A 288,358-nucleotide genomic window follows, 5' to 3' on the forward strand; every position below is an offset into this window, starting at 1 on the left:
GCAGCTCATAGATCAATATACCTTCACCAGAATCTTGCTGAAAACTATTTGATCACAGAGATCATTTGAACATCTCTTTACTTCAACTTCTAGATCTCACTGAGAGAAACAGCATTATTTATTAAAGGCCTATATTATATTGATTATCTATAACACCTGTTTGTTGAGGTTTTAATTAAAAAAAAACCAAACAAAACCTTCACATTGCAATCTGCCTACAGTTCAAAATTTAGGCCTGCAAGTGTATGCTCGAAACATGTGGGCATGAGAACACAATGTCTGGGTACATTTATAGGTAAAGAACTAAAGGTTGACAGATGAACAGAAATAAACAGTTGAGAACTTCTTCTGCACATGTTTTTAAATAGATAAGACAACAGTTCATAGGCTGTAAATGTCTTTAGGCTACAAAATGCACATGCACTGGATTTATTTCCTTTATGATCAGCATTGTTTTTAATTGGAAATTTACAGTATGAAGTTAGAGTGACTAAAAAGATATCATAGCAATTTTTGTGAAGGACTCAGTCTTTCCTGATCAAAAACCTTTTCTACTGAAACTTCATTAACTGGTCTCAGCCTCTGACCTAATTTCATCTTAACTCTCTGTCTGATGTGTCTTAAATTTTGGAAAAGGCTGAAGTCAATATAGCTGCTTTCTCCATTTCTACTCTGAAAGAAAGTAAATAGCATGTAACATGTTTACACTGTGTGATGCCAACAAAATGCTGCACTTGTTAGCTCCTCTCAGAAGAGCACAGCCAGCCTCATTTAGTGCCAAGGCTGTCAGCAGCAGCACGGTGTGTCTGGCTGTGCCTGTGCCTCCCACAGCCCATGGCAAGGCTCACCCTTGTCTCCACCCCCTCACATGCTGGAGCTCTCACCTGGACAGTGGTTCTCCTGCAGAAAATGAAATACATGTTTCCCAAACCTCCTGTTGCAAAGTCAACCAGGGCAAGATTGAACACTCAGTCCAGCCTTGGGAATGCAAGTCCTTTTGTTTTCAGTCCCAGTGCCAAGCTAAGGTAGGAGGTGACATGCCTGACTGTATCCCCCATTCTAAAACAGATGACACCTCCCACTTTGAGGATGTGAGGCTGGAATTTTGAGGGCAATTGAATCTGTTGCACACCATCATTGTAGGCATTGCATGGCTGAGGTGTTTGTGCCTCTTGTGATTCAGTGGGAGTTTCTTAAGCCACTGCTGAGAGTGGAGATTGTTCACTGTGTCTCTGCACAGCAAACAGTGGGCTGTCCAAGGTAACAGCATTGTTCAACATCCTAAAGATTTCTCTACACTACTTTGTTTCAACTCTCCTTGAGCTGCAGCAGCTGCATTTGCCTCATTACAATATACTTTTTCACTTCCTGTGGTGAATCCTAAAATCTGCAGGGTCAGGGTACACACCATAAACACATACACATCCATCTGCCCTGCATAAATAATTCCCAATTCAGATGCAACTCCTAATTTGAGGAGTTCAGCTCTATTTCTACTTCCACAGAGCATTTTCTGGTGGAAGAAAAGCAATCACCCCAGACCCACTGCATTTATTTTTATTACAGCTTATACAGAGCCACAGATCTGTCAGGTATCCCTTTTCTGAGGAGAGAATAGAGATGGCACAAGCCCATAGCTTTTACAGCAACAAATCCTAAGCCCACAAAATATGGACTAGAAAGAAGTCTTGCTTTCTAGCAAGAGTTCCAGAGACAGGCATGCAAGCTGAATGATCAGTTTTTACTTTTCGGGTTATCTCCACAACAAAAAGAAAAGTAGAAATCTTCATTACGCACATGCATGCAATGCAAGCAGAGGTCAGCTCTGGCACTTGATGTGTTTTCAGAACTGCAGAAGCAGTCCCTCAGGACCTCTTCTACTTGGCAAGCAATATCTTTTTCCTGTATGAAATAAAACCAGATACAAACATGGGACTTGTGGTTATTGCAAAGGAGAAACCATGTACCACATAGTTCATTATTTGGGGTTGATCAATATCCACTCACCTGGGGTTCTGACTAACGTTCAAATGGGTTTTCCCCATCTTGACTGGGAAAATGAAACATCATAAATCACTCCTGAAATGGTCTTCTCACAAGATTTCCGACCCATTCCTGCAAACTCCAGAAATTTGGATGGTTCAAATAAAGCTGGGCATTCAATTTTGTACCTTCCAATCATGAAATCTTGCCCCTCCATGCTGTCACCCAGCACTGACCATTGTATGGTCACATTTATTTAACTACACTACAGTGGTAGTATTTGCAGGTTGAGCAGTAAAAATTAGGCTTTAAGTGGGAAACAATAGGAAATTTCCCTCCAACAATATGCACATAAAACCTGATTATTTTGTACAAATTCTCTTGAAGGTTTTATAAGTGCTTTTCCACTTTCTATTTTAGAAAATATTTCTTCTACTCATAAAAAAGAAATTATGTTAAATAATTTTTCAGTAAACTCTGGATTCAAAGACATTAGAATGGAATTAGGCAGTATGAAAGAAATTAGCACTGTGCTCATTTCAGAAATGTAAAATGATAAAGAGTAAAAAATGGCAATATTTTTAATGTGGAGCATTTGGATAATTAGCAAAAAGGAAACACTATACTGATGCATTTGAAAGAAGGCACTAAACTTCTGTGCAACTTCTAGGTTTTCAGATGCTTTCTTTAGATGCAGAACAGCCTCTAAATACAGATTTAAAATGTTCATCCCAAATTAACTAAGAAGGAAAATATGAGCAATATATATTCCTCCTGAGATTGCCCTAACCTACTCAGCAATTTGTAGCACAGAAAGAACCTCATGCTGGTCTCTGAGCAGCCTTTGGCATATTCCTTACAGAGACCCTCTGTACCAGCTACACCCACACTGCCCAAGGCAGAAAAGTTTCAAGGGACAGGAACTTCCAGCTTTGCTATTTTCCTGGAAAACACAAACTGCTATTTGTACTTTTACCAAAGATGAACAAAAGAAGTTGCATCTCACATTGAACTAAAACCAACCCATGGTTTCTTCCTGAATTTCTTCAGCTGAATCTGATTTGTGTCCTGATAGTACCATGAAGTCTTTTTGATTTTAGATGCCCAGGATGCCTTTGATCCCATAACCTGTGGTTGTGTGCTGTGAAGGATCACTCAACAGCAATAGCCATAATGCCTCACTCTTCAAGGAAAGGACAAACATACCCAACCCCCCTCCCCCCAAATTCTCCTTGCAGAAGATGCAGCTGGACATTCCGGGTGCATATGATTTGTCAGGAAGACTGAGGTATCTAGAGAAATAAGCCAAAGCTTGGACATTTCACAAATATTTCAGAAAAAAAAAAGTCTCTTTTGACATTATTTTGACAGATTTCATTATGTTTTGCAAATGGGAGATTTAAGGATGCAGGAAACTTAAAATTTGCCTTTTGTTCTTCCAGCTCTTACAAAACCAAAGCAAACAAATATAGGAAGGGATCTGTGACCTAGGAAGGGTTAGGATGTAAACATCCACAGGTTCTGTACTGTGAAGTGTAATCTAGCTTGTTCATGGCCTGGAAAATAAACACAGTAGTGCTCAGCAGCTGGATGCTGGATTAGAGCTGCACAGCTGAAAGCCTACAGTTAAAAAAGTGTTATCTATAACACAGTGGTAAACAGAAGGATTTGCTACAAATTTCTGAGTAGCTGAAAGGTCAAGGAGGAAATACAGGAACAATGGGAGATAATAAAAATGTTAACTTGGTTATTTACTTTGTTAAGTCAGCTAGGAAAGTTTGAACTAGACATTTTGGTTATTTCTCACTATAGGGCACATCCAAGTGTGTTAGGGAGTTCTCAGCTTTAAAAGCAAAATATGTATGAAAAAATGTTTTCTTAGATTTTCTAGAGAGAATTCCTCCTGAGGAACCCTCTAGAGCTGGTGACCATGTCCAGTGCATTTGTCTCTGCTTAGAGTTGGGTTCACCTCAAAACCATGGACATCCAAGCTGTTATTTAGTTATTGATACAACTCCCATGGGCAATGGAGATTGCTAGACGTCTTCCCAGAATAATTAATTTCACTGGTTTTAGCCATCTATCTCTTTCCAAAAAACTCACAAGATGATTTTGAGAGCCATCAATTTAATCAGGTGCTCAAGATCTGTTTCAGGGCACGGAACTGTTAAATATTCTCTAGACCCGGCCTGGATGCCCTGCACACTCCCTTTGAGCAGGGTAGAGGGAAATAGCAGAAGGCTTGGTGCAGAGTGACCATTAAGTCAAAGAAAACTAATATGACAGACTAATGAGTGTTTGTAGAGGTTTTTCTGTAAGCTTAAATAGCATTTCTTATACAAAGCAATCTCGTTGCAATCTACACAAACTGATCACATTGTGTTGTCCCCATAAGAGAGCTGAAAACACTGACCACCTCTCTCTAACAGCAAAAAAAGAAAAAAACAAAACCAGAAAAAACATAGGATTTTTTTTAAATTATTGTCTGCTTTGCTGATTTGTTTGGCTATTTCAAATTAAAAGATCATGAAAGTACCCTTCAAGAAAACTGTACAAGAACTAACACATCAACATCATGAAAACATGTAAAAGTGAATGCACATTGTATATCTGCAGACTTTTAAAGACTCTCTGTATTTGTAAAGCTCACTCAGAGGTATTTCAGTAGGTGAAATGTAGAGGCATCCAGTACAATATATTCAGCTTAATTCACTTATGGAAAAATCCTTTGGAATGTAATGAGTGAAGCCCAAAAAGTAAGAAAAGCAATAGAAATATTATCCAACATCCCTCCTATACAATTATACAAATTGACTTTTGAATTCTGTAGGAAGACTATCACTCTATTAAAATCTATCATATTTTTTTCCATAATGACCATGTGCCAAAGTCCTTATAGCTATTCCTGCCTTCTCCTCCAGAAAAAAAACAACCCTCTCCAGCAAAACCTGTGACCCTCTATATATCCACTTTCTAATAATTGATTGATACTAGAAAAGAGAGAACTTTCCTTTTCTTTGGACTTAGGGGTATTTGGAAAGAGACCCCCTGCAATCCATCCAACAGGGCTCAGTGATGTGAGAAAGGAGACCACTAACACACAAGTGCTCTGTAACATTGGAAGGGAGACCCCCTTTTGCACTGAATTAACGCCTGGAAAATCTGCTCCCCTTATGCTTTTTCCATGTGATTTGCTGGAGCTCATTCTTGCTCCATTGCTGTGAAGGCCAGGACATATCCCCTGGCAGTTTTTAAAACTTTTATAAACTGGAAAGTATTTTGCTGGCTTGAACTTAGCTCGCCTAGAATCTGTGAAAGATGCTGCTGTTATTCTTGGGGTTTTAGTTGAGTTTGGTCATGTTAAACGGGCTGATTTGGTTTCTCTTAAAGCTTTGTTGTTTACCTCAGGATGTCAATTAATTAATTTCCCAATTGCTTTCTTTTACTTCATGCCTTTGCTTCATTCCTGCGTGTGCAGAAACTTTCTGTGGGGAAAAGGGGAAAAATTTATTGTTCCAGCTTGGTTTCCAATTTGTTATTTTAGTCGAGGTGAGAAGGCAAATCTATAGTGTTTCAAATGCCTGCAAGGTGAGAGGGAGATGGGTGTTCTGGTGCCAAGAGAGCAAGACTTTTTGCTGAGGAGGGTCCAGTGTGTCTTAACTACAGATGCATTTTCAGCATCCTTGAAATCTGAGGAAGCCAGTTGGGGATCCTCAATGTTTCAGGTGAAAATAAACCCCTGTCAGTTTGTGATTAGAATTTGCATGTATTAAATATTAGTCCAGTGGCACATCACAGTGTTTCTTCCTAAGATGAAAAGCTGTGCCTCCCTGAAGTTTCATTGGCTGAAACATTGACTTGAAATCCTGGAAATGATTGTGTGTATGTATGTGTCTGTACAGAGAGCTCAGGTGAAGATGAGACATTCTAAACAATCATTCCATTTTGCATAAAAATCATGTAAAGATCTAAAAACGGGAAGTTGAGATCATTTACCATTCAGTGCAGTCAGAAGTTTGCTAGCAATTCATTCACTTACTTACTTGGCTCCTTGCCTACAAAATTCACTGTGGAATGACTTAAACAAAGAATTTCATGGAAATGGGAGACCAAGTCAAGACTATATCCCCATGCTGCTGAGGAAATATATCTTGAGTAAAATGAACATAATATTTAGTGTGCCTGGAATGGAGTTTTAAGCTATAGTTTAAACTAGTGATTTGTGTATTTTGAACTATACACTGGAAACAATACCAACTGCTGGTTTGGGTAAGATCAAAACCTGGGATGGCTTTGTCTCAATGGTTTGTTCACATAATAAAGGGAAAGTTATCAAGTCTGAAGGCAATCACAGTAGAAAACCATTTGGGGATCATAAGTAAGTCTCCTTAAACCAAACGCAAAGTTTACTGAAAGCCATAAAAGATTAAGAAAACCTCTGCTTGGGTATTTGTATTTATCTGCCTGCTTATATTGTTATCATAAATGCACCATTTCACTGTAGATACACAGAATGTGTTGTGAAATACCATGGCAAGACCCTATCATCAGCATTAATAGACTTGATTGTATGAAAAAATGAACAAATACATAACACTCAATATGTGAATATTATCAGTACTGAATTAACTTTAAATCAGCCAAGGAAGGGTCACTGGGACCTCAGGAGGTCATTACATAGCAGAGCAAACAGAGGGGTGCACTCCTCATCCCAGGGCACCCTCGGTCCCTGTCAGAGTGGAAATACCAATCTGCTCATGAGCAGCCCCAATCTGACTGTCAGCTACCCCATGGTCTTCTGCTGGCCCTTCAAAGCCTCCAGGAAGTGTTCCAAGGTTCCATACTGATGATCAAGTGCTCTCCCACTGTCCTCCATCACCTGCTGTCCAGCACAAGGGTGCAATATGTGCATAGTATCAGCAAAGGACCTCGGGAATGATGCATGTAAGAAGAAGTTTTGGGAAGGTCATTTTAGTCTGTGTCAAAATACGGGGTTTGAAAGGGCCATGGCTTGGACAAAAAGAGATTTCAACCATACTCTTCAAATGTTGCATTTCAAACAATCCTGGACCCGAGTTCCATAATTCTGATCTCTGATCTCATAAAAACCTAGAAAAGGTAATGTGAATCATGGTGAAATATTTTCAGGCCTGGCCTGAAATAGCCCATATGATTCCAGTGTAGCTGGAATGCATCTCAACAGGTTTTTTTCCTCCTCAAATAAGCATATGTGCTCAGCTCTGTATAAAGCACACAGATGGCAAACCCACAGGGCATGGTCAGATAGGCAGGAATACTGGGGTGTCTGTGAGGAGAGAAGGGACTCACTGTATCAGCTGAATTTCTGTATGTGTAAACAGGCCTTGCCAAGCAACATAAAGTAACTAATGAGCCATAGTTCAGTGAGAATCTATGGCAAAATGGCATTACCTCTGGCTTCATTTTTTGTTATGAAATTATAGAAAGCATAATTTCTTATATGCTTTCTATATAAGAAATTTCTATAAATTTCTTATATAGAAATTTCTATAAATTTCTTATATAGAATTTGTGTACTTAAATTTCAGTACCTTTGCTCTGGGCAGAAATTAACTCCTCGTCTGCTGCATGGACTTTGCTTCCCCTTGATAGTGCAATTCTCACTCATTTTTCATCCTGTCTATAACTGATATTAACTAACACAGTGCTCCTGACAACTGTCTCACCACATTGAAAAGAGAGCAGAAATTCAAGTGGAGATGGAGAACAGAGTTCAATATTGACACCAAAATATGTTGCAGGGTTAGTGCAGTAGTTATTTACGGTTGGTTTTTGGCACAGAGTGCAGAATAGAGGATTCGTCTTGTTCTCTTCATCAGGAATCACCCTGTGAATTGTAGGTACAGCACACTGCCTTAAAATAGTCTGTGCATCTTATTGGCAGTGAAATAATCTGTGCTTCAGAGTAAGTGTATTTATTTATTGCATGGAAAAGTGCAGCCATGTGCAGCATTCCCTGATACTGGCACACGGGCTCTGGCAGACCATTCACGTTCTCTCTGTGGTATGTCACCCACAGGACAGAAGAGAAGCCCTGCTGAGATCTGAGGTTATTGATAGACATCTCAGAGATCATTTTGTGGAGAGTGACTAGATTCTCAGCCAGAAAAAGGGTGAATCATGTCTTCATTAACATAATTCTGAGTAACAGAACAAATTCCTCAAGGACGAGCTTCATTTTTCACAGAAACAACTAAAGCAGCATGTACCTGGTATTTTAACAGTTCCTTAAAATAACCCTGCCATCAGGAGGTTGCAAATAGAATCTGGTTCTCAGTGTTTATTCCCAGTTCTGATCAAAAATGCCTCTGTAGGCATGCTGCACAGAGACCAAGACCCATGAAGAGCCTGTAAATTGTTATAACTGGGGAAAAAAGTGGCAGCTAACATTAAAATTTTATTTTAAATAACAGCACCTCAAGAAAATATGTTTAAAGTGGCTTTAAAAACTCTGATCTTTTACTGTGCAAGAAAGCTGTAAAAGTGAAATTTACTTTTCAGGCACCCAAAATAAAAGAATAAAGCAGATGGCCTTAGTGAGTCACGGGTGTTAGAAAAGAAAAAGGAGCAGACTCCATGAACAAAGTAACCCAACTAAATCCCAGTATGAGGACTATTCAAAAACTTACCATCCTCCTATGATGGCTCTGCTCAAAAGAGGACCAAAAAGCAGATATGCATCTCACCCTATAATGTTCCCATGACATCATGGATTGCAACACCAAATTTAAGTTTGCATTTCCTCAACACCAGAGGGATATGTTGCACAGCAACTCCAAAACACACACTTGAATTTCAAAGACGCTTTGAACCAAGACAAAACTACCCCAGACCCAGGGCTTCACAGCAGGTCTGCAGACTCCCAGGCCCTCGGCACACTCACCATCAAATCTGTGCACAATCTCCTCTAAAGGGCTTGAAACATTGCCCATTCCAAATACACATCTTTTCTAGCTTCCCCTGGGTTCTGAATCCCTCTCTTATGAAATCACCCCTCCATGTGACCACAGCCTTAGTGATGAGAATGGACTCCTATAGCACTCATCTCCCAAATCCAATTAACATTGCTTGTCCAGGTGAAAACCCCAGGCCTACAATTTCCCCATAAGTCTAAATTGACTGTCAGACACAACTTTGTCAACTGCCTTTCTGTTTAAAAGAAAATAATAACATTTATTCATCAGTTACCCAACACTCAATAAAAACTCTGCTGCTTGATTTATTTTTAAAAATAAATTGAGGTGAATTATGAGGCAATTGACTGCCAACTGCAAAATACCCATCCCAAGGGCACCTCCTGAGTTTGAAACACTAGCTCACACTCAATTCAAGCAAAATTTTGTAATGTTTCTGAGCTCCTAACTGATTCCCACAACTCTGTCACTTTAAGAATTCATCACCTCTTCACCTAAATCAGCATTTTTAGATACACCAGTCAAGATGGCAATGTTGAAAGGGAGGAAGGAAGGACCATCTAGAGCTTTTTCTGGTTGCAGAAGATGCCATTGGCCTTGTAACTCCTTCCAGATGACAAAAAGATTAGAGTAGATGCAGATGGCTCACAGTTCCATTGTCTGTCTTATCCACTGTGCTGGATTGTTCTGCAGACATGGAGTTCAGTGTTGGTGATGGATGTCACCAGCACCCAGATCCTTGTCTTCTCAAATATAACTGCATTCTGTTAATGAAAACCAACAGCTGAAAAGCCAAGGATGGGGGAACAGATATAAGGTTTCTTGCTTGAAACTTTGTTACTAATCTACCACTTTTGCTATAATTTACAGAAAAATTAAGAACAACTTTGAGATCATTGTTTAAGGTTTTTCCAGAGTTCACTAACTGCCTGCTAGAAAGGATCTGAGTGAAGGAATATGGCCAAGCACCTTTCCTGTCAACACTGGGTTATGTTGGATTTAAAGGCATTCAGGTCCCATGACTATGCTGTGGAGAAGCTCTATTTTCCCCATTCTTGTCACTTCATTCATTCTCACTACTGTCAAAGGCACCCCTGTTTGGTGACTGCATGAGACAAAGAACTCACCACTTCCCTTGGTAGTTTTCCTTGAGCACTGATAAAGCATATGACTACAGATTCTTGTTATCTTTTCATGTATGGATTAAATAAAAATTTAATATTTGCTTTGCCCCAGACATAAAGGTATTCAAATTATGCAACCAAGACCCATCTTTTTGATAATCTAAAATACTGCCATATAAATAATATCTCTATCTCTTGAATTGTTTCTGGTATTCTTTTTTACCTGCACTCTCTAATTTTTTTCATCTTTTCCTGGTTGACAGCAGCATTGAATCTTCAGTGTCTGACAAGTTCAAAGCAAAAGCACTCTGCTACACTTCTAGGTCTCCCCAGCTGTGTTCCAGTTGCATGTTGCAATTTAATCATTAGGTGTAAGCCTGCTGTGTGTTCTCCAGCTGCCGTGTTCTCATTTTTGCACAAGGCCACCAGTTTTGATCCACTGGCAGATTTTATTCATTTTATATTTTCTCCTCCATGTTATGGATACACTGAAGATTGCAGGCCAAACAATGGCTTAATGCAGAGTGCCTTCTTAAATAATTAATTTGATAATAATTCTCCAGGGATGATTACTTTTTCAATGAGTTTTATGAGATTCATCTCACACACAGTCCTGAATCTATTTAAAACACATTACTTCTTGCTGCGCTAACTTCAAATCCCTTGCCAGACTCAGCGAATTACTTTACAAAGTCTAAACACACTCCATCATGCAGATCTTTTGCTTTGGTCATTAGAAACTGTATCAAAGATGTATGCAACTTCTGTTTAACAATAACATTCCATGCATCCAGAATCATGCTATCAGAATTTATAGCTTTGTATTTTTAACCATTATTTGATACCTGTATCAATTACACTATTATTTTATCCAAGACCTAATTTAGATCAAATATTTTGTTTGTCTGAACACAGTGTAGCACTTTTCTGAAATATTGGCAGAACATTAGCACACTTCAGTTTTCCGAAATGTTCTCAGTTTTCAAAGATTCATTTAAAATTAGTATCAGAAGGACAAAGATATTCTCAGCTTTAGAATTTCAGGACAGAAGTCAGCTGTGTCTGGTGGTATAAGAATTCAATGAAAATATCTTGAATTCTTTCTATTTTCTCCTCTTACAATTCGCCTTGATCATATTTTTCATCTTTAATTGATTCTGTAAGTTTGCTACCATGGGTTTAAACCAGAGACATTCTTTCTTTTCTGACAGGGCATTAAGCCATGTAGTAGATACAAATCTCTTCAGGGACTACATCTCATTTTTAATAGTACCCTCCTGCTCAGCAACATGGAGTTCATCCCCTAGGGGAGCTGTGTACAGTAGAATGTTCCATTGCTTTCATGATGACAAGGGTTCAAAGTTAAGGGCTTCAGGATGGAAAAGTTGCATTTTTACTTCTTGCTCTGTTAACATTGAAGCTCTTTGCACATAACTGTTAATACAAGTCTTCATCGTGGTCCAGATGAGATACATGTTCAACATGAGTTGTTCACCCACTGCAGCTCTTGTATTTCCTGTTGGACCCATTTTTGTTGAGGGCTTTACAGAAAGGAAGATTTCTTTCAAGCTCTGAAATTCTTAGTCTAATATTGATAGGAAAGACCAGTTCTGAGGATCAGAATCCCAGTCTACTTATTTTATTTATGTTTTCCTTTATTCTTTTTGAATGCAACATAAGATTTTAAGCAACATCAGTCTGGCTTTTAAGCCTAATTTTAAGCCTAAACTGTTGAAACCAACTACCAACTACTATATGTATAGTATGGCTCATCCAAGAGCATCCATTAAATAGACCTTGATTTGTAACTCAGACCCCTAAAAATCATAATTTTTATCAGTATTATTTTGTTAACTTAAAAGGTGCTGCTCCATATAGGGCTTGGCTTGTGAGATCTGCGTATGCCTTCAGTCACTAAAGCAAAACAATAAAACCCAACCTCCTCCTGAAAGCAATCGTGCATTTTCAACTGACTGTCTACACAGGGAGAAGGAGCAAAGATGTTTCAGAATGGAAAGAAAATTTCCATAGAGGAGGGAATCCTTTCAGATGTCTGTTATAGAGAAATCCACTAACCAGCACCAACTGTGTCCCTGTAAGGAAAGAGCCAGCTGCTCCAAGGGAATACAACAATATGTGAGCTGAGGGTGCTGGGCAGCCAGCTTGTCTGGAAGCACTTGAAAAAATGCAGGGAGGAAACCAACAGAGACAAAATAATAATCATGATGAAAAAGTGATAAAAGATGGGGGGAAATTATTCACACTGTAAACTGCTGTAAGTCAAAACAGCATTTGCAAAGCCAAACGGTGAGGGTGGTGATTACCACAATAAAGGACCTGTCTTGTACTAACTGATCCCTGCTGCCCTTTCCCTTGAGTTTCTCTATTTGGCCCTGGAACGGTCCCACTCAGCTATGAAGAAAACTGATGCCATCTTCTTTTAGAGTCAAAACAAATTGCAAATACATATCCCTACAGGAAACTTGGGTGTGACCAATGATCTGCAAAATTCAACCTCTGGATTAAGTAGCCAATCAGTGCAGGTCTGCCTAATTTAATACAGTGGCCATACAAGCCCAAAGCATGATCTCATTTAGCTCTCTTGGAGGTCATATGGCCTCACAAAGCCTCCTCCACCTACAGCTGCCTGTCCTATGCTTTGAAGAAGACCAATGTTTCTCTGTCTCCCTTGGCCCTTTTGCCCTTCTTTGGGTCCCCTTGGTTTTCTTTTCTCAATTCCCACTCCTGTTCTTGCATGTCCCAAGCAGAATAGGCCTTTCTTCTAAGAAAGCAGTACCTGGAGAATAGTGGGGATGACACCTTCACCCCCTCCATCGCCTCTGGTACCACTGTTTGCCAGTGGCCCCTTCTCTTAGGCTTGCCCTGGCACTGAGCCTGAGCCAGGACTATGGCTCTGGGAAGGATCTGGTAGGCACAGAGAGCAGCTTGACAGGGCAACTCAGTCACCTCTAGCTTTTGGCTGTAGGTGCTCTGCATGAGCAAAGACAGAGTTTCTTTGTTTCAGGAGCTAAGGACTTGGCAGACAAGATAAAACGTCTCAGATAAAGAACTTATGTCAGTCCCCATTTGGCTGTTTATGATACTTCTCAATGTTCTGGCAAACATAAGCCCTCTCCTCAGGACCTGGAAAGCAGCTCCCTTATTTTGTAGTACAACCTGCTTTGTTTCCACAGGTTGCCAGTGACTGAATCAGGGTGCAGGCTAGCATAAATCTCTGACCTGGCCAGCACATCACTGCAGCCTGCCAGTTAGATGTCTTCACTTCAAATGCAGCTTTCTGTCTTAGCAGTAGAACATTTTACCCTGAAATGAGATTTTACCCAGTGAACTGGAAAGTTCTGGGCAAACTGATCTGCTGCTTCACCTGCAGCCTTGCTTTTACTGTCAGAGCCAAAACTCTGAGCTGGATTTCTGTCTATCTGCTCTTAATTCAGATGATAGCCCAGAAGACATATTGCAATGCTCTGGTGGGTCAGCATGATTGATTTCAACTGAGAACAAAGCATACCTTTCCGTACTTTCTAGACGATCAAATGTTTACATTTACTCAGTTTGATTAACAGCTGCAGCCACACTCAGCCAAGCTCAGCTTAGAAAAATTACACTATGTGTCCTGTTTACAGCTTAAGCTGAACAGAGGCAGAAAGATTAAAGATTTCATTTATGAACTACTGATAAGTTGCTTAAATCTGGCTCAGGAAGCAAAATATCAACAGCTGTGGAGCATGGGATTTTTAATTCCTGGACAAACCATCATGGTTGTTTTCCCAGTGACATGGCCAACTCAGCCCTGCAGCTGAGATAGCTCTGAAGTCAGGCAGCTCTGACTTGTCAGTCGGCTGGAGGGAGAATAATGAATCCAAGATTCTCCCTCAGCCTCTACTACAGGTGTGTTGTGTAAATGAAACAGCTCTGCACCTCCATTTTACACTTCTGTGGAGGAAGTTAACTGCTACAGGGAGGGAAAGTAAAGCACTTCATTAATTCTCCAGAGCATTCTGAAGGTAACTTAAAGCATCAGATTAACAGGAACATACTTAGAGCATAAGAACAAGATTTGAAAAAAATAAGGCCTTAATCAGAAACTGTTGAACACGAAAATATTGTTTTTGTAAACTCTGGGATTTTTAACACTGATGTTTCTTCCTGTACAGTTAGCAACAGACTAACATAGATGCAGGTCTTCATCTGGTACTTATTGATTCCTGCTAAAATCCATAAAGATCCAAATCCAGGAAGACCTCTAAGACAGAACAATTATCTGCTGAAAGAGTTAAATTTACTTAAATTTAATTTTTCTACCAATCTAAGGACTAGGTTGTACGAAATAGCTCCAGGTGGCTCAATTTATAAGTATCTGTACCATTCACATATTCAAACATACTTTTATTTACACACACAAGTAGTGCAAAAAATAAAAAACCTATTACAATTCCTATATTTAGATAGAAACAGAATGAACAATTAACAAGACGTGTACAAATTACTGTGCAAATCTTGCTAATCCAACTTTGATTTGAAAAAAAATGCAGCGCTGTTTTCACACTGTGCTTCAGGTGTTAAATATGCCTGGAGAGATGGCAATCTGCAGTGGGAAGGAGAAAGGTGACTTTGGGTATTGGCTACAGTGTCCAGCAGCCAGGACTCTGGTACAGCCATCCAGGCAGTGGTTTCTGCCCTAAGGAGGCGTTTGGCACCCTGCTCCCTCTTGGTAGGAGATTTCAGAACCTCTGTGCAGTTACTAATAGCATGTTTGTCAGACTCTGGCTGCCATCACTCCCATCCAGGAGAGATATTGCTCCTTCTCTGCCCCCAGGGACCTCAGAGGACCTGCCTGGACCCCTGTACCAACCGTATCACTCCTCCCTCTGTGCACCTCCACTCTGGTAGAAAACAGCAGAGCCCACACATCTGCACCAGGGGCCAGATCCCTAAAGAGCTGCCAAAGGAAGAGGAAGCACGGAAAGAGAACTGTGGGGACCATCAGCAGCCTTCCGTAGCTCAACAAATCAAAGGTTTCCAGGTTGCCAAGCAGGTCTAACAGGAATTATAAAAAAGCATGACATACAACAAAGGTAGCAAGAAGAGAGGAGAGTCCAAGAAAAGTGAAATAAAAAGTCCTTGAGAAGAAGCCAAAACAGTAAGAGGATGGAGGTTCAAAAAGTCTGTGTCTAACACCAATAGTATTTCTGAGGATTTGTACAAATCAAGGCAAGCTATTCTTGCCCCATCTTTTATTTATTATCTTATGAAGGAATTAAATATCAGAAGAAAAGCATCATGCAAAACAGAATGAAAATAATTTCATTTTCAACATTGCTGCAATATGTCATTATTTCATCCTTCTATCTGGCTTCTTAGATCATCAATGCAACCCAGAGTTCAAAGTTACCAACATGTGTAATTTTGCTAATAAAAATTCTAAACACAGCTGGCAGTAATGCCTTAAGATGAAGGGGAAAAAATCCCATTAGAGTCCTCATATTTATGTATGTGTCTCTGTTCTTGAAGAGATGTTGCCAGAGAACGCAACCGGGGCATCGTGAGTCAATAATCTTTTATATTCACATGATGTCCTTTGGGGCTGTGTACGTTCTAGCACAAAGCCATATGGTTTGTGATCCTGGAGAATGAGCATTTAATCGTTAGTATTATATATGGCCATGATTTTGTTTTGATAGATCAACTGAGCATTGTTTGCATAGCAAGCACCATGGAGTCTACATTTCCAGCCAAGTGGCTAAACAGAGCAGTACTGTTTCCCATATGTTACGTGAACTTCATTATCACCCTCCACATTTGGAACTGGAAGTTACATTCTTTTTTTTTTTTTTTGTATGCATTGCTTTTTTGGCATTTCATATTTAAATCTTCACAAAGAACGTCATGGTGAAAAAATTTAGGAGGGTGTCTTCTCATCAGCTTTTGAGAACAGAGTCTTGAGAAACAAGATATTCTCCCAAGTAGAGGGAGCAGAGCCCCACTGTTCCAGCAAGGAACAACACAAGAATTTCCAGACGGCAACACCGATCCACTGTGCTTTGCCTGTACTTTAGGGCAAATCTCACATCTTAATGTGAGATAAATAAATAATAAAGAGATAAATTTGAGATAGATAAATAATAAATCTCACATGACTTATCAGGACCTGGGACATCCAGCAGAGATCCCAGAAATCTGTCATAGCCTTATCCCAACTAACACTGCAGGCAGAGACCCTGCAGGCCACTGGGGCAGTGTGTCAGGGCTGCGGCTGGCTTGTCCCAAAGACTTCGGCTCTGTTGCATGGAGCATGGCAATGGGCTGAGCAAGCCCTGTGAATCCCCTGTGGCCTGTGATCTCTGGGGAGAAAACAGGGAGAGGATTCCAGAATAACAGAAGACACAGGCTTTGAATTGCAAGCAATTGACTTTAAAACTGCAGATGAGTTCAGGGAAAGCCTCTCCCGCTTCCTTCTTTGTTCAGTGAAACTAAGTCAATACAATTTGAAGCTGTGGTTCTGCTATTGAATTTAAGCCACTGGAATACAGAGTCATCTGCCAGGTCTAGAAGCTGTGCAGGGGGATTCACTGAGAAATTATACTTCTCATGGCCTGGAGATCCCATGCAGTTGCTGTGCATTCGGATGCATCCTGAATTTACTACTTTCACTGGGATTTTGCCAGTCAGTCTAGTCGTAACCTCATCTTCTAATTGAAACCTTCATCAAAATGAAAAATGGTTTAACAGAAAATTATTTATGGGACAAAAATATAAAAACCAAAATCTCTTGTTCTTCTGCAAATACACATTGGAAGTGAGAATGAGCTGATGAGTCTGAGCCTAGAAATTCGGGATTTCTGACCATCAAAGAGAACACTAATAGATAGAAAAGCAATTAACTTTTTTTTTTTTTTTTTTTTTTTTAACTGCATAAGATCTTTATTCTCTGAAAGTCTGAAAGAGTGAAGTAGCAAGACATTTTTCTAGGCAGGATTTGTAAACACATCCTGTCAGAGCAAATGAGCATTCTAGTTCTTAGCACCTCCAAATCCTGTACATTTGTGGTGTTTGCTGATACAGGAGGGTTAACTAGCTTCTGTGGAAATTTTTCCAATGAGAAAAGGAAGAGGACTGGCTGCTGTTTTGTCATTTCAGCCCAGCTATACTTAGGGCTCCTGGTTTCCCTGTAAGCATCCTGGCAAAGGATGTGTTTGACGTCTCCACTGCTCTCTTTTTGCTCAGGCTCTCCAAGTAGATGCCAGGGATCTGGAGGCCTTTGGATTTTGTGGGTGGCAGAGGCTCCTCCAAGGTGAATGAGCAGCCTTGCCAGGTCTCCAAGCTTTTAAGCCTGACCACAAGGGCCAGCCCCAGGGCCAAGCAGTGGACTCCATGGTAAGCTCCTTCCCCATCCAGTAGTTTTGATTTTCAGGCTTCCAGTCTCTGCTGTTCCTTGCACTACTCAGGAATAAGAGTAGCTATTCACTATCTCCTAGGCCTCACCTGGGACTGTGGGGATACCCTTCTACCTTGTCATCTAAGCATCTTCCTATGATCCCTCATATTATGGACAGCAAGGATATGGAGACAGGCAGCCTGTCTGCCTACAAACCAGACAGAAGGAGCAAGGAGAGGAGAACTTCATTTTTTCTTTCATGAAGCCAAATTTCCTGGAAATCCCCCCATGTTTTGAACACCCAAAGCCTGCCCTTTGAAATTTTGTCCCCAAGTAGAAAAAAGCCCTTTTAAGAATATAACTTTTCTTGGGAAGAGATTCTCATTTTGTCAGCACCACGGATGGGGCTATTTGTTAATTCAGTTTCAGATAGGAGCCAGAGACATATTCACTCTCCCTCTGAAGCATGCACACAAAGAAAGGGCAAGGGAAACAGGAGCTAAATGTGACAGGAGCTTTGAATTTCTGCAGAGCTCTTTCCTTAAGGAAAAAATTCCAAGGAAAAGTTTTGAAGCCTCAGGCATTTATATTTGAGCCTTTTGTTACTCAAAGTAAAGGACACTAGGAGAGTCCTTTTTGCAGTGAATGGCAAATTGCAAAAGCAGAGGCAGACAAGCATCTAGCGTATTAAGCATCAAGAGAACCAGGAAAGCTCAGAATGTTTTTTTCTGACATTACATTTGAATCCAAAATTTTATATTACAAAGTTTTTCCAACTGAATATCAATGAAGGAGTTAGGATAGGGAGAAAAATGTTTGTGACAACTAATTTAATTTTGTTTATCATTTTTATAGAACAATCTGTTTTCTATTACACTAAAGGTCAGTTTCATGGGGAGTACTCTTCAGTGTGTTACCTGATGCCAGGGTCCCATGAGCCTGGATTCAGTATTATCAGCAAAAACTCCTTTATGTTTTGGCTATAGCTTTTGCTATTGCATTTGGCCTTGATAACATTTGGCCTTGATAAAATTAGTCACTTAACCAAGTTTATTTTCCTTCTGCTCAATTTGGAGAAAATACAGGCAGTTTATGTATGTAGGGAATCTTTTAGAAGGTTGGGCATTGAAGCTCTTGTATCTTTCACATAATTTGCAACCTACTGGAAAAAGGAATTTGGAAAAGGCACTACAGGAGGAAACCTCACCCTTCTTACATGTTTCCCTTTGGGAGAAAGTGATTTCCCTTCCTAATTATATGTGTCTTCTTAAGTAATGTATTACCTACACAATAAATATGAAATTCATATGGATTTTGCTAGGTGTTAGCTACTGTTGTCATTTATTAACTTTAAAATGTTTTTCCAGTCTGTCTGCCAAAGGACTGTGAAGGATGATGACAGTGTGTGTATATTATGACATATATGACATATATAATGGGTGTGCAACTTCATTATCCTTAGTGGATGTCCACACTTGGAAGAAAAATGTCTTAAATCTCCAGTCTCCTCCACCCCAACTATGTTTCTTTCACATCATCCTTACAGTTTTTATTTCAATCACTGGTGTTAGATTATTCTGCCTTTTCTTAGCATGTAAACCATTTTAATAGGTGCTTAAAAGTGAGATGATAAAGATTATTTGTATTAAGGTATTAACTGGCAATCTAGAAAGTATAAATACATAAATATTTCTAAAGAAGAATAATAAAAGCACTTATCTCTTGATGGAAACATGAAAAATTTTTTTACCACTGTCTTCTTACACAATTTTGTTTCCTTTCAGTGCAGCTTACTATCCTGAGATTGAAAAGCAAACAATCAAACAAAAAATGCAGTGAACGAAAAAGCCTTTGGATGAGTGAACTAAAAAGGTAATTTTTATTTATTGAATACCATAGCTACACATCATGCTTCACTTGAATATATTCACTATTATGACTTCATGGGTGGGAGCAAAAAGGAATAATGGGTAAAATGAAATGTCAGACCACTGATCACAATGGTTTCAACTAGAGAAGTGAAAAAAAGCTCATTGCAACTGTGTTTTTCACAGCCCAGCATCACACAGGGTGGAAGGCACTTCATTCATTTGTTTCAGCTATTATTTCCTTTCCTCAAGATGTCTTTTTCTCTCTGATTTTGGAGAGTGTGTTTTATATTCATTAGGTCAAGTTCCCCCCTGGTGCAACCCTAGCCGAGTGCGTGGCATTGGGCCAGGAACAGTTTCAGCCTCTGGTGTCCTTTTTTGGGGGATTGTTACTACCTGAAACCAGCATCCTCCCCCAAGGCCTGGCTTTGGGATGGGTTAGTCAGCGTGAACAGATGTGAGACAATGCTTCCTGCCAGGGATGGGCAGCTGCCTGTGAGCCCTGTCTACAAGCGGGTAAAACGAGACATTCTGGGCATTGTGGGAGAGCAAACTGCACACACACTGCCTCTCTGCCTAAATGAGAGTGTAAATAGTAAATTTAGGGGCAGGTGTTGCTTTGGGAAAGTAAAAAAGCAGTTCATCCAGGCATTTTGGCAGGTTGCTGAGCAACAGCGTGGAAGCAGAACCACAACAACGCTACTCTGTGGTTACTTTTCACAGCTCACATTACAGGATGGCTCTAGGAGCTCTAAGTTTGCCCTTACAGACCCCACAGACAAATGGGAAGTATTCAAACAATATTCCAGTGAACCCTTAATTTGAGCCTGTATTTATGATATTGCTGCCTTTTCTTATTTACTGTTTCCCTGAGGCTTAAAAAAATGGAATGTATCAGAAAGTTCTGTGCCTAAGCTTACTCCCTGTAATTGTCCCAAGCAGAAATACACTGGGTGATGCTGGTAGATGACTAGAAGTCTACTTTCATGTAGAGATTTAAAAAATGTTGGATTAGGATTTTAGGCCTAATGAGACTCAGACCTTTGAACTCCTGAAGGTGCAGAAAAATCAGGTTAACTTCTATCCTTTGCTTTTATTCTTATTAATTTTCACATAAAGAGCCCAAAACAATGGAGAAATTGCTTACCTTACATAGCTTTCATTTTTCCTCTAGCTTCCAGAAAATTGCATAACCCTTTTCTTCTCCTAATTCAACTGCTCAGAGACATATTATGCAATAATATCCAAGCTCCCTATCCTTGACAGAGCTAATGAGAGAAACAGGAGCCAGAAATCTCCAGTAGGTCCAGTAGGCTTCTGCAGTGGCACAACGTAGCCTTTACATGGAAGCTGCATAAAACATCAGAAAATGTTGTCTTGAAGATGATAATAGTAATACTTTGGGGTTTTTTTGCTATTCCTTCTAAAAGATCATAATTCACTGAGGCTGAATCAACACAGCCACTCACTATAATGACTTTGGAGGGAAGCAAAGTCAGAGATTTAATTCACCTTAATTCTATCAGTGCTAATGAGGAACCACTCTTTGAAAATGACTGGAGAGATTCAGTGTAAAACAATCATGAAGGCATTTTGGCCAATGTATCTGTTTCTTTTCCAGCTATGTTGCTTTTCTCACAGTAGGAATGCTGTAACTGGTTGTCCAAAAAGTTGATAAATGCCCTAGCCCTGGAAACAGCCAAGATGAGGCTGTGTGGGGCTCTGAGAGACCTGATACAGTTGAAGATGTTCTTGCTCATGGTTGGAGGACTGGTCAATGTGCCCTTTAACGGTTCCCTTCAATACAAACTATTCTATGATTTGTATGAAACTGCTTGAACCTAAAAGGAGAGTGAGACCAACAGTGTTTCAAAGCCTATGCCTTCAGATAAAACTAAAATGTCTGCACATAAATGTGTGCAGGATTTTTTTTTTACAGCAGAGGGGTAATGCCTCTACACAAAGCCCAGATGAGTGAAGGAAGAGGAAATTTGCACCATGAAATAATAAAGTAACAATGACACATTTTGTCCTCAGCAACATCAGTAAAAGCTGAAGTGCCCTGCCTTCACTTTGGGGACAGTAATTTCAGGTAAGTATTCACTAAATGTCTTCTCTCATGAGCATGAACCATGTAGAGCAAGTGAAATAAAAAGAATACCTTCTCTGGCAGTGAATATATAACCTAGGAGCCAAATCAGCAGGCAATCCACTTTCTCTACCCTCTGGAATCATTACTGATCTGATTAACAGAAAATAATAATAAAAAAAACTGAAAGGCTGGAGGCAGTTCGGAGTGCAGGATCAGAATGCAATGTGATGGTAGCCAGTTGGAAAAATAAGCTGAAATGAAGGATCCAGCAAACCAGGGGATGGACGTGAGTCAGTAATGCCACATATCTGTGGACCAACTCAACAGCACACTGGAATGCCAAATTATGAGTGCCATATTTAAGAGGCCACGCTAAGCCATGCCTTCACTCTACACTGCCCTGGCACAGCACATACTGGTGTAAATTTTTGAGACTACTGCACTGCCAGAAAGAGGAACATGGGACTATAGGAGGTTCAGAAAACAGCAAAAATTAACAGACGTCTAGAAAACATGACCTTTGAAGACAGATTGAGTGACCTGGCTTTATCTAAAGTAGAAAAGAGAAGTCTGAGGGGAGACATGATAACAACTGACAAGTTTGTAGAGAGTTGCTAAAACAAGAAGGCAATGAATTATCCTCTCTGCTTGATGGATTAAAACAGAGAATAATGGGTTGAAATTGCACCAAGGGGATTTCCCCCCCGGGGAGGCTGCGGAATCTCTGTCACCAGAGGTTTTGAGGAGTAGTTTAGACAAACATCTTTTAGGAATGGTTTAGAAGTAAATGCTTTGGGCCATTGGGCTGGTCTTTAGACATGACTTCCCAGGGTGCCTTCTGTGACTGGATGGCAGAGGCAAATTAATTGTCACAATATTTTACAATATCTTTGTACTTTAGAACATATTTTCATCCAGCAAAACTAAACCAAAGAAGTCACAAACTCTCTCCAGTTTGGACAGAAGGGAAGGCATGAGTTCATTTGTATTCATTACCTAAGACAGTGGAAATGTTTCATTGTGGTTCATTTCATTTCAGACACAACATAAAACTAATCTGGAAGGTCCTAATCTGGGAATGAAATGTATATTGCTTTGCTAAATCAAATCCATTATAGCTATAAATCTAATTTATGCTACATAATTTACTCTGTTTGGTCCAGTGTCTTCCTTTAACAACATTCAGTTTTCATTAAAATATGTATATGAAAGACATTCAGTTTAACACTAAATTTTGAATGAAGGTGTGTTTTTAAAGACAGTATATTCACATCAAACATAAAGATTTAACATAAACCAGCTAACACAGGATATCAATGATTTCTGTAGGCCTTCACAGGTGTATTCAGCTTTTAGACTTGATACCATTTTGTCACAAAATTTGTTATTAACACGAGTATGCTGTTTCCTCTTCAAAGTTATTAAAATGCCTGAGATGGAGTCCACTCCTAGCCACAACTTTTTCATAAAAATAAGGAGAATTACTCTGGCTTTAACAAAGTGCAGAACTCTGAAGAGCAGAATTTGGCTTAAGTGATCGTGGGAATGCTGGTTGGTAGAAGTTCAATATAGACAATAAGATAAAAAGCAGTATCTCCCAGAACATCTTACATTGTCCTTAAAAGAAATTTCACTTTCAAAACTGCAAGGATTTAAGGGAAGGTCTTATTTTAGTATTTCTTTCTGCTGCTCTGTGTTTTTTGACTGCCATTCATGCATTGAGGCAAGGCATCCTAAATTAGATTTTAACAGATATTACCTACCACTTCACTTTTATTTATTAGAGATGTGCCAATTTTTTAAAAAACAGTTTTATGGATTTTTATTGATATTTTCTCTTTCTGCAATAAAATACCATGAGACAAATAGATCTATTCATTCTTTAAAAGGGAAAATAAAAGCCACAACACAGTTCTGATCACAATTTGGTATGATCAAATGAAAAAAAATGGAAGAAAGCAAAGAATAAGAATAAGTGCTGCTGATATTACTACCTCCAGATATTCCAGGGTTATATAACTTTGCTTCTAAATGCAATCATCATATACAATGGAAAGCAATATAGTCTTGGAGAATACATCCAAAAAAGCACTTCTTTCATGGTGAATTAATGAAATGGAAAAGGCCAAGAGAAAGCAGAGTTCATGGGCTTGCTCTTTACCTCCTCCTGACAGTGCAACCCAAGCTTGTCTGTATATTTGATTTATACAGAATACTGGGTAGTACCTGATATTTTGGAAACTTTTTAATCCCAAACAGTTTTTTACAGCATCTGCTTTAGAACAGTGCTGGCCACCATGCTGTGCTTTCTGACCTTTACAGCACCAGAAAAAAAAACTGCTATGCATTTTAAGAATTCTGTGGCATTTGGTAGATGTTCAGCTGGGAAAGTCCCTCACATAACAGCACACAGAAAGTCACAAAAACACCACTCCTTTCCCCAGCATATAGGACATTCAAAGACATATGACACAGCAGACATTTAATGAAACTAGACTATTCTTCTGCCAGCTGTTTTCCTCACATATTGCTACATAATCCTTCAAAGCAAGACTTTCAATTTTCTTAAGCTGTTTGGGAGTTATATTATAATCACTCTTTTCCCCTAAAAGCAGTCTGAAAGCATACTCAAAATTCCTTAAAATTACATATTAATTATTTACACTTGCAGCTGTTTGTGTCAATGTTTTTAGCTGAAACATGCTATCCACCTTAGCTAACCAAGAATCCTTCCTATCTGCTTTTGGGACTTTCTAATTTCAAATAGCTTTGTCTTTAGAACAGAAACTGAATATGTAAACTGTCAGTTTTGCCTGTTAAAAGCACAAAGGTATAGATGGTGCTTTTCTGGATACAACCTCATGACTTTAACTCTTTAGTATTTAAATATGCCCTCCTGTGTTCTTCTATCAAAGATATCTCAGAAGGATTATGATTATGAAAATTCTAGTGATTGTGAAAATTCTAAATATATTATAAGATGGTAACACCATCCACAACAGTTTTTTTCCTCCTATTTGCCATTAGAAAATCTTCTTTCAAGCACTTAACTTTGCCAAACTTGAAGTGTGTCAGCTAAAGTTTTCCATTCTCAAAACCACAAGCATTCAAGCATTTATGAGGAGTCCAGGGGGGATTATTTTCTTTCTTAAGATGGAAAAAAATTACAGTGAATTTCCATTTGAAAAGTTCTAGTGCCTGTGTGGTAGGACAGATTCTCTGTCTCCCCTGAGGGAAAAAGGGGTTAACAAATTCCTGGGCTGTCGAAGAGCTGCACATCTGCAAGGCCTGAACAGATGAATGTCTCTATTCATCCCGGATTGATGATGCAGTGGTCACAGCCAAAATGCCCCAAAGAGTTTTCTATCCAGAAAAAGTCCTTGATAAAAAAAGAAACCAGAATACAGCTGAGTCTCACTTTAAGGAAAGAGAGATAACACCACATGTTTGGAAGAAGAGTTCTTCCTTCAGAGATCAAACTAGCTCAAGATTAAGAGAGGTTTTGAGGATACACACTGTCTGACTGGGCAATACCAGCAGTTAGTTCTGGAAGGTAAGAGATGTAGAAAATGGAAGTATTTCCTGTGGGAATCCATAAAATTAGAGGGTTTTGGGGAAGGCTGCAAAAGGCAGGCCTCAGATACAACAGAACTGTGAGTAGAGCTAAAGCAGCAGCCATGAGATAGGTCAGCAGAAAAATTATTTAAACTATAGAAAAAGCAAGGGCAAATAGAACAATGGCCTGTGTATTAACACTTGTCTGAATAGCTCTCTAAGCTGCAGAAAGTTTATCTAGCAAAATATTAGGAAGGTTAAAGCTTAATAATGGAGCGCTGTGCGTTGAGGCTTACAAGTAGGTACTGTATTCGAAATAAGCAAGCATTGTTTTAACCAAAGGCACGTGTGCTTATGGTGATTGGATAGAACTACTGTCAATGTGCTTTTGCTTTGTGTGATTGGTCAAGAAGCTTATAAAGTAAGTTGTAACATTAAGTTTTTTGGCCTGCTGCCTGGAATGTGAGCTGCTAGCATCTTCCCATTGTCATAATCATGTAGTGAGACTGATGCTGAAAAATAAACACCTCGAGACACTTTCCACAGCAGCCCCGTCTTGTTCGTGTCTGTAAATAGCCCCCCTTGACGGCGTCATTTCCCTTTTATTTCAGTCCAGTGGGGATTGTGACTACCTCCATGCTTGCAGCAAAAATTCACAGTTTTTCCGTGTGTCCTCTACCTTAGGCCTGAGAATCATTCTTCTGTCAAAAAATTTGGTGCTTTAAAAAAAAAAATAGTCATAATTACAGGTCACAGCCCTTTGGCAGATATTTCAGCCTTGCTGAAGAGTCAGTCACTACTAAGTAGTGACCCATGGCTCAGAAACACTTAACTTGCAAATACAGCTATGGGCTGTCTTCTGTATTTGATAGTGACTCTTAACGTGGAATCCACAGCATGCAGATGAGAAAATTAGCTAAATTACATTTGAAAAAGACCATCCTGAGGATCCCTTTGGTGGAAATTAAAATTTAAATCTTGCTGATAATTTGTGAGTGGAGCATACTAGCATTTAGCTGCAACATAGAGCATGACTTCTTGGTTAATCTGATTTTGAACTGAAAAATTATTTCAAGTATTGAAGTGGATTATTTCACATTTTCTTTGATCATGCAAAACCTGATTCTGATATTCAGAGTTCTTGTGAGTATGATCGGGCTGCACTACACTCCTATAGTCATTGATGAGACCACTGTGTTCTAGAGAATAGGAGAATACCTGGATATGATACCTACCACTGTATGATTTTGCTCTGCAAAAAACTGTATCCTACCACTGTATGATTTTGCTCTGCAAAAAACTACTAAATACTTTACAAAAGAATGCTTAATGGAAACTAAACAGTTTATAGAAATAACTTGATCTACTTATACTTAATATTAAATGCATGAATTAAGTACATCTATTAAATAAAACATTCTTTACAGTACTGAAAATGATCTGGCTTTACTGATTGGTCTTAAAGTGGATGTAGGGTAATAACTCCAACTTTTCTTTTCTTTTTTTTTTTAAGTAATCTGATCAATAAATTCTGTTCTGGGAAATTTAACTTTGAAAAGGCAGCACAATTTTGCAAGGAAAATAAAAACTGCATCTCCCTTCACCAGTCACATACATGCTCTCTACTCTTAGCTAAAGCCAATGAAGAGTGAGACTGGCCAACCGCCCCCAAAAAAAAGTTGCCTAAAAACTGTTTTCTAAGAGCAAGACAAGTAACCTATGAAGACTACATGAAATGAACTTTTTTTTCTGATAATTTTATTTTCATATTATTTTAACATTTTTGAAAATATTTAACAGTTATTTAAAAGAAAGAAATAGTTTCTTTTAAAGAGAAGAATTTTGTAACATATTTCCTAAGAAATTTACAGAATGTGGTATAAATAGCAAGCTGGCAAAATTCTAACCTCAAACAACATCCATGCTGATTCCAGTAACCCCAAAGATTCCAGTAACCCCAAAGAAGTATAACAGAAGGAATCTCATGGCATTTCAGAAAGACATACAATCCTTCTTTCTGTCAGGTTAATTTAAAAATTTGTCACAAACAGATCTAGCTTTAAAAATGGAACACTTATTATTTTACTTGAATTTTCAGTCTAGACTAAAGTAGTCCCCTGTCTAGCAAAGCACTACAGAATGCACCTGACTATAAGAACCCAAGAAGACCTTTGAAAGCCACGTCTGTGATTTGCTAGAATGAAGTCAGAATGAGTAGTCTCCTCCTTTTCGTTATCTTTCACCCTTATTTTTGCAGTAAGGGTAACAGACTGTACAGCAGAAAAACTTTGAGAACAGCTTGAGGAACTTCCTGAAAATGACATCAGAAGAAAACTGTAGTTTAAAAGGGAATATTATGCCACTTTCTTCTGGCCAGTTAGCAGTCTCCTTTCTCTCAGCAAGTCATTATTCTCAGAGTACCATGGCCAAAGCTCCACAGGCTGGTGAGTATCAGGGTAGGAACAATCGGAGTTTGCCATCCAAGGTGGCTGTGGTGAGCTGCAGTTCAAAAGAAAAGAACATGTGGCTTTAATGAAGATCTTTCCAGTAAGCAGTTTGCTTTAGAGCAACAAACCAAATGAAGATCATTAAGATGACATTTAAATTCTATGCTAAGAGGTCCAGGATTTGTTAAAAAAAATAAAAACACCATAGACTCTTCTCAACCAAACTAATCTGAAAATCCCATTTCACTTAGATTTTTCTTTTCCAACTATTTTCAAATTTGTGTCAACATCCGCTAACACATCAACAGTCTGTAAAACTGAAGCATATGTTAAAACCACATAGAAAGTCAAACAGACTTCACTGTGTATGACTCAAGAAGAGAATATGGAAGAAATAAGAAAACGAGCTGGAATAAATGAAGATGGAAAATACTGTGAATTAAATCAGGCATACCAACAAATACAGTTTTCTGATTTTTATTGGTGTTAAGTGTAGAGTAAGAATTTCCTTTGTAAGAAAGTATGTTGAAAAATTTTATGAAGGGGCAAGTCTTGAAGACATGCATAAAGAGCCTTCAGCTGCATTAGCTTTCTTTCACCAGGCTGAGAAAATCTTAATTATAAAATAAGAGGCAATACTATTTTCTGCACTTACTCTACAAACAAGCACTTGAAAACCTGCTGTATCTCAGAAAGAAAGGGACAATCTACAAATGACACCACTTATTAGTCATTAAAAATTCAAGGTGTTTAGGTCTTGCATATTAGGATTTACAGTTATTTCTCACCAGTGATGAAAAATATGAAGGGCTGGAACCAAATAGGCTGCTCATGCACTGACAAGTTCATTTGGGTAACTTTTTGCATCCTCATTTTTCTTGATCTGTTCTTTCTTTGATACATTGACTTATTTGTTTTATTCCTCTGGATAAAGGAACTCTGTGGTCAATAAATTATTTTTTTGGGTTTGTATTCCCTCTTTCAATATCTCCTATGATCAATTCTTATAATCTCTCATAAGTGTTGTCTCTCAAGGCACTGATTTATATTTTTCTTTTTCTAACTCTCACTTAAGTAACCTGAAAGTATAGAATATCCAGAACCATCCAATCTAATTTCTACAACTCTACTTTTTACAGCTATCTAAGATAATAACATATTTCCAAAGACTTCCAATATGTCTTTATCTACCTCTGCAACTTACTGTTGTGTTTTTATTTAACCCCAGACAGCAACTAAGCACCACACAGCCTCTTGCTTACTCACTCGCTCTACCCCGAGGGGGCTGGGGCAGAGAATCAGAAAATAAAAATGTGAAAGTTTATGGGTTGAGATGAAGACAGTTTAATGGACACAAAAAGAAGAAAATAACAATAATGTTAATGATAACAATAATGATGAAAGAATTATAATGTACAAAACAAGTGATCACAACACTCACCACTCACTGACCAATGGCTGGACACTTTGCAAGCAGATGCACTAAGCCATCTTTCCCCTCAGTTTATATACACTGAGCATGGCATCATATGGTATAGAATATCCCTTTGGCCAGTTTGAGTCATCTGTCCTGGCTGTGTCCCTCACAACTTCTTCTGCCCTTCCAGCCTTCTTCCTGGCAGAGCAGGAGAAGCTGAAAAATCCTTGACTTGGTGTAAACATTACTTGGCAGTGACTAAAACATCAGAGTGTTATCAACATTATTCTCATACTAAATCCAAAACACTTCACCTACTAGGAAGAAAATTAACTCTGTCTCTGCCAAAACCAGGACATACTGGAAAGATGATATAAATGTAAAATACCTAAATAATGTGTCCTTTCTAAATTTTTGTAGCCATTTATTGTGTGCATGAAAAAAAAAAAGGTTTTATTATTTCATGTTATCAAAAGAAAACTTATGTAACCTGAAAAAATCAGAGATTCATTCTATTCTATAAGAGGAGATCATATAGAAACCCTGTATAGCTTTCAAATTAAAATAAAATAATTTTAAATGAAATGAAGTTTTACAAGGAGGTCATCTTGTCTATCTTCCTGGTCTAGGTGGAACTACTTAAAACATTAGATGAGCTTAGCTATGGCTTTGTCTGGCTAAAACTTGAAAAAATTCAATGAAATTTCACAACTCATTCCCGTGTTTAAGTGCCGTCTTAGTTGTCTCAATTTTTTTCCCTAATGTCCAACTTGAACCTCAAAAACTGCAATGTGCGGTCATTCTTTCTGTGATGTCCTCTGACAGTACTGAAACACAGCTTGGCTTCCACCTGCTAGATGTATTCTCTACACAGCTATTACATTCTGCCTCCAGGGACCTTCAGTTTTTATTAACCATAAAAAATTATCTTTCTACTCCAACTAACCACCTCCACACTTTTGGTAGTACCAAACCCATCACTGAATTGTTGGCTGAACTAAAAATACCCATGTCCTGGCTTTATGATCCCTCCTTGTTGGTCATATGCTCTAAACTGCTGTCTCTCAAGTCCTTCTCCTTCCTTTCCCCTTTCTCTTACCTTTTCCACCTATTTTCCTTGGCTATTGATAAAATGGGGTTGGTCTTTGACTGCACCATTCTCCTGAGAAGTGTTACACTCAATATCTTGCCACAAATAAAAGGAATATACCTATATACAGAGCCAGTAGTCTTTATTTAGCTCAACTAATGTTTCAAAAGCCTAACAAAAATAAACCAATCATTAGGCAGTTAATACTCATAATACCAAAAAAAGCCTAATCATTAAAGAAAGATTTCATTAAAAATTGAGGGTTTGATGGGATCAATGAATCATTAGCATCCTGAATTCTTTCAGTGTTATTGATAATTTTTGTCCTTAGAATGAGTTTTTTCTTGGGTTATATATTTAGACATTATATGAGTTAATGTAAACTAGCTCTGCTCTGGTTCAATCGATGGAAAGTCTGTTAGACACTGAGTTCATTTTCTAGTTGGATGTTGTCAGAGACAAGCCCAAAATGCACCCTCACTAAGGATACAGCAATGAGAAGTGAAGTGGGATAAGTAGGGACAACTGGCAGATTCAAAAGCACATCTCTGATCCAAACTAAATTGCTAATACACACTCACAGGGCATCCAGTTTAGCCTTCAGATATTAGAATAAATGCCTATGCCTGACTGCTGAAAAAGCATATTCACTTATGTAAGTGGCACACTTCATAGAATCACAGAGTATGCTGAGTTGGAAGGGTCTCACATGGGTAATTGAGTTCAACTCCTGGTCCTGCACTATCCCCAAGAGTTACAGTATGTGTCCAAGAGCATTGTCCAAATGCTTCTTGAACTCTGCCAGATCTGTGTTCAAGCAATATAGAAATTTTAGTTAATAGTATAATAGCAATATAATAACAGGAGAAAGCTAATTGCAATTTGTATTAACACAGATAATAACAGTTACTAAAAAACTAGCCTGTAGGACCCTTAAAATTCCTGATTTATCACACTTAAGAGCTATTAAAATTGATTAATAGTGTTCTCAACTGTATTTATAATCCATAGAAATCTCAATAAGATTTCTTTTAACAGTTTAACTTATGCCAACATTACATTTCCAAATAATGCAAACATGTTACTTCATTCAAACCCCTCAGCTCCCAAACATGCTGCTCCAAAATTGTGTTTTACATTATACTTGAAATCTCTATAGTAGTTAAGTCAATATACTACTCATCATTAAAAAGGGGAAAAAAATAAAAATAAAAACAAACCAAATTCCCAAACTAATTATGTCTTACTATTACATATTCAAATCTTGGCATCAGTCCTGTGAATAATTTGACACCTATGTAAAAGCTTCCTATGGGACAAACATTAGAATGTTATGCAATATTATGAAAGTGTAGACTATTTTCTATATCAATAGATTTATATGAGGGAAGAAAAGACCTTCAAGAAGGACAGAGGACAAGACTGAAGTTCTGTGCATTTTGAGCTTTTAACAAAAAAAATTCAAACTTTTAAAAGTACCTATGACATTTGGCACCAGAATGGGGAGGAGAACAAGTTCTTGAACACAGCTCTCTTCCACCTCATGGTCTGCATAACATATAAAAGTTTATTGGATATTTAAGCTCAACCAGTGACATACAGTGTTGGAAGGCTGTGAGTTAAATTAACAGTATGATTTTCAAGACATTGTCTACTGCATTACCTTTCATATTAACACAATTTATATATTTTTCTAGAATTACCTTTGGTTGGAGGGAAATTAGTTTCTGTAGTGATACCACACCAAAAAAAAACCCAAAGACCACGCTGCAAATTAGATACCTGGATTTTCTTAAGCCACAAACACAAACAGTTGAATTTGTATAGAAATGCATCAAACTAATATTTTGTTTTAATATTTCACACAACACACATATGCATATATGTGTATGTATAAAAGGAAGGCTTCAAGACATTCCATTTTATTTCCGGAAATAAAAAGAATCGAAGCAATTTCAGCTGGTTTCACATCACAGGTACATAACATCCTTTTGTTTTCCTTCAGTTCGTATAAGTATGCATAATATGCAAGTAGAGACACAAATTTTTAAGAAATACACAAGCTGCACAGCAAAAAGTATCATCTGGCCAAAAGTCCAGTATCTAAGCAGAACAGATGGGAATATAGTTTTTAGGAGGTTAGTATTTTCAGCTTTCATTATTCAAACTATCCTATGAAAATAAGAGGCCATAAGTAGAACCAATGCTCTTGAATTTTGCATTTGTTTCACAACTAGCAACAAGCAAGAGCAACAGGAAAAGGAGACATTATGGAATTGGATTTTACTATATTTTTCCTGTTCAGAAAGTGGAGTCTAAAGCAATGAAGAATTCATCACCTTTATGATCTATAGTGCATGAAGGCTTTACCAACTCTGATTTTGTAGTTTAAGCCAAGAACAGAAGACATGTAAGTAGCACTTCGGAAAGATTTGTTTTCTTGAAAGATGAGTGTTTAATTTGACAGCTGCACTCTTAAGCATTCAATCAGCTAGATCAAAGCCACATGGGGTTTTTTTTCAAACAGAAGACAGAAACTTTTATTCTTAAATAGCTCTCCTATTGCAGAAATGAGAATTGAGAAGAAAATACAAAAAAGAGGTTAAGACCTTTCAACCATAATTCCTTGGGGTGTACCATGCACGCATAACCATACAGGGGTAAGTACAGGTGGTGTCACTCAAAGTGAGCATTTCAGTTTTTATAGTACCTGCAGATGACATCCTCACATTTTCCCTCCAATTATGCTCAGTGCATGGATAGGGTTGATCAATTTTAGTGTCTCTAGTTCCTGTATTTGATATGCTCTGCATATCAGAGGTGGCTTGCCTATTCAGAGGGACTTGATATCTGAGGCCACCATGAATAAGACATTAAACAGCTGTTAAAGGACCCACTGATGATGTCCATATAGAGATGCTCTAGGTAGGCTTTTTGCCTTAAAGAGAAGAGTTTTTTCTAGAATTGATAGGAAGGATAATTTTATAGAAAGCCAAATTATTCAACAGATTAAAGTCGTAAGAGGAAAACAATGTCTCAAAGTTAGTAAACTGGGGCTGTAGAGAGGCCAAGGAATAAAAATATTTTTCCAGACAACCTATATGTGCCAAATCCCATCAAAAGAATTATGAAAATGTAACTGATCCACAGTTACAAATCCATAAACAAATGAACAGATAGATTTAAAGATAAACAGGCATACAAATATTCTATTCTTCCCATATAGGACTGGAATTTCAGCCTCTTCAGGACTCATTATTGTTGAAATTTATTAATTTGCCTCTCTTCTATGCTGTCTTTAATGTAAAGCATAACTCCACTGCCAGCAAGGTGCAGTCTGTGTTCCCTGCACACTCTGTAGGCACGTACTGCAGTGCCTCTCCTGATTACCCTTCTGCCACCAAGTTTGTGATAAGCCTGACCAGTCACCCAGGGCCACCTTCACTCAGTGCTGCCCATTCTGTTTTCCCATCTCATTACTTTAGTTTTAAAACCTTTTGCCTTCCCTTAAGACTCAGATTAAATTCATCTGGAACCTCCTGGGAAGTTTCTCTAAAGCATAATGCTTTTAAAAGTATTACCTACTTCAGCACTTCAGCACTGCATTTCTTTGCTGTTGGCCTTTAATAAATATTATTTATGTGCTTATTAAAAGCAGAATTCTCATCTATTTCATTTTAAATGACATTTTTATAGGCAAGTAAAACTAGTAACTCCCAATAATTCTTTTGATGTGTTAAAATTACTTGATCAACTTGTTCTTGGACTCTTCACTACAGTTATGTAAGATACATTTCAAATTATGTTCACAAATCTGGAAATACTGAGTTTGGTAGTGTAGGGTGTTTTTTGGGTTTTCTGGGTTTTGGTTTTTTTTGTTTTGTTTTGTTTTGTTTTTTGTTGCTGTTGTTTGCTTGCTTGCTTTTTTCTTCTATCAATCCCTAAACACTCTAGATTTCCTTCATTTTATCATTTTGGGTTTTTTTCCTCAACCTAAATAACTAGGAAAAAATCACCAGTAAATTATATTTTCTTTCTAGAAGATAAACTGAGTTGCCTGGTGAACATTTGTTTAAAAGGCAGTAAACGTCTTACTGCATATCTCAGGTCTAAAACTAAGAAACTACAGACATAGAAGTTCATAAGGAAGAACTGTAACTGGAAAGATAACAACCCAGTAAGATGGAATAACTTATTTAATCTTTTCCTAGGCTAAGAAGAGAGAAGAGGAATAAAACACATCAATATTGATAAAAGTATTCAAGTCAAAAAGGAGAAGAAACTTCAAGATTTAGCCATTCATGTCTAATTCCTGCTCCCATCTGAGGTTCAGGCAACCTCTGTCTTTTCATTCATAAAAACATTCAGCTTTATTTAAATTAATAAACAGGCCCCCATATCTAAGGCAGGGATTTTTTCCCTTGCCAAAACTCCAACTGACTTCTTGTGGGCCAGGAGCGTAATTAAGATCTTTAATTTACAGTATGGATAGTAAGCCACTTCATCAGTTCTGACTTTCCTTACCAGATTTCAGATGCACAGAAAGCTGACCCTTACCTCAGATAACTTAATTATGCTTCCACTAAATTAATTATCAAATTTACTATCAAATTAGGAATTTTGCAGTATTTTGACTTGTTTGAAAAACAGAGCTGATGTGGGTCCAGAACACAAAGAAAACATATCTCAGACACCAAAATCTTACAGCAAGGAACATTCCTAGTTTCTGCAGTCTTCAATATTTTATTCCAGAATTCTACACTGTCCCCACACCCTAAGCATGCACAGCATCCTCAGTGAGAGGGTGGGAGACCCCATCTTATGTCCAGTCCCAAATTACACAATAATCCACACTGGTTCTTACATCAGAAGTCAAATGTCAATGTGTCTGATTGTAGCACAGCAATACTTCCTGCTCTGGGAATCCACACAGAGCACAGCTAATTCATGAACAAGGGAAAAATCCAGTCTAGAGCAAGGGCTTCTGAAGGCCACAGAGAAAGCAGCACAGTACTACCAATGCTTGAGACACAGTTTCTACAGACAACATAAGAAGAATCAAAATTGTTTCACTCATCATGTAAGAACTGATGAGTGATTTTGACGTTTTGCTCATCCGTGATGCAATTTGTGACGTACTATTCTTCACATATTATTCCTCAAACTGACAAATATGGTACTTGGCTGCCTTGTACATAGAAGTTTGGCTTTCCTTGGCAAAGGCTAACTTGTGCTTGCATCAAGCCTACTGGAGTCAATAATAGATACCATTTCTTGAGGCCAGTAGAGCATTTCTTGAAATGCAATGTCCAAAACTTGCTAGTGTCCCAAACAGTGATTCAGCACCACTGATGTAGACTGAATAAACTACAAAAAATGATTGATGTCTAACATTCATATGTTGCCATCCCTCATTCAATGCACTTAGTGCAAAACTTGGCAACAAATAGTATGACTTCATGTGCCAATTATGCCTGTATTCCAAGAAATGGGTTCCTAATTTACTTTAATTAGAGGTACCATGCTAATCACCTGAAGCTATTTCAATCTTATTTCTGTCACAGATAAAATAATTTCTATTCCTATGTCTCATTACCACTGCTAATTCTTCTTTGGCTTCCATTTTCTTTCCTTTACATCAACATCAATAAGAGATTAAAAACATACCATGAACATTTCCTCTGCTTTTAGGTAAAATCATGCCATAAATTACCAATGCATGTTTTTATGGGCATTTACACGAGTTCATATCCATACACATACATAGAGTTTATTGTTACTTTCTTCAAGCTTTAAAAGTTGGTTATGTGTTGGTTGTGTTTCAGATAAAGAACTGGTTGTGCTTCAGATAAAAAGTACCTCAGAGCCTTTCTTACTGAACCCAAAAAGGTTCAGAATATGCATTTAAACAGGAGTGCTATGTTAATATTACTATGTCTTTATAAATACACATCAATTTACATACAAAAACACACAACACTATTTAAAATACAGCTGGCTTGCCCCAGGATATTACACTGAGGAAGCTTATAATGTCTTACTTCACTGATTCGTAAACATAAAAACTCTAGAAGAAATAAACCTATTCATTGTTAGACTAACCCAACCTAAAATTTTACAATATGTTATAAATTTACAGTATCTAAACAGCCCGTAAGCATTCATATCTGGAATTTATTTCCTTTGATAGTTCATACTCAGAATCAGCACTTCTTTGTTTTCTGATAAAAAAGCTGAACTGTTTTAATGTTCCTGGATGAAGCCATGCTCCCATTGGAACTGAAAGGAAAGTCACCATCAACTACAAAGAGCTGGAAATGATTTCTAGGGTTTTGTGGTTTATACCACCAACAAAGATTATGACTTCTGCTTTAGGTATTCATCTTGACTGCTTCATCTGTTTTGTAGCCATAAAAAGAGACTCACAGAGCTTTAAAATCCTGCAGAGATTGAGATGTGAAATAGGAACACCACAAAAATATTTTCAATTGCAAGAATAAAGAAAGACTAAGGAGCAGATTCTCATTCCTAACCAGATTTAAACTGGATAATTCTACTGGTTTCCATGTTGTAACTCCACTTTTTCATTGCTTTGACTCATATCATAGTCAGTTACGTCTCAGCTGCAAATGGTCCTTCTACCAAAAAATTCCACCATGGAATTCATTCTTTAGATGGTTGTTGTAGTGCATTTTTATATTTTGTAATATTTTGAAGTAGTTTTGTTTTGTATTTCCATATTTTTCCCAAATGGTTTATCCCAGACTGTACTCCCCTCCCTTTACCTGTGTTATCCCTCTCCCGGGATGAGATCATCCCCAAACCCCCACCCTGGCTCTCTGTCAATCACTCAGCATCCCATCCCTCTATCCAGAAGTTTCTGTCCAAGTCGTCGAGTGATTAGCCAGAGGCCAGGGGTCAGCCCCCCAAGCCTTGCCCCATACGCTGTCCTATATGTCTGTCCCCCAGTACCCATCCCTTAGGGTCACTCATTGGTTGGTAAAATGTTATCTACTTTTGGTTTCCACCTCCCTTTCAATGTGACCTTGGCACATCTCCCGGGGCTCTCGGCAGGAAGCCCCCTGAGGTGCAGGAGCTCCTTTGGGACTCCTAATAAAACCTTGGATTAACCCCTGCTAAGAGTCGGCCCTTTCTCTTCTACCGATGTCTCTGCTGTCTCTGCTGCAGCGAAGGCGCCCAGCCCAGGTGCCCTCAGTACCCTCGGGGCACAGAGAGTGTCTCCCTGCCAGCCCAGGTGCCCTCAGCACCCTCGGGGCACACACAGACAGTGTCTCCCTGCTGCCAGCCCAGGTGCCCTCAGCACCCTCGGGGCACACACACAGACAGTGTCTCCCTGCCAGCCCAGGTGCCCTCAGTACCCTCGGGGCACACACAGACAGTGTCTCCCTGCCAGCCCAGGTGTCCTCAGCACCCTCGGGGCACACACACACAGTGTCTCCCTGCCAGCCCAGGTGCCCTCAGCACCCTCGGGGCACAGAGAGTGTCTCCCTGCCAGCCCAGGTGCCCTCAGCACCCTCGGGGCGCACACACACAGTGTCTCCCTGCCAGCCCAGGTGCCCTCAGCACCCTCGGGGCACACACAGACAGTGTCTCCCCCCAGCCCAGGTGCCCTCAGTACCCTCGGGGCACACACAGACAGTGTCTCCCTGCCAGCCCAGGTGCCCTCAGTATCCTCGGGGCACACACAGACAGTGTCTCCCTGCCAGCCCAGGTGCCCTCAGCACCCTCGGGGCACACACAGACAGTGTCTCCCCCCAGCCCAGGTGCCCTCAGCACCCTCGGGGCACACACAGACAGTGTCTCCCTGCCAGCCCAGGTGCCCTCAGCACCCTCGGGGCACACACACACAGTGTCTCCCCGCTGTCGGCCGTGCCGGGGCTGCCCTCCCCGGTGTCTGCCGACTCGGGACTGGCCCAGGGCTCCTGAGAGGCTCGCAGAGAGACAGAGACAGATGGTCACCTCAGTTGTCCATAAAACAGCATAAGAAAAGTAAGCACCTCAAAAAGGAATCCATACCAGCACACAGAGTAGGAAGATGTTTGCCAACAGAGACAACAGAGGAACAATGAAAATAAAGAGATGTCTTAACTTCCATCTTTTCCCAGGCTTTGGCTCTTTACCCAGGATTAGGCAGTGGGAAGCTCACTTCACGCAGGATTCATAGTCTAGAACATGTTCCTGAAAATAGGTTTTATGGCCTGCATTGCTGTATCTATGGGCTGATTACTGCAATTCATAGAGGATTTTTTCCTTTTAGATTCTGAATGTTTTATTTAATATTCACTTCATATATATACATATTTGTGTGTGTGTCTGTTTCTCTGTATGTCCATATACTTCAAACAGCTAACACTGTTAGACCAGGATGTGCATGGTTTTGGGTACTACCAAAGAACTGATGCTGCACAAAAGGAGCTGACACTAGGAAGGGAACCTCCAGGATAGGTTATGGCATGTGGCTGCTGTTGGCAGCATCATTCATTTCCAGATGAACTAAACAATAACCTGCACTGACATTTCACCATAAAGTAAGCATAGGACATAGAATGAAAAGAGTATTCTAGATCAAGAAATGTTTATCTGTTTCATATATAATCAAGATCCATTCTGCAATTAAAAGTCTTTCTATCCCAAAACTTCCAACTAGAAGTCTGTTCCAGGTTCTCACTCATTGATTACTAGGCAGGAAATTAGGAAAGAGATGTTAAGTTTTTCTGTCGTTGTTTCTCTAGGAGTACTTTTTGAAAGTTTCATGCATGGACTAGAGAATTCTACTGAGGTTCCCCATTATTTCAGGATTTCAGGCAATTCTCCCTTCTCCATAGTTCTCTATCTCAAGTTCTGTACAGCAGATACAACATTGCACAATCAAAAAGTTGCTAATCTGGCTGCTGATTTTTTCAGTCACACATCCACTTTTAATGTGGGTCATTGTAACAAAAGGGTTTTCATAATTACAGCTTATTGAAGGCCACCTTGCAGTCAGATTGCTGTCCATTTGCACAGAGAGCAAATGGAGGCCCCATTGTGGAGCCTCCATTCTGGAAGATATCCAAAAGCTGACTGGACATGGCTCTGAACAACCTGCTGCAGGTAGCCCAGCTTGAGTAGAGGGATTGGACTGGATGACCTCCAGCAGTCTCTTCCAATCTCAACCTTTCTATGATTTTGTGATATTAGGTTGGTGAAGCAGGGATCTGAAGATACTGTGTGATGAAAAACAACAAAGAGAACTGTGCAGTTATTTGGTTCAATCATTATATGAGAAAGAAAGTGGCAGGACTAGCTAAATTTGCAGAGATCAAAGCAAAATCCAATTAAATTAAAAATATGCATGATTAGTGGTACTTTAAATACATTTTTAATGTAGAAAACACTTGTACTCTATCCTTACAATAGCAACTTTTGAAAGTCTGCAAAATACACTTGGAACTTACATGGCTGGACAAATGATCAGGAATGTTTTCCAGATCATTTGTTTTAATGATGGGTTTGAAACAACTTAAATGTAATCTCAGACATTCTTCAAAAGCCTGCCATAATCTCTGAGGCTACTAATGTTTGCATGACATCATTGACATTACAATCCTGTCTCTTCACTCAGTAACTAAATAAACTGAGGAAAAAATGAAAAAGAGTTTTTACTAGCATCCCACTCAGGTGTATAATTTCAAATTCCACTTCAAAATCTGGACATTAGCTCACAGGAAAATACACTAAAATCCAAAATTCTTTCACGCAAACCTAGCCACACAAGTGTAATCAGGCATTCCTCTTCAAAGAAGTAGTTTTACACCCCTAATTAGCCTTGAAACACCAGAGGAATGGATTTTTCTTTCTAAAACTGAAGCTTGTATCAGCATTTAATAGCCTCACATTTCTTCTTTTATTATTCCACATATAATGATTCAACATGTTTACTCAGAGTATAATGTGGTATTTTTTTACCAAAACTCAGATATTCTGATGGAATTTCCATATTTAAAATAGTCACTTCATTATGAAATGATGTATCACAAAAGACAGACAATTATAAAAAGAGTAAGCCTTTTGTATGAAAGTATTTCTATTACTTCTTGCATTCAACATTTTCAAAAAAAAATGCAAGAGTAAAAGGAAATTATCAATATGATTCATCCTGAATAGTGTTGTTTCTATCCCCATATGATATTGACAAAATTTCTCCAAGTGGCATAAAGTCTGTGTTACAAAAGCTTTGAGAAAGAACAACATTTTTCTTTTTTTTTAATTAGGTGCTAAGTACTGATCACAGAGGCCCAAAGCAGCATAATGAAGTAATTTGTGCCTGGCAGATCCAGACCCAGTTAAAAGTAACTGCAGGTGGATGTATTTTTTCAGCGTACTTACACATACATTTTAAATTGGCACCATAGTTAAAAATATTTTGAAATAAAATGTATCAGATTGGTTGCTAAAAGAAAGGGGTAGAAAATCAGACATATCATTAAAATATTTAGTAATTACCACAGTGGCTTGAGGCATCCTAAATTTTGCTCAGTTTTAGTTTACTTCTGGGCTAACAATTTAAATAAAGAAAATAAACAATTATTAGTTACAAATCTTCTTATATGCTTATACTGAAAAATTTACTACTGAGATGTAGTGAGTTAATCTAAATACATTTTTTTTAATACCATCAATGTAATTTTTTTTTAAATACCATCAATGTTAAGAACATTAAATTATGGAAATGCTAAAAACCTTCAGTTCTGCCCTATCCTAAAAAATATAGCATGATCTTTTTATGTAAGTTAAATTCTCTAAAGCCTCTTAATATTTACTAATGACATTTAGGACATGTATTCTGAAACTTATTAAAGCAAAAATACAATGATTAAATAAAAATAATTCCAGATGTCTATTAATATTGCCTAAAATGGTAGAAAAAAAGGAAATTTGTATTTTCATCTTCCATAAACATATGTATGAAACAAAGTTTAACCTGAGATTAAAATTCAACCTTATACATGAGCTGCAGAATTGTACTTTCCTAATCACAGTAATAGAAATGTAATTTCACAAAAAATCATTGCACTAGTCTTATACTATCAATTTCTGAAAGAATGAAACAGATTCCACTTTGTCAAAAATACTTCTGGAAGCAACTACTGAAAGTAATTCTTAAGATGAACTTTGAAGAAGAGGAGAAGCCAAATGTGTTTTCCATATATAATGAAGGACAGTTGCTGGCAGCCAAAAGCCATAAAACATAATGAGATGTCACCACCAGAAGAAAGTACCTTCCCACTGCTCAGTGACACATGACAACTGTCTGTACATGAAGGAGACCAGGTGACTCATGAGCAGCAGTGTGTGTCCTTATAGCCCCCCAGGCTCTATTCTGAGAGTCACAGGCTATTGTCACTTGGAATCTAACACACCAAAAAGCACGGATAAGTCCTAAATCTGAGTGCTTTCTTGCCTTAAAATGGAAAAGCTCTTGTCAAAAACTGGAAGAAGATTTGTTACAGTGCAGGCAGCTAAAAAGCATCTACAAGTCTCTACAGCAGGAACAGCTGCATGACGTGAATTTTCCATTCATGATCACCACAGTACGTAAAATCATCTTGAGTAGAAGGCCATAATTCATTTCACTTTTGCCATTCAGCAGATGGTTATTTTAAAATTTTTCAAATAGTCTTAATATTGTGAGATTATAATTGTTGACATTAGTAATTACAAGAAGTGGGCCAAGATGCAAAGTTTTAATGGCAAAATAGGGCTCAACTGTGGACATATAAATGTAGATGACCCTTGACAAATGGACTTTCTCAAAGAGAATGAAAGACCTGGTAAACCACTCAGGATATCACAAGAGGGAAAGAGGGAGAATTTACATATGTTATGCAGGTAAGATATTTCTAAAAGTATTTTTTTTCTTGAACTCATAAATATAGTCCAAGTTTCATAATATAATACAGAATATGAAAAAAAACTCTAGTCCTGTTGTGATCATAGTTAATTTTATAAAGAAACTTTTAAGATTATTGAAATCTTGTGCAGATTCACCTTCAAATCTTAATATCTGTATTTGAGTCTCATCAAATCATTGTCTCATTAAATCATTATTTAAATCTGTATTTAAGTCTCATCTGTATTTAAATCTCATTAAGTCTTAATGACTAAGACTTAAACATGTCTCTTCAATAGTTTCCTGTTCCTGTGAAAAATATTTGATGAGGGTGTACATGTTTTTTTTACTTTTACAAAGAGTATGTCATCGCATCTGGAATACTCTTCACTTCTCCACCAACAGATGCAAGGTACAATAAAGGGGAAATGTGAACCGATTTCACTTTTCACTTTCCATATTAACTTTATTAAATTAGGAAGTTTAATCTTTCAGGTAGGTGAAATAAACTTGGCAAAGGTGAAATTTTAAGATTCCTCACCATTGCAATTTTATCATGCAACAGTAGGCTCTACATGTGGAATTATTTATTTCATAATATGAAGATTATTTATAAACAATTATTTAGAGTTGTTTGATGCCATTTGGGAAATGAGGATTATATCTGAAGTTCCTACAAATGATAACATTTGCTTTTTATCAGTTCCTCATTAAGCTGATATCTTTTGAACAGCATATACAATATATCACAATGAAAAGTTGAAATGAATTTTTTTTTAAATGCAAAACATTTTTTAAAATTATGTTTTAATTTATTTTCTGGTACGTCATTGGAAAGTATGCAGATTCCTACTAATGTTTTTGACTACAATCCTATAAAATATGGAAGGCACTAAATATGCATCATTATAAACATTTCCTCTAGCTAGCAAGCCACACGGAAAACACACATTTTCAATAATCTAATTTCCAAAGCATTGAATATTTACCAATTTCTGTTAACTTTTCAAAATTGCAAATATGGAGAAATGTTCTGCAGGAAAAAATGCAACATCACATTGCAATTTGGAACAAAACCAATTACTAAAATAATATACACTCCCGAAACACTCAGAACACTAACAGAAGACTAACCAGAATTAGTTTCCTGGAACTTTTTAGCTCACAGAGTAAAAACAGTAGAGAAGCTAGATTAATAGCTTTCTTAAAATGTGCTTTTCCTAAATGCATGATTTGTACAGCCAAGTGAGAACTTTAAATGTAGCAAGTCAAGTAACAAGCTCATTTAGCGTTCTCTGCCTCAAATATACATATAAAAACATTTGCGTTAGCAACCCAGGGGGTGATTGGACTGCATACGTTAAATTTAACCACATTTTTAAAACAACTGTAAGTCTTCTAAGAAGTCTGCTATTTATATCATCATAGAAACAAAAATGAAGAACTTGAAGGCATGAAATTAAGGGTTATACCTCAGTCAACAGAGAAACAAGGCAGGTTCATAGAGCTTAGCATAGAGCAACACATTCTTACATATGTGAGCTCAGAAGCAATGTAGCCGTGTTAGTTTGGTGTGACCTTCCAGGGAGTTAGTAAGGTTGACAAGAAGCATTAGCTCATTTACAGTGCTGGAATAAAAGTTTAACTGTCCCAGACCACAAGCTGGCTTGTTCGAACTCCACTGATGAGTTTAAGCCTAGTGTGACTAAAGCAAGGCTGGATCCTTTGTGCACACCTACATAAATATCACAGAGCCATACAATCACAGAATGGGTCAGGCAGGAAGGGACCACAGTGGGACATCTGGTCCAACCTCCCTGCTCAAGCAGGGTCATCCTAGAGCACGTGGCACAGGACTGTGTCCAGATGGTTCTTGAACATCTCCAGTGAGGGAGACTCCATAACCTCTCTGGACAATTTGCTCCAGTGCTCAGTCACCTGCACAGTAAAAAAGTTCTTCGTCACGTCCAGGTGGAATTTCCTGTGTATTCAGTTTCTGACCATCGCCTCTTTTTCTGTTGGTTGGCACCAGCAAGCAGGGCCTGGTTCCATCCTCTTGTCATCCTCCCTTCAGATACTTATAGACACTAATGCGGTCCCCTCTGAGTCCTCTCTTCTCAAGGCTGAACAGGCCCAAGTCCCTCAGCCTTTCTTCATAAGTGGATGCTCCAAACCCTTAATTGTCTCTGTAGTCCTCTGCTGCATCTGCTCCAGGAGCTCCATATCTCTCCTGCCCTGAGGAGCCCAGAACAGGACACAGCACTCCAGATGTGCCTCAGCAGGGCTGAGTAGAGGGGCAGGATTGACCTGCTGGCAATGCACTTCCTAATGCATCCAGGATAGCACTGGCCTTCTTGGCCACAAGGACACTGCTGGCTCATGGACAGCCTGTTTGCACCAGGAGTCCCAGGTCCTTCTCCACAGAGCTGCTTCCCAGCGGGCTGGCCCCAGCCTGTGCTGCTGCATGTGGTTACGCCGCTGCAGGTGCAGGACCCTGCATTTGCCCTTGTTTGATTTCTGAAGGCTCCTCTCTGCCCATCTCTCCAACCTGTTGAGGTCCTTCTGAAGGTCACTCCTCCCAACTTTGGTCACTCCTCCCAACTTTGTGTCATCAGTGAATTTGCTGAGGAGGCATCTGCCCCTCCATCCAAGTCATTAATCCAAGACTGGACGCAGTATTGAATCTCGGGGGACACCAATAGTGACAGGCCTTCAGCTGTGCTGGTGTGGTGGTGATTATGACACTGGGATCTGCCATTCGGCCAGTTCTCAATCCACCTCACTGTCCACTCATCCAGGCCACAATTTCTGAGTTTGCTTACAAGGATGTTGTTAGACACAGTATCAAAAGCCTTGCTGAAGTCAAGGTAGACAATATCTACCACTGCCCTCCACTCATATATCCAGGTAGGTGTTAAATCACAGAATCACATGTAGGTCAAGCATGATCTACCTTTAACAAATCCATGCTGACTGCTCTTGATCACTTTCTTGTCATCCATGTGGGCAGAGATGGCCTCCAGAATGAGACATTTCATCACCTTTTCAGGGATGGAGCTGAGGTTGACTGGCTGGACCTTCCCTGGGTTCTCATTCTTCCCATTTTTGAAGATGTGGTTGATGCTTTCTTCTACTCCTCAGGCACCTCTCCTGATCTCCATGAGCTCTCAAAAATGCTTGTGAGTAGTCTTGCTATGGTGTTTGCCAGCTCTCTCAGCACTTGTAGATGCATCCTGCCAGGGCCCATGGACTTGAGGATGTTCAGTTTGCCTAGGTGTTCTCTAATCCAATCATCCTTGATTAAGGAAAAGTCTTCCAACATTCCTTTACCCTGAACTCCTGAGTAAGGAAGGATGGAGTTGGGGTGTTTCCCTACTCTAGTATTGAGGATAAAGGGAAGTCATATATCAGTATTTTAAAGTGGAGTAGTCTGCACAGACATTCAGCCTGTGCACAGGTGTGCCATCAAGCATTGAAGACTAGAGGTATCCATGAGGTTTGCCTGTCCCACTATCTGAACCTAAAAGAAAAGATGAAGAGAGGGCCCCACCTTCTTTGTTACAAATCCAACTTTTCCCTTTGAACAAGGGCCAAAGAGTAGGAATGCAGCTGTGAATACAGATAACAATTTCCTAAGAATTTCCCCCCCACCATCCCTCTGGTTTTTGAAGAAATAATCTTTTCAACCAGGAGATTATCACTGCATACTCATCCTCTGAATGGCCTCAAACTTTATCATTCCTAGCCTATTCAATTAGACAAATTCAGAGATATTAGAAGAACATATTAACTTTAGCAGTTGCATAATTTTCTATAAAAGCACCTATCTATCTTCAGACTGTATATACTAGCTTAGACACACTTCCAGAATTTACTTAGGAGTCCCTTTGGATTGAGCTGATGTCTTGCTGCTGAAAATTCTCTCCAGCACCTTCACAGCAGATATGCACAAAGCTGGCACTACTTTGGAGAGGAATATAGTGAAAGGCTCAGGAGTAATCATATCAGGAAAAGCAAATAATATGCAGCATATCTTTTTAAAAAACCTGAATCTATGTATTTTTCCAGGAAAGATGTTGATTACCAAATGGTCATTTTTATTAAAAGAAGAAGATACTGTAGACATAAAAGGTTCACAGTAATTTGATACCCCTTTCTGTGATATAGTCTCTAGAGGGAGAAAGCAGAAATTGTTCAAAGTTACAGATGTCAGTGTATGAAAAAATTTGATAATCTTCCACAAGAGCACTGAGCAGACACTGATGCCAAGTGCATCTTCACACAGTTTACAGAATTCCTCATGCCAAATGGGGAACAAATGGGTCTTCTGGGATTGAAATGCATCTGATTACGTTCAGCATCGGAATGCCAGTCCTCTTCACTATGTATTTTCAGTTTCCTTTACATTATTAATTATCTGCCAAGTAAACTTGCTTTAACCCTCAGAGTCATACAATATTCCTTGGAGCAGATTTACAAAGTTTGCATCAAAGATTCATTCCAATCCATTAAAGAGGCTTGCACTGGTAAGCAGCCCTGAAATCATGACATCTCTACCATGCCGGTGAGGTAATTTTCTTGAGAAAATGATGCCTTGCTTTCCTCTATAATTACTGAAGGAAAAAATCTTGACAAAGCAGAAACAAAAGGACTATATTAGAGCTTCAGATAAAGACAAAAGATAGAACCAACAAGGAATCCTAAACTGGTCCTGGAGAAGAAAAATTGACATCTTCCTATAAGTAGTCCTGTTAGCAGAAGACATAACAATAGAGGAAAAATGCAAAAAGGTTGATTATGGCTGAAGCCATGGCCAGCAGCAGAAGCTCCTGGCATCAGATGTTTCAGGGGAAACAGAGCTCTGTACTTTTTCTTTCCTTTATATTCCCCTGAATGGTTGACACATAATATACAGAAGCACTGGGGTTTGATCCAAGTTATTAAGAACTTCCTGAGCAGCCATGCAGAAGGTGAGAATGCCTGGACCAACTAATCCTTGAAATCTAAAACCAAATTCTCTACTAAAACCACCCACATTTTTTCTCAGTAACTAAATAGGAATCCAAAAAATGAACATACCTGAGCTCCTAAAGAGACAAACAGTAGAGAGAATGTCAGTTTTTCCTGATACTTCCGCCTAATTCAGAGAATGAATACCCAAATGCTTAGCTGTATGTATTCCTTCTTTAAAGAGTGGAAGTAGGCTGCCAAACCAGTAGTACAGGTGAAGCTCAGTCCATTCATTTAGGAGACAGTAGGAGGTCAACAGTGAAATGTCAAGATAGGCAACATATTCAAGACCCAGAAACTAATGTGGAAGATGAACATGCAGAATATAAATAAAATACTACATCAAAAGAAATTTGCCTCTGCTGGAGAGTCAAGAAGAGATGTGGTACATTCGCTAAGAGTTTCAAAAGGTAAACAATGGAAAATTAGGAACATGCCCTGTGGTATTGCAGAGATTATAAAAGCCTGGGGTCTTGTTTGCTGCCAAAGTTTGCAGGTCAGTTTTTAATTTTATCCTTACACATCTAAACCTGTCAAGTTAATTGGCAGATACAGAAATGTGCATGAAAACTTATGAAAATCAGTTTCACTCACCTATGTGAAATATACAGAAAATGATAACAAAAATCTTTCTTCAGACTTTCAAGATGCTAACATTTTCTTGAATAGGTTCTGAGAAAAGCCCTATTGTATATGCATCTTTCCACAAGAAGCTGTTAGTGTATTTGTGTTACCCATTTATTATGTTATATAACATCCTGACTGTGGCTTTAGGTATTACTCCAGTAGGCTTTGCTACTATTTGTTATCATTTCATGACAGCCTCCAGACACGACACTGCTCCAAATAAAACAGATGGCTGTTTTCACCAATGTCAGTCAGAGCAAGGTCCATTGTTTCAATTCTGCACTTAGAGCACACAAAACACAAAAACACACTTGCTTGTATTTTAAAATCACTGTCATATTAAGTACAACTACAACCTACAAACCTTTAAGCAAAGTTCTGTATTTAGAAGTAGATCCTGTCTCCAAATATCAAGATTTTTCACCATACTATATAATATCCTAGTTAGGCCAATCAAACCCCAAGTTCTTGGCCTGAAAAGCAGACTCCATAGCCAAATAAAATAGCACTCAGGATCTGTTACAAACATTTCATGAAAAATTGTCAAACCCAGCATTTTCAGTCCTGTGACTATATTTTATATCATAAAGGACTAAAATTCTTTTTATAATTAAAAGATTTAAAAAAATAATCTATTTTCCAGTTTTTCTCTGAATTTTAACAAGTATTTTAAAATGGCTCTGGTATAAATTAATAACATGGTATCTCTTTTAAAAATAAAATACTAAAACAATTTCCTTCCTAGAACAATTGGATTTAAAAATATATTTTTATAAGTATAAGCCTGGAAAACTGCATCCACTCACAAAAGTATGTGTGATACTACAATCACTATTAGTCCATTCTTATGCGCAGTGATTAAGAAAATCCTTTGTATCTTACATGCAAACAACAATGGAGAATCCACTGATGCACAACAGAAATTTTCTCCCACACAGCCATCAGAGCAAATTTTTTTCTGTTTAAATAATTTTGATATATTTTCTTTTATATAATTATTTTTATCAAGTTAATACTCAATTTTTAATCAATTATTATTTCTTATTCTTGGTGAAATGTATTACATTTCTAATGTCAATGTCTCACAAATCCAAGGAATATTTCTTTTTTTATTCAACTCATATTTACTGATGTTTTTAATATTTTTTCATTACCCTTTCTTGTTTTAAGAATTTTTCATCTTATAAAAGTAAATGTTCATTCTACCCTTTCCTGCAACTTTAAAGCTTTGCACTAGAATTGTGTGTGAATACACAATTTTTTCTTGTTTTTTTCTTTCCTTCTGGATTCTGTTCTACTTCAACTTCTTTTTGTTATGTTTTGTGAGTTTAATTGTACATAATTATTTTACATAATGGTTTAGTAGTCTGCTAGAATAAATTTCTATTACTTCTTTTGAAGATTAATTTTTACACAAATCCCTGTCTAATATACAAGCTTGTGATCTTGGTACTTTTTTCTCTGTAGTTTTGCCTGAGTAAGATTTCTCCTTTACATCATAGACCCATCAAAGCCAGAGGGAAATCTTATTATATTTTTACCTAGTAGATGTATTTCCTTCAGGAAAAAAAGAATTTTCAAATGGAAAAAAATAATCTCCTCTTCTTTTTTTCAAGTGCCAGTACAAAGCCAAGACCATGAAACTGTCAAGGTTTGACAGGCATGCCAGTGCTAATGTGTCACCTTCCAAAGGTACCTTTTGAATAAACATAAGCAACCAGATTAATAATATGTTCCATATATAAACATAGGGTAGGATGGTGCAATTAGCCTTCTGAAAATCTACTATTCCATATGGGAGAACATAAAGTATAACTATTTTGGCATGTAAAAATCTAACCACTAATGGCATAAGCTCAAACTAGTAAGAATTGTATAAATAAAGAAAATCCTTTGCCTTGGTTCTTATTTCATTTGAAAACGTCAGAACTTTAAGTAGTAGTAGTAAGTAGTAAGTAAGTAAGTAGTAAGACTGATGGGTCACTTTGAAATAGCATATCCTTGGACTGCCATCATGCCTATAAAATTTAGTCCATAAGGAATATCATATTGCCCTACACAGCTAATAAAGAAATTTTTTTGAGAGACTCAAACTGATGTATGTTAAAATTGAGAGGAAAGCATTCTAAAGACTCTTAAAGAAGACAACACTCCACCATCTGCATCCCCAAAGCATGAGTTTCACAGCACTTTGCAAGAAAATATGTAATACCCAAAAAGATTAAATAAAAAAAAAATCGTAAAGATCTATCTGCATTTTTCATGAAAAGTTATCTTTTACACATTTATGAGTACAGATCCCAAAAACAAGCTCTATGGAAGATAAAATATGGGCTAGCAAGAATTGCAATTGAAGTACCCTTGCCCTAATGACAGACTAAGTTTGTTTATTATGTATGCACATGAAGGAGTGACTTGGCTAACTGTGCTGCTTCAGCTGAGCAGATGAATTGAAAAGGGGGATGTTCACCTATAGGAATGGTCAGCAAGCACTTCAATAAAGAATTTGAGAATCTTCTTTCTTTGCTTTTGGTGAGGTTATTACCCTGGTTAAATAATGCTTCTTTTCTAGCATGAAATTTCATAGTTTTAATCACTACAGTTTCTTTCCTAATCATCCCTATTTCTCCACAGTATTTTCTACTTTTCTCATAGTTTTCTTTTCCCCTACTACAGTGCTGCCTTGTCAGTTGAGATATTCCTCTTCTGTACTCCTTCCCTTGCCTCAGAGGCCCAGTCTCACACATTAACTTACTTCCTTTATTCTCTCCATTACTTATTAACATATCAATGTCATCTGACTCTTCCTCCCTCCAATGTAACCATTCCTTATTTTCTGTGTCCCTGAAAGTCCTCCAGGGTCCACATTTATTTCTCCAGTTACAGATTATCTCTCATTTACTTAATAACAAAGCATGAACTGTTTAGAGTCAGGTTTGGTGAGGGTTTTTTGCAGTTCTCTTGTCTAACATACCTTTTGCCCTTGAATTTCACCTTAACAATTCCTGATATTCTTTCCAATGATCTGTTCCTAGACATAACTGACAGTAAATATGTCATCTGTACTTGCTTCTATCTATCAAGCTGCCTTCCATACAGCTCATAATGCTTTTCCTAGATTTTAGATGTCTCTTGGATTCCATGTTTCTTCTCCGTCCTGATTATCTTTTATCAGTCCCTCAGAAGAGCATTCTTATCTCCCAGTAAGTTCCCCAACAACATTTCACAGGAATCTTCTTATGTTTCTCTTTCCCCCACTTACATATTAGCTTTAAATAATGTCAACCCGCTATTTCTCTAAGAACAACTCAGAGTTAAACTTCTCTTCCAGACCAATCTCCATGCCAGTCTAATGATTCACCATTTTTTTAACTCCAACAAGACTAGAACAAGGATCCTTATTTCTCTTTCACTGCAATTTTTCTTCAAACCTTCTCCATCATTGTAGACAGTAACTTTTCACTGGGACAGGTAACTTGGAGATTATCTGCAACTTAAATGCCCTTCTACATCGTCACTTCTAGGTTATGTGCTACTCCTCCAACTTTTTTCTCCTTAGAATCTCAAGATATGGTCTTCCACATTATTTTAAACAGCTAAAACATTTATCTAGGTCTAGGACTCATTGCAACCATGTCATTTTACCTCATCTGGTTAATTGCTTGAATCCTTCCTTTTTTTCACCATTGCCATCCCTTGATTCAAAACAAAACTGACTATGCACCACCTTCCCTTCCTTTTTTTCACTGCAAGCTAAGAATTTTCACTACCAAATTTTCAAAGTTTGTTCCTGCATCCAGCTTTGAGCACCTTGCTTACAGGAGCACAACTCATTTGTGTCAGACATAAATGCAACAAGTAATTCCTTAGCCTGCCATTACATTCAAAACAAACAGCTGTGAAGTGCTGCAACGTGTTAATTAGTACTACATAATGTATTTTTACTTGCATGGATAGATATCTGAAATTCAAAACTAAATTAATAGGTATCATGGGAAAACCAAAAAAGATGATGCTTGAGTGCAAAAGAAAATTTCTTCCAAATAGTTTATAAATGTAATAGTCTTTGGGGTTACCTGTCAGGGTAGTATAAAGTAGGAGAACGTAAGGTATACTGTTAGTCTTTGAAAGTATTAAATCTTGAAGGTTATTAGGAGAAAATGTCCATGTTTGATAAAGTTTTTTTCAGAGAATGACCAAAGCCTCCATACAGACTTACAGAGAGAGAAATTCTTACATGTTTACTCTGAGAAACATAAAGAAGAACCAAGTGGAAGCAAGTGGAGGAAAATAACTGTGATTTAAAAATTTTAAGATACAAATATTATTCTTTCAAAATAATACAATTCTTAAAATTGAAAATATTTACTATTTTCAAAACATTTCATATGAGTTATAGATAATCCATAGTCTTTATATAACCTCTCTATTTAAAAAAAGGACCATATTACATCAGCAATAATAATATTATTTGCATACCTTCAAAAAAAAGCCCAAAATGGGCATTCAATAACAATTGCTAATGCCAAACACAGATTAAGGTTCTTTGGAATGTGAAGATTTAGCTTTGGGCATGCTGAGTGTGGGACAGATGTGAAATTCCAATACTCTCAACTGCCCACACATTGACCATAGAATTACTCCACAGCAGGAGACCGTCTATAGCAAGTGAGGATAATCACTCAATCTCTGAGTGCTGTGACAAGCAGACACACAAAGAATGTTCATGAAGTCATTTTTTTTAAAAAATGTATATATTCTTACCTTGTTGCAAACTCTCTGGCTCATCTGCTGGAGGTTTAGAAAATTTCCTAGTGCTTGTCCAAAAGAAATACATCCTTAAAAAATGTCTAGAATTCTGTGAAAATAGATATTTCTGTCCGCTTTATTTTCCCTGTGTGCTCATGTGGGGTTTTTTTCCCTTGTTACATCTTTCTTACCTACATTTAATTCACTGTCATCCTTCCTTCCCGCTTCTATCCCATTCCACTTCTGACTCTGCACCATGCTGTTTCCAAAGCAGTTTCCATGCACAGTTTCCTTACAGATCCAAAGCTATGCAGAAGCCTGGATGGTGGCTGTATTTCTGGCAACATCAGTGCCCTGTCAATAATTTTGACAAGCGTGCAACTCTTGACAAATAACAATTTCTTAAGAAAGCTGGCAACTCTAAAGTTTTCCATTATCACAATTCCTGCATAGAAAATCATTACAAAACAAACCAGCAAAGATGGAAGTAGCAGTTTAGTTTTACTGCAAATACTTTTATGATTGATCTTGTTCTGTTACTTGATATAAGACAAGGAACAAAATTAGAGAGTGCTGATAATATCGGGCTACCACTCATTATTCATCCTCAGCATCCATAGTCTATTAATATGAGACAGAGACACATGAGCTACTCTGCAAATATTTCACTTTCTGAAATTTTTGTTTGCAAAAATAAAAATTTGTTCATCTTTTGAAAACCTACTACTGAGCTGGCAGATGTCATCAACAGTCCCTGAAAGAGTTACAATATTGGGCCTTTATATCCCTGGCAAGTGATTTTCAATATGGACAGTTATAATCAGGAGCTGTATTGTTAACTAAGTCAATATAAACTTTCTTTTCAAACTGTGTTTGGGAGCAGTTGTATTGACTTACAAAGGTAAGCCAAAAATGACATTTCATCACTGCTGATTTCCAAAGCAAAGTAGTACTACATACTGTCCAGCTGAGCCACTTACTAATAAGAAACTCCTTGAAATTACAATGGGGCAGCTTGGATAAGGACACATGGAAATCACAAAGGGCTGTCAACAGTTCCACGAGATTTCATTATCCACACATGTTATCAGCTCTAGATGTGCAAAAAATATTTTTCCAACTGAGAGGAAAAGATTGCTGCCTAATTGGACTCTCATTTAGAAATATTCAAACGTGAAAGCACAAAAAGATCATTAATTTGCTTTCATTTACTTCAATTCTTTGAATTGAAGTAAATGAATTCTTTGCCATTATCCATCAGGAAAAAAGTGTTTTATTTTGCTGGAAAAGGTAATTAACTAATTTTAAATATCTGTATTTCTTTAATAGTATGAGGAAATAAATGTCTTCAATGACAAGTGACAATGTTTATAGCATCACAATTATAAGCAGACTATAATAGCAGACACAAATGGTTCAAGGTACTGAATACTAGTTAGACCTGAAGCTATCTTCAGAATAAGATGGCAAATTATAGATTTTCTGATGATCTCTACAATTGTGTGTACATATAGAAAGGCTTACTTACTCATGTGCCACTAAACAGTGATGTGGATTCAAAAACAAAAAGGAGATAATTTACTCTTTCATCAAAACTGATATACCATCCAAGAAATCAATTGTGAAATCAACCTGTTGCGAGGTAATAGTTGGTTTCAGATTCACATTATGAATTTTGGAAATAAATGAAACCAAGAGCTGATTTTTCTGAATTCTTTATCAAGCAAAATTGCAATAAAATCAAATATGCTTTCAAATTCTAGCTTGCAAATGCAATGATCAATGTTGACCTAAAAAAACCTTTCAGATTTGTAGCCTCATCAACTACAGTTTTCTGTACAGCAAATAACAGAAAAAAAACCAAAAAAACACCAAACCCTAATTGTAGCTAAAATAAAGACTTCACTAGTCTGTCTCTATTCTCATATTGCTAGGGAAGTAGGGGAATAAGAAAAAATGGAAGCATGTTACAGATTTCAATAACTAAATAGGCTGGTTTATATTCTTGCATAACTAACTATAAAAATTACCAATAGGTCACTCCTAACTGCCCTTAAGACCACTTTGTGTGTCAGAATTAATCAAATACTAATGCAGTGTACTTTCTTGTTTCTTTCTTTGTGATCCCTTTTTTCTCCCACCAAAAAAAAAAAAATTGAGCAGTGTAGACTCTTGTCAGGTTTACTGAAAATACTGAAAATATACAGCATAATGCAGTAGAGAACTGCAACAGTGTCTTCACAGAAACTAGTGAAAGATACTTTATGAAAACACTAGATTCTTGCTATGATTGTAGCAGATATTTCATGTTACTGAAACATTTTTCAAGACAGACAAGAGCAAGCACACAAAAAGCACAAAGAATGTCTTTTTGCTCACTTATTCCTTAAAAAATATGAAAACACTTTTTCTTGAGAGCTGAGAAAACATGTGTTAGTAATTTGCCCCAAAAAAGTCAGAAATTAGTAAACAAATGACACTCTAAAATGAAAACATCCACAAAACTCAAGTATGATTCAGCCCTAATAGCTGTTTCTAGCAACATGTTTTTCTGTTTTTTCTTCATTTGTTTCCACTTAAAACTTTTTTTTTTTGCTGTTTCTGGATTGGCATTTTATAAAAAGAAAGACATAGACTACAATTAATGAAGAATAAACATATAGTATCCAGACTAATGAAAAGAAAAAAATTGGCTACTTTGCTCATTTATCATGGCTAGATTTCAACTTCTCTGACATAAATATATTAACATAAACCACTAAGAACTGATCAGTGCATTGGCATATGAGGAATACATGGAAGGCACTGAAATCACAAGCAATAGAATAGATTTTTAAACAAAGGAGCTGCACTACTGAAGTCTCCTTCTTAAGAAAGAGTCAACAAAAAGAAGCTCTCCTCTAATAAGAAGGTAACCAAGGTGATTCACTTCCATACTACATCATTCAAATCAACAGTTCCCCACAGCTTTTTGGCACACAAATTTCTTTCAACTTCAAAGTTTGGAAAAATTCTGTGGTTTGGCAATAGAGAAGCACAAGGGTGCAACTGTATACAGTATTGTGAAGTAAAACTGTGTTCTTTCAGAAGAATGCAACTATACCACTATACCAATTAATGTAAAGAGTTTATTTCTAAAGATATTGCAAGATGTGTAATCAAATATTCTGATCTTTCACTACTTTATCACTATCCAGGAGCCATACCTGCCTCCATAATTATAAACTGAGTTGTAAACTGATTTTCTTCACTGAAATATAAAACCTCAGTTTACCAAAGTATGCCTACAAGTGAGACTGCGACCTGTGAGACTGTTTCATGTGGAGTCATTATGTATGCAGTATCTTCTTTTCCTATGTCTCCTTCCCAAATGAGTGGCTGTGACAAGGCTAGCCATGCTTAGAGGAGTTAAACAAGAACATACTTATAAACAGAGAGCATTACACTCATTCAAGCCATTTCTTCCAGAAACTGTCTTTTGCAGGAAACTCTTGGACCACACATGATACATCCTATTTAGGAGCTATTTATTGATGGACTCTCCCAGACTGCCAATGTGTTATGACCACCCATTGTTGGTTTGCTTGAGGAATGCAACTCAAGCCATTCAACAACAGTGAGAGTCCCCATAAGTTGACTCAAAGGACTAAGACCTCAAATACTGAATAAAAGATCTAACAAATGAATAAATGGTAAATAAATAAGAGTGACTTAAGAGCAGCTTCCAATTCCATCTTCAGAAAGGATTTATAAGCTAGAAGCCTAAATCACTTGAGTGTTTTTATATCTTGTTATTCAGTGCATAAGCCAACATCCACCACAGATACCTTACACTCTTTATGTATGAAAGCCTGGAAAAGTACAACAACTTCTGATTCATTAATATGGGCCGCATCTTTTTGCAATCTACTTACATTTCCAGACTCCAATATCACTATTAATAAAGAGCCACCATTGTCTATGGAGCATTTGTCATGAGCATTGCTGTATGGTCCAGCTACACTCCAACAGAATATTGTTCCCACCAAGTACTGTATAACCTTGCTGTTCTCTTAGTTTTAACTGTAGCAGAATTTATTTTTACTTTCAGATCTTTCCAATTCTTAAATCTAGAAGCTTGTAACTTAGAAGCATGGTGGAAAAGAAAATGAAAGGATGCACATTGGACATGGTTTGAATATCATCCATTAATGACCTGTAACTTAAATTTAACTCTTAAGAAGCCCTTCATTCTACATTTTGACTATAACTGAGGGACCCTCATTTGTTCTCTTTCTGAACTGTAAGGCCATACTTTGTGTCCATCAGGCACAAAATAGAAAACATTTAACAAATCAAATCATGTCAGAAATAAAGGCATACATGAGGCTAAGTTGAAAGGCACTTTGCCATATAATATATAATTCCCTACTAAATTAAATTAAGTAATTTTCAATACTGTTTTTTATACTCTACTTATTGGCACAACTTCTTTGTAACCACTGCATGTTAAAACTCCCAAAATAGCTCAGTGGAACAGGAAGTGTTTACAGAAGTGGGACCTTTAAAACTATGACAGTTTTTCACTTCAGCTGTAAGCACCAAGGCAGGCTGGCCAGCTGATTGTTGTGTCAAGCAAATGGACTTCAGATCTGATATAATATAGTTTGTTTATTAAACTTTTCATTGAAATAAATAAAAATCTCTGTCTTCTTTAAAGTTTCCCCCATAGCATTATAAGTTAACAAAAACCTCTTCCTCTTCCAGCATTAGTCTTAACTATGTAATTTAACAAATATATTAATATTTGTTTTCTTTCACTTGCTCCTGAAGAAAAGTCTTTTCTTCTTCAGACTTCATCACATTCTTTTTTTTTTTTTTGCATTTCCTTCTTAAAGAGAGGCCAGAAATGCTAGCTCTAGATAATTGCATTACCTCTCTTGACATGCAAACAGAAGATAATATGACTCATTTCACGGTACAAAACTCCATCACATCGGTCAATTTTAATATATTGGTTACATATTAAGGATATTTTCCTTGAAGTTTAATAATTATTTTTCCTTTTAAAATAACATATGTGTAAGATTTTAGCTGTTCTAACACACATCACAGTTCCATAACACACAACCTGATTCAGACTTCGAGGTGCTTTCTTAATCCAGCATTGCTTCCTTTTCATAAAGGTTTTCTTTTCCTCTGGATGATACTCATATTCTGTGGCTGAGAGATTTATTATGTCTATATGTGCCTGGATAATACACCCTGGGACTCAAAATATATTTTGTTCATTAATTATTCTACCCTCTAGCTATATGTCTACAGAAAGCAAGTTCATTTTATTGCTGGGTAATCCATTTTTTTCTGGAAAATATTTCTCAGATAGCAAAGTCAAAAGGCAAACCATGGTCTTACATGACATATTGCATATTTAAATATTTTCAAAATAAAAGGATATTCTGTGTAAAAATAATAAAGGCATATAACTCACACTTGAAGAAAAAGTGGAATCATATTTATTTCATACAGACCTTTGTATCTTGAAATATTGCACTTAACTTCCATGAAGGACTTTATTATTTATAAGATGTTTTAAAACTCTGTGCTCATATTCAAAGTAAAAGTAACAGGAGCTGTTCAAGTCATGGGATAGCAATGCTTGCATAACACTTGGTAAGTCAGCGGGAAAACTAGCTAAACATGCCAGGCTAGCAGCTTCCCAATGGAGAGTGTATCATATTCTGCAGTGCAAACAAAACATTTTGAAGTTGAGTCATTCACGGACAGAATTTTTTCCAACCTTCAAATATAGAGTAAGTCTGAAGTTTGGAAAGAGAACACACTTGAAGTGAAAAACTCTTCTTTCAGTAAGTATCATAGCTACTTACATAAATTATTGATGGAAAAACCTACATTTCAGAGGAGATGCCTCTAGCTGGAACCTATTCAAAACTTTTAGATCACATCTAGATTACAAGCAAAATAAAAGAAAGTCCATGTTCTTATTTCATACTCAAAAAAAATATTCTGCAAGACAAATAAGGGATTTCAGAAATCCTTATGAATTCTGTAACAAACTACAGCTTGGGTGTCCCTCATTAGGTACTTTTTTATCCTTATGATGAGTACTAAAGGTATTTCTCGAAAACCACCCTATGAAAAAATGATTTTTCAACACTTTGTAACTATTACTTTTTTGCATGACAGGCATTTATAGGAATCTGTTGTTGTAACTGATGTATTCCTATAGACTTTTGGACTGCTTCTCAAACAAAACAAAAAAATTTCTCAATTTTGTATCAAACTTCATATTGAAACAGTCATGAAGATAGAATGGAAGGAATGCAACTTCTAGTTAGAATCACAGGAGAAAATGTAATGTGCTCCAGATACAATAAACTGCTGCCATGTATAGTGTGAATTTTAGTTTACAGTACATCTTCTTGGAAGTTCTCAAAATTTGCCTGACAGTTCTGTGTATTACTCCTAAGGAATTCTAACTCTAATTCTAATTCTACTCCTAAGGAATTTGTAATTCTTAGAAATATGCACCCTTGAAAGGGTAGCATTTATGACATACTCTTTGTATAACTTCTAATCTTGCTTTATGCCTTTTCTTAGAATAATAGCTCTACAATTTCTGTTTCATTTTTTTATTATCATACTATTTATTATATTTGGCACCGTACATTTATTTGAAAAATTCTTTAATATAGAAAGGTTAGCTAAAATCTGATAACTGGAATCAGATGTTGCTTTTAACTACTACAGACTTCTCATCCTCAGTGTTCTGTCCAAAGTCAAAGTGGGTAATTGCATTTCAATTACTCTGCTCTACAAAGGCTCCTATCCTACACTCATCATGCTATCTCAAACCTAGAATTTTAATTTCAAAAAGCAACATCTCATGTGTTACATTTCAGCATGGTTTATTTTAAACCAGTGAAGACCAACTGGTGCCTTTGCAGGCCCACTGCTGAGACAGAGTTAATGAAGGCTCATGTACTCAAACTGCCTACACAGGATCAGCATTTGTACAAGGAATCCCTTGCCTAAAACAAAAGGTTTAATATTATATATAATTTTTTGCTGCCTTCAGTAGGCCAGACTGTATAGGACTAGGGGAAAAAATCGTATGGAAAGGCTGGCCTTCAAAACTTTTGAACTGCCATAGATATTCAGGAATAATTCTCTCTGTGGAGTCCATTGCTCATCCTGGGAAATATGCTATCAGCATATTAATAGCATATCAATAATTTTTCTTTTAACAATTTTACCAGTGAGGAACATTTTCATATTGATAGTAGATCTACTAATTTTCACCTTATCTATGAAGTTTCTGAACACTAAAATATCTCAAGCAAATTTCAACATTCTGAAAGGTCTCCCCCGCTTTTTTTTCTTTATTTAATGCTTAAAATGAGAAAAAACCCAAAACACAAACAGAAAAAAACACTTAAAGATGAGTGAAAACAGAAATACATAATGGAAGATAAAGAAGAAGGAAGTTCCTTAAATCCTTGGATGATCCATAGAGTTTATGTCTGAGAAAACCCTACTTGACAAACCTATGTTACAACTCAGGAAACTTCCTATCCCCTAATTAAAATTCAAGGTCTAGTCCTAACAAATACTGTTGAATTTATGGCCATGAGTTTTGAATATACACTGTGAGACCATAGATGATTCTGTCTTGACTGTAAACAAGGTGGAAAAAATCTATTTCTGCTGAATATACAAATTTATAATTTGAGATAATTTGAGATTTAAAACTATGAGCACTCTATCAGCTTTTGGATACACTAATAAAAAGCCTTTGCCAGAAATTTATCTTGGCATAACAGTGAGAAATAAGATTCATATTTCACTAGTCATTTTTTAGGACCTGTGTTAGTAAAAGTTACACAACAAAGTAATTTTATTTTCCACTTGTTTCAAAATTTCATATTTAATTAAATTGCTAAATTTGAAAGCTAAGAAAACAACATATTATAAATGTATTAATAAAACTGTTTTCTCTAATCAGGGTCAAATGTCTGTAAAAATCAAACAGCTAGCTTTTTTAAAAACAATTTTCCTGGCACTATTAATTCAATGTAGAATTTCACAGATTTCACACTTTATCAGAAAAGTGCTTCTTTCATTAATTTTAAGTGCATTTTTAATGTGTCTAGGTATAATACATGGTACACATAGATGATAAATATATACACCTATTCAGACAAATCTGGGTAGACACAACTCTAGATATTTCTTTAGGATTTAGCTACCCTTATCATTTCTCAAAGTCTCTGCATCAGAGCAATTGTATTTCCCTTGAACAAGTTAAGTAATTTTCTAAATGGATGCTTGAGTTTCAACTAGTTAATAAGCAAAAGGCTTCACTTTGTCCCAAAAATTCTAGATAAAAAGATAGTCCTATCTTTAAGCATTTTTGATACAAAAATAATTCCTTCACTTTAGAAAGACACAAGATAGAGACCTCATGAGAGCAAAGTCTATAAAGTCATGCCAAGGTAAAAACTGGCTTGTGAAATAAATTTTATCTTATATAAAATTGTACTCAGTAATCCATAATAATGAATAAATAGATTTTAACACATTATTGGGATTCAGAAAAGACCATTAAATGATAGGATTTGACATGTCTGCATTAGCTGTAAGAAAACTTGAAGAATCTGAATATTGAGACAGTTTTAAGTCTTGTGAGCATTGGCTCTGAAACAGATTCAGAAAGACAAAAGAAAATAAATAAAAATATTGTTTCCACTTGTAATCTTCATGACATGTCCTTGAAAGTGATTTTGGAGCTGAAAACCCCAGGCATTTCAGGCAAATGATAGTCTCATCTTTATTCAGCTCATGCTGAGTGCAGGAAATATAATAAAATTGAATAATTATGTTATGTTATGCCTGGAGTTATCCCTAAAAAGCTCTGACCAAGTTTGAGGCATCCATAGAGCAGCTATCTACATTGTGGGTCCCAGGCCCATCAAGGAAACAAGGACATGAGTGGACACACCTACAGCATCACTCAGACAGGACTGCAGGGCCCAGGATGAGCTGAGACAAATCCCCTGGGTCCTTGGCAGGATTCTGTGTGGTTAGAGGCTCCAGAGAATGCCAGTCCCAGCCAGAGGAGGCTACACTCTCTGGATCCTGGCAAGAGCAGCCCTGCACCATTCATAAGCTTTCCTTTCGACAGTGATGGCTGACCACTTTGAAGAAGAGCATTGGGCCAATGGACCTCTGCTCTGATGAGCACTGCTGTTCTCAAGCTGTCTTGTTTTAGCTTTTTTTTCTCAGAGAAAACAGGTCAGGCATTTCTAAAACTGATTACAAGGGAAAAAAATCCACAGGGAAATGAACAGGTGTTGGTATTGCTCACCTCAAAAACATTTGCAACCATTTAGCTCAGGAGCACACCTGCTTCAGACTGAGCACTTTGTCTTTGAGCCTTGCAAGTGTCAGGGATACAGGGGTTTGACATCCTGTGGAAACCCAGCTGAACTTGATGAACACAAACTTTAAAAAACACACTTCCCTCATGCTTTTTGCAAATTTTGTTCAGTCCTTCAAATCATCATACAACGATCCACAGCTCTCACACCCATCAGAAGGTTCATGCCTTCTTCTCACAAAGGGACACAGCCAACACCTAGGCTGGAACATGATTAGCTATTCAGTCCCTTCTACTAATGCAGGGCTGGGAAGAAATATGAGAGATTTCCTCAGCATGTATTGCTTGGGAAAGGAGGAGATAGAAACAATAAAATTCAAATTTAAATTTGAATTAGAAATTTAATTAGAATTAAATAGAACATAACAGAATTAAAATGGAACAGACATACAAGTATCATCTAATCCAATTTCCTAATCACTTCAGGGCTGACCAAAAATTAAAGCATAATATTCAAGCATTGTGCATCGACCTGTTCCTGTGTTTCACCACTCTCTCTGTAAAGAAATGCTTCATCACATCAACTCTAAACCTCCTCTAATGGATGTATCCTTGAGCCATTCCCACACGTCTTGTCACTGGACACTAGGGAAAAGAGATCAGTGCTTTCATGTTCCCTCCTCATGAAGCTGTAAAGAGCAATGAGGTCACTGCTCAGCCTCTTTTCTCCAAAGTAAACAAGCTCAAAGTCCTTAGCTGCTCCTCACAGGGTTTGAAGACCTGCTATGATGGAGTGACTGCAATGGTCCACAAGGGAAAACAGACTGTTGTCATCTACCTCGGCTTGTGTCAAGGCCTTTGACGAGGGCCCACATGACATCCTTATCTCTCAACTAGAGAGACATGGATTTGAAAGGTAGATTTGAAGGGTAGATAAGGAATTGGCTGGATGCCAGCAGGTCAAGGAATGTGATTCTCCACCTTCACTCTGCTCTTAAGGAAACCTAAGCTGGGATAATGCATCTAGCTCCTGGGTCCTCAGCACAAGAAAGATGTGGAGTTGGAGTATGTCAACAAAATGATCGGAGGAGTGGAGCACCTCTCCTAAGACAAGCTGAGAGAGCTGAGGTTGTTCATCCTGGGGGAAAGGTGGCTCCAGGAAGATCTTATTGTGGTTTTTCAGCACTTAAAGTGTTTTATAAAAAAGGAGAGTGACCCTTTATAGATTTAAATAGTGATAGGACATGGGGGGATGCTTTAAATTAAAAGAGGGATTTAGGTTAGATGCTTGGAAGAAATACTTCACTCAGAGAGTAGTGAAGCAATGGCATAGGTTGGCCAGGAAAGTTGTGGATACCCCATCCCTGGAAGGGTTAAAGACCAAATTGGATGGGGCCCTCAGCAACCTGGTCTTAAGGGTGGCAACCCTGTCCATGGCAGAGTGATTTGGAATAGGTTGTATTTAATGTACCTTCTACCCCAAGACATTCTATGATTCAGGTTAAAGAATCACACACATCATGTTGACATTTTAAAAGAGTCTTCATAATTGTCGCTTTTCTTTCTCCAGATCTAGCTTCTCTCTGCAATGGACCATGTTGGTCATTCCTTACCTGGTCACAGAAGAAAAACGCAGTGGCAGAGTCAGTGTGATTTGCCCCAGATGTTAGCAGAGGAGCAGAAAGGAAGGCATTAACTGTTGGAATAAATCCCAGATTTGTGTTTGTTTCTGGTGGTATGATATGGCATGGCATGGCATGGCATGGCATGATACATCAGCAGGGAAATTATCTATTTCTTTCAATAAATCTTCTTACATGAGCAAATAACTAGCTGGATAGAATACAACTACAATTCTGCAAAAAAAATACGTCACAGTGTCTCAGCAACTACAATATTCCAGAGAGAAACATTGCGAATGATTTATGAAAAAGCATCAATTAACCAGTCCCTTCGGAAGACAAAATTAGCATTTTAATGCATGTATTACCATATTTTTAAATATTTCAAACACTATTCTTCAGAAGCACAGCAACTAGCGGTGATTGCAGATGTTGAATATTTCTATGAGATAAGAGAAAGGGGCACAAGATCCCCTTACCAACATGTACTTTTCCCTGCCTACCCACCACACAGCACAGCCCTGAAAGCAAGAAGGCAAAGCAAAAGTCCCCCCAGTTGCCAAATCAGCTCACAGGGAAAACTTGTTAGGGATTGCAGAATCAAGCACTTCTGAGACTGCTGTACTTTACAAAGTGGACTGGAAGAAGAGAGGCACAAAAGGCAGCTTTAAAGAATTTCTGCTTCGCGCCTTTCTCCCTTTATGCTGAACACAGTTCAGATACAGCCAGGAGCTGGGCCAAGATATTTGGTGTGGCTATATCATACTCCATCAGTCAGCTGGAATCATTTTATGTTGCTATTTTAATTTAAGACAGAAGTTGAGTCTGTTTTTCTTTTCATATTTAATCTGTTAGCTAAGACTTAGCTTTCCCTTTTCCAAAAGCTCATTTAGAATGCAGCTTATTCCACACTTCATTTTGGTTGTACTTCATCTAAATATATTTTAATGCATGAACTCTGATTTGTTATACATCCACTATACGTTTGATTCATGACTGCCAATTAATTTGGCTTTAAATTTCTCAAAGACTATGTAAGAAGGGAAAATCTTAGAATGCAAATGCTGGAATTTTAATTGAAATGGAGGAAGAGGCTTTGTACCTGTTCTACATGAAAAGCCCAGAAACTTTAAACTGGAACTTCCCACAGAATGGTTTCTAGTATCAACAAATGTTCAACTGAATTCTATGAATACTATCTGTTGAGTGAGTTAAATACAACACTTTTCAAGAAAGAGAAATAAGATACCTTGACGGCTTCCTAAAGTGCTACATAAGATAATTAAATTGAAAATTCTATTTCTCTATGAAAATGTAGCTGAACAAACTCCTAACCATTAGGCCTTTAGTTCTTCCTGTTTGGCAAATTTAAGATCCTCTGAACAGAGGAGGAGACTGTATTCAAAGTATACTTCACAGAATACTTTTTTACATGCCCCTTCATGGAGCATTAAAAGCAGGTGCTCACTTGCTTATCCCCTTTTAATATTGTATTATCGGCTCTTAAAAGACAGTTGCGTAGTGTGTAAAGGGAGCAAGTGAGGTTTATCTCATCTGGAAGCTTCCCTTTATTTCCTTTGAAAAGATGGGTTTTTTTCTGAGACACTGAACACACTAATTTTCAGAACTGTTAAGAGCAACCTCCTGTTCTCAGCAGCTCTGAAAACCAGGTGACAGGCATCTCACTTTCCCTATCTCTTTCTGAAACAAGGCTTAACCAGAAGTTTAGAAATCGTAATTCTTAACCTTGCAGTTTTCATCTCTTACTTAGGGCTTTCGTTCCCTCCCTCTAGGCACTCTCTTCATCTCTCCAACATCATCACTTCACTCCATACATATGTTCTTCTCCTCCAGTTCTTAGTCTCCACCATTCTCTCTTCACTCTCTGTCTGACAGTTTCCAAGAAGCTGTCTGTTCTCCAAATTATCCCTATCACTACAGTTAGTGCCTTTCCTTCCCACTCCCAGCCAATCCTCTCTCTTTTCAGTCCACAGGGAAGCCTGTCTAGATACTTGGTAAACAGAACTCACATTGAACAGCAGAGTAACCAATTGTTCCAAACCAGCCCTTTCAGCCTAGCAGTGCCATTCAATAAAGTATCTACCCTTGTAAGACGTACCATAAAGATTTTATGACAAATATGCTATGAATTGAGATGCTTGCCTCTGCAAGCATATTTGTCTAAAATCATGTGGTGTACAGCTGTTTTTTGCTGGCAACACACTTAAAATGCATAGAGCATTCAATGATTGAACTGAATTATATTGTCCTTCCTAGCTTATAGAAGGCTCTTTCTTTCTCTTTAAAAATCTGCCATGCTTCTTCATATGCTTTCCATATTTATTTGCAAGAATTTTTTGGTATAAACAATTTGTTGCACTAAACAACATTAACTCATATTTTAATATAATGATACACAACATTATTGGAGTTTGTTAGAAACTGCAAAAGAAATTATCCTTCTGCTATAAACAGTGACATACTTGTTCAGTGATGAGCTCAATTTTGAATTCTCAGGGATTGGAATAAATTCAGTTGGACTATCTGCTGTGTCACACTAGTAGCCTAGTTATCCACAGGCTCAGCAGCCCTTGTAGCTGGAGAGTGGAACAGCCCAAAGATCTGCATTCTTTTCTGTCAAAGCAGTTTTTAAGATGGCAAGAGCCAAGATCTGCAAATATAACCACTGGCTTAAAGTCAGTAGCCAAACAAGACGCTGTAGGAAACCAAGCCCACTTTGAGAATCTCCCAAAGGTGGGTAGAGCTGAAGATCCTCTTTTCCCCCAAGATACTTAGACTGGCACTTCTCTGCTTTGACTCAATTTCTAAATCCATTTAACTGTTGAAAGTTTGAAAGTTGAATGGTTATCCATTTCTCCAAACCTGAAGACTATCTCAAGATTTTTAACATGTGGTAGGCTTGTATACAACACAGTTGTATCAGTCAGTGACTGCTAATAATTTGTTTTAAATCACCATCTTCCATAACAAAACCCCTAAAGTTTAAGTCATGTCCCAGTGATTGGTTTGCTCAACAATATTCCAGGTGCTGTTACCTTTTGAAGAGATCTTTTTACCCCAGTTTCTACCTCTCATAAGCCTTAGAATCTTACAGAATAAGAAAGGGCGCATGCAGCTGCCTTGAACTGCTTTATATGAGTATCTTGGTACCATTTACAAGCTGATCTATAACAACCCATGAAATATTAGGACAAATTGCATTAACTGCTGTCCCTTCTTTTTTTTAGTAATACCATCACAATAAATCTGTACATTTGAGGATGAAAAAGAGAAGGATATTGAATATGATGGTGAATAAAAATAAAATATTGATAAAATTTAATCAGACTGATACTTCAGTAATTTGAATAGAAAATTAAACCAGTATGTTTGTTAAATTTAGGAAATTTTCGGTCCCTATCATCATTCACTTCACTGAGATTAACCAAATGTGAGTACACAGATTTGGCTAACAGTTCAAGAACACAAGGACAGAAATACATTCATCCTCAGAAAAGGTCAGCAGGAGGCTCTATTTTTTTTTTTTTTAATGACACTGTCTCCTTTGGCTGAATGTTGGTAAAGGAAATATCTTCTCACCAGACATAAATTACAGTACAGTCTTTGGCAAAGACAGTCTTCCTACAAAGACTGCATTACTCCTAAACTGTATACGGAATATTTAACAAAAGAGAACAGCTTTCTGAAATGAGTAGAGAGTTTAAGAATTGATATCAAAATGCATGAGAACATGCTGACCTCTCTTTAAATAGGAAGAACATTTAAATAGTCTCTCTCTTTCTTGGTCATCTATGATTTGCCACTCAATTTAATTATACTCTGCTTCAGAAGGTTCTCAGCCAGGCCAGCTGACCAACTGTGTAGGCTCAGCTCACCAAAAGCATGAAACTACCTCCCATAGTGTTTCAATGGGGTGCTAGCAATGCACACTGATTTCAAAGTCCTGATTCTGTCATGAAAAAATAACTATCATCATAGCATATACCAATATTCAACTTCACAAAACCAGTAGATGAGAATAGAGTCCCCATTTGCTTTTATACTGCTTCAAAATCACAGAGATTACTTATTGTTTCCATATTTAGTAGATAAGACTCACCCCTTTTTTAATTTAGACTGACTAAATGTGTTATAGTCAATAACTACAGTTACTATAGTTAAACACTACAATAACTCTTAATGTATACTCTCTAAAATAGATTGAAATGCTACTAATGGTTTTGGTAAGATACATATTCTTCCCCACTTAAGTTTTGAACAATGAGGGAAAACCAGGAAATGACAACAAGAAGCCAAAACTGAGAAATCATCTTGAAAATTAAGATAAATGCAAATTTTCTAGCTTATTCCCCTTCTCCAGCTTTCATAGCAATCAATTTATAATTATTTCAGAGTACCATATGATGAAAGCAACAATGCCCCCTATAATAATATCATATCCACCCAGGGTTTTTCCCTCTTTTCTGGAAGAACACTTATGCAAGTGAGAGTTATAAGAATGGTTGGAATAAGCTACCTCATGGACAGGTGCCAGGCAAGCAACAACTGAACTGGAGCACTGACAGAACACCACACTTTTGACTGGATGTTTCCACAGCAAAAGACTTAGTTATAATGTCTGAATTTCACTCATCAGCCACTTTCTTTTTTCACCCATTTTGCTTTCTCCTGCCAGTGTTTCCCTTTGAATGCAATGGGGCTTTATGCAGTGGCTGTTCAGAATCAAATATAAATCTTAATTGCATTCATTCAAACATTGGATGAAACAACAGAGTCAATTTTAAATCCCTAACCAGTAGTAGAAATGTATACAAAAATCTTCCAGTATTGGAATAAAACAAAGTCTTTCTTTCAAGGTATGGGATTATTCTTTTCTGATTAATTTATGGTTTTCTTCTTTTCTACTCTACAGGTTTATCATTGCATTGCTTAGCAGCTTCTCCTAGTGCCTTAAAATATAATCTCATGCTAAATTCTATGTTGGAAAGTTCAGGTAGATTTTTGGGATTTTTGGTTTGGTTTTTGTTTCTGTAACTTCCCTAAAAAGAATTATTTAGAAAGCATTTTGGAGTGCATATCATGCAGAAATATTTGGTTTATCAAATTTACCTTTCATCTGTAAATTTGCAGCAGCTTTACACATTCCTTGTTATATAGTACAGTGTTTCTGATAAAACCATCTTCGAAATCTTTCCCCACAAGATTATCTATGGGGAAAGCCATCAGCTGGTTCAAGACCACAGGCCTGGTTTCTCAGGAAAGAGCTCCTCAAGAAAAGGGTTTGTGGCTCTTGAACATCAGATTTGGCTCTAACTATAATACTTAATTGACTGTGTAATGTTTGATAAAATTCAGTATTAAAGGGTTTGTGCTCCAAGGCACACTCTCATACCAGTCTGGCTTGGAGCCACAGCCAAAGCTATTTTACACCATTTGTAGATTCCGCCTCCTTGATTAACAACTGATTTTCCTGAACTTAATTATTTCCAAGTCTTGATTCACACTACTACTGCAATTGAGCCTAGACTTTTAAAAATTGAACTCTAATCAGACATTTTCCACCAAAATGCATTCATGCATTCCAGCAGCTGGACCACAGATCAGAATTCTGCAAGATTACAGTCAGCTCTATTCTTATAGTATACCTTTTTTGCAGAAGTATGTTCAGTGCTAAACCTTGCACTAATCTTAATTTGTAAAGTGTAATAAACCGTACCATTTGCTTGAATATAACATTGCTGAACCCAAAGACCAGAAATACGTAATGTTAACCCTAAGACAGCAATCAGCAATTTCTCAGTTCAAACAATATATACATAAAGAATAAAACTTCCAGAATTTCTAAAATCACAGAATGGAAGATGATATACAAATGGAAGGTGATATATAAATGTTACAGTACTCCTACAAGTAAATGAATTTTATTTACTCCATAAGTATCTTTAATAGCAACAAGTACAGTCAGTGGTGAGGAGGCAGTGAAGTAAACAGAAGCTACTGTCCTGTCTTACATAAATATATATAGTGACCATTGTTGTGTCTTTAAAGTAAGGAACAAAAAAGTAGAAAGTATAAGGCTTCAATGCAAATTCAATATATGAAAACAAAGAGGGTAAATCCATAGGATTTAACTTCTTTAAAAACAGCATACAAAGAATTCACAAGATCAACTAGCTGCAGGGAAGCTTGGGTGTCAAAATAATACTTAGAAAACAAACCTCTTTGTATATATTGCTGCACTGCAATTAAACCATTACACTGAAATGTAATGCTGTTAACATCGTACAATGATCACTAAACAAATATAAATTGTTACTGCATAATGCCTAAGTTCTTTGAAGTACTTTTTACCTATAGATATCTAAAAGGTTCAAAGCACAACAGTAACAGTTTTTCAAAATATTGTGATTAAGCAATTTCAATAGCTATTCTGACACAGCACACTTGAAATAATGTTACTTTTTAAATCTTTCAGGCCTTTGAGTTATTTTACATGCTTTCATTACTAAGAGGAAAAAAAAGCAATGGCTTACCTGTGGAGATGAGGGATTAAAACTGACATTGATTACAGATTCTGTGTGTCTCCCCAGTTTTTGTAAAAAAGTGCTTGAACGCATTTCATAAATGTAAGCCTAAAAAACAATGAGTTGGTATTTTCAGTATTAAAAAACAACCACATTCTTGAAGCATTAAGTTATAGTATAGTAACACTAAATATATAGCCTACAAAGAAGTTAGAAAATTTTAATCATTGGAGTTATCTAATTTAGAAAGGTATTAGATTCTACTTAAAAGAAAGGATTTAAATTCCACAGAACATAATTTAAAATGTATTTTTAAAGGGTAATTTTTTACCTGCTTCTTGAACTACACGTAATGTTTAGTTATTTATTAGGGAAAGAGTGCATTATTCTTTCTACATACTTTTTTTTGAGTTAATTTAAGCATTTGCTAAATTATCCCAAATTATAGAAATCAGTTTGAAGATATTGGTGATTTTCATATCTGTTTAGGTCTTGTACTGCCCAGGGTGTATCCTTGGAAAGCCTTTTACTAAATACCTACTTGATTCCTTTAACTCTGTCTAGCCTCTGTTCCAGGTCAGCCTCTTTAGGCTTCAGTTCCCTTTTTTGGAAGGAGGAACAGAGAAGTGGCAAAATCAATTACAGCAAGAATCAAGAGCACAAAATTCTCTGATTCACAAAGAAATATGCTCCATCTTTTAACCAAGAGAACATATCACAGAGAGGCATTAGTGAAGTTGAAATTTTTCCATCATAATCTAGTGGCTTGCAGAACTTTGCCAGAATTATCCAGTAGAAAATAGTTTTCCATTCCAGGTCCTCAGTTTAATTTGGGAAGGACTATGTTCATTTTTGGCTTAATCTTTATGTCCCTGTTCCACTCTGTAAAATAGATGTGATAATATTTCATTATTTTTTGAACAAAACTCCAAAGTTTGTTAAACCCAGGTATTCTGGTTATTTATTCTCTTCCACACTGTTTCTAAATCAACCATTTGGCTCATACCTTTCTTTCAAAAATGCTGTGAAGCAGTCCTGCAGCTTAATTATAATCTAATGAGAGCGTATTTGGTGCTGTAGTCACACTTCTCAGCCTAAAAAGCATTCAAACCCTCTCACCCTTCAAGAGATGATTCTTAGCCCTGAGCTAGAGATTAGGCTGGGATGCAGCACTTTTCCAAATTTCCACATTGTATAGCCAGATTCACTGGATCAGAGGAAAGTCATGACAAGCAGCCACTGGCAGAAACCCACCTGCTAACCCACCTCCTAACCACCACAGCATTGGGAAAGAGCAGATATGGGAAAGCCCTTTCCTCTGACCTTTACCACAAAGACTCTATGCTCATTTTGAACAGCTGCTAGGCAAAACACACAGAACATGGCAGGGAACACAACCTGCCCATTGATCACTCCTACAAACCTTATCCTAATGGAGCTACTGCTAAACGTCTTTTCAGTACCATATTCCTAGCCCCAAAAATCTTAAATATTTAGGTGTTGCGGTTCAACAGATAAAGGAGCAGAGTCTCTAGCTACATGCAAGAATAGTTTATTACATTGTGGCAGGTATCATCTCTTCCAAGAAGTGAAAGGAAAAGTAATTTAAGTAATTTTCTGAGTAATTTTGACATGCAAGACAATAAAATCTGATTAAAAGAAAAACGTCATCATATAAAAGTGGATAAAACCAGCTTCTGTTTAAGTAGCTCTAGCCCTAGATATTTAAACTAGCCAGTGACAATCTAAATTCTGAGAATAAAAGTTAAGTTGGTAAAAGATTGAAAGTACATTTATTTTTAACTTCAAAAGTTTAAAAACAAAATAAAACATAAACCCCAAAGAGAATTATATTTTAACAGAACTAACACTCATAACAGGAGGAATAACTCCAGTATAAACATTCTTCTGCTACAGTCTGCCATCATTTCAGTTTTGCTGTATTTTCTGATGTCATTCAAATGTTTTTTCTAGTCTTTACTTACTAGATTATTTTAGCATAGTCTTCTCTACAGAAAAAAAGGAAATAACAGTAACTGAATAATAAATGATACCATCAACACTAGCCACAGAAGAATAAAAAAGCTTGAAAATATGAAATCAATGACAGAGGAAGAACAGATTTTCAGCAAACCAAATGGAATGAAAAAGAAAACAAAACAGTCTAGAAAGCACTCAGCAATACCCAAAATGCATATGTGCATATAATGTTTTAGACTTTAGCCAAAGTCAATCCCCTTTTTTTATATTAAGACGAATTTTGTCTAATAAAAATACTTATTCAGTAGATATTGGTATTTCCTTTCCAATTCTTGCTGAGGGTCAGCCAAAAGTAAAAATAATTTACCTGTACCAATAGCTTCCAAAGAAGTTTCCTGGACCCATAACCACATACTTACTTGTATTTCCTTTCACTAGACATTTGAAGAACATTTGGAGTAGTCAGTTTTCAGTAACCCAGAGTGTGACAGTGTATTTAGCACCTTACAAGTAGACACAAGCTTCTGCTTTCTTCCCTAGACTTGTACCAAGAGACAGGGAAGAATGAAAAAAGGCCCTTCCTTGAGTGGGGCCTTGAGGGATTTGTATCCAAATGGAAAATTACTTAATTCTACTGCATTGGTAGAGAGAGTGTGCTAGATAAATTGAGGCTTTATCTGCAGAGTTTCACTGTAAATTCTTTCCTCTGTTTTCTCACACTCTAACTTCAAAGGAAACTTGTTCCCATCTGTTCCCATTGCCCCATAGTCCAACCCACGGCCATAAACATTTGTGTCAAACTACTTAAACTCCTACAGCCTCCTAGGATAGGAAAGTGGGGAAAGCAAATCATAAGCACTTGACTAATAACAGAAGAACTCTCCTTGTTATCAGCTTTTGCACAGGGATCAGAAAAGCAACACCAGTTTCAAGGAAAACCCTTTGTTGCTGCTGTGGCTTTAAGCTGAAGCATGTATTTTACAAACAGATCACAGGAAAAGAACACGACTAACAAACAAACAGAAAGACATTGATATCTAAGATACCTAATTTGGCCTTACACAAATAGAGATGTTTTCCTCACATGTTTTGCATGGATTGGCCAATGTCACCACTTTTCTGTGACTATTTTTCCTAATATTTCAAATGAGCTACAGAAGACAGAAATGTTTAAGTCCCCTGACAGAGGGACAGAGTCCCTTGGTAATCTAACATGTTTTTATAAAAGACATCTGTCGTTATTAATAAGGCATTATTGGCCATTTGCTTCCACCAGTGCCATCAAACTTGATGCATAATCCCACAGTACATAATATAAGTGTTTAACTTGCACTCCATCGCTCCCTATTTATACTGGGCCACATATTCCACTGAACCATGTATTTTTCCTCAATTTCAAGCTAAAAAAGCTCCTGAACTACTTACACTAAAGAAAAATAACAATTAACCTGAAGCAGACACCGAGTATGGAAAGTTTCAGCCCAAAATGTTCTTACTTATAAGCAACTGAAAACAGAATTATAGTGGAAAGTGTTAGACTACCTTAACTATAGGTATTGGTGCCAAATCCACACATAATAAAACAGATTTCACAAGTATCCTAAGCATTGATTAATGCTCTTCAATCCCAAGATATCTTATACACTTACCACATGGTAGCATGGAAAGTCTAATCAAGCCTGGCACCAAAATGAGTTGAGTACAGTACACCCTCTCAGAGTCCCTTTCCTTTTTAATGACTCTTATGGAGGCTCTCTTTCTGGTAGTCACAGGAAACTTCCCACTACTGTAAGATCCCAGTTTCCATATGATTTCCTCTGACATAACTAAAAAATAGGGTGACAGTGAACATTATTAATGCTCTTTATTATTAAAATAATATTACACATATCAGTCATCTTTCAAGATGTAGGGGATGTTTTTCAAATGTATCAATCTTCTGGCAGTTATAGCTAACACATTTGAATTTTCCTCACTAAAAAAAATTACATAAACCATATCTGACTTCCCTCTCTAAGCCACCCTTCTATGAAGCTTCCAAATTGTAATTTTTGCCAACTCAATTCCTATTTAATTTGCTAATTTTAAGGCCTAATGTATGTGATTGTTTTTATTTGTTTTAATATGAAATTTATGCAGCACCATGCACCACTGAATTTAGGTTGCCTTTATTTTTAGAACACATAGTGTTGTCAGAGTACAGAATTATAAGTTAAAGACTTTATTCTAAGAATTCACATCTCACTATGAAGCAGCATGGTTGTATCACACCCACTTTGGCTCTTTTCTGACTGCTGCTTGGATTCTTCTCTGTATCAACAGTACCAATAATTGCATTTCCTGCTTGTGCACTGGTGTTGACTGACAGCAATACTGAAAGGTTCATATGTTGCAAAGGACCTTCAACCAGATGTTTGTACCAGATGTACCAATCATACCCAAAATTCAACTACTGTCAAGAATTGAGACCAAGAGGTACGCATATAGGAAACACAAGCTCTGTGGATATAAAACTATATAAACTATATAAAACTATATATCCACTTTTAGCACCTCACTGCTGTATGCATTCCAAAATGAACATTGGGTATTCATATCTACTTCACCTTCCTGTTTTGTCTACAGTTGAACATGGGGTATTATCTTTTATAAAATTAGTTTTCTTTAGCAAAAAGGCTAATTTCTCACACTTCCTCATATCTCTCAAAAGCATTAGCAAAATTCAATGTTAACATAGTAACAAATTACAGACTCATAAAATACAGTTTGAAAAAAAAAAAAAAGTTGTTCAGTAGTAGTTAAATAACAATACATCTATAGCCACCAGAAAATCATCCTCCACCTCTCTCAGCTGCTAATCTGGTTTTGTGGTGGTCAGGTCTGAGGTGTACTGGCCTAGATAAGCAATAGCCTGAACTGACCATAAAGCACACAAGAACAATTAATGTGCTCATACTCATATAACTCCATGCTTCATAAAATAACCTACAAAGGACAAGATTTTCAGTCATCTTCCAAGATATATCCAAAGAGACAGTGAAGTATCAGCATACCCAAAGTCATGACTGTATGATCAAGAAAGCAGTATTTATCTGTACACTTCTAGGATAAAGGGCCAAACAGCCAACCACATTACCAAGGAATCCAAAAAACCTCAGATTCAAGACTAAAACAATACTGTGCTCCTCTTTGGAAAGGGGTAGATTTTCTCCATCAACAGTTGGCAGAGAGGCTGTCACAGCCTGTCACTCATTCTCTGCTATGGATTTTGTTCTGCCAAGCAATGTCAGTCCTGCCTTCTCCGCAGTAAACATTACTAATGCTGTTTTCTCCAGATGTTTCCTGTTAAAGCCTATCTTAGTTAAACAGTACGGACACATAAGATAAAACTTGAGTGATATATAATTGGAATACCAATCACACCAAAATGCTTCAGATAGTTGCTACCACTGCTTCATACAATAGATTCTGCAAGCCCTCTGGTATGAAGTGTAGACCAAGACAACAACTTCAATACAATACCAATACAATGTTAGCATACATTTCTAAAAGTAATTTTTTGGTAAAGAAAATATCCTCTTTTCTCCAAATAAAGTAATAAAGCATACTTCATCATATATCAAATATACCTAATTTAAACCTTAGTGATGCCTCCAAGATACACTCCCAAGAGATATGGAACAAAGCATTCTAGACTATTAACTAGTCCTATCTCATCCATTTACATACAACTACATCAGAATATCTTTGCCAACTCCCTCATTTGTAGTCTTTTACCTAGCGTTATTAGTACCTAAAAAGTTCTAATGAAGTGGGCTATTAAAGGGAGAAAATCAACCACACAATTTTATCATTCACATTTGGGATTTCCTGAGGTGTTTCTTCTTTGGTATCTAGATAATTTTATGTCATTTTTAACCTAATCAGATGCAATTTTAAATCTTATCACACCACAGACACACAAGGATGGAAGTATTTCATATAAGATCAAAGCAGCTGATCACAACAGTAGCAAACTGAAACAGGCCTCATCTAAACTCTTAAAGACAAGAGGAGAGAGGAAAGATACCATTGCTAATCTCGATTTTTATAAGTCAGAAGTGAGCCACAGAAAGACTAAGGTGGATAATAATATATTTATGGGGGTTGAGAAATACAATCTTCTTGGCAATGATTATATTAGGAAGTAGTGCATTGCAAGAGGAGTAGATGTACAGAGTGCTGGCAACCCAACTCCCAAATGTATTTTTCCAGTAGTAAAGCATTACAGTATATTGCTTAGCAGCATTGATATTTTATTTGGAATATCAATCTCTGTAGCTACTTCAATTAAGGTGTCAACTATAAACAAGTTCTACAGTCTGTATTATGCCTGATGCAGAATCTTGTATCTGAAAATAACTCAGTCTGCAAAAAATAACAGGTCTGGGTTTGCATCCAGCCACCACTCACAGGTTTGCAAAACTCTTTGGATTTGCCCCCGGACCAGCATCACTTTCCAGCATCACTTGCATAATGAGAACTTACTCTAAAACCAATTTTGCATGAAGGTTAATATTCAGGGACTCACAAGTGGTATTAGACTGATGTTATGTATAAGAACCAAATTGCTTTATCCTGTCTCCTGCTGCTCCTTTGAATGATGATGCCCTATGGGCTACTGCTTCAAGCTTTGGTGCCTTCACAGTTGAAGGCATAAATTCAATCTTGAATTTAAAATGTGTTTCAAAGACAGTGTTGTAAGCAAAATCCTAGGCTTTGTTGAAAAGTGTAAAAAGAAAAGGGAAGAGAATTTTGCACATTACCCATGTAATTTTTGTTTTTCATGCAGCAACCTGATATGCTGAAAAATTTCTGGGTTTCTGATATGGGTCAGTCTGTGTGAGCTATGAACACAGGCATTGAGATTTGGCATGGACAGAGAGTTTTATGTTAGAAAATCCAATTTCAGCACTAGGGTCAAAATGTGCCTCTTAGAGTCTACAGTTCAAAGAGAGCTAGCAAGAATGAGTCTGAAAGCAATTAAAGAGACAAATATTTATTTCTTCATTCCCTACTTCATTTCTGGAAACTTGGAATTTTTTCAGAGAGCCCTAAGGTCTTCAAAGACAAAAATTAAGTGGCTAATTAGACATAAAGTAAAAGAGCTAACTAGAATTACATAGCACAGAAAGAAAACGAGGGGTTTTTATTATAAAAAGTAGTATTTCACACTGTCCAGATATCTTTTTACACTAAGATTGCTTTAGTCAACAGTTTTGTATAGAGTCCAGCAAAATGGAAATCTAAACCCAATTAAGGTGTATTAAGGTCCAACATCCTTGATAATATTGATAGTCAGAAACCTGAGATTGTCCACTTGTAAAATGGTTAAAAATTACAATATTATGTGTATTCAGTTAAGCAAAAGTCAACTAAATTCTCTTGTAACCTTAGGCTATTTAGGATGCAGAAAAGATTTGACATTAAAAGTGTTAGCCTTTTATATTTGCTAATTACAGAAAGGACAATCACAGTCCAAAACCAGGATTCTGGTTATCTGTTTATCAGACTGTAAGGTCCTACACAGGTCTTGGTAAAGGTTCTCTTAAGGAAGTTGGAGTAATCATTTAGGGAAACACTTTCAACCCCAATTTACAGTATCTACAAGTCTCACACTAACAGGCACCAGAGCAGTTCACATAAAACCATGTGGCCACTTCAGCCACACAGAAGCTACATCAAGCTCTTATATAAAACAGGTCATACACCCTCAAAGTAGAAAAAAAGGCAGACAGAATTTTCATCCCTTTTTTTACAATAACATATTTTGGGTTGCTGTACAGTCCTGTAGGAATGTGATTTTGCTATTATTCATTGTAGACAAAATATTCCTGTTTGTCAAATGCTTCAGATATTGTGAAATACAAAAAGCAGTTTAGGGTCAATGTCTCTCAATTGTATTTCAATTATGCCTTTTTTGGCTTCAAAATCAATCACATTTGTTAACCACAGGGTGTAAGAATTGCACTTGATAAAGTGAACTCCAAGACGACTGAAGATTCAGTTGCTTCTCAGTGGAAAGGTACATAACCTATTTCCAGAATGCTCTTTTTGAAGATAATGCTTTGTATCCACACTACTGATTTTTTCATGTAGCTTATTCCAATAGACATTCATTCATATAATCTTCAGAAATATGTGACTCCTTGATACTATTAAAACTGTCCCAGTCACACATTAAGCCATCTGTCAGTATGCTATTAGTTGAAAAATATGAATGGACTATTCAGTGCAGCATTCAATTTTCTGTTTCAAAAGAAAGCACAAAAGTATATCCAGCCTCAACACTTCAAAGGGAAGCTTCCTAAAAAAATGCCCCAAAACTGCATTTTGTCCTAACAGTACAGTATAAGCAAGAGTGCAAGACTTTACTAAGTTTTCCTGAGGGGACAAGAAGAACAATGAAAGTTCTCTATAGACACAGGACACAAATTATGCAAAATTCCAACCCAGGAGCCAGACTAAAAAGTATTGACTGGCACTGTGCCCACCAGGGACCACATGCCAACTGGAGCAGGATGCATGCCAGCTATTCAGCTTCCTTTGATGACCCACCATGTGCCAAGAATTTGGAGTTAGGACAAAATCATGCTGTCTTTCTTTTCTTGAATCAGCACTAATTCCAAACAAATACCCTAGTGCAAAAGAGAGGACAAAAAGGTCTTGTGACTGCACCTATTTTTATACAATTCAAAAGCAACTTTAGTTAGTAGCCTCAAATAAATATATTACTATATCATATGTATCGTGATCTGAGATTAATATTAAATGCATTTCTTCACAGGCAAAGCAAAAAGCCCTTCTTTTGTATTGCAAACTACATTTTGAAAATGCTATTTACCAGAAACTTGAAAAATATGTTTTATCATTAAAATGTCAAGAACACAACACCTATTGCCAAACATCCAGCAATCTGCCAATAAAATCTCTAACCTTCACACATTATTTGAGCCAGTATTTCAAAAATATCCAGAAGAGTAAATTCCTCTTCTGAATTTGATGTTGACCAGAAACTGTGTCATGTTCTGATGATTAACCTAGAAATACCTAAAATAAATTTCAACAGCATTCCTACCCAGCTGTTTCAAAAGGATGTATTTGCAATGAGCCCAACCTCAGTCCAGTTTCAAAGGCCTATAGCACAAGTTAGCAATCTTCCATCACTTCACAAACAGCAAGACAAACGTTCTGCTAACATTGCAGGCATACTGAGTTAAAATTAGGTGCAAACTCAAAAAGGTATCAATACACATTTACTCAGGATTCCTCTCTAAATAATTAAATAATTAAATTTTATTGACATTGATTCAGAAGAGAAACTGTCTGGAGAGAAAATACACACACAAAGGGTCTGGAAAGTACTAACTCCAGTTGAATGACTTCTCATTTTTTATTCAGCTGATTGGTTCATTGGTTCATGGCTTTCTAGCCATACTAAAAGATTCATCACCCTGTATTTGGGAGCTTAAGTACATTAATTTGTATTTGCTACAGATTTCCTACTGGTCAGATATATATATACAACACATAAAGCTGTGCTACAGGAAACACCATTCTCCTCGTCTTTGATGGCACATGAAAATTCAGAGTCAAATATTATGGAAACCTATAGAAACAATCTTTTTACAATTACTTTGAGTGTTAAGATTTAGCTGCTCTGGGATTTTTCGGACAAAATAATCATGAATCATTTGTAACTGCTACATGTTAATGGACTATACAGAAGTATCATAGGTTCCAGTAATCCATGTTAAGATGAATCCTAGAATCCTCTGAAAAGACTCTTTTAGATACAATGAGTAGTTCCTGTAGTTTAGGAGGAAAAATAAGCAAAAACTACTTACGTATTTGTCATCTGATCCACTGGCTATAAAGCGTCCACAGGGAGACACTGCAATTCCACATGGATAGCAGCGGCTACTGTGCCCTTCAAAACGACGTTCACACCTACAGATAAGTTTCAGTGTTATTAACCCCAACTAAAAATAACATCTTTTACTGTCATTTTCATGAAATCCTCCTGGTATCATGCTTTTCTTAGTCTACAAATTAACTACGGCAAATCCACAAATAAAGTTTTAAATATATCAGCAGTAGGATTTTGTCAAAACTGGAAGACACTGAAGAAAGAACATTAATGACTAAAAATCAAATGAACACACAAAACTGCCCCAGGACAATGACCAATCCCATGCTTTGGCCTTTTTTAGTTTACAGGGATAGAAACACGATTACTAATTAGAGAGGAGGAGCTGTGATGCCTGTCAGTTAGCTAAGGGGAAGGTGTTGTGAAAGTCTGCTCCATGAAGATTTATAAATCTCCCTCAAGTTATTTATATCAAATGAAGATGCAATATGTGGAATCATGGCATAAATAATTATTGCTTGCTTTTCTTACACCCAAATCTGAATATTTCACCTTTGTTGTCTATTTACATTCTATTCCATTAACTTATTGTATATGGTAAGTCAAGAAAGACAATATCCAAACATTCCAAAGTGAAAAATCTCTCTCTCTCTATCTCTCTCTCTCTCTGTTCTATAACTGTAGATAACTTCTTACCTATCTGTAGGGATGGATTTAAAATTAATGCAAGAAATTTATTTCTTACTTTTCAAGTTAATATTGCAAGAAGCATTGTAGAGTAAGTTTTAAATAGCTGAGCATGCTTGGGCCATTTACAAATAATAATGTTTTTAATGAGCTGAAGATTAATATCCACATAAAAAGCACCACATGGTTGTAAAGAACTTTGCAGTCAGCACAAAACTAATGTTAAAAAGATATTATTTAGTGTTTTCCTTGATATTAAAAGATATTTTAATACAAGTTTCAACACCATTCAGACCTGTGATTTACATATGCATACCTCATTTCAGAAGTTTATTTTTATACCTTTGAGGAATCATTTTAAAACAGACTTATAATAACCCATATTCCTCTTTTGTCTGTATTATGAATACTGTCAACCTATCCTTTTTACAAAACAAATTCACATACTTCACCATAATGTAGATGTCATATATTCTTTTTTTTTTTATGTATGCTAGGTCCAGGAACAAATTTGAAATAGTAAAATATCCTGCCAACTCCTGTGATATACACATTTTCCTGGCCAGTGAAATCACAGAAGCTAAGTAAATTCAGTTGACAGAACCTATGTGCAGAAAGCTCTAAATTTTTATACCATATTGTTCTGTTGTAGACACATATGTATGTGTAAGAATGTACTAAATGCCAAGACGGTTTCACCCAGGTGAAAGAGACATACTTAAACAAAAACACTACTTTGTACTATACTACAGATCTAATTGCTATCACTCCTTAAAGCATAAAAGAGACACATTTGAATGCATGAAAATACTTCATTTTATAGAGCCTAACTCTGAACTTTACTGTATTCTGTATAACAAAACTACTGGTATTAACAGACCTTTTGAGCATACAGTAACCAGACACTTCACCTCAGACAAGTTCTATCCTGAAACTGCTAAAATAACCCAACTTAAGAGAACACTACAATTCAAGAGAAGCAACTTATGAAGATAGCCAATTACTGTGACTAAGATTTAGAAACATTTTGCAACTTCCTTTTTTCACAAGAATATTGAGAGACTTTCAGTAACCAATGGCCACATGTGGTCTATTGAATAACCTGCCTCTGTTCAAGCTCCCTATTTACAGCAAAGGAGAATACTAGCTACCTCAGTCTCCTCAGTATTTTCTTCCTCAGTTAGGCATCCACACAACATTATTCATTGTGTAGAGTAAACTTCTCATAAAACTTAGCCTCAAGTCCCAGTTGCACTGTTTGCAAATTTCAGGGATTTTTTTTTTTTTCTGACTGCCTTTTCATAGAGAATTTTAGGAAAAAAAAGTCTCTTTAATCTTATACTTTTGAGATACAACAGCAACATCTGAAAGAAATTTCTTCATGAGAAAAATAAACAAAATTCATATCCATTGTCCCTTCCAAAGGTGTCTTCAGGTTCACCATTCTTCCTTAAGTAGAGGACTGGTCATCAGGACTACTTCTAAATGTTTAAGACCTCATTGTCAGGGCCTGTAAAACATCATTTCCTCAATGGGATGTTCTTCACAGAAGAGACTCCTAATAAAACACTGAAAAAAACATCCTTTAAAAAGAAACATCTCAGTATTTGTGACCAATAACTCGAATATTTCAGCTATAAATAGAGCCGCAAGAACTAACAGGATTCTAAGGTTTTCACTGATCTTTTCTCTGCTATACCATAGCAGTATAAAGCAATGCCTCAGTCAAAGGATAGTGCCCTTTTCCTTGTGCTAGTGCAGCCGCAGTAATAACCAACACCCTGGATTCTATTTTCTTAATTGTTTTCTTGTTCAACTTTTCTATTATATCAAGATATATGTTCTATTACAAGTTCACCTACTTCCCCAACCTCTCAAAATCCTACACACATTTAAATTAAAAAAACCTGATTCCAATTAAACTTTCCACAGAATTAAGTAGAAATTTGTTACTCAATCTATTAACTCCAGATATCTACAGGTATCACAGCAATGGGGAAAAAGGTGGACGAAAAATCATAGCATTATTAGATAGATACTATGTGTATGATTTTAACATATTTTAGGGATTGTCTTCTTTCAGGCTTTTTTTTTTTATTTCTATCTTTTTTTTAAGTAGCAACAGGTGGTGATCCAAATTATTTTGGATATTGCAGGCTTTACGTGGCCAGCTGGCATGCTCTCCAGCCTCCTAAGAATGCTTTTCTGGTCAGAGCTTTTCAGGGGTTACCATGACAAACATCTGGTAATTGCATGGGACAGCAAACAGCCAAATTTTCCCTATGTTCTTCATTGTACATCTTTTAGTCTACATTCCAAAATATGTATCTTTTTATGTTGCTAAAAAACTTGAATAATATTAGAAAAAAAAGTACTATTTTTTTCTGTCTTTGGAAGAGAAAGATACTGGAATGTGTGTCTCCTTATAAATAAGAGAATACTCTCACAAAGAAGTCTATTTCATTCTACTTGATGCATTAAAAAAAGAAAACTGCAAACAAAAGTTTGTGTTTTGTTTTTTTTCTTAAACCACTTTCATTTGTATTGTTACTTTGTGCCAGTGCTCTGATATTTGTTCACAGACTCTTCAGTACCAGCAGATCTACTGAGGCTCTGCAAAATGTGAGTCTAACTTGACAGTAGGAGTAGCAGCCACCTTAGATGTACTGAACATGTGGGTTTAATTTCATTATTCCAACACCAAACCCTTCACATAGGAGCTCCTGATGTTTTCAACATAGCATCCAGCAGGGACCACATCCCTGTGTTCCCCATCCTCTATACTTTCATGCACCTCCAGTCCCTAACTTGGAGGAACTCCAGACACTCTTTTATCCCTCAGAATCTGGATAACTAGACTCAAAAGCTAGAAGGGAAAAAAAAAAAAGGCAAACCATGGGATCCTCATGTTCAGAAGAAACCAAGAAGTAACCAAATTCTGAGTACGTATATATTTGTATCTTACTTAGGATTATGTCAAGCAACTAGTTCACAGTGAAGATGCAAACTGAAAAGTATCTCAAAATTCAAACTGCCTGTCTGACTCTAAGTTCTCGAAGTGCAAATGTGGGAAAAGTATGAGATGAGTTCCCTGTGGCTGTGGGAATTCTGCTAAAATGTGTTGCCAGCGGAGCTTATGATCATAAGCTCCTCCAGTGCAGCATCATAACACTATTCAGAGATGATAACATAGTGGCATAGCATTAGAACACTTTTTGAAGATTTTGCCCTAATGTCTAATACTATCTTCATACAACTGGTAGATTCTTTCAGAGGCTGAAGGAAGGTGAAACTGATTTTCTCTGGGATCATACATCAAAGCATTATTGTGCAGCTAAGTATTCAGATGAGGCAATTCAGTATGTGCAAGTGGTTCAATATTCCTCAAATCTTCCCTGTGTCCAATAAGCACCCACTGCCTTTTTTGGTTTTTTTTCAGGAGAAGAAAAATGGCTGTTTCAGCAGCAAACAGCATAGTTCAACAGCTGAACTTCCATTTCTCAGCTGATCAGAGTATAAGTCACAGGCAGGCAGCTCCTACCACCATAAGTGTTAGTGGATTGGGTGTTGGGAGCTCTTCCTAACACCTTGTCCCTGCTAGTCTTATTACCTGCAACAGTAATCTAGCACCTACTACATCTACCTCCTCACACTACCATAGCAGCATCCCAGACGTCCAAATGGGGCTGTACTAACTCTGCCCTGCTCTCACAATTTCTGGGTAGGTTTTAAGCACAGCACATCTGGCAGCATAGCACAATTGTCCCTTTCCTGCCTTTTAAATTAATTTTCAATTACAGCTGTTATTGTACATCTTGCTCTCTTAGTCAATATCACATCAGCTACCCCAGCAAGTTTCCCATACCCTATCTCTTCTGTGGAAAGTAAAGAAAAAATGCCATTTTCATAGAATCACAAAGTGACATGATGGTTGAGATTGTTAGGCAAGTTTGGAGGTCATCTTATCCAACCTCACTGCTCACATAGTACTAGTGTGGCTTCAGCAGTGCTAAATAGAGTGGAGGTATCACCTCCCACAGCCTGCTGGCAACACTCCTCCTCGTACCGCCCAGGACATCATAAGCCTTCTTTGCCTCAAGGGCACATTTCTGGCTCATGTTCATCTTGGTCTCCTTTCTGCAAAGCTGTTTTCCACCTAGTTGCCCCCTCAGCATATATTGGTGACTGGGGGTTGCATTTGGTGCCAAGAGGACTTTGCACTTCCCCTTGCTGAACTTCATATGGCTTCTGCCAGCTCATTTCTACAGACTTCTACAGCCTGAAGCAAGGAGCAGAGTTCATGGGTGGGATTCCAAGGCTGGTCTGGGCAATTAAGGCCCACTGGTGCAGTAAGGGTCCTCACAGTGCAGCTGGTTACTTGACTAAATACACATCTGAAAATCTGATGTCAAGCCAGGTCACACAATTATTGACACAAAGAAGGATGAAGCTTTATTGCATGATGGCTTTAGCCATAATTTACTGATGAGCAGGGAAGGTCCACACCAGTGCCTAAAAGCTTTGTAGGGGATCTGAAATCTGCCTCAGCGAAGAAAATTTTACACTACTTCACATTCTAAAACCTCTCATGAGGAAGAGGACTCCTTGGAATGACCCATGCAAGAGAAGCTGCAGAAAACTGGACACACAATTTTTCTCATTATCATCCAGTCATGAAGATAACTGTATTCATGTAACTTTGCTAGTGAATGTGAGCTAGTGCTACTAAGTGTTTAGTCAATATTCTAAATGCATTTAATGAAGTGAAGGGTGCAACTCTATGAATTTTTAGTTTTCTCCTAATAGAATGAATGAAAGAAATTTCCTTTCTTCTGGACATTTCAAGCACAGAATTATCTAATCTACAAGTGGGAGGAAGTGAGAAATTGAAAGGATTCAGACTGGTAAAGCAGAATTAAAAACTGTCATATGAAATTTAAGTGATGTATGAACATATTAAAGCAGCTGGTATTTAGTCTAGTCTGATACTTCCTGTTGTTATGAGTTTACTGTGTAAGGGAATTGAATGTTCATTAATTCCTAAGTTTCTACATTCTTTCTATGCATTGCTTTTACAGCACTAGGATGTCAAAGTACATCTCACTGCCCTATATGTTCATGAGCATAGCCACTAAACACAGGCGGGACTGGCAGACAAGGAGGCTTGGTGTATTGGAATTTTCTGATATATCTGGCCTCTGTGGCTTAAAGGACTCAGCAACTTGTGTCATTCCAATCCAGACTTTTCTGAGATATTAAATTGAATTGGTGGAGACAACAGGTATGGCTGAGTATAAATCAATGCTACATTCCTGAACCCAGTAAGAGTAGCCATGTCTCCAAAATACATTCAATACACACAGCAGTATGAGAAAGGATGGTAAAGTTTCTTGTGTCTTACATTAATGAGTCTACAAGGTTTCATCACAAAGAACTCTTCAACTCTTTCAAAAATGTAAGAATGTATTAACTTTTTGCACCTCCTGATCATTAAATGCTTTTCTGAGTCTTTTTTTGGGAATCCTGAGCCTGGTGACTATAATGTCCATCTCATTCAGATTTCCACAGCATCTCAGCCTAACTCTTGTGTTTACTGCTTTCACCTTGGACACAAGAGAAAGAAATTTTACTTTTTTTCCAAGTAGTCATTCTTTTTGACAATACAGACTGAAATTGCTCTTCAAAATATCTTGGAAGTTGGTCAAAGGTCATTATCTTACTCTAAACCATGTATTCATATGGTCACATAGTTCATTATCCTAACCTGGAAGAAGAGTAGCCATATTTTTCTTCTTCCAAGAAAAACTATTTTCCTTGCCTTTTTTTTCCTAAACCTGTTTTGTAGATCATCTGGAGCTTTTCTTAGCTTTAGTTATAAATGAGGAGAATGCAGGAGAATTATAAAAAATATTCAAAATCTTCAAATTAAACTTTACAAATCCATGCATTTCAAAGCAAATGGAGCAGGAGTCTGAGTAAATCCAAAAGCCACTAGCAGTGTCCAAGATTCCCTCATTTATTGGCAAGATGACCTGGCTGTGTGAGGTTGGCTGACAACATCAGAAAGTTAAAATGTCTTTTCTTGTACCACCTTCAGAGGAACACATGAGACGTTCTGGCACTCTCTGAAGGAATCTTGGAATTCCTCCAGATCATCAATAGTGAAAGAGACAGACAAATTCACTGTTTTATCCAAAAAAGATGATGAAAATTGAATTTGCTAAATAATTTCACCAAATTCAAGAACATAAGAAAAGTTAAATGAATTTTCATTGAGAAAAAAATTGTAATTTGATAACACAGGTTGAACAGCAAATTTTTTGTAGAACTCAAAGCAAAAACATTCATATATCCAAAGCTTATAAAGCTGTAGGCCAGGTTAACCTGTTTGAAGATTTAATCTGTGCAGATCAAAAAGGAACCAGAGCATCCTGCTATGATTCCTCAGTCAATTGTGAGAAAAGGAATGCATGTCATATGAAAAGGAACCATCATCAAAGAAACTGAATTAAAAACCCTCTAAGAGTCCAAGGGAATTGTGCAGTTATTTTGCAAATTATTTCCCATGCTTTCAACAACAGCTTTGAAGAGCACTGTGATGAAGGTATTTTTCCCCCTTATTTAATCAAAATGTTGTACTTAACAGAATTTTTAAATAAAGTAACAATGGATAGATTCTCAAGGGCAACAAACAGATTAAAGAAAAGCAAAATAATTTTCACTGTGGACAGCTAGGGAAAATATTAAGAATAAAATCAACAAACATAAAGTGGAGATCGTGGACTTAGTGTTACTATCCACAACCCTGCAAACAATATAAATGAGAAGGTGGACTTACCTTTGCTATATTGCAAGAACACTGGACAAAGATTTCACTAAAAAAACCCTATTCTGGCAAACCCAAAGGAAAAACAAAGGCAGGTCATTCCAGAGGGACTGGAAACAGTTGTTGATGCACCAACTTTACAAATCAACAACTTTAAGAGATTAAAGGTACTGGCCCACCATAAGGTTGTTTAGGAACTAATCTCTCCTGTAAGTACTCAACAGTGCAAGGGATGGACTGGATTTGATTGGATAAAACCTATGAACAAAAAAAAAAAAAGCAAAAGTGTTTAGTCTGTGTAACTATAGTAGACCTAACACTTCAGCAGAGACTTGTTCCAAGTTCAAACAGACCTTTCCAAACCTAGACATTTTAAATTTATTTATGTGAAAAACACCTGGTGAACACATAGGAAAAATTGAACAGTTTTACTCCTTTTGAGAACTCAGGAACAGATTTTAAAATATAGAAGACTCAGTCTCTGGTCTGAGCAATGGCAGAAAATTTCATTTTAAAAAATGTGGTTTGTTTGTCTTTTATTCCTTGAAAATTGCTAACAAGAAAAAAACAATTATTTTTTTTTCTATTTCTTCTCCACAAGAGTTTATACTACTGATCACTGTGTAATGTGTAACAAACACACACATATACATAGTACCTCACAAGCACCCTTAAATTATCTGTCATTAAGGATTTGAACTACTTTTTTGAAGCTTGGCTAATAGAACACAGTGGATACTAGAATACACTGACCTAGCCAAATTAAATATACAGCAAGAACATACATAAATTTGCTCCTTCTTCTCAAGACATATTCATTTAATTGATTGCCCAGATTTTACACTTTAACTATTTTACCTTTCACTGACTTTACTTATATTAGTATTTAGAAACAAAGAGACAGATAAGTGATCTGTGAAAAGCTTTCTACTTTTTCATTACTCTTCAGCAACACAGTTTGAGCAGCTTATTAGAAAAACATAAGAAGGTAACATATTCCAACCCAGCAGTTTCTAGTTTCATTACTTTCTGGCATTGAGTGAAGGTAATACAGCAATGATTTTGAAAAGAACACATATGCCCCCTATAGATTTAATGTATTCTTACCACAGAAAGATGGAAATAAATGAAAGGTTTAGTAAGCATTGCCCAAATAGAAAATTCGGTACTAGAAAAATTATATGACATCTTTCCATAGCTATGTTTACATACACAGAAAGCAAATAGGAAATTATTCTTCGAAGACTAAACATCCTCCTGCCCAATCCCCTTTTCTTTTAAACATAATTATTTTGGCCTCCACAACAGAGCTTGCCCCAGGTATTACTTCTCCTGAGCAATGTTCCCTCCTTGATGTTCTATTAATTTGTCCCAAGGCTTTCTCAAAATTGAAAGGTGTTTAGAAACAGTGTAGCATTTAATTCTGAGTTTATGGTAATGTGTCATGCAAACTTATAGCACTACATACATGGTTTTTAAAAATGTTGCTGCAATTGGCTTATATTTTAAAAGATAGATCATAGATTTTACTTATTTTAGCAGTAATGGCATGCTGTTTTGGAAATACCATTAGCATTCAGTTCAGGGCACCATTATATATATACGATTAGATCTACAAATGTGGGTAAACATAGATGAAAAATCATAAATATTCAATGGCTTCCACATAACTAACTATAATTGAGGAATGAGCACTTTGCTTGGTCTCTAAAAACTAGTAAACTTCAATTAACCTGTTGCTCAGATTCCACATCAAAATTTCTACTGGTATATGAGAGCAAGTATGAATTCTGAATAAAGATAAAGCATATAAAGATAAAGATAAAGCTTTAGCAAGATAAAGATATAGGTTTTTATTCCAAGGTACCTAATTAATTCTTACCTCAGTGTTCTTAAATCCCACAGTTTGATGCCATCACCTGCAGCTGTGGTCAGGAAAAGGTTGTAAGCTTCAGGTTGCTGAGTGCTGTAGGATGATCCCTGTAAAACAATAAATCAGTTTCAGGTAACTATTCTCTATGGCATTAATTATTTATAGAATCATAGAATATCTTGAGATGGAAGAGATCCATGGGAATCATCAAGTCCAACTCCCTGCTCCTTGCAGAATTAGGCCATATGATTAAGAGCATTGTCCAGATGCTCCTTGAACTCTGAAAAGCTTTAGTGTTGGGACCACTTCCCCGGGGAATCCAGTCCAGTGACCAACCACCCTTTCAGTGGATAATTTAGTCCATCTAAGAAACAAACAGTAAATATTTGTTAGATTATGTGAAAAAAAGCTTGTCTGTACACATGCAAAGGAGCAAAGAGGAAGAGCATGCAAAGAGCATGTAGAGGAAGTCCCATAACCCAGTCAGAGAAATGGAGCACGGCCTTGGCTCCTCCCAGTGCTGTCCCAGGACAGCCATGAGCCCTTTGGTCCAGGGGTGACACCCACCAGGACAGTCAGTGAGACAGGTTATCTGGGGCATCTCACAGACTGATGGGGATTGCTAAAATCAGGGTATGGGATCCATTATGTGAAGCAGGGGAAGATCTTTTTGTGATTGCACAAGACATTACAGGATGTTTTGGGATGAAAACAAGGGCAGTGAAAGGGAGGGAGCAAAGGTTACTTCAACAATTAATTATAAGACATTGTTAGCCCTGAGCTAAGTGTCCAATTCCATTGACTTCAGTAGCAATTGCAATCATTCATCACAAGACTAATTTTGGCTTCATACTTTTAAATAATTAAATCCAGTTTTAAACCTCTGATATTTTAACATTCACATTGGCAAATCCCAGCCTTTTTGCTGGCTAAAGACTTCTTTCTCCAGGGAACCAGATTGAAACAGTTAAAACACTTTCTTTCCTTTCCTAACCATTCACTTTCTTGATTTGGCTGAATACATCACAGAAACCTCAAGGTAATTTCCTGCAATCAGTATTTGCCTGCCAGGAATCTCCTATTCATTATGAAAGCTGGTGCATAGCTTGCTCTAAGAGATGAATTAAAATGTACTGTGCAACACATTTCCCAACAAAGTCTACACAGTCTCACATTTGCTCTGTATAACTAAAAAAAAAGAGTAAAGCAAAAGACAAAGACAGTAGTAGTCCAAAGGACAGTATTCATTAAAAGTTACTGAGCACCCTTTTTTGTGCCTTTGAAATATTTGCTCACCACCCCTTGATTCAGCCAGCACTGGTCACAAGAATCCAAAACAAGAAGTTCTACAGACACATACACATTTACTTTGTGCATTACTCCTTTACTACAGAATATAGAGAAAAACTAAAGTTAAGCTAAAGGCATGTATCAATAGATATATAAGAAAGCACTCTGTACCTTCTAGTGATCTTATACTTTTGCCAACATTGTAACTATGGTTAGGAAAAAGTTATCTGACTGAAACTTCAGAGTTACCCATTACATTTTTCACTCTTCACATCAAGTAGACTTCCCAACTAATGGACCAATGAATTTTGATACAAAAGGGTCTGAACAGAAAATTGAAAATTTTGCTCTTTCTGTGAAAATTAGTGTACTCTATAACTGTGCTAGCAGAACACAATACCATCCAAATATTTGTGGCTCACAATGACAGTTTTCTGTTCAAAGAATGTGTTTTGCACCATTACAAAGGCATTATTAACACTAAAGCTCTGAATCTTTGTGATCTGATCTCAAATTGGCATCTATTTTGATATCTCATATGTTCTAAACTCTAAGACAGGAAGATGATTTTGATATGTCATTCAATTCATCTTACTATGTCTCTTAAAATTCAGTATAAAAAGCAATTGACTGTTATGATAATCTTAATCAAAATATTTAAGGCTGAGATCAATCTCTAGAACAGATCAAAAGAAAAATTTAAAATCAAAGTCATTACAAGGCAAATTATATATACTTGCTTCAGCTGTTTTTGTCTAAAATCAAATATCAGAGAACATCATGCTGATCATCTAGGCTTCCAGGAAATCCTATGCATTTTATAATTTGCTAACAGGTTTCTCCAACATATAATTGGAACATACTTTCCCGATAATCTACCACAACCTCAAAATAGATTTGCTTTTTTATTAATTTAAAGAGTAAATTTTATTATTATGCCCACTTAACGATTATCCAAGTGGAATCACAAAAGAGTCTTGGAACATGAGAACTGATTTGCATGAATCTAAAGAAGAAAATGCACTTCAAGAATATGTATACTGCAATCACAAATGAGTATGTAGTCCACACAATGAGACTAGGAATAATCCAAAGGAAAGCCTTCATAAATTTTGGGGTGTAGGCACTGGATTTTCAGAATGAACTGTTTCTCTCCACAGGTTTGTTTCCATTGAACCGTGTCTCATCACTAGAGAACCTTAGATTCCAGTGTGTTTCATACTTCATACATACATACATGATGTAGTTTGCACACAGCATTCTGCACATTTTTATAAATCTAATTTGCTCTAATAGTTTTAAACTACCCGATGTAATAAAATAGTTGATGTGTAATTTTCCTATTGACTTATCTTAAGTACTAGTTTTATATAACTGAAAAAAATAGAGAACTTTGATGTAAAAATGTCCCCCAAAATATTCAGTTTTCTTTGCTCTACCACATACATCTAGTTTTTTCTCCCAAGTGAGTACTTGCCCACAGCTTTAGAGTTTTTCTTGATTAAATAACCTGAAGGCACTAAGCTGACCCAGCAAAAAGAAAAGCCAGAACTTTAAGCCTATATGTGTTACAAACAGTACTGAAATAGTTAGCACAATTTTAAGTGTTTTACCAGATCACATCTATAAGGAAAACCCACAAAGAGTTCTACAACAGTAATAACAAGGATTGTTTTAAACCCACAGAAGCAAGGACTTTCCAACTGGGAATGAAGCACCACATTCAACCAGACCTAACACAGCAGGCATTCCAGAACATATGCTACCATAAAAACTACAAACACTCAAATCAGTCTTCAAGGAAAAAAAGGAAGAGCAAGGATGAGGGGGTTTAAGTCATCTATTCTATTGTAGTACTGAGAACTTTTTTTTATTGCTGTTTCCAAAGTTTCAAAATAAATCACACGGTGTCAGATTGAGCTTCAGAAGAGAACACTTACATAAGGAAAAATTCCCGTTGGACTACAGTAATACAGTTTAGCACAAGTAAGGCAAAAGATAATAAACACTTCTCTAATAGCAAGATGACTCAATCAGTCTCACTGCTCCCTTCTTTACACTAGAGAACAAACGAAATCTGTACGGACCTATCACACAGACTCATGTTCTTGCCCATCCTCCCCAACATATAAAAACTTACTGATTACTACCAATTCTACTTTTAGCCTCTGATTTCTTTGTTGATGATGTTGTAGTGGTATTAGAAATAAAATTCAATAAAGAATATACCTTATTTTGGCAGATCTGATGGACTGATCTAACATGAGCTTCCTGTATCACTGCTGTGCTGCAGCCTGCATTGAGGTCAAAAACTTCCAACGCTCGGTTGCTGCCAGCTGTAAGTACAATATCTGTTCAGTTCTCTGTGTTAAAGTTAAACTTATCCAAAGGGGAAAAAAAGCATATAAACAGATTAAAAATACAGATAAATAAGCATATATATAAACTCTGTTGTATTTATTGCTCTATGTGCAGCACCAAAAATCTTACAGCACTAAAAATTTATGTCTAAGGATGAAGTTCAACATCACAAAAAATTACAAGTTTTTTATTCCAATAGAAAAGGAGTGGTAATTCATCAAATGCTACTTACTTTAGCTGATGTCCATGTCATTAAGTCCAAAGAACTACAAAGAAAATAAGAAATACAAAGGATACAAGAATAGAACTCATTTACTGCTGAAAGGCTGGTAATCTCCATTGCTGAAGTCATGGGAAATTTCTGTACCAATTTGCAAACACTCCTCTGTTTGTATCTGCAAAAAATATCAAATCAATGCTTGTGTTAATGAAATTAGTTATGATTTGTTAACACCCACTGGAACCACAAATCAAAATGCTTTCTTTCATTATTAAAAATTAAAGTGACAGATCTTTTGCCTTTTTGTTGAACCCTGTTAAAAACTTAGTAACCAAACTCATTTAGATGAAAAACAATCCATGATATCCATATACAGAAGACTGATTTTCCATCAACATGAAACACTAAAATAATCCTGTATGTATACTGAAAATATTGAAGAGATTAAAGTCTGTGAAGTACCTATGTTCAGAAAGCAGATATGCCACTGGTTTCAGTGTAGCATTTAATGTGCTGATGATAGGGCAATCAGGAAGAAAATGAGGAGAAAACAGTGAGAAAAGAATGAAAACAGTGAAGAAACAATAATTTCCATTTAGATGGGAGGAGAATAAGGGACTGATCACACAGCACCAAAGAAATTTTGCTTCCCAATAAACACAAAACTTTTTAGGGTCCTGTGGGTTACCTGCCAGCTCCATGCAGAGGTGGCAAACATGCCAAAACCTCTAAAATGGCTTCAGACTTTTTTATTAGACAACACAAAACTGTGTTGTAATTCAAAATAATTAGAGCTTTCTGTTTACAGAAATATATCCACATAGGCAACATGGATCTATTCTTATAGTAAAAAGAAAACAGAACTCCATGGCTATGGATATGTGGGGCAAGAAGAGTGTGATTTTCATAGAAGTCACCGAAAGAATACAGAGTCAATAACAACTGTACTGGGTCTGGTTGGGATGGAGTTAATTTTCTTCATAGTGGCTTGTTTGGTGCTGTGTTTTGCACTTGAGATCAAAATAGCATTGATAACACACCAGGGTTTTCCCATTGCTGGACACTGTCTGCACAGTGTTAAAGTAACTCCTGTGTACCAGTTAATATCATACTTGCATTTTAGCACGTCTGTCTAATGAAAGTGCAAAAGTCCATGCATGACGTGCTGTAGGAATCATTACTGTTTCTTTCCAACAATGCTAGAAGTTTGCAAAACTGAGATCATTTGACAAAAGCAATATGGTTGTCAGCCAGATCTGTTCAAAAGAAAAATGCTTAGTGACTTGGTTTTTGCCTTTCATTGTTATTCTCTAACAATGATCTGCTGATCTTTTCAGATGGACATCAGAACCACTTTAGTAGTGATGGTGAAGCAGAAGATAATATACAGTGTTTTGCAATTTAATCCAAGAATCTTTTGTAGTTTCCACAAGTACTTTTTTTAAATAAACTAAAAAATAAACTGTACTAGACTTCAAGAGCAAATGATTTATTTCTATTTTTCGGTAAATCTACCCAAGCTAACTTTAAATAAGCTGACTGATAAAATAGGTACAATCTAATAAAGGCAGTATGAAGTTTCCTCTGGTCCAATTTACCATGCTGAAAGAAGCTGATTAAAACAGTTAAGATTTTCCCAAATGCAAGTTTTTTGCAACAATTGTTTGAATTGGCTGAAATACCTTTCTTCTACACTGCAGACTACTACACAGATAAATACCTCACAGGGCATGACATGGGTAGAATTTCACATAAAAAGCAAATCAACCAAGAGTAAACTGAGATTCATAAAATACAAGTTATGAGAAAACTGAACCAAAGTAACAGAGGGAGGGGGATATAGAAAAGTACCCATTATTAAAAAAAAAACCCAGAATTTTATCATGTTTAAGAAAATTTTTTTGACACAATGCATTTGCTACATGTCCTGTATATCTTCAATTCAAAGTGCAACTCATTTAAAATTCAGGCAGGTATTGTGGACACACTGAGCTGGACACTGTACATTCGTTCTCGTCTCTTAGAAATTGAAGTTTATGTAACAATTTGGGTTACCTTTTTAGTGGTTTATTAATATCCCCATAAACTAAGAATTAACAAGTAAAACAAACTAGGTAAGCAGATTATGGAAGAAAACTATTACATAATTCTGTATGACCATTTAACATTTCAGTGAAGTTCCACATACCAGGTTCATGCCTCAATCCAGAAAAGCACTCCTATTCCTAAACATATTTAAGCTTGTGCTTAGTACATTTTTCTGTGCAGCAGCAAAACTACAAAGGAAATAGAAGAAGAAAACAGACCAGCTTTTCCCATCTAAGGATGCAGTCCAATACTGACTAATACCATCAACAGACAAAACATACCATTCACAATATCAACTAAGACTTCAGTGTTGCAGCCCTAATTCTTTTTGTTCTTCCATTCAAAACTAAGATATTTTGGAAGTAGCTTTTACTATTTGTTCAGCTTTTTATCTTCTGTAATAGTTTTTCCCCCTCAGCTCTCCTCACCTCACCACACACAAAATTGCAGATCAAACATTACAAGAACTTCACTGGTCTGTTAATGAACTCACCGTTTTAGGTCATCCTTGGTTGTGTCTAGATGGAAACTTAAGAGATGAAATTCAGCTCCACAACACAGCAATATAAATGAATCTATAAAATAAAACTGTGCAAAGCGTACAGTCTTATGGAACTTCTCTTTACCCTGAAACATAAAGGAATTTGTTAAGAATGGAGTCAAATACATATTTTTTGTTTGAGATTCCTGATATTAAGACAGAACCTCCCTGTCATCCTGATCATAGGCCAGGAGGTTAAACTCTACATAGTGGCCCTTCTTATTTTTGACATCTATTACTCTGAAAAAAGAAGATTTAATTAAATTAGCTGGCAGTATATCTGTAGTCAATTGAATCTAATACAATCTAGCTTCATACTCTGAACTTCTTTTTGAATTTGGGAATGGACTAAAGTCAAGTAAAGCTGAGCCAATGAAAATACTACATACAGACCAGACATTAAAACCAAAACTTCCAGACGTGTCCACTGGGATTTTTTTTAACAAGGTTGATTTTTTCTGTTCCTAAATTATCATGAGAAAAACCTAATTTGGAGTCAATGGAGATCACCCAGATCATTATATCAGTGGGAGTCACCACTCAGTAGCTCTAGAAATTGGTTCTTTCTACAAAGCTTTTAAAACAGAAGTAGATAAAAGTGCAAAACAGTGTTCTCTGTGTCCAAATGAGTGGTAGATTCCAATTACCAGAATTAGGGCAGGTTCCTTATTGCAGATTGACCAGACCCTTAAAGTTCTGTCTTCTGATGCAGAAACTAACCACTTCCTGTCATGACTCCAGCCAACAGAGTTAACTGCACCATCATGACCTAATAAAAATAATAATGTCTTGCATTAATAAATTTCTCTAGAGTTACTTGTAGTATTTTAATATAATTATGCACAACATTAAAATACATTCTAAGTACAGGTTTCAAATGGTTGGATTAAAACTGGTAACAGTAAACCAGCTATTGAAATTTTCTTCCACCAAAAAACGCAGGAAAATGTCTCTCACTAATGAACAGACAAAGATAATTCCGACTCTAATTTTTCAAAGTTATTGGAAGAGCACTTTCAAGAAATATCCTTGAAATTAAATATAGGCAAAGATTCAGTATTGGAAAAAAAATCTGAGTATTATATTATAATGAAATTTTATATTAAACATAGTCTGGAAACCCCTTAAGACATCAAAAAGGGTTGAAATATTTTGGGGTTTTTTATTAACCTTTTATTACTGAGCTAGCTATTTTTGGCATATAAATAAAATAAGCATGCCACTTCAATGGCTTGTTAAAAACAAGATCAGAAACTTACAAAGAAAGAACTTTAAAAGCCAGAAACAATAGTCAAAAGGTAAAATTATTAATTTGATCCAACATTATGTTGAAGCTGATAAAAAAGATCAAAAAAGAACATGCCAATCAAGTTTTACAGACTTTGATGCATGTTACTGCAATTTGTCAGATGAAGTCTAATGAATTTCATCTAGTCTTAAAACATTCAAAGTTCTTATGCTGCCCTCTTGTGCATATTTTATCTTTACTCAATGAAAGTTTCATATTAAAAAATAGCTTGCTTTAAATTACAGGAAGCTATTAAATATATCGCAGCAATTGAGATATTTCATTTTGTAGACATATGTCTACAAAAATTCTTATAAAAGAGGTACTTTAATTCCCAGTTACCAAACAGCTGTAGAATTTTCACCAGAAAATTGCACAGGCACTGCACAAATACACATATAAGTATTATTCTTATTTTGTTCACAACAGAAAGGTTTATTTAAAGGCTTTCATTTCCTAAAAATATTTGGAAGCCTTGAATAATCTGCATTAAAGAAAAAAAAACAACACACAACACCAATCAAACAAACAAACAAAAAAAGAAAACCACAACAGAATACAAAACTCTTCACCAAAGTAGTAAGGAACCTGAGAAACGTTAGGAAAATCTGAGGTTTGGAAAATTGGAAGAGCCACGCAAAAAGCTCAAGAATCTCTGCTCTCCAGGCCCCAGAGTCCCAAAGCACAGTGAAGGAGATGCCAGCTGGCTTGAAAGAGCCCAGTAAAATTCAAAACAGGCATTACTCAGGGCTCCCCAGCACTAGAGCACATTGAGAAGAATAGCAGCTGGTTTTGTAAAGAGACTTATTCAGAAAGGCCATGCTGGCTGTAACTCTATACAGCTGTTCAACATCACCTGCACTTCACTACAGGACACAGACACCTGAAGAGTCACCACTGAAGAAGAATGCAGAACTGCTTAAAACTGTAACTCAACCCTTCAGGGAACAAGGCTGAATAAATCAGGCTAACAGCAAAACTGCTGTTATACCATTCCTCTGATGCTGCTTTACAGAGCCATGACTTTTGATAAGCAGCAATATTCAAATGTTAATGCTGCCTTGAAACTGAAATTTTTTAGCAGAATAGATACAATTTCCATTTCTTGAAAAAAAAAGAAAATTTTACATTGCCATTGATTGCAGCTCTAAGTGACAATAATGCCTCATGGTTATCACATATGACAGTACTAAAACAAGAACATCAAAAGTAGAAAGTAAACAAGTGACTGCATGGTAATCTGAACAACACAGAAAAATGATGTGAATGAAACAAGCAGGCAACTAATGGTTTGTGGTTCCTAATCCCATGCATTACTTTACCTGGGAGTTCAACATTTATGTTGCTTTTGGAAAGAACTACATACATGTTAGAATATGGTTTACATTGCTTTTCAGACTTGTGCATTATTAAAAAAAAAGACATAAATTATTAAAAGCATCAATGAAGGAAGTCAGTGAAAAACTTAAGAACTTCCTATTGTAGAAAAAAGAGACTTTGTCCACAAGGCACATTTTCATCGATTTCCTCACACAAGAAGGATGATATCAGTAATGTTGCCTCCTTAATGTCACCTCTTACACTAAATATAATGAAAATTACTCAAAAAGAAAAACTGTTTCCACAAATCAGTTTTCAGAGTTATTTGCTGAGAAATAATTCTCTAAATTATCTTTAAGATGTCTGGTTTTAATACTTGTTAGGGCCAAATACTAAAAAACATTTATTTTCCATTATGAGATTTCACAGAAAATTCATGCAGCAGGATCGATTTAAAGCCATAACATTTACAGTTATTAAAAATTTAACAGATTGTTCCTGTAGAAATTTAGACATAATCTGGTGTTGAAGACTCATTTAAAAGCATACATGTTTACACATGCATACACTTTTGTAATTTTGGATTTCCTCTTAGGAATAGTCCCTTTTTGTTTAAATGGTTATTCTCTAGAAGTCTGGAGTTGCAAAGCAAACACATCTTTTGCCAAGTCATCACAGTCAATTTTTGGCTAATAAACTATCAGAACACACTGCTACAATATACACATGCATTATTGTTGCAATATATTGCCTTTATTTTTTCCCTTTAATTACTGTAATACATATTATATATCATTATGAAGATTTCAGTATATATCATCATAGATTTCTTCTTACCCCACAAAAAATTGAGAAATGTGAACACCTGGTAGTCACTTTAATTCTAGGACAAATTAAGCAATCAGAGAAATAAATTTTACATCTTGAATCATCAATATTTCCTCTCTCTTGATATCAGGGTGATGTAAGTGGAATCCATGCCATTTTACATTGAACTCAACCATCAACTCAACTCATATCTTTTATAATATAATTCATAAACTTACCTGAAAAAATATTATGCACATCAATGAGATTGGAATTGAATATCAGCACAGTTTTGTCAGCCTGGCCACAAGCCAGCAGCTCTCCATCCCCTACAAAGAAGAGCATTTAATAATTTACATCTGAAAGCAATAAGAAGCTAATATGCTACTTCTTTTAATCATAAAAATCATGTATGTCACTACAACAAAACAAAACCCAGATATTCATTTAATATGTTTAACACTAACTTTTTATGAACATCGCCAATCAGTGTTGCAGAATTTGGTAGGATTTTGTAGGCAAATTCACTTCTGGTCCAGACATATTCTCTAAATAACATAATTTTTTAACTCAAAAAAGTAAAATCTGAATTTTTTGCTTTACTAGGGTTAGTTAAGCCTGTGTGTGCATGCATGGGTGTGGGAGAGACAAAGAGAAAAAGAGAGAAAGATGTTTCTTCCTCAAACTAAAAGAAGATTTATACTTACAACATAATAGCAAAACTCTCTAGGGAACAGAGATGGAATATATTTTAGCAAAGTCACTGATTGCATCTAATTGCTTTTATTTCCCGAGGATTAAAGTTGTTCTTGTCTTCAAAACACTTACAGTTATTTAAGTTTTTAAATACTTTGAAAATATTTTGCCTTGCATGGTGTATATTGACATAATTATATATGTGGTAGAATGCTTGATTGCAAACCTAGGAAGTGCTTTCTGCTTAATCATATTTACATTCGAACAGACTAAACCTATTGCAAGAGTCATTTATCCAAAACAGTTAAGAAAAATCCCTCTCTTTGGGTCACATAGGAGAATTCCTTTTTTAATATTTCAATTTACAATAACTGAATAATATTTATATAAGAAATATGAGTGTTTTGAAACAGAACTTCAGTATTTTATACACCCTAATGAAACTAAGTAAATGTGCTAGAAAATAAATTCCTTAGTGAAAGAACTCTTAATTTTCAAGTAGTAGTGGGAAAGTCAAAGAATAAATTTAAAAGGAAATAAGACATAAAATCAGAAATAGAATCCTGTTGCATATGTAGCAACAGCTTGCATGGTTTTGCAAGATAAAAAATTATGATCAAACAGTATGTGGTATTGCCAGAAACTTTTCTGTGAATTTATCCACACTAAATCTCCAGTCTCTAGAAACTATGTCACACAAACTTTTAATTTCTTTCTTCACACTGACACAACTGCACTTTTCATACAGCCTGTACTTACCAGAATATTGAACAGAAAAAATTGGGGTTGGTTTACAAGTAACAGATATCTCTTTCTCATATTTGATTGGAGGATAACTTTCCAATGGATATTCTTTATTTTTACTTCAAAGAAGGAAAAAAGAAAGAAATTAGTACATCTTCATTTCAGCTATGAAATTAATGTGCTTTGGGAATTATTCTAAACAACTTTATATAAATATTTGCTGGAAAAAAATATGTCAAATCCAATATTGGAGCCAAATTAATTTTAAATTATTATATTTAAACTACTCCTACCAGTAAGAGGTATGAATTCACAAGATCAAGAATTAACAGTGTCCGGCAAAAAAAGAATTTCTTAAGTCACAAAAGTATTTAAAGAATGTCAAGTCTACCTTGTTCACAAAGACCTTGTGGAAAAATGCAATATTAGCTAAAAAAAAAGGCAATTTAAATAAAAAACCCACACACAACTTAAAATACTAAGTAGCTTAACCTATATAAAACAGTGCTAAAACAAAGTTGAAATTATCTGAAGTACTCATGTAAAGGCTTCCTATGTGTGCAAGGTTTACAAAAACTTAGTCTTGAGCTATTAAGTGGGTTTCTTAACACTTTAACATCTCTTTTTAAATGAGAAAAATTATGGCATCAATAATTCTTTACTTTCATGTTTGTATTACTTAAAGGAAAAACTATATAGGAGTAAAGAGAAAAAATGTGTGCAATATCCCCATTTAACATTCCATACAAATTAACATGAAAATGTCAGCTTTAGAAAAACGTTTGTTCTTTTTGACCAGTGATAAAGATTCCACTGGTCAATTTATACTATTGCACACACTCTGTTTAAAGCCATTGGAGTAAGTTTGCATTGACTTCAGGTAACAAGATTTTTAGGGGTGAATGAGGGACATGATCTGAAATCACTTCTCCCTGTGCCACATTCAGTTATTTTTCAGACTAGAACTGCAGCTTAAGAACATGTTAGGACTTAGCTTCCAACCTTATTTAGCACCTGTTCTTCCTACCAACACAAATCTAAGAAAATAGATATGCATATTTTCTTTTATATGAAGCACTCAAGTTTAATTCAGTCTGATAAACCAAATCACTTGCTGCAGGGATAAATTTTTATATCAAATTTACCAAGCCTTAGTTCTAGCGGCAATCCTTAATAAAAAGTTCCAGTGACAGAAGCATTTTTAATTTCTTAAATTTATTTTAATTTGTTCCTCCTTTAACCATCATTAGATGACCTACCATTTACAACTGGTCTTCCACTTTGATACCTCTTTTTTTTTCGGGTTAGTATTTGGAGAAAACATGGCCATTCTACGAGAGAGAAAACATACACTCTTATATGAAATATTAAACCTTGCATGGGAAAAACAGCTATTTTCAAGCAAAAGCAATCCTATTTCCTTCTTATTATTTACATCTGTGGCTAATGTCAATAGATAAGAGAATTTACACTTTGATGACAATATAAATGTCTAATATTCTAATGCCTGAGTTTGGACCTTGATTTCTGTGAGTTATTTGTTGAGTAGCATATTCTGAAAGTCAAAATTCATACAAATAAAGTTCTCAGACAGTACTTTCTGCAAGCTGAAAACACAAGAGTCGAGCCAGATGAAAGAATCAGGATACCAAATATGGATTTCAAAAGGAAGTTGGACAATGGCCAGAAGCTGTGAACATTTTGGTTTACATTATGTTTTTAAAATTATTTTCTTTGATAGCACCATAACTATTTTTCACAGGTGATTAATTTCACAATCATAAGACTACATAGTTATGTGAAATAATATCACACACCAATAAGACAGGGAAAGTAGTAATATTTCTACTGACCGTGGTGCTGCTGTATATCCTGATGACTTAATTTTATTATGGAAAACCAATGGTTTATCCTTCACTGTGTTCTTCACTCCTGTAGGAAAATAATTTAACTTACATTAAAATGTTTTTTAACATTATATTTTTACAGTGAAAATAGATGGTTTTGCACAATATAAATACTTGATGTTTCCTTATGTTACAAAATACATAAATGACCAATCACCCTAAGATAATGATTACTCAGAAAAGGAAAGATATATGAACTGTTACATTGTATAACATTCCTCCTCCAGTTACATAAGTAGGAACTTTAAACTTTGAAGCAGCAAGAACACTGTTCTGAATCACTTTTTTCATCATTCATTTCAGTTAGAAAATGTGTTCTCTATGTGCCTCTGCTTAGACTTTGTATGCATTAGCTATAATGCATTCACAGCCTATATTTGGACTAAGGAATGGATCTAAAGATCATTAACCAGCTAACTGGTGGATACCTTTAAGTATTTGTGTTCCTACAGGGCTCAGGTCATGGGTAATGTCTGCATTCCCAGTGCTGTACTAGGAAGCCCAGTGGGCACCCCTCAGCTCCAAACTGAATATTTCATATCAGCAGAAACAAACCAAACAAACAAACATTGTAAAGGGGGAAATTTTGTTGATATTCCAAGGGAAAAAACCCAGATGGATTGGGACAATTTACCTATCCTGAGGGTAGAAGTCCCATCAAATGCCACTAACTATCCTTTCTCTTAATGCAGCAATGAGGCACAAAAAAGGCCCTTCCTGAGAAGGGAGTACCACATACCACCCAGTACCACACACCTTAAGAGACCAAAGGATTTCATTACAGCACTTATCTATCTGATCATGAGATGTCAACAAAGGCAGCACAGTTGTCAGTGCTGGGTGTCCAAGGCAGCCTGAAATTCTAGATAAAACTCTGTAGATGCATTCTGAAAACACCACGAAACCTTAGAGATATAACCTTTGATATTCTAACAGGCACAATACATGCAAATGGTAAGGATGAAAACATTTTTTAAAAATATTTTTTTAATTTTATTGTTGCTCACCAAAAAAAGCTACAGGTGCTTCAATGGCAACTGGACATCAGATCTCTTTTTTTAAGCACTAGAATATTGAGTCAAAAATTAACTTCCTAAACATCCTAATAGTATTGGCAAAAGATTATTAAGAACAACAAAATATACCAAAACATCTCTTTGGTATATTACATAACCAAAGTTAAGAAAGAAGTGACAAATTATACAGAAAAATTTACTGCACGCTATAGAAAAAGAATGACTTACAAGAATGTAAACCTTCAACACTCTAACACTTTTAAAATTCAAAGAAAATTCTCAGACAATGGTTTTTGAAAAAATAAAAATACTTAGAACCATAATTTTTAACTACAATTACATATGTACAATATGAAATATTAACAGAAGTCTAAAATTCTTCCTACTGAAGTAAAAATATAATGCAATATATATTTAAACCAAAAATCAACTTACTGATTGTATTAGGCACAAGCCAGCTGGAAGTCAGCTACTATTTCTAAAAATATAACTTAATTAATTAATTCCAGAGTTGGTTTATACTTACCAAGTGTTTTACTGGAAGGTCCTTTCATGTTCTTCTTTAAACCTTTACACAATGGAGAATTTGCTAATAAAGTACACCTAAGTTATAAAATGAAGCACAAAAAAATTGATCAATGCAATGAACAAAAATGTCAGATTAGAAAAAGGTGCCAAAACTGTGTGTACATGAGCAATAGCAATGAGATTTTAACAAAAACAAGTTAGGCATAGTGGATCAGCTATCATCTCAGATACTCAGCAGCACAGACAAGCCCTGGCCCTGACTCAATTCACAGACCATTGCTTTTACATGCTGGATCCCAGTTTTGTGAACATTAGCTGATGATTTTATTTTAAGCATTGAAATCTGCATTTCAGTGTATATTGTGGAGGTTCTTTCATCTTCAAAATGTCAGCATTTTCTCATAAATCATTTCTAGGGACATAAAGGACAAGAAAGTAACAACCAGCAGGGATTCACCAAGGGGAAGTCATGCTTGATCAGTTGGATAAACTTCTGTGATAAAATGAGTGTCTTGGCAGATGAGGGGAAAGCAGATGAGAACATTGTCTACTTTGACTTCTGTAAAACTTTCCACACTGTCTCCCATAAGAACCTCACAGAGAAGCTGATGAACTGTGGTCTGGATGAACACACACTGAGCTGGATTAAAAACCAGATGAACAACCAAGACCAGACTGTAATGATCAAGATCTAGGTGGAAAGCAGGAACTAGTAGAGTAACCCAGAGGTTACAACTCCATTCCATATGATTTCATGGGTATAATAATTCCATTCAAAATCTGCATTAGTAATCTGGATAATGGAGCAGAGTGACTCTCACCATGTCTGCTGATGACTCAAAGCTGAGAAGAGTGTCTTAAAGAGCAGAAGGTTGTGTTGTCATCCAGGGAGACATTTATTGTCTACATAAATGGGCCAACAGCAACCTTGTGAAGCTAAACAATATGAAAGGCAAAGTTCTGCAGCAGAGGAGGAACGAGCCCATGCAGCAATACAGGCTGTAAAGCAGACTCTAGAGCCAGGCTCTGTGCCCTAAACCCAGCAGCAGGACAGGAGGCAATACATAAAAAATGAAACACAGGAGGTTCTCTCTGAACACTGGGAAACACTTATTTACTGGTGTGATTGAACACAGGCTGCCCAGAGAGGTTGTGGCATCTCCCTCTGTTGACATATTCTAAAATTGTTTGGACATTGTGATGGGCAAATGACTCCAAGTGGCTCTGCTTGAGCAGGGATGTTGGACAAGATGACTTGAGAGGTGCCTTCCAAATTCAACCATTCTTTGATTCTGTGATTTCTCCCTCTCAATACAACTAAAGCATGATAAGAAAAAAAAGTAAAATCAAACCACGTCAACAAGCAGCGCTACAGAAAACCATATGACACACTGTAGTGCCAGATAAACAAATTCATCATCCAACTTGGAGAGAAAACATTTAGTAATTCTGTACCTGGCAATAACTGATAGACTTTTCTCATTTCCACATGGGAGAAAATCACTGTGCTGAGTTCTCACCAATGCAGCAAGGTTAATTTCCAACACAGCAATCATATCTTCAAACATCGAGGCAATCAAGCATAAAACCTGCAGCAATCACCATAAATTAACACTCCATTTACTCAATAATTTAAGTTCAAAACATAATGCATTTATAGTGAAAAATAAAATCAATTTCTGAAATTTATAAAAATTAATCAAAAATATCCATGGATTTAGTCATGAAGAGCATTAAGTGGTAGAGTGTTTAAAGCTATCCTTCAAGAATATGCCTATGTTGCTTAAATGTGTTTTAACAAACTTACATACATAACAGTGACAGAAATTCCAACACCACCTACACTGGAGACAATTCTGCAGCGAGTAGTGAGAAGTACACATGGAAGAATGACTTCAGCAACATGATGAGAACATGCTAAGAGCTGAATTTAAACAAAATCCTAATCTAAAGCAAAAGACTTCTATGTTAAATATGTAGCCTAGATTGAGCTTACCTCTGTAGGAAAATTGCAATATCAAAAATGGAGTATATAGATAAGAATGCCTTCCATTTTCTTAAAATCACTTTTAGTGGCTTTCAACAGAAATTTTCTCACAAATAGTTTTGACAGATTATTTGGAAGGATTCAGAAGTAGCACATCCTAACATTTTTTTGAAAAACAAGCTATAACAATTTTTTTTTCCTCATAAAAGATTTCCTCTGCTTCTTCAATGATCATTCTTGACATTCAAGGTATACCCTGAACACTGTAACAATTCACCTTTTCCTTATTAATCACTTTAGACTGTATATAACCCGTGAAAGCTTCAAAATAGCAGATTCCATAATGAAGAATCAACCCTCTTCAAAGAAATTACCGTGTAAGTCATATTAAATAACACAAATCTGTGCACTAATCTGTTAGCAAAATGTGTAAATATTTATGGAAAATAACTGTAACTGTTGACATTTATTAAAGCAACATTTACTGTATACTCACCTTTCCATTAGCTGCCTTCCTTGTTAATGCACATGATCTGGCAATCTGAATGCTGAGATCACTGTAATCTTTATCAAGAACAAAGTACTATAAAATAATACCTGCATTTCACAACAAAAAAACTATCTCTATGACACACACAAAAAAATCACTCATACTAATTCGGCATGACCCTAACCCATTCTCTTCAGAGTATACTTCTATTTTACCCTCAAATTATAATGGAGTAGAATAACTTGTATTTTACACTTGTATTTAACACTTATGAACTGCAAAATTGAATAAAAATTCATGGCTAGCCACTACAGAGATCTAGCACCAACATTTCTTCTGAGAAAAATCACCAGGGCCAGGAAAACATACAAAACCTATTAGGGAAAAAAACATTTTTAAAAAACATTTGGTTTCTATTGTATTTTGCTATTCCACAACCTAATTCTTACATTATTTATGTCAGATAACAAAAGCAATCTCATTATCATGTAATCATATATCTTTTAAACATACCTCTGTAAGATAAAAGAGCTTCCAATTCTAAGTTTGCCAAATTAATTATTAACAAGCCAGTAGAGGTTCCAATCCAAAAATAGCTAGTATTCTGGGAAGAATATCTATTAAAACAAGGAGAAAAATATCTCTGAGTAGGATAAAGAAGATTTTCTTGCTACCATATAACAAACAAAAATTGAGTTTTTTAATTCTCATTGCCCAGTCCCAGTGCAACAATAATAAAGCACACACAGAAAAAATACATTACATCTAAAGCTTTTTTTTTCCAAATCTGTAGCTCAAAGTTTCAAGCAAAATTGGTGAAGTTTTGAAAACTGGGGAGCAATTTTCACAATCCTTGAGCAGAACACAATCCTTCCATGTAAGTGCTGCATGGCACATCCAAAACTGCACAGGAAATACTTTTCTTCAAAACGTTATTGTGGTTTGTAAGAGTTGGGAGATGCTGTAAAAGCATTGTATACACAAAAATGAAATTCAAACCAAGAGACAAATCCACTCGTAATTTACTTTTAACACTCTTATATGAACACCCAAAACACAGGGAAATTCAATGTATGTTTTTACATAATTAAAGTACAAAAGAAAAAGCAGCACAAACTGAAGGGGAAAAAACCCCAGGCAAGTCTGGAATGTCTGTCTCAGCCTGTGATTAGCGGCAGTACTATTGCAGCTGGGTAATGAAATCCAGCTTCTGCAAGCACCAGAGAGTAAACCAATGGGTTTGTTAATTTCAGTTACCAGCCTCACAGAAGAAACATATTATCAAGCATAAGATAATTGTAACAAAATAACAGTTGTCATTCTCAAAAAAAACTAAAAATTTTTTGATGCCGCAGTAAATAAAAATTGGCATCAACATTTTAACAAATTTTCCAAATAGGAGTCAGTAGACTTATTAGTTTGATTTAAAATCAGACCACAACAGTTGAAGTAAGGATATGGAAAAATATGAAGCTGTAACATTATTCCAAAAAAAAAAAAATTAAAGAAAAAAAACCCCAAATGTATACAGTCAAATCTGTTAAGAAGCAGACTGGAATAGACAGTTTCACTTCTGGTTTGTGATACTTTTATATGATATGAATAATTTTATTTGTGGTTTGCATTACTTTCATTGCAGCAGTAACAGACTGATTTAATTTGTAAATTCTTTGAATTATGTAAAAAGTGTCACTATCAAGTTATTATGAACACCATAAAGTGATATATCCAGGAAGCTTAACTCACTCCAACTCTAAAATAATAAAATCCATTGTGATGAGATTGCTCAATGTCAAAAAGCTTAGGAAAGTGTGAGATGCCTAATTTTGGACATCAGTGTTCCAAAAATGTTTCATTGTTGCTTTTCATTGCAGGCAGGAAAAGCAGTATATCAGGGATTGCTCAATTGTTCAGACAAATCTGAAGCATCTTCTAAAACAAACACACTCTTTTTAAAAAATAAATAGAAAAGAATTTTTATAAACACAAACCTCTCAACCCAAAATATAATGGAACTTAATTAATAGTAAGAATTTAATGGCCATGGTTGTTTACAAGCAGAAAAAAACCTTCATCTGCGATGTGATAGCTGAAAGAACAAATAGACCTTAGATGTACACTGTGTAGCAGTGATGTTATCTCAATTCAGAAAATTATTTCAAATAATCTATTACTGTGGATCCATTTCAGGCAACCATGTCCCAAAAGGGGATTGAAAAATAAATGAGATCGAGTTTCAGAAATTTCCAAAGGTAAATGTTACAAATGTTACACAAAACATGCCTTCTACAAGGTACAAACTATTTTATCCGGAAGTGCAGAGGCAACTTGTTCATGAGTTGTAATTTGCTGTCCAAGGAAGGAACAGGATAGTGGCTGGCACTGGACTATCAGAGTGAAAAACATACTAAAGTCCTGTATATGAAAAGATAGCAATTCAGACTAGAAGCAAAATTGAACAAATCAGTTCCTGGAACAAATTCACAAGGGACATGGTGGATTCTTTATTGCCAGAAAACTTGTCATCTTTAAAGATATGCTGCTGTTCAAATCAAACTTACAGTTGTGATGAAGGCAAAGCTTTGATGCTTTGAGAGTGATATTATACAAGCAGTAAAACAGACTGTAATAATTCATCATCTGACCTTCAAGTGCTGTCACTGCATTAAAATATGGTTGAGATGTGCATCTTAAAAATCACCACTTCCTTCCTCTCAATGGTGGTACTTCTAAATATGCAGGTATCATGAAAATAACAGTGAATAATTACTTAAATTAACATAAAGACAATCAAAATTGTCCAGTACTGCTGGATACTTTTCTTCTTTGTTTATCAAAAGTTATATATCTAACCAGAGTTTAATCAGTTTGACCTGAATAATCCACCACAGAGCAAAGGTTAGGACAAGAGTTTTCTAAAACATGGTGTGGCTGAGAAATTTATACAGGTGACAATCATAAAATGCAACACAAACAGGTTGTTATTTGAGACAGATCTTGTGGGAATGTCCTGAACAGATCTCCAAGTGTCTGATAATATGGTTAAACTTCTCTTCAGGAAAGAAATGCAATGTAAGAATTAATTCTACCTGGCTAACCAATTCCATGGGAATGAGAAAAAGCATCATGTTCTGAAACATCTGTCCCTCTGACAGAAGTTTGACTGGAGCAGGTTATGTAGTTCAAAAATTATTTAAACTTGGAAGACAAACTGACACAGTCACACAGTAGCTGCATGAGATATTTCTTTAGAAAAGCAAACTCAAAATAAATTTGACTTATTAATTACTTTTTAACTCATCCTCCCTGATCAGCTGGTATCAATAGATGTTACAATGGATATTCTCAATGACATTTTTATATAATTTTTATATAATATTCACATTTTTCATAATAAAACCCAATTCTAACTTTGTATCAGCTTGTGTACGTTATCTTCCTAAGAGTAGGCTGCTAAAACTTGCAGATCACTAAAAATATTATTTGATTTTCCTGCTGCATTTTTCAAAATGTACAAATTGGCAGTGAAAATAATCCAAGAACCAATAGGAACTCCAAGAAATAAATTTGACTCAAATACTAGGTGATATTTTAAAGGACTTACATGCTTTCTTCATTATGGAAACATACAAAAAAGTCACAATGCTCAATTAAGAGGATAGGCAATGATGTTTCCACTGATCCTTCTGGTCTCATGTTGTCTGTTTTGCAAAGCTTGGAATTATTTTGCCCTTCACCTAAGAAAGTCAACAATACCAGCTATCAGAATACTATTAAATAAGGGAAACAGACAGAATTGAAGAGAGAATTTGTAGCAGTCATGAAAAACTAAGACCACACCCAAGAAACTTCTATTTCAAAAGATGGATATTTCCTAAGAGACGGTTTTCCTTGTTATTACGTGAGGTTTTTTCACATACCTAGAGACAAAAATCCAAAGATCCTACTTAAGGACTGAAAAGGATTTTGCAGGTTTTAGGCATTTTCATCTCAAAAAGTGACACTGAAAGCCATATTCCAACAATTCTTAAATATGCTGGGTACCTTTCCACTTAGCCTGAAAATTGTCTTGAGACTAAAGTTACAACATAATCCAAAGGCAAGATGAAAATCCACCTCAGCTCCCTGTTCCCAAGGAGTCTCCAATCCATTCTGCATCCGTAATTCACTCAGGAACTACTAGCACCAAATTCAGCATTAGGTACAGATATTACATCACTCTCTTTCAAACATGAAAGTCAGATCCATAGATTTTAAATAATAACAAGAAATGGAGCAGTCTTTCTCCTTAGGTTAGGACTTCAGGGTTATGGAAGCTGGACCCCTAGGCAGGTAAGAATACAACAGTCATTGATCCAGAAAAAGAGCAAGCAAGGTAAACCAGATTTCCCTTTCCCTAGGAAAGCCACAGCAGTGCTGAGGGGACAGGGATCTGCACCTCACCAGGGAGAGGGTGACCTCCCATTGTACCAAGGCTGTCATCTACTCATGGCCATCCAAGGCACAACAAGGCAACAATCAAACCAGTCTGATACCAGGGAATCACCCTGTTGGGGTTACCAGGGCAGCCTATAAAGACTTATATGTACTCCATGTAACACCACTAGAAATATCACAGCCAGAGAAATATCACATTATGAAGGCAGTGTTATAGATTTAAAAAAAAAAAAAAGGAAAAAAAATAGAACCAAAGCAACTTCAAAGGTAACTGAGAAATAGTACTGCATTTTGACAAGGGATTAATTTTTAGGTACTGGTTCTGTTCTCACTGAGGCCTTGGACAATGAATTCAATCAAAACAAATACTTAATACTGCACATGATGTAATGTTTCATGAACAAATGCACTGGCCAAGAATTTATTAAATGCATACATGCAAAATTCCTTCCAGATACACCAATACCCAACTACATATCAGCTTCAGTAAGAATTCCATGTCACAGTCTAAGACTCATAAGTCTACCACTTACAATAAATTATCATGGTAAAAAAAGCACACACTCAGCAGCCAGTAACAGCTAGACTATACCATAAAGAGCATTCTAGGAGCATTGTGCTACCTATCTCTTGGCCAGATTTCCACACTTTATTACAGAATTTCTCTTGCTCTTTCTTTAAGTCGATATGTGCTACACAACGGTAATTATGATCACTGATTAAACTGAAGATCCAAAGCTGCAAGAAAAAGAAAAAGCAATTGCAATAAAGATAAAGCTTACATGAATACAAACTAAAGATCCACTATTTAAAACCATAGATGTAATTAGTGAACTTTTGTATATGGCATCTCACCTTGGACAAGAACTCCAATTATATGTATCCCTAAGACTGTTAAAGATAATCAAAGCAGCAATGATCAGTTTGAGCTGTACATCTAATTCCCACATGTTTATGTGTTTTGAAAAAAAGCTCCTTATAGAATATTTCTCACAATTAAAAATCACAGGTAACATGGATGCAATTGCTCATTGGGTCATGTGGATCATTAATTTCCTTTACACATTTCTCGGTTTAGACACCGCTACAGGTAAAGCTTTAATTTTCTTCAGAATTACTGAAAAGTAACACTGAAGAAAAACATCTGGAAATTTTCATGTAAATATATTCTTACCATTAAAGAAGTGGTGAAATGGGTATTCACATTTACCACATTTTTATTAGAATTCTCACATGCTGAAATCAAAGCCTCTTCCATTTAATTGTCATGCATTTCTTTTTTTTGGCCAAAATAGGAGAACCCTATTTTTCACTTTTTTTCTTTTAAAACAGATATATTTATAGCCTCTCAGAGTGCTCTTCTTATATAATCACTGATTGTGCTCTTACAAGTTTTCCTGGTTTTCAGGAAAAAGTTTCTGTGTTGTAATAGAGGTCTTATTTACCTTTTATGGTTTACACTAAAAGCACTGAATTATGCTTACTAAAATAAGTCTTTTAACAATTCAAAAAACTTAGGCAGCTTGTGAACCTTTTTTATAGACAGAAGCATCAATAATAGTTGATTCTTGACATAGAGACTGAGTTTAATGAACAATTCTTACCTGTCCCTCAGCACATCCAGTGATAATCTGTTTGTTTTCTTCATCAATTAGCAGACTTAGCAAAGGAAATGCTGCTCAAAAAAGAAAGAAAAGCATTTATAGAGTAAACACAAATCAGATATTTAATTAAAATACATCATTCAAAATTGAATCTTCTTATTTATAAAGACAGGGAGAAAAAGCACTTACTGCAGTTCTCATGGTTGCACAGAGCTTTGTGTGCCTCAGCCTTTGTGCTGCTGAGGGCTTGGTGTTGGCAGGTCTCTGGACTGCCCATCATCTAAGCTGCTATTGCAGTGGTTTCCTGCACCCTGTCACCCAAGCTGCTGTGGCATGGTTTGCAGAATTATGAAAGTACACTAAAACTATCCATTGGGAAGTAGACATTAAAGGAAAAACTATTTACTGTTGGCTTTAAAGGATAGTATGTTTACTGTTACCTTGTCTACAGGAATTATTTTCACTAAATCAACCCAAAACTTCTATAATAATCATAGGTTATTATTTAGAGATAGGAGGTTTTTACTATGCAAAAATACATTTAAAAATAGAAAAATTACCTGTTATTATTCCTGACTGATATATTAACTGGCTGGTAGAATAGTCCCACACCTTTAGATTAAAAAAATTAAAAAGATATAAAGATAGGTATCTACTCAGATATCTACTGAAAACGCAACTTTTAACAGCCATCATATGGTGAAAACAGAAAAATGGAGGCATTCGAAGTGATGTTCTTAGGAAAGAATTTTTTTTTTCAGCACCTGTTTCCATTTATGAAGGGTTTTCTCCAACTGATAATCATCCCTGATGAGAAAGGGCAAACTCACATGATATGGATACACAAAGTATCAATTTTTCTTAGGTTGATCTCTCAGTGATTTTAGTCAATTTACGAAAAGGCATACATGAAAAAGAAAAGAGGAGAGAGGTGCATTGCATACAGTAAGCCAGTCCAATAATCCCAAAAAGGAAAATTCAAATTTATATCATCAGAATCAAAGGGAAATGTTTTCCTTCAGCTCAGCATACCTGAAACATTTCAGTTACAGCCAAGCTAATAAAAATATTTTATTTCTATTTGCCAGATGATAATAATCACTGAAGTTAATACTTCAATGTGTTAAGTTTTGAATATACAAAACCTGCATTGCTCTTTTAAAAAAGAGTAATTAATTTTTGTTATAATTTCCCAAGCAATTTGAAGAATAATGTCCTTATCTCCATAAAGTCAAATATATTTTTTACTTAATCTTCAGCGCATATTTAAAGGGGAATAAAGAAGAATACTTCACATATTCACTAAGTTATTCTTTTTAAATTTCATTTCTACAATTTCCTTGCCTTAAAGGTTCTGTCTTCTGACACTGATATGAGCATACTCTTCTCCCATGTGCAAAATTCAGCAGCAGTCACCGGAGCCAGGTGTCCATCCAATTCAGCTAGTACAGCCTCATTCTGTGATTAATCAAGTTAAAAATAAAAACAGAATGGACTTCAACATAAAACTGGCAATTAAGTGTTTTGATAATTAATAACTCTTGCAAAGCATTGTCAGATTTGTTTTCAAAATATAATTCAGTAAGATTTCTATTATTGAAACTGAATCCCTGTATACCATCCTGCTGGCAAAGCCACTGCACATTACTTTTGCTTCTTCAGACTGACTGATACAGGAACAGTTTTTCAGATGACCTAAGAATATTTTCTACTTTTAAGTTATTGAGATACTGTTTCATTTCAACTCTTTAAACATAGCCTTCTATCTGATATATGATGCATTATCAAGTGCCAGTTCCTACTTATTTTATGACACAAAATGAATGTTTTTGCTTAATTTTACTAACATTTCTGTATCGTGATTTTATTTGAAAGTGAATAAGTAAAAGAAATACCAGTACCATACAAAGAACACTATCTCACCTTTGCACTTAACATGTAGATCTGATTTCCAGCACATACTGCCACTTGTTGATCATCTGGACTAAATCTTATATGAAGCACCATTCCCAAAAGAGTTCCTATAACAATTCCTCGAGGTGTAAACCCTGCAGCAATTGTATTGTTAATGAGACTCAATGAAATATAAAAATTTGGTGCAGTGATTCTAGGAAAATTTGCATAGCAGTTACCATCCACAGAGCTGTCCCAGTTTCTGTCAGGAATATGTACAGAGAAACACACTGTTTACATACACCAGGGTACTGGGGAAGAAAGCAGAGAAGTATGGACCACCAGAATTCCTCCATCTGCCCTGTTCCCTAGACATGATCTGTCACTCCTTATGATATTAATCATTCCCATCAAATCATGCTTTCTTGCTTCTATTGAAGATTGCAAAGGAAAGGATTTTTGGAGTAGGGTGATGTGCCCATGGAACCCACTAGTGCCACATTCATTTTAGAGGTAAGAAATCCTAACTGAAGCCCAGCAAACCACGGTTTTGAAAAATACTTCTTCTGGGAGAGTATGCCAGTCACTCAGCCAAAAAGTAAAGAGGATTTTCCTTCTCTGCTTTTAATTTTTCTGTGGGAAAAGGCTGAAAGAGAAAGTACACCACTAAATATCATTAGAGTCAGATAAGACTAGATCTGAGAACAGGTCATATTTCTATCCTGTCTTCATGATTTCATTATGGTCATCTCACTGGTTCAAGCAGATTGGTTTCTGCTGATCCCTACTTTATAATGCTGCCTTTAATGATGTGAGGATAGTTTGGATATGTCATGAAATTTTAGGATTTCATAGTGAACAAATCCTCTAGAATACAAGCACAACTACAGGTGTCCTTTCAGGCATTCATATTAGATGCTGTGGAGTCTTTTTACAATTGATTAACAGGTCAAGGTCACACAAAGAATTCCTTAACTACTTTGACACAGTTTATAAGAAACGAGAAAACATGCCAAGAATGTGCAGAGGACAGTCTGTGGAGACAAAGTCTCTACAGCATCTGCTAAAGAGCCTGTAGATGGAAACAATTTAAAAATCAAGCAGCAGACAATCTGGATGCTGAATGTCTTTGTATCAAAACTACACACACTCTTTATCTCTCTGATACTTTCTATTCCTATCTTCCAGTTTTATTTCCTCCAAATTCATAGTCCCATTTTATTCCCAGTTCCTGAAGTACCCTTTGATTGTCTATATTACTCTTACATGGATTAAAATTGACCTTTATTTATAAAAAGCACTGATATTGTTAACATGAGCTCAACATTAGTTTTCATATTATATAGATTTGCAAATTCAAAATGGAGCAGAGTACAAGAGAACTCCCTTACATTAAGCCATTGGTAAATCTCTAATTACAGGCAACAAGCCAGAAACTTTTAATAGTGTGGAACATCGCCATGCAACTTTAAAAACTTTAAATATTGTCACCAAAAGGGGACAGATTGCCACTAGAAATCCAGTGAATCATGACTCTGCAGATCTTTCTTTTTTTTTTTTTTTCCTTTTTCTTTCATTATTCTCCTACTTTGCAATGAATTTAAGCTTGCAAAGAGGTTATCCCTGCTCCCTAGAATCTAATGCCATTGGTTGAGGTTCCAAACCAAGACGGTGGTCAGGACACTAAAATTCCTATTTTCTGTGTGCTATGTCACCACAATGCTCTTCCACTCATGCACTCTTCTCCCAGATCAGACACTTGCATTGGTCTCTGTCACGCACACACAAAAAAACAATGTTCCAGAGACAGAAGGAGAGGCAAAGCAGGATACAAAACACCAGTTCCACAAGTATTCCAGAAAAGGAAGTACTTTGGCATTTTATGTTTAATTATGCAGTACTGCTATGATTATTTTTCTTCTGTCCATTGTATTCCACAGTGGCAGAGCGTCACTGCCTCTGCAGTGTTTCTCTGCTCGCCCCGAGGAGAACAGCACAGCACCTCGGCCAGCTCCGGACCCAGCTCAGCATCGCCGCGGGGCCGCCGCCGCCCGGGGCCGGTGGCTGTGACAATGACAGGACGGGCTGTGCTGCCGGCCTGGTTCAACTCGGCATTGCCGAAGAAGAGCAGGAGAGAAGCACAGCACTAATATGGCTGTTCCTGCTGCTGAATCTGAGTGACTGAGGCGTGCTTCTCAGAAATAAAACTATCTTGTTAGAGAAGGAGCAGTGGGAGAAAAGGAAGTGTTGGGGTGGCCTTCCAAGGTTATTGCTGCTCAGAAACTGGCAGGACACTGAGTGATTGGTGGTGAATGGCTGCCTTTGCATCACTTCTTTGTTTATATAGATGACACACATATATTATATAAACAATACTCTACCTTCTTCCACTTTCTGTGTACATTCATCAAGATTCCACACTATCACACGTTCATGAGAGGCAGAGCAGACAAGGAGTGGATTGATGTTATTTCCAAATGACAATGCAGAAATTGAGTAATGATGCCCTGACAAATATAATGGCTGACAAATGTAGATAAAGAAAAGTTAAATTAATAACTTCAAACAAAGATTATGAATCATATAAAAATACAAATGGAACAATAATTAATTATTATTTGCAGCTTCAAAATCACCTAAACTACAATGTAGCTGTACTGGTTTGGCTAGGATGGAGTTAACTTATTTCCATAGCAGCTTGCATGGCACAATGCTTTGGATTTTGTGACAGAAACAGTGATGATAACAGGGTAATGTTTTGGCTGTTGCCAAATGCTGTTTGCACAGCACTGAGGCCTTCTCTTTTTCCCCACATTTTCTCAGTTTCCACATCCCAATAATAAACTGAAGATGCATAAGAGGTCGGGAGGGGACACAGCTGGAACAAATATTTCAGTTTGCTGAACTGGCAAGGGGATAGTCTCTACCATATTATGTTATGCTCAGCAATAGAACTGGGTTATTGCATGCAAGAAGGTGTTGAGGGCCTGGGACATTGACTCTAAGGTGGCTGTTGCTCAAAGCCTGTGCTGGGCTTAGTCTGGTTGTAGGGGGTACCTTGGTATAGCTTTTTTCTCTCTTTTCCCTTCACTCATTAAACTACCTTTGAATCTACATGTGACTTCTCACTTCTTCCCATCCTATGCTCTCTCCTACTCTGCTGGGAAGGAGTCAGCAGGAGCCTGGGTACTGGTTTAGCTGCCAGCCAGGGCCAACCCACCACAACAGCGTATTTTATTCTTATCACAATAAAAAAAGTTCATAAAAATGCTAGTAGCCTTCCAGCATTGAAGTGAAACCTGACACTTCTACATTACCCTCAAGTATTTTATTTATAAATTAGTTTAAAGTAGCAGCCTACCAAGGGCTCTATTCTAGCTTTACCTGAGCAGTGGCTGTGTTCCAGACGCACAACCCATTGCGACTCACGGGGAAAGCGCAGTGATGGTGACTGCACGCCAGCTGAAAGAGCGGCTCCGGCAGTTTGCCTTTAAACAAGTGCTTTTCGCAGACAACGTCAGGATCGCGGCTTCCTCCAGAGGCGCAGCCGGCCCCGGCGCCCTCCATCCTGCGGCTGCGAACGGCCCCGCGGCGGAGCCGGATCACCGGGGCCGCCTTCCCCCGCCGGCTGCGTCCTGACCCCGGGGGCCCACGGCTCACAGCCCCGCTCGGGGCTCCCTCCCGCTGGGAGGCGGAGAGCCCCGGCCCCTGTCCCTGTCCCTGTCCCTGTCCCGGCCCCGGCCCCGGCCCCGGCCCCGGCCCCGGCCCCGGCCCCGGCCCCGGCCCCGGCGCGCCCGGCCCGGCCCGGCCCGTAACCAGGGCAGCGCCGCCGCTGACGGGAGGCCGGGCGGGACAGCCCTCGGTCGCCCGCAGAGCGCGGCGGACCCGCGGCGGCAGCCGCTGTCCCCTCACCGGGGCAACCGGCCCCGGGGCTGCTTCCTGGCTCTCCAGAGCGATGTCCAGGGCTGCACAGAAAGCAGCATGGCCAGAAGGTCCAGGAGTGTCCCACCCGTGTCCCACTCGTGGGACGCCAGCTGTAGCACTGCGCCCAGCGCTGGGGATCCCAGCACAACACAGACATTGGAGCGGGACCTTAAGGAAGAGGTGAACATCTCTCCTGTAAAGACAAGAAGAGATATTTGGGTTCTTCACAGAATCACAGGGTCAGAATGGGTCAGATTGGAAGAGACCATGGTGCATCATCTGGGTCAATTTCCCTGCTCAAGCAGAGCCATTCTAAAGCACATGGCACAGGAATGCATCCAGACAATTGTTGAATATCTCCACATTCATATCTTGAGAGAGATTCCACCTCTCTGGGCAATCTGTTCCAGCAGAGGTCACTTGCACGGTTCTTCCTCATAGTCAGGTGGAACTTTCAGCCTGGAAAAGAGAAGGCTCTAGGGGAACCTTACAGTACCCTGTGAATATATAAAGTGACCATATAAGAAAGACAGAGACAAACATTTTACCAAGATCTGTAGTGTCAGGATAAGGGGCAAAAACATTAAACTAAGAGGAGGTTGATTTGGATTGGACAGAGGGGGCATATTTTTTACAATGCAGGTGGTGAGGCACCAAGAAAAACAAACCTTCTATTTTCCCCAAGTTTGTGGATGATGCCAATTTGGAGGGAGCAGTCAGAAACAAGCTGACAAGAATTTCGTGGAGTCCAACAAGAGTAAGTGGAATCCCATGTCTGGAACAGAGTAACTCCATGCAAGATGAAATGCTGAAGGATGAAGGGGCTCTCCAGAAAAGGATCCAGACATCCTGCTGGACAAGCTGAATATGAGCCCCCACAGTGCCCTTGCAGCAGAGGCAGCCAACTGCATCCTGGGCTGTGTTAGTAATAGAGAGTAGCCAGCAAGTTGTGGGAGTGATCCTTCCCCTCTATTTGGCCATGCCTGCAGTGCTGTGTACAGTTTTGGGGGTTTTGTTACAAGAAAGATCCTGACATACTGGAGCAGTCCTAGTATAGAGCAAGAAAAATGGTCAGGGAGCTGGAGAAAATGCTGTACACAGAGAGGCTGAGAGAGCTGGGTCTCTTCAGCCTGGAGAAGAGACAGCTCAGACTTTATTGTTGTATACAACTACAAAATTGGAGGATACAGGAAAGACAGACTTTTCTCAGAGGCACTTATTGATAAACTGGATCCTGGGAAAACCCAATTAGGGTCATATCAAATCAGTATTTAATTTTTTAAAATATCATGACAGTGGTTGAATATCAGAACAAGTTTCTGAAGAGAGGTTGTGGATCTCCATATCTGGTGTTGTCCAGGAGTCAAATGGACATGACCCTGAGCAACCCAATTTAATTAGAACTATTTTGAACAGGAAGGTGGACAAGAGGAGTCCAGAAGTCCCTTTCAACCTGAGTTAAGATTTTATGACCAAGTTTTTCATCTGCATCAACTTAAACCATTTCAACTTATGAACCATTTCAACTTAAACCATATCAACCTCAGCTTCTTTTCAAACAGATACTTTCTATAGGGATGTCTTAATTGTGTCTGTCTGTAATTAACACTACAAGCATTTTTGCCCTATATAAGCATCTGATATATATTATCACTGACAACATAGTCCCCCTGTGCTTGTTAGTTTTGCCTGGAGAAAGTACCAGTCCAAATTCTCTTTAGTGTGTGCATGTGAATTTGGATAAGGCCACTGTATTGAGAACCAGCTACACAGAGGCAACTCAGTGCACTGCACATGACACTGTTTTTCTGAACTGTAACTCGTGGCTGGGAATATTAGAGAAAATTTTATTGTTATTATGCTGGTGACAATTTTCACAAGCAATACAGTCATGAATGTGTTATGACAGTTTAGTCATTGGTAAAGAAAAATAAATGCTGACACAGCAAAAAGGGTGCTGTTCTGACACGCAAACAACCCCTGGGAATCTTAAAGAACTTGTTCTGAAACATGTTGTGTCTCTACAACTGCTTCTAGGCAGTTAAGTACTCTTTTTTACAATTTTCACTTGACTTTATTTTCACCTTTCAATGTTTGTACCTATGATACTTTCAACAATCTACTATCCATAACAACTAGTAGCAATCCAAAGAAGTATCAGAGATCTTGGACTGGTTTCTTGACTGATCATTATTGACATGTAAATGTGCAGGAAGAATTTTATACCTCACCACACCCCCATGAAACACCTCTGACAATTATTTTTTATTTTTGTTTCCTTGGCTCCACATGTTCCCACACCTTGGGTACCCACTTATCTCAAATCACAGAACCACAGAACCAATTAGCTTGGAAAAGATTTCTGAAATTACTGAGTCCAACCTATGACCGAACACCACCATGTCAACTAGACCATGGCAGTAAGTGCCATATCCAGCCTTTCATGATACAGTATATACTAAATATATATATATATATATATATACAAGGGACAGTGACTCCAGCACCTCCCTGGGGAGCCCATTCCAGTGTCTAATCACCCCTTCTGTGAAGAATTTTTCCTGGTGTCCAACCTATACCTCCCATGGCAAACCTTGCGGCACTAGCTCTTGTCTGGCTGTTTGTTGCCTTGGAGAAAAGACCAACCCCAACCTGGCTACAGCCTCCTTCCACATGGTTGTAGACAGTAATAAGGTCTCCCCTGAGCCTCCTCCAGGATAAACAGTGCCAGCTCCCCCAGCTGCTCCCTATAGGACAAGTATTCCAGATCCTTCACCAGCTCCATTTCCCTTCTCTGGTCTCACTCCAGCACCTTCAGTGAAATTGACATCTATGTGGAAAATTAAAGACTGCTGGAAATAACAGTTCCTTATCATATCATGCTTTTGTGTCCAATAGTATATTTGTAGTGGTCTCAATACTCAATCAGAAGAAGAACTTTAAAAATGAGGTCTAGCAACTATAATATTTTAATGTTTTAAGCAGAATAAAAGTCTTTATACAAACAAAACTGATTTCAAAAAAGCTAAAATTTATCAGAACGTGCATTTGGCAGTCTTATGCAGCCAGTTTGTTTGAGCTAGGAATGAAGAGAACAAGTTACATGGGTGTATGAAATTAGAGGGCTTTGAAGATAGAACATTAGCTCAGTTAGCACAGGGCCTTGGGGTACATACACAGGCTCTCTTGAATCTCTCAGTACACAAGGCACTCCATGTAGATTTTTGGTTTTTTCAAACTTTCGCTCTTGCTTATGATTTTAAGCAGCTCAGCCACGTCAAGGTAACTGTCGAAATCAATGGGTATTCAATAACGGTGTGTGGTATATTTTCTCTCTGTCATACTGCTTTTCTGTTCTGTGATCTTAGGTCAGGTTTATGCCGACAGTCAAATAAACTGTCACTGACCCACGGAGGGACACCTATCCTCCAAATTCCAGTCTCAGCGCAGCTGAAGGACGCCTCTTCTAATGTCAGGCTTTCGTGGCGAAAAGCGCTTCCCGCGGCGTACCAAGCTCTCCCCGTTCCGCCCTCGGTGCCTCCCCGCCCTCCCCAGGCCCTCCCCTCAGCCGCGCTCTCGCGATACCGGGGGCGCGGCCGTGCCCGGGGCGGGGCGGGAGCGCCCGGCGGTACCGGTGGCGTTCGGGGGCGGTGCGGCGCCTCCACCCGCCCCCAACGACTCCCGCCGCGGGCCGGCCTCTGCCGGGCGCACCGAGCGGCTCCCGGGGCGCGCAGGGGGAGCGCCGTTCCGCCCTGCGTGCCGGCTCCTCGGCGCCGGCCTCCTCTCGGCCGCCGCGCTGCTCCGGGGCCCGCCCCGGGGAGGGGTTTTCCCGCGGCGCCCCGGCCGCGCTGCGCTGCCGCACGTCCGTGAGTCCCCGCTGCTCTTCCTCGCCGTAGCTGCGGCCTTGCCGGAGCCGGAGCCCCGCGGCGGGTCGGAGGTGAGCCGAGGCCCAGCCCCTGGCCAGCGGGGCGACGCCGGCCCGACGCGGCCACCCGGCGGGAGCGGCCCGCTTGTCCCGGAGCCGCCGCCGCCGCCCCCGGCGGGCGTCCCGCCCGCGGAGAGGCGGGGGCGAACCGGGGTGGGCAGAACTCCTCGTTCGTGGCTCTGTCCAAGGTCTCTTGGAATCGCTTCTCCTCCTGAGCGCTGTGCCAGCGTCACGACGCTTTCGTTCTTTCCTAGATAACTTTAATTATTTTCTGGTCAGATGTGGAGCTCCTCCTGTGGCTCCGCTCGGCTTTTTCATCACTACTTCGATGGACAAGTGACAGAGTCAGCTCCCTCCTACGGTCGAGACAAAAGACTGTTTTTTTCCTGTGGTTGTTGAGGCAGTTCTGTCAGTCTGGCAGGTTCAGCACATGCTGCACCTCGTTCTTTTATGCTGTCTTTGCAGAATTGTGACCTTGCAGTAGAGAGGCCTCTGGGACAGAAAACGTCAAACTACAGAAACAGTTGGGTATTTTTTTCTAATTTTTTCTGCCCTGGATCCGTTCAGTTGTAGAACTTCTAACATTTAAGTGACATCTCAGTGGAAGTAATGAAGTTTGTTTTGGTGCTAGCAGGGTACAAAAGGAGTTACAGGCAGCTTTCTGGTTTCAGATAATTGTAGTCCTTATGGAAGGAATTAGGGGATGAGAACCTTCCTCTTAAACGAAGTTGTTCAGGCTTGTGGCTCCTGTGATTTGCATGTCAAATTCAGTCAGCTGCATGCTTTGGAAGCCTTCAGCAAGGTTTGGAAGTTGCTGCTTTGCACACAGAGACTTAGTGCAGCTGTTCAAAGGGCTGGAGTGTGGCAGGCTGCTCAGGGTGCTTGACTGGGAGCGTGCAGCAAGGAGGGAGGGAATAGCCTGTAAGAGCTTTGATCTTGCAGCAGTCCTTTCCATTTTCCCCTTCTCCTGGTACCTTCAGCTTTATCTTTTGCACCCAAGTGCTGTAAAGAGCTGAGAATCTATATTGTAACAAAACCTTCCTGAAAGTAAATGCATTTTTTTCACGGAAGGTGTGCCAAATTTGGTTCTAGAAACAAGCCATACATCAAGATCATGAATTAATGTATTACCTCATTAGATAATTTATTTCTAACTCCATCCCAATGCAAGCTGGAATGCCTACTGCTTCAAGTCCACATCCAGATTTGCACCTTTACTGTCTTTTGAAGTTGAGAGGATGAGGATGGAGAACAAATAGGATGCCTTAAGCACCTCATATAAAGTTAAGCATCTTCAAGCATGCAAAAGCCTTCCTCTCCTTAATTGTTTGTTTGTTTTTTTAAAGTGAAGCTAAAATCATTATTGGGTTTCATCCCTCCTGGGTATCTGTCAAGTTTGGCCTGCATGCAGGTAGAATGAAACTAAAGTCTCTATGTCAGTTCTGTTGAAAGAATACTGGCTTGATTAATTTCTGTTTAACTTTTGAAAATGTAAGTCATTTTATTCTGACCAAGTTCTGAATGTTAACATGGTTTCTGTGACTATTAAAAAATACAAGTTAATGAACACAAAAGTTAAATTTGTATGGACTAGAGAGGATTTTTAAGAATTATCAAATTTAAAAAATAGATTACTTCCAAGAAGGGAATATACTAAAATCTGAATTTTGCTTTATATTCATAAGGTAGAACACGGACACAGGAAGAATCCAAATACAACTGAAGACCATGGCAACACACTGGAGAAGAATCCTGACAGTATTTGTGACAGCTCAAGTACTATTTGTGTTAAGTGCCTTTGAAGAAGAGGACGTACCAGAGGAATGGATTCTTCTTCATGTTGTCCAAGGTCAGATTGGAGCAGGAAACTACAGCTATTTGAGACTAAATCACGAGGGAAAGATCGTTCTTCAGATGCAGAGTTTAAAAGGTGACGCAGACTTGTACGTGTCAGATGTGACACTGCACCCCAGCTTTGACGAGTACGAGTTACAGTCTGTGACTTGTGGCCAGGACATCGTCCATGTGCCTGCACACTTCCGCCGCCCTGTGGGAATAGGGATTTACGGGCACCCCTCTCACCTGGAGAGCGAGTTTGAAATGAAGGTGTACTACGATCGAACAGTCGTACAGTACCCGTTTGGTGAGGCTTCTTACAACCCTGAGGAGATGGAGGCAAACCAGAAATACTCACAGTCTACAGAAGATGAATCTCAGGATGAGGAGTCTGTTTTCTGGACTATACTTATTGGAATCTTGAAATTAATACTTGAAATCCTTTTTTAAATTGATACACACTGGACTTAAGTCACACTTCATCCTGTGAAATTGGTATGAATGACTTGCTGTTATACTTAATACTCACTATGTTTCCTGAAGAGATATTTAGGTTACATTTCCAAAACCAGAAAGGAAGTGGGGAGAAAAAGCCATATTTAATTTTATATTGTAAATCCTCCCCAATATGTAAAATGAGCAGCCAGGACAGTATTTGCAGTGCTCTTCGGAGATCAGGGCTTAAAAATGAATGTATAGTTGGGATCTTGTTAAATTCACTTAAAATAGGTGCTTAGGAAAATCAATTCCAATTCAGTATTTTCTATTGTTTTTTATAAAGAAAAATGAATAAACTACTGCACTTCAGTCCCCCTCTCAATGTAGAGCATATTTAAAAATAAAACCTGCTTCTTTTCTGAGCAAGCATCTCTAGTAAAACTGATCAGCAACGTGTTTGAGTGTATTCATGAAGTTGAGGAGCTTAGGGTGAAAGAAGGAGAAAACAATCAATCACCCAAGGGAATAGATGGTCTGTATTCTGACTGCGTGTGCTCTACATCACATCAGCCATCTGTCAAACAGAGGTTGGTCCAGTCACTCATCACCACTACAAATTCATGACCTGAATCAAGTGCATGTTGCTTCTTTGCTATTACTGCAGGGAGAGGGAGCCTTCAGCTGTTGTTACGTGTCAATATGACATTTTCGTCTCATTAAAAACAACACAGCATACAGGTATCTCAAACTTGAGAGGTGCTTTCTTACACTTCCCTTGATAGCTTTTTGTGACTGATTTTTTTCCAAGCACATATTTATGAATAAGTCATTAGCTTGCACAGAAAATTTCTGCTGAAAGATTTTTGCAGTATGTTGTTAAGAAGGTCATCTCATGCCTACTCTTCCTTAGAAGTTACTTTTACCAGGAATACTTTTTGCTTTGGTTGAGTATTTCAGAATAAGCAGTTGCTATGCAAATAAAGTACATTAAATTGCTCTGTAATTTTCTTTTCACAGGGCTTACTGATAAGTGCACTGAAATAAACGAGTATGTTGCTATTATTTTATACAAATGCATGTATAATTTAAATTTCATTACTGAAAAACTTCTCCTTTTTGAGTAGTAATTTGGCTTGCCTCTCTCAACACCTGACAGGACAGTAGTGACTTGTATCACAAAAAATCACTATATAGACAAAGTTTATTTAGTAAAAAGAAAAAAAAAAGTGGTATTGCTCCTCTTATAGAGTGGTTGATTAAATAGCACCAGAGTATCACTTTAATTTGTGCAGTTAAGTTTTGGACAGCAAGTTTTTAGGGCTTTCTTAGCCCTCCTTGCTGTTTTTCCCCCTTCTTCCTCCTCTTCTGGGTACAGGAGGGTCTTTCTGACAACAATCACAAATCCAGCGACCTAAGAAAAGAAAGTTATCAATTATTGGGAAACTAAGTTTGTTACTCTCTTACCTATTTAGGCAGCCCTTCACCATTCTGTTAGGTGCTTATCTATTTGCAGTATTTCCTTTAATGCGAACAACAAATGCTTTTAAAATTAAGCGTCCTTTCTATAAGGCAGCATACACAATTCACACTCCTTTGCACACTCATTATGTGTAACCACTGGCTACACCAATCTTCATGGACCTCAAGAAGTGCCAGGACTCCAAGGAGGTGGCTATTAGGTAAGAGTTTTACAAACAGTGCTCGAGTTTGCCAGTCATATTTCCAGGTGAATGACTACAGTTCAAGGTTGTGAAGTTACTCAGAGCAGAAATCAATGGCAGCTGGGGAAGCATTTAACTTTTTATTACAACAGCTGGAATCAATGGCTGCTTTGGTAATTTTGTAGTTTTGTAGACATATAATCTATTTTGATTATATTCTTAGGTCAGCCTCAAAATGAAATCAGCCACAGAACCTGTACAATAGACAACTAGCTCCAGTGCTTCCCAAAATGGGGCAGTACAGTGTTTTAAGTACTGTCCAGGGAATACTGTCACTGCCACTGAATACATATTCATGAACTTACCATGGACGTAGAACTATATGTAAAGCAACAGTACCACCTGTATTTTCCTTCTGCTGCCCTGAGTTGGCCACATGATGTGAGTGACTTGGCAATTTAAAGCTACTGGCTTGCGTGCCTACCTATGGAGGTAGTTCTGTTGCAGTTTTGATGTTTAAGAATTAAAAAGGGAATGAAAGGGTTTAAAGAGATATTTACAAATATTAAATTGAGATAACTATTTCATTTAGAAGCTAAAACAGCACAATTAATGTGAAAGCTATGCTCTAGCAATATGCAGCAATACAGTTTCTTTTACAGGTTTCTTCAATGAAAAGAGGTAATTCTTGTCAGTATTCTGTTGAAATGGAAAAAAAACATAGTTCTGAGCGAGCCTGTTTGGGTTATGCTGTAAAAGCCAATTATATTTCCTGCACAGGAAATGCGAGGTTTAACTGTGCACAACCAAATATACAGAAATAAAGCTTAGTAAAAAAATCAAGTCCTATAGTGTGAATGTTTTCCTATACTGTTTCTTACTCTTACTCTTGACACTTGTTTTAAACTATTCTTTCAAAAGAATATGTATTAATTCATTAGTTCATGTATTAATTCTGAGAATGAGCCCAGGACTCGAGAGGAAGAGGGAAGGGAACAAGTAACTCTTACTTTATTACCTGAAGGGATAGCATCAAGCCCCACACAAAAAGTGTGATAACCACGGTCACATACATCACAGAACATCATTTCTTCTTCATGGTGAGGCTGCCCACATATAATGCACGTTTTACACTCCATACATTGCCAAGGGTAAGTCTTAATCATAGCAACAAGCTCCGGGGTCATATCAAGGCAAGAAGGGTGGCCTAGATTAAAACCAGCATTATTATTTTTATGCCTGAAATGAAATTTAAAATTAGTTAGACTGCTTGCTTTTACCAAACATGAAGCTTAGGTCACCTCCTGGTGAGATCCCACAGTGTGAGCACAGAGAACATGAAAGAGAGATGGGGTCATAACAAAGGACAGAAAAGGCAACTGAACTCCTGCTACACATGGAGTACACTAAATATGTCCACAAACAGATCTGGATCCTTAGGAATCGACTTAGTGGATGTAGATACTCACCACTGTTGTCACACTGGGAGCAATGTATAAGAGCTTCAGGTTTTCCTTTCTTGTTGGACTCCTTACCCTTCAGACAAATTCCACATATAGCATTTGGAATGACCTTTGGCTGGAAGGGTAGAAGAGGGCTATAAATTCATTCCAGAAGAATTTACAGATTCAACAGGAAATGTCATCTATCTCCTTAACTATTAAAATCTATAAACTATCTGTCAGGATGTGTGAACCCTGAAACACGTGACAATTACTGACAAGCAGCAGCACTGAAAAAAAACATAGATTAAACTATATAAAATTTTCCATTTGTTATACATAGTGAGTTTTATGTAAATCCAATTGGATCAAAAGCATGTACTTGCCTCTTCCTATTAATTCATCAGCTAACATTCTCCTTATGGTAAACTAAATGTGACACAGGGTGAAAAATTTCAGGAAGATTCTTCCAATATAGAATACTCTTTATGAACTTCTGTGTGGATTTTCTGTATATGAAGGAAATATATAGGGGTTTTTTTGCATTACATTTGTCCCTACATATCGAAAATTAATTATAAAAACAATAAACTTGATTTTTTTCCTATCTGCAGTTTCAAATTATATGGTTAGCTATGCTGTACAGGGCTGTATTCCTTTTATCATTCCTTCTTGTATCCAGTCATAATAATTTAAGAAACAAAAGCCTTGCATTTGACTAGAGATTTTTACATTTATAATTTTTCTAAGTTATCATCCAGAGTGTGTCTGGGTCCATGAGATCCATTTAAAGGGTAAGAGAAATAGTAGGCTGTTAACATGTGAAACATCTGCCTAGGTATTCTGTACATCAACTTCCTAGATACAACCAGAGTGTCATCCTGATGAGGCCTTAGGAAGAATTAAAGCATTCTGAATTTCAGAAACACGGCAGTAGTTACATTGTTGAGCTTTGACTGCTGCATAATGAACTCAGTGAGAAATGTAGTCTACAATTAATGTAGTACTCACTGATGTTAAACTGACTAGCACCAGTTTTTAAAAACAATGTTGCTGCAAAGACCCAACTAGCAGAGGGAGCTAAAGGCTCTAAACAGCTTGTCAGTAAGAAGACTCCCAGTCAACTACCAATCACTCGTGGGGAGAAGAATATGGTTTAATTTTAAAACAAATTTAAAAAGTGAAAACACAATAAATAAATAAAAAAAGTTACAAAGATCTTTTGCAATACAACTTATCTTTAAGTGTGTTTATTTCCCCAGCCAGTTTTTGACAGCACCTAGCAAGGTAATTAGTATCTTGACTCATTTCTAAAATCAGGATGCATTGCTTTAAGTTTTCTGAAGTTTTCAATGTACTTTTCATGTCAAAACATGGCTACAGCCTGCATCAAATTGTTCAGTCTAAGGAGTTTTATTCAAGAAAGCAAAATACCACACCAAATGTTTATAGGTAACTTCCTTCAAAAGATGACAGAGGCATTCATAGACATTTTTTTGCTTATTTATTTTAAAAAAGCAAAGTCAACCTGTTTTATACATAAATATAATAATAAACAGTAAAAGAAGTCTAACACACAAACATCTCTACAAAATAATAAATATAATGGAAGGAAAACCACGCATAAACTCTTTTACTGTTAACTATACTACGTGTCCTACATGTATACCTTTATACCCTGCTCCTCCCAACAAAAGTGGCACATGCTTAAACCTTGTCAGTGTGGCAGCATTTACCCTTCCATTGTTTAAGCTATTTTTAAATTGTATTGTAATATAAGAAACCAAGCCTTTCCAGAATAGCAAGCAAACTTTTCTAATCAGACTTCTGGCTTGTTACAGATTTGTATTTTACTGCCTTTAATATACATCAGCACACTTCCCAATACTCCAGCCAAAGCGAGCTGCTTTTTGGACACATCCAAGTGTTACAGGTGTGTGCAGTTCACATTCTGATACACATAACTCTCAAGGTAGACATTGCTACAGATGCATTTATTAACAATGCTTCCATCTAGACTTAGTTCACTACATTAGAAACTGTGCATATTAAGGGGGGGTGAGAATCACAGCCTTTTAAGAATGAAGTTCCAACAGTATGGAAGTATTTTTACAGAAACAACAAAAATTTTAAAAAATCAAGACTATTCACATTTTAATCCAGTTCCATTCTATCACCATAAATGGCTTTTAGAAATGCTATTAAAAAATCTGTCAATTCCAAAGGGGAAGTCACAATATCCCATCTCATTAGGAGTAAATTTTGCTTTCAATATCCCCATCTTACTGGGATAAGATATGAGAGAAAATGAATGCAGGGTCAAAATGATGACTGTGATGTGTAGGTTTTCACTTCCATGCTGCTGTGCTGCAGCTCTTAAAGTAAGCTTTCCAACTACACCCTTTTTGTAACATCCTATTCTGAATGCGAAGCATTACATTTTCATATACAGTGACCCAAAACAGAAGTGTTGCAACATAAAGATACTCAATACATTTCAGTTTTATGTGCAAAAAAATCTTTTGTACTTTTAACAGTACCCTGTGTGTGCAATTGTAGCAGTCAGTCCTGCAGCAACAGACTCACTACTTGTAACATGACAAAATGTAAAACACATGCTAATCGTTCTTTGTTAAAGAACTGACAATAAAAAAGACTCCATATAAAATACAGTATTTCTATTACTTGAAAATAACTCAGTGGAAATGTATGGAATCCTGTAATACTCATAACGTGGCTATACATATATACGCTGATGCCATAGCAATTATCCCTCAATTTTAACTACATGTAACCAAAAGATTAGTGTCCTACAAAAATAGTCCAATATTAGAGAACAATATAGAACAAAAGTATTATAAACATTTCACAGGGAAAACATTTTGAGTCAGTTAAGCCTTCGGCTCAAAGTGCCTTAACATGCAGGCACATATGGTAGGTATATTGTTATCTGATGTTTTCATAGACTCACAAACAAGAATCATTCTGTCTTGTTAAAACAGCTCATGTAATTTGTCTTATTGCAGTATTTCAAACGTTCCCACAAACAAGAAAGCCAATCCTCTCACCCTCCTAACACATCACCACCACCCCTGACTTAACAACAGGTTGATGCAGGCAATGTATGCTGACATTGTAAAGATGAGGCACTGTAACTAAGACCTTGTTACTGACAGAATCACAGTAAGCAATTGCTGTGGGAATCCATTCTCAAAATGCAGTGCTGTATACTACTACCGCTCTTCTACAATTTTAAGTTCAAACCAAAGCTCTGCTCCACTAGTTCTCTCTCTATGCATTCATAAGGCCATTAAATAGATTCAACTAGTCAAACACTTGGGCATCTCGCAGCTAAGTGAAGCTTCTGTAAACTAGTGGCACACAATTTCTAATGTCAAGTTAAACAAAGCTAAAGAAAAATTTCAGCCTTCATCTTTGGATTTCATGTTCATGGGAATACTGAAATGCATTCTATGTCTACAACTTCTTGCAAAGTTACATATAAAAAAATATATATATGTGGTAATCACATTCTAAATCTACACAGTTCACGCATTTCTTAATAAGTTCCTGAAAACAGAAAAAGCAACTGGAGCTTGCTGTCTGTTATGAATTTGTACAGATACTGTATGTAGAGGAAATTTATCAAAGCTGTCCAATTGTTGCTGGAAATTAGCTTCTTATTGTAAGTTATAGTTTATTTACTATTAACTTGGTAAACACAGATAGTAAATATTTATAAACATAAAATGCAAGCCATCAACAGCTCACTTTTGCTGAGACAGATTCTCAGTATGTACAAACTTGTCACTGACAAAAAATGTTCCCTGTCCCATAACTATCAATAAGCAATCCTCACTGGTAAACACTCAACCTGATCTTAACTTAGTGTTTTCCTTTTTTATGGATCTATTCCTGCTCCCACTTAAGTCAATGGAAAATTCTCATTCCTCTCAGTGGAACAGGACTAGACAACTACCTGCTTTAAATGTGTTACAGTTTATTCAGATCCTCTCTCAGTATGCAGAACAGTAACATATAAACAATGCATGTCAATTCCCACTTCTTCTGAAAAGTATTTTTATCATAATTCTTGAAATTATTATAGAGAAACACTGAAGACTGGGGTCTTAGGTTCGGCAATCACTGTGTGATAGCTGAAATGTCTTAACATCCTCTTTAAGTTTCTAGTTTAGATAAAAGCATATTGCCCACAAATGTTACTACATAGTATGAACTACATAAAAAGCTATTTTCCAAATACTATTACAGGGGTTACATAGTGTGGCCTATACAACTGTAATAAGCTTTTTGCCTTCCATCCTATCCATCATAATATTGCAGGATAAAAGGCTGTATTTAAAATTAATGTTGTAACAATATGCTCAGCCATACCGCTGCACTTTATAGGACTGATCTCTTGGTATGCTGCCATACAAAATAGGAAAAAAAGTAACGGACAGTGAGTGGTAGCTTCAAACTGGCACATATTTCTGACTGCTATGTTAAAGCAGACAGAAAGATGTTGAGTTCCAATGATAAATCCACAATGGATTTTTCTAGCATTATTGCTATGAATCTAAGAAGTTAACCCAATAGGAGGCCACTGTACAGCTAGGGTAAAGAAAAGCCCCACGCGAAATATAAGCAAAAAGGAAATAAGGAAGCAAACAGATGGAGCACACAACAGGAGAACAGCTAGTGAAGTACAGCAAGCAGAAGTTCCATATTATTAAAAAAACCAAATACTTCAGGAAGAAGCTGGTGAGTAAAATTCAGTCAGGGGCTTTTTTCTTCGACCTTGTACCCAGGAACTGATTTGGGTAATACAGAACGTTTGGAACCATCTTTTCTTGGAGTAGCACTTTTGTCTCTTGTTTTTTGTCTTCCCTGAAAAGAATCCTCCTGGTTGTCTGTGGCGCAATCACCTTCAGATACATTGCCAGACGAATTGTCCTATAATAAAAATACCATAGCTATATATTTTTTTTTTTTTGGATAGACAGACAAGTCTTTCCTATGCCCCTTAGAGTCAACTAAGGTAAGAGAAGGGTATGTCATTCCTTCTGCAAAAGCATGGGGTTTATCACAATCTAGAACACCTTTGTTCACAACATTTATCATTTGGTTTTTTTCTGGTTTAAGAGACTACATCAGCAGTCATGTTTTTGTAGTTGGTCTTGGTACCACTGTGGGGAGCACAACAGTATAATTCTCTGAAGTGTTTTCATTAGAAATCAGCAAGAAATCAACTAAATGCAATATGCTGTTTACAACGTAAAGAGCCAGCAAAAAGTTAAAAGTGCCCTTGTCATGCATTTAAAGCATACAAGGACTGCCATGAATTAAACATGTGAAGGTTTTTTTCTGCCACCCTCACCTACTGTTTTCACCAGGAGCAATCTAAGTATTTAATTTGGACTGCAGCAGAAGAATGCCATCAATGGCAAAACACACTTCCATATTTAATACAGAACCAAACAACAGAATTTATTTTGCAGTAAAAGCTTCTTTTTTTTTTTTGAGGAATAAGGAGGCAAGAAAGAGGGGAAGAGGTTCAAAGATGGTGAGAGATCAATGTAGGCATAATTAAGAGCAGCAGCACAAGACTTTTGTCAGAAAAGTGTTAAGAAAGGCTTCCAAAAAGCTCCAGAAGGAAGCAGTGTGATTACTCACATTTATTACAATAAAACCCAAGAGGCCAAATAACAATGGTGCCCTACATTAAAACACACTCTGTAAAAACACAATAGTAATCAGCCTGTGCCCTAGGACCTAAAATCAAAACAGACAAAACAGACACAGAGCAAATGGTAGAGTGTAACACAAAAGCAGACTGAACTATGTGGCAACAAGAAATGGTAGGTTTCACCAGTATTTCAGGGGAAGGGTTCTTTAGGTCAGACCCACTAAAACACTACAGAAGAGAAAACTGCTACCAACTCCAACAAAGGAGTAGGGGGAGATGTGAAAAAGGAGAAGTTATAAAGTGTATTGTGGCACTCACCAGGGAGATCTGACAAATGGGAGATACTCCAAATCTGACCATGTCCCACCTCTGGTTTTTTGCTGAACTATATGTCCCCCTCAATGATTAACTATCCAAGAACCCCTGCTCCCACAGCCAAAACCACTTCACAGGAATCTGATTATCAATCTTCCACACTTCTCTACACTATTCAAACTCAGGGACATTTTTCCTTCTGCATTCTGTCACAAAAAAAATTTCTGAGCCTCTGTGAAAAATCAGAAGGATAGCGTGCTTGGTCCAGTTACTTTTCTTTACCATTAATGAGAACGGAATTAAATGAAAAAGGAAACTGGGGAAAAATGGTTAAAGACCAAATGACCAACTGTAAAAAAGCTGGAGTGTGATTAAACTGAAAACTTGAGTTGACATTCAGCATGCTATGTTTCTATGATTTTGTCTCAAAAAAATGCAAGCAGAAACGGTGTGTTAAACACCTCTCTCCCTTTTTGTTAACCTACAAGCTGACCTCTTCCTTTCTTCAATTATAAGTTTCTTACAAAATTCAAAGAAGATAAATGCTTACATGACAAAATTTAGACTTGTACATATCCACCATCAAACATGTTCATCAATCATGCTAGAAATTGCTAAATGCACTGTGAAATTCCACTGCTGTTAAAAGCAGGGTTAAACTTCTGGAAAGAGATTGTCCCCAACATACAAACTGCACCAATACACCAATGGTTCAGGTGTACTCAGCTGGCTCTTGAGCATTTAAAGCACTATCAAGGTATGTATATGAAAGTTTCCCTTAAGTTTCAGCTAGCAGTTAATTTTGCATTTGCATAAGTGGAGAGAATATAAATATCTTTTAAAAGATGTATTGTAAAGTAAAAAAACCACAATGTTTTTTACCTTCTTTTTAAATTGGAATTCAGTTACTGTTTCTATACTCAGTACTTGCTGCTTCCACATCACAGAAAAAAAAGTTATGAGGTTATTAATGCCTTTGCTTTGGGGACAGATTCTGTGGGACTTCCAACAGCAAAATATACTGTGACTGGAACTATAATATTCATTCTCCTCAGAAATGCCAGCAACTTCCCCTTGGGAAAAAGGCTATAATGAAGAGCTGCATTGGGAAGTTTCTTCAAAATTGTTTTAAACAAAACATAACAAAACAAACGAAAGAAAATTTTAAAAAACGAAGAAAAGGCCTAAAATATTTGTTCAATTTACTCTGAAAATGGACCAAAACCAAAAAGCAATGGAGAACAATGTTATGAAATAAACAGAAGTACTAAAAAAGGTCTTCCCTTCATTTCGCAAATGTTAAAAGATTCTAAGAAACTAATTAAACTAACAAAAGTCAAGGAAAAGAATTTTTTTGTTCAAGAATACTTTCAATTTGTCTCACCGAATTGCCTTTGGTTTTCCTTTTTTCATCACCTCGCCCTTCCTCTGCATCATCTGAATCTCCATCACTGTCCAGCGTCAGCAGCTCCGGATCCAAAGGAGGTTCATAAAGGGCTGTGTTTAACGGCAAGTAACGAAGTTCATCTGGAGAGTATCTGAAGTTAAATAAATAAAATGCATTCATTCATGTGTACTTTATGCATAAGTATTAAGTTACACAGTATGTAGGGACTTTAATAACAGTCTCCTTTTTTTCAGGAAGGCACATAAAAACATACAGTTCTGAAAACAAAGGAAACAACACTAATTTCTCCTCCCAAACACGATGCCACATATACTACTTGTCTTCTTTGTAGAGCAGATATTCATAGAACACAATTTGCAATTTTACCCAATCCATGTTCCTATGCCCAAGGGACCATACACTTTTTTTATCCATGTACTGTGCCCCGTAACATGTACAATTCTAACCCAGGGCACACAAACATGTCCAAAGCAAAGTAAACAATAGAGATGTATAGCTGATTATTAAGAACAAAAAAATGCAAGAAAACAAGAAAATGTAGTTTCAGATGAATGTACAGGTGCAATCTCACTGCTTATAGCCAGATACAGCTCAACATACATAATCCATCCTTTTTCTTTTTAACATTAAAGACTAAGAAAAAAGTGGAAGTCCTCTTACTGCTGAGAACAAGCATTGTAAGGAACAGGATACTATTTTGCTGCATATTATGAAAGGTCACGTCCTTCACTGAGATGGAAAAGCAGTTTCACTAGAAGCTTACAATTGCAAAATAAACATAACATGAAGTAATTTTAATTCAATTGATTTAATAAAATTGAAGTCCTTCAGGAACATCCTGTAACATGCAAATTTGGGGTGGGCTGTATGAACACTGGAAGGAGCAAGGCACATGCAGACAAAGAGCTTCTCTACAGAAAACCAAGCATATATAGCATGAATACCATCTCTACTGTGCAATAGGAAGACTTCAGCAAAATCGTCAAATCTGTACAGATCTGTTCAATGGTAGCACACTGCTAGTAAAATCTTAAATTTATGTCAACAACACATAAGTAACACATTTTTCATGAAATGTAAAGTTTGCAATGTCTTTCTCTCTCACTTACAAATCCAACATCAAACTTAAACCATAAGACCAAACTTTTTTAAAAAGTTTCTAAAAATTCAAAAGGGAACAGCAAGACTTGTGATCAGAAGCCAGCATAACAACACTTTGATACAAAAGATTAATTTTAGCACATGCAGAGGCAGATGATAAGTAAACAGGAGAGTGGCAGGAGTGAAATCAATGTCCCTTTTTACCATGGGAAATACCTGAGCAGGCTAAATCTCAGGCACTGCAATATATCAGCAGAACAGTGCTCTTGAAGTCAGTACTGTTTTCTTAACAACAGCTGTCACACTATGCATCTTTGAAGACTATCAAGTGTCTAAAACTAAAATTAATTTGAAACCTTAATGCAAAGACAGTGAAATGTTTTCCACCTGCTAGATGGAGACAAAAGAGATCAGTGCTACAGAATTGGCAGCTGGAATGCTTTTAAAATACCTTTTGTAGTACTCCTGGAACTGGCCGGGTATGAGAGCCACTGGATAAGGACTAACCTTTGTTCTCTCTGTAGGCAAGACTTTGTATTTTCCTTGAGGCACCTGGATAATCTGCATTGTTTAATATAAAGCAATGACATTTTTGTTTCACATACAAACAGTTGAGCCTTCCTCACCAAATACTCCTCCAAGTATTATTTTAACTTGCCAGTTTTACTGAATTGAAACAGCTACCTGAGTTCTCCCATGAGAAACTCAATGCATTAAAATTCTAAGAGATCCCAAAACAGTATCATGGATTAAATCCAATCACTAAGTATCTAGTGGATTGAACAAAGATTAGGTAAAACCCCTCTAAACAGTATACTATGAAAAATAAAACTGAAATTAAAATCTAGCAATTGAAACAGTAAACATTAACCTTTGTGACTGGCATCTTTAGCAAGAATTATCAATGTTGTTCCAAATTGTTTTAGAGTAGAAAGAACGTGCCATCTAATTCTGAAACCAGACTGTACTATAAAAAATATCTGTTAATATATAAATACATAATACAATGGAAAGGAGAAGCTTACACAATAAGCCTTCCTTCTCTTAGAAGGCTATAGAAGTAATCATCCACTATCTTGTCTCTAACACGGTCAATACCAGAAAAAGGAAAACTTTCCATAATTGTCTGCCATGTAACAATTTGCAGAGAAAATTTTTGCTTTACTGCCTCTATAGAAGCAGAACAGCACTGCTTCGAAATGACAGATTTTTTTTTTTAATCACGCACAGAGGCATGTAACATATGCAATACAAAAATAATAAAACAAGTAACAAAAAACAAGGGCATAATATTGACAAGCACACTTTTATGTGTAAAATAGTTTTCTTTTTTACTTCAGGTATTGTCAGGCAAAATTTTGGAGGTATTCAAAAGAAGAATTAGCCATTTATATGAATAAACAATGGTCTTAGTTTTATGCTACTACTATCAGAATAAAGACATGATAACAAAGTAACTCTGAGATTTTCAGAGCTTTCTGAGACAAGTATTTTCAAGTTTAAGAAGTCTGCAGGTTAAATATATTTAGATTATTATTTTTAGCAGCATTGCCCACTAACCACCCCCCCAAAAATAGCTAAAATGGTAACAAAACAAACTTCACTAAAACAAACAAGGAGCTCCTTCCTCACAATTGGTAAGAAATTTAAATCTACCTACATGTGTCTGTAAATCAAAATAGGCTCTTCTTTCCTCCATCCGCTCTCGGTTTAAATTGCTGTTGAATTCTGCAGCTTTCTTGGCAGCTTTTTTAATATATTCTGGAACTTTACTGGCTTCTACTTTCTGTGTGTTCTGCTGCTGCATTTGCTGGAATAAGAACAATTATATATTAATTCACATACATTTCACTATCAGTTAGAGAAGAACCTTTTCTCACACTCCCACTGCAGATTTGGTTCACTTAAGTGGCAATTACTTACAGAATACTCTTTGTAATGATCTGTTATTCGCTGTCGTTCTTTCTCTTGCAGTATAACAGAATACTCAGCATGTTTGGCAGGGTATTCTTTAATCATGAGATCAATTACTTCATCACTACGCAAAGCTGTTAGACCTAAAATAAATAAAGTAATAATGATGCTATCTGGCAAAAGTAACGACAGGTTATTTATATCTCACAATGACCAACTCAAAGTTTTTGAGTAGCTGAAGACAACAACCTGCTGTGCGCAATGCTTTTCCTTCTCAAGTAGCAGCAAACTTGTGCCATTTAGCTTTCAAGGCTGACTGGGAGTTCGCTTGTACCCAAGGCTCGTATCATTACTTACAGCAACAGACCCCTTCACACTGACTCAATCACCTACTTAAACTCACCGGTGAGGCAGAACCTTTGTTCTAGATGGGATCTTGCATACTGTTAGTTTCAGCTTCCAGTGCTGCTGAAGTTTCACTACCCTGCAGAACCTTTACTGAAATTAGGAGGTTCACATAAAGTCTCTATACAAATCAGGGAAGAATTGTTAGGAGAGCAATTTAGAGCAGCAAACTGCACACAGACTCTTGACTCCCAATTAAAGCATTTCATGCTCAGAAGTCAGAATGCCTCAGTTTGTAGCTACAATGCAGATCTCCTCCCCTGAAGGTTCCAACACAACTAATCTCCAGACATGGACAATAGCATGGAAAGATTTATGTCATTACCACTGATTATAACTATAATTTTAAAAACAGGGGTAGTTAGCACACATCTCTATTGGATAGGTGAAGCAGAACATAACATTTTACCTCTATATATAAAAATTAGATACAGTTCTCTTATGCATAGTTAAGTTAAAAAATAGCTCACAGGTGAGAAATAAAGGTGGTATACTAAAGATTGTTAGCATATAAAATAACATCACATTTCCACAGACCCATGATACACAGAAAAAAACCCATGGCACCATAATTTAAACTCTGCATGTCCAAATCACATATATCAGAAGAGTAAGAAAAGAGTAAGAGTAAGAAGAGTAAGAAAAAAGCCCTTTCAATAAAAGCCTCAGAAATTAGATCAATCCATTTCAAATATATTCAATTGCCTTAAAATACACTCTTCTAATTTCTAACATAGAAGCTGAGCCATTTAAGATACACTGATGTCTGCAGGCCTCCAATGCAATCCAGCAAAATAAGACTAACGTATATAAAGACACTCTGTACATATATATGCAATATATACATATATACCACCATGCATTTATGCACATATAATGTATATATATGAGACCACACTATTATGGTCGTCTCTTTTTTAAGAGAAAAAGACTCGAAAAGTTAATTTAGAATATAGAAAAATCCCCTCTAAGTAATTAGAATAGATCCAAAATATATTTGTTAATAATGAATCTGGAATATTGATACAACATGGCCAATTTACTAAGCCAAAAATAAACCAGTTTTAATTTCAGAATTTATGTTTCCACTTGAGAGGGATGCAATTCTTCTCTACCAAACTGAACCCCTTTTTCAGTGCCTAAATTTACTTTTTATACTGTAATAAGAAGTCTAACAATTTGTTTTCTTACCTAGTGTGCATTGAGTCTCTGTGATAACATTTAGTTCTCTGAGGTAGAGTTTCTCCTTGTGAGATAAATCTCGCCTTTCTAAATCTCAAAAAAATAACCAAAAAAAAAAAGAAATAAAAATGGGTGCAGTAACTGAAACTCCCCCATAAACACTGTCAAAGTATTTCAACAGTTTTGTTTCCAGGCAGCTAGAGCCTGTATTACACTGCTATTTCAAGAAACATGACAACTTCATAAACTAATTTTAAATTTAACAAACAATGTAGGGACATGATAAATTTTCTTGACTTATAGTAGGTCAAGACCCTCTCTACAGTTATGATTTACATAAAAACTAAAGAAACCTGATGTATAAGTTCAGATACAGAAAATTTTACCAAGCACTGAAAGTGCAGTATTTTTTCTTTTACCATAACTTTTAAAAATAAATTCCCCAACAAAGAGCCAGATTTGACAATTCTGGATAACAGAGGCTCAAATACTACAATCTCCACAAACATATTTTTAAATATTTTTCCACAGTGTAGGAATGTTGCTACAATTCAGGAAACAGAACAGAGATCCAGTTATAGTAAGAAATCATCAACAAATCACTAAAAATAAAATTGACAGCAGTTTTCAAACAGAACTTGTTGATCTAAGCCTCAAATCAGACTTGTTTGCAAATTTTCAATGGCAATACCACAAAATCTTATATTACTTTGAAAACCAGTGGACACATTATATTTCCAGTAATGAAAATATGAAGTACAAGTATAATTAATCCAGGTCTACTTTTCCTGGGTCTTTTTTTAACCGTTAGCTCACCCTATAACCAAAGAAGCAGAGACTACATCCAAACTGTTTAAGAATTCAAATTTTTAGAAGAAAGACTTTAAAAATAAATACCTGGATATTTTCTTTTAAAGGAAGTCACACCCAAATATTCACTGACTTGTTCCTGAAGCATATAGTATTCTCCTGTTTCATCAGGTGGCCATTTGTATTCTATCAAATTTTCAGCAGGAAAATAACTATACCTAAACATAAGAACAATGTTACAACAAATCACAACAATCCTTAATAATACTACTTACCTCCCTAGAAATTCAGTAATTCCCATTTATATGCCAATGAACAGTAACTACAAAGTTGGACAAGCACTTTAAAACAATGCATCCTGTTAACCCATTTCAAAAGTCACTCTGTTGTACCCAAGCTCAATTATATTTCTCTAAATCTCCATTTATCAACATGCTAAGGGACAGAATCTGAAGAAACTGATATCCATCATAATGGAGAGGACACCAGGAAAAGCAACTACTACAGAGTCAAAATTCATTCAAGTATGCAATGTCTCAAAAACATGTAAACTGTGCTTCTGATTGTAAATCAGATGCAACACTTTTTGTGGCACTCTAAAATAAAATGCCTTAAAATATGCTGGGAGGAATAGATATCTAGCTATTTATAGGACATCACCTCAATTTGTAAAGGTGTATGAAGAATATACAAGTAATGACTAAAGAGCTAATACTTAAGCATGCTGAACAATAAAGTCAGACTTACAATAAAAAGTGGGAATTGTAAAAAACAGTATTACCCAAGGTCTTGACTGGAAGTTTCACAGCTTCGAGAACTGTCCCCTGAGCCCATACGCCGCCTTTTGGATGGCTGGCTGCCATCATTGGAATTTTCTTCTGTGTCATCCTGAAATGAAAATAAATATTAAAAAAATTAGACTACTCCAAAGATAATGTAAAACACCAAAAACATTGCGAGGCAATCCACAATTCAAATATACTTGAACTGGTAAGCCATTCTATGACAGTCTTAACTCACAGGACAGTCTACATAACAAATTATTCTTTGTTATAAACTATCTGCATGACACGTGGTAGCCCAGTAGGAGAATTGGGTGGCTTCTCACCTGTGGCATAGGTAGAGTTCCGAATAGACAGAGCTGTAGCTCTGACCACCAAGTTCATAATTCCTGATGTAAACTACCTCTGGCACTTGACCTGACTAGCACTCCACACCAAAAGGAAGTGCAAAACAAAAGCCCAACTCCTTGCTGAGAGCTGATGCTTACAAAATCAGGGAATATATTACTGAAAGCAACACAGGAGTTTACAGGTATACAGTTAAAATAAAAGGAATGGTATACAGTTTACAAAAAATATCATTGCAAGCAAGTAGCAAAGACTTGAGATGAAAAAATGTACAGAAGAAAAAACCCAACTTGGTATTACAACAGATACAGAAGAGAACAAGGCTCTTACAGGGGAACATTCAGGCAGGTGTCACAATTCAGATCTCATGTGATCAATATAACAAAAGGGAATAAAGAATGAAGAGGAGGAAAAAAAGACCCAAGCAAAACAAAGAGTTCTGTGAAATCTAGAAGACAGTAACTCAGATAATGTTGTGTTTTTTGGTTTTCACTGCTTTGTTGTCCCATAATGCTGTGCAACTCCTACCTGCATCATCAGCAATCTCAAAGCATTTAGTGACCAACCCTGTCTGATCATAACTGAGATAAAGACAGCAAAAATCTTTAGGTGCATTGTCTACCGTGACCAGTAGTTGAGTCAAGAATAAAACAGTTCCTTAAGTAATTGAATTTCTAAAGTGGAGCAGAGTGACAGAATCAATTTCCTAATTTCTGTGAAAACTTTAAGCAAGAGCAATTAACCTGTCAGAAATAAATGGATCAAGCCCAACTATACTTATTTATTTAGAAATGACAACACTGATAATTAGGTCTACCTTTGCTAATGTCTTTCACTCTAGTATGTTTTACTTAACATATGACTTGGAATATCAATTTAAAAATATTCCAGCAAAAAAGAATACATTACTTTTACTAAGCAACATTTCACAATGTTATAATCAAGACAGGCCCTAGACAAAAAGCATTTGTCTCCTGGATTTTTGGCTTATTTCTTATTTTCTGCAACTTTATACAAATTCTTCTTCCTCTTTGAGGAGCAAAAACATCTTTCACACAGTTATAAAAACTGAAAAGCAAATTTTAATGGAACTGTGTTTTCTTAGTGTAGCCATCATTAAAAAAGTAGTATGCAGCATCTCCACTCACATTAGCAGTAATGCCATTTCTTAGTATTGCTGAGAATACCTTGTGTGAACTCAGACGAATGAAGCAGCAGCCCCCAATCAAACCAACATTGCATTAGAATATTTTGTGACACAGCTGTCTCATCAGTAGTTCACTTCTACTTCCCACAAGAATATTAATGCACTCCAAATCTTTTTAACTGCTAGACAAAGACCTGAAAAGGGCCAAAGCAACCCGCTGTATACCAAAACTTCCAAGAGAATTCAAAACGCCACTAAAAGACATATCTCAACCTGACAGTTTGGTGGAAGTGCCTGATAATCAGTTTCTCATTTCGCTTTGTAATTTTTCATTGATTATACCCGGTACTGTTACAAAGTATGAGTGTCCATAACACAGAGAGGTCAGTTCGCTCCATTTCCATACTTGCTTCCTTATTTGCTTAAAAATTCACGAAATTTAATCACACGAGTTTGTTGCAGACGACTTACTACATAAAGTGAAAACATCTGCAATCTAAAGGCACAATGCTGCTCAATCACCTTTACTGCTGAAAAATAGAAAAAAAGGGATAGCTCTGTGTCTCTCTTTACATGAAAAATCAAACACTGTCCAAAAAAGTCCCTTTCTCCCTGAAAGCGCATGTTTCTGTAAAAAGCTTAGTTAGTCCTTACGAAACATGGTGACGTTACAAACTTCTGGTACGTCTGTCACTGCAAGATCGACGTAACGCTGTTTCAATAAGCGATCGAGAAGCCTAAACAGCTCGAGATGTGTTTCAAAGGGCGACTGCCGATCTGCGCCGGGAGTCTTTGGCGCCACAAGTGCCCGCGGTGCCCGGGATGCGCGGGAGCAGCCGGCAGGGCCAACGCGGAACTGCCCGCGGCCAGACCCAAACTTTCCCGGCTGCGGCGCTGCCGCGGCGAGCACTCAGCTGCCGCGCCGCCCCCGGGAACACGCCGAGGGACTTTTGGGAAGGAGGACGGCCCCGGGCACCCGGCCCCAGACCCGCGCTCAAAGTTCGGCCCAGGGCGCGGAAAGCCGCCCGCCGCCCGGCTCCCCCAGCGGGCGTGAGGTGAGCCCGGGGCGGACGGGTCGGGTGAGAGGCGCGGGGGCCGCGCGAGGCCTCCCGCCGAGGCGGCTGTTGCGCCGCAGCTCCGCGGCCGCCGCCACCCGCTCTCACCTTGAGGGACTGCGCGCCGGGCGTGGCCGGGTCGCTGTCGCAGAGGCGCGGGGACAGCACGGCCGCCATGGCCGCCGCCGGCTGGGCCAACAGGAGCGACGCCGCCGCCGCCGCCGCGCGACCGGGCCTCGCGCCGCGCCCGCCGGCCCCGCCCCCCCGCGCCCTGCGGGGAGCGGCAGCGGCCCCTACCGGCCAGCGCGCGCACGGGCGCGGCGGCTCCTGCTCCGCCCCCCTCCGGGCAGCCCGCGGCGACCCCGGCCCGCGCCGCCGGACCGGCACCCGCACCGACCCAGGGCCGCCCCGCGGGACCGGCGCGGGGGATCCGTCGCCGCCGGTGCTACCGCCGCCGCCGCGCCCTTCTCCTCCTCCTGCCGCGGTCGCTCGGGCAGCCGCGCGGCCCGGCCGCGAGCGCGGAGCCGAGCCGCCGCGGTAGCGCTTGGGCAGCAGCGCGGGACGGAGCGGCAGCATCCCCCCGGCGGGGTGGTCAGCGCCGAGCGCGGGAGCCGGCACCCAGCAGGGCCGGGTGCTCCGCTCTGCCGGCAGGCTCCCGTCTCCGGGAACGTCAGCCGGGGACGAGCTACGTTTGTGAACCATCAGCCCCCGCAGGAGGGGGGTTCGGGGGGCGGGGGGCGCACTCGGAGGAGCCGCTACGAGCGCGCTCGCCCCTGCGACGGAGGGAGGGCGCGTGCGGCCGCTCCCCGCCGCTGCGCGGTCGCGCCGAGCCCGCTGCGCGCCGTGGCCGCGCTGCCTCCCGGTGCCGGTACCGGTCCCGCCGGTACGGGCGGGCGGAGCTGAGGCGCAGCCCTCCCTACCCGCCACGGGAACGACCCTCGTCCCGGGGACCGGGGCGGCGCGCGCGCCCGCCCGCACGCAGCCGGGCCCCGTGGGCGCGCACGGCCCCGCGCCGGCGAACAAAGCGCACGGCCGCGCCCCAGCCACGGCGCCGCCCCCGGCCGGGGCCTCCGCCGGCCTCGCGTGTGCGCCCACCCGCGGCCCGGGCGGCTCAGCGCCCCTCGAGGTTTGCCCGGCCGCGGCTCCAAAGCTGCTCAGACCCAAGCTGGCCATGGGGCGTAGGGAAGCACCCCCACCCCGTCCGCGTTTGTTTTCCGCTCCCAACAATAGAACGGACGTGGCAAAGGCACCAGCGCTAGATTTCCACGCACAGCAGATCCAAAAACTGATGTCTACACACCTCACAGATCTGCGAGTCTCGTTAAAAAAAATACAATCAGTGCTGCCCCTGCCAGTTACAGACCAATTCTCAATAGCCTTGAGATTGATCCCATCGTCCTTCTGCCACTGCCACCAGAAGCCCCCAGACCAAAGTTACCTAACTCGCTCAATTCAGTATTTGTCCACCAACCAGACCCGAGGCAATACTTAACCAAAGGTTACGACCCGGGGAACCTAATAACTGAAATTACACTTCATTCAAGGCAAACGGCTGGAAACGTACACAAGTTTCTAGGACTGCAAAACACAGCTTCCCTCCCAGCCAAGTTTCTAGGCAGACCAGCATTTTATCATAGATACCAACTATGAAAATGAAAAATGAACACTGCTTTTCTTACAAAAAGCATGCTTTTAAGAAAACTGATACCTGCAACTGCATATAAGCATTGGTGAACAGTCCTAGACACTCAAGAGACAAGCAACATTCAGAATTTTGCAATGTTTGGCCTCTCACCAGCTGCTCCCACTTCCACAGCAGAGCATTACAACAGATGAAGCCCATATGTACTCAACCATAAACATTTCCAAAGCAGTTTTGTTTGGTTTTTTTTTTAAACAGAGCAAAAACGAGCAAAATTATCTCCAATGTACGTCAGTTCAGTGTGCCAACACCAATAGGACAAACATGAATACTAAAATAATGATGTTTTGAAAATTTTCAAATATACCATGTATTGTGATGCACAAATGCAGCTGTGACTTTCAGAGTTTTAGTCGTAATAACAAGCCATTACCAAAGCCAGTGCAATAAATGTATCAGTTTCACATTTAGCTGAAACCCAAGTGTCTCTTTGAGCATCCCAGAGGCATCTGCTGGCAACCTAAAGGGATAAAAGAGAAAAAATTACAAGTGAACCTATATACCCAGCATTATCTAAATGCTAATTAATCGTTTTAGGAGAGTTACAACTATTAACAACAATGCAAAAGTTGAATAAAATTAACAATTCCTATTCAATGTTAAATACATGTTCTTGCTTCACAGTAAAGCTCCCACACAGATAGATCCAAAAGCTCAGCACCAAACCCCCAATTCTCTCTTGTGTTCACTTGTTACAATTTAACATACAGTAAGAGCACCCCTTCAAAAGCAATTGAATGTCAGTGTGAACAGACATCAGTTTTGCGAACATTTACAACCAAGAAATCACATCCCCCACTCTTCCACCTCCAGCTTACTACAGCCTACTTGTAAATTTATTGGGCTCTCAGCCTTTTTGGTAAAATTGTTTTCAAAACTAAACTGTGTGAATTGATGGCTGAAATAAACATATTCCTTGGGAGAAAAAAGTTAACTTGGGCCACTTCACTAATCTGTTTGCACCTACAGCTTCTCAGTCAAAACACCTCTTAAGAGGCGGCATACTGTGGGATGGCACCAGAAAAGCAGGTAGATGCAAAAACTGGATTTGGTACTGAAGCTGCACCCTTCAAATGTTTTATGTAACTCACTGAACACAGGTTGGTTTCAATCAGGTTTTAAGAATTGATGATGAACACTGCAAAACAGAAGTGTTCTTTGGCACTCTACTAGACAGATAAAAGCATTCTGAATGCCAATGGGAGCTCCAAGGTAGTTGGAATACTAAACTTATATACCAACACAGCACAATCTAGAATCCTTTTATTTTAGGTGTTCGAAGTTCAGATGACTGATGTTAATTTGAAGTCCCAGGAGCATGTCTGGTGGCAGCTGCAGTGACCATCCACCCTGCAGTTCCCTGCCACCCTTCTCTTCCATGACACCTCACACTACAACTGCATAGCATCTCACATGGAATGCAAGAACCCAAATGGAGATCCAAGTACACCAGACAAAGAAAAACAAAATTCGCTGAACTCATGGAATTGTACTGGCACAGCAGGCAGCAGAAACAAGTGGGTGACAGGTATGTGCAGTTGGGGGTGTTTACCACTTACTGAACACATGAAGACAGCAACCCTCAGAGAGTTAGGCAGAATCACAGCAGCACCTTGAATTGTCACCTAGGATACTACTAGCCATAAAGAATGTAAAAGTTTCAGGACCACCTCAAACAAGTTAAGCTGCTGAAAGTGAAAGAACATCTAGGAGATAACACACAGTTTTAAAAGTTGTTTTTAATTTTCAAAAGGTGTAACAAATAATATGTTTGCTTACAATCATTGCCTGATTTGCCTTTTCCACAATTAGCACTGATACCACATACTTATAACGGTCATAGTCCAATTCCTTCACAGCATTTAATATTTCTTCTGAGATTGAAGCACACAGGAAGGGACTAGAAGCTCCATCGTATGTGGCTTCTTGTAGTTTATTCTATCAAAAACAATTTTGAAAGATTTTAGTTTTCATCCTAGTAGTCTTTTGCAAAAAACATCCTTTACAGTCATTTTCATTACAAGAACATGAGAAGAACTAGTGAGTTGAATAGTCAGTACAGATGATGGTCTCATCACCAAACAGCAAAGGATGCACTACTTTTCTCTGAAATGTTTTATCTGTTTTTTTAAAGGTGACACACATGCCCAGCCAATCTCCATTTAACAATCAGGAGAGTACTCTTCATTATTTGGCCTCAGTTCACTGGAAAACAGTGCTACAAGTATCTGTTCCAAATACCCAAGATATGTCTTCCAGACAGCAGAATTAAAAAGATCTGGTTATAACTGTTCAAAATACCATTAACACCTGTGGATTATCTTAACAAATTGTTTTCTTTTATATTTGCTCAATTTGTGTATGTACCAATCTGACTGTCAATCTGACCAAGTAATTTTATGCAGGTCCTGTGATATTAGCAGAATTAATAGAAATCCACAAATTTGATGTCATGATCCTTTGCTAACTGGACATTTTGTGAACTATGGTACTTTGAACTGTGCTGTAGCTCAATTTGATTTTAAAAAATGCAAGAATTTATGAAGCTTCAGCTCCACCTAAACAGCACACGCTCAGCAGTGACCTCACAGAGGCCCTTCTGCACTTTGCAAAACAGAATACATTCACATTACATCCATGTGCCAAAACTCAAAAGACTGCAGAGATTTATGTGTGTTTAAGTTTATGCAATATTCACTGTTCTGCAAATATTTCTGCAAGACAAGCTGCTTTTGCAATGAGACAAGTAATTTAAATAATACTATACCGTTAGTATCGCTTGAGCTTTGTCTTGTAATAAGCCATCCTGAACTTTAGTGCGTGGCTCCAGTCTGTACGTGTTACGGCTTTTTGACTTTGCCTTTCCTTCTGTTGGAGCTGTGCCTGAAGCATCCTGTGGTTTTTTTCCTTTTGACTGTACAAAATAATAAGAAAAAATCCACATCACATGCCATTACTTTAGAGTTTAAAGATTCTAAATAATACTTAATGGTGTACAGATAAGAGAAAAAAAAAATCCCCAACAATTAATCTAGGAATATGTTAACAAAAACCACAGAAAGCTAGAAGCTGGTTATCATCTTCTGGCTGTTTTAACTGCTGTTTTGCCTGAAACAGGAGAAGTGGTTGACTTTGACTCAATTTTAAATTCTTTTAACTGAACTATGCATTTAAACTCATCAATCAGATACATCATATTACCACCCTGAATCCACTCCCTTTTCCAAGGAAAAATACACAGATATAAATGTACCCAGATATAAATGTACCCATCCAAGACTGTTAGCCACAAGTTCAAGTTTCTCATTCAAATAGCCTACACAATACCCAAAATACAGACTAGGTTCATTTACTACTTCATTTTGCTTGTCCTTATTCTTTGTTACTAAAATAGTAGCTTATGTAATGATGATTTAACTTGCTCATTAAAAAAAAAAAAAAAAAAAGGAAAAAGTAAGCTCCAGTATGCAAAGCTTTGTAATTTTGCTTGGAACTGAAAACAAGATCTCTGAAGATCACGTTTTCTCCCCATCCAGCTTTGTACTCTGTATCTTCAAGACACATAACAAAACTTGTCCCTCTATGAATGCAAGAAGTAAGTCTGATGTTGCAAAAAAATGTTACCTGCTGCCACCACGGTGGCTTAAAATAGAACTGTAAAATAGTAACAAAGACAGAGACAGAAAAGCACAAGGAACGATGAGATCACAACAAATGCCACAGGCAATGGTCTTCCATACCAGCTACTTCCTAACAAACCACTTCCAAGTTTCACTGACTCTTCAGTCTCAGCTCCACTTCCTGACTACTGCTAGAACCTAACATTGAGAGAAAATCATCAATTCCTTACCAGGAGAGCAGAAAAGAACTCAAAGGTGAAATAACATCACAATGCAAGGCTTATGCTAAGAAGTACTGAAAAAAAGTCATTTAAGGATAATATAAAAATCTAATGAGAATTATTTTAGAAGATGCGCTACTCAAGGGCTCACAGCTCTTTCCATCTGAGGAGTTTAAAGAATCAGGGAAGAAATGCAGTTTCTTCTCTATGAAATCGCTTGCACATTCATTCTGTCAACAACTGCGGACATTACCTAAAAGTGTCCTCTACTTTCTTAAAAGCAGTGATGTTGGCAGCCTTAGTGCAAATTGCCTGCTGGTGTTTGTTGAACTCTGAATGGCATTTACTCTAAAAACACAAAGACCAAACACATTTGCACTTAGCCTGTGGACACTCATTATCTAGTAACTGCAAACTCAGATCTCAAAAGACTGAAAAAAAAAAAGACTAAAGCCCTGACATGCTCATCACACATCACCTAACAGAAGAAAAACCACCTCAAGTCTTGTAGCTGAGGTCTTCAAATGAGTGTCCCTATCCATGTGAGTAACAATGAACTTGTGAAAAAGGGTGCAGTCCAAACAGTGATTCTTTGCTGACATGGTTCAGCTTGAGGCACATTACCTTCAACCTCTATCACCAATGATGGAAGAAAATTAATGTCTATAGCACACAACTTCTAACAATGGTGATATTTAAAAGTTTACCTGCTATTATTAGTGACAGGAGTTTTTATAATCACTTGCAAAAAGTCATTGCATTTACTAGTGAGGCAACCAAAAATCTTGATTTCTCTATAGACATAGCTAGTAAATAAACCTTCTTCTTTATATCACTGTATAAAATACACAGTAAACCCCGAAGTTTTAGCACAATGTGGCAATTATGTTTCTGTAAAATATTTGCACCCTCTGAATAAAACACTCAGAAGTTCAAGAACTGACTGCATTTGAGCACTTGACCAAAAAATGCCTGTTCTTAGGCTACTGAACTCGAGTACATTGGCTTAACTTTGGACATACAGAAGGAAGATTGCTAATAGAAAAAAAAAGCTTTTGCTATTTACATGAAATTCTGCTTGTTAGTAAGTCCATTTTAACAATCAATAGGTTTTAGTTGTTAAAACAAACAGGAAAGAGTTCTTGTTTATTCCTTCAGAACAGGGTACGGCTTCTAGTTTAGAGCAGCACCCCGAGTTGGAGAGACTGCCCCACCAAAGGCAGGACGCCCCTTCTCTTTACCAGCACTCGCAGCGCCTAAGGCAGCACGACAGCCGCAAGGCATGAGCCAACATCACACCTGACCAAGCAGAAAGAGCAGAGCTATCCCAAACCGGGCACGAACCGAGAGGGAACAGCATTCCTCATACCAATTTTCACAAGATCCCATCTTCTCCCCGCCCCATCCTTCCCTCCCAACTGAAGCGCCGCAGGCCGGGACCGGCACCCCCGCCTCAGTCGGGCATCACACCCGCCCCGCGCCGGGGCCGCTGCCCGCTGCCCCCGCTCCCTGCGGGGCCCCAGCCCGGCCAGCTCAGCCCCCCGGAGCCGCCCCTCGCCCTGGGGGCGCTCACCGTGTCTTTATCCTGGCGCTTTTTCCCTCCCTCCATGGCTGCGGCGGCGGCGGTCCCGCTGGGCGGCGTGCGGCGGCCCGGGCCCTGCCCGCGAGCCGGCCGTGACGCGACGCGCGCGGGCAGCGGTAACGGAGCCGGCGGCGGCCATGGCGGAGCGGGGGCGCCGGGCCGGGCCCCGGGAAAGGGCGCGGAGGGGAGGGGACAGCCCTGCCCTGCCCCGCTTCTGCCAGTGCCAGCCCGCTCTCCCTGCAAAGGTCACCGCCCCGCCCCGTGCCTGGCCCGTGTTACAGAAGTGATGGCAGTAAAGGGTAACGGCGGTCGTGCAGGTTTTGCTCTGGCCTTCTGTCTCTGACAGAGAAACGGCGAACGGGAAGCGGAAGAGACACAAATTAAGATGGATTGAATGATATGTCTTCGGAACATTGTAGATTTTTAAATTTCTTTTTCTTTAAATAGCAGGTAGGTACTCCAGATGGCAGCTAATAGCGGTTTCCAATGGGAACTGTTACCCTTGCTTAGTGCTGACAGCTATGTAAATATTTCTTCTCTCCTTGAAGCCATGGATTCAGAAATTACATATGTGAGGGTAAATTCTGCCACCTAATTAGAGAGGAAAAATGTTTTTAATTTAACTTTAATGGCATATTTTTCATTATTATTAGTTGTGGTACTTCATTATCAAACAATTTCTTGTCTATCTAATGAATGAAGAAGTGTGACTCTTTTAACTAAATCAGAAGCATTTTCATCCTTGTTAACATGGCACAGTTGTATCTGTGCAATTTTTAAAATTTAAATGTGTGCTTCTGAATCAGTCCATTTTTCTGTTTAGACTAATGTGAAAATAGCATGAATGCTTAAATTACACTAACATTGCTACAGAATTCACGTGTTCTTCCCCTGCCTCCCTCCAAGGATCTTGCTGGTTTTAAGGACTGATGCTCTTGGTTTACTTGAAGTAGCATCAGTTTCTCTGCAAGCTCAGATTAGGCAGAAAATTTATGTATAAACCAGGATATTTTGCTTCAGTCTATCTTGTCACAGTTTCACTAGATATAACCATTCTGAAATTCACCCTCCTGACCTTGTGAAAACAGAGCAATGCTTTCCCCCAGTTTTATGAAGGTAGTTCTGGTTGAGAGTTCCCTTCATCAAGTATGTGAATGAAACTTGCATTGCAAACCCAAACAGCTTGTTTACAGACAGTGTATTACTGCCTGTGTAGCTGTGCTGATGGATATGTTCTTGTTCTTGTGTGCTTTCTGGCTTTCTTGTTACAAGGATTCTCTTTGTGTGTGTGTGTGTGTGTTTTTTCTAGATGGCATTGCCAGACTCGGTCACTACTTGCCTTTCTCAACCTGTGCACTATGTGATTTGCAAACTTGGATTTGAGAAGAAAGACACCTATGATATTGATAATATTTTATCTGGAAACGGGGAAGTTTGTTGGCCAGCTGTTACAGAGCATGTGTGTTACCTTGAATCAGGTTGGTGTGTACCTGCTGTAGTAGTGATGCATGTAAGACTGATGCAGAATTTCAGTACAGCTCATAGCAATTCTAGCTGAGTTGTGACAGTTTGTTACAGTACAGCATTAGCTCTGTGGCAGATTAGACTATGTAGAGTTCATATCTACAAAGAGCTTTAAATTTTTCATCTGCATTTGGTATTTGGCTTTTGCTGGCTCCTAAGGTTCTTGTCATCTGTGCTACCTAAGTAGCTCCTACTTTGCCATCATCTTGGTTCCCAGCTTTATGTGCCTGTAACATAAGGGGTTCAGTTCTGTTTCTCTCCAACCCCATAATTGTTTTGTTCTGTGTTCTTTATATTCCTTTTGTGCTAAATTTAAAAGCCTGGGGCCATCAATATTGCTACTGTTGCTTCTGTTTGTGTTTCCCAGCTTTCGGTTGTACAGAAGTACAGTCCTGTTTCACTTCTATGTGGAATAGTTTGTAGTTGTTTTTTAACCAAAACAAAGTATTTATGTCCTGATGAATTAATAGAATTTTAGTTTGCCAAATTCCATCATGCAAGCTCTGTTATTAATTTCCAGAGGTGGTAGAAATATCTTTCAGTAAACCATAAGAATTTGTTTTCCTATAAAAAGTGTCCCATCAAAAAGAGGCAGTGATACCACTCTGTAAGGTACCACATCCATCTACCTTCTTTAAAGGCCAAAAGTGGTGCATTTTGACTCTCACTGAGCCTGCACTAGCTTCCAGCTTGATGTATGGAATTTCTATAGAAATTCTAGTAGTTTTTTCACATTTCAACAAAAGCAGAACACAATGATCCTATTTACTTTCATATTTTCTTGTGTTAAGTTTTTGTTGGGGTAGAATTTTTGGGTTGGTTTTTTGTTCTATTCAAAGAAGGTGCTTGGTATTACCTGGATTTGCATTGCAGTTTTACTTTTTAATACCTTTTCTGAGTGGTGTTTTGGACAGTAAATTGTATTGTATTGGTTGTGCTAAAATAGTCGGGATAAAATTGTCTGTGCTAAATATGTACACAAACTGTAGCAGGTTTTATCCCTAGTGAGTTTTAAAATATTAGGCCTTCAGGAAGGTTGGTACCCTAATCACCTTCTGTTTTTCAATTTAAGATCAAAGTGTGGATTATATCAAAAGCATACAATCTTTAGGACCTGTCTGTGAATCTGTTAATTTGTACTTCAAATCTCTGACCAAGGAGCAGTTTGTAATTCAGTATGCATCGTGGTTCCACTGGACAAACTGCACAGAGGTATGGAAATTTCTCTTAAGTTTGTATTTTGGCACCTGAACTCTTTGTGGAAGTTTAATGTGAGAAGACAGAAGAGACATCCATGAACAAAAGTGCTTAGAATTTGTAACTAATTGTCCTTCTCTGATAGATGGTTGCTTATAATTTTTCTGACCTTGTAATTAGATTTTGTGTTAGACAACATGAGGAGCTTTGGGCCTGTTCTAACATTAGTTTGTAGGATTTTGTTTTTTAATAATATGTGCCTAATGCCAAGTTTTACCTTGTAAAGTAATTATGGATATTTATAAATAAGTAAGTCACTAGATATCAAGAGGTACTCTAGGGAAGTTTCTCTCCAGGTATCTACACTTTTGTTTCTTTGGCGTGGTTTTCTTTCCACATTTGCACAGCAACTATCACAGAGGAATATTTACGTTTCTCTGTGCTATTGGCTATGTGATCTTTCCTTTTAAATATTGAGCACAACATTCTTCCTCTCCCCCATCATGCAGGTATTTCTGGAAGTGTTTGATGTTTTACAATCTACACAAGCTACAGAAGTTGCTCTAGGCTTAATGAAACTAACATCATGCTTGGAGCGAGCCTTGGGTGACGTAAGTGCCCGCATGAGAAGTCTATCTTGGCTTTATAAGATGGGAATGAGCTCTTGGATCATTGAAAAAAGTGATATTACCCTGTTCTGTAGTAGTACACTAATAGCCCACATACATTTTGAGTTGGACAGAGGTTCTTTCCTGGATCCAGTTGTGCTGATGGAAATGTGCTTGTAGAGTTGCTTGTGTGAGTGCTGTTACTAACTAACTTAATTCGGAAAGAGACATGTTTGATTGATCACTGTACAGAGTAGGTCTTAATTAGTTTGATTTATTTAACTGAAGTAGGGTAGCATAGCTTCCACAGAAGATCTGATGGTGTATTAACTTCTGGGAGGGATGGCATACAGTTGGAAAAACAGGCTACTGGGTAACTTCTTTCCTAGGGAGAAGAGAGAAACAGCTACTTAAACAGTTTTTGCTGCTGGGCTGTTTTACAGCCACGTAAGTTAAAATGGCTGGCTGTTCAATATCTGTGAGGAGCTCTGGAGAAGGAAATGACAGAGAAAGAGCAGTGGGCTAACTTACAAACCAATTTGCCCAATTGTGGGGCGTGGTAAATTTTTCAGTAAAAAAAATCACCAAAGATTGGAAAAAAATGTCAGGGAGAGTACAAAGAATGGAAGCTGTGATAGCAGTTGAAAATTGAAATGCTATTATTGTCCAACAAGGATAAAATCTAGTTTAAAGAACTGTCTGAATCAGAATATGAACCACATGTCTCCTCCCTTTCACATTGACAGACCCTGTGAATTTCTATTGTAAAAATACACTGTCCTTGGTAGAGCTTATTCCCTTAATTAGGTGTTCTTGTTGTGCCTTACTGGTTTTTGTGGGATTTTTTTGAAGAGAAAAGCGGTATATGTACAGACCTTGTGAAAAGCCTAACTATGGTCACATTAAATAAAATATCACTATTTCCTGATATGTTGTCTAAATTTTAATTTGTAATGAAATTACGGAATTTAATGCCTTTTTAAGGATTTGGTGGGTTTTGTTTGGTTAGTGTTTTTACAATAATGAAAATGGTTATTGGGTAAAATAGTCAAGGTATATGTTTGAAATACAAAGAAGTATAATAAATTATTTATTATCTGTTCTGCTCTTTTTTTTTTTAATAGGTGTATTTACTTAAGGGTAATGATTGTCCTTTCCTTCTAAGAGACTTGCTTGCATCTGAGCAGCTTGCAGATGTCTTTGGACAAGCTGTAGTAAGTACATAGTTTTGAAATAAGGAATAACTACTGAGCTGGTTTTCTTCCTACCAAATGTACCTTGTGTTAATTTGCATTAAATTACATTGGATTTATAGTACAAGAAGTAAGAGCTGAACTTGATCTCATTTGTTTGCCTGTCATAACTGTTTGGGATATCTAATAATAGCTAGTTTGATTCTTCCCATATTTTATTCTATATCCTGTACAAATAACGTGAGAGATTCTCCTTCAGAGAATACTGGGAATTGCAAGTAAAGAGTTTCTGCTACTGTGACAAGTGATGGCCAGTCATCTTGACAGTAGACATTGTAGTCTCTTAATAACTTCTGAACTTTACTGCCAGGGAAAGGTAATAAAAGTAAGAAGGGTAAGAAAGGCAAAAAATAATAGATTTCTTCATGCAGTAATTGCTTTATTTATTAATTAGATGAATGTACTGAGGGTATTCATTGGATCTCCACATGGTCTGAACCTTCGTAATGTTTTGTGGCATGGATTTGCATCACCACAAGAAATTCCTGCCAAGTAAGTTACCAGGAAAAGATCACTCCTTTTCTTACCAGTCAGACTTGTGAGTTCTTGGAAAGTGGTTAGTAACCCCCTACTACTCTTATGGGAAAGAAAAGAAATTTCCCTTGCGGCTTCTCCTTCTTTTGGAAATGGATTTCCATAGAATACTTCAGCCACTACAAAGATGGCCAGGATTAGGTCCAGCGGGTTTTGTACTGTTAGGGAAAACAAGAAAATTTAACTTTTTTTTTAAGTCAGGGCAGTGAGGAGTAACTTGGAACAAAAGACAGAGTAATGGGGTACAAGGAGAAGCAACAGCAGCGAATATAGAATACAGTGATGTTTTAATCTAATTCTACTCTTTTTTTCATGCTTATAAATGCAATTAATTATTAAGTGCCCCTACTTAGATGGGGAGAGTGCATTCTGGGTGTTTTTTAAATAAGCAAAAAAAACCCCTTTGTTCCTAACTCAAAAATGTTGGTTCTTTGCAGAAAAAATTATTTGTATAAGCTTTTCTAATATATTGTGGTATTCTCCCTAGATACTGTGCTATGCTGCTCTTTTTAACTGCAGGATTGGGTCAGTTGTTACAGACTTATCTTCTGCAAACTAAAAGTGTTTTAGTACATCGACCTTATGTGGTCTTCATTAGCTTAGAGGAGCTTGATGCATTTCCAGGCAAGTATTTAACCACTAGCAATTATTTTATTTTCCTGTATTTGCTATTGTTTCCTTGTCCAAAAGTGCTGTTGAAAATAATGCATTTCCCAGAGTTCCAAGATTAAATTTTAACTAGGATACCTGTATACACTGTCATTAGATGAACCAATCATGCTTGTAGGGCAACTTCTTAATATGTAGACAGTTCACTGACTATTGAGTAAAAGACTGCTACATTCTAAAATAATTGCAACACATTGAAACGTGAAATATGGCTGCTTCTAAAAGACTTCAGCTGTATGTTACTTTTTTTAGATTATGAGAATTAATTTCATGTAACAGTCATCTAGTTTGCCTTTATGAAATCTAACTTTTTTCAGAATCAATGGGTTCCAGCTGCAAGGGTCCCAGCAGGAGGGCCCTGAGTCTTACAGGGAAGGTAGTGTTGAAACAGAGTAAAAGGTGGTGACACATATTTACTACACTAAAGCTTTTCTCAGGGAAGGATTTGAAGTGTCAGATTAAAATCTTCTCCCAGCCCACACACCTTGTTTAGTTTATTCCTACTATTTTAAGGCAATAACAGCATATAGGGGATCTTGGTGTCAGTGGTGATCATGGTCTATTCATGCTATATAATCAGTGGAACAACTGTCCCAGAAATTGAGACAGGGATTTTGGGAATCAAATCAATAATTATGTAGTGTAAATCTTATGGCTGTTGATTTGCTTTGAAAAAACACTTACTGTAATCAAGTTACACTTGTCATTTTAAGCTTTCTCTTGAATAAGACATTTATAATATGAATTTATAAGTGTGGGTTTCATTACATGGTAGCATTGAAGTATGAAGTGTTAGTTTGTAATGCTGTACTTTTAACACAGAAAATTTATAAAATAGTAACTACGTGCTCATGTTCAAATGTTCATACTATTGTATTGATTCTGGCTGAATAAAAATGATTCATAAATATTATACTTTTCTAAAGTATCTGAAGTAGATAGAGAACAACTCAATAGAAGCTGGGTCCAGTTGCTATGTAGTCTTTCAATAAAAAGCAAACATGACTTTTTAAACTGATTTTACTCTATAATTTTATATTATCACCAGAAATACAATCTTACATATTTAAATTCTGATCTTAAGTATGGCTACTGTCGTACTTGCATAGTTAAAAGAAAATTGATAACTTTTAAATTTCCCTTTACAAATGTTGAAATTATATCATATTTTCAGTAAAATATTTAAAATTCATTAGTGAAGTGTAGATTATGTGTAATTTTTCAATGTTGTTTTTTTAACTTGCAGATCTTAATAGTGAAATACTTTCCATAGCTGAAGAACTTGTAAAACTGTCCAGTTTTGTATTAAAAATTATGTTACCATTTTGGATCGCTGCTTTAACAGCTTTCAAGCAAAGCAGGTAAGATTTTGGTTTTTTTTTTTTTTTAATAGAATCTAAAAAGAATATATTCTGTATTTTTATAACTACATTTGCAGATTCCAAGGCTTCATACTAAATTACTTCACAGCATATAGTTATGCTTTGTTACAGTGATGGCTTGGAAAGTTCATTGAGTTATGGCTTTGTTTTGCGCCAACTAAGATTATAAACTATATTTTGAAGCCCAAAAAGAGCTGTTGGAGATGTAGCAAAAAAGGAGAGGTTTACAAAGCAAGTGGAAATAAATCTTCATATGTTAAATCACACATATTTTGAATTTTAAAAAAAAGTGTATTGGTTTGTTTTCCTCTCCCATGCTCATCTTTTTGTGAGTTATTCTCATCTCTGAGCTTGGATTCAGTGGTCAGTTTCTGTTTGGCACAGGTAGTAATTTATTGTTTGTTTACAAAGTGCATTACAAAGGAATTTTGTAAGGGTTTTTTAGCCTGAGACTGTAACTCTGAAATGCTTTATATTTATAAGGAAGAAAAACACCCCTTTGGATATCTCTGTTACTTTTTCAGGTATGCTGACAGTGTGATTCTCTTACTTCCTCAGCTGGAAGCTGGACTTAGATTGCTCTTCACTACAACTAATAAATGTCCAAATCGATTGCTAACAGCGGAGGTAAACTTTTGTCTAAAGTCAATTATGATTTAGTGCTTACAATATTTACAAAAGAGTTATTCTAGAAGTCTAATGTATAGACCATTTACAGATTTTCCCCACAAAATTTCAATCAATTTTGTAACATTATTTACAGATCTCCAGTTGTGATTCATGAATGCCTTTAATATATTTTTAAATGTCTGCCTCTAAAAAGGACTGAAAAAGTAGTGGAAGATTAAAGTTCAGAAACAGTAGTTTAGGGTGAAAAGCAGGACATGATATATTTGCTTTAAAAAACTGAGCACAAGATCCCAAAATGCCTTTTTTCATTCATAAGGGGACTTTTTTGCTATTCATGCACCTCTGGTATCTTACGCAAATGAATAAACGAAAGTTTTATATACATGACTAGTTAATTGATTTTGTTTGAAAACCAAATAATATTATTTGTGTTTTGTGTTTTGTTCTAGTCTTCTGCTCTCTACACCACTTTTGATGAGGTACTGTGATTTTTTCTAAATATATATCAATGTCAGAATTTAAACCATGCATGTTTCCCATTACTAGAGTTAAGAATGCACTTTCTTTTGTTGAATATGGCATTATTTCTAACTTTTCTCCCAAATAAAATATGGTGGACAGTAAACACTTTAAATTTGGAATGCTTCAGCAAATATCAAGATTAATACAAATTATAATGAACAGACTATTTTTTTTCTTCATGTTTTTATCTTGAAATTCATCACTCCACAGAAACAAACATTCTGCTATTTTTCCTAGATTCAGTTATTCAAAATAAATACAAATAAATCTTGTCAGCATAAATCCTCAGTTTTAGAAGTTGATTGGATTATTTCAAGTTGTTTGTCAGTAATAATTAGGCATCTTGATTCTAGAGTAGTAGAAGTAATCACATCAGGTTAGGAAAACTATTTTAGTTGGTGTTTCTTCTTTGATTATATGGTCTTCAATAATTCAATAAATTTCTATTCAATTTTTTTTTTTCCCTAGATGCTAGCAAAGCATTTGGATAATGAAGAAGTCAACCAGCTACCTGTAGTTCTTAAAGAGCCTGCCATGGAACGTGTTTTGGAAGTGTTCTAGGGTTTTGTCATTGTTGTCTTTTGTTTGTTTGTTTCACTTAGTAATAATCTTTATGATATGCCTAATACTCACTTATTTCATATAGCTTATGTCCAGCAGCTTAGAACTTTAGAAGCTTGTTAGTCTTTTTTTATTGTGGAGGATGCAAAGTCATACCTGACAAGCTATATTTGCACTGGGGTATGGGACTAGATTTCTTTCTGAAATATAAGTGTCTCAGATATATTTGTCTTTAGACTCCTGAAGTTCAGCTGAATGGAGCAGAAGAGGAACTGATGCCTCATACAGGGATATTTCAAAACTTATTTCTGATTGCTTGTGAGACATGCCTTACACTGTCTGGGTAGATAGCACAAAAATGTGGCTCAGACCTACCAGAGCACATTCTGCCTCTTACTACCCAGACAGATTGTGATCAGGAAAACTAGGGGGGCTGAGTTTAGAGGTCTTTTGAGAGTATGGGGACATCTGAGGTTACTGTTCTGTTGCCAGAGGCAGTGGGGCTGTGAAGGGCCTGCGACACAAAGCTGATGGAAATCTGTTGATAGCTGTCACAGTATAGAATGTATGTTACAGGTACAGTTTGCACTGGCTTTTTTTCTGAATATCTGGACACCCCTATAATATAGACATGGTCACATACTTGTCTTTCAGAGCTATTCTATACACACAATATGTTCAATTTTGTATGAATACACATGGAATAGAATTCTATATTGTTGGTGTGTGTTTCCACAGGACTTCCTTTGGGATTTCTTGAACCACCAGGAGGGCCCACGTATAAGAGATCGTTTAAGCCACGGAGAGATCAATCTAGAAACATTTCCCAGAGAAATAGCTAACCAAATAGTTGGATTTGCTATTACAATTCTCTGCAGATTCTCAGATGAGGCTATGTTTTCTCTTAAGGTAGGGACCAGTATTTTGTTCTCGGAAGATTTTTTTTTTTGTTATTTTGGATACAAAATATTATTTTAGAGTTTTAGGACTGAATCTTTCCTGACAACTGCTTTTTGTGCAAATGAAATATTCCTCCAAGTAAAAAAATGTGAAACCTAGTTTTGTAGTGAAATAAGTACAGAAGGTTTTCCAAAATGTTACCCTTTCCTGTTGTACTATAATTTGTTGGCTGAACCAGTCCTTATTCAAATGGTTGGTCCGTAAATTATAATGGTTCCAGTTAATTTTGTCAAATTGTATTGATGAACCAGCCTGTTTATCTGCAGAATTATCTGAAAGGTATGTAGAACATCTGTGGCTCACCCACTGAGGTATGTAGTGTGTAGTTATTGAGATTTTCTTTTTCTGAGACACTGTAAATAGTAGTGCCTTCCTAATAGAAGTGTTATTTGTATCTATACTTACACTATGAATTTGTAAACACTTTTTGCCTAGCACTGTGTTTCTCAACATCAGCAATTATTGTGTTTACTCTCCCCAGTTTCCTGTTTATATTTGAGATTACTTCTTTCAATATCTTGCAGCAACCTATGAGATAAATCTTCCATTTATTAGTTGCAGCTCTTTTTTTGGTTTCTCAAGATGTATTGTGTGCTGCTGCACTAAGAGAATACTTTGTTGCTTTTCTGTCAGCTGCTGTCAGGCTTCATAGTTAAAATATGTGAAATTAAGCTTTAACCACTCATTGTACTGATTACTTCTTTCAACCCTTAGACATTTGGAAGTGTTTATTGACATCAGTGCTATAGGTGGCATGCATAAAATGAAGTCTAATTCTAAGTCTGCATATGATTAGAACAGCTTAGAGAAACTGTTGTGTATTGTCTGTGATCTTGTAAATCAGGAACACATGATCATAAAACCACTGATGAGCTGTGCAAGTTGCTACCAATCTCGATTTCATCCAATTTCCCGACTCAAGAAACAGGTAGGTACTTCCATCTGTGACAGCATTGTGGTCCTTAAAATTGTGAATCCTCAAAATTATCTAATTCTTCATGCTTTGATTGTCCTAAAAAAAGTTCAAACTTTACATATTTTTTATTATTTCTTTTGGTTTATTTTTTAAAACATAAAGGAAATCAGAGTTGCTAAAATGAGATATAATTATGCAGGCTCCTGTTAATGCAATTAATACCATATTTGTTTTCTAGATCACTAAATAGTCTAAATCACTAAATTCTTACCTGAGTGTTTGCTTTTCTGTAGTTTTCTTAATCTCCATATGTTTTTTTATGTCAGAACCACTGCTAGGTCCTGTCTTCAGGATTAGGCTGTTACTAAGTTTTTTTACTGTATGAAGGCCAGCTGTTAAGATTCTGTCATGGTAGCAAAATCTGCTTTCCAATGTCATTGTAGTTCTCTGCCAATCAATTTAATGAACTGCTTGAGGATGTTTCTCTATTGATTTGAGATTGCAGTAGACATACCTAGTCCTTTTATTTTCAACAGCATGCAAACAGTGTGTTGCAAAAGTAATGTTAGTTAATTTTTTATATTAAAAAAATAGAATATTAAATTAGTTTGTTCAGATAATGTTTTAGCATGGAAGTGTACATCCAGACTTTGCCCTAACCTAAACCTTAACAAATGAAGTTAGCTTACATGGTTATGACTAGTGAACAAATAACTCACTGTCTGTTGCAGTTTTTTTCTAAATGGGCCACTAACAAAAGCATGTCAAAGTCTCTACTTTACAAAACATTTTTCATTATATGTTTTTGAGGTGCTGGAATGTATGAAGAGCATCCATTTATGGCCTGAATTGGCAACAGTGCCTGAGGAAAAAGAACAAAAGATTAAAGGGTATGTGTGTGTTGTATAAGATCACCAGATATAAAAAAAGCAAATAATTCCTTATTCTGAAAAGGATTAGGTAACCAGTGGGAAACTTTATGTAAGATATTAGTTAGAAAAAGAATGTAGCATTCTATCATCATTTGAAAAGGAGGAAGTCATTAATAATATCACTGGAGGATATTGTACTTGTTTAGAACTGAGAGAAGAAAATTTAATGCATCTATCATATAATCAGTATAATGTAGGCTTTTTATGAATGGAGGATTAAGAAGGGTTTTGAATATTGCTAACAATGAGAAAAGGTTTCTTTAGTTGGAGAAAGAAAATCTTGCTTGTAAGGTAGAAGAGAAAGAAATTATATGAGAGCATAAGAGTGGATGCTGAATACACTGCTATCCAAAAAATCTGCATCTTGATCTATGCCATTTAAGAAATAAGTACTTGATCATTTTATAGTGTCAAATATTTTTTTTTCTCTCTTGTTTTTAAGGTTGGAAGGAAATGCTGAAGCTAATGCTTTAATTTTGATGATATCTGAAATTATATCTCAGTTGCAGCATTATATGCCCCAGAATTGCTGTAGTTCAGATGATCCTATCAACAGTGTCCTAACAGAGAGGTGAGTTTGATGCCCTCCTGGTTCCTGCTGTCAGCATCTACTTGCAGCCCAAAGTAAGAATTCTCAAACCTAAATTATCCTGTGCCTGTTTGCAGAGAAACGCTTGAAATGTTGTATGCACTTTTCTAGTGTTGCTACTGATTTAATCTGAAAATTTTAGGATTGAAGCTGAACATCATCTTCAAAATAAGGATGAGACGTACATTTTGGAATTACAGTAGAGATTTTACTTGGAAATTAGACTGAAAAAATAACCTTTTTTTTTCAGACCACTAAAACAAAATACTTTAAGTATTTGTGTACTTACTAGATTAGGTTGGGTTTTAGCCTGGTTTGTGCTAAAACTGCATCAGAAAATCGTTTTAGTGTGCTTGGTGTCACAGCTGTGTGTGGTGTTCAAAATGGCAATAGGCTGCTATGTAATTCTATTCTTCATACTCTAATATCAAGATTCAGAAAGAGAAAATATCTTGTTATACTTGGTGTCAGACTTGGAGGTGCATTAGTTCCAGTGCCCAATTTGGAATAATAATCAAAATAGTTTGACTTTTGCCACTCTTAGAGCAGCCTTAAGATTCCCACGACTGAATGAATATGTTGAACAAAACATATCCTAATCAAACCCATTAGGCATGAGTGGCATATAGCAAAGAGGATTTTACCTGTTGCTGATTTTACCTGTTACTTATATAGCATGTGGATCTTCTGCTTCCTACCCACCAATATGCAAATTCATTATTTGGAGGAAAGAAGCCTAATTATTGGTGTGTTAGACCTTCCGAGTGTTCTGCCTTTATCACTTCAAGTCATTAAAGTTTTGCTATCTCAGGGATAAACTGAGCATGAGGGAGATTAAGAAACACTTCTATAAGAACAGAGGGAGATTAAGAAACACTTCTATAAGAACAGAGTGTTTAAAGTGATGTGTGACGCATTAGTGTAGCAGATATGACAGCAGGAAGATATTTGTGAGCTTTAACAAAGCATGATCTGGTGTGGTGTTGATTAAAAAAATGGCCTCACCACCTGCATTTTACGCAATGTTAAGTCTGCTTCTTGTTCAGCCCAGAAGAAAGACCACACACTAATGGGAGTACTAATTAATAGCATTTGTTTCAGTGAGTTTTATTTTGGTGGGAGTTAATTCATTGTGAGTTGAGCTATGGTGGGAGGCTTCAACCACAGCCCTGCTGTGATTTGATGTGTTCAGTGTATAATTTCAGCCAGGCAGTTTTGTTTATTGTGGTTGTGTTTCTTTGATCTGAAATGGGAAACATATTCATCATAATCAGTTTTGCATTTATATTCAATAAAGTGATAGAAAACACAATCACTACTCCTACTACACAGATCCTTGTTTTTTTTCAGTCATGAGGTAAGGGCAGTTTGTTTCCAGGTTTTCTGAATTAAAACATTATGAGTCAAACCGCACTTAATATGAAATGTATCCAATGTTTAATCCAGCTAACAAAGGATTGACGTTAAAAAATCCCTTTCTGTTTTGGAGGCTGCTGGTGGAACTTTGTGATACACAGATTTGCACGCTGTATTGCCCACGACCTGTCCTGGAAGTAGTGGTGGTTCTCCGCAAAATAAGCGCGCAGTGCCATCAAGTGTCCCAACAGGTTATTGCCGGCGCTGGGCTGAAACACACGCAGTGGCTTAACAAGACTCTGCGCTCCCGCCAGCGGCACAACTATCGGCGGATGCTGAACAGGTTGGCTGCTGGCTTTGCTTTACTCTGTGGTTAGGTTCATGAGAGAGTGGCTGCACGCTGCTGTTGCTGCCTTTCAGTGGATTCACTTGGAAGTTTAAAGTCAACAGTGTTCACGTGTTCTTGTTAACCATTTCAGAGTCAAGTGTCAAACATATTTATTTATTTACCAGATTATTATTAGATTTCTATTAAGTAGCAATATTGAAATAACAAGAAACTCTCAAATTGGAGACTAATTTGGAGGGCATTGCTAGATTATGGCACTGTAAATTGAAAGCTTTCAAATTAAGTACTACTTGAATGTTAGATTGTATTTTTTTTAATTTCTGGCTTTTCCTATTTGGGTATATAAATGCCATTTCCAAGTTTTATCTGACTGCAATAGGTTTAACTGATTTGAAGATTCTATCTTCTTTATTTTACTGCTTTTTATCTTTACACTTGAATCAATTTCTTTATAGATAGAAGATATTTTAATACTCCATTAATTTTTTTCCTAATCATAGAGGCTTTCCATAGTTTTATAAGTATTGTGTTCCTGGCAAGGTAATGTTCCCAAAAATGTTAACCATGTTACTTAAGAAACATAGCTTAAACTGACAACTGATGATACACATTTGTGATTCAGTTGAACTGTAGTTTATTATCTATGGCTTAATGGGAGCTCACGAGTTTTTCTTTGGAATCTTAGATATTTGTCTTCTCTTCCCCCCTCATTTTCAGTTTATAGTCTCTGTTTACTTTTCTGGGATTTGCACTGCTTTTTGCTGAGGGACATTTCATAGTCTTTTTTTCCCCCCAATTCTACAATATCCAACAATTTAGATTTGGTGCAGAAGTCTTAATATTTTTTTTTATATTAATGATTTCTTTTTAATTTGGTTTTAGTTTGTTTATTTAAGTGTTTTTATTTTATTTCTAGCATTAAATTTTTGTCTCCAGTGTTGCGGCTCATATTACTATTGATTACTCTGGAACTAGTCAGTGTTCATTCAGTTTGTAAGAAGAATCCTTTTGATTATCAGCAGTATCTAAAGTGAGTATATAAATTTACTTTATGAAAATAGGAATTGCCCCAGAATTCCATTTTGATGTGTACTGTAGAGATTTTTCATCATTATAGTCATAATTTTACCTTGGACAATGTTCACTCAGGAGCTCTAAAATAACTTTCTTGAAGTGTAGATAGGGAATATTAATACATAAAAGTTGCATTCAGTATGCTACTGACTTTACTCCTTGTGTGTTAATTAACAGCTGGTTGGATATCACATACATTGTGAAACATTTGCAAGAAATGCAAACCAAGAAAGCAAAGGGAAGCTATTTGGGGAAAACTCTGTCACACATTTCGTCTCTATTCTTTCTATGGTGCTGTTAATTGCAGTTCTGAAGATTTTCCCATCTTAGTTTGAGAGGGAGGGTTCTCCAAAAGTAGAGCAAACCTTAATGTATTGATCATCCAATCCTCCTGAAGGAGATTTGGAAACATGAAGATGTTTGCAGCTTTAAGTCAGACGTTGCAAATTCTTCTCTTCTCTTTTTTTTTTTAAATTTTTCTTTTTAAATCCTTAAAGGAGTTTTTTCTCTAATGTTATTTCTCATAGGTTTTTGAAGTCAGTCTTGCAGTACACTGAGAACTTGGTGACATACACAAGCCCTGACAAAAACAAGTGGGATGAAACCATGGAACTTACAAAGAAGACTTTGATAAAAATAAAGAAAATCAGTGACAGAAAGCTAATGTTAATGCATCTAGCTACATGAATGAAATGGGCTTAGGATTGTCTGGACATTGTTATATCTAAACAGTTTACGGAGACCTCATATTTGATAAATCTAATTCAAAGACAAAATTCATAAGTCATTTTCAAATTTTGGATGCAAAATTTACTCTTTTTATCAGAAGGTAGCTGCTGATACTGGAGATGAATGATCAAGGTTCCAGAGAATGGGTTGTCAAATCCACTGAAAAAGATTTAGCGTGAACTAAATCAGGATGATACAAATTCTACTGTAAATATATTTTGTGTTTTGTACATTGATTGTTCTTACATTTTTTGTATTTTTTTTTAATTTCCTACTGTACTGAAAAATACCTAAGAAAAAAGTGTGAATAAAAAGCTCTGGAAATTTTTAAATCTGAAAAGTCATTTTTTACTTTGGAATACATGAGATATGTCAGAGACTGTGATTGACAGGTTAAGAAATTATGAACTTTCATCCTAAAATAGTGCTCATTGGCATCTGTGGTTGTTATTAGTTGTGAAGAGTCTGATCTTGCTCTTAAGGCTGAGGCAGAGCTGGTAACACAGTAACCAGTTGTTTATAGATGAGGATTTACGGGAACAGGATGGCTACTTCTGCAGAAGGATACTTCTGCAGGGTATGTGTTTGTTTTGTTAAATTTCATCTTCTCATTCCAAAACATATTTAGTTAGTTAATTTCATATAGAATGAATGTGAACATGCACATGCTCACACACATGTATTCACTGTGGTTTAGAAAGTTATCCTCTTACTGCACACAATATTAATTTGAATATTTTAGTTTTTCAAAATAAATTCTCCCCCTTTTTCATCACCAAAGAGTAGAACTTCAAAGGAATACATAGGTTGAAGAACAGATTCACAGAAGACCACCAATGTCTCTCCATTTGCTTTCTCCTATGGAGAGTAAAATCTGGAGGGTAATGTCTGGAGAATGTTTGGCTCTACAAAGGATTAAAGATTAAAGTTACATTTTAATAAGCTTCTTTGCAGTGTTTCTTGACTAGAAATCACAGCTAGAGAATTGCTAGTTTGGTTTATTCATCGTGGGGGATGGATATAAACTTAAGCTCATATTGCTTCCCTTGTGCTACTCTTGAAATATATTGTGTGTGTTTGAAATTTAGCTTTGTCACTTCCCAAAAATTCTTTTGTTGCCATGAAAATAAACTATGTGAAGAAGTTTGAACTAGATAAAATAGATTAAATCTAGAAATAGAGAATATTTAGTCCATTGTAGTGTATAAGCCTAAAAGTTCAGCTTTTTTTAAAGCCCGAGTCAGTAGATCCTAATTATATTTTTGGAGGCTTATTTTGTACCCACTGACTTTGCTCAAATATATTAACTTCTGCTAAGTGTGTCTTGGTAGTGACATTTATGATGACATTTGCTTTGATGGTGATAAGTATTCTAAGACAAAAATCAATTAAGTTTTATATATTCATTGTAGGAACAAGATCAAGAAATTACCACACAGTTGTGTTTTGAAAGTACATAAATGGCTGGCACACTTTTTCCTTTTGAAAGTGCATTCATGTACTAAAAGGCACCTAATAGACTGCAGAAATGTATTTTCAACAACGTAAGTTCTCCTTTTGTTGCTGTTTTTAAACTTTGGTAAAATGATCTTAAATTCAGTTCACTGCATTTGCTTTACCTAAGATGAAGCACATTGACAGTTTCTTCTTTCCTAATTAGTGCCACAGATGTGATTTGCTGCTCCAAGTTTGAGGTAAGAAGCATGAAGGATTTCTGGCAATTCTGTCAAAGATGTTTTTTCAGTTTGTTTTCCTACCTCTGAAGCTCTCTGATGGGAACACTGCTACCATCTATTGTTAAACAATAATCTGGAACAGGCTGGGACAATCCAGTTACTTATTCTGACTCAATGCTGTCATTTACCAGAAGGGCTTATGCATGCAGGGCTTATGGCTTATGACAGCCCTGCATGTCATTTGCATGCAGGGTTTATGGATTTTTCCTGCTGTTAAAAGACTTGTGGAATAGAGCTGTAGAATAAGTGTATATTCTACAATGCACATTGAAGAACAAATGGCAAGAGATATGGTAGAGGTCATTTGGTTTGTCCTTCATCAGTTACTTACTTTTCCAGTTCAGTTACTCATCTTTGCCATCTCTTTAGAATCACTTTTAAGATGTAAGAAAGAGTCTAAACTCTGAACAATCATCATTTCTGAGAGCAAAAGAAGCTTGGAATAACTATGTATCGAGATATATCTAGAATTATACCAAAAAATATTTTCTTCCAAGAGTGGTATTTCATCCATGTATTAGTTGTATCTGTTTTAACTGTCGGCCTTACTCCCCAGGGTCTGTGTTTTCCTTGAGGTATTCATACAGTAAACCTAAATATCTATAAATCTATATACAGGTTTGGAAGCTGCAGCACTCCATGAGGAGAGGTGTTGATTTTTTTTTTTACCTAGATAATGCTAATGAGGGAGTGATGATTCGTAAGTCCGTTTGTCCAAGTTCAATTAGTCAGTTTATCAAGAGAGTCACAGAATATGCCAAGTTGGAAGGGACCCACAATGATAACTGAGTCCAACTCCAGGCCTTGCACAGAACCATCTTTAAGAGTTACACCCTGTGCCTGAGAACACTGTCCAAAAGCTTCTTAAACTCTGTCAGGCTGGAGCTGTGACCACTTCCCTGGGGAGCCCATTCTGGTACCCCAAAACCCTCTGGATGGAGAACATTTTTCTAATATCCAGCCTAAACCTTCCCTGACATAGCTTCAAGCCATTTCAACGTTTGTGATTTTTGGTACCTTCTAGGGAGCATCAGGATCAACTACAAGTTTGCTGAGGTGGGTATTGCACAAGTACAATGAAATATCTTTTATGGTTAGGCATCTGTGGGTGAAAACAAAGCTTGTTCTTTACATTCTTTGAGCCATTCTCTAGTTTGTGCTCTCCTCACTGGCGATAGGAAGGGTTAGAAACACAGCCATGTGTTCTTATTAAACATAACACCGGCAACTAAAAGTAATTAAAAACTTCTTAGGGTTATCATCACTACTGCATTATACAGAAACGTTTACATAAGAGATAGAGCAACAAATTTGATTTACTTCATCTTTTAATAAATCCCATCTAGTGGTTTTCAAGCATCCTGATGGCCTTTGAAGTGAACACATGGTGGCAGTGTTTGGTAATTCAAAGTAGCACTCCATGCTGACATTCACATTCTTATCTCTTTTCTTAGGATGTGTATAAAAAAATCAAGTTTTTTTCTGATTTCATCAGTTTTGTTTATATGTGTCTCTGATTGTGTCTTCTGTAGAAACTTGTTTTCTCATTTGTTTCCGATCACTTTTGGAGAAATTGAATGCATCAAAAAAAATTTTTTTTGCAAACATTTTAGTAGTTAAGTAGAGGTTCATCACATTTTCTACACTACTTGCTGAGGACTTTTGGAATTTGTCAGAAGTCCATCAGCTTCCCCTCTCCTTACATAGTTTAAAAGAATGAGTTCTTTGAATTTAATAAATAATTTAGTAAAATATTGGTTTTTACAAAACATAAGTATTGATATTCCTAAAAGAAAAAAATTCAGATTGTCACTTATTAATTGCTCTGAGAACACCAAAAAAAAAGGGTTTTTTTCAAAAGCAATATATATGTTTTGAGCAAAAATTATAATTGTCAAGAAATACTTTTATTGAGAAAATTTCACTAAGGTCTCAGGCTTATTGCTGTGGTAATGATTTTTCAGTCTGTTGAAACTGAAATGTGCTACTCATATGCTGCCCTGTGAAGAAGAGCTAGTTGAGCATTGCTTGTTGGGTGGGCTTTGAAAACCTTGTCCACAGTAGCAATTTCAAATCATGCAGAGAGGTTGCAGTTAGAAAAGATTTTCAATCACATGATGTGATTTTTGTACACTGTGAAATCTTGTGTAGAAATGTTGGAGCATCCCCAGCAGAGCTCTTTTTTGCCTACATTACATGAGTGCATATGGTCCATGTGTGGTGCATCACCTTTTTTTCATAAATTGGTCTGCAGATGCAGAGCAGATTCCTGGCTGCTGTGAACTATTCCTATTCCATCTTCTTTGGGGCAGTTCCTTTACTCTGGTAAGGATCCTCCTCACGCTGTTCCAGTTTCCCTTGAAGGGGGTTGGTTTCTAGCTGTATATCTTTTTCAGGCTTGTGTGTTTTCAGGGGACTGGAAGAAAGAGCCATGTAGTTCAGATAAATTTGCTGTATAGCAAAACCTCATTAATTTAGTGGCTTGCATTGCAGGGAAGTGAGGATCATGTGTGGGACTTCACAGCTACAAAGCAAATACTAGATTCTTTAATATCTTTTTGTTTCTGGAAGAACTTCGCCTAGAGTAGAAATGAGGTTTTTTTTGAGGCTTTTTCAGGGCACCACTATAAGTTAGAACACCTGATATTTGCTTTTTAAAAATTTTGAAAGATCAGTGGAGATCTCTTAAGAAGTCTTTTAAGCCAAATAGATTTTCAGATAGAAATTGGAAGGAAAATGCCTGTTGTTTTTCTTCCCTGGGCCTCAGGCAATAGGATGTAAATATGGGTAGTGAATACTGTGTGAGATCAAACTGGCGTTTTTTCTGAAGGTGAGAATCCAAGACAATGTATACAATTAAAGCCAACAGCCTTGCCTACCAAAAGGAGTCCATGCCTTCTGGCATTCTCCACTGAATACCTCCTCTGTTCCTCTCCCATGTATATGCATCTCACAGTTTCTCAAAAAAAAAAAAAAAAAGCATAGTAGAACCAGCCAGCGCCAGTTTGTTTTCCATGTTTTCTTTTCTCTGTAAGGGATTAGTTGTAGTAACAGATTTCATGTGCCAGAAAGTGGGTGAACATTAACTATTTTGTCATGCACTGATCCTTCCCACAGCCCTGCAAAATTTGAAATGCAGGAATGGTTATTCATTAACATTTCTTTGTGTCTACAGGAAGTACATTTACTATGTAAACATGTTTTATATAGAACATACAGCTGTTTTGAACGAGCACTCAATGAAACATAAGAGTACAGTGCCTACACTGCCACTTCAGAAACTCTGAGATACCATGGCATTGTGTTTTGGAAGAGTGAACACACAAAGAGTTGGTAGAAGTTTCTTTAAAAGAACCAAAAATCTTTGACTTGCTTAATTGTTTTTATGTCTAAAATGTATCTGCACACTGAACTATTAATGTGCAATTTTTAGAAGTGGGGGGGGAGGAGGAATGTGTTTCTTTGTGCTGATTTTAGTAGAGATCACATTAAAGAAAGAATAGTCAAACACCATCAGTTAGTCCATTTTTCATAGACTGTGGAGAATATTGCCACCAGAAAAAAACCAGACTTATAGGATGCAGAAAATGTGCCTAGAATATCTAGAAGAACCACAGGCTGTTTGTTCTGAGAGTGTCAGTCGTAAATCTGTGAGGAACTTCACTAGTAAAGATATATCCTTGGGTAATAGGTGGAATTGTCCCAGATTCACCTCTCTGCAAGCAACTCCACTGGCTGAACTTCACTTTAAGAGCATTTTATGGAATTGGGATGTTTTCTGAAATGGTGAGGAATGATTCTGTTTCCCAAGCAGTCAGAGTGTTTTGGCTGTGCTGCTGCCTCTAGGTGGCTGAAGCTGTTTTGCCCCTTCAGAGCTGCAGGATGCTGCATTGACCAAGGTACTTCTCAAGCTGTACATTGTATCCACACATTTTATTTTAGCAATTCCAGGGATGGTGAATCTATCACTTCCCTGGACAGCCTGTTACAATGCCTGACCACCATTTTGGTGAACAAATCTTTCCTAATATCCAGCCTAAACATTCCCTGGTGCATCTTCAGGCCAATCTTCAGGCCAATTTCTTCTTGTCTAATTGCTTGTTACTTGGGAGAGAAGATCAAGTCCCATCTGGTTACAATCTCCTTTCAGGTAGTTGCAGAGAGCAATAAGGCTCCTCCTAATCCTTGCTCAGAAAAGCCCAAGATGGAAGAATGGAGTCCTGGTTGTCTAGCCAGTCCTGCATGCACCTTTTATTAAATGTTAAGGAAGGGGAGGGTTTCTAGTCATATCAATGGGAAAATACTGCCCTTAAACTGGCAGGATAGTACAGTGATAGGAGATGACAATTAGATGAGCTCATAAATTTTGAACTAATGGCATCTGTGCAAAAGCAGAAGGTTAATTCTTAGCACTTGATAAAAAAGAAGTGTAACAAAAAAAAGGCAAAAAGCTGCAGTCGACCCTTCAGGATATAATGCACTTGTGTCAACATGGACTCTGCCCAAACATTGTTCTGCTGTGGAAGCAGCTGGATGCCCTGCCCTCTGGTTTATATAGTGCCAAAGGGAAGGGGTAGGGAGAGATGATGTGAGGGAAGAGGGAGGAGAAAAAGTGGCAGAAGGGAAGATAAAGCAAACCCAGCTCACATCTTTAACACCATGCTCTGAACTGAAAATGTTCTCCAGCTGACCCTCCCAGCACTCTTTTCTTGATATTTAGGAACCTGCATCAGTGGAGAGTCTGCCTCAAAGTCACAGACACTGTGACAAGCTGCTTCCTTTACAAATATTTTTCTCTTGCAGGGTAGGCAGTGATGGAGAAAGGAGCAGGGGAGAGAGTAATGGCTATTCCTGTCTGGCCTCTAATATTCAAGGTCTAATTTATAGTATTCCATGTAGCATGATGGTGTCATTTTAATGGTGTATTAACACTGAAGTCTGGAATATTTATTTGGTAGAAAATGCATCCGATACTAAATATACCTCTGGGGACATGGCTGTGGGATGATTACAGAACTGATGCCCATCAAATTGATAGCATTTCTCTGTCCTCCTGAGTCTTCTGCTGTAAAAGTGGGGCAGGGTGTTTTCTGGTTAAGAATAATGGTCTCTGTGCTACCCTTGGGGGCAGATGTGTCCCAGCACCTGCGCTCTGGATCCAGGATACAGAGCTTCTACACAATTATCTTCCAGTTTGCTGTTAATTTCTATTCAAATTAATCAGTAGTTACTTGACATGAGGGATCACATTGTGAGCTTTAAAGCTTTATCACACACCATTGTTGTTTATTTATTTATAGTCTATTATTCATCCCAGAAATACTGAACAATTTAACTGTATTTGTAATGTTTCTTTTTTTTTTTTTTTTTTTTTTTTGCTTTAGTCTCCCATGTGATTTGCATACATATAATGAAGCAGGGTTGGGAGGAGAAGGGAGGTTACTGTGGGACTGAATTTTTTTTTGTGGTTCATTATCTATACCAGCTAATATGAGATAGTGCCCAACAGAGTTTCTTAGCATCCCTTACTTTTAAACAGGTGAACATACTGAAGCAAGACAGACCAGACGCTGATCTCAGGAAAGAGCAACCACATATGCATATACTTGAACTTGATTCATGGAGTTTAATTTAACATGAACTGTGTCAAACCTATGCTGTGCATATTTTGAGAGTTTGTTTTCATTAACATTCAAGCAAGGTGCTGTCCTGTCTGTGGGAAAGACAGGATGTGTGATGGAGGGAGCCCTGCAGCCCGGCATCTGCAGCCTGGTGATCTATAGCCAAGGCTTCTGCAGGCTCAGAGCAAAAAGGGTGTGAGCGTGAGTGCCCTGGCCGTGTACGTCGGTGGGTGGGTGACAGTGGGGATTCTCTTGCCAACAGCCTTGCTGGATGGCAGGGATTGCAGCTGTTAGCAATCAAAAGGAAGCTTTCGTTTCCTTTTGACTTTTACAAACTGGCCTAATATAAGTTCTATTTATTCAGGTGTTTTTATACAAATTTTCCAAAGATACCGAGTTTGACCTTTGTGTATGTAGTTTCCCCTCCAATTAGTGAAAACCATTTAGAAATGTCAAGGATGGGACTAGAAGGGACCTCCTAGGTGCTGGGTGCTGCTGGTTCAGTCAACCAGATTGCACATGATCTTTTTCAGCTCTGTCAAATACCAGAAATAATCTGTCGCTCCTACTCATCTGTTTGCTGTACTGCTGTACCAGAACCTTGTCCGTGTTGCTTAGAAACCCTCTTCTAGTATACAAGTTTCTTTTCACAGTCCATTCATATTAATTTGTTCTTGTGCCAATATTGTCCCCTAGTTGGGTGGCTCTGCTCTCTGTCTAATGTTTGCATATCACTTCAATGTATTTATAATAAGGAACCATATCCTTTCTCAGATTCCTTTTTTTTTTAATGTTAAACAAGCACAGCTTTTTTAGTATCCACTCATAAAATAGGTTTGTTATTTCATGAATAGGCCCTGTAACATTTCCCTGCACCTGCTCTTGTTTTAGTTCCTCATCTATAGGACAAGACTTGCCTAGAATTGAAGTCAGATTAACTGAAATAATTCCCACTTTGGTGGCACACACTCTCACTTCTAACATGACTTTTTCAGATCCCAATCCCCTTTTCTACTATTTATGTGATCTTTGCTTAACTCAGTATAATTTTTGAGGTGATCATTCATCCACCTGGGTTTTATGCCACCCTCATTGCGTTGTCCCTTTGGCCAGAGGTTTGACATTTCATGTCTATTTTATCTTGAAAGACATTACAGGTTTCATGTTAAGTCCCAGTCAATGAGATTTTTAACCCAGTTCACTAGACTACCAGAATGCAATGAAACTATCAAATTCCATCAGATTCCCAAATTTAATTCCTATTGCTTTATTCCATAAGCAGAAGCACAAAATGAGGATTTTTTGTTGTTTCTGTAAATGCCTGTAGAGTGTTTTTGATCTCAGCCTGGCACCCTTGTTGTGGGTGATGTGAATGGGTGATGGAGCCTCTGTGCTGCTGCCAAGGGCCGGTGCCCCTAGACGGGCAGGTGTTCCCACCTGAGACAGGATGTGCAGATGCTCCAGGAAAGATGGACACCCACCCCAGGCTCCATCCCACTCCTGCAGCGGCATGTTTGAACAAGAAGAAAGAACGCGGTTGGCAATGGAATGAGTAAAGTTTTACAAGGAGAGCAGGTGTGCCTGCTTGAAAGATAAACTCTTCCCCCATGCGACGATAAGATAAATGATCCGAACTTGTGATTTAGTTAATGTTTCTGTCTTTAGCCTGCTGTGTACACAGCACCCTGCTGGATAAGTTGCCCAGAACTGCATGCCTCTGTATGCACAGAGCTATAATAGTCAGCAATATCATTCTCTCCCCCTGTGTCCTTAACTAAACAGCCTTTAATCATTATACATAGTTATTATATGTTCCTTATTATACAATGCAGCAGCTACCTTGCATTAAAAAAAGCCAGTGCCTACATTAAATACCATCATCGGCTGTGTCCTGAGGATCTTGTTTCACTGCTATTTCAGGCTGTCACGGTTCTCCGGAGCAGTATTTAAACTATGTCTGAATTTAGGCAAATGCTTTTTGTTCATGTGCCTTGAGAATTAGAGTTAATCCATCTTTCTCACCAAGGGAAAATTCCTCCAGAGGCATCTTGCTCTTGTTTCACTGCTTATTGATTATCACTCCCAGTTTGCACGTTACTGGCTGTGGTGTTCCAGCTGCATTTGAATGAGCAAAAGAAAAGCCAGCTGGTGCTCTGTTGTTCTGATTTTTATATCAGCATTTTGGTTTCAAAGACATTTATCTAATCTTATTAACTGGCTTTACCAAGAGGATTTCCTCACAGACTTAACTGGGAGAAAACAAATAGGCAGCAAGGAGGGGGTGGTGGAGGATGTCTTCTGTTATTCTGCACAGAAGCACATTCTTACCTACTGGGAGAAAAAATAAATCAGGTTTGCCATTGACTCAAATGCTGACACGTTCTGACTAAGGCAAAGCTCTTTATTTTCCCCTATGTGAATGGCCTTTAAGAAGACAAGGCAATGGGCATTTTCTTTCCATGCAAGTGCAGAGAACAGGCCAGAAGGCACAACCTGCTCCAGGAAAATAGGCAGGCAATGAGCCCATGCTCTCACTCTGAGGAATGAGGCCTGGGGACTGGGGACTGTGGCCATGTCCCCAGCATCTCTCTGTTCTCCCTTTGGAGTAGAGATCACTTGATTTGTATGAAGCTTTCTTGCATGAAAAGCATGACTAAAAACCATGTGTGCAGAGTGCAAAAATGGAGTAGATTTGGGAAAATCAGTTCTAATGGTGCCTACACATTTGGAATCTCTAAGTTTGAAGGTAACAAGAATGCAGCATAAGGTCCAAATTACCAGTGAGACACATGGACAAGCAATGATATTCATAAAGTCAGTCATATTCAACATGAGATAAAATACAGTGAATAAACAAGCATTACAAGAGTGCATAGCAATAGGACAAGGGGGAATGGCTACCAGTTGAAACAGAGTAGATTTAGATGACAAAAATAAAGAATATGTGAAGGAGAGAGAACTTCACTTTCTCATGAATAAAATGCAAACAATTGTACCTGTCCTTATGTTTTATAATCAGCATAGTCAAGGCTCATGGGGTTAGGCATGGACTTGCTTGCTTTCCTTCCTTTCTTCTTTTCCTTATCACTGCGTCTTTTGCTGTGTACAAATCCCATGTTTACATTAAAACCTTCTGTTGATTCCTAAGGAATCTTTTTAAATTTACATGTGTTAGCCTTTAACTTAAAAACTCAGTTTGGGTTAGCACTGGTGGAGAATAAAGGATGGTCCTGGGCTGAGTCAAGAGAGTCGTAGATTGCTTTTCTCCTGGGAACAAAAGGGAGTTTCCAGGGAGTTATTGCCCTAAAGTCCCATGCAGAGCAGGATTGGCAAGAGCTACTAGCTTTCTCTAGCTCTCTCTACATGCTGAGAATTATCCGCAAAGGAGACTGTATTATCCTGTCTAAAGGGAGAGCAATGATGCATTCACATCCCATGCCCATCACAGGTCTTGCCATCCATGAGCAGGCACAAAAGCCTGTCCAATCAATTCAGAAGTATTTGAGATCACCTGAAGATTAAGCCCATTCACTCATACTCACTGCTTAGAGTGTCTGCCCAGCTCACCTTTAGGCATGGCTGGACAAATCTTATTGCAGCTTCTAGTCTGCTCCAGCGACCTTCAGCTTCCAGCCACCAAGGCTGTGAGGCAGTGGATTGCACAGGCATGAGCTGGGGGCTCTGAATTACACACTGTAGCCTCTCTGGGAGCTGAAAGATGATGGCATGCTGGAGGGCACCCACTTCCTTCCAGTCTGAAAAGCCATCCTGCCCTGTCACAGTAAGCTTGCCCTGCCTCTTGCTCAAGAGTTTTGTAGAATAACATATAGCAAGGAGTTCTGTCCGAGGGCACATCAGATAAAATGTCCTCAATCAAGGAGCATAGTAGAGAGCATCAGTGCATCTACCATGATGAGAAGCTACATGTTTTTTTTCCAGTGAACATATCTCCAATAGCACCTACATTTCTGTAGACTCAGCACCTGTCCTCATGGGGAGGCAAAATAAGTGAGTGTGTCCAAGGGGGTGAATTTAAAACAATGCTTTGAATCATGTCCTTAAACAGAGACTTTGTCACAAAAGGACATCTATTGGTTGCTCCACTTAACTCACCTCCAGAACCAGCTAAATGTAGGCAGAACTCTAGGTAGAAAATAAGTAAATCCAAGCTGGAAGTTAACAGAGGTGCCACTCTGGATTATGTCCCTGTTGCAGCTGTGTTCTGAGATGAGAACAGCTTCTTGGTACTCCAAGTCTTGCACTGTGCATCCCAAGTGGAGGATTTTATTTATTATGTGAACAGATTTGTTTCCTTCTCTACTATAAGTTAAAACAATTTAATCAAACAGGGACCCTATGAAAATCTGGATGCTCAGTGTAGTGATGATTTTTAATTTTAAGATGTGAGTCATTGTCCCCATGGTCTGAACCCAGACTATCAAAAAGAGCCTAGCTGAATAAAGCAGCCAGTGGTCTTCTTGTCCCAACAAAGTTGAGTTCCCCATGCTAATAACAGAGCTTGATTGTTCAGTAAGTGAAGCTTTGTTGAGGCATCCTCCAAGGATGTGATAAAAGTCCATGTCAAATTTTTAGTTCACCATCAAGTAAGAAGCAATGTTTCCCACCTGTGAGAAATGTTTTTGTGTTTGTTCAGTGTCAGTCAAAAGTGAGCCAAAATTGTCTTTAACCTGAATTTTCTTCATGGGATCTCGCACACCCCAGTGTGGGGTCTCAGGAAAGGGTCTTGGCTTTGTGCTGTGAGCTGTGGACTCCCTCTGCTGCACATCCAGCCCTTTCCAAAACTGTGTCCTCTGGAGTTCTCTGGAGCTGCAGACCCAGTACAAGCATACAAAGGCACAGACAGGCTTTGTGCCAGACTCTAATATAGTGTTACAAACTGCTTAGAAGAAGAACATGAGAGAAAGATCTGAAGAAATAATAAGCACACATTGACACATACACACACATATATGTCTTAATTTTATTTCTTATTCTTCAGAAGAGTTGGGAAGGGGTAAAACTCTCTAAGTTTTTCAACTTCTTTCCCGTTTGGCAGCCTTCATTCAGGATCATGGCTAGGTAGATTTGTTCTCTCTGTCCCCAGAGGGTCCCCTGATTCAACTGAATGTCCCGCAAGAATGTGTCCCTCCTATTTCCTCTTTTTCACCTGGAGCTTATTATTTAGTCCCTCTTAAAGCAGTTTTGCATCCTCCTTACTGACAGTAGCATTGCTGTAAATTTGCCTCTGTATAGCTGTTGAACTCTTTCCTTGCCAAAGCAATCTCTAAATAGTCACACTTTTGGATCAGTGCATATTCACTAAGTGCCTGACAACAGCAGAGAAATGCTTTGGTTTCCACAAGAAAAGAAGGATTCCATTCCATCACAATATTTTATGGCTTGAGAGGACCATATGAACTGCCTAACTCCTACCATAATTCTTGAATTGCACATAGATAAATAGAAGTGTTATCTTGTGCCACCTGCAATGCTAAAACTTTTTTTCCCCTCACTGATAAAAATATAAATATATGTTATATATACAAAAGTCACACCCACTTAGTGGAGATTGAAGCACACAAGAAAGATTTCCCACTTCAAATTGCACTTTGAGAAATATCAGTTAATTTTTAATACATTAAAAAAACTTAAATTCAAAGAGCTTTTATCTTGTAGTGTCCTAGTTTCTTAATTAATTGCCATATGGTACCAGGTGAAATGCTTTGTGGAAGAAATCTAAGTCTCCTGTGTCATTATTTTGCCCTTATTAATCAAATGTACGGCCCAACAGCTGTTGAGCATTCTGTGTGCAATACTTCTATATTTCATTCATCATGGCAATGTACCCACCTCCAGGCTTGGAACAGCTATAGGAGTCAGAGCTTAGAAGGCATTTTCTAGGTTTGCACATTAGGTGTATTTCTGTTCTCACTTTTTGTGTGCATTTAATCAATTTTGTGCAAGCATCCAAGCAAAGTGAGTGTAATATATTTGCAAGGAATGCATCCAAACTTTGCTAGTCACTTAAGCAACAGTAACAAGATGACTTAGCTACCAAAGTTTATAGGGATCTGTCTGTGTAGTAGTTTGGAAGAAGCACATGGTCATGACTCTTCCCTTTTTTTTTTTTTTTTGGCCATGAAATATTGTACAGAATGATGACTTGGTGTAGATGAAAGCTTATGCTCCACAGCTGGGATGTGACTGATTTAATGAAGTGTTTTAATTAGTTCAGGTTCTGTGGACTTGACTGTATATCTAGACCACATATTTCATCTCATCTAGCAAATAAGTAATGCCAGAATTCAGGTCCAGTTTCACTTATGAATAAATCTACCTTTGGTTCCAACTTAAATATCAAGTGTAGACTCCCTTCTGAAGTTGGCTATTCCTGTGAATTTCTCTCTAGGCTGTGGATATTTATAGTGCCTTTCCTTTTCAGGATACTTGTGTGTTAAAGAGAACCAAAGCCACTTTAGTTTCCCCTGTGTGTATTCCCTCCCTTTTTCTTCCCCTTGTTCCCTATTCCCAGCCTTCCTGTCAAGCAGGTACCCTGGGGGCATGGGCTGTGGTCTCCACTGGAGGGAGCTGGAGGATGAGCTGGCTCCCACCCTGCAGCGCCATCGTACTTCCCCTGGGGCTGGATTGGTGGAACAAGCCCTTCCCCTACCGCCTGTGCTTCCTTTGGTTATTGAACTTGTGGGGAAGACAACACCTGAAAAACAACTGGCCAAAGAACATACATCGTTGGATCAAATATTAATGAATAAGAACAGTAAATCTTGCCAGAATTTTCTTGGCTGTATCTCTCAATGGTTCTCTTCTCTGTATATCTCTAGAGATTTTATTCATCTTTTAACCTCTTTTTTGATGCCGAGTTAATCATTGTCCCATCTCCTTCAGTTACTCCTTTGAAATGCCATGTCTTGAGTTGGAAATGTAAGATGTGGCTGGGGGTGTGTGTTCTATTGCCATCTGTTAGAGGTGGGGCAGTTATCTTCTGTTAATTGGGCCACCTGTTAAAACCAGATAGGGCAGTTTTCTTTATCTCTTCCACAACCAATCCTCCCTCCAGAAAATATTTTCTGTTAATGGGCCATTGAGTCTCACTGCATGACTGATAAAATTACATCATCCCATTGTGAGATGCTCTGTCCAGGGGGAGGAGCCAAGCATTCCTACCTGGATATAATCAGAGATTTGGAACACCAGAGACAGCCTTTACCCACTGGGTTCCCAGAGAAAGATCAGGCCCATCTACACCACCACTGGATCTTCAGAGGAAAACTCCACCCTTCTACAGGCTCACTGCTTCAACAGAACCACACCTGTCACTCCGGGAGGGCTGCAGCCACCATTCAATCTGACTGCTACCAACACCCTGACCAACAGGCTGTCAGGCTGTATTCTGACTCTGTCAGTGTTGTTTTGTATTACTGCATTTTTATTTCACTTTTATTTTTTCCCTAATAAAGAACTGTTATTCCTACTCCCATATCTTTGCCCGAGAGTCCCTCATTTTCAAAATTATAACAATGTGGAGGGAGGGGATTTACATTCTCCATTTCAAGGGAAGCTCCTACCTCCCTTAGCAGACACCTATCTTTTCAAACCAAGACATGCCATCATCTTGGGAGAGTCTGAGGACAGCCATTTGCCATAAGGTGAGACGAGGACCATCACATTTGGATGAGTTAAAAGGAACTCAAATCAAAATTTACCCTTGAGATAGTATCTGTCTTCTCAGGTTATAGCATCCTTCAGCTATAATGCAGAAGCTGCAGTTCTAAGGTGTTTGTTGGAGCCAGTTTAGCCAGCTGCCCTTGGGTGATGTTTTATACTCAAAGAGAAGCAGCTTTTACTTCTCTAGGCAACTCTTGTCCATCATCACTGTGTTATCTGAGCATGGCTACCACCCTACATGAGCATTGAGAAATTTGAGCCTATTTTAGTGAAGTGTTTGCCTCCTGCTCTATATTTCCCAGCATGTGAAAAACTACAGATGCAGGGTTTTTTCTTGAAGAAAACATGCAGGAACAAGCAGCTGTTTTGCATAAAAAGGACCCATCATTTCTGGAAATGACTGGTCACCTGAACTTGGTTTTATAGGTCGCTAAAAAATGATACAAGGTTTATGGGCAAGGATGCACCTGGAACACAAGGGATTTTGAGTATGGTGGTGGATTTATGGCCTTCTGTGAAGAAAAAGATTAAACTGCATCTATTTATATATGTGCACTCATAATTTGTATAAACCCAGATGTTAAAACACTTGCATATCGCTGCATAAATAAATAGCAAATAAGGACAAGATTTCTGAATTTAGGATGCCTTTTTAGTGCATCCTTTAGTTCTTGAAGGATTTTTCTTTTCTGAGTATAAAGCATAATTTCCTTTGAAAAAAAGATAATCAACATGCACCATAAATGACAACTTGTTATGGATGTAAATATTAATTATACATTGAAATTCTGGAACTGTTTTTACTAGAAGCTTGTTAGCTTGTTAATTATCATAATTATCATACAAGGAGAAAGGGAAGAGAGAGAGAGACTGATTAGTGTTGGTAATTTGCCTCATCCTTTCTGTGCTGTTGCCTTTTTTTTTTTTCAATTTTGGGAAAATTAATTCTGTGAAATTATCACTAGGGTGCTGTGTGCTCCAGGATACGTCTGCATGATGTGGCATTGTTCTGGTAGAATGCAGACTTAATTCCTGCTTGGCACCTTTCCTGTCCATCTCTTCCACGCCACATTGGAGTCTGCCAGTCTTGGGCAACACAATATCGTGCACTGCTCTACCCTCAAAAGAAAACTGAAAAAAAATGGGGACGGACACTCAGTGCTCCTGAAACCTCAGACAATAAGAGAAGTAAAGGAAAATGGTGGTGTTTTAATTACAATATAATAGAGGAACATAACTCCTGCTAGGCACAAAGCTGTTAGTGGAAACCAGCATGTATCATAGTGTGTTCTCGGTGTTTTTGGAATGGTCTATGAGTGAGATTTCTCCTCTTGCTGATTTTTAATGGACTCTTTGTTTTTTCTGCTTGCACCTATATGGGTGGAACAGCTCTGGATACTGAGAGACGACAGCAAAAAAAAAGGAGAGAAAAAAAATTCCCATATAATGTTTGCTCATGTGTGAGTTTTGTTTAACTCTGAGGCAGGAAAAAAAGAAATTAAGTTTAAATCTATATTTCATCATAGCAAAAATTTGCCTTTCAGGTTTTTTTAAGGATCCATATGGGCTCCTGGGTTGCCCAGGATACTCAGGAAAGATCTGGGAAAAAAGCGGTTGCGAATCCACTAAATCTGCAAAGAATACAGAATCAGTCAAATTCTGAAAAGTCTGTAAGCAACTTCAGAGGCACCTTATCTGACTAGATGAATGGGTGACATGGTGTCATACAAGGTTCAGCTCTGTTCAAACAAAGTGTTGCACACTGAAGGGGAGAAAAAAAATGGATGTGCTCATATGCCTTACAGAGCTCTCAATTACCTGCAGTGACTTGGGAAAAGCAGCTGAGTGTCACGGTGGACGTCTCAGTGATCATTTGGATGCAGATCACAGCTCTAATTTATTGGTCAGGCAAGATGTTAGACTGCAAAAGGAGCAGGATAGAGAATAATGTGTAAAATGCAAGCAATTAATTATGTACGTCGATGATGCATTCACATTTGGAATAAAATATGCAGGACTGGACACCCAATACTCCCAAGTTTCACAAGAAGCCTGCACCAGAGCAAGACAGAGTTCAGAGAAAGGTGACAGGAATGGAAAAGAGCGTGTGAAATTTCCCATCTGAGAAAAGACTGAAAAGACCGGAGAGTTCACATTTTTAAAAAGGTGAAAAAGCCCTGATGTTGTATAAATACCATAAAAGTAGGTTGTGATATACTGCTAGCAAACAGAAAACCTATTTGACCTGTGTTACGATCCAGACACAAGAGAGGAGCGAGCGAATTGAAAAAATAGTCATTTCAGAGCTAATTTAGTACAGAAATTTTTAGCACATATATCATTTGCCTCAATGCTGCCAGACATCAGTTGCTAAACCTTTAACAGCAAGTAGTTTGTCAGGGAAGGAGTAGGCTTGTGGAATGAACGGCAGGTGCTGGGGACCCACCACCCATGCCATGTGCCCTTGGGACTGTTCCATGGGACTGCATCTGCTCTGATCCCACAGAACAGACATTCAGTGGCAGCAGCCCAACCATTGCACTCCTGGTGTGTGCACTGTGGTTTATATTCATCCACTGGAGAGGCACTGGGTAGAAATGGTCACTCCACCCTGTGAAGAAAAGTGTGTCCCATGAGGACCACAGTGAGAAACTATTCAAAATCACATATCAGATTCAAATTCAAATGGTAATGCAGATGCATCTTCTGAGCCCAAGATCAAACTGAGACTCAAAGGCTTGACATTTATAATATAAAGAGAATGTCAGAATTGTACTAAAGAATCTTGGAAGCTGATTGTTTTTATTCTATTTTTATGCCTTTTTTTTTTCACTGAGTGACAATGGGGATGCAACATTTTAGGTTAAGGATCTAGGAAAACACCTATGACAGAAGTCTCTGTTGTGTCTTCATAGTGAGGCAATTACAGCATGAAATTAAATATTCAAGTGGGTTTAATACAAACTATTATAAACTTCTGCACACCTGACATGCATGTCTTAGATAAATGTTTGGAGTGGTTTTTGTGCCACTGTTTCTTTCTTGCTCTTGCCCACAGTGCAGACTCTGGAGTAGCCTTTGAAGTGAAACCAGTCATATATTACACTGAATCCAATAGATTAATTTTTAAAAAAAATATTTGCTGTTTTCAGGTTGTCAGAGAGATTCACAACTTTCAGAAAACAGCTAGATCCAGGCTGAGGAGACCATACAGAAGCTGCAGGCAATATGAACACATGGGGTTTGAGATGACTGCTATCACCTGATCTAGTCCATCAGGACACACACATAAGCATCACTCATGGGATGTGGGTTGACCCTGGCTCAGTGCCAGGTGTCCACCAAAGGCACTCCTCCCTACTAAGCTGGACAAGGGACAGAAAATGTAACAAAAGGCTTGTGGGTCAAGATAAGGGTGGGGAGAGATCACTCACCAATTACTATCAGGGGCAAAACAGACTCCATTTGGGGAAATTAATTTATTACCAAACAAGTCAGAGTAGGATAAAGAGAAATGAAAAAAAAATATTAAAACCTCCCCACCCCTCACTTCATCCCAGTCTCAACTTCACTCTCGATTTTTCTCTACCTCCTCCACCCCAGTGGTGCAGCAGGAGGGGAATGGGGGCTCTGCTACCAGTACAACAGAAAGCAACTCAGCCCAGTTAGCTGTGAGTTCAGGGAGGGCAAGTGAAGACCACTGGACTGTTTGGTCCCTGATGGGTCTCAGCAGCTCCCCCGCAGCCCCTTCCTGCAGCCAGCACATCCCAACAAAAGGTCTTGGGAAACTGCCCTGTGGAGACTGCGGTGTGACATCTGGAAGATGCACCTATCTCTGGAGGAGAGTAGCTCTGCCATAATTATTCAGGTCTGATAATTAACTGGGATGTAATTAGATGTAATCACCCTGACAACAGTGTGCACCTTTTTCAACAGACAAGGAGGAGGCCTTGTTGTCCACCTGTGTCTGATCAAAAGGGATAATAGAGGAGCAAGCCATTAGTGTGCACGTGGTAAGGGAGCTGGGCCAGTGCTCCCATTGAAGGCCTGATAAGTGATACAGCCGGGCATGGGAGAAAATAATTAATTCATGATATTTTTTTAAACTGTCTTTGCCATCATGATCTCAGTTGTCAGTAGCCAACCTGTTTGAATAATACCATATTAAAGAAAAAAAAAAAGGCCAAAAAAAAAGCCAGGCCAGCTAAAAGGGAAGAGAAACGTTTTCTGCGCTATCAGCAGGGTTCAGTGAAATTATTGTGTCCTTTTGTTGCAGCAAACAACAAGGGAACAGCTGAAATGCTCTATATCCATCTGCACATGGCATCCACCCAAAACCTGCTTAACACAAATGTGCCAAGGCCCATGACAAGGGCCCTGTCCTCTGCTCATCCAGAATAGCCAGGGCTGTGCATGGAAATCCCCCATCCATGGAAGAAACTGTGAGCTGTGAGCTGAGACTTGCTTTGAGGGTGGTGGAGGTACCAGGGGAGCTGCACATAGGGAAGAGCAGCAGCAGGGCCTTGGAGCTGTGTTGGGGATGCCTCCACACCCTGAGCAACTTTAGTAGAATTACCAAAATCAGCTTTTTTCTGGAGCATCACCACCAGCAGCTTTCCTCCCTCACCCACTATTATGGCTGGGCCACCCCTTCCAAGAAACACACAGCTTTCTCCCTTCCCATGGAATGGTGTCCTATCAGGCCCTGATGAAGAGCAAAATGGGCACCTGCAAATATGTGCATGGGGTTGCCCTGACACCCACAAATACTGATTTACAGGGTTCCTCTCAGGAGATGCTGCTGTCAGCCTGCTTGCTGAGGCTCATTCCACCCATCTGCAGGGACCTGGAGAAAAAACATGTCCCAGAAGGAGACAGGCACACACCTGTGGTGTACTGGACCATGCACACAAAAATTGTATCAGAATGGAACCTTTCTTTTGCAGGAGGAGAGGGACCAGATCCAGCAACCAAATATCTCTGAAGTAAGATGAAGTTCATGCTTGGTTCCCAGATCTAAAGGCTGAGGAGAACTCTGTAAACCCAACATTTCTGGCCTTCTGATTCACATCTGTGCATAGCAGAGGTTTTTCCCTTAGCACCTTTGAATGATCTTTCAGGATGGCAAAATATCACCAGCCTGTACTTGAACTGCAACTCAAGGCTTTCTAAAGAACAACAGATCCTCATGTCTCTTAAAGCAGAAATTTCTGCTATGCTGTATATCAGAAATAATTAGAAATTGATACATTGCTATAGAGAATGCTGTTAACTGGCTTTGTGATGGGTTCATTGCTATGTGCACATACAAAAAAGCCATGCTGGGGTCAGGGCCAGAGCCCTGATAACATCAACTTTTTGAGCCAAAGAAGTCTAGCCAGAAGTTAGATTCTGTTTAAACCACCCAGCTGCTGCACTATAAGGTTTTTTTCTCCTGAAAGGGTTGAACGTGTGGGTCTTAGGCTCAGTGATGTTATCTGCCCATGCTTGATTCACTCTTAGAGGGCAAGTTCTGGATAACCACCAGTTTTCCCCATCTGTACAGAGTGGCACAGAGACAAAGTGTCTACAGTCATCTGCCTTTAAACGAACTTGCTCAATGTACTTGGTGTTCCCCCATTCCTCCTTAACAGGAACTTTATTTCTTTTTCACTTTTTTTTTTTTTTTTAATTTTCTGTTACCTTTGGATTCTTGCATTTTCCTCCTCCAAGGCAGATGTGGGCAAATTACATTTCCATAAGTTCAAAGACAGTTGAACATTTTTGTTGTTGATATCTTGAAAACGTTCGATGAGACTATAAGTAAGATTTTGTTACTTATAACCAAAGTTCCCTTACCTCTTTGTGTTCCCAGATTCACCTGCTTCTTTCTATGTTTCCACTTTGCCTTTTCTAACTGTGGACCCTCGCATGTACCACAGTGAAAATACTGCAGACCACTGGGGAGACTCCTCACCATATTAAGCAAAAATGTCTCTGTGGGCGCAATCAAAGTCTAGAATCTTGTTTTTTCTAGGTATTTCCTAGCATTTACTACATTTTGGCAGCTGGTGCTGCATTCATAGAAAGCAGGTACTGGAGCAGCATTGGTGTCTAGATGCTTTAAAATGCCATAAAGAAGTCTTCTGGAAGTTTCCTGAGCTGCTAGGATTTTTTTTTTATGTCAATTCTTAGGAGTTTGGTTTAAGTCTTTCTGATACTGCTGGGGAGGAAGCTTTGTGTAGTGAGAATAAGGCATATGAGCTGGAGGGAAAAGCTGAGCTGTGCTTTGGGCACACTGCAGCAGCCACCCTGCCCTGCTGTGACCCCCGGCTCCTTGCTCCCACTTGCCACTCCCCTGCTGCTGCCTGTGCCCTTCCTGGCTCTTTAGAGCAGGGATTCTCTACATCCTGACTCACACTGCCACAGCTCCAAATGGAACAGCACCAAGGGGACCTGTAGGAGCTCTTTTAACACAAACATCAGTTTCTTTCCTTTCAGTAGCACTGAGTAGTTCAGCCAAGCCTCATTTGGTAGATTTTGCTCACCAGAGAGTCTCCAACTATGATGCTTCCCCAAGGACGCCCATACCATTTTGGTGCCCATACCATTTTGTATTTGTAAGACATCCTTGTCCCCTCCAAAAAAATCGCCCAGCTATCACTGCTTTGTGGCACTTTGGTCAGAATGCTGGAGGGGAGAGTAATTTCCAGCCCTACCTCAGACATGATACAGATGCCTGATGAAGCAGGGAAGAAAGCAGGGCTAACGATAGCCTGCCCAATTAGCGCAGCACCCTGGGCAGGGCATTTCATCTGGGCCCTCCGCACCGCCTGCCGGGACGGGTGCAGATGTGCGAGCGGTGAGTGACAGGCAGAGGAGCTGGGACCTGACTACATTCAAAATCCTTCCCTGAGATTTTCCAGCTTCCTTTTTCTCTTTCTCCCCTTTCACCACGTGAAACGCGCAGTGGGCTGTATATGCAAACACTGACAGATGGTGACACTCGGCTCCAGCTCAGGCAGATTAGAAAGGGAACTCAGTGTTCAAGGGACCAATTACCACTCTGTCCCCTCGGGGAAGAGCATATCAGATGTTTACTGGGGGTTAATAATAAATGAATTGAAAAAAAAATTGCTCTTCGAACACCATATTCTGTGTATTCATGTCAGCAGGTTGTAATTAGCTAATTAAATGCTTGGACTGACAGAACGGCCCCAGTGGGGGTTGCAACATCGCAGACCGGTCCTGAAATATGAGCAGGAAACATCTTGGAATATGTAGGCAGGAGAACAGTTAACACCTCACATTTAATAGGAAACTTCTTCCTGCAAAGGTTACTGGCAGAGCTGGGAGGAGAACTTGGACAAGTCCTATGTCCGCAGAGCTTGCTGCCAAACAAGCTGGGGACAGCATTCAAGTGAGGGGGGCATGCTAGATAAGGAAACAAGCAATCATGGGCTCGAGACAAGCAAAACATGGAGAGAAAAGAATGAAGCATTTGAATTAGTATAAAATTCAATATTAATTTCAACTAGCTGATAACTCCCAGCTCCTCCTTAAAAGGGTAGAAGGCTCCATGGTGGTGGGAGAGCTACCAGGAGGCACAATCTGCTATAAATGTAAGTGTCCAACCATGTGTGATTAGTTTGAGTCATCAAAACCAAAGCTACACTTAAGGAACATGAAAGGCCCACCTTTAACCTCCTGAAGCAGAGGAAATGAGAAGGCACATTCAACCTCTTGGCTGCCGTTTGGGTATTAGCTCATGCCTTACACGCCTGCCCTCACTGCTGGCCTCCAGAGATGAGAGTGTTTTGTACCACTGGCATGTCACCACTGCTTGTTTGCTTTCCTGGCTCCTTAGTAGCAGTGGGGTTGGGTTCATGAACAGCAAGGCACCTGGCACACTATACAAATAGGGGAGCAAAATCCATGCCAAATTACAGCACAAATAATGCATCTGTCTGAAGCGTATCAAAGGAGGCATTTGCAGCACTGGCAGTGAAAATGATAGTGTCTTAGGATTTTTCAAGCCCCAGGTTTCTTTGGTCTCCCTTTCTAGACACAGTGCTTTGGAGGTAAAAAAATGCTTGCAAGGGATCAACTTTGAAGTATTCAAGCCAGCCCCATAAGAATCCATGCTCACTCTCAGCAGCTACATTTTGGTTGTGCAAGATGACACATAGCATTGTGTGCCTGAACCTGCAGCCTGCCAGCATATTGTAGATACACAGGAGAGTGTTCATCTGCCACTGGGGTCCTACCTCCTTGATGCTACAGGAGTTTATTACAGATGAAAGGCTGTGTAGGTGTAAGGGGTGAGAAACATGCTAAAGATGCCTCTAAAATGTAAACGATGAGATATCTACAGAACCTGAAAAATCAAGGGCAAACATGCCGCTTTGCACCCTTCATTTATTACTGCATCAGAAGTTGGGGGTACGCAAGGCATCTTGTTTGAAAAGTTTTTTGAGACATGCTTTAGACCATGTATCTAGACAGAAGACAAGAAGAGGAGCCAGCAGATCAGGGCTGCATGCTTGGTGGTGCTGGTGTACACAGGACACAGGGAGGACCACACTCTGTTATACCCTCTGTGTGCAAGGGGTTGCCTGCTGTAGATAGGTGTCATCTGACTCCCAAAATCAGAAATGCTCTGAGGAACTCAGGAGGTCTAACCAAACTTTGCTGCAGCTGTGATGCTTTCCTCATGCCCCTGCTAGTGCTCTGTGCTCTGTGCTGTAAACATGCCCACCCAAAGAGCCTGAGAGAGGATGGCTGTGATGCATTGCTGCCAGACCAGGATGTATGTTTGCACTATGGAAGCTTGTTGATCTTCCCTTTCCTCTCTCCCCTAGTGCTTATTATGATTGCAGAGTAAAATCACTGTCTGCCATGTATGCCAGCCTGAAATGTCCCTGCCCCATGCTCTCCCACTCTCCCAGGGTGTCATCCAGCCTTGGGGGTCAGTCTGAGGGGGCAGCTGCAGGAATAACCAGTGTTCTTTGTCTCCTTCTTGTGAGGGAATAAGGCAGGTTACTTTGCCCATTATGAATTTTTAAAGACTTTCCTTTGATGAGCCAGCCTCACAAAACTGCAGTTGTTTAAACTCTTCTAAGGGTTTTTAGCACTTACTTGTCAGGCAAATTACTGAAATAGCCTTTTCAATAGTATTTTGGCCATCTGGGACAAATTCATCCCTTTGTTTTAAGCCAGTAAGCTCATGGGTGACAGAACAGGTGTAATTTAATCAGGTGGAGGCACAATCTTGGTAACCTGAAGGCTGTGTATGGGGCATCTCTCCCACAGCCGTCATCCATGGCCAGCCTTTGCAGCACCTGGATGCTTGGAGGCAGTGGGGTCTGAGTAAGACACTCCTGCATGGAGGTGCCTGTCCTGATGCCTGTCCTGATGGCTCCAGATGTGAGTTTGTAGTAGTCTTCCCATGCTGCTGCCCAAAACCTGGGGAAAAGCATGTGTCCAAAGTCAGCTCTGAGCCTGCCCTGCCCTGGGTGAGCTCTGCACCTCTCCAGATGTGCAGGCTTGACAGGATGCTCTGGTCCCCAGTGAAGCCAATGGACCAGAAACTTGTGACATCAGGGCAGACCCAGGTGGTGACTGCTTTGCAAAAGGCTCATGAGAGTGCCCTTACCAGAATAACAGATTTGTTTTTTGGGTTTCAGTTGCCATGTAGTCACAGTCAGAATTACCCTTGGCACTTTCCACTGTGGGAGTTTAGGTTGAATTTTTAAAAAGCCTCCAGGAGCTACTCCATGAGGGCAAGAAATGAACAGGGAGTAGACAACATCAGCAGGCTTGCTCCCGAGCACAGGGAGCAGCCATCCTGCTGCCTGCCTCTTCCTTATCACCAGTTGCCATACTCATCCCTACTGAGGTGATTATATTATGTTGTTTTTTAGATCCTCACTTCCTCAAGTTCTCTAGGCTCATTCCCTGAATAAGCAGCACCATTTTTACATACCTATGTAAGGGTTCAGGACCATAATTTGTGCTTTGCAAAGTGGTTCTGGACTCTCAGACTATTCCACAAACACCTACACTCTACTTACTTCTATACCCATTCCAGTGAAGCAAGTGATGCTTACAATTCATCATGCTTCTAAGAGCTTTCCCAGATCCTGGCCACATAGCTTGACTCTTTGCAGAAATTATTTCTACAGGTATATGTTGGCACTGTTACAGGCAGGAAGATATTTTCTGCACAAATATGCATCAGAGAATGTGTTCTTTATCACACCCACTGAGCTGCCTGAGAGAATAGAAGGAAAGCAGGCAGCATCCTCCAAGGGGAAGGAAGGCCTGGTCAATCTGCCAGCTCCTTGTTACCAAGCTGTGACTAGCTGGTGCAATCCTGCCCAACCATAATATTTCAGAACTGAGTCATCCAACAACATCAGCTACACTTGTAATTGCCATCTCAAATAACCACATATATTTATTATTTGCCAGCACATGCTTTATTGGTGCTCATTACAAGCCATTAATGAGGTGTCTGTTTTAATGGTAGTTGTGGAGCTAATAAGCAGGAGGTGGAAGAAGCCTGCCCTTTGCCAATACATATGATTTCTTTGCTGGCTTTTAGGCTGCCATATATCCCACCCACAAATGATAAATGCAGGATTGTGGGGTCCGACTCAAACACACCTGCTGTTGTCTCATTTTTACAGGGTGTGGGGAAACAGGAGTGGGGAAACAGGAGGCTGCATGTGGTTGAGGAGGAGGTAGAGAGGTGAAAGGTTTGACCCATAGAGAGGACCAAGAGCAGTGAGAGGAGTGATGCTCACCCAGCAGGTCCCCCAGCCTGTGCAGGCACACCGTGCCCCCCCCAGGAATGCATGTGGCATGCTGCCCCTTCACTGGCAGCCATGGAGCTGTGTGGGGTTCAGCCAGCTGCTGGCAGCATGGCCGCCCCACACAGGCGGCACTCAGCTGTTTTGCATTTTGCAGCGTTTTAGGAGAAACACGTGTCTCCCCCGTGGGCCCTGTCCCACACAGGCACAACCACATGGGGTGTGGGACCCAGCTGCCTGGTGAGGGGCGGCTGCTGAGGAGCCCCTCTCCCCATGTCACCCCGTGTGGACTGCCCATGTATCTGGGGTGCCTTGAGGGCCTCACTCATGAGAGCCACACTCATGAGGCAAAAGTATGATGCTTTTCCAGCTCAAACTGTAGGCTTGAAGCAAATCAAGAGAAATTCCTTTAAACTTTCATGTGAGCCCAGATGCACACGTTGCAGAGGCTGAGCCTGGGCTGTGTGTGCAGCCCTGCACACACCTTTGCCACCTGTGCCAGCCGGGCAGCTCCTCTTCCTGCCCACACACCCCACCCATGGGGGCATGGGAGCTACCCTCTGGGTCTCTCAGCTCCCATCCCTCAACCCCAAAGGGGGAAAGGAGCCATCCCAGCCATGCCCCTTCATCGCCCTCCTGCCCAGGTTTGCCTCCCCAGGACAGGAGGAGACAGCAGTGCTGGCAAGGGATGGTGTGCAGGACGAGACCAGGCCAGGCGCAGGCTCTGCCGTGCTCACTCAAGGACACAGAGCAACAGATGCAAGGCAGGCACTAAGAGTGGAGGGTCCCATTATTTTGGCCTTGGGCACTTTCGGAGCTTGGCGGTCTTGAGAGTCACCCAGCGTTTGGCCAGATCCCCAGTGGCTTTGCACATTCCTTTTCTTTCCATGAATGAATGGTCTAATCTGGCTGGAGGGCATTGCAAGACCCAATAGCCAGTTTGCTGCACCTGCTCATCAGGGATTGAAACACCTGCCGTGGCCGGGGCTTAGCATTTAAGTGCTGCTATTTGAAGACAAATCTCATCTTTTGTCTCTGCCTGAGCCTCGCAGCTTCCCCCTCCCCTTAATAGAAAACAAAGGGAAAAAAAAATGGAAAAAAAAAAAAAGGCTGTGATGGGTGTTTTTTTGGACAAGGCCTATTTTTCCTTCAATTTCCTAAAGAAGCCACCCTTGCTTTCCACATTAGATGCATTGCTGGGAAATGTTATTCACACAGGGAAAGAGGACTTTTATTCTGCTCACAGCTGTTTAGGAGGCCTGTGCTGATGTAAGAATGTGAGAGCCTTGGGTGGTTTCACTCTGAAGCACTGCTGTACCGTCCTGGTACTGGCAATTAATGCTATGCAATAAACTGATGCTTTTAGTGAGAACAGATGTTCCTCCACACAGCCTCCTACCTACATTAAACCTTCTTTTCTTTTTTTTGAGTTCTTTTCTTGTGACAACAAACAAATAATGTTTAATCAATAGCTAATGTGATATTTACTTAATGGGGAATTAGAAGGCAGTTGTATGGTTTCTGCCAGCAAATTAGGAAGTAAGAAAGTAGATTTTATGCAAGCAATGTCATTTCTCTCTTCTTTTTAGTGAATTTACATATTTGGGTGACTGATATGGAATATCATATTTGGACTGTGTATGGAAGCCTTGGTCTTGCAAGATTTGTTAATGAAGAGGCTAGAAAGATATAAAATACACTAGATGGATTGGCCAGAAACCAACTGATACATCTCCAAAGTTAACAGAAAGCAGAAAATATCTTTCTAGTGACTCTCAACTGATGTCTTCTTGAGCCAAGTTCACTAACACTTTTATCAGTGATCTGGAAGAAAAATAAAAGCCATTTTATATACAAAGATTGTCAGAGAGCAAAGTTGCAAGGGAGAGCAGGCTTCAGGGCAGGGAGCTGGACAGAGCTATAGCCTTGAGTGAAAAACAAGGAAATGTCTATCTCCAATGCAGCAGCAAGGGCTGCTGCTCTGCCCAAGCACCTTCCCTGGGAAAGGAAATCTGGCAATGCAGCAGCCTCAGTCTGCCAGAAGACAACAAAACCTAGAGCAAGGAATTGAAATTAGGCAGATGCAAGCTAAAGGGTAGATTTGCAACAGAGGACAATGAACCACTGAAATTACTTACTGAGAGTTGTGATGGATTCTCTATTACCCGAGACTTTCAAAGCACATGCTTTTCTCATCTCTTCTCCAACCTCCAAAAGAAAAAAAAAAAAGAACAAAAAGAAAGAAAGAAAAAAAAAGAGATCATTTACTTGATTCAGAGGACTTTTAGGTATTGTGTTACAGGGAAGATCAGGCAGGATGATCACAGTGGTATTGGCTTTATAATCGGTGAATATATTTGTTCAGAAAACAATTTTAAGAGAAGACAAACTCCTAAAAATCTTGAGCTCATTCATTTCATTTTGATTTATCATAAAATAATTATTGGGTACCTAAAAAATATGCAGAGAAAGCTAATGCACTCCTTTTAGAGATATTTCTTGGGCAATCATAAGATCATGTTCAATAAATGAAGAGAAAAATTAGGCCCAATTTAAGAAGAGGCTCATTAATAGACTGATGGTCAACTTGCAAAATTCTCTACATTGTGGGCAAAACAAACAAATAGATGGTTAACTTTTTGGGAATAGATCCTAATAAAAGAAGCCAGTGTTCATCTGCACAATAAACTGAACTTGCCTTAGGGCACAGATCAGTTGCTAGAAGGTTTAAAAGAAATTTTTTCCATAGGTATCTTAGGAAGAGTGATGTGTGCTCCATTAATTCCTTGAGAAGCAGGAGAAGCCCACTTTAGGTCAGTGGGAGCTTAGCCTAAGTCTGCTTTTTGAAAGACATCAAGAGTTTTGTTAAGAATTTCAATCAGCTGAGTCCTCATACAGTTTTATACAGTGGTGCCCTTGATTTCTTTGTGATCCTGGTATTTTTGAAGCTAAAGGACGAGGGACTGCCCATGGGGAGCAAAGTTTGGTTTGGCACTTTCTGTTGTTGTCTTTGCCCGGAGCATCCAGTGGGAGGCCGCTGCTGGAGGTACAATGTCAGCTGTGATGTGATCTGGCACAGGTTTGACTGCTATGAATTCCCTTGGCTGTTGCCTCTCAGAGGCTATACCAGAAAAAAAAAACCAACATAAAACAAAGTAAAGATCAGAGACAACTCTACTTACCTGTTCTTAGCAGTATAGAGAGAATATCTTAATTATCTTTTGCCTGTGAGATTAATCATACAGGACTGTTGTCCTTTCCAATTGCCTGTGAATTTAAAGTAGTGCTGTCTCTTAGAAAATATTTCAAAGGAAAAGAAATTTTGCTTTACTCTACCTAGATGTGCCTATATCTTTGTCCCCCATGTGGCATCACTCCTTCTTTTCCAGCAATGTGGCAATAGAATGGATTGTGTTCTAGACACACAGTTCACAAAGCAGCCCACAGTGCCAGAAGGGCACAAGTATGAATTCCAGCATGGCTCAGGTGTGAATTCAAGTTACAAAATATTTTTTATAGTGTGAGTCTCAGGCTAATTTCCCAATTAACAGCTAAAAGCCAGCAAGAAAAAGTGTCAGTGGCTTTGAAGAAGATTATGTCCTTGTAACATATCACAGGGAGCTACTGGTTCCAGTGAGGTGGGTGGAAGTAAAGCCACAGCAGGTGTTTTCCCAGTGAGGCCAGAATCAGACAGGTGGAGATAAATAGAGGACAGAGGGCTCTCCTGTTTTTGGGAGGGAAAAGGGTTCTGTGCTGGGGAGGGCAGTGCTGCAACTGAAAGAAAGATGTGCCTGCCTTTATCTGTGATGTTATCTTCGTGCAATCAGTGGAACAAGGTTCTTGGCTCCAGTAATAAGGAAAGAAGTCTGTGTGCTTGAGGACTATACTGCATAGTGAAGATTTAGAGAGGGCAGAGGTTGTAGGACCTGAGTTTGCAAGCTTGCCAAGGAATAGAAGTGAGTTATTTGCAGGGATCTTGAAAAAAAAAAAAAAAGAGAGAGAAGTGAGTCTTAAAAGTAGAGTTTGTTTGGGTTTTGGAAGATGTTTTGGGGGTTTGCAGCATGAGCTGTCTTCTTGATAGAGATAGCTCTGAGCCTGCCAAGTTAACTGGTATTTCTCCCCTGAAATGGAAAGTGCATCAGATGAAAGAAACAGTGGAAAAGAGGATGTGCTTTGAAAATGGGAAAAGAGAGAACAGAAGGGACGTACTTCCTGAAACTTTCAAATATTATGTTCTCCCTTCTCCATAGGCAGTGAAGGTGAGCCTGTTTAGCTTTTTAGTTCTTAGTGTTCCCCCACTGCTTAGGGGTGGGAGCTATTGGCAAGATAAAATGAGTTGAGTGTGCTGTAATGCAGTCTGTTTCTCTGGGTGCTCCAGGAGAGAGACCTGTATAAACATTACCCAGTATAAAACTTCTCCGTCTTGTCCATTGAAGCAATCCCTTTCCCATCCATTCTTCCTTGCTAGAAGTCTCACTGTGGTGGCATTTTTTTTCTATCTTAAGAAGCAATTTGTAATTAGCTTTCCTCTACCACGCTCCCTCTCTGCCAAAACAAACTTGTCAATAAAAGCCTGATGTTTAGATGCAAAAAAGATGTACATTTAATTAAATGCAAAGTTGTTTTGTGAGAATGGAACATATGAAGAAGCCACTAAAGAGCATCACACAGAGTGCAGAGCTGGAAGCAAATGTTTGAAGAAAAGGAACAGTGTGGATATTGTGATTTCTAGCCACAAACTTTGTAGCAGTGAAGCAAATTGTAAAGCAAGCAATTTCTGAATAGTTAAAAAAAAATAGCTGCTAGTTGCATCAAATTAAGCCCTGAGAAAAATCTTCATAAAACTTGAGAGTGCTGAGCTTGAGACGTATGTACAGTGAAGCAAACCCGGTGTGTGAGGTCCTGTGGGGCTCCATGTGTGATGTGTGTTATGAGAAGGCTCAATTTCCAAGTCTTCGTTAGCTTTGCTAAACAAACAGGCATTCTTGTTAAACATTTCTCCCGAGATGACAACTATTGACAATACATCTTCCTGAAGCATACGACAGTTATCAAACAAATAGTTGACACTTTGCAAAGTTTCCATTATTCTCTGGTTGCTGAAGAAGCTGGAGGGTAGAGCAGGACACTTGGCGTTGTGAGCACTTTAGCAGTTAATGTTTTGCACAAAATTTGTTAAGTATAGAAGCTGCACTCAGATGTCTAAAGTGCTGATTCTGTGAAAACATCAGTTTGGGGCCTGCTGTTAAAATCTGGGGAGATACATGCTCTCTGGGAAAGCCATGCACATCAGCGGCAATTCAGTATTATAATAACAGCTAATGTTAGGAGCCATGTTCATTTAAGCTTGTTGGGTCTTTCATGCACTATTCATCTCATGATTCTGGGGCAGGGGGCGGGGGGGGGAAACAAGATTGCTCATTTCTGTACCATCTTCAAATGTGCAAGCAAGAGGCTCCATCTGGATCTCTATATGGATGTGGATGCTGTTGTGAAACTTGCATGTGATCGGAGCCTAAGTCTGACATGGTGTTTCACTAACCTGAAATCAGCGCAGTGTGTGCACAACAGACAGGACAATAAAGCTGATTTTCTTACTTTGAGGGAATCATATAAAACTCTCAAAATTAAAGAAGCTTAAAATCCTCTTCAAAAATATGAGAAAACATAAAACAGTCAACAACAAAAACAAATTGTTAAGAGACATTATTTGCAAAAACAAAAACCCAAAACCAAACTCCAAACCAACTAGTAGCCACTATATTCAGGTGGAGCACCTTAGCATAACCATAGTCAACAATGTTGCTGTGTGAGAATATATGTCCCTAATGTTGGGGAAAACTTGTTTTCCAAGGAAGGCAGAATGAGAAGCACTGGAACAATTTCTCTTTGGTCATATCAGCTAAAAATGCTATTTATGGAGCAGAGAAACATACTGAATTATTTACTTAACTTACAATCTTTTATACTTGATTGTCTAAGCTGATATAAAGCCATGGAAAGTCTTCCATTTTGCTTCTTTTTAGGCTGCAAATCAGAGCTGAAGATAAACAGCCTTCAAATTGCCTCTTGCTAAACACAAGCAATTACAGTAAGATAGACAAAAAACAGTGTATGCATGAAAGTAGTTTAATTTAAAACACGATGGTATACATAGTCTATCGAAGATGGCTGTCTCAGCACCATTTTCCATGACAACAAAAAACCTGAAAATGTTGTGGGTTCATTGCTATTATTCATCGGTGCTGTTGAAATGTTGGCTGGAAGGACCTCCAGAACCCTTGGAGGTCCCCTTAGGCTGTGGGTTTGCCTGACCCTGTGCTTAAATATTGGTTGGTGGGATTTCAGTCTCACAAACTACCCTGCTCCAATGATGTATGCAATGACTATACCAAACAAGTCTATTATACCTTTTTAGTTATTATGTTTTTTTCTCTGCATTGCTTTTATCTCCTTTGTTGCCTCATAATGTAGTTAATCTTGTCACAGTGCCAGAGGTGATGAGGAATGGCTGATCTTACTCATTAACACAACAATCCCTTTATACACAGGGATGTTCTCCTTGTAGCACTTTCTATTCTCCCTCCTGCCTGGGAAGGAGAACCTATTTCTGTCAATCACTCCGTGAAGCCTTTTGTGGTGCCTCAACTTTGTAATTTTGGCCTGCCCTAGTATCAGAGCCCATAGTCCAGCTCACTGCCCCAGCTGAGACCTCAGAAGCATTTGAAATAAACATTTTCAGTGGCCATCATAGCACAAAAGTGTTGTCCAGTCAAGGTTGTGGTTTTTCACTTTTTGAAAAAAAATTGTGAGCAGGGACATGGTGCTGCTTGCTCAGTTTGAGGCGTGCTGTGATTACCAGGTGTTTTCAGCAATGCTACTGCTTACCCAGTCTGCACTTTTGAATCATTTTCTTCCCTGTTTCCAATAGACAACATGACAAGACTGTCATGGGAGGAGCTGACACGTGGCTCATATGAGCTGAAGTGAGCTGGCTCTCACCTCCTCTTAATCTGTGCATTTTGCATCCTGTTGTACAATGACACCAGCAGCAATGCCACAGTGCAGCAGCACTGCTGTCACTGGGAAATCAGGGCTGCCATGCAGCTGTGTGGGCTGCCCGGCCTGTGCTGGTGGTTTCCAGCTCTTGTTGACACTCAGTACAGCAGGAGCCATAAGATGAAGAAAGCCCTGTAGGCACTGGAGCAGGGTGTTGGCCTCCCTGCTTTCCCCAGCCCCCAGATCCTGTCCAGGAGCCCAGAGGCTGTGTGGGCACTGTGTGCAGCAGGTACTCAGCTGTATTGGCCCTGTAGTTCTTGGCTTTCTCCTTGTTGTGTGCTGTGTGCTGTTTGCCTCTGTTCCAAGGTGCTGCTAAGGACATCAGCACTCTGTTTCCACACTGGTGGCTGCATCAACGTGTGCAGGGAAACCACATTTCTCTCTCATTCTGCACCACAGACATGACACAATGTGTTAAAAGGCAGATATAACCACAAGAGAAATTTTTTTCCTGTGGTCCAGAGATTAAACCACAGCTGCCAGTGGTTTTGCTGCAAGAACAGCAATTGCCAGACAGGAGATTACACCACAATATTGGGCTTGCACCCCAGCCTCCACACTCAAGTTTTCTAGGAACATATTGCCAAGATTCCTTTAGTGTGGCTATGTCTGTCACTACTGCAGAAGTTTCAGAGCCAGGCCTGTCCCAGCCAGTCAGTCCTGATGCAGCAATGGCTCAGTGTTTCAGGGCTGGGAGAAAGCTCTGGCTGCAGTTTCAGCCTGGCCAGGAACCCCAGAGGCACCTCATCAAGTGCACCATCAGACATGGTTGCTGCTGAGGACCAGCCACTACCCTGAACACAGAGTTATAGGCTGGCTTGGGTTGGAAGGGACCCTGAAAACCACCTAGTTCCAAATTCCTTGCCATGTACAGGGACACCTTCCTGGAGACCAGATTGCTCAAGACCTCTTCCAGCCTGTTTTTGAACACTTCCAGGGGTGGGGTAACCATAGCTTCTCTGGGCAACTTGTTCCCGTGCCACACCTTCCTCATAGTAAAAAATTTCTTCCTAACATCTAATCTAAACTCATTCCCCTTCAGTTTAAAGCCACTCCCTCTTGTCCTATCTCTTCATGCCCCTGGAAAAACTTCTTCTCCTGCTTTCTTGTAGACTCCCTTCAGGTACTGGAAGACTGCTGTAAGGTCTCTGGGGAGGCTTCACTTCTTTAGGTTGAAAAATCCCAACTCTCTCAGCCTGTCTTCATAAGAGATGTGCTCCAGCCCTCTGATCATCTTTGTGGACCTCCTCTGGACTTGCTCCAGCAGTTCCATGTCCTTTCTATGTTGGGGAACCCAGAGCTGGACACAGTACTCGAGGTAAATACAATGTCCACACTCAGAAAAATGGAGTAGAGGGGTAGAATCACCTCTTTCAGCCTGCTGGTCACAACTCTTTTGACACAGCCCATGGCAGAGTTGGCTCTCTGGGTGCATTCTGCGGCTTCTCTTGACTCTCACCCTCATGCAATCCCCAGGACTGAATGTCCACTAGCAGCTGGAGCAAATCAGGTTGGGCTCTTGCAGCACGTGTTTTAGCTTGGTTTTGCACAGAAAAAATCCAATATGAGATCTTTGGAACTGCTCCTTGGTGCAAGCTGAAGTACAGCATGCGAGGACTAGGAAGAAATTCAGAATTGCATCACAGAATGGAAACACAAATGTGAACACCTTAGATTGGCTCTTTTATATATTAGCTTTGCCCAGGAGAAGCTGAGGCTCAGACAGAAGCTGGGAAACCTGGCTAATTACAGTTACCTTGGAAAGGTGTTAGGAGTGTGCTTCATCACTGCCTGTCAGCAAATGCTCTTCAAGAAACACGAACAGTAGCCAAAGAAACACAAAGTGATGTGGAGTACAGGGTTTTGGAGAAGGCCAGTGGAAAAATCAAGCATCCTATCTGTGGGATAAGGGAGACAGAGAAATGCCAATCTCTCTGCCATTTTCAGTGAGAAATTAACTACAGGTAAAATCATATGTCCTACAAAGATGGTGATTTTTCACAACTGCTGATGTTTTCCCGAAAAATGAATCCTAAAATACATAATCTTGCTTGGAGTGTCAACAATAATCATCAGTTTTGGGTTCACCCAAGCACCAGTTTTGGATTCCCCACTTCCTTCAGGAGATTTGTCAGAAGCTTGTGCTTTCTTAAAGAGTTATTTCCAGAAATAATGCAAATATTTTATATACTTGTCTTCAGGGGTCAGCATTATTGTGGACCCTGAAAACCTGTCAGTAGTTAAAAGCTTCTAGCTCAGTTCCTTGGGAAATGTCAATGGCAAGTCTAAGATGTGTTTATCTTCCTGCAGATTGACTTGCACTCAGGCAGCTAGGCAAACACTGCTTTCAAGTGGTTAAGTATTTGCAGCTATAATCAAATTATTTTAAAAGAGACAGCATTTCACTCTCTATCAAGATAAAGCAGGTTAGATTTGTTTTATGTCATTTGCTACCAAAGATGCTACCTCTGATCTTACTGCAATAGAAACAGAGAAAACTTATTTTGCTTTCTGCACAATCTTACATTAAATTATATTTCTTCTTTCAAAGACTATTTTCCAGCAATTTCAGACATGCTGCCTTCTCCATCCCTCCATTCCCTTTTCATTCCAGCACAAGACATACTGCTCAACTCAAAGGGAACCACAACATCACTACCAGCCCAGAGCCCCCACAGGGAGGACTGGCAGCAGAGGTCTGATGACATCCAGGGCAGGATACAGAGAGCAGAGCCAGCCTTTTCATTTGCCCATTGCTGAGGTGGTACCCAAGCCCCTCCCTTGTCCTCTGTGACCCTGAGCCAAGCCTGCAGCCCTGAGCAGCTAGGAGATGCTGATGCTTGTCAGCTTAGGGTCTTTGACACCCAAAGCTATTTTGTAACCAACCTGCCATCTATTAGCACAAATGGGGAAATAAAAAAGAAGGGTTCTGCTCCTGCTGCTCTCTCAGGAAAGCACAGTAGATGAATGGGCCAGGTTGCATGAAGGGATGTCTCTATACTCACAAATTTATCCTGGACAGCTCATCCTCAGGTCTCCACAGCACCCACCTGTTAAATACACACCCACTGTGTACCAGGTGTGCACCCCACAAAAATCCCTGCCTGCTGCTGTAGGGGCTGTTGCCCCTCATTCTTCCTGAATGTCACTGATTCCACTACCTGAGAAACCACAAAGTCTAAGTACAAAGCAGGTGGCACTGTGCCACAGGCTGGACCAACAGAGGACAAAAAGGCCACCTCTGCCCCCAGAAAACTAAACCTCCGACAGGGATTGTCCCAAAGGGGACAGACAGAGGGACCAAAGGTGGGCCATGTCCCCATTCTGTCTCCCCCTCCTCTGCCCCCACCAAAACTTGCTGAATAATGTTCTAGTGAGAGTTTAGGGAAAGAATAGTTCCTCAGGGTCTTCAGCAGCTCTCTGTATGGCAACTTTTATAAAGAAATGTTTTAATGCTAAAAAAGTAAACAAAGAAGCCAAAAATATGTCTCATTTTCATAATTTCATAATTGAAATCTTAAACATTATGAGCATGTGATTTGCCAAACACAGGTCTCAGCTTGAGTAGATTTTTTCCTGTTATACAAAGAAAAATGTCTGGAATATGGTAACCTTGCATTGAGCTAATTTTAAAAAAATATATTTGAAAATTTGTTTCAAATCCTTTTGTGCCATTTAAATTTATTAAATATAGTGGTGTTTTAAACAGAAAATTAAGTAAAAAATCAGCAGGAGATTTAGTCTGATTGCTTTGCATGTATAAAGAAAATGCTCTGCCTGTTTAAAAGAAAAACACACTTAGGCACTGTGACATTCAGTTTTTAAGAAACCCAGTTTAATTATATTTTCCCTAATTAAGGATTTCATTATAGGGGATCACATGATTTAATTATATCAATACCCCAAAGACCTGATTGTGAACATAAAATGTGGATTAAAAGGATGCCTCATCACTTAATTACCTGCTAGATTGGAACAGATCCATGTTGTAGGTCAAAAGGGACATAAAATGCAGGCTTCTGCCTTCCTCTTTGTTGTGTGTGAAGGGCTCTGTGTATAGGGAGAGTAGGAGGGGGGAACACTCATATCTGTACTGGGAGTGATAATTATCTGTGAGCAATTTTCCAAGCATATATTGAAATAGATGGATAGATGATAGATAGATTAGATAGATAGATAGATAGATAGATAGATAGATAGATAGATAGATTTTAAATTATTGATATCTTTTAAATTTTCAGCAAGTCTATAATGGAGGTGAGCTTGCATATTTCAGCTTACAGTCTAACAGAAGCCTGTGTATTTCTTCTCAAAAGGTCTTGTCTTTCAGAAGTAAAATGTCAAGCGGTTGTGAATCTTAGGCTGGGTTTTAGACTGTCCCAAAGTGAGCAGATGGATACCCAGTGCCGTAGTAGGGACTGGGGCTGTCTCTCCCTGTGTCCAGTTTCTGGAGGTTCCTCACCACTGATTAATGGGGCTGATTTGGGGGATGGAGGGGATGAAATCTTTTGGGACATCAGCATAAAGCCAAGGGACAAATGTTAACCTGCCCAAGCCTTGCTTTCCCCACACCTCTCTTCCCCACCCTCTGACCAGCTCCCAGCTGCTGCTGCCAGGAGGAGGCTTTGGCAGGGAGCACTGAGCACATGAAGGTGGAGAACCTGCACCAGTCACATTGGTATAGCTTTTCTTCTGTCATTCAAAAGGCCTTCTCACTTTCCACAACCCTTACAAGCTCCTACCTAGCAAAGCTAAGAATCTGACCCTTGTACCCAGTGCTCCCAAAGTACAGACCAAATTCTGTCAGCAAGAAAAGGTCCCATGGGTGCCAAGTGCAATTTTATCAGGGCCCATGGCAGCACTGCATGCTGTGGACTGAGCCTGTTGCAAACCCCCTACAACACAGCTTTCTAAGGGCATTGAAGAGTTGCAGGATATTCACATAAAGTTAGGGTTTTTTCCTCCAACATGCCATAAAAAGGAGATTTCCCTGCTGTCCTGCCCCGGCAGGTATCCTGCTTTTTCCCAGTACCCTCAGGGCCAGCAGACTCTGGTAGGTACAAATGGGGTGACAGATCCATGGTTACATTGCTGCTTCAAACATTGTAGTGTCCCAAAAGCCAGCTTTGCCTATATCCAATCCCTACTCTGATAAGGAGAATTACTCTTGAAAGATATACTTCAAGGCCACCAGGAGGGCTGGTCTAGAAACAGAGGACAGAGTGCTCTTTTTCCTAGGAAAAGTATCTTCAGGCACAAGGGAGCAGGAAATCCCTTGAGCAAGGGGACAGCCTTCAAAGTGTCTCTTTGCTCTCTGGGGGCAGCCTGGTGGCTGAAGCACAATCTCAGGTGACATTCTGCAAGTGCTGCTGCAGTGGTGGTGTTACTGCCTGGTACAAGATTGTGGAGGCCCTGGAGGGGCTTCTCCTAAGTTACACCCCATTGGCTCCTTCCCCTGTTCCTATGCCTGAACATAGGTGCTCCTGAGGCTCTCCCTCCCTTTTCCCTGATTGGGCCTCACCTTGATACTGCCTGGAGACCAAGGTCAGCTGGGAGGCCCCTGGGGGAGAGAGCTGGACCTTGGGGGGAGTGTGCATCTGAGAGGAGAACATCTCACTGCACGGCTGAATTAAACATCGATGGATATTTTGCAAAAGCCTTTTTGCTTCTTTACCCTGGACTTTACTAGCAGCAATTCAAGCTGCAACACAAGATAAGAAACCAAATCCTGGGCCCAGTTTGGGTCACAAGACTAGGTAAGAAAAAGGTCTCTTGAAACTGCTGCTAACAGCTGATGCTGATACACCCAAGTCCTTTCTATATCTTTTCCAAAAGCACTAGGGAGGATACAGACCTGGGTGATCCAGCTGTTCAGGGCTATTCCAAACCAAGCAACTCTGACACCTCATGACAGGAATGACAAAGATGTGCACCCCACAGCCTGGATACTGCCAGCTCCATAGACAGTGCCATCCTGTCTTGCCACTGCTGGGAACAGCCACCCTGCTCTGCCTGCCCCCAGGCACAGCCACTCTGGACACGGCCACCCTGACCTGCCTGCCTCTGGGCAGATCATGGAGGAGGCTTTGCGCACACACTGTGGCAATGTGCCTGGGCCCTGAGAAGCACATCCAACTGTTAAATTATCATCTGCAAGGGGTACAGTGCTAAGGGATGAAGACCCATTTCTTTTACTTTGATTTGATCCCATTTTCCTAGGCAGGGAAATGCCCCAGTGACAGTATCGCTGCAGATGGCATCACAAAGCCCTGGCTGGCACCAACTGAGTTGGCACAGTCAGATTATCATGTTCGAGTTTGTGTCTGTCTTTTCTTTTTACCCTGCTTTGCTGTGCTAATAGCATTTCTATTACCATATAGGCTTCAGTCAGCTCCTTCAAAAGGACAGAGACCAACACAAAAAGTAAATTTCATTATCACTGGCAAAAAGGATGGGTCAAAGAAAAAGCTAAATGATGCTAGTCTATCTTTATAATTCTTCCTTTTTTTCTCCCTCCCTCTCTCTCTCTCATCTGGGCTTAAAGGGAGACTGGAATTGAAGTTGCAGGGTCTCCAGGGCAGTATTGCAGAGCAGTGCTGCTTAATGGGGCAGCTGGTGGAGAGAGCTGAGCACATGTTTCCTTTGCAGTTTTCATCTTCATACTTCACAGGGCCTAGGGACTGATTGATGGAATTCTTTTTTTTTTTTTTAAACATAGCTTTCTTGAGGCCTAGAGGCTGCCACACTGAACATATGTCCACATATTCCCTTGGGCAGTATTTAAATGTGTGCATCCATGTGACTGTATTTGTTTAGTGTGTGCTCCCACTGATCTAATGGGACCTTTCCCATGACCCATTGCTTCCCTAAGTTTGCCACTTGCTGCTGTCAGGCGAGAGAGGCTTTAGCTTGGATGGCTGTAGCTGTAAATGAATGGGACTTTTTTTTCCCTTTCAGTCCTTTCGACTGAACCCTCTTGCTGATGGATCATCTAATGCAGTTTAGTTGAGAACCCTTCCTCGTGCTGTTAAAAAAAAGCCAAACCTAAACAGACCCCATCTGTTGCAATCCTATGTCTATTTATGTGAATGCAAAATTTGTCGGGCTGCTTTCTGCTTGTTAATAAGCCATCCTCTGAGTACAAAATCCATTCTTGGAAAATTCCCAGTAAGATGTGCATTGCTTGCTACACTGGATACTTCTAATGCTAAGATTTCTTGGGAACAAGAAAAGCAGTGGTTGCACTCTGCACTCACTTCCTTTGAGGAAAATGTACAGATCTGCATGGTAGTTAGTGTCCCCCAGGCAGGCAGCTCAGTGAGACACAAATTGGAATAAAACTATCTATAAGACATTTCCATGCACAACCTGCTGAGTAACACCCAACACTGCTCAGAGGAGGAGACTAGAAGCAGATTATTTACATTTCCCACTGTTGTAGCTTTGTGCAAAAGCCTGATTATATCCTACCTATGGTCTGTCTTTCTTTTTCAGCAAAAAGCCTCCAAACCCCACAGAATGACACAAGTACAGGAGGTGTTTGAACTGGTTCAGGAACTGTGGCTGACTAAAAGAGTTTAAAACTATATAAATATTCCACATGCATCATTTGCACATATTTAAGGCAGTGCTAGGAAATACTGTAATATATGCAAAATATATAGAGAATTCAAATCAAAACCAGGTGAAATATATTGTCTGCTAGAGCGCTTGCTCAAGAGTGGAGCTTTCCTGCCCAGCACCATCCCTGCCCTAAAGAGCTTAAGGGAAACATTGGAGGGCTGAGAGCTGCAAGGGACTGCCCTCACCTCCCTGCCAAGCTGCACATGGAATACCCCTCCTTCAATCTTCTGGCAAATGCCCACAGGCTCACACCACATCAAATCCTGCTCAAGGTGGGGCTGAGGGTAAACCCTGCATCTCTGTGCCATCGGCATGGCATGGGCATGGGCTGGGCTACGTTTTCCAGCACTTTCCACAGGAGGCATACCAGGAAACAAGTACAGCATAAGGGAATTCATGCTGGACTTTGAAATGTCACTCGTGAATCTAAACCCAGCTATCTCTTTTAGCTTGATGTAGGTTGGTGAAAAAATCAGCTGAAGAATAGTAGGAAATATACAAAATGCAGTGTTTGTTAAATATTGTATTTTCTATTAAATAAAGAATAGTTTTATCAGCAATATCAGTGAGAAATGTATCATGGACTGAAAAACAACACCAGATAACTCAGTCATCCTAAGCCTAAACTGACTTTCCATAGAAAAATTATTTACTAAACAAAAGGGCAGCCTTCAGGTTATCTCAGGGGCTGACAAATGTTATTATACATGTTATTATATGTATGGTAAATGCTACTGTAAGAGATGCTGTCACGTGAACTTGTGTTCAGCTATTAATCACTGGTGGTTTTATCACTTTCAAAAGAAAGTGTAAGATGATGAATTAGCTTATTTACCCCTTCCAAGAAAATACTTATTTTCAAGTTGATTTTTAGCCTTGTTTTCCTTAATCTCCTAAGCCATGCTTCTGCTGGAAAATACTTTGGAAATGGGTGACTAGCTTAGCATCCTGGTTTTGCTAATATTTTATGGTTTGTTTTGGTATTTTTAATTCTTTGTCTCTAGGATACTGACCCCAGGAGTACAGCAGGCAATGTTGTATGCACAGGGTACATGTCACCACCTTCCCACATTGCTGTCTTCAAGGAGTCAGGGCTGGCTGGAGATGCCAGTGGTGTGTGTACTTTGGAAGCTTTTACCCAGAAAACCTGAAAGGTACATTCCAAATAGAGCTATAATGTTGTCATGAGGCAGGAAGAAAATTTTGAGCATCTATTCCCCAGATAGATTTTCCAGTCTATAACTCAGCCAAAGAAACAAAGCAGGGCCTCCTGCTGGTTGTAAAATAAGATGAGTTGGTAGCATGAAAAAGGAAACAGACTTAAATGCTTCAGTATATTCTGTGGTGATTTTTTCAGTCAAAATGACACCATAAAATAAGGAAAATAATTACTAATTTCATCAACACTTTAGCCCTTGTTGTTAAATCTGGGTGGCTGCTTAAAAAGTTAGCTACCTAAACATTAATGTCTAAAAGTTGATTAGTTAGGTAAAACCTCCTATATGTTGTGTTAATGACTGTAACAAAGTTTCAACTCTTGCTTGCATCTTACATGCACCACTCCATTATCTGGAACCAGGTTTTCCAATTTAGATTTTTAATGTAGAAATAATGAAGAATAATGAAGAATTTCATCATGTAATGAAATTCTTTCCCAATTCATCAGAGCATCACCTGTGCATCAAGATTATTTTATAAAAGTCATGGTGAATGAAGTGATCTTGGGTCACTCCTTTGGCAACCCTTGAATCTATCTGGGCTTCCTACTGTAGTATCTATTGCTGAATAGCTTTCATAATCACCTTTGAAACAGAAAACAGTTCTGGTTTAGACATTCATATATCATCTGACTTTTTTGCCAAAGTAATCCACTTTTTATTAATATAAGACAATGAAAAATGTTGCAATTAAGGTTCTAAATTTGTACAAGGGACCTTCTCAATTGCTTGGATCATGCCGGAGAAAATTCTTTTACAGCAGCTAGAGAAGCAGCTACCTTTTTAATTTTAAATAATATTCACTTCCTCATCTTTGCACCAAATTATTTCTGGTGCTTTTTCATCTGTAAAACAAATATCACTTTTCAAATGAAGCAACACCATATGTAGTGGGTGTGGAGAGTTGCTGGGGATGCTGTGGAAGCTGATTCTGAGATGAAGAACTGACCCACTTGTGAGTACCTACACCCTACACCTCAAGCCCCCGCTGCTACTCACCAGGGACACTCAGGTCTTATGGCCCCCACGTTAACCTTGCCTTTCAAGGGCATTTTTTGCACAGTCCCATGGTGATCATGAGTTTTCATTCACCTTTTCTGATCCATTTAAAAATGTGGTTCCATCCCACTTTCATTGACTGTACCTACATGCATTTCACTAATTTTAAACTCTTTTGTTAACCTGAAATCTATTCTGTGGAATTGAACACAATTGGGATGTGGGTGCACAAGGATCCATCGGTGCTGCTGGAGTCTACGTCAGTGTCTAATGTGGTTTTCCTGTAATTCTGCCATATTGGTTTTGTGTGATGACATCTGTGCAATGCAAGGTCAGCTAGATCAGAAATAACCCTTTCTTAGGCATTTGTTTTGATGCCAAGCGAAATTTACCTTTCTTCAAGTCCATTTCTTTTGGGTCTGTTTTCAGAAACTGGGTGTCCTTGGCTGGTAGCTGCTATGACCCCACTGTTCACTGCCCACAGCCATCTCCTTCCTCCTCCTTCCTCTCTGCTGAACTTGCCAGTCATTTTGGTAGGCTTCATTTTACACCCCAGATCTATCACTGGTGCCCCTATCTAAGATGTGGGGGGATTCATAAACACTGCCTTGGTCACTGTGGAGCAGGGTAAGACCCAACTGCCAAGCTCAAATCCCAGTTTCATCAGAAAGTGGCTTGCTAAGAGTTGTGAAGTTCTCAGAACCATGAAGTAAGCCATAGCAGAGCACCACAATTTAGTTCAGATGCAACTGGTGTGATCTTACTTCAGCTTTCTGTGAGGAAATGGTTGTTCCTGACACAGAGAAAGCCTGCTTTCCCCTCAGTGGTGGATAACTTTGCTCTTTTTTTGTATAGTGAAATAGAAAGTATAGTGGCAGTGCTGAGCATAATAAAGCATAAAAAGTAACTCCTCTGTGCTGAAGGGCTCAGCTGGAGTGCTGTATCCAGGCTGAGGCACCACACTTTAAGAGGGATGTGGACAAACTGGAATCAATCCAGGAACAGTGATGAGAGAGCTTAAAAACATAACCTATGAAAGAAGGCTGAAGGAACTGAGGTTGTTTAGATTAAAGACTAGACTAAGAGGAGATGCAACAACATAAATGCAGTTATGTAAGTGGTTGCTGCAAAGAGGGAAATAAACTCTTCTCTCTTCTCTCAACTGTGGACTGGAAAAGAAAAAGGGGCTGCAGTTGAGAACTATAGATGCATATAAATTTGACTTTCTGTGGAGCACTGGGGCTGAATCTGTGGGAGACTGTCTGAGCAGTGGGGAAAGGGGAAATCCACGGCTCGGGTTGTCCCTCACCAGTGTAGGCCACACCTGTAAATGTAACATGTCTGACCAAGAGCAGAGAGGGAGCCTGAGGCTGGAAGGAATGATGACAATCAGGCCAGCTGTGGGGAGAAACAAAATGTTTGTTTGGACAATTTGCATCTGTTGCTTTTTTTAACCGGATAAGAGAGTACACTATGTAATATACACACACCAGCCTCACTTACCGACAGAGACTTAAAATATTTATATCACGGACAAACAATGCCAAGGAACTCCCCTACAAATGCAGTGATTTAATAAACACAGCACTGTAATGTAGCATTTATCTTTATTATACATAATCAGCTGTTGCTTTTACTTGGGTAGAAATAACGTCAAACTGAGTCAAGGTAAGATGGGGAGGTTGGAAGGTTCCCACTTCCCCAGACCCAGACATACACACCTTTTTGGCTTTTGCAAGTACAAATGGGCTTTAAGACCCTGTGAGACACAGCAAAGAACTTCCTACTCTGTGGCCCCACAAAGGACTGTGCATCTCACAGACTTCTTGAGGTCTCACATAGCAGATAGCTCCTCTCCTCGGTTTCCATCAATCTCATGGAATACTTATCTTCCATAACACCATTGAATAAATGTGTATGTATGTATCTAGGCAAAAGCTGTGCATTGCTTCCCAAGCAAAGGTCAGCAAGATATCTATCTAACAACACAGGTTACATTCTACATAGAGATTTTTATACTGGACAACAGGTACCAGATCCTCAGACAAATCCAACCCAGTGCTCAGGGTTCACTGCCATGCTCAATACAACATTAAAAAAAAAAGTGAAGGTGATATGCTGTGACTTTATTGACAGTTCCTAATAACATGATATTCCAAATCCCATGCTTATATGATGTAAATCATTGATGGAATGATTGGCTGAGTGAACTGTCTACTGCAGGTGCTTTTTCTCCCTGATATGAACTAATATGCTATTAGTACATGTACACAAGAAAAAACCCAAATGTAAGAGTTGGAGAGGTGGCCATTTTTCAAGGGTATTTACATTCTTCTTAATGGAGGCATTTTTTCATATGCTCATGAATGTGATCCAGCCTGAAACTTTATCTTTTTTTTTTGGGAATATTTCTGTGTTCTTCCACCTTCATGTAAAATAGGGAATTGCCCCAAAGAGCATTTAATCAAGCAACCGCGGTTTTAAGTGAAGCTTTGCTTCTGGAGAAAGAACTCCACAAATTGCTTGAAGGTCAGAGTAGGAGTTGGCCCATACTTTGCAGACTTGTGAAAACACGATGCCAGCAGGCTCTGAGAGCAATGTGAACAGTGGTTGTGCAGTTTGGAGATGCAAATGGATGTAAACACACAAATATTACACATATGGAAAACTTTTTCCTTGGGCAAAGTAATGCCAGAGCTGGGGACATTAGCAGATGTTGTTCCCTGTGACTTAATCCAAGCTCACAGCCACCACAGTGAGGCCTCATCACCAAATCCCTGTCACCTCCATACCCAACTGAGCCCCATATTAATACACCCAAATTAGACTGCCCTGCATGATCTTTAGTTCTTTAAAAGACAGGGTTGGGTTTTTCACATCCCTTCTCAGTGGACACTCACCTAGACAGCACCTATTTTCATGTCAAAGCAAGGATACAGTTGCCAAAATGGACATCACCAGGGATGGCATCTGCTAAATAAGACTGAATGCTTCACAATCATAGGTGCCAATGTAATTTCGTCACAAATTTTCTTAATTGAAAGCAGAATAGCCTCCTTCTGAAGAGTCAATTACTTGCTCTTACCTGATCTGTTGGGAAAGTACCTGGCTGTGGTGTCTCCCAGTGTTGGGACAAAGAGATCTCTTATATCCAAAGAGAGAAGGAAGGGATATTTTTGGCAGTACATGGGTTATCTGAATTTACAAACCATTCAGGAATAAGTGAGCTTCTTGAGGAGAGAACTAACAAGCATTGTCAAGGTTCCCAGACAAAGATCATAAGTGTTCTTTCCACCAGTCTCTGCTGAGTTCCCATAACAGTGTCTGGATGTCACCTGGGTCTGGAAGACATATGACCATGAGGTGTGAAACGTGTCCTAAGTAACACCTTTGGAGAAGTCTTGGAGTGGCTTTTCCAGGCTGTGTTGACAGCACAGGACTAATGTGCTTTTTGGAGCATAGCACATGAGTGGTCCCTCAGATGTCAGGCAGGGGGGAGCACAGACCTGGGCTTCCTTCCAGAGTAGATAAGGACATGCAGGCTTAGGGATGAGAGAACGTTGCATTTGGCACCCCGGGGGGCGGGGGGGACTGCAGAGTAACCTGCACCCTCTGCAGACACAGGTCTCCACTGTTCAGGACACATCCACAATGCTCCTCAGTGAAGATTCTGGCAGCAATGTCAGTGTTATCAGGGAGCTTAAGGAAAATAACATTCTGTCAAAACTACAGTGCCAAGCCTTCTGCAAAGCCCAGGTGCTGTTCAGCAATGGAGGAGCTACAAGACAGTCTGTTTAAGGGTTTATTTTCTTCTTTCCCAATGTCCTGGATACCTGAAAAACCCCTTCTTACTCCTGGCCTTTCTTGGAGGAGCCTTGGAATATCCCACATGACAACAGGGAAGCCAATAACGGGTACCTTTCTCTACAGAGTCTGAGACCAGAGCTGGACACCTCACCCACAGCAAAGCAAGGGCCACTGAACCAGAGGAAACTCATCCTGGTTCACCAGAGTGATGGCTAGGGATCATTCCCATAACCACTATCCTTGGTCACAGGCAGGACAGAAGGAGTTGGTAGGGCAACCCTGGGGAAAGTTCTTGCTGGAACAGGGCATTTGACCCCCATTGACAGCTATCAGTAAATATCTGGTTCCTCAGATACTGTGTGGTGAGAAGAGGCTTCTGCTTAACAGGGCAGTAACTCCATAGAAGGGGCACCTTGGAGGCCAGGACACTGCACAGGTGCTCTTGGGTGCTGGATAGTTCCCAAAGACTAATGTACTAGTCATCTTCTGTTCTGCTTTGTGCCTACAGGCTTTAAATAGTGTGCCTACAGGCATTAGACAGTGCTGCAGTGGGACTGTAGCTCCTTAAACCTGTGTTGTGATCATAGGTGTCAATGAAGGTGTTAGAATGGAGAGGAGAGTACTGTCAAGGAACTGCATGATAGAGGACAGGGATGTGGAGGCAGTCAGGAGTGCAGCAGGAGCAGAGACAGCTGTCCAAAAGCTTGGAGCCCCCAAGGCACATTCACACAGTGGCAGAGCACAGGCAGGCAATTGCATTCCCCCAGAAAAACCTTCATCTGCTCTTTGGTGTTTTTACTAGAAGTCCATTGTCATGTCTCAGCAAATCGTGGGCTGTGCCTCATCAAGGCAAAAATGTGTTTCTTCCTCCTTTCTTACTTTGATGTATTTCACTTCCATATAATGTCCAGAGGGATAATTTAGCGTGTTCAAATGCCTTATTGAGGAAGGACTGCATTGTTCTTCCAGCCTTTGCACCGCATCGGAATGTGCCTCTTCCTGAGCGCTCCTGCGCATGGCCAGCCCATGATAAAGCTGAGGCTGCTTTTCTCTCATTGTTTCTCCTTGCTTTTGCCTTTCTCTTCCCAGCTTCATTTGTCCGAATACTAATTTGTGTTTATAACAAGAAGTGGTTCCTGCACCTCCCCTTTGTTGCCTAATTGAAGGGAAACTGAGCAACAGGTGGATCTCAGGAAATATCATTAGTCTCTTTAAATTGTTTTTGGCACTTCTATGAAAGAAAAGTTCAGCTCAATGCAACTGGCTGTTCGCTGTTTCCAGGCTAATTACAGCAGGGCCCAAATGAGGAACATATTTGAACAAACCTAATTTAAAGAAGGTGAGCTGCTCACCCAGCTTGGTATTATTTACACCCTTAGAGTTGCACAAGTTAAGGACTTTGATGAAGCTGTGTCTTATAACCAAACCTCTAAAGGAGAATAAATCCCTTGAGTATTGCATGGCATAGAAGTACCATTGGTGCACAGAAACACAGCCAGCCACAACCCAGTGTGTTCATGTTTATGTAAGGGCTTCCTTTTAACCTATTCTTTTGTTCATAGAGAATAGAAACAGTGTATAAGGACAAAAGTATTGTTGTATGTTTGATTTTGAGAGGTGCTTGTCAGTGGAGCCTGTAACTGGAAAAGAAAAGCTAACCAGGGAGACTTCTTCCTCACCTCCTTGGCTCACAAGTCTGAAAAGTCACAGACAAGGAGGAAAAATGCTAAAGAAAACAAGCAGCATGATCCTTCAGTGTGTGGTTTTAGCCCAGCAATTCCCAGTTGGACAAAAGAGGCAAGATCTCACAGTGTGCTCCTTCTATCCCTTTGTAGACAGAGCTCCAATTTCTGCTATTTTTAAAACCAGAACCCTGGGGGAATATTTCACCATTGAAAATCGGCCAAATGCATTAACAAAGTGCTCCACCTGTTACAAGAATGCAGGCAAAGGGCTGGATGATGGCAGCTCTCACTTGATGGTCAGCAGTCAGGATATTCCTTACATGTGATATCCCATGATTTTTGACCAGCTGAAAATCTTGCCATCTGCTTTGTATTTCGAGGCTTGAACAACTAGGCAAGTCAGAGGAAAAGATATGACAACATATTCCTTAATTTCAAGGGTAATTAAAGGAGATGGTAGGTACACTGAATCTAAAAATGCAAAAAGTAATGTAAATATAACTGGCTCAGTGATACTGAGCTCTCACCATTGTCTGAAATGTAGCTCCTTCATATTTCTTTCCACTGAGAAGCTGGGAAGCTCAGCATAGAAATCTTTTGACATGTAATGTGTCATGGGCTGTTTGGAGCAGGAGTAATCAGCGGGTGTTGACAGCAGTAGGGCAAGAAGTGGTACAGCAAAAACACACACACACACTCAACTACAAAAGCTGGGGAAGCCAAGGACAATGAAATCATCATTAAACAAGCATTTTTCCCCCTGACATGGGAACAGGGATGCAAGTAGAAAAGCCCTGGCTTTTCAAGCAATGCCTCTATGGATTTATAACTGTAAATACCCCCTTTTATAAAGGATGTATTTAGGAAGCAAACTGGTTCCCTTTTCGTGAATGATCTATTTTACAGGGCTTAAAAATATGTCAAGGTTTGCTGCAGTAAATCCTCCTCATGCTGTAGCTGAGTAATGTAAGCAACTTGGGTTGCCTTTTAAACAATTCCCAGTGTGTGGCATGGCCAGTGCAGTTTGAAATGCCTCTGTCTATCTAAACAGAAACAGATGTTTGAACAGCAGAGCTGTGCAGAAGTAATTCTTCAAACAGTAGATTAAAACATCTGTCAGGACCATTGGATGGGACCAGACAAGCAGCAGCAGTGTCAGCTGGGACTGCCAGTCACTTCTACCTTCCCCTGGAGGTGGAAGGCAAAGGACAGGGGAATTCTGTCTGTTCTTTGCATGTGACACCCTCTTATTTTGCCATGTTTCTCCAGCGATTCAGAAGATTACAGGCCCGGCTGTGCAGAAAAGCTCACAACCTCTCTCAGCATTGCCTACCGTAACGGAGGTCTTCTAGGTTTTCACTTTTCCCGTTAATGTCTTTTTCTGCCACTGCTGGCAGTCGGTATGAAAGCTGTGAAGTGCTGGTGACATGCCAGGTTACAGCATTTTACAGTTATTTCCATCTGTCCTTCATGTTTCAGCATTTGACCAGTTTAGTGCCATTGCAAGCAAATTCTTCAGGCCTCACTGGGTCAAATAGATGACAGCCGACTAATCTCCTGCAACTTGCCCGCAGGAGCTATGCCACAGGCAGTGTATTCATTTCCAGCTGAGCAAGAGGCCAAACCAAACCCTTGGATTAACACCTCTTTTGCACTCACCCCCACCCCAAAATCAGAGCCAAGAAAGTGATACAGAGAACAGTGATACTGTTCCAAAGTTTTTGGTGAATCAAGTCAAAGCTCTGAATCCTAACAGCCCCTGAAGGATACCATTTTTACAGTCTGGACTACAAATCCATAGTCTTGAATCCACTCTCTGTTTCCAGCCTGGATTTTTTCTTACTTCTTTTTTAGCATCCAGAGGAATAAGGACAGGGGACAGCCCTACCCTCTGGACTGCTCATTTTGGGGTGGAGCTGCTGTGGCTGCACTCCCAGCACCTTCCTCTTTTGGGCACGCTCCTGCTGTGCACACCTGAATCGAGGCTGAGACCAGGTCTGCCACCGCAGCTCCTCGGGTGTTCCCGGGGAAGTCCCTCACCACCATGAGGTGCTAGTGCTGGGACAGGCAGCACAGGGTCCCCTGTGAAACTGGTGGAGCTCTCCCTTCCCCACACACAAGTTGCTCTCCCATCTCATTTGTCTCCAGCAGCCATTAATTGTGGGCTATAGCGGCAGCAGATTACCTCACGACAGCCTGGCAGATGTGCTCTTGCTGAATAAATAAACTCATTTATACGGCTGTAATGACTGTTGCTTCTGTGCTCTCATCATGAAAACTCCAGCCTATCTACAGCAGTTTATAAACAAAGCTGCTTTGCCTTTATGGAAAAGCAATTTGTGGCTGAGGAGCCTCAGCAGTGACTCGTGCCAAAGAGAGCTGAGGCCATTTCTCAGGGAACAGGTGTCCACATCATTAAAGCCACCACCCCCTCTGGCATTAATTGCCATCCCTGTTGGCACACTGAGAAAAGAAATTGGGGTTTGTCTGGGCCATGAAGATCAGCCTCCCCACTCCCTCCTTCAAGGTAGCTGCTCTGCCTGCGGCATTGCTGTGGCAGGGAGAAAGCTCAAGTGCTGTGTGGTGGATGGACTCACTCTCTGATGGTGGGGGCAGGGAGCACTGGGAAACTGGCACAGACTGGTGAAACAAAAGCATTCATGGGGAGAGAGAAGGAAACTGTTTATTAGACGGAGCAAGTTCATTAACTTCCCCCTTCCCCTCTCTATTTATTTTAACTCTCTCCTTGCTTCATCTCTTCTCCTCTGTTTCTTCCTTTTCTTCTTCCTTCCATTAAGTAAAACAAGCTTCACCCTGTAGTTTCTTAGGCTGCTTGCAGCTTTAGAGCAATAAACTGCAACTAAAAAACACACTGTGCCCCAAAACACTGCAAAGCACAGGCATGCACACTGCAAAAATAGAGGGCTGCTGAGCAAAGTTCTCAGCTAAGTGGGATTCTCTCATCCACCTGAATCACTGAAGTGACCCCATCTATCCCACTTGTGCCCCCACCTGGGTAGTTTCCTCCACCTCTGTGGCCCAGGTAGCCATGTGAGCCGTGAGCACAGAGGGAAGAGGGAAACTTGAATGAATGGCACATCTTCCCTGCAGACAGCCATGGTTAGCACCACACACAGGGTGCCCGGGCAGGAGAGTCACGCCGCAGAACCGCCATGTGGTTGCAGTGACTTCACCCTGCTAATTATGGCAAGGCAGGAACATGCTGGCAGTATTTAGGGGTTTAGATTATAGCCACACTACAAAGTAAACATGCTGTGAGTGGTGTTTTAGTCTATAACCAAAGACAGGATGACTGTCTCAGTTAAACGCCCTGGTAGTCTTGAGTTAGGGGATTTTGGGCAGGAATGGGAGCTGCATTAAAGTAAGCCAGGGTTTGTCCTGAAATATGCATCTCCAAGAGGATGCATTGCTCTCTGAGCAAGATTATTTTAAAATCCCCATTAAGCCACAAAAACAAATGTTTTCACAAGCAATCAGGACATTACTGCTCCAGCAAACTTAGCCATGAGCATAACGGCTGGGGAACATGACTGTGAAGACAAGGGAGCAGCAGGAAACGTTTCCAGGGCTGGAGCTAAGACAGCCATCCTCAGCAGCTGCTGGCCATCCGTCTGCCTTACACTGCCCATGTCCCCACAGTCCCTGTGGGTCATCAGCAGGGCACTGCTGTTTGTAAGCCCAGCTCTGTGCAGTGGCTGCTCAGAGGAGGAGCAGCTCTGCTCACACACGCCGCTGGGGCGGGGGCTTACTGCCTCCTCCCTGCTCTCGCCTGCAGCCATGGCTGGCACCTGCCATGCCTATGGTGGGCATTTCTGCAGCTGCCTAAAGCATCAGGGAAAATTGCCTCCCTCTCTCCATGGATTATCTTTAGTGCCGGGCAGCAGTGACAGGGTGAACACTGCCATTGTCTTGCAGCAAGCCCCACAGAACCAAAATGCACCCACTCAGGGCAAGGCTGCCCCAAGCCTCGTTTCCAGCTCTTTGACATTGCTGAGGGGGACAGAGAAAAAGAGTTAGGGACTGGAACAGTTTTTAGGGACAAACCCAGCAAGTGGCATTTTGCCTTCCATTAACTCTGCTGGTTTTACTCTCTGCAGAGTTAATTACAAATCAGTTTAATTGTTCTCTCGCTTGATAACTTTCTAATCTCTCAGAGACTTGCTGCACAGCAGGCTGTAAGGTTATATTTTATCACTTCTCTTTCCATTAACCCCACCGTGTTAGTCTGTGGTCCGCTTCCTCCCTGTTTCCCCAGAATGTTGACCATTAAATTGATTAAAACCAACTTGGGCAATGGCTCTGTTGAGAACCTTCCCTCTGCTCCCTGCCAGCCACAATGGCTGTCACACTGTTGGGTCACGAGCAGTGACTTCTCTGCCACCCCTACATTCCCTCCCCATTACACCACCAAGCAAGGCAGAAAAATCATGCAGTGATGCATGACTGTGCAGAGAAATGAGGGAGAGAAATGAAAAAATCACTCTGAGGAATGTGAATTAAAAAAAATAAATAAAAAAGGTAACAAACCCTTGCAACCTGCAAGTCAATTATAAAAACACCCCAAGTCTGCCAGGAATTCAGTCTTGGATGCCTTCTTACAGTCAGCACTGACCGGCATTTTCCCATCACCTCTCGCTTTCTGATCAGACCACTTGGTGTAGATTAACAGCATCTGCCACTTTTGCTGCTGTTACATCTCTGGATGATGGATACAACAAGGGGTGGGAGGGAAAGTGATTTGGTCATTTTTTCATCTTTCCTGGTTTGCAACATGCAACAGCATGCAGGTCACACATTCAGGATACAGAGGATCTGGGAGCTCTGCAAGTGCTCCCAGGTATAGTTTGTTCTACCTCTGACAGCAAACACAATTGATGTAAAATTAATTTACAAAAAGCAAATAATGCCAAGTTCTCCCACAATGCCCTCAAACAGGAGAAATCCTGAAATACCTGAGAAATCCTGAGAAATCCTGAAATACCTGAGAAATCGGGTACACTAAAAGTACAATATTTCAGAAATTTTCTCGTTCAACTGTTTGAACAGAATTTTTTGCTGGCTTATGCTTTTGTGTCTGATATGATGTGTTCTATATTCACTAGATATGGTTTGTTTTCTTTATTTCACTGAGCATATCCATATCTTACTGAGATTGGTTCTGTTTCTGCAGTCAGGGACATCCAAGAATTAGGAATCTTATCACAAAAATACTCCAAAGAACTCCTGGTTTATATGTGTAATCTAACACTTGTCTGATGTCAAACTCAGAAGAAATCTTGCCATGCAGTGCCATTACTGCCTCAAGAGAGGACAAGGAGAGTTTTTTTTAAGCCCATCAAGGCATTTCCAGGCAAGAGTAGTATCCAGAGGCCCCTTGACCAAATGATCTTGTAGGAGACCCAACCACCACCAACCTTCCTCAGACGAACCAGCCTAAACCAGGCTGGCGGAACAGCTCCAGAGTGGGGAATGCTGCATTGTCACCTGACCCGAGCTGCTCTGTCAGATGAGATCAATGGCTCCATTTATTATCATTTGATAACAATAGTTAATACCAGGCATGTATTTGTTCATCTTTCACCCCCAGTAATTCACAGAAGACTGCTGTCTGCTGCAGACATGGGATGGGAAGGCAGACCCTGCTACATGGCATGTGGAAGGTGAGTGTGGGCAGTGCAAAGCAGAGAACCATAAAACCCTTGTCCACAAGGTCCTTGGTGCCATAAAAATCACTTAATGGCACACAGGCATCACAAAACCCAAGTATAACAGAAGCTCTGTGTCCAATGCAATAATGTGAAAACTTTTCACCCTGGAGAGCTCTCTAAAGTTGCTTACTAAATGATCATAAGAAATCCTTCAGACTGCCTTGTCAGTGAGTCTGAAAACATTTTGCTGGCTGGCAATTGCTTATGTATGTAGGCTGCAGTAGCTTGCCAATGCCTTTTTCTTTAAAAACTAGTATGTTATTTTAATCCATGCTTTTCAGTCAAGTCAGTAATTTACACGGGCACTTGACCCTAGAATATGCCAAATCAGAACTGTCACATGCTTTCGTTAAATCTGGAAACAGATCCCAACCTCATAAGTCATCACAATAATTGTAAGGGATAAAAACCAGACCACCAGTGACTTAATCATTCCTGAAATTTGTAACTATGTTTGGATCTGAACTCTCACTGAGATTTTCAGCAGCGTTAGATGACTTGTTTTCCAAAGATGCATTTCTCAGCATTTCTGTAAATCAGGCCTGAAATCAGACACTAATTTAACACACAGACAGAATTCACCCCAAACCACCCATACTTTTTGAAAATATAAATTTCTACTTCATTATCAAAGCATCAAAGAAGCATTTGCCAACGTCCTCAGAAACAGAACATTTCATAATAGTAAAAATTTCTTTCTTACATATCAATTGTATTTTTTAGAGTGGTACTTTCATTCTTTTAGTACTTCAAAGCTTTGGAGAAAATGCCTATGTAGTTAGTAAATCATGAGGGCATTCAAAATCTGTGGAAGTCACTGAATTAATTTGAAAATCTTTTCTTTTGTCAAAAAATAGTGCAGTGGGATTGGTTATCTATCAGCTTGCACTTAACTTCCATATCACATCAAGCAGTGTATACATTATATCCTAGACCACATCTGTGTTTTCACACCTGGGGCACAGTCTCCCAGCCTCACTGCAGCACCAAGGCCACTCAATGATTCTTTCCTGGTTGAGATTTGGGCACTAGCTGTCCTCCTCTGACAGGGTTTTTTTGTCCCTCGCACAGCTGGAGATGGCCAAGATACCAGGACATATTGTGCTGCATTTGGGCAGTAGACTTGAATGGGACAATATAGATTAGTCCATTGTAAATTACTCATATGTCTAGTCAATTGGATGGATTTATATTTCATGGGCTTGTTCACAAAGTGGTTTGGGGGATTTTTTTGCCATACGGAATTTTTGATTGGTCTCTGGCGACAGCTTCAGTGGCTATGAAAATGAAAACATCAACTTGAAGTTCTTGTGACTGTTCCAGACCAGACCATGCTGTATGCCAATATCAGCAAAGTAATGCTGGGAGCAGTGTGAGCCATATTCTGTCTCTCTGAACTCAGCATCACTTCACCTTGTAAACTACAACTTCTAAGAAAAAATGAACCATGCAATGTCCAAAGTGACATTTAGAGTATCAGTTACTGTTCATGTACAATTAAAGTGTAGTAACACATTTATCTGTTAAAAGCTGTGTCTCTTTATTCATGTTTAAAACTGCAGTTTCCATCCTAGCTTAGGGATCAATCTTTGTATCTCTGCTCTGACTGTAAAGGGTTGTGTTATTCTTAAAATAATCTTGTTGCTATTTAAAGAATGGTGGTGTGTGAAAAATCAAAACCCAGAGGAACTTCTGCAGTGAAGGACATGGAAATGAGGTGAAGAGTGCTTGGAAAGGGAAGGGAAGGATGCAGACAGTTGCAGGTACCTGGGAAGCTGACCATCAACAACAATTTCCTCATGCAGTTTGGACTAAGAGATTATTACAGTTGTTCTGCATCCCAGAAGAGTACATTAATCATCTCCATGTGGCAGCACACAGCTGAAACTGCTGTCTGACATCCTGAACTGTTAAAATTAAAACTGTTAAAATCCTCAGCTGTTAAAATTTTCTGCATTGCCTATATGCCATCCTGTGATTAAATAAGAGCGATTTCATTGCATGGAATTAGCAGCCATGGCAGCCACCTTCAGCCTTGGCAGGAATACTTAAGGAAAAGAATCTGAAAAAATGTCCCTGAAAATGTACCTTCATGGAATTGTTTTCTGAGAAAATATATTTTGGGCTGACTGGCCAATTCAAATGTCAAGGAGTAAATATTTCTCATGGTTTATATCGAGGCAGGAGTATTTTTGTACTTTAACTATTTTTCATTTATTTTTTTTTCTGTCCACCTCTATTAAAAGATAATGGTAGAAGTCCAGAATAAATCCATGGATGTCTACTGAGCTATGCTGATTTAAAACTTAAGCAGCAGAAATGGCATGGTACTGAGCAGCACAGCCCTGAAGTGGTGAGACCTCACAGCCCTGTCAGCTAACAGAGACAAAATCTTTATTCACACCAGCACTGTTGGTGTAAACAAGACATTTCCATGCCTCCCATGTCTATGGATGGCAAACTCAGGCATGGCTCCCACTTTCACTACCTATCTCATGGCAAGACCTGAGAGAAACACTTGGGTTAATGCAAAGCTGTTCTTCAAATCCCTCCTTGGCTGTTTGCAGGGTGTTTAACTCTGCTCTCACAGCTTTGCTGTGCCATGTGCTGGTGTGTCCATCCAGAGGCATTTCTGTTTAAATGACTACCAAAATGATCCTCATCTACATTTTTTAGCCCATAAACAATTTTTAGGGCAGAGGCTTTATATTAGCAACAGAGGAGAACAAGTTCCCCTGTTGGATTGGTACCTCTTTATTTTCCTTGGATTGGTACCCCTTTATTTTCCTCGATTTTCACTGTGGAGGGAGAGGACAAGGTGGAAAAATGTTGCCTTCCCTTGTCATTTGTCATGTTAAGATTTACTTGTCTCTGAGGATTATGAACTGAGGATTGCCTCCTCTCTTTGTGCTTCACATGTGCCTGCTTTTACACAGGTCAGGTTGTGAGTTCATTCCTTTGTAAGTACTCTGTGACGCACAAAAGCCAAAAGGGGAAAGAAAAAATCCCCACCCACTCTGAGACAGTCTATTGAACTTTGTTTTCCAATTACCTAACAAATTGCTGACTAAGGACAGGATAGGGCGGTGGAAATATAAGACCTAAAGGCACTGTACATTCCTCATCTGTAATGACCAGAAAAAGTGGGTGTTTTTTGGTGGTTTTAGCCAATTTGCAATTTATCTTGGTTTTAGCCCAAGCAGGCTTGAAACCAAGACAAACATTCTTTGATGTAATCTAATTGTGACTAAGACCGTTTGCATAAAGGTTTCACAGCTAGGATAGGAAGAGGAAAAAGACCTTGAAAGCATTCCAGTGGAAAAGTCATGTGCACCAGGCTTTCAGCTGCACCAATGGCGCCCAACAGCCCATTGTTTTAGTTGCAGCTTAAATTAATACCTGACAGCAAATGAATTAAGGCCCTGCTGAAGTCATGAATTCATTTATTCTTGTTTTGTTTCCAATCATGTTTGCACAATGATAGCTTCAGGTGAAGAAGTAATGGGGAAAATGCTCTTCCCCTGTTCCTGTTCCTGCTCTCTTCCAAAAATATATTTAATAATCTAACTTAAATTCTTTCCAAATACATTAGCCTGATCAGGCTAGCCTCACAAATTAATGAAACTTCACATTGTTGGTAAGGCTGGAAAGAGTCTGGAGAGGGCTGTTACAGGTCCTGAAGTTCTGCAATGCATTAGAAGCAGTGCCTTGTTTTTCTCATTACACAAATCTGTGGGTCTCACTCTTCTGAGGTCAACCCAAAAGCAGGATCAATGATTGCAGCTGGATTTACCAGCAAGCTTTGCATTTTAAAGACAGTGAAGGAAGTTCTTTTTCACCAGTTGCCTTTGATCCAGTGTGTGGAGAGACCAGGTTCTAAGTTCAGTGGGGAAAAGCAAACCTAAGAGATATTCTGCTCAGGAGAATACTGAAGACAGAGCAAAGTCATTACTCAAGCATAAGCAGGAAATACACAGAAGATGGAAGCAGTCCACCACTTGGAATGAATATAGAGAGGTTGTCAGGGTACGTAGAAATGCTCTTCCTCGCAGCATGTTAATACCAACAGTCCTTGCCTATTACCAACAACTTTTGGCTGTTTTTGCCAACAGTCCTTGATTGGCTTCACAGCAGTCTGACTATCGGTGTTTGCTATATACACATAAATACACATTATTTTCTGGGTTTCTGCAGAGGAAAAGCTGAGACAGTTGGGCCAGTTCAGCCTCGAGAAGGGACGACTGAGAGGGGACCTCATCATGTGAATAAATATCTAAAGGGTGGGTGTGAAGAGAATTCAGCTGGGCTCATCTTCATGGTGCCAAACAATAGGACAAGAGGCAATTGGCAGATCCTGATGCACAGGAAGTTTCACCTGGATATGAGGAAGAAATTCTTTGCTGTCCAGGTGACTGAGCACTGGAACAGATTGTCCTGAGACGTTGTGGAGTCTCCCTCAGTGGAGATGTGAAAGAACCATCTGGACACAATCCTGTGTTAGGTGCTCTAGGATGACCCTGCTTGAGCAGGGAGGTTGGACCAAATGACCCCGTGTGGTCCTTCTCAAGCTGACCCATTCTGTGATTCTGTGAAAGGAATGTGTGTATCTGTGTGATCCATAGTCTACTTCTGCAGGTGTCCATGTGTGCAGCAGGAAGGTCAGGTTTAATTTTGATTCTTCTTTCCCATAAAACTTGTCATCTCTTAATTACTCAGCATAATTTAAAAAAATGTCGAGTGAAGGATTTTATTTTTTGTGTCACAGGACTGAGGACATGGTAGCAGGTTACAATGTGCTTGTTGCTGTAACATATTTGCTGTTAGCAATCCATTATGGTTTATTTCCCAGTCTTTAAGCACAGACACCTTCACATTTTCACTAGGGACTGTGGCTAGTATGGTTCAATAAGCACTTTCTCAATTAAGTGTCGTAATTCAGCTTTCAAATTGGCCTGAAAATTTGCCAATCCAGGCATAAAATATGCTCTTCTGAGCTTTATGTTTAATGATAATGAAAAAAATCCAGTGGTATTTTATACTCCTGTCAAAATACCCTTTCCTCCAAGTCTGTTTGAGTCATAATTTGCAAGACAGCAGCTATAATTTCCCTAGGAAAGCATCTATATGTACCTATCACTGCATAGTGCTTGAAAAAAAATCAAATTAAGACTAAAATATTAAGAGTTTAAAGGACATTCACACTATGTATGTAGTATTCTGTCTACAGGACAGAAATATGTCTTTACTAAGCTGCTAAATTCTTCATTTCAATCTACAGCAAGAGTTTTGAGTCTCAATGGTGCCTTCTATTTTTTTTAATTTTATTTCTTCCATGTCCTAGGTAACAACCTGCTTTTACATTTCATTCAGAAATTCATTCTCTTTGCCTTCTTTATGGAGACTTACAGATAGATGAATTATTTCCCTGGCAGTGGCTTATTAACCAGATGGTAGCGCAAGGAGGGTGTGTAACAGGATATCGAGATCTCCTCATTCTCAGTTCTTAAGTCATTGTGAGATAAGCCCATAACAGGCTCAGTGATTAGTTCAGGAGAATTCCTCTGGGGACCAGGAGATCGATCCTGTATACACTGTGTCCTCTCGGTTACTCCAAGTGACGACTGAGAGACAGTATCTTACCAGCACTGAACATTACAGCCCCAAAGAAATGCAACACTAATTAAATGCAAGGGATTTTCTATGTGTTACTGTTCTCATAACATTCTCAGCAAATTCTGAAAAGCTGCTAGTTTTTGGAATAATGCCTTTATAGATTAATGCTGCTGATTAATAAGAGCTGTTATTTATGGTGAAAATCGCACAACTGCTGGGTCTAAAGGCTTCTTTGGGGCTGAAAGCTTTCTGTACAGAAAGTTGTTGTTGGGAAACAAGGGACTGGTGTGTTACTGTAAAGGATAGGTTGTAAAAGGGATGCTTAAAAGGGGCCCAATATGGTTTGGATCGCAGCCAAGGTCTTGCATAACAGGATGCCTCATAAAAGAAAGGCTTAGAGGGGTATGGTTAAAAGACAGACGTTTCTTTTGAGCAGAGATGTGCCAACGGGAGGATCACTGACAAATCTTTGTTCACTACTATGTGTGCATATAATTAAAAAATGTTGGGGTTTGCAGCCGTTCCCAGATGATGTTGATTGGTTTAGAGATTCACTATTTGAAAAAATTAGAAAAATAGACAAGGACACAACAAATGCAGCTCAGCCAGGGGTATCTCTTGTGGGTAAACAGGTCAGATTTTAATGCCCCTCAAGGAGCAGAAGCAGGAATGCCCCAGACCTTGTGACCAGGTGTGTAGCATTTGCAGCTAGACAAGACTGCAAATCTGGGTCAGCTGTCTTGCAAAGGCACATGGCAGCATGATCCCCAACCTGGGTATCAGACTGGAGTTCAGGGGCAGCCATTTGCATCTAACAGGCAAGCCAGGAAGATGCTAGGTTGGTAACAGAGGCTTCATTGAAAACAAGAGAAAATTATCTTTGCAATGACAACAGGGGGAAACTTTTAACTCCAACCTAGTTGCCTGGCAAGTATTTGCATTTTCCTGCAGATTTAGAGTCCACTAATAGTGCCTTAGAGCAAGGCCTGTCAAGACACCATACATGATGTCTTTTCTAGAGGAAATACTTGATGTTGTTCTCTTGTTCTCCAGAAACCACCCAACACACCCATGACACTAGTCCTAGCACCAGGACTCAGGAGCTGAGGGAAGGCTGCATCAGAGGAAAAGTTAACACAATCTCTTTATGATTTCTTCCCACAACCATTATAATACTTTGTCTCGAATCTACTGCTGGTTTTAGTGGAATATATTCAGGCTTAGGGAAAGTTGTCCTGCCCATTGCAGAGGATTTAGAATGAGATTACCTTAGATGTCCTTTCCAACCCATGCCAGTATGTAGCTCTTTGATTCTGCATGCAGAGCAAATCATCTTCAGCACCAGCCAGCTGTGTCTGACAGTGCATTTGATGAAGTGCCTCTGGGATTCCTGATCTGGCTGACACTGCCTTCAGCATCAGTCTGGGATGCCTAATGACTTGTGTCTTCCACGCCAGAGGAGCCTGCTGAGCAAAGCAGGCAATGGCATTGACATTTTCCATTACATTTCTGGCTTAATACAGGTGGTGGGACAAATGACTGGGTAATGTGCCTTGCAGGTGAACAATTTGTTTCTTTCACTGGCCAGGTCAGAGTTCAAGGGAAGCTCCATTGAAGGACCTGGGGAAGAACCACATCTGCAGCAGAAATACCCATGGTCAGCTCCTGTGCTATGCCTGCCAGTGCTATGAATCAGAATCGGAAGCATAGAATGATTTTTTTAAGGAGGGACTTTAAAGATCACCTAGTTCTAAGTCTGCTGAAGTGGGCAGGGACACCTTTCACTAGACCAGGTTGCTCAAAGCCCCATCCAACCTGTCCTTCAACATTTCCAGGGATGGGTCATCCACAAATTCTTAGGGCAGCCCTTTGTTTCCTAAAAACTACTGAGAATGGTTTGACATCTGAGAGAAGCAAGTTATAACCTCATCAACATTGTGCTTACTTTTACTGCCTCACAATAAATCAGTTGTGAACCTAAGAAGAAGAAATTGTCAACCAAATTCTAGTTTCATACTCAGCAGGGCTCTTCTGTGTGTTAGTGTGACATAGAGACAGCACAAGACCTTCTCCAGGAAAATTCCTCTCTTGATTTTAGTGTTGTAAATAGAAACCCAAAGTAGATGTCCTTCCAGCATCCTGCTCCATAATTACACTGTCAAGAATGAGATAATGAGGTGGTCCTGTGCAGACATGTCATCAGTTACCAGTGTGTTGTCATGAAATAAAAATGTAATTGCAGTTTTATAGTATTTTACGGTTTTTCCTCTATGTGTGCCACTGGGTGCATCAAAGGAGATGAAAAGGCAGGGCTCCAGCTTGAGACAGGTTTGTTGAGGTATTACAGAGAAGCAGGTAGGTTATTAAATTCTCGTGTTCTCATTTTGGTTCTGAGAGCAGCAAATGTTCCTCTGTGCTGCAGGAAGCAGTGGCAACTCTTTGTGAATCAATACTTGATAAGAAACAAAACATCATTGCCATATGCTGAGAATAGCATGAACCCAGTTCTTTACAGAGCTTTCCTACTTAGTACCAACTTTTTTATTTAACTATGGAAATGCTTATACCTAAGCAATTATACCACAGAATCCACCACATACTTTTACTATGCAATATTCTTCCAAAATTGTGTGCTCCCATGCTGTAGATTCTGGGGTGATGTTTTTAACCGAAGAGCAAACCCAGTGTAAAAGGACTTGATGAAAATACAATGTGTGATGGTCATAAAGGGTTTATTGGGCACTGCAGTAGGAAGGAGAAAGCACAATATCTGAGTAGTCAGACCTGATAGAAAGACTGGAAGACAAACAGACACCAATAAACATTTTCAGACCCAGCAATGAGTCCTTTCCAGTTAGACATCTGAACACCAATCTAAATGAGGCCTGGATCCACACATTGTAATTCCCCACCTTATGTAAAGTAATTGCACACTGCAATTACCCCACCTTTAATAAATTGGGGCCTGGAGCTAATCTTACTGATGTGTCATTTCATTGCATGTAATAGGTTCAAATTCCAGATTAAAAGAAAGCAAAACAAAACAAAAAACCAGTCCAACAAAACAAAAAGTAAAAGTGGAACTTGTAAAGAGCATCAAGAGGAGAAGGAGATCCACTCTGGAGTTTATGTCAGTGGAATTAGAGACTCAATATATCTGCCAATGTTTTGATGTAGGCATGCTATTGTATACCACCAGTTTCATTCCACCAGAGAGATTAAAAGTAAAATAAACTCAGAACTTGCCCCAACACAGAATGTAACTAAAATTCTGGCATCACCATATGCTTAGTTTTTGCTTTTTCATGTATATATTTGTGTATCGTTTGGAAAGTAACCATAGCATATTCTAGCAGGAGTCAGACAGGTCAATCTCTGTGAATTCAAGATAAAGCTGCATGCCTTGAAAAAAAAGTCAGGTCTGGAGACCAGGCTTGAGATAAACAGCCATCTGAAAGATAATAGATTTGCCTGACATTGTTGTATCCAGTAAATCATAACAAAACTTCAGAATACTGGAGAAAGGCCAGGAATCGGTGACTTACATTATTGTTTTGTTATCACATTTTGGAAAGGTAAAACTAATAGCACTGTTTACTTAAACTAATATTAACTAATTCTTAACTCATGGCTGCCCAAAATTATCCTGCTTGAGCTCACAATTGACTCAATTTCCAGCAGTGCTAAGAAAACAACCTTCCAGCTATGTCAAAGGAGAAGGGAATGGGAAAGAAGGAAACAGCATTTGGGAGGGCAACATGCACCTGCTTGGGTTGCATTTCAATCTCACTCTTCTTTGTCCTTTTCCTGTAATGGAGTGATTCTTGTAGAAGCTTTTTGCCATGTTAAAAATAAATATAAATTATGCTGGAAGGAAAATAAAAAAGGCAACTGTTTTCATAGCTGTATTTCAGAAAAGGGTTTCAATGGCATAAAGCTGTGTTTCCAGAGGCTTTTTCCCAGGAAGTGCCTGGTGAACACACGCAGTGGTTAATGTGAAGCAGTGAGTGCCTGTGCAGGAGTGAAGCACAAGCTGTGATACACAGTTCTTCTTTCTGGGGCAGAGGCAGACAGAGCCTACCCATGGCTTCTGGTTTGCTTGTTTGGTTTCTCTGAAGATATTGAGCAGCCTGAAGAGCAGGCAGCTGGCAGCAATTGTGTCTACACAGACGACATGGAAAACAGAGCCTAGAACAAAGCAGGTGCCCATGTAGAAGGCCTCTGCCTGGATTCTTCCTGTCAAACCACTCTCAATTTAGCCACCTTTGAGAAGTAAACCCATAAAAAGGGGACCAAGGCAACTTACTAAGGTGTGTGGATGTTCTGCCATGGCCAGACATTTTGAAGGATTCAGATTGTTCATGTAGCACTGCCTTGAATGCTAGTGAGATGGCACCTCCTCAGTGGGAACTCTGCATCTCTGGCCAAGCTGCCCTGTGGTTATACACACCTTCCCCACAGCAAACATCACAGAAGGAAACTCTTCTCTTGAATTCATTGCATAATGGGAGTAGGAAGAGTGACTAATTCTTGAGTGCTGATATTAGTGTGTATCTAAACTCCTAACCAGCAAACTGTAAATAGCTCTAGTAGGTTTGTGTCTGAACTTCTAATGAGCAGACTGTAAATATTTACTTACAGTTTCTTGTTTTTCAGGGGTAGACAAAACTCTCTGCTAACCACATAGTCTTTAACCACACTTTTGTTCTGATATCTTGTTTTAAAAATTTTTCATCAAGGAGATACTGGAAGGTTTGGAAGGAAGCTGCTGTGTTAGTTCACAGAGTCAAATTCAGAGGTGAGCTGTGAGTTAACTCTCGGAAGCTCAGACCTCACAGAGTTGTTAACAGCTGCTCTTCCCATGCAGAATGAAATTCCCTGTACAGGATCTGTGTAAAGAACTGAACCCTGCCCACCATCCTAACTGGTGGGATATGGACCAACATGGACAGAGACCCAGATAGAACAGGGTTCTGAGAAAAACAAGGTATTTCTGCCCATTTCATCAGCAAACTCATACCAAACCATAGCTTTTAGAAAGTTCCCATTTGACTCCCATTTTGCTGGAATTCTCCCTCTCATTTTGAGCCCTCTGTGTTTCTATTTTTCACATGAAGCAAGTGCACCAAAATGCCAAGGGAAATGGCTATTCTCATAAAATTCCAAACCTAAGAGCAGTGTTTTGGAAATCTTACTGGGTAATATTCTTGTGAAACTCCTGGCTGGCAAAATTAGAGAAGCTCACAATTTATGCTAATTCAATGAAATAAATGTGTTTCTGTCAGCTTCATATTTTTGAAGCAAAAAATAAGGCAGTGTGTGTTGGATTTTAAGGGTCTTTTCAATCCTAAATGATTCTATTATTTTAAGTGTTTCTCCTCATAAAAATCTAAAGTGATATTACTTGGCTTTGCAATGGGCAATGACTCGTGGTTCTTGGTTTCTCACTTCTTTAGAAACTTGACCCTTTTTGAGGCAACTCCTTTCCCTGCAGCACTTCACTAAGGGTAGACTTGACCTCTTAGAGCAGCAGAAATCTCTGACCACAACTGTGGTGAACTTACTTGTCTATCTGCAACCTGTTGACAGCCCCAGACTTCACACTCAAAGTACTTGCCTTGCTCACAACACTTACAGCAACCAACTGCAGACATGAATGCTGCCCAGCTTAGGGGATCACAGAATCCAAAGCCTGAACACACCACTTCAGAGTCACTTCTGTAGTCCCCTTGAATAATCCCTGCAAGAAAGATCAGGACAAGCTTTTCAGCAGACTGTTGCAACAGAGCATGGGGTAGTGGTTTCAAACTAAAGGAGGGCAGATTTGGATTAGATACAAGGAAGAAAATTTTTTTAGCAATGTGGATGGCAAAACACTGGAACAGGTAGCCCAGAGAGGTGGTGGATATCACATGCCTGGAGTTAATCAGTACAACCAATGACTCAAAGGGAGCTAAAATTATTTACAAAGCTCTCACAACAGGCTTTACTGCAGTTTCCCTGAAACAGTGTTGGATTAGTAGTGACTCAGACACACACACTGTTATTTGCCTTGCTAATGGCAATCAAAACTGATGATTTAGTCTTCTATCTGTTTGTATGAGAAAAAGAGCCCTGTGTAGCCCAGCAGTACTCCTTGAACAGGTTCTCACTGAAGTGGACAATTTTCTAGCTCCCAAATGAGAAATCAAGCCTTTATCAAGGAGAGACACACAGGGTAGGTGGTGTATTGAAATCCTACTTTACAACTTTGGATAAATAGGGAAGCTAGGCTACACAGACACTTAGTCGAACAAGTTAATCTTTCAGAGATCTCACATAGTGTGGCTTGGCAGATTTTCTCTCTTCACCCCAAAATGTTCCTCTTGTGGTTTTGTCAGGAGTCAAACATGCATCACTTTTAGGAGACCCAGACTTTTCAATTTCCAAATGAGGCGCTACTTGCAATAGGTAGTTATTTATAAGATGACTGTGTGTACTGTGTACAGCTCTGTTTCCATGAGCTGATAGTGAGATTTCCTCTTGCTTTGACTTGGCAGTGAAGGACAGAGGGCAAGTGGCTCTCAGGACAGCATGTCTCAGGCTTGTCCTCTTTCTAGAGGTGCTGGTGTCAGGAGTGGCCTGTGATGGAAGGTCAGACACTGTCCTGGCCCTTTCTTTGTACCCCAAACTCCTTAGGCCTCTGGCTACTATTGGGATTCCATGCTGAGAAAAGAAACTTTCCTGGTGCTAAGGATAAGCTGTCTCTAAGGTATCCAAACCTAGGGATTTTTAAGGCAAAACGCAGAAGATTTTTCTAAAATTCTCACTGTATTTGCTGCTCCTTACAGTGCATATGTATGTGCACAACTATGCACTTGTGTGTGCTCATGTGTACAGGCACCTGCACAAGTGTCCTGCTTCTTTATAGACTATGGCTGATGATATTCACATATTGATGCTTCTTTACAGACTATGGTTGATGATACTCACATGCTGAACTTATTGATATCAACTATATATCAACTATATTGAGATATATATTGCTTCATCTGACCTGATGAAGCAATCTGGCCCTCAGCACATATCTGCCCCAGTACAAGAATGGCTATTTTTTGACATGCTATTTGTAAATTAAAGTAACAATGGAAAAGGAGGACAGCAATATTAAATGTTTGGCAACCAGGCATTTCAGATGTCATTTTACAGATGGAGACTGAAGTGTGTAACCTGATGCATATCAAAATTGTACAAATGAAACTTCCAGACTTATTGCAAGGAATCCTTCACAACACACTGATGAAATCTCAGTGTTTATTACTGAAAGGTTCATAGCAGTAATGGAATGGCAAAAGTGAAGCTGTGACACAGCATTAGCCCAAAAGGACCCTCTAAACATTTCACTGAAAATGTAACATTTTGGTAAACACCACACGCAAAAAAATAGATGCTATTCAGGCTCACTGTTGTCTTTTTAAACTGTGAATTCTCTTCCCTGTGCTTGGCTGACCAAGAGATAAACTCTTCCATCTCCATTCTCCAGATCTCTACTTCATGCAGATGATTTAAAATGAAAGTTTTCCTGTGAAGTGTTTAGACTGATTCAGACTAATCTCCATTACTGTGAAGAAAAATTAAGAAATAAAGAAAGAAATTTATTCCCTTTTGAAAATCAGCTACTTTAATATGCTGATGCAGTAACCTTTTGTTGGTAAGAAATAACAGGCACATAAGTACAGTAAGGAAAGCAACTCTTTAGCTTTTGCTTTCCTTTTTGTTATGCTTTGTGATATGGGATAATTGGTTGGGATTTACAACATCAGTGGGATGTGTTAAAGAGTGTTTAGGTGGTCTCAGTCATGGCCATTGAGAAATGAGACCCAGATATAGTCTAATGTCAAGGCCAGCATTCCTCACTTTGGGCCACATTTTGGACCACACCCTGTTACAAAATCTCTGATTGTTCCAGGAGAAGACCCCTGCACATTGGAAAAGTGGCTCATCAGAGTCAAGATCTTCCTTGCAGAGATGAGAGAAGAGTTTTAGTTCAAGGGATTTGCCTTCAAAGAAGGGAGTTACTGAAAGAAGCAGTCTCTAATGAGGTTTAAAAGATGCACCTGTTTAATAGCAGGGCAGAATTTGGTGACCTTAATCCAAACTGGAAAGGCAATTGAAGACAGCTTGGCTGTCTTTTTCAGTTTACTACTTCCATGCAAATATTGTCATTAAATGAACTAGATGATTAACATAAAGCAATAGCAGGAGGGAAAAGGGCCCTTTTCAGATGAAGCTTAGGAAAAGATGAGAAGTCAGCGTGATCCTGCAAAGGATAGGAGGTGTGGCCCAGTGCTAAGTTGCAAGAGGAGACATGGTGGGACAGGCTGAGCAGGAAGGCAAGGATGTCTCTGCAGCCTCCAACATCAGACCATAAGAGCAACCATGCCATATATGGTCAGAGGTCTATTTTCACAGCCTCTATTAATCCACACCTTAGAGATTAACCAATGCAGAAACACTATTTTTGTGCTCAAGCTCCCAGTATGAATATATTCCTACAAGAAGGAGTCTTTCAAAAAAATCTGACAAAGTTAGGATGAATTTGGCCAGTCCTGTGTCCTAAACTGACAGATTGTGCTCTAAGCCTTGCTGCCTCCTCAGCTCCAAATGGGAGACAAAAAAAGGTCTGCACAAACTCTGCACCTTCTCATTTCCAGAGATGGTGAGGGTCCATTGAGGGGGGTATGACAACAATTTACTCCACTGCACACACTGGTTTTTCTTGTTGATCTAAGTTTGTGACACAGTTTTTGGTGTGAAAGTGATTACTGAGGGCAGAGCACTCCCATTCTGGGCATTCCTATTGGTGCCTGGGCAATGCTGGATTTGAGAATCAATTAGTCATGTCCTGGTTTACAATTATATTCAGTGACTAATTGTGTGTGCTTTGGTCATCCTTCCTCTCCATTAATGTGTTCCTGATAATTAAGGACCCTGAGAAGATCTCTTTGAGCCTATTACAGGAAGGCAGGTGGGAAGGAAGGCGCTTGTGCAAAAGTGAAGGTAGAGGGAGTTAAGGGAGTTTGTAGCATAGCTAATTTTTACCATTTGTTTAATCTGTTTCTAAGGGTCATTTGTCAAACTGTGGCTGCTGTTCCTGCCCCTCCTTCCCTTGTTCACAGTAATGAACAGCCTGGGAAAAATTATCCCCTTTCCAAAGGATCAGCAAAGAGGAAGAGTTGATGATAATGGTCCTGAGAAGTGAGGCAATTGTGCATGGATCACTTCCCAGGACACAAAGTCTGTCTGCACACTCTGCACCCAGGAAATGAGGTTAATCAACACCTGCTCACAAGGACAGTGAAAAGATTTTCCTCATGATGATGGTGAGACCAGGATCTTCACTGCTTGTTTCCTGAGGAAAGTGGCTGGGCAATACTAAGCAATATGTTGGGTGATGGGTCCACAAGACGTCATCAGAAATTGGTGGGAGAGTTGCTCCTCCACGGAATGAAGACTTGGGCCTTGTACAAAACTGGCATGTCACTCAGCTAAGGGACAGAAGAAAAGGCAAACAAAGTGGCAGCATCTCATACAACATTCTCAAGGTGGAATCTTCAAGTGATGGGCAGCATGGTTTGTGGAACCTCTTGGTGAGAAAATTAATAAGCTGTCCAGCTAGAAGATGGATGGTTAAGTAAATGGTAGTGTATGAGATATTTGAGACTTAGCAGTCTGTCTAGCAGTTTTGGGAAAAGCTGGAAAATAGCTTTGTATATTTAGTTTGATCTTCACATTTTAGATCAGTACAAGCAGGTGGGCCCATCATTTTGGAAAGAATGGAGGGACATTGTTGCAGCTGAATAAGGGATGTGTCACATTAAATATCAATAGTCAAACACTATTTTTAAGGAAGTGTTTGATTTTTGCCTGGTACATTTTCACTTGACGCGATAGAAGTTGCTGATGTCTTCTTTGCATCTAACAAAAGAGTATTTGGTGATTAAAGAGCTGTGACAGTGACAGAGTAAAAGTCAAGTCAGGAAATAGAGCAAACACTTCAGCAATATTATGGAATCTGTTAAAGGGAAGTACTCTTCAAAGATGGAAAGTTAAATTAGCATGCTAATCAAAGGATCAGTGGTCCTACAGACACTTGTAAGGCTTGCAGACAGGTGTTCAGTTTAATAATCAACACTAGTTTAACTAAAGATTAGTTATTTAGGTGTTGGAATGATCATCTCTTTCCCAGAGTGTCTGGCTTTGTGTGCTTGGGAGATCTCACCTTTTTTACATATATGAAAAGTGGTTGTTTTTTTTTTTTTTCTTTAAATATCTTTTAAATATAGAAAATAGGAAAGCATTAACTGGTAAAAACAAATGGCTACGTCCTGATGTGAATCTTGGACATTACTCCAGTCCTCCAGCATCTCAAGAGGGACATGAATGAGGGTTCACTCTGTATCATTCACCAAATTCTCAGCTTTCTGAATTTCCAGGAAAGTGACCTGACTGAGTCATGCTATGCCACCTCTTTGCTTTGCTTTCCACTACTGGACCTGCAGTCTTTGTTGATGTTAAATAGGATGCAACAAGACAGCAGAAAGAGATTATTCGCTCAAATACCCTCCTGACATGGAAGTGATCTCAGGTCTTTCTGCTTAGCCATAGCAACAAGATGAATCCCCTTACTCCCTTTCAGGAACTAGTTAAACTACATCCTAAAAATGCTTCACTATTGTGCTTGCATTTCTTCTTTTGGAAAGGTGTTTCCTCATTGTTTGGATCATTGGCAACCTGCTTCTACTTTTGCTAATTTTATTCGTGGCCACATAGCATTTGTTTGTTCATGTGCCAAGTTACTTTTTAGCTTAAATAGCTTTTTTCACCTCCCTCAGGTTTACTGCTCCTTGATGTATTTGCACTTAGCAGTCACATCCCCTCTCAGCCATTGTTTTGCCAAGTAAAAATAGCCTGGCTCTTCAATTCTCTTGAAAAATCAATTTTTTTGTAAGGATACCAAATTGCAGAGCAGCAGTCATAGACAGTTGCAGCCAGAGTTAATGAAAGAATCTCCCTGTGCTAAAAAAAAAGTAGGTATAACACAATTTGGCTCATGGCCAAGGCCAGCATTTTGAAACACAGTAAAATTTTTATCTCTGGTGAGGCATGTCAGTAAATGCTCTCTTACACCAATGCGATGAGAACTTCATTTGTCCATTGACTTCAATGTCTAAATAAATTTCTGTTTAACTAATGCCATAAAATGCTAAGCATCAGCACCAGTTGTTGCTCCAGTTATTGGTGTTTTCTATTCTGTTTCATTATTTCCACACACTCTGTTCAGAAGCATCCACATCTCACTGGAGTTATGGGTCCTGACACGTCTCTGGGACAAGGAAATGTTATTTCTCTCTCCATATATTCCAACTGAAATCAAAGAAGCCTTAGACCATCCTGCAATAAAACAGCGAAGGGCAGAGGGGCATTAAGAAGAGTAAAAAAAAATAGCAAATTAATAACAAAATTTTACAGAAGCAGGTGCAAGACTGTTAATTATTGTTATGTTCTCAGGCAATATGCCAGTGGCCAAGGTACAATCCTGGTAGGTAATCCTAAAAATATGGCCATTAGTACATGACACAGTCATGCCTTCTCCCATGGGTCAACTTAAATAATACACATTTAATGTGATGGCATGTCCAGTGGGATGGGGACCCAAAGAGAAAAGAGAGGCCCAGAGCATCACACTGTCTGGGGAGACATGCAGATTTTATTTCAGACATTAACTACACTTCAAGGGACTGGCTTCTGATAAAAGAAAAAATTTAACCCTGCCTTGCACAGTGGGTTATTGCAGCACTGGTGGAAAAAAATGTCCCACTTTCATAGTTTCAAACACTAGTGACAAAACATCTTTCTGCTTGCTGCCTGAAGGGTCTAAACTACATCTTGCCCTTAAAACATGCTTGGAGCTGAATAATTGTTCTAGTTCTGCTTTAACTTTTGCCTAAATGGCATGTATATGTGTGAATACAGCTCTGCCCTCCCCTGCTCTCACAGCTACAAATACAGCCCAGGCTTCCAACACCACATCCTCATTTAAACCCTGACTCCAGCCACTTGTGCAGAGCCCAAAGAGCTGGGCCAGATCAGTTGCCTTTTAACCAGTTCTTAATGAGTCAGGGAATTGGTAAAGACTTGTCTGTGTCTGGTTAGGTAACCAAGAGAGCTTATGAGAGTCTAAAGCTGTTTTATCTCCAATACCAGGAGAGATTTTTGGAGTAGAAAAGATAAAAAAGTTTTCTGTAGGCTTCTCTAGATAAAACACAAGTTGTTACTAGATTCAACCTAAATGGAAATAGGGAAAAAAATCTAATTCTTTCATGTATATTTATACCTATATCTATACCTGAACATTTAAAATGCCACCAAAATAGACAGATAGAAGAGGCTGAAGTGTTTACAGAGGTCTTCCCGATAGGATTTTATACTCTGCCATGCTTACTTGATCCAAAATCCAGCAACTGACTAAAGCATATGTAACTTAAAACATATATGTGATCTCTTTGGTGCTCTTTGTATGCTCTTTAATCACCAAAAAAGTGCTTAAAGTTCACTCTAAATTCCGAGGTGAATGGCCCAGCATGTTTTGAATCATGAGGCCCAGTTTCTGTGTAATATCATCAACTTTGCTGCCTGTTGCTGCATGGTCAGCTTAAAAATTAAACCCCAGGCTACATTTCCCAATGAAGATGGGTTTAATTTTGCTAATATCAGATAACAACATAAACTGTAAACTTGGGACAGGTTCATTACATATTTCAGAAGTTTATTAACCCAGTTTGATCTGGAGTGAAAGTCTACAACAAACAAACACTCTATCCTTGTGGTAAAATTCTGCCCTGTTTGCTGTAAGAAATTAAAATTTAATTTTAGGAGGAGACATTATCTTCAAGTAATAGTTTTTAGAAACCTTTATGAAGGCTTACAAATACTCCTACCTTTATGAACTTTTATAAGTTTGATCTCCTATAATTTTATAAATGTGCTTTTACTTCAGGGGTAGTTATATGTGAAGGAATATAAACTTCACTTACTTGATAGAAGTAAGCCACAATAAGAGACCTTTGCATGAGACAGGAGGATGTCCACAACCACTCCTAAAGTGCACAGTATGTTTGAGGGTGCTCTGTCAGAGAGTTTTGTGTTTTGAGGCCAGAAATTTTGACACCTTCAGTTGTTCTGGTGTCTTGTATGAATTCTAGACTAAGAAACCTAAATACAAATGCTCACCCAAATATTTCATTCTAGTCTTTCCAAGAACATCTTTGCCTTTTACAGGGCAGTGGAAAGAATTAAAGGAGGCTCATTATTTAAGAAATTCATTATAAGAAAGGAATTAGATGTCCATAAGGTGTCTGTGGCACTCCAGACTGACAGGGATTTTGGGAAAATTTGTTTGGAAATATGTTTGCTGCTAGTTTATCAGCCTAAACTCTTTCCCCATGTCCTACTTTTTGGAACCTTGTGAGCGTTAACTTGTGTGGAAGAGGAGACGCAGTTGCACATGGTTTTCAATCAGATTTTAATGTTTCATGTGCCGCTCTGAAGTTTACTTTTAAATGTATTTTGTCCCCATTTCTTTGCCCTCTGACCCACAGAGAGGCCTGGCTCATGAACCCTTGCTCCCTACAGTGCATTTCCCAGCAGAAGAAACAGAGTCACAGGTCCTGTGGGCCTGGCATTGCTCTGTTCAAATAAAACAAAAATCCAGCCATGAGATACATAGGAAGCAGGTCAAGCTTTTAATCTTACCAGAGACCAGGAGGCTGAGCAGACCATCTATAAGTCATTAAATCTTCAATTTTCTCCCTTTCCTCGAGGCTTCCTCTCATTCCCCTTGGGACTCTCAGGGAAATCAGACTCACCTCAAATGCTTCATACACTCAGAGCAGGAAAATTGCAGCAGAAAAGGCAGAAAACCCTGGAATAAATCCTCCTCTCAGATAGACAGGCAAAACTTGCTGAGAGTTTAAGTCCTACAGCAAGCTGGCTTCTTGCCATGAAGAAGAGCAAGTCAAAGCCACCTGCAGTGCCAGTGACACGGCTGTGGTGGCCCAGGGTGCCAACATCTCCTGCAACAGGGCACTGCTTTTCCTTGGGATGTCTGCCCATGTGGTGCTAGCAGCTCCCAAAGACATTTCCTAGCAAACTTAAGCCCCTAGAGCACTGCAGGGCAGCCACACCAGGAGGCAGCTCCTCACCACTAAACTCCCCATCCATTGACGCTTGTTTGCAGCCTGCAACCAAAACCTCTCCCACCAACGCTTTAGCTTGCTGGGCATGACAAACTAGAATGCAGTCACACATGAAGAGTAACCCACCTGCAGCCTGGTCTCTGAGACTGCTGCTCTGCCCTGCCTGCCAGACCAAGCACCTTTTCATTCCCAGCCAGCCTCTGCTGCTGCTCCTCAGCAGTCCTGTGGGGTCCGGTTCAGACACGAGGAAAAGGAGCTGACACACCAGAGAAGGGAGAAGTGGGAAGAGTGAAAGAAGCCCAAATGATAAAATAAGCTGGAAACCAGGCTGCTGGCATTGCAGGGCTGGTGAGGGTGAGCCTTCTGAAACAAAACACTAACTCCTTCTGCTCCATCTGCCCTAACTGGGAATGTGCTGTAGCTGGTAGATCCTAATCAGAGAGGGTCCAGGCTAAGTCTCCTTACTTGATGCTTGGCTAGACATGTGCAAGTGGCTTACCATGGGCAGACAGATTCAAAAGCTAAAAACTATCATGCACATATCACAGAACACTAGAGTTGGAGGGGACCGACCAATGATCATTGATGAAGCTGGATAAAGCTTTGCTGTTTCTTAAGAGTGCCATTCTTAATAATCTGAAGTATTACTGTGACTTCTCAGTGTCTGCTTGGGCCACCTTTGCTTTTTCTTTCTACCTGCCATGCTGTGATATCTGAGACTCCTTGTAAATGTAACTGCCCTGCTGACAGAGGTCCTGCTCCTCCAGACAAGGATCAGGCACGCTCTTATCTGCCTTTTCACACCCCACAGGAGAAAAGCTGCAGTCTCCTCACACTGTGAAATTGAGCTATGCCAACCAGTTGTTCTCAACTGAGTCCCAGACCAGAATTCTTCCATCAATTTTGAATTTTTTTTTCCCTGCAGTTCATGTTGGAGCAGCATACCAAGTGTCTGCCATTGAAACCAAACCCCCTGGGCTTATAGACTGTATGTAGTGAGGGGAGACTGCTCTTCTATTGTGCAACAAGTATTCCTGAAAGAAAGATTTTTTTCTTTTTTGGCCATTAATCTCAGTATTAATTTCTAGACATCAGGGTTTCACCTCCTGGTCTCTTTACATTCATCTTCTTTATGTTGCTTCTTGACTGGCACCATCTTTGCTTCTGCTTTTTATGTTTATTTTCAACTTGTAATCCTATTTTATTTCCCTACCTTCTGTAAGGCACAGCTCTTTGGTGTCCAGCTTACATCTCCATCTGTATTGTACTCAACATTTCTGGCTGTTCCTTTGCCTCTCATTTGAGCTGTGCTGAGCCCAGGCACTGAGTACAGGCACTGAGTGCTCTCCACCATAATGCTCCCCTTGCCTCTCTCACTGATGTTAACTTCCCAGCCACTTCCTTTTGCATCTCCACTGTCAGATGTTATTCCTCTCTCTCCTCCCTTTTCATCACCCTGCCTTACTACTGGAAACTGTTGGGTATTTTCTTCCTTTCCAGCTCTTTATTTGCTTTCCTTCCTGTGCTTACTGTGATGTCCCTTGCTCAGATATCCATTAACTCTTGCTTTGCTCTTCACCATTTTTTCCTATCTGCATTGGAAGTACTTCACACAGATTGTCTCTACCAGCACCAACATTTCCTCAGACATCACTCCCCATGTAACATCCCAGACTCTCACTGGCACCAGGGGGTTAGATTGAGTCTCTTTTGTCTTTCTCCTTGAAGCTCCACGTGGCTTCCATCCAGGCAACTTCCTTGGTTTTGCTTCATCTTATTCCTTGTCCTTTTTGAATACCTCAGGATTTCCATGGCTGTCCTCATGCACAGTACACTCTTCTACACTTGATGAATTTAAAGAACCTTCAAGATTCCTGTATTCAAATTTCTTTTTGAAATCTTACAGCCTGGAAGCTTACCTTCAAAAAGAAGTCTGGTGTCTCTGCTTCAGGAAAGGCATCTTTAGGGAAGATGAACCTTTTAGAAAAATACATGATATGGCATGACTTCCACTGTAAATGCCAAGCATTCAAACTACAGCACTGCTGTATTGAAGGTCCACACTGTTTTGGTTTGGTCTCAGACACTGGGTAAACACATGGTTCAATCTCCATTGTATCCCTGCTTTGTGCTGCTAATAATTCATAAAAGAAAGATAGCCATGCCTCCCATCCCTTCACTCCAGATGCCAGATCCCAGTCATATCCATTGCTCTCCCAGGGTGAGGGGCCCCATTCTCCTACAGCTAACAATTGCTGTTTATTACTGGCAAATACCATTCAGCCAAACCAGGAGCCTGAGGAAAAGCAATTTTAGGTTCACTTCCTAGATAAGAAAGAAAATTCCTTCCTGTTACTGATTCTATAAAAGAGAAGGAGGTAACCTGCAGAGTCTGATAAAGTCAGCCCTGTATTTCAGCTCTGGCTGTGGGCTATGTTAGCACTGAAGACAGGCAGCTCACGAAAGTTTAATGCAAGAGACACAGAATAAAGAAAATTATTTGGCTCTCCCAGCCCCCTGAGGGGAACTGTCTTTGTTTTCCAGAACTGAAACTGCAGTGATATCCTTGACAATCCCCCTGCAGTGGTGGCAATTTGTAACTTGCTGGTTAAGCCATTTGGGAGCAAAAGCGTTTGAGATTTCAGATTCTCCTGGCCAGTGCTAAGATCTTTTTTGCCCCTCACCAGAGTTTCCACAACCACAGGTGCTTGCTCAGGGAAGGAGGAAAAGACCCTGTTTGGCCCCACAGGGTAGCTCCTGGCTCTTTGGCTGCCCAGCTGTGCTGGTATGCACAGGTTGAAGGTTTGGGTGCATGTGCCATCTGACTCTGTAAATAAATACAATATTAACTCATTTGCATGCAAGGACATGGACACAAATGCTGCCCTCTCAGAATCATCCTGGAACCCTACGGGTCTCACATCATAAATCTTTTGGGAAAGCATGTACTCTGCTTCCTTGCTGACACTGATGCTTGTATCATTGTTTGTTTTACTTTGCTCTGAGCTTAATAATTGGCAAATCCTGGGGAGGCAGCTGGGCCGACTTGCTGTGCGCCCAGGCAGCAGGGGGATGCTGCTGAACAGAGATACATTTCTGTCAGGATGATGGCTTGCTTGAGAGGCGGTGACAAGTGGTACAAGAGTGGGAAATGTGTTTTCCAGATACCCAGATTTAACCACTTTCCCTCCTTTCTTTTTCAGGTTTTCCTTCCATCTGGCACATAGGTGGAGACATGTACATCAATACACGCATGAATGCAGCAAGTGTGTTCGTTTACCAACCTTTGCACAGGCAAACCTTCCGACCACTTGTTTTAATTTTTTCTTTTCTTTGTTCACAAAGATGAAGGGAAAATGTTCCCACGTGTGGATTTTGCAGGAAATGGGAAGTGGGTGACAGTGACCGGGGCTGTGACCTGGCAGACCTCTCTGTCTAATGTAACGCGATCTCATGGTGCTTGGGAGAAAAAAGGGAAGAGAAGTCTAGCCCTGGGACTGCAAATCACAGGCTGTGATGACAAGAGGGGGCCTAATAAAACTCAGCACCCTTCACTTTTAAATGAAATGAGTGGGGAGGGGGAGTGGGGAGAGGATAATTTATTGCCTAGATATATCCTGGGGTATTGCATTCCTAGAAATGCCTTTCACTGCCCCACAGCATTTCAGAGATGGAAAATGTGAGTACAGCTTTGAGCAGTTAAGGTCTTTATTTGAATTAATTAGAACAGCTAAAACAACCGGATTTAAGCAGTGGAGGATGGAGAAAAGAAGACCTTGCATTGTTCATGATGTCATGTCATCCTCCAACAGACACCTTCCTAAAGGACATCAGGACTGCCAGAAAGTAAAGGTTGGGGTGTCCAAGTGACTGCGATGGGATAAATGACACAGGTACATGGTGCTGAGAAAACATGGCATAGCTCTACCTCTCGTCTGACCATTAATTGCTGGCTTTGTGTTGCAGATGCTACAGGAGCAAGTGAATTTTGCTGGACAAATTTCTGCTGCTGCTATTTGTGGTCAGGCAGGTCTTATTTTGCAATGATGGTATTAAATTTGCTTTCATACATTTTACCGGGAAGGATGGAGACTTGCTAAACAAACTCATTGGACAGTAATGGGAGCACAGTTTAACAATAGCTTGGCATGCAGGACATGCGAGGATTCAGGGGTCTCCTGCATCCCTTTCTGGAGCAATGGCTCTGCCACTTCTGTTTTTATTGTTTCATTTTGTTTGGTTTGGGGGGAGGGTTAAACAAAAACAAACCCATAAGAATAGACAAAGTGGGAGCTTCAGAAATTCTGCTGATTCAAGCACTTGTGGTACCAAGGTACTGATACTTCTTTGTAACTGCAAAAACAGGTTGCAAGTGACAGAAACATGAGTCCCCACACAGGACTGCAAACTTCTTTCTAGTTGAGCTGGAAATGCACACATTTTCCAAAGGATTTTCATAGTTCTACTTCTGGGCCTAAAATATTTTTAATTAAATTAAATAGAAGACAAAGGAAAATTAATTAAGAGGCTTTTTTGTTTGTTTGATCTCAGTGGAAGGTTAAGCTCAATTTTTATTGAAACTTTAGGCAGAGGCTCTTGTTTGTTGAATCTATCTTTCTGATTATTATTATATTTCTGGTAGGATGAACACCAAAGAATAAATTAAAGACAATGAAATAAACAGAGCCAAGTGTGGCTGTGCCCTAGAGCCGTCCCATCTCAATATACGAGCATGTGTTTCATCTCTCCAAAGCAGTGATTTCAGGACTCAGCTGGCACCAATAAAGAGGTATCACACTGGGAGAGAGAGCTGTCACTCCCCTGGGCTGCTGTCTGCCCCCAGCCCCCTGTGCAGGGCTGAGGCAGGAGCTGCATCTCCCTGGAGCACTCACCTTATGGACACATTCAGTGTACACCTACTCCCCTCGTCCTGCTTTGTTGAAGCTGCAGAGCTCTTTGCATGTCTCAGGCACAAAAGCTGTGCAGTTTCAGGGCTGTGCTTGGTACAGCAGGCAGAGCAGCTGCTGAAAGCAAAAAATGGTTTCTGAATCACCTGTTACAATCTGCCATCAGCAGGGCTGGCACCACTGCAGCTCCCCCTCCCACTTGGTCACAGCACTCATTTGCTTCTCTTGTCCCCTTAGCAATCCCTCACGAGCCACCAAGGCTGGAAATACTTATTTATATATACATCTACCACTCACAGCAAGAGGGAAAGTTGCTCTTCCCCTCCTCCATCCTATTGTGACAAGGACTTGGTCAGGTTGCTTCTGCTTTCTACACTTGGGAAAGCCCAGGTGTCCCAAGTAGGGAGGGAATAAAAAGATATTATATATAATATCTCATCCTCTGAGATATTCTCAGATGATGAGCACCCAGGTGCAGTGGACCAAACATTACTGAATTATTCAAATATGCTTAAATCTGTGAGATTGCACCAGAAATCACAGCAGTCAGCCTTATGATCTTGTACACCTTGCTTGAAGTCAGGACTTAAAAATTACCTGGAGAACAGCCTCTCACACAAGCTTATTTGGTTTCCACTACTGCCTGTAATCCAGGTTAGTAGCCACTGTGTGGTTGAACATTAAAAATACTGAAGCAGAAGTCCCTGTCAAGTTGGGTTGATGCTGACCTGGGCTTGGTGCTGACCAGCTGGGCTGGTGCTGTTGATAAGCAGGGCAGTATATCTGAAAGAGAAGCTTCTATTGTAACCTATATTGGTGTGAACCTTCTTTGAAAACCAGCAGGATTCTTCCTGTAGGGGATACTATTACATTTTTAGTGTTGAATTTAATATTTGATTTTGAAAGTGCACTTTGGTGTTATTATTATATTTTTTAAGGGCTTAATCCTGTGCCTTGCATAAATGTATTCCCTTCTCCTCCTGGATATTCATGCACTACTGTGGGAATACAGGATCTGTTCAGAAGTTCTGGGCACCTGCAAATCTGCTCAAGAGGTATATCCAAGTGTTCTCAGGGTGGACTTAACATCTGGTTAAACGTTAACATGGGGCTTGGTTCCATCATTTTACAATGTGTAATCTGTGGCAAGTAAATGATAAACTGTTCTGGGTGCAGCCCTGGTTGCCAAGTACTTATATGTCACATTGTTACTCTCCAGAGGAAAAGCAAATAACTCTCATTTGGGAGCAGGTAGGCAGAAAAAGATGCTGCGTATTGATTTCTTACTCTCCTAATAGAGGCACAAAGATAACAATTGCACTGGAAAATATATAGTTTAGTATTTTCTTTATATTTTTAAGACAACAGCACAAGGTGCTGAAGCAGAAACAGGAGAAAGATACCTGCCACTGTAGGGCAGAGCTTATGAGGCACTGCTTCTTATTTCATGAATCATACTGATCTTTCACCTTCTTCTCCTCTTCTCTGTTTGCTCCTCAACCAATACAACATGTTAAAAGATTGGTCACAGAGACTGGAGCTGCCCACAGCTTGGGCTGGCTGACCAAAGTGCCAAGCTGCCAACACAGCCACCCCTCTCTCCTGCCCACATTGCAGCCAGGTACTCCAGGTGCAGCTGGCACTGCACTTGGGGGGAACCCACGTGTCTTTGGGCAGTGGCCCACCAAATGTGCATTGGTGTGATGCACTGTGGTAGCTCTGACACCCTACATCCCTGCCGAGACCCTGATGTGGTGGATCCAGGGAGCAAAGACAGCCTGCCTTCTGTTTGTGCTCATGAGATAATAATTGTGATGAGATTCAGGAAAAGGTTAAATATTCATGCAGTAAAAAGGCACTTTCCAGTTATGCTGACTGGGACAGATACTGCAACAGCCATTAATCTCCATGCTCCAGGCTGGAAGCTCATCATGGGCTGAAGTCACTGTCTGCCCCCCCTTCCCCCGAGTAGGATTGTGCAATCCTCATCCGTGTTCATCATCCGAGGTGAGAGGGGAGGGCGTCACCTTCCTCTGAAGCATCCGGCACCAGCTCGGCTCACTGGCAGGATGCTGCCTGAGGGGGACATGGCCGTGCTCCAGAACGGCAAGAGTTGCTCACCCTCCTCCGAGTTACAACACCTGATGCAGCCAGATGTCACCTCTGGCCAGACTTACCAATGCAAATCACCTTCCCCAGGCCTTAAGGAGTCAAATCTTTGGGTCATTTCTTCTCAGCGTGGTGCCCTGCTTCTTACAGGCATTGGAGTGAAGTCATTGCTATCACATCCCAAGAGTTTGTGGTCCCCAGTATTCAGAGAGTTCATGATGCAAGTACTTACAGACAGGCAAGAGGATGTGGCTGTAAAGCTGCATAAAATGATACACACTTCAGCACTGCTGACAGGTGCTTGCTTCCTGACCTAAATTTGAAATTACTTCATCCTTCTTTAATATGAAGATGTCTGACGGACTTCATTATCAGGGGTCTTCCTTTTTCTCCTATTTGTGTGTGTGTGTGCACGTTTCTCTTGTCCTCTCTCACTCCTGTTTCTCCCTCCACCTCACATCAGTGTATACTGCAGACTTCCTCTCTCACTTTTATAAGCTGCCAGAAGTGAAGTGACCTGGTTACACATCCAGCTCTGAAAGCTGCCTCAGCAGGATTTTTCCTCCCTTTCTGCAGTAGTCCTGGGCAAGCACACTGTCGTCTGCTTGTCTGTGCCTTTAAAGCAGGGGGGTTATAGTCTGCACCACACTTCACACCACAGCTCACAGAGCTGACATCTGCAGTCACTGACTTGTGACAACTTTATTAGGAAGGCTGCAGTCACTGACTTCAGGCAGAAGCTATGAAAAAAGGAGATTATATTATTGTTGTTGTTATTGTTGTTATTAATATTATTATGTCAGTAATCAGTGTGAGCTGCTGACAGAATATGCCTCTCCGGAAATAGCTCATTAATTCTGAGAGCTGCCAATGGGAGGAGCAGCCCAGAGTTCTGATCCAGCAGCGCTTACGCAGCAGGATGCCCGTGTTATCAGTGAGGAAATCCACAGCCTGACTCTACATATGCAAGTGTCCTCACTAATTCCTGAAGGCAGCAAAAAGAGAAAGTCCTTCCCATCCTCATTCAGTGCTCTTAGGAGTGTTTGCTACAGTAAGATGTTCCTGTTTGTTTCTGCCATTCTAAATAGTGAGGAAGTCAATTTGCCCTCTCTGAGAATCAAACTGACACTCCAGCAGTCCATCACAAAACTATATTTTCTTTATTTTGTCTCTTTTTTTCCTCTAGATTTGTCTCTTTTATATCCCAATATCTTGGGAGTAATACCTGTAATAAACTATACTCCTGGATCCTTGTGGTTGCACATGAAACCAGGACTTTAATGTAACAGTTTACATTCTAAGACATTTCTTGACACCAGACTATTATCATGGATATTAGAAAACTAAAAGCTTATCATCCAGCCTATTCCTTTGGCTGGAGTACATTTATATTTCCATACTAGTCTAGGTCCATCTGGAAGTTAGTAAGGATATAATTTGGTAGAACTGTCTGATAAAGTAAAAATGCAACAATTGTTCTTTCTGGATTTGTACTAAATTTTTCCACTGTTCAACTTTATTTCCATGACTCCCGATATTTTTTTTCAGATTTTCAGATTTTCAGATTCATGGAGCTAGGCAATGAGATATCCAACTTGAGAATGCAGAGATAAAATAGAGAAAGCTTTATCATTACCCTATCTTTATGAAGTTCCTTGTTCCGTGTCAGAAGAAATGCAGTTCAAAACATGCTTGCCGGTTTATGAGATGCTTGCACACTCACTTTCAGCCACTACAAAAGGTAAAATAGCTCCAAAGTGCTACCAAATCCAGCAGGCTTTTGGGACTGCATCTCAGCTGGGAGTCATCAGCACTGTACCACCAGTGGACACAAAGAAATTTCATATGGCCTCAGGATTCTGCTCTTCACTGAAGAGGCATATGAAGCTCAATAGAGATGGCAAAGTATAAAGCAACCTCTCTTCATCAGGCAAAGAGAAATGCTAATGAAAATTTTCTGTCTGTGACGAGGAACTAGTTAAGAAAGAGGACTTTTTTCTGGAAGTACATTAAATATTCCACTCTCAAGTGCAGGAATATGAGCTGACATATGTGTACAAAATCAAGTCTAGAAGTTTTATGTTAAAGACCTAGAATACTCCAAGTATTCAAGATAGAACCCAAACCTGAATGTAGTCAGATGGGAAAGTTTTGGCTTAATAGGCTCTGCAGGCAATTTCTGGGCAGGGGGTGCTGGAATGCCACAGTCTTCCCTGAACACTGGTGTGGCTTTTTGGGCTCCCCTCTGTCTGTCCATGCACCCACAGAGGTGCCCTCACATCTGGGCAGAATGTTCCATGCCAGTCCAGGCTCTGCTGAGATAACATGTCGCCTTCCCTCTCCCAAGTGTGAGGTCTGAACCAGAAATTGCAATGAAAATCACAAAATCATAGATTTGTTAAGGTTGAAAAAGACCTCTAGGATCATTGAGCCCAACTATTAAATAAAACTGACTGGTAAGACCACCTGGTGAGCTATTACCTTTCAGATTATTTTCACCCCAGAACCCAACACCTCCATATTCCATACTACAGTGTGGCTAAACACTGGAATAGTAGTTTTTAAATTTGCTTGTCTCCCATCTATAGTGTGATTTTGTTCCTTTCTGCCCATAGTTTCAGCTTCCTGAATTCTTGTAATTCCCCGGTGTCATCAGGAATTTTTATACAGTCCAGTTAGGCATCATCTGTACATTTGGTAACATGCAATTAATTAATTCCATGGGTCATTAATACATGTTTTAAATAAAGATCAGAAGTGCACTCAAACTAAAGTAAAGTCTCTGACTGATTTTTGTGTATTCCAGATCTAACCTCAAAGCTTGCCCTCACACGTATCTCTTCAATCACAGTATCCTGACAGATACCTCCCTGCAGCTGGCTATACTGGGACCGTACCATTCATGGATGTTTTCCTTAATCCCAGCTGGTAATTTGTAGTCATTCATTTCTGTCTGTGCAAAGCCTATCTGGACTGCTCTTTATGTGAAATGTTGCATGATGAGACAGTGGCATCAAAGGCCTTAGAAAATCCAAATCTATTTTGTACGCTGTATTTGTCCGCTGTGACTTGTTCTTTTGACTGTATGTTTACAGAATGACTTTTAAAAATGTAAGAGCTTTCTCTTTCCCTGGCAGGAGCAAAGCACAAGATTGCCCACCTGCTGCTCTGCCTCTACCAGCTTTGAAGTTGAAAGGAGGAGCAGGAGCAGGGAGACCATCAAGGCCAGGCGCCAGGGCTGGGAGTGCTCCTCTTGGGCTGCAGGGCTGGTCACAGCACACAGCAGCCACCCCCATCCCTGACCTCCCACCCCTCTTGCCAGCCCAGAACCCCTTACCTTGTCCCACAAAATTGTTCTGTCCCAGCTTATTTACAGTCCTTGAGGACAGAGGCTTTGTCCTGTGGTCTGTAATAAAGCTGGGTTTATTGTTCATCTCAACTCTGAATTACAATTTTCTCGGAGCCCTTGGCAGCCATACTTAATTCCCTAGAGGTCTTTGCACATTATATTGGAAGTACACAGGCCAGCATAATTTCTTTTCTTTTAGCCAAGGTAGATGCAATCTACTAACTTCAGTGTGTGCTGTAGTCCTCTGTAAATACCACCAAGCCATTATTTCCAACAGTATTGCACACCTAGATAATCCACACTGATACTGATTTTTCAGTGTAAATATTATCTTGCACAGTAAATGTCGTAAATGTTGTTGTTGCCTTTGATGATTAAATCCACATACTGTTCAACTCAGCTCTTCCTTCCAATCATAGCCAGATTTCTCATTTCTTGGCATTTATGTCCTACCACTGATCAAGCTCAGTGGGAATGGAGGGTGCTAGCTGACCTGCAGAGCAAAATCCTCATTTAAGGTTGCAAGTTGTTTCTCATTATTGAAATTACTATAGCTGTCCTTTCTAAGTTTCTCAGTTCACTATACGCTGTGATTTGACTTGAACATGCAGAGTATATGATCCCTCAAACCAAACAGTACTAAAAAATGGACAAGATGTATATTTTTATTCACATTAGACCCTTTAATTTACATAGACTATTTCAGGATAAGGAATAAGGAGACTGACAAGCAAATAGAATTTTTGAGATTATAAAGACCATCATTTAGGGACTTAAATTTCTTCCACCAGGATTCTTTCAGATTGGATGTAGGAACAGTACAATGGCACTACAGAGAACCTATCTTTGCTGTGACACATACTGGTTTCCTTTGGAAGACAAGGAGAAGAGCAGACTGCAGAATGTGACTTGGTTTATTCTCCTGCAGGCTGGGGCTGAAGTGAGGAACAGAAGAGGATGTGGGATCCTGGGCCTGTCTGGCAGCAGGGTTTTTGGGGAATGAAGAGGACTAGATCAGTGTTGACAAGTCCCCGTAGATTTTTATGAATCTTGTTAACTCTTAGGTTTTTAGAAGTCTTTTAGAAGTTTCCTTGTTTCTTCTTTCTATAATGCTCTTTAAGAAGTTGAAGATGACTGGTCTATATGCTCTTTTTTATCCTGTTTTTATCATCAGAAAAACCTTTGCCCAGTTTTTTGATATCTCATTTTTCAGGTGCTCCCAAATCAGAAGTGGCTCTCAGTTTAATAAAGAAAATACTTCAAAGGTTTTAGGATAAAGCACAGCAGCCCTGGCCAAATAGAAAGCCAAAGTAATTTACCAAAGTATTATCTCATCCATCCCTTCTCCAGTTCAAGCTTGTAGTTGTGTTTACTGCATGGAAGTTGATTTTTCCTTGTTAGTGCATACAAAAGACACCTTAATGCACCAGCTTTCTTGACACTATTTGCCAGTAATTAATCCCTCTATGGAATAATTTACCTGGTGTCCCTTTTACAATTAATGTGGTTCTTATTAACTTTATCTCCTAAATCTGCAATAGGTTCCCTGTTCTGTTTATCACAACTTTCTGAATAAGAAATGGCCACCAACTACTTCCAAAAGATTTTAGGCTGCCCCACATTGATTCCCAAGAAAATCCTAAAAAAATTAAATCCCCCACTAGAGCAATGTCTGGTATTGTGGATAATTTTGTCAGCTCCTAGGAAGTTCATCTACATGATTTTCCTCGTTTGGCAGCAATGACTACTGGGACCATTCTTTCTCATCAAACTTTGGTCAAATGTTTCACCATCAGCTGTTGGTAAGATCCTTCCCTCCCCGAGCTGAGCACGCAGTTCCATAGACAATGCTATGAGTGAAGCCTGGTTTCACAGGGCCACAGAGTGATTTAGGTGAAAAGAAACCTTTGGAGGTCTCTATGGAGCACCCAGGCCCAAGCAGGACTTGAAGGCTAGCCCAAGCCCTCATGGCCTCTTCTAGCTGAGGTTTGAAGTCCTCTGTGGATGGAGAATGCACAGCATCTATGCTTGCCTGCTCCCTCCATGAAAATGCTTTCCTACAGATCTATTTCTCACTGTTGTTTAAAACTGGTGAATAGGAATGTACCAGCTAGAAACAAAGCTTTCCTGGTGTCTGGAAAAAAAAAGGATAAGGCCTTCCTCCCACTCCCTCACATGGCTTCTCTGAAGTCTGCTGGGAGCTAAGTTCATGCTATGGCTTTTCTCTCCATCAAATCCCTTATGGGTTTTTCATTCTGGGTCTCCCTTGGACTGCACACAGTTGTCCTGCAATGCAGATGAAATTTATCATCACAGTCACCTTTTTTCTCTTCCTCTCTCTGCAAAGTTTTGTTCCAGTGCAGCAGCAGCTTCACAGACTTTCAAAGGACAGGTACACATCTGTACACACACACAAACACATTCACAATGCACAATGCACAAACACCTATGTGCATTGAAATATCTGAAGAAAACAACCCGGTTCTTATTTTCAATACAATACAATTTCTGGCTAAAAATCAGAAACAATATACAATTTTTAAGCACACTCATGTGCTTATTTATTAGCTAGCTACTTGTGTCCATTATGTTTGTTTTATTATGCCTCATTATTTTTCACTTGGAGACAGGATGATCCCTGGCAGGCAGAAGATTGCTGGTGACACGTGGACAGAGCCACTTGCAGCAGCATAGTCCTGTCACCAGGAGAGCTCATTTCAGTCATAGCAGTGCAGTGTGGGGATGGTTTGATGCCTGAAGGCACAGGCAGGAGCCAGTGACAATCATAAGCCCACGAGGAGCCAGGCAGGAGACACCCCTTGGGGCACTGCCTGGCCCCTGCTGAGGCCAGCAGCAACACCATTTTCTGCAGCTCCTAGCTTGACCCTAAAAGTGAGGAGAGCAAAACAGCATCTTTGCCCTCACTTTGCTCACCTGTACAGGGAAAACACCTGGGTGGAGGGGTCTGCCCTCCTCACCAAATCCAAAATAACACGTAGGCCAAGCATTTCTGAGGAAAGGAGAATTATTTTTCTGCTCAGCAGAGCAAAAGCAGGGCACAAACTAGCTCTCTGCAAGCAGAGACAGGCACTGTATTCATTGGATAATCTACTGCAAATTATTTGCCCAGCTCTATTAATTAATGCTGCGAAGCACTTGGAGGGTTAAATGCCCTTGAGCCATCGTTCACCTAAGCTTTGCCCCTGAACTGACATCAATGAAAAATTCCTAATGGTGGTGGTAGCAGCAGCAGCAGCAGCAGCAGCAGCACTGAATTTTCAAACCCTCCTGAGGCAAGAAAACATGATTTTTTCCCTTCATTTTATGGTCTGTTGAATCTTCTGGTTTTCTTGTTATATAGCAGGAATAATGTTCATGGCCTTGGAGTATTCTTGTGGTTTTCCAAATGCCTTGGATTTAATTTGGCATCTTCCACACGCACAAAAATTTACTGCCTCATATACTCTTTCACTGTGAATGCTGTCCCTTCCCCAGCTCTGTGGAGGGGTCCTGGAGACAAACAATGATCCCATGGAGCTGTTTCTCAGCTGGTGAGAAGCCCTGCCTGGTGCCTCTGCAGAGAGTGATCACACAAGAAGACAGCTCCTGATGGGGAGGAGAGGTCAGCCCAGACCTTTAGCATTGGCCTGAGCCCCAAACACTCATCTCAGAAAATAAATAAGAAAACATAATAAGATGCACACAGGCCCTTTGTTACCAAGCCCAAACCCCAACAAGCAAGAATAAGCTTTGTGAGCAGGGCAGTCTCCACAGTGAAAGGCGCCCAAGGGCAGGCGGCGGGGATGGGAATTTTCTGGCTGGTGGTGCCTACTCTCTGTCTGGGGCTCAGCAGGATGGCCTGGGGTCAGGTCTTCGTGTCTGAACCTCTCTAAGGGCTGGTGTTTGGTTTACCAATCCTTCAGAAAGAACATGCTTCTCTTGCAAAGAAAAGAAATGCACCCAGGCCACTCCAGATGTGAGGGCTCCTGCCTGGGGCTCTCATGGACTAAGATTCAGATCCAGATGTGAGGACTCCTGTCTGTTACACTAATGGATCAAGATTCAGACTCCTGAGTTCAATTTTCCTCCTTAGAAATTATATATGGTCAGAGAAGCACATGAACTGCAGCTTCAAGCTGCTCTGAAGCCTGAAGGAAAGACAGAGCAGAGCTTTGGCAGTCCTTTTCTCCTTGCATAGCTGCTGCAAAAGGACTGTGGATCATCCTACTGCCATTGTTGTTTCTTGCACAGAAGTATGTGGAGGGTGTGGCTGTTTGGCTACCCTTCATCATGCCAGTGCTTCCAACTTGGACTCAAAATACTTGAAACAAACAACGGGTGAAAAGAATATCTCTGGGACGAAGGAGGACCTGTCCAGTGCGCTGCCATGGGGTGGCAGCAAATCTGCTGCCTTGAAAACCCAGGCTGTGTTCACAGGAACACCTTGAAGGTCCATAGTCCCAATGGAGCCCATGACATTCTTCTGTGCACGAAGCCCATGTTCCAGAGCCATTTTGGATGCTCCAAAATCCATAGGGCTCTCCATAGCATCATACAACTCTTTGTGTAAGGCCATTGCCCCGGTTGCATTGACACACTTCAGAGAAGATCTGGTCTGCAGCATCTTCAAGGCAGTGAAGACTATGGCCCTGAGCTGAATGGTAGACTGAGTCAAAGTCCAAATCTATAGGCAGACAGTGAACAGCTGCCAGCAGCTTTCTGCCATAGACCACGATAGTGTATGTGATACAGGTCACTGACCTAGCTATATCAGATCAGATAAATTCCAAAAAAAATCTCCTTTTTGTATATATTTTTAGCTTTGTTTTTCTGATTAAGAATCTGAAATTATCCACAACCCAGCTAGTGCTTTGCATTAGACCAATCCCATTTGGGCAGATTGCAAAGAGGAATAAACCAGATGATTCAATTTCCAGATTGGAATCAGGTCAGATAACTATCACCTCCCTTCCTTTGCCTGACCTCCATTGACTCCCAGCTCCACCGTCAGCTCCTGCAGTGACAACCAGTGTCCTTCACATGTTGCTGAGACATGTGAAACAGCAGGGAAAGGCTTCCTGCCATGGCCTCAGTTCCCATTTCCAGGTGCAGTACCCGGCGAGGATGGAGGAAGGCACACTGCGCCTCGCCTTTCCTAAGCGCCCCGCCCAAGGTCGCTGCTGCCAAACCCTGCAAACGCTCCCATCGGATGCGTGAAGGGAAAACCGGCCTCTCCCTGACCTTCAGCCATGTGTAAAGTAACTGGGGCCGTCTGGGGCTGCACCTGGAGGTGCAGCTGGGCGTCCAACAAGGAAGCAAAGCCCTGCATTGGTGCTGACCACTGCTGGCACCAGGCTGGGACCAAAGAGGGCCATCAGGTTTGCCAGGAGCGAACAGACAAGTACCAAATCATGTGTGCAGTGGCTGTGGATGCAACCACCTGGATTCACTGGGAAACTGAGGGCACACAGAGGCTGTGGGAAGGATGAGGGATGCCTGCAGAGAGCATCCATCTCAGTGAATCAGGACATCCACTGCTACTCATGTTCGCATCTCAGCTGGCTGAGGAGCACAGGGCGCACCTGGGGGGCAGCCACGTTAATCAAGATGTTCTGTCTTGGAGCCAAATCACCTGTGTGCAGGTAGGGACAAGACAACAGTGGCTGTGGATAGTGCTAAAGGGGAGAGGAGAGAGGAGAGGAGAGGAGAGGAGAGGAGAGGAGAGGAGAGGAGAGGAGAGGAGAGGAGAGGAGAGGAGAGGAGAGGAGAGGAGAGGAGAGGAGAGGAGAGGAGAGGAGAGGAGAGGAGAGGAGAGGAGAGGAGAGGAGAGGAGAGGAGAGGAGAGGAGAGGAGAGGAGAGGAGAGGAGAGGAGAGGAGAGGAGAGAAAAAAGTGGGAAAGTAAGAAAGAAAAATACATGTAAATTTTTTGTGACAAAAAAAGCAGCTCTCACTGATGCATGTCACTTACACATGTAAAATATGCAGCATCTCCTAGGCCAATAAATATTCAGTATGCTACACCTGACAACATCGATGGGAAAACAGGAATATTTTTCTCTCTGGAGAAATCTGGATAAAGTTCCTATGCTGGTGGAGAACTGCAGTGGGATTTTCTTTCTCTGTGCAGAGCCTATGGTTTACAGAAGGTTTATTTGTTCCCTTTCCATCCTCAAGGACACCAAGTTCATCCTGGCACCAGGGGCTGCTCTGAGCCTGAGGCCAGGTCTGAGCCAGGAGGTGCAGGGATTCGTGCAATGGGTGTGTCCACATTTGCTCCCTGCTGTGACTCAGGGCCTTTAGCAGAAGCAGCTGTTGCCAGATGTGTTACCACTGTGTGTCCCTGCTGAGGGTGATTTCCCTCTGCCCTACTCTCCACACAAATGTCACAGCTAACACCCATTCTGGGCATGGACTTCTCCAGCATGCACAGACTGCCAGTGTGTCCTCACAGACCTGTGATAGGGATGTCACTGAGGACACACCAGAAACAGCATCTCAGAAGCTGATGTAACCACACTGCTTCATGGACCTTCATTTCTGCTGCACAAAAAGTGCCTCTCCCACTAACCACCTCTTATGGAGGTTCATCTTCCAGTCTCCTCTTTATTTTGCAGCCTCCTGTGCTTTCCCAACACTCCTGCCTTTTTCCTTTGCTCTGCCAAGCCAGTGTGGCCAGTGTTGGCTGCCATGCAGAGGTGAAAGGTGGCTGGGCTGCAGGGGCTGGGCCTGAGCTCTCTTGGTCCCAGCAGCAGCAGGGCCAGAGCTGCAGCCCCACTTCAACCCAGCAATGTTCTCACCTGGGCACCTCAGAGCCTGGCCAGCAGCTCCAGCCCAACCAGGAGAGAAGGAGAGACATCTGAATCTCCTCAAGCTGCTCTCATTTGCACACAAGGCTGGTGAGTATGTGCGTGTTCATTCTGGGAGGGGATCGATTAATTAGGTGATGATGGGAGCAAGAAAGCTCTCATGGCTCTGGGTCTGCCCCCTACCAGGTTTTACTGGCATTTTCTGAATGCTTCTTTTAGCTCAGTGGGCACAGCTTATATGCAAACAAATACAGTTAGGCTTAGTTATTGTTTGGGGTGATGGGATTGTCGGGGTTTTTTGGTTTTGCTTTTGTTTTCTTAAAAGTATTGTTTCTATTTGTCATTAGGGCTCACTTTCTAATCTATCTTTGCAGGAGTTTATTCTTTTTTGACATTTGCCAGTTGCATGTAGCCAGAGCTCTCTTCTCTGGCCTGAAAAGGCAGCTAAGGCCAACTGGGGTTTTTTGTATGTTCTTTTTTGTTTTTCTTTTTCTTTTCAGAGAAGACAACCAGAAAAGATGGGGGGGAAGAAGGGGGGGTTGCTTGTAAAGAAAGACAAACATATAATTAGCAAAAATAAATACATCATTATTTGATGGTTTTCATGCATGTCACTGTTTCGACTGCTCATGAATTGGTTCATCCAGATTGTAAAATATTCATATTTATATGTTACTCTGAAAGAGATGTGATGCCCTGGAGAGGCTAATTCTTGGTTTGCAGATTGTTTACAAGCTGTCAATTGCAATTTGAATATATTTGCAATTCATAGGGTTGATAAATAACGTAAGTCACATGGCATGCTTTCTGCTTCTGAGCTGCACTACATCCCTGTGTAAGTAACACTAAGGTAGGCGAGCATTTGTCTCCCCATCTGCCTCTCAAATCACACATTTAATGGAGCAAGCAAACATAATACCCCAGAGTACCTCTGGGATCTCATAATAGTATTCTCTCCTGTCTGACTCCCTGGAAAGCTCTGCTCCCATGGCATTGTGTGTGGCCACCTTTCGCTGTGCCCTGTCTCGGTTACAGCTCTCACAGGATCAGGACCAGTATTCTGTGTTTGCTGTCTCAGGAGCCCAGCAAGCTGTGGGACAGCCAGCCAGAAAGGGGTGAAAGGAAAACTATGCCACAGTGACTGCCAGCTTTGTGTGGAACAGGGTGGCTGAGAACCTGGCAGTTCTGCTTCATTATTCCAGACTTGTGGGGGTGACTCTCGTCTTTGAGGGATGAATAATCCAATTATCAAAACAATACTATTTTCAAATTGCATTTTATAATAAAAATACCAAATGCAGCATTCTGTCTCCTATCTTTCCCTCTATATTTGAAGTGAACTTTTTTAAGGGGTTCATAAATGAAGAGAAAAAATTTTGAATATTCCTAGGTGGTGAGATTATTATTATTTCAAGCAGTCAGACTGCTTTTCATTTGTTTCTCCTTGTCACCAATTTTGTTTGTCGGAATCAATCCCTTTACTCACAAAGACTTATACAAGAAAGTCTTTTCACTTTATCTCCTGGTGTAAACAAAAACCTGCCTCTTGTTCTTCTCCTAAAATCATAGTACTAAATTGCATTGTGTGTGACTTGCATGTACATAAATATGCATAGCCACTCTGAGTGTCATAAATCAATATTTTCAATTAGATATGTTGCTCTGCCTTTGCAATTGCTTGTGGCGACTCTCTGTCCTTACATTTGAAAGCTTTTTCTAATTCTGAATACAAATCTCTTTTCTGTTATATAACTTCATTATTTCTTATCCTCTGTACTGTAAAACACACATTATTTCCTCTGTGGCAGCCTTTTGTATATTTGTGTTTTCTCAACTTTTATATATTTGTGTCTTCTGAGTCTCACCCCATTTTGACTGATCTTTCCTGCCAGACAACATTTTACTCCAATACTCTCCTTGGGGTTTTTCTGGACTGTTTTTAGATGGTTGACATCTTTCTTGAAGCCCAGTCTACAAGACCCAACTCTGTATCAATCAAGACTGTGTACTGTCTTTCACTGTAGAAATGTTTTCTTTCAGCTTGTATTTGTACAGAAAGTTCCTGTCACATAACAATTACTTGCCTTTGTCATTACTGAACTGCAACTATTTTTCTTCAGATGATTTAGCCAATTTCTTATGTCTAGTTTTAGGAGGAACTGATTGTTTGTTTTTTAGGGTACCTGTATGGATCACACAGTTTTTTGCTGCTGTCATGAATCTTCTCTAGCTGGAGTCTCTGGTCTCTATGTGGTTTTGGGCATCAGTCAGGTTAAAACAAGTTGGGAGCGTTCATGATCTTGGGGTACCCTGAGGGCACCCACCCTGTGTCAAAAGAGTGGGATGGCACACAGCAAAAACAGCTGGAGCTGAGGCTCTCTGGGTCTTGAGAGGGAGGGTGGGAGACTAACAGAAAACAAACTACTCAAATCCCAAAGCCAACAAACTGTCTAAAACTGGAGCTGTTCCTGCCATAGGGAGAATTACTTATTGCAATTTGTGGTGCCAAAGCACTTATTTCAATAGCAAGTGTTCTGTGTGGACACGGAACATTTTCAAGAAAAGTAACCAGTTTGATACAATATCTCCATGTAGATCATGCCCAAGTCTTTCCCACTCATTTTATGAAGCTCTTTGAACTGTGTCAACTCAGTATTAGTGTTTGCCATGTGCATAGAGTCAATTGTTACCCTGAGGAATGGGACAGATGATGACATGCTTAGATAGTAATGCTTTAAATTAAGATTCCTGAATATGCCTCTGATGTATAGAGGTTAATTAAGAAGCTATTGTGAGCTGAATTAATACCATTTGCTTATTGAAAACATAAGTCATGAGAATTAACAACAAAGTCATAAATATGTTTCCCTAAGGGCGAGATCCCTCAGCTCTTACTTATTTGAGCAGTCCTTACTCATGTGAGTAGACCCACTGAATTAATTGAGTCTACATGTATGAGTTAATTTATCTATATGACTAAGAAGTTGCATTGTTGGGTCCCACACAAGCATTCATCTGAAATGAATATGTTTTTAATGATAAATTGGTATTTAGATGGACTATAATGATTGTTTACATCCAAGCCTTGTCTTAATAAGACTGGTTTAGCTTGCCAAGTAAATAAATCCAGCCTTTTCTTAATAATCAAGTGACAGAGATCCAACAATTACCAATTAAAAGCAGAATTCTGACATAGACTAAAAGCAAGTGTGAGGTTATATTAGGTCCATTAGCAATGAATACGTTTTTACAGATAGTTGAATGAAAAGCTGGCACATCTTGACCACCAATTTCAGTGTCATGACCCTGAGCCATTTCTGAGTGATTTTGCACCAGAACCACAAGCAGGGTGAGAGGGAAGGATGCTTAGTTGGGAGGGCAGCAACCCAGTCCATCCTGCTGTTGCAACCCAAGATGGTCACGCTCTGTGGTATTGCACTCTAGCATGTAAAATACCATATCCCACCCTGCCACATCAGGCATCTCCTGCTCACTAGCACACCTTTATCCTCTAGGTAAGCTAAGAGTCACTGAACTCCCACCTCCTAAGCCAAGAGCTGGAATCTTCCTCTGGTACGGTGAACAGGAAGAGTTTGCTCCGCTGTGGTTGGTTTATCCTGAGTCTGCTGACCAACATTGAATAATCCAATGGTGGTGGTGCAGGAGGGAACAGAGGACTCCATCTTCTGAAAGATCATCTTGGACTAACCTGCCTCCATCTGTTCCACTGATAAAAAGCCTCTGAGGGAGCACTTCAGTGTTCACAGAGAGCAAATGGTGCAAACAGAGATGTTGTTCCCTTCCCTGTGTCCATGTGTGAGATGCAACCACCATCCACAGTGAGTGACCAGGGCTGAGTGACTCCTAAGCAGAGCAGCTCTGGCATCAACTGATCCTTAAAAGTCCCATGAAACTTCTCTTTCTATCTTCCTGGGACCAGACACAGCAGCAGCTTCCTTTATCCCTCCAGCTGCACTTGAGTGTTGTGTCAGTGGAGACCTTTTTGGTAAAAAAAACTAGTGAGACTTTCCTCTTCCAGGCTTTAGCTTAGCCAGTTTGGGGGAGAGGGAGGAAAAATCCCAGCCCTACTAGATGTCAACAGAAACAGTTCAAATGGCTGTCAACAGCCAGAATATTTTCCTTTATTTTTCTCCTCCCTGACTGTGCATTTTCCCAAAGTTCATCTTGAAACCCTTTAATGCTGCAACCCTTTCTCCCCTTTTCAGTGCTAACAACTGCTGAGGATGCAGAGGGAAAGGTCTCCTTCAAGCTAGAAGGAGCACCACAAAGCATTTCCAGAGGCTGTCTCTCCTTCAAGACTTCCATCCCAGGGTCAGATTTCTTGGAAGAAGTTGTAGAAATTCATGATAAGGCCTTGTTTAAAGAGCAAAATAACCTAAAGCTAATTTACCTCAAACCTTTAGCAAATTAACCACTGGAAATCAATATCAACACACACTTTGACATTTGATTTTCTGCATTGGGAAAATAAATAGAATTTATTGCTGCAAATTTTGATTTTTTGACATCCTTTAAATCCTTCAAGTCATCCACCTAAGGGATACAAACACAATAAGAAAAAGCTAAACAATTCCTACCTGATTTAAAAGCATCTGTGATAAAAGGGAGAGATGTGGTTTGGAAGAGAGACTGCTTACTGCCAGACCTTTGTGGCATCTATTTACTAATCCCCAAAACTTATTTTCATTGCAAGCACTTTCTTTTCCCATCCCACATCAGGAGTAAGTAATAAAAATAACAAATTGATGCAGCAAATTAAATAACAGGAACAAAAGGCCTACATGGCCTGGGAAGCTCTAGCATGTTCTAGGATTAATATCAAAGAGCCTAATTTTTCTTTTCTCTCTCTCTTTTTTTTTTAATTGTCAGCTGTCACCCATGAAAATCTGGACCTATGTAGAATGTGTCCTGCCTGCTCCCTCTGTGCAGCTCCAGAGCCATTTTGGTGGCCCCCAGGACTGTCACCTCCTCCTGGGAGTTGATGAGGTAGAGGTTAATGACAGCAGTTAACGTGTTGGATCATCAGGTCACGCTGCCTTTCCTCCCCCTTCAAGCCCCTTCAGAGCAAGTAAACAGAACGGGCTGTAGACTGGAAATGTGTCCTCTGATACTTCCCAACACAAACAGTGTGGGATGGAAAAACAGTCTGTTTATCCTCAGAGTGTTAGCAGATGGCAGCTCCTTCCTGCTCCTGCCCTCTGCTGCGAGCCAAACTCCCCGGTGCATCCCCCGAGGCACTGCTGGTAGGATGGACATTGTCCAATCCACCCAAAGGATGTGCACCACACAAAGGTCTGAATCCCACAGACTGCTTGTGTGCTGGCTGAGAGGGAAAGGGCACTCAGGGGTTCCTGTAGATGCACCCACTCTAGGTAGGACATTGCACAGATGCACCTTGCTGCTACAAAACAGCACACTCTGGACTTAGATTTCATTTCTGTCCTGTCCCAGGTGGCACCAAACCTGCCCACCCAGAACCCCAGAAGCCATTTCTGAGAGGAGAGAGACAAGAGAAGCGGCGGACATGACCTTCCCTACACACTTCTGCTGCATCTCTGGAGCCCACAGGTTCATGGTCAATTCCCAGCCCAGCTAAGCAAGCTGCCAAACTCTCTGGGGACACTTGCTGCCTCTCTCTTGCCAGGGACTGCTGCCAGCCTTAGATCTCTCAGCTAGGCTGTTTGTGGGAATACTACTCTACTCAGTGCCTTCAGTGATTTGTTACACTTCAAATTTTCCACCATATATATGTAAAGCTTAGATACACAGTCATGGCATGAGAATTTCTGATTTTACCTGTGGACTCCCAGTATCTTGTGTTGTAAAGGTGGGGATGGAGGAGTGCACAAGTTAGGGCCCCCTAATAAGGTAAAGAGAAAACAACAAAAGAGAAGATTGCTGCCCTGCTGAGAGCCTTAACACCTAAACATTCACAGGGATCACTGTCTTCTTGTTCTCTGACAGAGACCTGAGCAGGAGTTCAGGGAGGGCATGGCTGGATGAGAACTGCAGCCTGCACTTGCAAAGTGCCCTGCTGTGCTCTGACCTCACCAGTGGGCATCATGCCATCTCACTCCAGACATCCCATCTTCCTCCAAGAGTAGTCACTCTTTTTACTGTCAAAGGATGGAAACAGGCTTTTGTACAGAGTTACTCATCTAACATACCTTAGATACCTTAGATAGGAAGAGGTGAGTTGTGGCAAACCTCTTGCAGAGTCCTAGCTAGAAAGTAGTTGCCTGGTTGAAACTAATGCCAAGCCCACCTATGTGGTTTACCTAATCCTGACAAGCCATAACAGAATTTAGAGGCTGCATCTTACTCAAGAGGAAGTGATGGCTCCTGAAAACCATGCATGTTTCTTCAGAAACATACAGCTTAGTTGCTTTTCAGTGTCAAAGTCACAGTTACTCACTCAGACTAGAGCAGTGTGTCACCCCTCAGTAATGCACTTCCTCTTAGACACTTGGAGGGCATCCTGCCCTGCTCCTGGCTCCCTACAGCACACCTGACTGTGCCACAACCAGTCTGTGGCTGTTCTCTGTCTCAACACCCTGTCAAAGGGGAGCAGCATAAAATCCCTCACAGGCATATTTTAGATGTGTAATGTTGATATGCTTAATAAAACATATCAGCACATTTAAAAAGTTATTTCTAAAACTTAAGCCCATGAGTCAAAAAATACCAGGGAGTGGAAAGTGTCCCACATGCCAAACAAGAACCAGCATACATATGAAGGCCAGTGAAGGAAATGGGCAGCAGCCAGTGACACAGCAGGAGCTGGTTTTCCCCTGTCCTCTCTTGTATTCCAATGCTTGTAAAATTCTAAACTCCAGTGGGAAGTACAGAGCAGAAAATGCATGTCAGTATACAATGGAAGGGGGTGTGTGGGGTGTGTGCATGATTTTCACAGCATTTAGGTTCATGCTGAACTTTTCATGGACCCTTGACAGCAGCCTGACTTGAACAATTTATGGTAGAGCTGAAACTCCCTTCAAGGTCTCTCAGATCATAAGATAACTCCTGGAGTGTTTCTGAGATTTTAAAAAGAGTAAAACCTGCCCTCCCTCCATCTGGTATACACACACCCTGATGCCAAGCAACTTCCTGACTGCACGTGACACAGTCTGGCTGTCCTGTCCCCAGTTATGGTCTCTAACATCACTTGCTAAGCAGAGTGCAAGGGCAGGGTCACAAAGGACTTCTGAAGTTTTCTGGGCCCAGGAGGGATGGGTGTGAGGCCAAGGCAGGTCTCAGCTTGCTATGCACAAGCTCACAGCTGCGGACCTGTGGCATTTACCCCACTTACCACAGCAAGGCTCTCACTCAGAAGCTGCTGAACCCAGATGTCAGTGTCCTCCTGAACTGCAAACCTCACAAATGCCAGCTGCACTGCCTCCAAGCCAGGAGTTTCAGTGTCAGCCTTCATCAGTTCTTCAGCTTGTCTGTCACAGTACGGTGCAGCTGAAGCATCAACCTCATCACTGGTGCTAACTGGGTCATTTATTCCACTACATCAGTTTGTGCAGCTGAGTATAGGAAATACTGCACTAAAGGTTGAGGATGCTGTGTTTCTTTGCTAACCTTCCAAGGCCATATCAAAACATCAGAGGAGACAGAGAGCAGAAGCAGCAGCAAACACATCAGGGTGTCTCCTGGGGCAGCAGAGACATATATTTACATAAGGAACACAATTCAAATCAATCAAAGTGCTTGCATAAGTTGGGTTGTGATTTTTGCAAATACGAGAATTACAAGAGCAAACTAGAATTAGGTCAGCAGTAGAAGTTTTGGTTTTGTTTTTTGGTTTGTTTTTTTGTTTGGTTTTTTTTTTTTTTTTGACTGAGAAAGTAGAGAGAAATCTCTTTCCTTTAAGGCCTTGAAGGGTGAGCAACATGGTGGAGTCAAGAATTCATGGGTGACCAAAGCTCTGTGGACCTTCACGTTTAGCACTGGGAAGACGTTATGCTAAGACAAATTCAAAATAGAATACAAGTAGCCATAATAGATACAGAGGTGCTTCCTAAGTAAAGATATAACCCTTGTCACTTTGCAATAGCTCATGCGAATGAACCCTACAAATGCATTTCACAGACATATTCATATTCACATAGAATAGCTGAAAGTGAGAAGGGATTCACAGAGACTGCCTAACCCAACCCTCTGTTCAAATCAGCCTAGCTAGAGCAAGTTGTGAGGACTGTATCCTGTCACATTTTTCATATGTTCAAGAATGCAGACTGCAAAACCTCCCTGGGCAACCCGTGGCATGGTTTGACTATACTAACTACAAAAACCTTTTCTGATATTTAAATGAAATTTCCATTGTGTCAGTTTATCCATTAACTCTTGTGCCATCACTGGACCCCACTGAGAAATCTGGCTCCTTATTTACTCCTCCCCTCAGATATCTATGCTCATTGATAGGGTCACCCCTCTGAGCCTTTCCTTCTCCAGGCTGAACAGCCCCAGAGGTCCCAGGATCACTCTCTGTATTTATACCACTGATGATTGGCCTCCAGAGGTACTTCATGCCACTGATAACAGCCTGCTGAGCCAAGCAATTCAGCCACTTCTCAATCCACCGCACTCTCCAGTCCATATCTAGTTATCTAGTTATCTAGTCCATATTTAATCAGTTTTTCTCTGAGGATTTTACAGCAGTGAGTGTTGAAAGCCTTACTGAGGTCAAGATAAACAACTTTTACCACTCTTACCCACCAAGCTAGTTCTCTCATCAGAGAAGGCCATTAGATGGGCCAAACACAGTTTCCCTGTTCCAAATTTGTGTTAACCACTCTTAGTCACCTCCTTGTCCTTAATATTTGAAAATTACTTCCAGGAATATTTATTTCATCCACTTCTCAGGGATAAAGGTAAGGTTAACCATCCATTAGTTTCTGGGTCCTCCTCCTTGCCCTTGAGGACCCAGAAACTAATGGATGGTCAACCTTTCTGAGGGACATTTGCCTTCTTTCCATCATTACAAATCCCCCTCAGCCACCAGGGAAGTTCAAAGGCGGTCAAGATTGGCCTTATTATGATGTTGGCCTTTTCCTTTTGTGGACAATGCATCTACAGAAGCCTGTCCTATATTGCTTGATGTACCTCACCGCATTCAATTCACATGTTGGGCTGTTCTAACCCAACCCCTACATGCACAGCCTCTCTGTATTCCTGTTGGGTCACCTGATCCTGCTTCTACAACTTGTGCAGTTCCTTTTTCTGTCTCAATTTTGTCAGGAGCTTCATGATCATCCGTGCAGACCTCCTGCCATATTTGCCTGATTTTCTGCCACTGCCGTGGACCATTCCTGAGAATGGAGGAGATCATGCTTGAAAATCAACCATATCTCCTGGACCTCTCTCCTCTCCAGTGCTGTCTCCCATGGGCTTCCTCCAAGCAGATCACTGAAGAGGCCAAAGTCTCCTCTTAAAGCCAAGGATGATGATCCTGATTTTGATTCTGCTGCCTCTTCTCAGATTCCTGAACCCCATCATCCCATGATCACTGCCGTCAAGCCTGTCCCAAACCTTCACATCCTTCACAATGGTTTGTAGGTACAAGGCCCATCTCCCATGGTCCCCTTGTGATTGCTCCTCAACCACACGTGTCACAAAGTTATCATCACTGCACTCCAGAAAACTGCTGGATTCTTGTGTACTGTTGTGTTTTCACCCCAGCAGATTTCGGTTAAGCAATTACCTATGAAACTGTGGAGAAAAACAATTGTAGGAACATCATGAAAAATTATTGATCCACAGATCAGTGAGCTAAGATGAAACATTTGCAAAGTTTTAGGGAACATGAAGAACTTACGCTGAACCTTGAGTAAATATGTACACGGTTTCAAAGAGGTCTTGAACTACCAATATAAATTGAAATGGGAATCAGGACTGCTTTTAAGGAAAAGGTAAAGTAGTGAGGCTGGTGATGATCTTCAAAGTTTAGTTTAATTTTCACTAATCACATTGGGTTTATGATGAGAATGCTGAGAGGACCAGGATCTGAAAACTTCAGCACTATTGAAGACTGAAATTTAAGCAAGAATGTGCTCATTCAATTAAGGACTTTAGCTCCAAGAGAAGCTGAGGAATTAAAATAACAGGTCACATATTTCTTGAGTGTTAATCAGCTCTTAGCACCTTTAAGAAACAAGTAAACACAGTACACTGGTCTTATTTTACAGTTTAATTCTTCTTTCTTCACATTTAGGGGAAGAGAGGTGGGGAGGTTGAGTAACTTGCAAGAACAGGTATTAGCATGTAAGAGTTACTGGCACTTCATTCAAAGCTCATTTCAGATCACACTCCTCTCTGACTATGTTTCCAGAAATCCAATTATACCTGGCATCAACACTGATAGTTTTAAAATCTAATTACAATGGAAGGAATGTGGTACCATAAATGCCTTTTTGGAAGCATTTGATACCTCGCCCCACAAAATTATCCTGCAGAAGTGAAATTGAAATTAATTCCAGCTTGGATAAAAACACCAAAATCTAGGAATTGTCTGGATGTTGCAAACAGCAGGAAACCAGAGACAGCAATGTCCTGAGCTGGGAGTGGGTCCAGCAGGGAGCCACCAGGACTGTGTGAGATAAACTGTACATTACATCTGCAGATAATAGCCAATTTGTGGGGGCATGAGCACCAGTGAAGGCACAGGAAAAAGCTCCAAAGGCAATCTGGCAGAGTCTGAAATGCATGTAGTGCATAAGAAAAAGGAACCCAGATTGCACTAAAGGCACATTTCATATTTAGAGGAACAAGGATTGGAAAAAAAAGGACACAAAAAGCAGAAATATCCACAGGACTCACAAAGCACTTACTGCCAATATCAGATAGTAAAAGCACTGTGTTTTGGTAGCACAAGAGAATGAAAAAAACTCTTACATTTTATGATGGTTTGTGTGCAGAAGACCAATGTTAGGCAGAACGGAAAATAAGAATCCCTTCATGAGCAGTGAGCAAGGCACTGCTGACATCCACCTTTGAGTCATAATTTTAAAAGAGAGAGGAATAAGTCATGCTGCTAGAGGAAGGATTAAAGAGTGATGTTATGAAAATGAGTGAAATAAAGTATCTGTGATCAAAATCCATCAAAGTGTCCTAATATTGGATCCTTTGACACAGCTAAAATTTTGTCATAGGCTTCCTTGAAACATTCAAGAGACAGAAAAAATCATTCTTCTACAGGAAAGGCACTTGAGGATAACACATTATTCATTTCTCTGCCATAGGCTGGATTTGAAGAGAAACTCCTCATAATGGATGGATGGATGGATGGATGGATGGATGGATGGATGGATGGATGGATGGATGGATGCTGTAGAAAAGATGGAATTTTAATCTGCCTAGACAGTGGCCAGCCATCATGTCCTAAGCAGGGAGGAGGAAGAGCAGCCCTGAGGGTCAGTGTTAGGTGTTCCTTTCCCAGGCACTCCCAGCATGAGCTCATTGGAATGGGAGAGTTCATCCTCCATGTGCTGACTTCACTCAAAGAGGGCTGGTGGGACTGGGGAGAGCTGCAGGAGCATCCTCAGGCAGCAATGTGAGATGCCAGGGGTGGCTGGGGGTCCTGCCCAGGAGGGGAGGGAGGCAGGGTCACATCAAAGCCCCATCACTGGGAGCACAGCAGGCACTGGAGCCAAAGTACAGACCAGTGGAAGGAACCAGTCAAACCATTCACAGATCAAATGGCGAGATTGGCAGCAGAGAGATGGGCAGCAGACTAATATTGAATGCACATGAGAAGCAGCCACCAAGCAGCATTTTAACAGTTGTGGACCTGCAGTCTATCTCATTTTTCCCACCCAACATTCCCAAGCAGCTTTCTTCTTCCCAGTGCCTTTCTGAAATGAACAGTGCTCAGAGTGTTGGTTGTGTTGTTGGCATTTATCTTGGAGAATGAAATCATGACCTGATTTCCTTTTCCCAAACTTTCCTCTACAATATAGGTCAGCAAAAGCAGTAGTTTATACATCTGAGATATGCACAATTTCCAGCCTGGTGATTTTCACAGACAAATGACCAAACACAAAAGATCACTAACCCAAGGTGACTAGCAGAAATCTTTTTTTATTCTAAAAGTTTCAGATTGAAGGAAAGACCAGTGAGTAAATTCCACACACTTCACACTAGCAGAAAGAAATGTGCCTTTATCACTTCATTTCCTTGCTGCCATGAGACATACTGTAATTGTCAAAAAGAATGAAAAAGTAATGGCTTGCAGCAACAATGCAACCCCAGAAAATAAGTGAAATCTTTTAAAGAACAGATTGGTGAACTTGTGGAGCTACTGAGGCAGCGGTTTTATTAATAACAACATGTCTAAGAAGGGAAGATAAATTTTATTCCAAGACACTGCTGGAGGCTCTGAAGGATCTATCCTGCCATGTTCTTCTGTTAGTTACTTATAAACGTCTTGTGCTCTTCATTGACCCACTCCAGACATCAGGGTCGGTATCAGACCAGCTCCTGAGCTGCAACAGGAAGAAATGTGTCCCAGAGAGAGCAGAAAAGTGGCAGAAGGCAGGACTTGGGATTTCAGTGGCATAAAAGATGTCACACTGCCATTTTGTATATCTCTACCAGATGGCAAACTCGCTTGATCCATACCCAGCTCTCTGCACCAGAGGACTCACACTGGAGTCATTAACCAGCACTTGAGCTTGCTCCAGCCCTAATTTGCTGGTTCCTAAACTATATGCAGTGTTGGGCTTCCCCCTACAAACCTATGTTGAAAATACTCAGCTCCCCCTTACTTTTGTATGCAACCTGGCTGGGATTCTTTCAAATTCTCTCCATCTCAGCCTTGCTTAAACTTTCCTAAAGTAAAAACATATTTGTGCAAGGGCTTAACCTGTTAGCAAAGGATTTTTGCTGCTAAATTTAGGCTGGAAGCTTGTCTCAGGCAGCACTGCAAAAAATGTTCTTGGACATTGATTTTGAAAGGCTTTGATTCTTGTGGACATTTTATTTTGCTTTATATTGTTGGAATCAGACTGTTTCAGTGATGGGTTTTGCCCATTTCAGCTGGATGAGTAACATTAGAGTAGCCAAGGTGTTTGCTTTCCTTGCTTGCTCTGTATGAGGGCTGGGTGAGAGAAGATGAATTCCAGGCTTGTGGAAGGCAGAGGAGGGCTGGTACAGAGCATCCCACTTGCCTGCAATTAGAAGGGACCAGCCTTTATTTCTTTGATTTGTTATACCAGTAAAAAGAAGGGTGAATCAATTAATCCAGCCTTAGCAGTGTCACATTAAACAATATAACCATTAATTAAACCTCATTTTTCAGTGTAGATTTTAGCCTGAAGTCACAGTCTGGTAACAAAAAACTCACCACAAAGCAGGGAGCAAAAATGGGTTTTCTTTTGGGTTGTCTTAAGACTGCACTAAATTACACATCTGAAATGAAAATTGTGAATATAGGTTTGTATGGGTGGCTTTTCCTGTAAAAACATGCTTTTAACCTTGTCCTCTGCTTTTTGCTTCTGCATCATGTTAGAAAAGATGTAGGAAAGGAGATGTCTGGAAATAGGCATTGACTAATACATAACAACCATTTTATGTTTCCAGCAACACATTTTCTTGCTAAAGCTCAGTGAATTGTGACTCCAGCCATGACACAGCCCTTGTGTAGTGTTCTTTTTTCCCAACACAGGCTTTAACCAAGCTTCCTTGAAGTGGAATCTTGGGGGAGCTCAGAGGAGGTATTTGCCAAACTGCATTCCAAACTGTTACGGTGGGAAGTCCAAAGGATTCCGAGAGGAATGTTTCATACCTGTGAGCCAGAGTTTGGAAGAGACATGGGATCCCTGGTGGTAGGGCAAACCTCATTTTTTGTTTGTGTCCTTATCCAGTGAAGATCACAAATATGGGGACAGGTACCTCAAAATATTTGGAAATCCCACTGGATTTGCAGTGAAACTTCTGCTGGTTTGCTGAACAGCCTGGGCTGAGGAAGACAACAAACTAGGACATAAAGCATGATTTTGTGAGTGCTTACAGACCCTGAGACTGAGCTAATTCTTCTAAACAATTTTCTTCCCTAAACCCCTATTTTTTTTTTTGAGGTGTAGTCTTATGCATCACATCCCAAATAGTCAAATTAAGTTGCTTCTTTAAAATAAGAATCCAAAATTTTGCAAAATGTTATGCAGAAATTATTTCAGCTGTAATCGGAACATGAATTAAAAAGTTGTGGCTAGGATTATTATTAAATTTAACATTTTGGTGACTAAAGGTGCTTTTTATTTCTTAAGTTCATCATGAGCTAAATGCTTATAGCAATATTTAAAAAGGTGTCCATAGACAACTAGAGGCAGGGGCAGGGCAGACATTGATCATGATCAAAGCCTGAGTTTACATACTCTTTCTGTATTTTCAGTGGGTGCTTATATATCTCTGTAAGGACTACAATTCTGACACTGAAGCAGAGAAATAAGATGCAGTCTCTAAGGAAAAGGATAGGCAACAGATTTCTTTTACATGGATGAGAAAAATCAGTAACATTTACTATAAAATGTGCTGGATCTCATGTAGAATTTGCCATTTCCATGAGGTGGACTACTAAAAAAGGCCTCAATAACAATTTCAGTATGACTGATAATAAGAATCTCCATAAAACATTTTTAGGTTTCAAGAAAGATGGAAATAAATAAAAGCCCATGCAGAAGCTGGAAAAGCAGCAGACATATATCACTTCTGGTTTACACATCTTTCATACAGATCCTTGACTGTGACAGGTAATTAAATGTTGCTTTCCAAGATTCACCCACAGTTAAAGGACACATCTTGGAAGAAACAAATGTTTGTGTCTCACCAAAACTACATTGGTTCTTCTTTCACCGAGAAAACAATTATGGACTTGTATTTTATCCCTCTGTTGCTACTTTTTCTTATAAAAATGTTGCTTGATGTTTGTTACACACAACTGAAATCAAATATTTCATTAACTCCTTATTTCCTAGCAGAACAAGCTACCTTAGAAATTTCTGAAAGTATGAAACAAGAAGGTTGTACTTTGGCATAACTTTTGCATCAGTATCCTCAGCTAAGAAGCTGATGTTGAGTTCATGGTACACACCAAGTTGATAGAAACAAGTTGGTGGAAATTTGTTTCCAAAAAGAAGCATGACTATTTCCTTAAAGCTAATCACTCACTTGTAGGTGAAAGAATACAATAAAACATGAGAGGATAACTTATCACTTGATCTTTATGGCCATTAGCCAATACTTTGGGTTTCTTCTTCCACCAGAAAAAGAAATCACAACTATATCGACATTTCATCAGTCTTAAATTTATGTAAATTCTGAGTACCTTGAGTCTCAGGTGCTTATCCATGTAGTGAAAGAATCTTAAAATATTGTCGAACTATTAAAATATATTTTTCATCTGTGGACTCTCCACCTGGAAATTTTAACTCTGTAAGGGTAATGTATACTGAAAATCAAAAATAATGACCAGATTATCTGTAGAGGTCTCTACCCTATAGTAAGGTTTATTTAAAAATAAATTCTTTGATTAGAACAAAGAGCTGCTATAATAGAACATGTTCATCCATGGATAAGTTACAAGTAAGCATTGCTGACAGTGACTGTGGTCATTAAAGTGACTCCCTTCTGTAAACATGAAATGCCAAAACAGAAGAACAGGAAAGGGAATTTTCTTCATAGGTCATTTGACCTTTCAAATTTTCAGGACAAAATTGTCTTACCTTCATTCAAACTTCTTTTGTTGAAAGAATGCCAACTTTTTGGACTACTTTAAATATTACTGAAGAGCTGAGAAATGAAGAATGTAGTGGGGCTTATTTGGATCTGAAGAAAGATACTGATATACTTATCAGAGTGTTTGTGCACACTTCAGAGGACAAATATTAGAAAATTATCCAATAATTTATCTTCAGATTATCATTATGTCAGCTTCTTTAAGCCTGTGGTATTTACTGTGTTCTTACCTCAATGCACTAATGAAGGAATATTTCCCTTGAGTAAACAAGGTTTAAATACATTAAAGTAAAATGGAAAATATTGAGATTGCAGAGATTTGGTTTTACATTGAAGTTAACTAAACTGGGGACAGTAAGTGTTTTATAATCCAATGTGAAACTCAAAAATATCTTTTAACATATTTAGATTTATGATAATCACCATTTTAAATAGTAAATATGTGTTCATATACATAATATTTTAAGTTAAACAGCTGTAGAAACAAAATTTTGAAAGACAATTGCATGCCACAGTTAGAGGAATAGCCTTTCTTGAAATGTCCCTGAAAATATTGCCTTTGGGGTTTTTTTGAGGATATCTCTTAATTTTATATATGAAAGATGGTGCTTGCAATTGTTTCATCTTCGTAAGAAATGCATTTCTTGGCTCTTCCCCTGATCCATGTAAAATGGGAATAAGTATTGTGTCCTATTAACAGAAACACAGTCAACAATTTCTTACTTAGTGTCATGTAACACCACTTTCCACCCCAACATCATAATGTAGAAGAAACTTACAATGAAACATTTAATAATCAATTTTTCTAGAACACCTCCAGATGTCCTATAACTTACCAGCATTTAATTTTACAATTTACAATCCCATGTGGGATTGTTTGTTTGGCTGGGGATTTCTGCGAGGCTTTGAGGGATGCACATTATGCTTTCCTCTCTTGCTATTTCACTGGCAGCAACCAGCTGAGATTAAAAGGGCTTCCTCAAACCATGGGGTCTCAGGACAGCAGGACACAGCCACAGTGGTGACAGCCTGAAGGGCTGTGCCCTATCTTCTACTGCTGCTGTGTTGTGAGTACATGAAAAGCCATTTGGGTAAAGGAACGGAATTTCTCCTGGAATGATCTGCCATGGTCCACCTGGGATGTGAGAGAGTCAGTCCTGATTTGTGCCACACCCCTGCTTCACAAATCCTCTCATCTAAAAGTAAGGAAACCACTTCTTTGCTTTTAACAGTCTGTCACAGTTGAGAGCTGTGGCTCCCTCAAAGGATGTAACAGTGACAAGCAAAAGCTGGTGAATATTTTATTATTCTTGCAGCCTTCTTCAGCTGGAGAAACCTCCCCATCCCATTGCAGGACTCTTGAACATTTTTATGCTTCAAAAGTGCCAGAACAACCAGCCCATGGTCTATAACTGCTTCTAGAACCTGTTTCCTCCCAGCAACATGTAGCTCAAGATCTCAGTGTTGAAAAATATGGGGGTTTAATAATTTTCAAGCCAGCTGCCTCTAACTGGACTTCCTGGCAGCAGGTCCTCAATAGCCAGCAGATGTTGCTCCTGAGCAGCAGAAAGGCCAACACCCCTTTCCTCCAAGGCTCTGGGTAAGCTGGAGCTTGGTCTGTGTCCACAAGCCCAACCCCAAAGGTTGAACTTGAGTCATTTGTGGTTAGAGTTGCATGAAGGAAGCAGGGAATTCTGAACCCATTGAGACATAGGGAAGCTGAAAGAACAGCAAAGTAGACCTTGGAACAGAAAATTCTCTTCAATATTAGGAATTTTCTGATAGTTTGTGGCTTTAAAATTTGTGACACCACATTAGTGCTAGACCACTGATTTCAGCTAACACTCATCAGCTTTATTCTGGTGTCCAAGCAGTAAATTTAAATCTGTCAGACATTCAAATACAAATGCTCTTTTAGGCATTTTGATGAGGGCCTTTTTAAAGGCCTTTCTCATTTAAGGCCCTTTTTCAAGTAATGCCCTACAGCAGTGCATGGAGGGTCCATCTGTAAATTGTGCCACTCAGACTGGGAACTGCATGAAGAAATTATAGTTCTTCTAGAGATCATCTTTTCTCATAGAATGTGTTGTAAAAAACACTCCAGGAAGTAAATTCAAAGGGACTTTCTTATCTGTTACTTTTCTGGACTCTTTATATTGTCCTTGTTAGCAGTGAGAATGATGGTTTGCATAACAAAGTCATCCTGTCCCCAGCTGAAATCATTGCACTTCAGGAGCTGTGCAGGTAGCTGCACTCAGGGAATTTCCATCTGCTGTGGAAGGGGTCAATACCATAAGATGACATCTTCATAAAGGGAAGTGATTGTGCAAACTCAATGGCTTCAATGTGAACGTTGACCTATTTTGCAAACACAGTGTCAGCGGTGGGGAGGGGAGGAGAGGTGAAGTTTCCTAGGGAATTTTTTTTTTGTTCATTTTCTATTGCTTATTTCTGCTAAAATGCCATTGATCTGGCATCTTTTGAAAAGGAACAGGAAACTGACTCTGCAATGCAAAAAAATATTCCTGGAAAACTGAAACTTCAAAATGCAGCTCTGCCTTTTTTGCTCACATTAGTTCATTCAAAAACTCCCCTGAGTTATCCCTGGGGAAATGAAAACACTGCAGGAAAAAAAATCTCATTATCTAACTCGATTGCTACTGAAACACTTGTCAGCTCTCTGGATGGTGTTTATGGTTCCTTATTAGTCCTGTCACTGACGTATATTTTCAGAGGAGAAAGTACATTATTTAACAAGGAACTCTGAGAAACTTAGACTAGGTTGGAAAAGACCTTTCAAAACATGGAGTCCAAACAGTAGCCAAGCACTGCCAAGTCCACCACTGAACCAATCCCCTTGTCCAGATCACCAGTGAAGGCATCAAACAGAACTGGCCCTACTACTGAGCCTAGAGGAACCCCACCAGTGCCCAGGCTCCAGATGGATTTAATTCCATTCACCAACACTCTCTGGGCCCAACTCTCTGGCCAGTTTTTAACCCAGCAAACAATGCCCCTTCCAAGCCATGAACAGCCAGCTTCTCCAGGATAATGCTGTTGGAAATGGTGTCAAAGGCTTTACCAAAGCCTAGGTAAACAACATCCTGAGCCTTTCCCTCATCCACCAGGCAGATGCCCTTGTCACAGCAGGACATCTGGTTGGTCAAGCATAACAGCACCCACCTTTCATAAACTCTTGCTGGCTGGGCCTGATCCCCTGGTTGTCCTGAACACGCCACATGATGGCCCTCAAGAGATCTGCTCCACGACCTTCCTGGGTACCAAGGTCAAGCTGACTGGTTTGTAGTTCCCCAGATCCTCCCTCTGGTCCTTCTTGTAGATGAGCATCAGATTTGCTGACTTCCAGTCAAGTGGGACATCCCTGGTGAGTCAGGACTGCTGGCAAATGATGGAAATTGGCGCAGTGGGCAACTTGGTCATCTTCCTCATAATGCTTGGGTGGATCCCTTCTGGCCCCATAGACCCCTGTGTGCCCACGTGGTGCAGCAGGCTGCTGATCATTTCCCCCCAGATTATGGGGCCTTCATTCTGCTGCCCATCCATGTCTTCTGGCTCCGGGGCAGAATACCTGGAGAACAACTGGTCTCAGAATTATACATGGAGGCAAAGAAGACATTGAATACCCCAGGCTTTTCCTCATCCTTTGTCACTATGTTTCCTTTCACATCCAATAAAGGATGGAGATTCCTTAAGCCCTCCTTTTGTTGCTAATGTATTTATAGAAACATTTTTAATTGTTTCATAAAGCTCCCTTTTGGAGCTCACAGGGAAATTCTTGGCAGAGTGGGTTTTAAGTTGCCTTTTTCCATCAGGAAATGTCAAAGTCTGGAGTTTTCCTGCAGAAATAACCCTTTGCTTACCCTCCTGAAACAACATAGGACTGTAGGACTGACTGAACACAGGATGCAAGAAATATGGATGTGTAATGGGATGTATCTCACGTGGTATGTGCAGCAAGTTTTACAGAAGTGTCATTTCCAGCCAAAGGTAGAACAGAGACATTGTTTGGTCCATTTTGTAAATAAATGGCCTTTATTATCTTTCTAAATATTGAAAGCATGTTTCACAGACAGGCCAAACAAGAAAAATAAATAAATAGATTACAGAATTTCTAAAAGGCTCATCTATTTTCTTCACTGTTTATTCATATATAGATTACTATCTCTCTAACCAGCTTATTTGCTAAGTAAGGGTATTGATATCCTGCTTGAGTAGGATAAACTAAAACCCAACAGACATCTGTATTCAGCAAAAAACTAAGACATTGCATGGTGAAATATTACAACACTTACAGCACCATTACGAACAACTTTAAGAGTATAAGATTTACACTCAATATCTCATTATTTTTTCTAATTTAGTCAAGGCCTGAGACAAGGGCCTAGTGAAATCCTACAGAAAAAGAACAAGGATTGCTGATGCCACGTCTCCATGGCAGCACAGCTAATTTGGCAGGACAGCCCAGTGCACAGAAAGAAAAAGAGGTTATTTACAAAGATATCTTTGATAAAAAGGGCTTTGGGGACAGGAAAGTGGTCTGGGGGGTGGGGAAGGGGGGAAGTCACAAAACGTTCCAAACCTTTAAAATAAATTCTTTAAATGAGTGAGACAAAATAAATTGAAGAAAAATTTCTTGAGTCAGTAAGCACAGTGAGTTTCATCTTTGTTTGTTGTTGTACAATGCTATAAACCACACTGAATGGCCCAGAATAACATTAGTGGTTCTGTGTATTGTAACCACTTCAATCAAGGCCTTTTGTTTTGAATCACCTGCCCTGCCTGCATTGGAGACCCTTTTATAGGCCAGTCGCAGCACAGAGATCTAATTTAGTTCCACATACAAAAAGAAGCAAGGAAGAAAATATACCCATCTCTTACGCTCCTTGCTTGAATCTACAAGAGAACAAATGGGACAACAAATGAATTGAAATGCCTTAGAGAACATTTTAAAATTTCCTCAGCTTATGACCCACAAGCAATTTGTAAATGATATTGTTACAGCATTCCTGACGGATGCAGTTGCCCAGCTGGGCACACGTGAAGGTCACCTCAGCAATGGGCATGCCTTCCCCTGCTGTGATGAGCAGAGGGGGGCAAGGAGGGCTCACCCTGAGGCCCAGGGAGCCATGGGCACAGGGCTGTTGTTAGCTTCTGTGGAGCCAGGAAAGGCAGAAGTGCCTCAGAGGATTCCATGTGGTTGATATTCTCTAGCAGAGAGCTCACTTGATGTCGCAGGCAATGCACTGAGACCCTGCCCTTGGCCTTGCCACAAGTCTTTTGCAGTCCCCTTCCACATCTTGCCTGTAGAAAGAGCTCAGTGCATAGGCCCATAGGGATTAGTAAAGCAACAGAGGAGCATTTCTGTTAAAAATAAACTCTGACAGACATTGAAGTGCTGGTTTCATCTTATGAGACAACCTCAGACCAAGGAATGCATTGTGTCTACCACTGTGAGCACGATCACCTTTCTTCTAGCCTGCTGTAAAAGAATGACATTTACCCCATCAATTCCCTGGCATGGAGTGCGGCTCAGACAGAGGCTGAGTACCATGAGATTTTGTGAAATGGTTCATTTGCCAGAGACATAAAGGCTTCATGTGGGAGCGAAATGCCCCAGGCTGGCCATGCTCCCTTACAGTGTCATGAACCAGAGCCTGCAGCATCTAACCAGGCAGGTGTCTTTCCAGCATGAGGTCACGTCCAGCATGTGATGGGGTCATGTCTCCCAGCACCACGGGTACAGCTCATGCTCTTTTGTGTTCTGGATGCTACAGCAGTAAATTTGACATTGCTCTAAAGGCAGCATTGTAGCGGATAGTCTGCAGATGCGCATATAAATGCAGGGTTGATGCTAGAGAAAACACCATGCAAAGTAAGTGTGTGTGTGTGTGTGTGTGTGTGTGTGTGTGTGTGTGTTTGTGTGTACTACATAGGTTCAGGGTGTGAATTAGCAAAACACAACCATAAACTTCAGAATACACATTCATGAAAGATAAGCATGAGATACCCTTCATGAGGCACCTTCAGAGCATCCTTGTCTTGACCGAACCTTTCTTCTGGAGGAAATTAATTTCCATTTATAAACAAAAGGGAAAAAAAATTATTTTCCAAGTCACTTGTCTGGATCTCCTCATTAATTTCAAGTGTGATGTTACCACTTACTAAAGAAACAATCCCACTGGTTTTCCGTCTGCTTGCTACTTTCTACTACGAACGATTAATGTATTAGAAAATTAACTTGCAGATGAAAGAAAAGAACAGCCTGTGGAAGTTGAATAATGACCTTATTTTAAGATTTTCCCTTGAGTAACCCCCACTGTTGCCTCTTACAAATGCAGGAAAAATTATACGTGCCCATCTTTAATGTCTTTTTTGAATGCTGATGAAATGATTAGTGATTTGGAAAAGTCTGTGCAGATGAAACAACAGCAGCAGGAGTAGCAGTCAGTGATATTAGCTAGAGACAGCAATCTGGGAACTGCTGTTCTGCAGTTCAGAGAGAAAAATTAGCATACTAGATTATAATTAATAAACTAGAAGCAAATCAAGATAATATGGTGTGGGGTTTGGAAACCAATGAGATTAACAAATTTAGAAAATGCAGCTTTCTTCACAAGTTAGAAGCAATTACCCATTGCATTTTTGTACCTTATGCACTTATCCTGCAAACACCTGACAATGTGTAATACCTGGTTGCTGAGGGGACCAAAGAGATCTTATCATTGCACTTCACAAGGGGGAGCCTTTCTGCTTTGGTAAATTAATTCCCTGGGTCCTCTCTCACTCCTCTAGCACCTGGTGGTCCTATTTTTGCTCTTGGACCTTGCTGGACACTTTTTAGCACTGTCTACAAAAGCCTTCTCTGCTGACACAGAAAGCCAGCTGAAGGCAACTCTTTATCTGTTGGGATGCAGATGCCAGACACAGTCTGGGCCAACCAATACTGCCTGCTTCAACAACAATTTCATAGATGCCCTTAGATGAGTCTTGTAATTTGCTTTGTTCCTCACCCCAGAATCCTTTTGTACTGCTGTTTAGAAATTGTATAAATACTGCAGAACCTATGTTTAATGCCATGTAATAGATGTTTTCTCTTAGTAGTAAAAGGTCCTTTTCATTTCTTGTGTAGAATGCAGATTTCATGGACCAGAAGGCTTGAAAAGTCACACAGCTGTAAATGGCACATCACTACTGACCTTCCAGGAAACAGACAAGAGTCTTCCTTCAGTGATCCTCACACACACATGTAATAGGGGAAGAGAATAATCTTTTTCTGCTCCCCTTTATGTCTTGACCAAAGCCAAGGAAGAGTCACAGCCCATGTATGCAGGAAATACAGGATTACTCCCTCTAGGAAACACCTCAAAACCACCACAGTCACTTTGCCATATTTTTCTGAGTTTGCCTTGCTGTTTCAAAGGAGACAAGAAGGATAAATGTCTCTTTCCAAGGGTAACATTTCCTGGTGTGCCTGAATGATAGCAAACCTGCTGATGGCATTGTTGCCTTCTGGAACCAGACTGCCTTGAACTTCTGAATTACTGTAACCTTCCCTCAGGATGGACAAAAAACTTAATTCCCAGCCTGGCCTGGTACCAAGAAAGATCCTATAGGACTTTTCTTAAGGAGAACAATGTTGGAATTTTCTGTTTCAGATAATTCCCCCTTTAATAAAATGAAAACTGGAGGCTGAAGACTTCAGTCTGTATCTGGTCCTTGTCCTGCTTCACTCTTTGGCATGCTTGATGGTGGGGTCAGGAGGAATACCCTTCAAGTTTGTTCAAGAGGCCGTGCAAAAACCAAACACAATCTCAGCTACATGGCTGGGAGACAAACTTACAGTTCACAGACAAATAATTTCAAACTGGATTTTTAAACTGTAGCTTCAGATGGTCTGTAAATACAAGATGAGTTGTTATATCCAAGTTGAGGACCAAAGAGAGGATGTATGGATGAATGAAATCAGATGTCAATGAACACATTCCCTTGACGTGCTCTTACTCCACTAAGGTATCTCCTACTTTCCTAAAATGGTAAAACTAGCTACCAAATTAAACAACTTGCTGATCCTATATCCTTCTTTTACTAGGATATCCCTTTTCATAATACTGATCATGTCCAACTGACATCCTCAGCTACTGACCACATCCAACTGACATTCGCAGCAGGATTTGTTTCTAAACACTAATGTAGCACAGAAAGGATATAAAAAGTTAATGAATAAGAGAGAAGGAATGATGTATGGGGCTCCAGAGGAAGACTCAGTAGATATAGGTTAGATTTAAGGCTTTTTTATGGGCTTCCCACAAAATGCTGGTCAAAAATCAATTCATTAAATTGGTAATTAAAACAAAGCCAGGGCAAGGACCCAAGTACTGGCTCACAATTGTCTGCACTGTTTAATTGTTAACACACTCTTTCACACGCCTTGGCCCATGCTGACTTGATTTCCCCAGAAAATGTCAAGGCTCAGTTCAGAGGACAGCATGAAGCAGGGACTGCCCCAGCGGGCACTTTGGACAGAAGAGTTCCCCCTTCTCCAGTCACCATGGGGTAGAGCTTAGCCATGTGGCCACAAAATATATCAGCACTGGCCTGAAGGGCTACAGAATAGGCCCTCTCCTACTTTATTTTCTTGTGTAGATACAGTAACTTCATCTTTCCTGCCTTGCTTTGTCTGCCCTGTTTAGACTGTAAATTCTTTGGACTGAAGCAACCTTTTAATATGTATTTGAATGATGCCTGACACAATGAGATGCCAGCCTTTGCTGGGGGTTGCCTTTGCTACTGAAAGGACTATTAAAGAAAAAAAAATAAAATAAGAAAAAAGAAGGAAGATTATTCAGCTCTCAAAACAGCTCTCAGTTATTCTTCTTTTAAATCCACCCATGTCAACAGCACATTTTCATCCTACAGTGGGGCTTTACAGCTGTCAAAATTTGCAGTCTCAGGACTGCAGCACATGTTAACTTTGAACACACAGCAACAGGGACTGAGAAGACAAGTAAACTGTACCCAGTGATCTCTCACCACCACCAAAATCATTCCTGTGGCTCAGTCCCTCAACTGTCCTACATCATGTAGCTCTCACAGGGCTCTTGGTGGTGGCCTAATGCCACCAGCAGTCTGAAAGGACCCACATGCAGAGAAAAGCCTAAAAGCCTTTGTTTGGGACCAGACTGTTCCTGTTGCTGACCTCAGGTCAGCACAGCAGCACGGTTAGTGTCCTGGTAGAAAGGCAGCATTAAAAACAGGCATTTGCTACTTGCCTTGAATTGTCTCGTTGCTTCTTAGCCAACCTCACAAACAGTTCTTCAAGACATCCACCTGGAGAGACAGAGAAATTAAAAATATAGATAAAAGGGCTCTGTCAAAAGCATATTGGAACTGGCCTCTTCCAATTCTGTTCTTAACCAGACTAATTTTCAGCATCACTCTTGCTGACGGTCTCCCCTCCAGCTCTCCTGTCTCAAGAGCACTTAGACTCCATCTCACTCCAGAGCAACACGTTAACATGCTAGAGAGACAAAGAACAGAAAATTCTTCTTCTTTACCTGTTTCTCATAACTCTGGCTCTTCCAAACACACAATTTCTAACTGTGGGCTAACTCTCTAGAAGTGTCAGGGGTCTTCTGCCTTCCCTGGGACCTCTGATGTACCCTCAAGAGGGAATTCATTGTGCAGTGCAGGTAAAGCTTTTGAGAACCTGAAAATTGTTTGTGTTTATAGCCACACCTGACAATCCACCTGGATATTACTCATCAACAGCAGAGCTCCAGAGCAGAGAGTTCTTTGGCACTAACTATTACATCGCTGTTTTGTTGTCATTAATGACATTAAAATGCCAAACTTGCCCCCTGTTTGCAAACTCTCTGTTGCACAAGTCAGTTTATCTGAGCAGCATCTCCCCACAGTCACATATTGGCAAGACAAATGCAAACAGCTTGTACTTTTTACCTCAAATGCTCTTCTTCCACACTTGAACTCAGCTGAATAAATCCTGAGTTGCCCCAGGAGAGTTTGAAAGGAGTTTTTAAGAGTTGTGTATTACTCCTGATGTTCAGATTACTTTGGTATGTTTTCCAAATAAAATAATTTTGTTAGAGTTAGTTTTGCCCAATGTGTGCCAGCCACTCTTAAGTAATGTAGCACTATTGCCTTCAATAGGCTGTAATACAACTGATGCTTTATAGATGAATTTGTTTAGAAGCTCTGGGATCAATCATGCAAAATGCTTATCCCTCTAAATTCCCATGAGAAGCTCCCAGCTCTGCAGTAGCAGATCCTAAGAACAATCCTAGCATGCTAAATTATGCTTTGACCAAGTCAAATATGTAACTCCAACATAGCAGCAATGCAGTGACAGCCAGTACTCATGAAAGGACTACATTTTCTTGCTGAGCAATGCTGTGTTGGAGCACACTGGGAGACCAGTGAATTGTGGCACTGAGCCATATTAACATTTTCCTTCAAAAATTTTGCAGAAGTGAAATTCCAGCTTTGTATCATCATGTCAAACCCATCATGGTTTTGATTTTTCAAAAAAAAATCCAGGTCACTAATAATCATAAAAGGGATTAAAAAGAAAATTTCTGGCAGCTGGATATGGTCAGCTAGGGAGAAATACCCACTGGATTTCCTCCTGTCAAGGTGTTGCAGCTCTTCTCCCCATTCTGCCTTATGTTATAGCTTCTCTGCTCCACAGACCATACCTGCTTCTCATTACTTCAAAATATCTGGTTGTTAGACTTTCACTCCATTTTTTTAACCCTTTCTGTCAGTGTCTAAGCAATAGCAACATAGAAGAGTAGAATGGTTTGGGTTGGAAGGGACCAAAGCCTCCTGACACAGGCAGAGATACCACCTAAAAATCAGGTTGCTCAGGGCCCCATCCAACTTGGCTTTGACCTCTTCCAGAGATGAGACATCCACAATGTCTTTGAGCAATTTCTCATTTACCCGAAGTTGGCCTTAAGCTCCTATCTACGCAGACTGCTTCCTCCCACGCTGTGCCTCGCTGCTCCCTGAGGAAGTGTTATGCCTTTTCCTTTATACCTGTTATTTGCAGTCTGGTAAGCTCTCCCTGGGATAGAAGATTGCAGGCAAAACAGCAAAGCTGTTTTCTCAGGGACAGTGTTTGTCAAGAATGCCCCATGATGCCCCCAGGCCCAGCATCCTGGATGACCTGGCCATGGAGCTTACGAGACCACACTAACCATAAAAGTGATAAGAACAGGGAAATTCTGGGGCTTTCAAGGTGTCATCAGAGAGTGGCTCAAGAATGAGACAGCTCTTTGATGGGCTTAGATAATTTCACAAACCTGCCAGCAACACAGAGCCCATGCTACAGCTGTGAGGGCTCAGACTCCTTTCCTCTCGCTCCCTCTAGTCCCTGCCCTCCCTAGAAAGCACAACTACTACCCGCAGCACATCTACAAACACAAAGCATGTGGATAGAGGACACAGTCTCAAGTTACGTCAGGGAAGGTATAGGATGGATATTAGGAAAAAAATTTTCACTGTAAGAATAATAAAGTACTGGAATGCTCTTCCCAGGGAGGTGGTAGAATCACCATCACACATCACCATCTCTGGATGTGTTTAAAAAAAGACTGGACATGGCACTTGGTGCTATAGTCTAGTTGATGTGTTAGGGCACATGGTGGACTCGATGATCTTAGAGGTCTCTTCCAAACTCATTATTCTGTGATTCCGTGATACAAAGAAGCAACTATGCCCCTAAAAACAAAATAGTTGGCATTTGCATACATCCACAATTCTTAATGTTCTGGCTTGAAGCTGACAGCCAGACATTGTCAAAGTATAAAATCCACAGATTAAGAGTAAATCCACAGATTAACACTGAATGAAATATTTTCTTTCCTTCCTTTAATTTTTCCCCTAAGAAAAGTTGCCTGAATTACATTCTTGCTATCAGCTGTTTGAAATAATTCTTTTGAACATGTTACCATAGCCACCTTTTGTGAGTGCCCACACATGACAATGCTTAAGGAACAAACAAACACAGGGCATATTTTATATCTTTTTGCCTATCTTCCCTCACTCCATGCAGGCAACTTTTTTTAAATAAATCACTCCGAACTTCTGTGCTGGCTGGTAAATCAGCAGCCATGATAAAATATCATATGGCTTGAAGTGCTTTGTCTTGCTGTTCTGGATATGGTTCAAGAGGATGAGATCATTTCACCATTTTCATCATCCCACACACGTTATACATGCTGGGGATGACTTGAGCACATGTAGTCCCACCGGCCTCATGCTGAGCTGCTAAACTTTTCCCACTGCGGTACCAATGTGTTGAATGGCTCCAACTACAACTGAATCCTAAGCTATACTCCAGCAACATCCTCAGGCTGGGGACATAGGCCAGGACATCCTTGTTCTTTGTGCCCTTGGGAGGTGCAGATGCCAGACAGAGAGAGTGTTTCTGCCCTGGTCTCTACAGCTGCAGGTGTGAGCTGTGAGGATGGTGTGCCATGCTCAAGGATAAAGAGTGTACACGCTGCTGCCTCTGCTACAATGTTTGCCTGATTCTCACACCATATCAGTCTTGCACCACCTCCTGGGTTTGCTCTGGGTTATTAGCTTATTTGGGGAAGTACAAAATGGCTTTGGAGGCTTGGGGCCTCCTGCTCATCTGATGTGTTTCTACAGCCTAGTGTCAGCACTTGCTGAGGAACAGGCAATCCTTAGCTGTTTTATACCCAGAAAAACAAGCAGCTCTTAACAGTGTAGGGTGAACTTGGCACTCCTAAATCTTGCCTAGCTATGCATTACTCTCATAGTCACTGTTCAAAGCACAGTTATAATATTAAGATTCCTCTTTCCCTTTGGCATCAAATCTTTCCTCTGCCTGATCTTAACTTTGCCTAGCCTAGCTTTAGTAATCTGGAATAAACATGTTGTGTATTCTGTGTATCTGGCTTATCTTGGAGAGAGTATCTGCTTTTAAGCTCAGGACATTTTAGAACAACTGACTAGTTTCTGAGAAGGACTTTAGAAAAATTGTTTTGTCCATGTTAGGGGAAAAAAAACCAAACAAACAAAATCTTACATTTGAAAAGCTCTGCATTGGAGCAGAGACTTCGGATCTGGAGGCAGGGTTTGGAGAGGTAAGTAGTTTGTCAGTTATTCCCATAAAAGTGCTGTCCAAAGTTGGTTGCCTCTCAGCAAAGCAGAAATTTAATTCTTAGCAGAGATTCCTGCAGTCTTAGCATTTGCATTCCCCAAAGACCTTCTAACTGTACCAGCTCAAGCCAGGGAAGCTCATCTGGAGGCAGAACAAGACCTTTCCCAGTGCTGCAGCTTCAGCATTCGAAATAAGAATGAAGGAAGAAAACTTCTCCCATCTGTGCTCCAAACCTCACAACTGCTGGGCCCAATCTGCCTAGGAAAAAAAGCAGTTTGTAGTCAAACAGAATAAAAATTAGTTCTGTCGGCATAAATTGGGCCAGGAAATGTAGGAAGGGGTGTGGACACTAAAATGGATAGAGGCTGGTAAGGAGAGGGTGCAGACACTAGCTGGGAAGAGGATCCATGGCTAGGTGAGACACTAGTGCTGCAGGAGGGAAAACAAGGCTCCATTCTCCATCAGCACAGGAAGGACTGAGGCCCTGTCTTCCAGATATACTAATTTCCCTCTTCCAAACCCCTCTTGGGTTGTTAAGAGCTTCTCCTTGACTGCCTGGGACACAGGGTGTATCACTGCTAAATGGTGAGAAATCCTTCCCACTGCCCTCAGCCCATGCTGGGAGCCCTCCCTGCAGGGCTCTGCGAAATGCTGCCAGATCAGGAGCTGATGGATGACAGCCAGCAGCCACGGCTACCTGGAGCTGGTGATGTCTGGCATGTGTCAGCCTACCTACAGCCTGGAAACAGCTCCCTGTGCCAGCCAGGAGCCACATGAAAATTGCTGCAATTGCAAGTCTTCCAAAGTAACCTCTGCTACAATTTTCATGTCTACACAGTAAATTGTAATATCCTACTTTTATTTCTCTTCTGTTCCTCATAAGTAATTTTCTTGCAGGCTTGCATAGGGATTTGACCAAATAGATACTCTAGACAATTAGAAATGTGTATTCATGAGCATTTAAAGGCATCAAAATAACCTGTTTTGTGCATGACTCCAGTGTTCATTTAAGAAGTACAGACTTAAGAGACCTCAGCTCCCTTTTTAGGGACCAGGCTTTTCAGTGTACAGTCCCAGTAAGAGGGCACTGTGGTTTCAGAGAAGCTGGTTGCAAAGGACAAGATCTTCCTTATTTCTCCTGTACAGTAGCATGAGACAGGCATAAGGCAACAATTAAAGTTATGCAGGAGTGACTACAGACATGAAAGCTGTAAACTTAGATAAAATTTCTCGATGTTTGCTAATTTCAGACCAAAATATGTAACAAGATTTTCTGGATGAGATGGAGGTAAAAGATGTCAGTCTTATCTCAAAGCATTTTATGCATTCTGGTTAAAAACTGCCTCCCAGTAACACCTCTATAAAATCCACAATAGGATGAACTTCAGAGCCTTCCTTCAAGGTGCAAGGTTTAACTATGTGACAATCAAATTGAGTCTAATAAAAATGTCTTTTATTATTTCTGTTAAGTACGACACCTGTTCTCTTATATATGGAAAAATATTTCTCATAAACATCGGATTTTACAGCCATGTGAAACCTCAGTTAAATTCAGCATGGATGCTCGGATGCCAGGAAATCTCACTTCCCTGAAAGAGATTGTGGTGGGAAGGGACCTCTGGAGATCATCTGATCCAGTGCCCATGCTCATGCAGCACTCTGTCCACTCATGTTCTAAATATCTCCAAGTCTGCAGATTCTACAATTTCTCTGGGAAACCTGTTCCAGAACTCAGTCACCCTCATACTAAAAAGTGTTCCCTTATGTACAGACAGGACCTCCTGTGATTCTGTTTGTGCCCATTGCCTCTGCTCCTGTCACTGGGCACACTGAGAAAAGTCTGGCTCCATCTCCTTTACTACCCCCTCAGATATTTATATATATGGATGAGATACCCCTGAGCCTTCTGTCCAAGCTGAACAG

At 39.6% G+C, this 288,358-nt stretch overlaps 4 protein-coding genes across 13 annotated transcripts; 2 read left to right on the forward strand and 2 right to left on the reverse strand.

The window, feature by feature from the left end:
• Positions 1 to 26,729: 26,729 nt before the first annotated feature.
• WDR27 (WD repeat domain 27) lies at positions 26,730 to 118,000 on the reverse strand. Of its 2 annotated transcripts, none has more exons than XM_071431200.1 (25): positions 117,627 to 118,000; positions 116,624 to 116,765; positions 114,273 to 114,397; positions 113,694 to 113,807; positions 112,910 to 112,961; positions 112,350 to 112,420; positions 111,369 to 111,483; positions 109,913 to 110,045; positions 106,822 to 106,925; positions 106,315 to 106,382; positions 105,287 to 105,420; positions 103,830 to 103,906; positions 102,234 to 102,312; positions 101,640 to 101,711; positions 100,396 to 100,499; positions 99,180 to 99,269; positions 96,173 to 96,294; positions 95,478 to 95,611; positions 92,974 to 93,071; positions 92,545 to 92,666; positions 89,035 to 89,132; positions 79,617 to 79,719; positions 69,760 to 69,858; positions 28,860 to 29,033; positions 26,730 to 27,470 (listed from the first exon to the last, which is right to left on the reverse strand). In XM_071431200.1, exons 1-24 carry the CDS (start codon positions 117,807 to 117,809, stop codon positions 28,980 to 28,982), a joined length of 2,493 nt encoding a protein of 830 aa, XP_071287301.1. In that variant the 5' UTR covers positions 117,810 to 118,000; the 3' UTR covers positions 26,730 to 27,470; positions 28,860 to 28,979. The 2 variants fall into 2 exon arrangements, with proteins under 2 accessions (XP_071287301.1, XP_071287292.1); XM_071431191.1 differs by lacking the exon at positions 28,860 to 29,033 and adding an exon at positions 98,136 to 98,171 and having other exon boundaries at positions 117,627 to 117,999.
• Positions 118,001 to 121,965: 3,965 nt separating this feature from the next.
• Positions 121,966 to 126,869, forward strand: CUNH6orf120 (chromosome unknown C6orf120 homolog). 3 transcript variants are annotated; one of them, XM_071431287.1, is made up of 3 exons: positions 121,973 to 122,103; positions 122,557 to 122,614; positions 123,777 to 126,869. In XM_071431287.1, exon 3 carries the CDS (start codon positions 123,820 to 123,822, stop codon positions 124,375 to 124,377), a length of 558 nt encoding a protein of 185 aa, XP_071287388.1. In that variant the 5' UTR covers positions 121,973 to 122,103; positions 122,557 to 122,614; positions 123,777 to 123,819; the 3' UTR covers positions 124,378 to 126,869. The 3 variants fall into 3 exon arrangements, with proteins under 3 accessions (XP_071287397.1, XP_071287388.1, XP_071287407.1); XM_071431296.1 differs by lacking the exon at positions 122,557 to 122,614 and having other exon boundaries at positions 121,966 to 122,103; XM_071431306.1 differs by lacking the exon at positions 121,973 to 122,103 and having other exon boundaries at positions 122,179 to 122,619; positions 123,781 to 126,869.
• On the reverse strand, positions 125,549 to 144,653 carry PHF10 (PHD finger protein 10). 5 transcript variants are annotated; one of them, XM_071431276.1, is made up of 12 exons: positions 143,733 to 144,653; positions 141,074 to 141,180; positions 140,380 to 140,510; positions 139,492 to 139,569; positions 137,905 to 138,038; positions 137,642 to 137,791; positions 136,433 to 136,542; positions 134,857 to 135,010; positions 132,269 to 132,424; positions 127,496 to 127,604; positions 127,045 to 127,233; positions 125,549 to 125,776 (listed from the first exon to the last, which is right to left on the reverse strand). In XM_071431276.1, exons 1-12 carry the CDS (start codon positions 144,324 to 144,326, stop codon positions 125,691 to 125,693), a joined length of 1,998 nt encoding a protein of 665 aa, XP_071287377.1. In that variant the 5' UTR covers positions 144,327 to 144,653; the 3' UTR covers positions 125,549 to 125,690. The 5 variants fall into 5 exon arrangements, with proteins under 5 accessions (XP_071287377.1, XP_071287369.1, XP_071287342.1 ...); XM_071431268.1 differs by having other exon boundaries at positions 139,492 to 139,575; positions 143,733 to 144,352; XM_071431241.1 differs by lacking the exon at positions 132,269 to 132,424 and having other exon boundaries at positions 139,492 to 139,575; positions 143,733 to 144,355.
• On the forward strand, positions 143,314 to 181,386 carry ERMARD (ER membrane associated RNA degradation). 3 transcript variants are annotated; one of them, XM_071431223.1, is made up of 21 exons: positions 150,727 to 151,199; positions 152,059 to 152,227; positions 153,346 to 153,485; positions 153,980 to 154,081; positions 155,203 to 155,292; positions 155,726 to 155,823; positions 156,353 to 156,489; positions 157,781 to 157,895; positions 158,441 to 158,543; positions 158,996 to 159,025; positions 159,537 to 159,604; positions 160,367 to 160,538; positions 161,434 to 161,517; positions 162,316 to 162,395; positions 162,880 to 163,008; positions 164,516 to 164,725; positions 165,648 to 165,761; positions 166,333 to 168,078; positions 168,195 to 168,228; positions 170,525 to 170,595; positions 180,424 to 181,386. In XM_071431223.1, the coding sequence occupies exons 2-18, from the start codon at positions 152,059 to 152,061 to the stop codon at positions 166,490 to 166,492; spliced, it is 2,001 nt and encodes a 666-aa protein (XP_071287324.1). In that variant the 5' UTR covers positions 150,727 to 151,199; the 3' UTR covers positions 166,493 to 168,078; positions 168,195 to 168,228; positions 170,525 to 170,595; positions 180,424 to 181,386. The 3 variants fall into 3 exon arrangements, with proteins under 3 accessions (XP_071287330.1, XP_071287324.1, XP_071287314.1); XM_071431229.1 differs by lacking the exon at positions 150,727 to 151,199 and adding an exon at positions 143,314 to 143,624 and having other exon boundaries at positions 168,195 to 170,595; XM_071431213.1 differs by having other exon boundaries at positions 168,195 to 170,595.
• Positions 181,387 to 288,358: the final 106,972 nt, after the last annotated feature.

This window comes from Agelaius tricolor, unplaced genomic scaffold, assembly GCF_023055355.1.
Source record: "Agelaius tricolor isolate 1412-34295 unplaced genomic scaffold, bAgeTri1.0.p SCAF_1, whole genome shotgun sequence".
NCBI classification, from domain to species: domain Eukaryota; kingdom Metazoa; phylum Chordata; class Aves; order Passeriformes; family Icteridae; genus Agelaius; species Agelaius tricolor.

Excerpts from the sequence above, each read along its gene's own strand:
- CUNH6orf120 (XM_071431306.1), top strand. The coding sequence starts at position 122,542 with ATGCTGTCTTTGCAGAATTGTGACCTTGCAGTAGAGAGGCCTCTGGGA. Across the intron at positions 122,620-123,780 it reads CAAACTACAGAAACAGTTGG|AACACGGACACAGGAAGAAT; the intron begins GTATTTTTTTCT and ends TTCATAAGGTAG.
- PHF10 (XM_071431268.1), bottom strand. The coding sequence starts at position 144,326 with ATGGTTCACAAACGTAGCTCGTCCCCGGCTGACGTTCCCGGAGACGGG. Across the intron at positions 138,039-139,491 it reads AGAGACTCAATGCACACTAG|GTCTAACAGCTTTGCGTAGT; the intron begins GTAAGAAAACAA and ends TATTTATTTTAG. Across the intron at positions 132,425-134,856 it reads GGAAAACCAAAGGCAATTCG|GACAATTCGTCTGGCAATGT; the intron begins GTGAGACAAATT and ends TTTTTATTATAG.
- WDR27 (XM_071431191.1), bottom strand. The coding sequence starts at position 117,809 with ATGGAGGGCGCCGGGGCCGGCTGCGCCTCTGGAGGAAGCCGCGATCCT. Across the intron at positions 100,500-101,639 it reads TGGAAGACCAGTTGTAAATG|TAAAAATAAAGAATATCCAT; the intron begins GTAGGTCATCTA and ends CCTTCTTTGAAG. Across the intron at positions 98,172-99,179 it reads TGTGCATAATATTTTTTCAG|TTCTTTCCAAAAGCAACATA; the intron begins GTAAGTTTATGA and ends ACATGTATGTAG.
- ERMARD (XM_071431229.1), top strand. The coding sequence starts at position 152,059 with ATGGCATTGCCAGACTCGGTCACTACTTGCCTTTCTCAACCTGTGCAC. Across the intron at positions 155,824-156,352 it reads CCACAAGAAATTCCTGCCAA|ATACTGTGCTATGCTGCTCT; the intron begins GTAAGTTACCAG and ends TATTCTCCCTAG. Across the intron at positions 159,026-159,536 it reads TCTACACCACTTTTGATGAG|ATGCTAGCAAAGCATTTGGA; the intron begins GTACTGTGATTT and ends TTTTTTCCCTAG.